Source organism: Cheilinus undulatus, linkage group 6 (assembly GCF_018320785.1).
Source record: "Cheilinus undulatus linkage group 6, ASM1832078v1, whole genome shotgun sequence".
Classification (NCBI taxonomy): Eukaryota; Metazoa; Chordata; class Actinopteri; order Labriformes; family Labridae; genus Cheilinus; species Cheilinus undulatus.
The window spans coordinates 5,089,518-5,377,875 of NC_054870.1; the positions used below are offsets into that span (position 1 = coordinate 5,089,518).

Sequence of the window (288,358 nt, forward strand, 5' to 3'; positions counted from 1 at the left end):
TTTAGCACAAGATGCTGCTTCCATGCTAATTCTGTAAACAAACATCTCAACAAGAAGAATTTATTGATGCGCTTGTTGTGACTAAACAGGAACAGCACTGTACATGGCAAAAATACTGGCAATCAAAATAATAATATCTCGTTTTCTAACTCCTTGATGAGTTTCAGCAGCAAATAATAGTACCAATAATATTCCAGGGGTTGAGCCACAGGACCCCCTGAAATCTGATTGGCATCCCCAAAAACCTGGAAATGATTGTCTATTTGTCTTGGTAGCCATTAAATCCCGTGGTTAGTGTTCGTACAGAGAGGCCATGGAGTCAAGCTGTGCCCCGATCAGCTGGTCTAATACAAGCTGACGGCCAGCTGATTTGCTCTAAGCACGCTATTGGCCAGTCACTCTCATGCCGCCTTATCTAAACTGCTCTCTGTCTCTGTAAGCAGCTCTTGCAACCCTCCTCCAGCCCAGCTCCTCCTTTATTCTGCTTCTGACTTAATCACTGTCATATAACCCACATTGTGGATATTAAAGTGGCCCCAACATCCTTATATAATTCTGTATGTGGCCCTCAGTGGAAAGTTTGGACAGCCCTGATTTAAGCATATGAATAGCAAATAAAACAAGACCTAAAACTCAACTTTGAGTACACACAGGTAAGAATAGAAACAAATGAAGATGTTCAATGATAGATAGGAAGGTAAATAAGCTGCTTTATTAAGGCAAAATCGTAACCATAATTATTTTGATTGATATAGATCCAGGTTATTCAATTGGTGGCCCTGGGGCCGGGTCAGGCCCCTGAGGTTATTTTTAGCGGCCCTTCGAGTAGACTACTAATTCTTGAAAACGGATCCAGTCAACCTTTTTTAAAAAAAAGTACATTTGTCATATTTATACGATCATCAGTCTTATTAAGTCCCCATTGTGGCCACGCTTGTGCAAGCTTGTAAGCCAAACTAAACTATCATTAAATTTATGTATAGATGTGTTTATAAAGGTTTGTGAAAGACCTGTGTGCTCAGTCTGCAAACAATGATGCACATACTACTACTTAAGAAGACATGTCAGAACATATCATGCTGACTTGAAGACAACTTTTGTCATTTGTCCCCAGTGTTTCCCGCAAGAATGCTTTGGAGCAACCTCCTTTCACCAGCAAAGATGTCACACTGTTCTTTTGGGCTTGTACAGAACACGAGGTCACTGAATCAGCCTCACTAGCAGTGGGATGACTTTTAGGCAAAAAGAAAAAGCTGTTTACAGAAACAGAGACTGTGAGTGACTGCTTGGATTATTCAGGAGGAAAAAATACCAAACAGTTTGATTAAAGCTTTGAAAATGATCACATATATGCCGTGTGATCAATCTCTGGCCTTTCATTTGAGATCTTATTTCAGGAACTGGCCCTCTCTCCAAACTAATCAGGTACCCCTGGTATAAATAATTTCACATATGCATTTATCGAAGCATGCAGTGATGAAATGAATAGAAAGAAGCATGGATTTATGATAATAATATGTTTTTGGTGGCAGTAATGATGTACTATGTGACTAAGATATCAACAACACTGAAACATCTACCACATGTGACAAAAAGAGCACAAGACGGCACGCAGCAGCACAGCAATCATATTCTACCGATTATCTTGTTTTCATCATCATGAAAAGCCAAAGTCATATTTGAAATGGAAAACCCATTGATTTCTCAGCACTAATCAGTAACACATAACCAAATAGGAAGCACGTTTAAACCCATTAAACATGCAAACAAAACTAAAAAAGCAAAATGTCTTTGTAATGTAAACAGTAAAAATAGAACAGAAAAACACAAATTAGAGCCACATTACAGGATGATCCAGGACTCTGAGTAAGGCTACTGTATGTGTAGCTCAGGTAAAATAGTTCATAGAAATACAATGGGCAGAAAACTTCTGTTAAACAAGCATTTTTCCATCCAAGTGTCCATGGATCTGCTGGATAGAAATTTATTTGCTGCATTAATGCGCTACGTTCAATTTTCAGTATAATTTATTAAGCTTTCTTGACCTGAATGTAGCAAAATCATTTAACCAAAGCATCATAGCCATTGTCTGTATGGCTTGGTTTTGTCAGACTCATGGGAAGCTGCACTGGAAAACAAAATCAGTTGAGCTTACTTGAAAAAAATATGGAAACACATTGCCTCAAAAATAACAGGTAAACTACACTATAGTGATGGGTCATGCACAAAAGCTGCTGCTCTGAGAGTCGATGCTTTGTAGTGAATCAGAAGAGCCGGCTCCCAATTTTTTTCCCTTTTGCTGCTCAGCTCTCACAGCTCAGCCCCAGCTCTGGTCAGAACTTTGTTCCGCTAAACCTTAGAATGGTTTTGTAACAGAATAAATGCACAAAATAAGGCAATTATAAGGTTTCTCATAAAAACACTGAATGCAAAAGGGTTTTCAACAAAGTAACCATTATTTTTTGCGAAGTTAAGGTAAAATATAGCTACAAAAGATCCTAATTAAAGAGCCGTTCAGGAGTCGAAAGAGCCGGCTCTTCTTTGGGAGCCGAGCCAAAAGAGCTGGTTCTCTGAAAAGAGCCGAACTTTCCATCACTACTACACCAGACTTTTGTGAGTTAAAAAACTAAATCATCTACTTTGAGTGTGCAATACTTAATATTTTTAGTGCTCTGTAAACACCAATAAACTCACAGCAATCAAAATGTCATAGTTAACTGATTACCCGAGAGCGTCAAATAGTACTCGCTGTAAAAGTTCTTCTAAGTTCTCATTTCACCTAAGGTGGACTAACTGTGCCACCATTAGCAACAATGACTTAGAGACCCGCTGAACCAGTTGTTAACCAGTTGTTCACTAACATCAGTGTGTCATCCAACATGCATAGACATTGAAGATGAAAACATCACCCCCTATGTAACTGAGACAGCAACTTCACTCATGGTGCATTTTATTTATTTATTTTATTCAACCTTTATTTAACCAGGAGAAAACCTCTTTGAGATTAAAATCCTCTTTTTCAAAAGTGTCCTGGCCAAGACAGCAGCAGCAAACAGAGTGCATAAAGGTTTAGTGCCCAAAGGCATTCTGGGAAAACTGAAGATTTGTTATAACTAAAATAATTTGAGTAATAACAAAAATACTTAAATAGTTTGAGTACTGTTCATTTAAAACTAAAATGAGTTTTACCAGCTCATAACAATAGAGTTGAAATCGCTGTTTTTACTTAATTTGTTTAAACCAAGTTTAAACTAAAGTAATTTGAGCCCTTTAGCTGTCAAGGCCAAGAAGTATAAATAACTAGTATTTAGAACAGGTTACAAAAAACTGAGTTAATTCAACTCAGTGTTTCTGAGTAAAATTAATGTTGCGTTTTACAGTGTGGTGCCAGTCCCAGTTAGGTTAGAGGCCGGGTTTCACCCTGGACTGGTCACCAGCCAATCACAGGGCTAACATACAGAAACATCACACTCACAATGACGGGCAATTTAGATTCACCAAACAACCAAATGAGGAAATCTTTGGACTGAGGTAGGAAGACTGGGAACCAGGAGAGAACACAGTCCGGCTCCCAAAGACACCAATTATGTAAAAAAAGAGTGATATTATTACAGCTGTATTAATTTCAACACAACACAAAATAAAAAGAATTCATAGATACACAAGGAAATACTCTAACAAGAGATAACAGCATTTATATTGTTATGTACAGAATATATGTCAGCCAATGTCAAAAGGCTTTCTAATGCTGCACGGAAACAGTCAGCGTTAATGAATCCGTTCAGGTTTGAGTGGAATTATGTCAATGATCATTTATCATTTTATTTATTCATTAATCTTGTTTTTTTTTCAGTCTGAAATACATAAAAATATCAGCCTGGAAACAGCCAAGATTGTATGAAAAATATGTCAACACTTCAGAACCAAAACATATTTATCCACAGAGATATAAAAACATTTTTAATACTCAAATTATTGATTTGATGAATTTTTGTCTATTAGGCTCCATATTAAACTACTTTTAAAGACATTAAAGCTGCGACTGTGCTTTTATTTCAGAAATAAGTCTGCTCTTTTTAATGCCTCAGATTGATTATGGTGATGTTTTATGCATGCATGTATCTCCTCAAAGCCTTAAATCTCTGTATACCATACTGTGAATGTGACATAGTCTTATCAGAGTCAGGCCTCTTTTATATGAGGTACTAATTCAGACACATATCTGATCTCTTGGAATTTGACCGCAGAGCAGCCAAACAGCAAGATCAGACCAGTGCAAAAGACCAGGGTTGAACAATCAGGCCTGCAGATGATCGTAGCCTTTGACTTGATCAGTGGTCAGCAGCACATGTCAAATAACAGTACAAAGTTAAAAAGGTTTAACTTTAAACCAATAAATATATCAAATCACAACAACTTGACAATGGAAGAGCAATAATTGTTGAGGACAGTTACAGTTAAGAACACAGGCATTGTTCATAGGATTCTCACTGCCTGGTGAGCAAAATGGAACGAAAAGCTTTGAATGAAACCAGTTCAGCCATTTTCAGTTCAGTCTGCATCGTGTTCCAGGCAGTGGGGGCAGCATAACAAAAAGCTCTTTTTCCAAAATCTACTTTTCCCATGATAATGAAGTAAATTGTCACGATCTCTGGAAATTTACAAATAATGATTGGGAAAGAAGGTATAAAACTTTTCAGTTTTATCTGTGCTCCAAACTGCAATATATTCAATTAACTAAACATGTTGTTGAAAATGTTTTGGAAACTTGGGTTGCGATTAGTTGTAAGGCAGACTGGTGGGTCCTGAGGCTGGACCAGTTGAGAACAACTGGACTAGATCACTCACAAACCTCCATTTAATTTTTCAGTCCATTCAGAGGTGGAGTTGCTGGTGTATTTTGAGTCGTTGTCCTGCTGCAAAAGAGCGCTTGAGCTTGAGGTCATGAACTGACGGTCAGACATTCTCCTTCAGGATTTTCTGGTAGAGAGTGGAATTCATGGTTCTATCGATTACAGCAAGTTTTGACCTTGGAACTCTCCCATGATGCCATTTTTGCCCAGTCCCTTTCTCATTGCTGAATCATGAACTCTGACCTTAACTGAGTCAGTGAGGTCTGCAGGTCTTTGGATGTTCTGGGTTCTTTTGGGACCTCCTGAGTGAGTCATCCATGCGCTCTGGGATTCATTTTGGCAGGCCAGCTACTCCTGGGAAGGTTCACCACTGTTCCAAGTTTTCCCTATTGTGGATAATGGCTCTCAACGTGTTGGCTGGAGTTGTCTTTGTAACCCTTTCCAGACTGATAGATGCCAATGACTTTGTTTCTCATCTGTTCTTGACTTTCTTTAGATGGCACCGTGTGTTGGAGATCTTTCAGCCTTCTTCACTGTGTCAGACAGGTTCTATTTAAGGGATTTCTGGATTCAACAGGCAGTAATCAGGCCTCAGTGTGGACTGTCAAACTGAACTCAGCTTTCCAAAAAAATGTAGTAAATCACAGCTAATTCATGATTTAAAGAGGTGGGGCAATGACTTCTTCCCATAGGACCAGGTAGGTTTGGATGGCTCTTTTCCCTTGATAAATTAAATCATCATTTAAAAATGGACGTTTGAATTTTCTCAGGTTATCTGTGTCTTATATTGAATTTGGTTGATGATCTGAAACATTTAAGTGTGAAAATATACAAAAAAAGAGAATCAAAACAGGAGGGGGCAGATATTTTTTCACATCACCGTATAAAAGAAAAATGTAGTCACAGTTGTTAATCAGTTTAGTCATTTAAGAGTGAAATTCTACGTATTGTCCCTTTAAAACGGTCTCTCGTTAAGCCTTTTCCGTTGTGGCTCTGCCACATCTTAAACAACACAGAGCAGAATAAACATGCTGCATGTTGGCAGTCCTTAATCAAACATGTATTTACTCCAGTTTAGTCTAATGGAGGTACTTAGACCTCATACAAACTTTGGTTTATCACAACTGCATAAAGAAAAATAAATAAATTAGATCCAGAAAGTTAATGAAGCACCAAGGACTCTTTTTTATAATGAAATGAAAAGGATGTTTTGATTAGAGGAGGCACAACCTGAGTCAATCACTTCCACTTGTTAGGATGTATGAGAACGTGTGAACACTGTCACTTGTAGATAAATGTTGCACCAGCATAAAGGATTATAAAAGTAATAAATCTTTATCCTTCCTGCCTTAAAGTCAGTCATAACCATTGACTTTCCACCACTAACTAATCTTGAAGCATGATTTCTTTTCATGGCCATGTTGACAGCTATTTTTTATCTTGACATAAAGATATTTCCTTGAAGTCTTGCTGATTGATTAAAACCACCTCTAAAAACACTTGCAAAAGAAGTTACTGTAATTGAAGCATAAAAACAGGAGAGATGAGAGGCTAAGATGTTCTCATACTTTATTTATTCTCCCATCTTTTCCTTGTTGCTCGTGTGTGAAGCTTTACATCGATTCTCCTGCTTTCATTAACTCAAAGAAATGAGACAAACTGTGTGATGGTAGAAATGTTACTCTGTTTTAAGCATTTCTCAGCTTTCTTTGTGGTTTTGTAAAGCAATGCAAGGAGAAGTTGTTGAAGTGATGTCGATTTTATACATTTTAATCAGTCTTTATGTTTATATACTGAAACACTGATATCAGTCTTTATATATCTATTTTAATCTTGTTTAAATGTCTCATTCATGCTTTAGGTAATGGAGGTCAGCAGAAGGTCAAGCAGGAAGACAATTTCTTACTCATTCATTCGTCACCACTCATTCATATCCCTCACTTCTTTCATTCTTTCTCTCTTCCTGTTGATTATGGGCACTCACTCTTTTAAGTACTAAGCTAATCAGATTCTGCCAACACTGTGTCTGACCAATCATCACGCACTCGTCATATTTCAAATCTGTCATCCTCTCGTCCACAGTCAGTCTGTTGTTTCAGTGTGGATGCTGCAACCCTCCTCCACCCCAGCCACCTCCATTCAGTTCATCAGCATCTAATCCAAGGTCGGCTCAAATAGTTGTTTTTTCTTAAGAGGGTTCCTAAAGCTGTGTTTCCATCAGGGGGTCCGGTTTGATTCAGTTCAGTTTGGTATGGTTTGGTACGCTAAAGCCCAAAATAGTTAGTGTTTTCACAGACACCTGTGCCCTCATTGGGCGGGCTGTAAAGGTGATGGATGTGAAGTCACATGCAGCGCGAATCTGCTGGTTAGCCACAGAGTTATAGAAAGGATGAGTTACAGAAATCAGTTGGGAATAAGCATTAAACAGCTTTATTTCAGCTGAAAGTGCTTTTGAAATAAATAACTACATCTTAATGATGTTAACAGCTGTCAGTACAGATTAACAGCTGATAGAATACGTGTACAGAGACGTTTTGCATTGTAACTATACATTAATATGTGAATATATCTAGTCTAGAACAGTTTATACTACAAAATGTTAAAGTTCAGAGCTCTACTGTGAGAATTCACCACATAAAAATTAAAGTAAAAGTTCAGCTGGTGTTAAAATCAAACTAGATTACCTCAGAAATCCTGGATCTCATTTTAAAATAGGCTGCAGCCTGAAGTTTTACAAACATGTCTAACAACCACAGAGCGATGTTTTCACAGGTTACCTAACATAAGCAGTAGATTAATAACTAGTTGCAGTACAGATAATCAATTAATCTAAAGCTTCGTATTCACAAAACTTCACCATTAATTTAGTTTCTCATCCATCGCGGATGGATCAGGCTGATGTGAGCCTCCAGGCTCTGCTTTGTGTTCTTAAAATCAGGTCCAGATAAACATTTGGAAACTTGATTTGTGGCCAGACACCAATAACCATAGACTAGGAAACAGTTCGGATCTCCGTCGAGTCCAAATATTTCCCATTTAGGCAGATATCGGGCCATTTTTCTCCCGTTTTCACCCGCTTCTCGCAGCAGACTTCCATCTTTGAAGCCGGGAGGCGAGCAGCTGAGTCGCGCGCTGGCGTGACGTCAGTGCAGGCCCTATTGTTGTGTGTGTAGCTCCACCTTTTTGGTACGGTTAGGTAAGATTGGCACCCCTACAGAAGGGTGCCGAAAAGTGGGACGGTACGGTTCGCTTTTTTGGGACCCTTTCTCTATGGAAACGACAAAAAAAGCGTGCCCAAACTTAACCGAACTGAACCGAACTGCTCGGTGGAAACGACCTATTAGTAGCACTAAATTCAGATAAAATTCATCGTCACAACTTGTGATGTTTTTCTTTTCATTTTTTTATCCAAATATTTAAATCAATTGATTTGTTAATAATTCAAACGCATTTGTTTTGCTATTTTAAAACATTAAAGTTCGTTTGATGAAAGATGATAAATCACAACCATTTCAAAGCAGGATTTCTGATGTTTGAATGATGTTAAAGTTGGGTTATAGGGTCTTAAAAAGTGTTTAAAGATGACAAATTAGTTTAGAATTAATTGAAGTTTTATAAAAATATTCAAAGTCTTATATTAATTTAACATCCATCTAAAGAGGTTAGGGGGCGTTTTTTTTTTTCTTCCAGTTTTTGTGTTTAATTCTGTGTTTTAATTGCGGAAGAGATTATTTTGGAACTCTACCAAATCTGTCGCGCATGTCCTTTCCCCCTGAGCGCGTGCTCAAATCTCCCCATACCTCTCCTACTGTTGGGAGTTAGCTTTAGTAATGTGCGCGGGTAAATGACGGGTAAATGATGGTTTAAGCTTTCTGGGAAGTGGGTGGAGGAGAAGCTGGAGCCAGGTCTGAGCCCTATTCCTCATAAATTTTTGAAATTAAAAAGCAACTTTGCTGTGACGGCTGTGCTGAGTGTAACGCTAGCAAACATGCTAATGCTAGCATCGCTAGCATTTATGCAACTAGCGAAAGAAGCAAACAGCCAGTTTGTGATGAAGTCTGGGAGCAGTTTAAGACATCAGAAATCCTCACCAGTGACTCTTTCCAAGCCCAGAGGACCTGGGCTGTTCCCCCACACAGCAGCAAACGTCCTGGGTATGTGTTACTACAACTTATTATTTTAAAGGATGTTGTTCAAGCTCAATACTGATGTAGGTCTTTAAGTTGTCCATGGCTATGACAGATTTCTGTCAGTTTCATTAGCGCTATTAATATAGTTAGTGTTACTCTAAACTAGGTTAGTTTGTTTGCTAAACGCTGTGTTTTTTTTCAGATATTTTACCTGTATTCTTTGTGATATTCTTAAATAGATTTTTTGTGGCATTTGTAGCAGTAAACTACATGACGTCTGACCAAAATGCTTTTGTTGTGACAGGGAACATTAACTTGTTGTTTTGTGTGTAACAGTGACTTTTATCACTCCAGCTGAGGAAAATACAGATGAACAATAACAGTGGTGGAAAGTAACTAATGACATTACTCACATTACTGTAATTGAGTAGTTTTTTTGAGGGTAACTACTTCTTTTTGGGTACATTTTAAAGTTATTACTTTCACTTCTACTTCAGTAACTTCTAACCTGAGTAACTTAAGTTTACTTTGACAACAATGGTCTTGTACTTTATCCGCCTCTGTTGTCTACCTAGCAGGATATTGTGAGAGAGCATTTCCACATCACATCCATAAGCAGCTGTTCTATTCTACTTTATTACAGAGGTGGGACGTTACCTGAAAAACCTGGTTGGAGATCTGTATTCTCATGTTATTGCTAATAAGGAATGTTCTCGTAAAGTGAAACTTTATAATATCAGTGCCTTTTTGCAGGGAGACGGTGATGTCCACAAGGTCCAGACATTGATCATTGTTAGAAAATGTTTTAAACAGTATAATCATTTATTTACATGCATTTCTTTAGCCTTTAGCCTAACCCTCCTCTCTCCTTCACTGTGAGCAGCAGCAGAAACAAGTGTGACATGTATACAGTGCATAACAAGTGTATTAGACCAGGGGTTCTTAACCTTTTTGACCTTGGGGCCCAACCTTTCCAGTACAGAGGGACCCAGGGCCCATTTAAATTTTAACACTGAATTGGTAATCATACTCTTGATTTGATTTGTATTCAATAACTACATCTAATGTACCTCGATCGGACGGATGAGAAAAAGAGACATGAGTGCTGCTGTGCTCCTGTTAATGTATGAGTATTTAAGACAATAACAGAGAACCGTGCCTGTCTCTACAGCAGTGGTACTAAACCTTATCTTACCAAAGAGCCACATTGTTGACAAAACACTTTAGCGAGAGACACAATACAAACCGGGAATTTAAGTTAGATAATAGATCAGATAATCTGTAGTTGAAATGAAATAAAACAGTGGATTGGTGGATAATTATGAGGTTAAATGGGATACAAATGTCTGTATAATGTCAGATGAAACAATATGTCACTGATTTTTATTTTATCACGTTAGCATCCATACTACAGTCAGAGTACTAGCATGCCAGCTGATAGGCATGCTAATGTTTTCATTCATTCTAGACCTTACCTTTGTAGTTATGGATGTAGCTTGAAACGTATAGTTTGAAGCCCTTCTCTTTTTTTGTTGTTCTTGGTGTGGGATGGTTTTTGAATCATGTGGCTCACATCGTTCACTGTTATTTTCAGGACATCTTGGAGAGACCGTGTAAAAAAACGCCACACTTGCAAAGGGACAGGGTGACAACCAGAAGTAGTTGGGCTGGTTAACTCCGAATACAGAAGCGCGTATGCATCGCGTGTGCATATAGCCTATTGAGCTGGTACATGAAATCCACAGAAATAGCTGGCTATTCATTTACTGTAGGATGTATAAAACAAATAAGACTTTCACAATAAGAGCAGCAGTTCAATTCTAGTACAGGAGAGACGGTCGGTTTTCTTTAAAATGAAAAGTATGTGTGAATATATTTATTGATGTTGCTTGAAATGAGTTTGGAAGTATCGGATATTGGTAGAAATCCAACTGTGATGCTGTGATCATGTAAAACACTCAGAATGATTTACTGTTTTCTGCTCTTTTGATATGACTCCATAAAAAGTTCATCATAAACAAGAAGAAAATCTATAGAGCCTTCAAAAATGAACACATGTGTATGATAGTTTTTTAAAGACTTAAGTCTTTAGTAAGATTAAGCAGGCTGGGAAGGGCAGAGATTATTTAAGGACACACATATGCACAATTGCTTTTCTGTCTTTAAGAATAAGAAATAGTTTATTCCTGTTCTATTTCTCTGTCAACATAAATAATTTAAACAGATTATTCCACTCCTTGTAGATCAACATTTTACATTTTTCTTCTGCAGCTTGTCGTGGAGACAAAAGACAGACATGGTTTGTGAAGTGATGGAGCAAAGGGCCTGATGCCAACTCGGTTTGTCGCTCCCTCTCCGCTAGTTTCTGGAGGTTACCATTCAGCAGCTGTATGCTACTTAATCACGGCGGCTCCCAGCAGGAATAATCTTCTGTAATACTTCATCATTCAATACAGTTAAGATGAGGTTAAACACAGAGCAGCGCAGCTTCACAGTCGAACCCGCCGAGTTTCCAAACACTCCCCAAAGATTTGCCCTGAAAAAAAAATCCATCTTTGTTCTGACAAATGGTGGGCTGAGTGCTGAAAGAGGGGAAGAAAAACACATGATTTATTTTCAAAGCTTTCATGATGCTTTCCATTGTTCCCCTCACGCTTTAGTCTCCATGCACATTACCGCTGCCAATGGGGACGTAACTGTTGCAGAGACACAAAGGAACTGCTCAAATTACACCTGTGACAATTACTACAGCAAGGCGCTGGCTGCAGGACAAAAGACTGTTATCTAAAACTACTCAGAGAGAATGTACAGAAAAATCAATTACTGCCAAGGCTTTGTCGCAGGTTTTAGACTGTCTGGTATGTCACACTTAAGATATTGTATGGTCAACACAGGATTAGTACAACAGCACTGAGACATTTTCTGCCTTAAAATGGCTTAAACACACGTCCTCCGTAATAACAAATAACCCATGGGCTACAGCAGAGTTTTCAGTCTTATTCATATCATAATGTAGGGCTTTTCAGAGTGGGGGTCCTGACCTGCTGGAGAGGTCACAGAAACTTCAAATATTATTGTGTCTTTTAGAAATGATCATCACTCCTTATTGAAATTTGTGTCTTATTTTTCTATTTTTCTTAACTATTGAGTACGTGTACCTTTTCATATTAATTTACTATTACTGTTTGTAAGAAGGACATAGAAAGATTGTTTTTAACAGCATCAATACTAACTGAATCTGAATCTTTCAGAATCTCACGATTCGATTCACAATCAGTTTCTTATGCAAACAAATTCAATGAGCTGACAGCTTCCATTCGATTGGTCGATTGTTTGGTTGAAAAGCTTTTGTTCGACCAAGATCACCCTGGTCGGCGAGTACCCCAAGGCGCTGGTCAGGGGTCAGAATGGTAGTGCACAGTTTCCCATTAGAGTTGTTCCAATTTCGATACCAGTATCAGAAATACGTCTGACACTGCTTAAAATGCAGTATTGGTATCAGCGAGTACATGAGTTTATGCACCGATCCAATACCGTTTGGTTTAGCTTTATATTTGCCTTCGTTTAGCCATTCTAAATATTAGCGCTATAAACTGGAAATCAGTTCTTCTCTGCTGCTAGAAAACACTAGGGGTGTTCAGATTCTATTTTTTCTTCCAGATACGATTCTGGTACTCAGGTTTTGGGAATGGGCTGATACTGAGTACTGATCTGATACCAGTGTAACCTATCGGACGCATTTCCAATATTGGCATCGGAACTGGAACAACTCTAGAAAACACCGCTTGCTTGAACTACTATCTTTTGAGCAGTGAAGAATAACCAAAAGACTTACTGCACTTACTGTCTCTGAATGTGATCATTAAAATGCCTTCCAGACTGGTGCTGTAGTACACGACAAAAAGAGACAGTTTATCAAAACTTAAATAACTTTTCAACCATAAATCGTTGTCTCTTGTTTTTCCTCTTTAAGCTAGCTGTTGTGCCTTCCTATTGATGTTACTGATGCCTTTGAATCCCCTGAATTCAGTGGGCCTGGAACTCGTGTGACTTCTGGGGACTTAAATGATTTAATCCACACAAGTAAATTGATATTGAACGTCTTTTTTATCCATTTTGGATACAATTATTTATTTCTGCTGTCATATAGGGGTGGGAAATATATCGAGTACACTCAATGTATCGCAGCTTTTGCCACTCACGATGTATAAAATAACTATATCCCGAACATCGAGTATAAGTTATGTTGTAGTTTTGAGCCGTCAGCATGCATTTCTCGCTGGTGTTTCACTTCTCCCATTGTCCCTGAATGCATCTCTCACAGCAGAGAGCTCTCTCTCTCTCCCCCCCGCCCATCCAGAAAACTCTCCACCACTCATGTGCATTTTTATATCAGTGGAGGTGAGAGAAGCATGGGAGAAGGACGGAGGTAAACACTATGGGTAAACAGAGCAGCGTGGTGAGTTAGCGGCTAGTTAGCAGTGTTCAGAGACAGATAACGAGAAACAGCGTGGGGTCTGTCATCCAGCAGTCGTTCAGCTCTGATAAGGGAGAGGTTGAACTCATGGTAATTGTTAAAATATGCCACAAGATAACTTTAAGTAACACAACACGTGGCGAAAGATATGGGCACAGTGTTGTTGAAAAGCTAGGATTTAAAAATCTCATTAACCCACCAAGAATACGTGATTTACCTGGGCGCAAACATTTTGCTGTAAACTCCCTGCCAAAGTCGTACATTTCAGAGAGAAGACGGCCCAGCAGCGGACAGATGTGATCCACTTCTCCACAACTATGGACACTTATCTTAGCATTACAGTTCAAAACACTGACAACACGGAGTTTAAAATGTTCCTGCCTCCAAACGAGCTTTGTTTCCCCCATGATCACACAGGACAGTTTCTTGAAAAAGGTCTTAAGACACTACTGTGTCATGAACTTGTCAGAAACTGCTCCAGCATCTATCAGCACAGATAATGGACTAATATAATCACAGCTGTGAGCCTGAATGGTGGACTAGACTTCAGGGTTTTGGCCTGAATGGTGGACTAGACTGCAGGGTTTTGGCCTGAATGGTGGACTAGACTGCAGGGTTTTGGCCTGAATGGTGGACTAGACTGCAGGGTTTTGGCCTGAATGGTGGACTGGACTGCAGGGTTTGGGCCTGAATGGTGGACTAGACTGCAGGGTCTTTGCCATCGGCTGCATGCAGGACTGGAGAGTTTTGTGTAGGTTTGCATCACCTTTAATGAGGAAAATAATCATTTTATAATCATCGATAGTAAACAGAAAACAGAAAACGTTTCAGAACTTTTCACACACTGTTAAAGAAAGCATTTCATGATTTAAGTTCTTTAACTTTATTAGTAAAAGCTTGAATGAAGTTCATTTCAACTTAAAATGGTGTGCCAAATTTGACTTAGTATTGATTTTTACCCTTTCTGCATGCAGTTTTATTAAAAATCCAATAGAACCATCTATTTTAATCACCAAACTAGTGTCATTTGTGGCTGAATTAAACATTATACAGCCACTTAGAGAACATTTCAAAATATTGCAATATATATCGTGTATCTGGATATAGCAAAAATATATCAGGATATCAATTTTAGGCCATATCGCCCAGCCCTACTGTGATATTGTTTACCTTCACACTGGATAGGTACTCTGTATCAGCCTCGGTATGAAAATCGGAATAGAGAATGAAAAAATGGCATTAGAACATCCCTATTAAGTGGAACTTGAAGGCCTTGTAGTGCCACTGCATTTGCACTTTGTAGACGTACCTTTATTTGGATAAAGGTTATTTAATTTTTTTAAAAGCAGTTCTGTGAGAACATCAGTTTTAATATTTGTATGTTTTAGGGTTGAGAAATACACACTTCTAATCTATCATTATTCTCTGCATTTTCCTTGATAACCAATCAAGTAGACTCATGCTACCCAGATAGCCTGTGTGTTTGGCACTGTTTTGCGATGCAAATTCAGCCGTGTGTTCTTCCACCACACCTTTCGTCTTCTCCTGATCAGGTGTTTTAGTCTGCTGAATTCTGCATAGACATCGCCAACATCAAAGAAATGAAAGGTAGTTACAGTTACAGTGCATTCAGAAATTATTCAGACCCCCTTTACTTTTTACAGTTTTGTTATGTTGCAGCATGATGCTACAGAACAAAATCTCTTTAATCTGCACCGACTACCCCATAATGACAAAGAAGTTCAGATATTTTTTTGCATGTTTACTAAAAATTTAAACTGAAGTATCACATTGGCATAAGTATTCAAGCCTTTACAATAACATTGTAAATTTGGCTCAGGTTCCTCCCATGTCTCTGGATCTCTACTGAGATGTTTCTACACTTTGTTTGGACTCACCTGTGATAAACTAAATTGATTGGACATGATCTGGAAAGGCACACACCCCTTACAGGAGGCCTCACAGCTGACAATGATATCACAGCAAAAACCAAGCAACGAGGTCAAAGGAACTGCCTGAAGAGCTCAGAGACAGAGTGTTGACAGGCACAGATCTGGGGAAGGATACACAAGCTTTTCTGCTGGTTCCCAAGAGCACAGTGGCCTCCATGATTCTCAGATGAAAGAAGTCGGGCACAACAAAGTTGGGACTCTTCCCAGAGCTGGTCGCCCCACCAAACTGAGCAACTGGGGGAGGAGGGCCTTAGTGAGAGAGGTGACCAAGAAACTGATGGTCACTGACTGAGCTCCAGAGATCCTGTGTGGAGATGGGACAGAGTTCAAGAAGGACAATCATCACTGCAGCCCTCCACTGATCTGGGCTTTTTGGCAGAGTGGTGAGTAGAGGCTTCCATCTTGGTGAGCCATGAATCTCTTTTGGATTTAAAGTATGTTTTATTGTCATAAGGCTCTTGGCTGGGTTTTATCTTATTATTTAAGATATTTATTTGAGTGGAGTTTGAGATCTAAAGCTTGTCTAAGAGCTGATGAAGTACTGTTGACTATTTGTTTTTTTTAATTCCAAATTCCCTGTAGGTCTCTGACTTTGTTACCTGGAAAAGATGCTTTAGAGTATTTGTTTTATTTGCTATGATTGCTTTTGGATAAATGAGGAGGGACCCCATCTTTGGTCAAGGTCTCCAAATGACTGCAACCGCCCCTGAACCAACATGTAGTCAGCACCTGTCATGCAATAAAAAGAGAAAAGTTGCTTAGGCCTTGACAGATTCCAGCAAACTTGAGAAAAAGTTTATATCTTTGATACAATTTAATCTAATTTAGAAACCTTGTCAACAGGGCTGCTAACACTTGAACAGAGACAAAGCTTTGCAATAAACACAGATTTGTTGTTTTCTTTCCTGATAAATCTTTGACAGTTTATAGAGTGGTATGAAAGCAGCAGCCAGTCACCCTTCACCTCATTCAAAATAACACCTATCCAAGACTAAAGACCATCAAGCCTTTCCAAGCTGAATGAGCAAAGTAAAAAGTTTAGGCAATTTGTCAAGTGCTAGATAGAAGCCAAGTAGTACTGCTCCTTGAGTGAAAACAAGATGATTAGTTTTCACTGAGTGTTATTGGTGCCAGGTAGGAAAACAAAGGGCTGAGCTGATCTAACAGATTTTTTAAAGGCTCTGCAGTCTCCTAAAATAGCTGGTCACTGCAGTGTGAGAGGGAACGATTCAGTTTTAGAGGGGCATTTTTCCTCACATAAGCTGTTATCTGTTCCAGTTTTTAGGGGAAATTCTCCAAGTACCAACATGGCAGCCAGTGTTGTACAGCAGCGGTTCTCAGATGGTGGTTCAGGACACAAAAGTGGGCCGTGGAGCTGCTTTCAGTGGGCGGTGAATGTAAGTACATATCCATTTTTTTATTTTAGTGTGTTTTGCCATACCTATCAATGCATTTTGCTGTTTTCTTCAGATCACACATTTATTGTATCATCTATGGATAACATACCAACATGCATCAGGGTGGGTTAAACTTGCGGGCAGTGTTGTAGTACTCGAGTCCTGATTTGGAGGACTCGTGACTCAACTTGGACTTGAGCACTGATGACTCGGACTTAGATTTGAGGATGAAGAGGAGGACTCGAACATTTTTTGCTGAAGACTGTTTTATTCTGTAATATTTATTTTTTTCGTGTGAGAAAAACCTGCATATCTGATCAGTGTTCATGCAGCGCCTGGTGTGTGTGTTCACGTGTCTAACCTGTCTGAAAACAACCAGAGGAAAGAGAGCAGGAGGAGCGGGGGAGCCTGGGTGACAGAGAGAGGAGCTGATAGGTTGATAGGTAGCCTAAACCTGTTGCTCTTCTCTGTATTCCTGCAGTAATCTTTGCAAGAAATTAAACTAAAATGCAGCCAGCCTACCTTTGAATGGCTGAAAATCTCAATCAGCTGCTGAATAGCTCAGACTGGTCGTATTAGCTGCTGTTACTGCTGTACAGTAATCTTCCTCAGTCTTGGACAGAGCGATAGAAACTCCTAAACTTTGTAGTGAGTCCCATTAGTTAAAAATATCAATCCAACGTTGAAATCTGTGATAACATCAGTGAGATAACGCTGGTTAGTGAGCTAAACAGGCGGACATAAGGAAATATATGATGTGTTTAATGACAGCTCAGACTTAAGAGTATCGAAGGGGGGACGAAGTTAAGACCTTTTATGGTGTGTTCAAATGTCCCACGGAGAAAATTGGAATTTTAATTTTTAGTGAGAAATCTGAATAAATGCAGAGAGCTGGGCGATATGGCCTAAAATTGATAGCTCGATATATTTTTACCATATCCCGATACACGATATATATCACAATATTTTGAAATGGCCTCTCAGCAGCTGTATAATGTTTAATCCAGCTTCAAATGACACTAGTTTGGTGATTAAAATAGACTGTTCTGTTGGATTTTTAACAAACTTGTATTCAGAAAGGGTAAAAATCAATATAAAGTCAAATTTAGCAATATTATTTTGAAATGGACTTCAATCAATCTTTTACTAATAAATCAAAAATGAATAAAATCATCAAATACTCGGTCTTTTACAGTGTATGGAAAGTCCTGACATGTTTTCTGTGTTATTTTTACTATTGCTGATTATAAAATAATTATTTTCCTCATTAGGATTGAAGCAAACACACAAGAAACTCACGAGTCCTGCATGCAGCCAGAGGCCAAAACCCTGCAGTCTAGTCCACCATTCAGGCCAAAATACTGCGGTGTAGTCCACCATTCAGGCCAAACGCTGCAGTCTAGTCCACCATTCAGGCCAAACCCTGCAGTCTAGTCCACCATTCAGGCCAAAACCCTGCAGTCTAGTCCGTCATACAGGCCAAAACGCTGCAGTCTAGTCCACCATTCAGGCCAAAACCCTGCAGTCTAGTCCACCATTCAGGCCAAAACACTGCAGTCTAGTCCACCATTCAGGTCAAAACCCTGCAGTCTAGTCCACCATTCAGGCTCACAGCTGTGATTATATTAGTCCATTATCTGTGCTGATAGATGCTGGAGCAGTTTCTGACAATTTCATAACACGGTAGTATCTTAAGACCTTATTCAAGAAACTGTCCTTAGTGATCATGGGGGAAACAAAGCTTGTTTGGAGGCAGGAACATTTTAAACTCCGTGTTGTCAGTGTTTTGAACTGTAACGCTGAGATAAGTGTCCATAGTTGTGGAGAAGTGGATCACATCTGTCCGCTGCTGGGCCGTCTTCTCTCTGAAATGTACGACTTTGGCAGGGAGTTTACAGCAAAATGTTTGCGCCCAGGTAAATCACGTATTCTTGGTGGGTTAATGAGATTTTTAAATCCTAGCTTTTCAACAACACTGTGCCCATATCTTTCGCCACGTGTTGTGTTACTTAAAGTTATCTTGTGGCATATTTTAACAATTACCATGAGTTCAACCTCTTTTATCAGAGCTGAACGACTGCTGGATGACAGACCCCACGCTGTTTCTCGTTATCTGTCTCTGAACACTGCTAACTAGCCGCTAACTCACCACGCTGCTCTGTTTACCCATAGTGTTTACCTCCGTCCTTCTCCCATGCTTCTCTCACCTCCACTGATATAAAAATGCGCATGAGTGGTGGAGAGTTTTCTGGATGGGTGGGGGGGGGAGAGAGAGAGCTCTCTGCTGTGAGAGATGCATTCAGGGACAATGGGAGAAGTGAAACACCAGTGAGAAATGCATGCTGAAGGCTCAAAACTACAACATAACTTGTACTCAATGTTCAGGATATAGTTATTTTATACATCGTGAGTGGCAAAAGCTGCGATACATTGAGTGTACTTGATATATTTCCCACCCCTATATGACAGCAGAATAATTGTAAGTCGATCAAAATGGATAAAAAAGACGTTCAATATCGATTTACTTGTGTGGATTAAATCATTTAAGTCCCCAGAAGTCACACGAGTTCCAGGCCCACTGAATTCAGGGGATTCAATTTCATAACACGGTAGTATCTTAAGACCTTATTAAAGAAACTGTCCTTAGTGATCATGGGGGAAACAAAGCTTGTTTGGAGAGAGACAGCGCTCTGCTGTGAGAGATGCATTCAGGGACAATGGGAGAAGCAAAACTCTAGCAAGAAATTCTCGGCTCAAAACTTCCACATAATTTACACTTGATGTTTCGCGATGTAGTTATTTTATACATCGTGCATGGCAAAAGCTGCGAGACATCGAGTATACTCGATGTATCGCCCAGCCCTAAAATCCAGTCATTTTAAAGGAGGAATATTTAGTATCAGATAGATGTAAAGCATGAGTGCAGTTAGAAACATGTCTCATTTTTCCACCCTAAATACTCAAATAATCTTGTTAATATAACTAATGTTATTGATGAAGAGTGTAACAGCGCCTTTTGCCCTTTAAAATAAAAAATTGAAGAAATTCATACATTAATGAAACACATCAGTGTAGCCTACCTGTAAAGCTGGGATGGCTTGAAAACGATTAATAATTCAGTTTAATTTGGCTCCAAGTTTTAGCTACTGGGGACTCGTCTAGGACTCGAACACAGGCAATTGGGACTCGACTCGGACTCAGGTAAAGAGGACTTGACTCGGACTTGACTCTGATTTTTCTTTGATGACTCAGACTCAACTCGAACTCAAGGTTTGGTGACTTGACTACAACACTGCTTGCGGGTGTGAAGCGACTGCTTGGTAAGTTTGGTAAACTGTGCAGTGTGCTGCAGTACAGCAGAGAGCACTACAGATATCTGCAGGAAGAGTGTTCCAGAGGGTGGGGGCTGTAGTACTGAAGGCTCTGTCTCCGTAGGTTCAGAGTTTAGTTTTGAGAATGGAAAGTAGGCCAGTGTCTGAAGACCGGAGGTTGCGAGATGGTGTATATGGATGGAGGAGATCAGAAAAGTACTGAGGAGCCAGGGCATGGAGAGATTTGTATGTTAGGAAGAGGATTTTGTAGTTGATGCAGGACCTGATAGGGAGCCATTGAAGGTGGATGAGGGTCGGAATGATGTGCTGCCAGGGTCTAGTGCGGGTCTGAACTCTAACAGTAGAGTTTTGGACAAACTGGAACCCGTCCAGGGTTTTGCTGGGACAGGACTCCATTGCAGTAGTCCAAGCAAGAGGTTATGAAGACGTGAATGAGGGTTTCTGCCACAGGGTCTGGAAGTGATGGTTGGAGTCTGGTGATGTTCTTGAGGTGATAGAAAGCAGATTTGGTTACAGATTTTATGTGGGACTGAAAGGAGAGAGTGGGGTCCAGGATGACGCCCAGTTTTGGACCTCGGAGGATGGACAGATGGAGGTTCTGTCCACGTCAGGCATCTGCAAAACTGGCTGTCAACACTAGGTGGCAGTTTGACAAGGCAAGATACATGTTGATGTTCATCATATAAGATTCAGAGGTTTTGGCATTTTATGTTAGAGGTGTTATTGGCTGCTTCCTGTCAGATAAACTACAAAAAAACCATCAAATTAACCTTGGAGTGTGAAGAGAGGCAGACTGATCATAGTTATACATTTTGAAGCAAATCAAATGTTTCATATGAGAGTTAAGTCAACTTCCTGTCAAACTGGTGAGATAGTGAAATGCATCCTTTAATGAAACATGTCAGTGTTGTTTTAAGATTGAGGCCTTTATTTCAAAATATGAGCTTGATAGGTTAAGCACAGTAAGAGGAATAAACCCATTAATGTCACTTCCTGTTGGCAGAAGGGGGCGCTAAGATGAGATGTTTGCATGTGGGTGTGTTGAGTGATGCTGTTGTGATCACACAATAACATATGCAAAAGTTCCTACAGGTTAAATTCATTTGGCATCATCACAAAGGCATTATTTTGAAATTTAGATGAAGCTGGTTGACTTCCTGTTGTGTTATGGGCATGGGTCCAAGAGGCTTTTTTGTAGGTCTGATGATTTTCCACATGTTGGCAAAAAAATCATAGGCCTAGTTTGGAGTGGGTGCTTGGGCTGAATGTTTAAATTTAAACTTGAGCAAAAAACAAAACAAAATTTAGAGGAAATGTTAAACTGGCAAAGGGGCATGCTGGAGCCAAGTGGTCATATTAATGTATGAAGGTATTTAGGATAAACGTGTGATCAATCCTGTGAAGTTTGATAATGAAAGATAAAAGCAATGTAGAGTTATATGGAATAACTGCACAGAACACACAGCAAAAAGTATAGCTCAAGTAAGGGACTCAAGTTTGAGCCCTAGTCGTAGCCCCAGTGTATGGTGAAACTCAAGTTTTTTATAGCTTTAGATCCCCATCTGGTCGAGAATGACCATTGAGGTTCTGGAGTCAATCAGATAAAATCCCCCGGACTAGTAGGGGTGGGAATCACTAGTGGCTCCACAATATGAGGTTATTACGATCCTTGGGTCAAGATTCGATGTTATTGCGCTTTTTGAACATTTTGCAATACAGTGAATATTGCAATACCATATATTGTGATATATTGCAATTTGTACCATTTTTTCAGTTGTTTAGCTGATTTAGCGTTAGCCTTACCCTCGTGTTTGTCATATTTTCATGGTATTTTGTTTTTATGTAGCACCTCTTGCAAACCTCGTGTCATGTCCATCTCATTCGTGGCCTGCTTGCATTCCTAATGTCCTTCCCCTGGTGCTGCCATGTTTGTTGTACTAACTTTCTCTTGCTCTATAACCATCACCTCTATTGACCTCATGAGACAAACGATTGTCCAAGTAATTGATTTTATTTTTCCATTATCATAGACAGTTCATATTAGCAATAAATTTGGAAAATTGATACTTGGTAGAGGAGACAATACGATACATCACCAGACAAAATATCGCAATACCATGCTGTATCAATTTTTTCACCCACTCCTACAGAAGTAAGAAGTAGAAGCAAAAGTTGAACTTTCTGGAAGGTGTGCGTCCTGTTACATCTGACGTAAAATAACACAGCATTTGATAAAAAGAACATCATGCCAACAGTCAAATATAGTGGTGGCAGTGTGATGGTCTGGGGCTGCTTTGCTGCTTCCGGACCTGGATGACTTGCTCTGATTGATAGAACAATAAATTCTGCTTTCTACCAGAAAATCCTGAAGGTAAATGTCCGGCCATCAGTTCATGACCTCAAGATCAAGCACTCTTGGGTTATGCAGCAGGACAATGACCTGAAACAAAAAACACAAAATTAAGGTTTTGGAGTGGCCAAGTAAAAGTCTGGACCTAAATCCAGTTGAGATGCTGTGGTGTGACCTTAAAAGGCAATTCATGCTGGAAAACCCTCCAATATGGCTGAGTTAAAACAATTCTGTGAAGAAGAGTGGGACAAAATTCCTCCACAGTGATGAGAAAGACTCATCACCAATTATCACAAACACTTGATTTCAGTTATTGCTGCCAAGGGTGGAACAACCAGTTATTAGGTTCAGAGGGCAATTACTTTTTCACACAGCAAGCTAGGTTTTTTCCCTTAATAAATAAAATCATCATTTAGAAACTGCATTTTGTATTTACCTGGGTTGTCTTTGCGAGGTATTAAAATTGGATTAATGATCCCAAAGATTTAAGTATGATAAATATGCAAAAAAAAAAAAAAATCAGGATTCAGAAAGGGGGCACATACTTTTTCATGGCACTGTACGTTCATTTTCTCTGGGGCTGAATTTTGAGAAAAATTTGAAATTCTTTAGTTTCAATAGGGTCCCCACTCCGAGGCCAATGCAGGCCAAATGAATCATCTTCATCATTTGATAGCAATCAATCAGTCTTCATCATCATCTACACACTCTGTCTCACCATTTTGCCAACTAAAAGCAAGTTGTTAAAATTAGGTCAAATGCAGAAAATTAAATCTAGTCAGCTAAAATTAAATTGTCCCACTCACTTTTTCTGTGCTTCTACTGTCTATGGCACATCATTTTTTCTAATATGTATGCACAATTAAGTGGCAGAAATTTTGATATCAGCCTATATGAGCATTAGCTTCTTTAGCTGTTTTCTGCCAATTCAGTGTTGTGTTAATAAATCTTTCTTACCTGGTCTGTGTAATGCTGGGAAAACAAACATGTTTTTTCTTTATATGTCATTTGAACACAAGATAATGATGCTCCATTTCTTTAGCGTGAAAGTCATTTAAGCGAGCCACCTCTGGCAGGCAGAGACGAGCTACAGATTCAGCCTTCCTACCACTATCACTGCAGCCCTTTTATCCAGCTACTGTCATAAAGCCCAGAACGATGGAGGGCTGCAGTGATGGTTATCCTTCTGGAGCTTTATTCCGTCTCCACATAGGATCGCTGGAGTTTAGGTGGAGTGATCATCAGGTTCTTGGTCTCCTCTCTCACTAATCCCCTTCACACTTAATTGCACAGTTTGGCTGGCTGACCATTTGCCTTCATGTGTTAGGGCTGTTAACGCTTGTGATTAATCTTGAAACCTTAACGCGTCAAAAAAAATAATAACGCAACTTAACCATATGACTAAGTTTGACCATAACTTGCTCCCGTAGTCCTCCAGTGCAGATGTTTACGTGCCTGGGGGTGAAGAGGTGAGAGGGTCAGACACAGCCAGGAGTGATGATTGAGGAGACAGACCCAGGTCTGCTTAATGGTAATTTTCTTTTTGAAAAGCTGGAGAATATTAGTTCAGGGGGCTTTCACACCTACGTCGCTTGGTCCGGACTTTCGGAGTTTTCTGTTTGGTCCGGACCAAAATGATAGGTGTGAAACCTCCCCTGGAGCGTGGCCCAGACCAAACGGCCGGACCTTGGTCTGACCAAAAGAGGTGATCTCAGTCCAGACCAAACGGAATCACAGTCCAGTTCATGCCCAGTATGAAAGCATTATTTTGAAAAGTTTGGACCTTCGTATCAATGACAGCAAGTTACGTCATGACTACCGGCTAAGGAAATCCATCACCATAACAAAATGAGCCGCGGAAGAGCCCACAACAATCTCACGGACTGAAATTAACCAGCAGCCTGGACAGGGTGGGCTAACGGTAGCTGCTTTACGTTACGCAAGGAGTAGAAGTCCGTTATTATGTTAAATGGAGATTGTCCAAGCACGGAAAATTTCATAAATTGTGGATAAAGTTGTACCTCACTATTGACAGCTCATCTTTTCAAGAGTTTTACAACACATACCTTCTCTCCCAAGTCGGTGTTGCAATGACTCACAGGATTGCATACTTTCTTCTTCTTTCCTGTCGACAACGATAAAGTTGTCATCTAATGATAAAACTCATAGGACGAACTCTGACCAGCTGTATTTACAGCTCTTCAAGCTGTTGCTTTTTGTAGTAGAAAACCAACAATAATATGATGGTGGGAATGACGATTTCATTCATTGTTTACAACATTCAAGACTCAAGTTATTCATGTTGACGTCAGACGCCCGCCGGCCAAATGGCCAATCAATGTAAACTACAGACACACGCAAACCACGTAGTTGGTGACGATATCATGTAGGTTCATCACGTAAAGTCTGTTAGTCTGGTTGCAATAATGACAGTGCGAAACCCAGACAGACCAAACCAAATGTATACAATGTAACAAAAACACGGACCTTGGTCTGGACTTTGAGGAGTGAAAACACCCTAAGATAAAACCAAAATTATGGTACATGCTGCAGTGATGAACTGTCTTTACACCGAAGCACAAGTCTTAAGTTCCACCCTTGGCAATCATACCCATCTGCAGCCGCAGTACCGTATAAGCCACGCCCCCTACAAAACATGCTCCTACAAAACATGCCCACTTATGCTATTTGCTTAGTTTAAGGTTAACTTTGATTAGTTTAGATAGGCCTTAATTAGCTTTAGGTTAGGTTTAGCATTTAAATTTCCACTGGTTAGATTTAGAGGTAGCTCATTGGGGTAGGTGTATATTTTAATTAATAAGCTTCCTGGAGTTAGGTTTAGCATTTAAATTCCACTGGTTAGGGTTAAAATTAATTTATTGTATGGATCGATGGGGCGTGTTTTATACGGAGCATGGTTTATAACGGTGGCGGCTGCAGCTAGACCCTTCTCACCCTTGGGGCAAAGCACATCTTTGCTAATGTTAGAAAAAACACTAACAACAACAACAATGGGATGGGTTGAATGAGTTGTACAGGTGATGTCCTTCCTGCTTGGCATTTCTGCCTGCCGCACCTGCTACGGTGCCCGTTGGGTCAGCTGCAGGGTCGTCAGCTGGAGCCACCATTCACAGATGTTTTGCTCCCTACCCAGTACATCTCCTGGTGGGGGGGCAGAGGCTGAATGGGGACGTCTCCCCGCCACCCCCTGCAGCTGCCCTTACTTGGGTGTTACAGCCCAATAACTGTCCCTCCTCCGTAGCCACAACCAGTAGCTGGCTTTCTCTGACCCCTTTGCCAATTCCCTGATGGCCTTGCGCAGGTTTGCCCCCATCAACCCAGTTGCCCAGAGAAGTCATATGGTTGAACTGCCCACAAATCCCCTGCTTCCTACTTCCACAGGGTGGACAGTTGCAGCCCAGCCCAGGTCTCTGCACTCTGAGGCCAAGGTGGAGGACTTTGTCCACTTGAGCTCATGTGCTGCTGGTATCCCTTCCTCCCAGGTGACAGTGAGTTCGATGATGAGTACCCTCTTGGCAGCTGCGGACCACATGACAACATCCGGCCTTGTCAGCGTGATCTCCGGTGGGAACATTAGCTGCCTTTAAAGGTCCACTCACATCTCCCATCCCTTCCCGGGAGTTAGCAGAGAGGTCGGTGTCATGGCTGCTGGCTTGTGATGGTTCTCCACTGGTCTTACAAATGGGATGGCCAGCTGGAGGGGACTTGCCGCGTTGTTAGCTCCCACTCTACATTTCTCCAATAGCTCTGCCAGCAGAGCTATTGGCTTAACACACTGGATTAACAATTAATAATATAACGATTAACAATATTAATCCAGTTTAGAAATCTGCGGTGGAATTGGCTAAATTCAAGTTAATTAGCGAAATTTAGGAGCTGAAGACAGAAAATATGATGCGTTCAGGTAACCTCATTAAATAAGTATTCTATTTATTCTATGTTATGATGTGTCCAAATGTCACATAAAAATGGGAAAATGTTGTTTTTGACGAGAAACTTCAATAAATACAGTGTGATTATGTGTTTATATTTGAGGGATATACAATAGATGTGACAGACTAAATCATAGCTTTTAACTCAAGCACTACTCAGCTAAGAACACTTGTAGTTTAAATATTTGCCCTTATTTTGTCTTTCCACCAAACTATAGAAAGTATTGATAGTGGTATCGATAAGGACTCAGATCAGCACTTTCAATGTGCTGTTCATAGAAGTAAAAGAAATAAATGAAGCACTTGACAATAACAACTTTTAAAAATGTTAAAACATAAAAATATACTGAAACTATTTTTTCAAAAATGGTGTGATTAATCCTGATTAATCACAGTGTAGTGATGTGATTAACTTGATTCTTTTTTTAGTAGAGCAACAGCACTAGTGTTTATTTTTCCTTTTTTATTTATTTTTTTGATATGCATACACTTTATGGGTTTTATTTTGTTTATTTTGCTGTAAATAGGTAAAGAACAATGCATGGTCACTTTGTTGACTGTAATTTTCACCATAATGATGAAGAAATATATACAAGTGACAAAAGTAAGAAAGGTCTTAGGAAGTCCACTAATAAGATTCAAGGGTTTACACTTTGACATTTAATGAGTGCCCTGTAAAGAGTCAGATTTTCTGTGTTTTCTGTAATTTATCTCATGCAAAGAAAGGGTGGTCGATGATCATTTCTCAACCTAATATTTGTTGATGAATTAACACTGATCACCACTATCTTAAAAACATAAGTGATTTATTTGTATTTGTAAATATGTTATCATTTTAAAATAAGATCATTCTATTTTCATTTAGTTTTTTCAGTTTTAGGGGGGTTCAAGTTTGATTAATGCATGCGATGAAAATGCTGTGCAATCAGTCAGTAGCCATGTTTGACAGCCATGATCTCATTATTCATCAGAATTAATGGTGGATGTTATTTCTGCTCTAATCTGGCAGCACTGCCTCGTTACGCTCCAACAATATTTGTCACTTTTTGCCAGGAACCACCAGACACAACATTTGGTAGTAAAGTTGGATTGGAGTTAAAACAGCTCGCCTTAAGATTAATTGGTAGAAAGTTTGTTTTCCTACCATCATTGGCAAGTAAAAGCACTCGTTATTTATAAGGCACCAAGGATTCAGTAGAGCCGGGAGAGGAAGAAAAAAGCAGGATTAAAACCCACAGTTGCAGTGAAAACCATCAGCGCTCAACAATTTTAGAGCTCAGCTGCCAGTGTCGCCCTCCACCATAGACCAAAGCACGCTCTATTTAGAGGGTTCAAGAACAGCTTGCTCTCTTACTGTGGAACATAATCGCCACATTTGTCAACGTAAAGTAAGGCCCTGAATGTAACCATTCATCTTGAGTTACTATGTTTTCGTTCAGACATCAAGGCTCTCCAAGGCCTGCGCTCTCCACAGCAACCTAGCTTGTATTAGAGAACCTAAAAGGCTTTGCCACAAAGTGCCAAGTAACTGCGGACCCTAATAACACCATCACAAAGAGCAAACTTGAAGTAATCGCAGGAGGCATTAATAGTGTGTTAGGCATACAGACGCTCCTGCAGTTTTCTTTTAACGGTGTTAACTGGCCATGAATGTATGCATCCTTCACTCATAGCTGCACAGGATGAATAAACATGCTGGCATCTCGGCCGATCACGCAACAACAACCGTTTCCTTTCCTGAAATAATGTGAAATTTCACCCCTTTATTCTGTTTGGACAGCACGAGCCGCTCAGGATTCGATTTGATTTCCTGAGACATTACAATGTGTTTACTGAGCAGTTCAAATATCCGGTGTTGAAATGGCAGAGAGAGGTCACAGTACAGTACAGCGTGATGTTCAGCATGTCAAAGGATGCTGTGAAGCTTCATCTTTATGTGCAGGGGCTGTTTTAGTTGTTAGGAGGCCCCGGGCTGAAGAGATAGGAGGCAGTTCTCCATTTTTCTTTGCTGTTGTGTTATTTTAGAGTCAAAGATGACTCTCTGTAATCTTACTGTTCTTCTCAGTTACATTTTAAATCTGTTACCTTATTTTATTCTTACCTAATATTGTTTATGCTCAAAGGTGGGGTGGAGCGATGGTTAAAAAATGGCAACAGACTTTTTTTTTTTTGTTTAATTGTTGCACAGTGATTAAGTATATATCACAGTTTTGCAAAGCTGATTTTAACTTCGTACCTCTGCCAAGGAAGGTTATGTGATTGGCAAGGTTTGTTAGTTTGTTTGTTAGTAACATAACTCAAAAAGTGAAGGACGGATTTTGATGAAATTTTCAGGAAATGTCAGAAATAGCATAAGGAAGAACTGAGTAGATTTTGGAAGTGATCCAGATCACTGTCTGGATCCAGCAATTTTTTAAAGGATTCTTCACTATTGGGAGATAAGGCTAATGGTGGAGGTCTGCGCTCTTAGAGTGCTTTTCTAGTTAAGTTAATTTCTGCAGATTTCTACTTTTTTGATGCTATACGGTAGTGCTGCATGATTTGGACATAATGCACAGTACTGGGCAATAGAGTGAAATCATAATATATAATCAGTGAATGGTATCATGAGTCTACCTGCGTGGTAATCAAGGAAAATGCAGAGAATAATGGTAGTTTAGAAGTGTGTGTTTGTCAGCTCAAAACATACAAATATTAAATGACATAAAAAGCTGAAGTTTACTACAGTACTGCTTTCAGTATAACTTATAATTTTCTAAATAGAAACATTTTGCCTTCACTGAAAATAAAGTTACTTTTGCAAAGTGTAATAGTGGCTCTTAAAGGCTGCTCTCCAGACATTTTGTAAACCTTTCCAGTACTACCAAATACAACAAACTACAGCCTTTTATGATGTTATGTGATTGCAGTTGCAATTAGATTAACTGTGAAGGACAGCTATACAAGTCTCTTGTGAGAATAATTTACATGATATGTTAATTTAGCAATAATAATAAAAATCCTCTAATTTAATAAAGAAAACATTTATGACGAGAATATTGTAATAAAAATCTAGTGGTGTCTCATGTTTGAATGAAGTCATTTTTAAAGTAAAACCTAGGTATTAACTGGGTTTGTGATGAATTAGAGGCCATCTCTTCCCTCTGAACATCAGATTTTGGATGGAAAATTCAAATACGCTGCTTTGGTTTAGGAGTTTTAATTTTAAAAATGTCATTTTTACCCCTACAAGTGAAGCATACAGAATGTTAGGATAACACAAGAGTTAAAGCGACAGTGAGGGGAAAAGTGTATGTATTTGTGTGATTGTTAACAAAGCCACATAACTATAGATAAAGGACAAACCAACTTCTATGAGAAACAGTTAAGGCTGTCAACATCAATTACATTAATTTCCCTCAATCAAGGTCCAGAATAGGGCTGGGCAATTCATCGAAAATTAGATTACCTCACAATATGGTCTACTGCAGTTTATAATCATGCAGGAGTTGCAATATCTTTTTAACTTGAAATGTGTCAAAATACCACTTTGATAAATCTTTTTTTTTTTGCAGCAGAGATTTTATGCACATTATGCAAACATTCAAGTGTCATTTTTTATAATGGTTTACAAAAATCCTCCTTTTCTTGTTTTATATATGTTTTTCTTCAAAATGAGTGACATCAAAAGGATAATGAAAGCCCTTAAACAAAGCAAATGACATCACATTTTCAATATCAGCGTCACCTCCTCCACCCAGCCACCTCCTTCATAACTTAAAGCTTGTTGCACCCCCATATTCAGATTCATTTTACTATGTATTAATTGCTCCTGAATAATTTCATTTTTTAATGCACATGGTCTTATTTATGGAATTATGAATTGCTTGAATTTGTTAAAAATACATAATTTGACCCAAGAATAATTGCATATTAAATCGCAATTGCAATACCGGGGGGGGGGGTTTGCAATTTGATTACTTTTGCATATCGTTCAGCCCTAGTCCAGAATCAGCGCATCTTGTCTATTTCAGCTGACTTTGGCTAATCCACATCAGCGCCTCTCTGCAGCCACAGTGATGTCAAATAAGTCCATCAGTCACCTCAATGTCTTATTTTACTCTATAAACTCACAGGCAGCTCAGTAGACAAGTCAGAAGTCATCTGAACCTTGTGTTATCAAACATTTACCTTTTTACTGTTCACTCATTACTTTATCATTTAAAAACAAATTCCTTTTTCTGTGGTAAGTTCATGTTAAAATCTTCAGTCTACCTATAAAAGCAGGTTTGTGTTAAAACAGGAAGTCAATAACTTTTATTTTAAGACGGACATGATTAAATGGAAAAAAGTGGAAATTAAAAATGATTCTGACTGATCTTGATGATCATTCTCAGAGAAGCTACATGGTATTTATAAAACATTCCTATGTATTTCTTATATATTTATACCAGGTCAATCCGTTCATCTATACTGGAAATTTATTATTCTAGCTATTTCCTGGTTTAGGACTTCATACATGACACTAGTGACATTCTTAACAAGTATTTATCCTTCTTTCCTATTAAAGACCCTGCAAAGTGAAATCCAAATTTCTGTCTTAACACTCCAGATATGTTTGAATATGGTTGCTGTAAACATTTGAAAACACTGAGATCTACATATGACTGAATTTTGGATTAAGACTGAAAGTTTGTCTCCTCTTTCCTGGCTGGGTTTAATTTGGGCGGGGCAAATATGTGGGCTGGTGATGTCACTGGCCACCAATGTGGAGTTATCCCCCCCCAACAGTACAGCGATATAAAATTACAGAGTAGTTCATCTCTGTACGGTTTGTTGTTAAGCTGCATCGTAACAGCGAGATTTGAGTCTTTGAGACTTCTCTTGACAATCCTTAGGTCAGCATAAGGTCCAGGGGCTTTCCTCCATTCAGAACGTTGCATTTTTTTTATCTAAGAGGATCATATTTGTGGTCATGGTTTCAGCTTATTCAACAGACATGCCCACATCATTCCGGAGCTGATATTACTGCCTCGGTTTTCATGAATTTTAAGTTTGATTTGATAAACTTTAAGATGTTTTATCTGACTAAAATTTGACCTGGGGGTTCATAACACAGTGACCTGTCATACAACAAACCTAAAGATTTATTATCACCTTTACAGAGTATTCTAGTTCCTTGGTAGAAAGACAGACTGTAATATATTATGAATTTTGACCGAATTGGAACCACAGTAGGGCTGATTGTTGTTTCTTCACTCTCAAAATACTCAGCTTTTTACTGTCTTGGATTTATATCCCATCTGATTACAGTGTGATCTCTTGTGGGGTTCCACAGGGTTTAATCTTTGGACCTGTACTTTTTCTTATTTATTAAATTGATTTCTATTTAGTCTTGAAAAATATTTATCTTGTTTGTTGATGATTCTAACATTTTTTAATCTGGTAACAATGTTAATAGATAAACACAGAATTATGTAAAGTTAACTTGGGTCAAGGCAGTCAGATTATCTCCAACACAAAGAAAAGCTCATACATGATGTTCTTACCCAAAAACCTGCAGACCAAAGGTCAACTCCTTGATGTTCTGATCTACAATAATGTTTCATAATAGGCTAACCATTTATTACCATATTACACTTATCTCTGATAGCAAAAAAATATTGGCACCATCATTAGAGAAAGGCATCTTTTCCTAGAAAGTGCCTTCTTCATTTATACTGCACAGTGATCTATCCATATATCTCATACTGCAACACTGACTCGGCCAGCACCTTCAAAATCAACCTCAACTCTATTTTTTCTCTACAGAAACATTTCATCTAAATGATCACATTTGCCAACAGATTCAGTAATTCATCTCTTTTGTCCCAGTCTCTACAAATCATTCAGATATACTATTAAAACTGGTTTCAGGTTTGCTTATCCTTTTCCCAGTCTGTTCACAACTTACTCCCAGTCTGTTTTTATTTCAGTTCAACTCTCACCTATCTCAGACACAAGGTCAGTCAATAATCTGGTCTTTGTAGGAGAACTTTTTCATGGTTTTCCATGTGATTTCAAGGACCTCACTGTTGGATGGATTCATATCAGGAACTTCATCAGCTTAAACTCATTCAAAAAATGAACTGAAGATTTTTTGTTGGACCAATTAAGAACATAAACATCTTAATAATTCTCTGACATAATTTTCTCTCTCACTTTTACCTTTTGTTTTTCCTCCTGTCGTGACATTGTTCTTGATTTCTTGTTTTAACAGATTAATTTGGATGATTTTGATCGTTTATCCAAGCATTTAATTTTTCAATTAGAAGAGCCTATCAATGAGCCCATATGGCTTTCTCTTGGCTTCTCCTGAACATTTCTTTAATTATTACCTGATGTCAGAATTATCGTGCTCTGCATGTATTACATTTCCTGGTTTGTTCTGTATTTTTCCCTTTTTTTTCTCTTCATTTTTACAATAAAATAAGATTAAATAGAAAATGTAATTATAGATTTGATGATGAAAGTTTGATGAGTAACTTTATTTTAAACATAATACACTGAAAAATCAGTTACAAATTAAATTAATTGTATCCAAAAAGGTAGACTTAGAATTTATACATCCCTACCACTATTCTACTCTCAACTCAAATTATCGAAGCAAATCCTCAGATGTCTTTATAGCCAACATATAAACAGCTCTCCAATCTATTCACCAACTTGTTCCAATAATAAGTGAATTATTTGCCTTGAACTTGATAATTGCAGTTTTAAATTTGACCAGATCTGGAATTTTAAATCCCTGTGATTTTAAAAACAGTGTTTTAGTGTGTTCCCAACATAATGGACCATCCTGATCGCTCTTTTTTGAAGTATACAGAATAGTTGCTTTTGTAAGTGTTGCCCTGAACTTCCACACCGTAGAGTAGATATTGTAAAACCAAGAGAAAAATAAAGAATGAGCAATGATTTGTAGTTATTTTAGAACTGCAATGCTTTTTGCCATCTTAGGCCAAACGTAACTCTTCTGGGGTTTCCAGAAGATTCTGTGATCTAAAATCACTCCAAGAATTTTGTTTTCACGCATTCTTTCGATATTGTATAATATAAAAATGTGTTACAGTTTCCAAACTAGGGCTAAAGGATTTGGGAAAATAATCTAATTGCGACATTTTTCCCCCTAAAATTGCGATTTGATATGCAATTATTACTTAAATTCTTCATCTAATGTATTTTCCGACAAAAACAAGCAATAAATCATTATATATTACAACCAACACAATATTAGATTTTACAGGGGCTGAACAATTTTTAAAAATATCTAATTGTGATGATTTTGACTCATACTGCAAATTGAATAGGAATCATTGTCTTGGAGGAATGATCATTTTTATGCAATCCTCATATTTAATCAGAAAAATGTACAAAATAAAGAAAGTAGGATTTTTTGTAGTCTATTCTAAAAATGGGTCTTAATGTATGATATGACATGTATGACATCTGTGCTGCAGGAAAAATAAGTTTTAAACTGGTAATTTGACTCAAATTTCAGGTCAAAGAAATATTGCAACTGCTGCGATTTTAAAATTGCAGCAGGCCATATTGTGATTTAATCTAATTCGGGATTAATTGCCCAGCCCTATTCCAAACATGAATGTGCTCTTATGTGATGATGATTTGTTTGTCAGACCTCCTTTTTATTTGAATTATTTCTGTCGTGACCTCTCCCAATAGCTGCTGGATATTTTCCCCAGATCAAAGAATAATGTTGTCATCAGCAAATAACACACATTTTACTTTTTTTAGACTGCATGTGAATATCATTAATATACAAAATAAACAACTTTGGACCTAACACCGATCCCTGTGGGACCCTGACAGTTTCGCCCATGCATGTTGATTTGCTATTTGCACAAACTGCCTGTTCCTCATAAAGCTTTTCACCAACTCTCCGTAGGATGTATATCTCACATTTGATGCACATCTTTGCTAATATCAGAGCTCAAAGCCTCAGGTGATTGCCCCCTTTACCCCCTGGTGAAACGGCCTGTGTATGTTTGTTAATGTTGGGGGTTTATTGCTGGCCTGAGGGGATTTGACCATTGCAGATGTGTGAGTGGCTCTGACCAGTAGGGGTCTCCACTGACATCCTTAGTGTGGAACAAAAATCCCTTCACCAGATTCTTCTCTGCTGTGGGAGCCACGGTGCCCCTTTATTTTTGTCTTATAGCACATGACTTCTCCTCAGTGTTGGCTATCCAACTGTCCTCACAATACATCAGATATCCACGTGCAGCTTTAATAAAGAAGCGCCCGCCTTGGTGTGTTAATGCAGATATCAGCCCTGCATTGTCTAACAGTGTCCATCTGAGAGCTTATTCTATCATGATGCACTGATTTTTTATTCTTCCCTGTAGTCTCCATGTGTTCATACGTTAACATCATAAAGGTCACACAAATGAAGTGAAACCAGCTGTGGGTTTTATATTCACTTTGTCCAGTGATGTGACTGTCGCTTCATCGGCACACCTCGCTCAAGAATACTCAACGTAAAGGCTGCTGATGACGTTAGCCGTCATATAAGATGCTCATTCTGATTCATCCTGTTTTAGTGCAAGGTATAAGAGACAAAAGGAAGACTTTTGGGGGGAATTAGAACCGTTTTCTGCAAGAACTTTCTAAAGATCTCTCCTTATATGCTGAGTATCTAATGTGAAAGGCTGGAGGCTCTTACTTCTGCTGTTTCATTTTATGTTTTCCACTCTGCTTGTGCTTAGAAGGAAGCCTTGGTAAATATTTTACTTCAGATCTTTTTAAAAAGATTGGTGATTCACCATTGGAAATGCATGTATGTAGTGTTCTTGGCGTGATGTGTGTGATATTTTAGGGCACGTAGAAACCAAACACATCGCTCTTTTCTCCTCCACGGTCATTGTGTGTATTTGAGAGGCCGCGACGCTACGTCCTCAATCTATTTCCCAGGCTGGGGCTCTGCAGCACAGCTTGCGAAGCCCAGGTCCCTTTTAGTCGCTCCCTTTTTAGCCTCCTTTTTACCTTTCTCAGACAATGGATCCTGCCCCACTCTAAGCAGAAGCCCCCAAACACTCAGTGAATAAAGTTAGTCCAACATGCGGCCCTTAAACCCACCCGAGACTGCTGCCGGGCAGCCACACTCACAGAATTGTTTGTTAATAGTCCAATTAGATAATTGCCATCTTTCACTCCTTTTCCTCTCTGTTTCCCATAAAGGCATGAATAGCACTCAGGGAGGGGGGCTCCTTCAAGAGGGCTTCTGGCCAGCTAAGGTGACAAGAAGGGCCAGAGAATGCTCCTTGCACTGGGCCACTGGTTTGAATTGAATCATTGTGGCCTAATCAATGGTCTTATTGGATTACTGGCCACTGCTGTGTTCAGAGATATTGTTGCACTGACAATGAAAGTAGCTAAGAGTTGGTGGTTTGGTGGGTGGGTAGTGGGCTGGAAGGCGAGTGTTGGAGGGAGGTAGGGGCCATTCCAGAGGTATGAGAGCGAGAGTGTAGGCTGCCTAAGCACTAATGACAAGTTTTGTTCTCCTTTTTTGTCTTTTTCAATTGGGCAGGTTAAGATTATGAGAGCTAAAGATGGCTTCTGGGGTGCTGCCGTTTAAATACTGAAATATGGGGTGTTAGCTCGGCATGGCAGGACGACACGGGGAACTTCAACACACTTCCAGTTTAAGCTTGGCACGCCGTTGTTTCCGGGGCTCAAACCACCTGGGCCGGCGCCTTCCTAAATTCTGATCATCACCACGGATTTGTTGGTTATTCTTTTCACTCGTCTCTCTCTCTCCCCCCCTCTCTCTCTGGCTCTCCCCCAGCGTCTCTTGCCTACAATAGCGTAGTGGCGAGATCCGCACATTGCAGAATTCCATTGATTGGGGGAGAGAGAGCCGAAGAGAAAACAGGATCAAAGTTCGCGGACATGCTGCGGCAATCAGGTTCGCAGTGAAAAGTCGGGGGGAAAAAAAGTCCGGCCGTGCTCTGTGGACAGAAGAATGAAGCGCCCAGGAACTTTTTTCAGGTCTGGAAGAGTCGTACCCTTGTGATTGTGTGCCTTCATGTGGGGTTCAGGGAGGGTTGGTTGCAAGACAAGACCAATCATTTGTCTTGATTCTCTGGGCTGAGAGCAGGCAATCTGAGGGGGACGGGACGAGCAAAACCCTCCATCAAGACCTGATCTATTTCCCAAAACAATTCAGTGTATTCATGAGGTTACGCAAATGTGGAGGCAGCAAAACTACCGTAATCAATTGAAACAGCGAGTGCGCATCCATGCCTCTGATTATTTGGAGATCATCTATCAGCCTGGTGTCTATGTAACGAGGAAAGGGGGGCACTGAATTGCTGTTGAGTTTCATTGAGAAGTCCATGATCATTGGGCAGCGGAGTTTGGTCAGTGATAATAGGGCTCCTTGGGCTCCGACGGAACTATTCCAGCAAACATTAGATAGCTGACCCTGCCCTGCTGAAAGGTACTGTTTTGAAACTAAAACCCACACTGTCCACACCATCTGGTGCGCCGTGTTCTGCGTAATCTCCTTTTTGTCACCTGACAAAGGAAAAAAGAGGCGGACAAGCTGCAGGTCCAAGAGGATAAACTGAGCATGGAGGTCAGGTACAACCAAGAGACGGATGCGATGGGGCTGAAGAATGGACTAAAGAAGGGGAAAGATGACAAGGAGTCCCAGGGCAGCCTGTCCAAAAGCTTCCTGAAGGAGCAGCAGGACTCTTTCTCCGCCTCTGGGACCGTGGACAACTGCGAGAAAAACAGGGGGAGCACGGGGGACCCGGACTACTGCCGGAGGATACTCGTCCGAGGTAGGGCTTTTCCGCCACTTTGTGAACTCTAGGATTAACGACGCAAAACATCGTTAAATCTGCTGTAAATTTACCCATGTAATAACAGAAAATGTGAGAGAGCAGATTTGGAAATAAAGCCTTTAAAACATCACACACACTAGGAGCTGATGCGCAGAAAAAAAAGCTGATCTGACATTTATTTTACTTAAAAAAATATGTGCTTTAAACATAAATTAAAAATCAAAGTATAATGAAAAAATAATCTTAATTTAAAATGAATTACCTCCATGTTTTGCTCATTTAAAGTTGCTTTTTAAAATAAAGAGTGTGTCCTCTTCTTTTTAGCAGTTTGAGCACAATTATGAGCACATGAAAATGTTTAAAAACTAAATTATTTATCATTAAAATGTACAATCAAAATAAGTAGTTTTTAAAAGATGCATATTTAATTGTAGATCATCCAAAGCCACAGTTTTTAAAATTATTATTTGGCTTTCGTGACAGTTTAGATGAGCTGAATCTCTCCTCTAATTTAACACTTTAATTAAACTGAATGAAACAAGTCCAAAAATGTTGAATTAACATCCTCAGGAAAATTTGATTACATGCAAGTTTAAGCATTTATCTACAAAAATCTTCAGGCTCTGTACAATTGACACACTCTTTTAAAAACATTTTAAAAATACAGAGAAATAAAGGTGCAAAAATGCCCTTCTTATCCATATTTAATGTCAAATCATCTTAGTGTTTGGGCGTTTGAGTGTCGGCTACCTTGTGAGTAATTTATGGAATTTCCTTCATGCTGTGTTGGCCCAACAAAAAGAGTGTATGAAAACAAACTACAACACCAAAAACAGAGGATTAGTTCTGCAAGGTTTAATGAGACCGAGCTCTCACTACAGGAAATATCGTTACAACAATTAGCACTGATGTTTTCAGGATAAAACCATTTTATAAACTTTGTTTCTCGTAATTTAAATTCCATGCATTTCAGCTGCTTTTATTTGCAATTATTATTTATTTCCAGCATTCAAAAATACAGAGTGCACTTACAAATCAGAGAAGTCTTAAATCATAAAACAGATATCCACTGTTTTTTTCCCTTTTAAAAATGTATGAATCAATTTATTTTCTTTCTTTTAATATTGTTTACACTTTTGAAGTATTTTTTTTACCCAAAAGGGAACATACTTGTGAATTTTGAATGAACCATAGAATTTATTTTCTAGGTATTTCCTCTCATTTTCTCCCTCAGAATAAAGAATATTCTGTTGTTTTAATGTGTTTTGCTAAAATATTAATGCATGTTTTGGGATCTTATAGCTGTAATACATTATTTAAACAAAGGCAAGCTGTTGATTTACGCTTTATTTAATCTGAATTTAACACACTTCAGGATTAATGGTGCATCTGCTCCTGCATTGTAATAAAAATCTGCATTATTTTTCTAAAAACACTGAGGTGTGCTGCATGAATCTGCATCTTCCCAGCGCTACCTTTTTTGCAGCTGTGTTGCTAATTTAAGGTCTTCCTTATTGCAGATGCTAAAGGATCTATCAGAGAGATAATCCTCCCGAAAGGCTTGGATCTGGACCGCCCTAAGCGGACTCGCACGTCCTTCACTGCAGAGCAACTTTACCGGCTGGAGATGGAGTTTCAGAGGTGTCAGTACGTGGTGGGGAGGGAACGCACAGAGCTGGCCCGTCAGCTTAACCTGTCTGAGACCCAGGTGTGTATGCATCACACGTTTTAAAGGGACAACTTTAGGATGAGGAAAAGTGGGAATTTTTTCAAAATAAAAGTCATTATGGGTGCTTTTGTTCTTGCTGAAGTAGAAAGTTAATTTTCTTGTTGCTTCTGTATGTCCCTTATGACTTCATGTAGTCATCTTAAAGGTGCATGGCTTTGTCAGATAGGATGCTGAATTTATTCAGGTTGAGTCATTTTATTTGAATCCTACATTTAACTGAAGTGTTTGAGTTGTTGATTTTCTTGGTGCATTGATTTTTTTTAAATATAAGGGCCTGTTTTAAAGCACTAATCCTTTGAAGGAAACATGAATCTTTAAAAAGTTGTAGTTGTTGATGATTGTTGCAGGTTAATTTATAAGTATTTGCAGGTTTTATGGGCATTTTGAACTTTTAATCTGTGAGCTTTTGTTTATATTTAGCTTTAAGGGTTACCAATGAAATCCTTTTAAATTGCTTGCATCCCTTTAAATCACCCTAATCAATCCGACGTGGCGTCGATGGAGCGTATGGAGTGTAAGACCTCGGCGCCCGAGGCGGTAAATTGAAGGCTGCCGTTATAATAAGCCCGGACTTCCTCCTCATGTCATACGTGTGGGGTCAGCGGTGGGTCAGCAGTGTCCGCTGTGCGTGAACTGCATTTGCACTCTGTATTTGACACCAGATTTAAATCCGAGTCACCCGGTCACCCTGTGGCATTTAGACCTCAGAGAACCCCGGCTGTCTTCTGCTTCTACTCTCTGCCGTTTCATTCATCTGTTTATTTATTTTTGAAAATGTGCAAAGCGGCTAACGGCCCCATCGGCTTGGTCTTTGGTGCTAATGTGTTGTGGCTTTCAGCGCTGCTCTTGCAGATCTCTGCTCAAGGTTAACCTTTCGTCATATAATCACACCACGACCGACAAGTCCAATCTGTTTGTTGGAGAACAGCGAGGTCACTGTTTCCACCACAAATGCAATGTATATTTTACTCGTTCTCGCTGACTTTTTTTACTCTCCAATGATTTAACACTTTGAATTTTACATTTTGGCAACAAAATCACTTACTTACTCATGTCTGGAAAATTTTAAACAGGTTATTTGTTTTATACACATGGAATATTGAAAATAAGCATCTGCAGGGTGTGCACAGCTTCTTAAAGGTGAAATTCAAGCACTTTCCATGTACTTTAATGTGCATTTTCAAGCTTTTCCAGCATCTTACAGCTGCTGTAAATTATGATTTTATTTGCAAATAAATGTTCTCTCCAATTACTTCAATTCCTGCTCAAATGGAAATAGATTTTATGATGCATTAACCTCCTATGATCAAGTATTCTCCTAGCAGCTGATATAAAGAAGGAAAAATCTGATTATTAAATGCATTACGCCCAAGCAGCCTTTGCATCCTTTCTCACCTGGCTCAGTCAAAATCAAACATTTGCCCAATTTCCAAGCACCTTATTCAAAATCCAAACAAACCTGGAAATATCAACAAGCATTTTCAAGCCTTTAAAGGTGCACTTTCAAACGTTAGATTTGCATAACTGATTAAATATGATTTATTTCACTCTTATATTAAAATAGATGATATTGCCCTATAAACTCCCATGGTTAGGTTTTTGTAACAGCAGCTCAAAGAAAGAATAAAAAGTTTGAAGTTCAAATGCATTACGCCTCAGCAGCCTTTACATCCTATCTCACCTGGCTAAGTCAAAATCAAAATTGTGCCCAATTTCAAGCCCCTTGTCTAACATCCAAACGTTTCTCAAGCATTTTCAAATATCAACAAGCCTTTTCAAGGTTCCCCAGCCCTGGTATGGACCCTGTTTTTCTGTCAGAACAAAGCCTTCAGGATTCACTGTTTCTTTTCATCCTTTTCATGACATTGTGGTGAAAAATCAACACGTTGTTCCTCTGCTGTCTCAGGTTGTTACGTTGGCTGCGTGCACAGCTTTATTCACCTTTGTTTGAGCTTCTTGTTTCACCTTTTGTTCTCTTTACGCTGAAAATGTAAATGGAGCTCCACGTTCAGAGTCTTTACAAACAGAGGAGACTGGGGGCTTTTCCACATTGTGTAGAATTATTTTAAATGATGGCGAGGGGTCAAACGGCCTTTCTGAAGTAAAGGAAAAAAATGTTCACTGTGATTGGACAGGCCGTGGTTTGAGCGGGAGGCTCACTGCTGATTGGTACAGCCACATTTTTCTCTCATATGAAAGCAGTCAGGTGTTTTTAATGGGAGCTTTATGTGCACCACAGAAATCCATGTTTTTGTATTATTCTATCATCACTATTAATGAGATCATGAAGAAGAGGAAGAGAGCGGCTGTCATGCCAGGAGGCTAATAAATGACCTCGCTGAAATTGTTTCATCACAAGTCAAACTTTATTTATGAGAAGATTTCTTGCGCAAATGTTCTTTAAAATCAGTGTGTCTTTGAATAGCATTAATACATAACGGATGTTACTTCCTTCAAAAACCAGCAGGTCTAGGCCACACTCTTTCTCATATTAGTTACAAAGACCCAAAACTCACTAATGAAGGATGCACGATCTTATTGCCAATATGCAGATATGAACATTTCTGCAGCTGATGTATCAGACAGCATGCAAAAAGATGTGTCATGTCATCAGGTGCTGCACGAAGTTTGTGGAGGAAGCTGCTTCTTCCACAATTAATGGAAGCAATTAGTGTGTGCAAACTTTCAGTTTTATGACAAAACAAGATGAGATTGTCTGTATTAAATTCACTGCCAGACTGCACATGCTCAGTATAAACCGCTTTAACTCTGAGAAGAGTTTATAATATCTCTATAATGAGGTTTTTTTATTTAGTCATCTGTTGATTTATTTTACAGAGGGCAGTGCACAGTGATGAACATGACTTGTAAATGTGCCAGATCGTAGCCATAGGCTAATTTCCATCCGTAGTTAGACAACACACAGACACCAAAGAACATAAAGAGTGCATTGATATGCAACGACTCACTTAGAAGGTGGCTGCATGCTTAAGACTAGTGACAGTTAAAGTGCATAAAGCAGATGGTATAATTGCACAGAGCCTGCAGGTGTGTTAATGCATGTTTTATTGCACAGATATCATGCATAGGTGTATTTGTGTATGTATTACTGCACAAACGATGCACACACAGATGCATGCATGCACACATAGAGGTCATAAAATAATTAAGCATACCCAAAACGTGAAAATTATTGAATACTAAAATGTGCAACAGTGTGTGTGAGTGCGGAGCTTGTCGCGTTCTGTGACTTAAAAAAATCTATTCATACTCTGATTTCTGGTCTTATCATGTCCTTAAATTCCTTTTCTTCAAGCGTCCAAATAAGAAAATAAAATCACAGAGTATGATGGCCATTTGAAATATGTTGGGTAAGAAAATAAATTATTGAGGAAGAATGGGAATGTTTATAGGGGTGGATTTAGTTTTGTTAGCAGCCCCGGGCCAAAAACAATATGCGTTGAAGCTTTTACATATAGCTTAAACCAGTGGCCACCAAGGACGGCTCCTTTATGATGCTAACAGAGAGATGGATCTCTCCATCCAAATTTTCCTGAGAAAAAACAACTCATGACATTAAATTTTACCCAGAGTCAAGCAACAAATACAGTCTTCGATCTAAGTGACAGAAGAGAAAGAATGAAACACAATCCTAGGGTTTATTATGTTTTAAAGATGGAATTAAAAGAATGACCCAAATTTAAGAATTTCTGCTAGTAATGAATTTATTTACACCTTTGTGAAAATGTGAAATTGGCATTTAAAGCCCATGAAACACCTGCAAATGTCAGACTTTTTAATGAAGCAGCTGTGTGAGACTGCACATATAAAACCGATCTGCAGCAGTAAATCTTGCTCTTGCTGATAAACTAAAAGGGTTAAGAAAAATCAGATCCAGACCTATTGCAGCTACCAGTAGATCAGGATCTACAGGTTAGTGACCCAGGCTTAAAGCGATTACAGCTGTTCAGAAAAAAATACTTTGAAGCATTTCTTTTAAATAAATGAAGGCATTGTAAAGGAATTATGATGTAGAAAAATGAACCTTTCCTTCAGACTTTGTCATGATATATTCTGTAGAATAGAAAGAAGGTTGTTGGTCTATATCAACATTAATATTAATGCAAATATAATTTTTGGTTATGCCCCCTTTTCTCCTCATGAGTAACACAGACTGTACAGGTTTGCATGTTTTTTAAGCGCCTATGCCAGATAAATGTTTTCACTTCATACAGAAAATACCACAGAGTGATGCTGACAGTAGCTGGACACCTCAAAAAGTAAAAAACAACCATAAAAAGAATTAACTATTGAAAAAGAAAATAAATAAAGCCACGTCACTGCAGGATATACACATCTATGAGCAAGCAGCACTTCTTATCACCTCTTCCTTGAGTAAACGTGATATAGAAAAAACATTTAGCACGTCTTTAGACAAGGTCAAACATAGAAATGAACAATATATGAGCACTATAGGACACATATGGATTCTTCTGCCACGGATTGGGATTTTTTTAATTTTTTTGTTGCCATTTTATTACACTAAAAACCACTCTTTTATTTATTTGATGGTTCTTCATGGATCTGCTTCACTGTAACTTGTTTGATGGTGTTGCTTCAATCCTCCAGGGAATTTTAGCATAGTTAAACTACCTTTGTGGTGTAATTTTAAGCACTCTAGCACCCTATTTGCCAGGGATCCTGCAGACTGTAAAACCTCTAATAACCCTGATACGGTTTTTAAAAATAAGATCTTATAGTTTCTTAAAAAGGGTTATTTTTACGATAAAGAGGCTTTAATTTTAGATAGCTTTTCTGTTTTTTTGGTAAAAAATGTAAAGCTTTAACCTGCTCTGACTTGTTTGTGGATTTTTGTGGAGTCTTTGTTGTGGATTTGCTTGTTTGTGTGATGATTCACAGCATCTAAAGCTGTGCATTCTGCACATAACCTCAAGCCATGAAAGGAAGAGAATAGAAGAAGATGGGGAAATAAATGATTGTGGGAATTTGGCTTAAGGATAAAAGTTGCAGGGAATGATAGAAAGGAATTCCAGAAAGAAGCAAGGCAAAAGTAGTTATCTTCAGTTGAGTCTTAAAAAGGTCTTAAATGTAACTTTAAAATTTGCATTAACTTCATTCACCTTTTGATTTACACATGTCTGCAAACTTTAATCTGCACTGTCTGAATTTTGCTGCAGGTTTGCTTGTTTATGTGCAAAGTGCACATCCATAAATGGCATGAAGTGTCACATAATTTCAAATAATGGGAGGAAGAGTGAAGTAAAGCATTGCAAGTTGCAATGGAAGCCCAAAAAGCAGCAACACAACACTGTGCAAAAACAGTGCAAATTCTCTTCAGTTGCATGTAAAAATGTCTTGAATTTCCCTTTTAAAAATGTGCAGCAACCTCATTTACATGTTTAATACTCACCTTAAGTACTTGTTGATTTATAGCTTGCATTTGATGCCCACACCTTTCCCCACCTTTCCCTGATGATAAAACTGCCCATACATGTGTTACTTGTGCTGAATTTGTGCATGTCAACAAATTCAACTATGAAAACTTCTATGATTTTGTCCTGAAGCAGAGCCGGTCGCTAACCAGCCAATGAACACAGCCCTGTTGTTTATTGTTCTGTGTATTTGCCGGTTCTTTGGAGGTTAACAAAGACGAAGTGACACATGAGAGCCGAGTGTTTGGTTTTTAGTTCATGGTTGGACCTTTTGTGGAGTAAGAGGCTGAGAAAGTGACGCAGTGGTTTACATATGAAAGGCGATCTGTGAGCAAGTTCTGATTGAATTAACCTCCTGTCTGTTAGCGTAGCACGCCGAAGCCCTCCCCTCCATGACTGAATGCAATCATTAATGCTTTTGATCAATCACCATCTGCAATCATTACCTGGTGACCCACGTGTCTCTGTCTCCCTCTGTGAGTGGGCACGCCGTCATGTGAGCTACTATACATTAGTCTGAATGTAAAGGGGAAGGAGCTGACGGGCTCTTTCCTACATTTGATTTGTGAACAAAAGTGTTGCTAAAAGCGATCTATGTAATCTTTGCAGACACACTGTTGTGAAGCTCATGGTACAATTATCTCAGAGTACTGAGACCATCAGATTATTTCTACACAGGCCTTTTTACAGTGTCAGTGAGTGTGAGTTATGGCAGGGCAGTCGTCTTAAAGAGATGTTTTCTGTTCTGAGTTTTAGATTGCATTAAAATAGAAGACATAATCCTGAGATTACCCGACTTCCATTATGTGTCTCTAAAGGCTTGTCCTCTTCTCCATGTTTGTCTCCAGGTCAAAGTCTGGTTCCAGAACCGACGCACTAAGCAGAAGAAGGACCAGGGGAAGGACTCGGAGCTGCGTTCTGTGGTTTCAGAAACAGCGGCGACCTGCAGCGTGCTCAGACTGCTGGAGCAGGGCAGGCTGCTGACCCCGCCGGGCCTTCCAGGCCTTCTGCCCCACTGCGGCAGCGGCACGCTGGGCTCGGCCCTGCGCCCTCCTTCCATGGCCATGGCCAGCAACGGCAGCAGTAGCAGCAGCAGCGGCAGCACCGGCACGGCGGGTGGCAGCCCTCCTCTGCCGGTTGTCACCAGCTCAGGGACGGTGTCGGGCCTGCAGAGCTCGCCGGCGGCTCACGGCCTCTTCAGTTTCCCCATGCCCTCCTTACTTGGCGGCGTCGCTACCCGTATTTCCTCCAACCCGCTGTCCATGGCTGGCTCCCTGGCTGGAAACCTGCAGGAACTCTCAGCGCGCTACCTGAGCTCCTCTGCTTTTGAGCCTTACTCGCGGACCAATGGCAAAGAATCCATGGACAAGAAAATCCTGGAATGATGCCTTTTTCTTAAATGGAAAAACTGTTTCTTGAAGACATATTTTGGTTGATTTCTTGGCTTTTTTCTGTCTTTGTTCTGCCCGTTCTGTCATCATGTTTGTGTCATGTTCTGTAGCAGTTCATGTATTCTGGTTGCACATCTGGCGCCTTGTACAAGGAAGAAAACAAAGACCTACAAAAGCTCATCTAACAAAGACGGGGTGCGTGTTTGTGCGTGCGTGTGTGGCTGTGAGTGTAGTGTGGGTTGTGGGGGTTGAAAAGATTTTGCACAAAATGTTCATATAGGATTTAGTTACAGAGAGCCACTCTGAGGAGATTCTTCAGGTTTCTGTTAAATATTTACTCTTATTGATTCCTCCAGATAACAAATATTCATGGGGCTCGGGGGAGAATATGGCCGCCTTTAGACAACACAGGCTCTATCCCTGCAGGACAAGAAGTATGTAGTGCTTGGCAGGAAGTATAGGATTGATGACAAAGTGCGGAGGGATGTCGCCTTTCTGGATTGTGTTTAATGATTTGATTGTTTTAGATGATGGCAGTCACTGCTGAGAGTAGATTTAGAGGAAGGGAGATGCCTGAGCAGCACTGGGCGAGATCCAATCAGCAAATAATGCAGCGTTATGAATGGACAGGCAAGGCCGATTTTAGAATTTAGGGAGGAAAAGATGTGCATGGGTTTGAAGGTAACTGCAAGGCCAGTGTGAGCACCATACATCTGATATGTGAATGCAAATGCCTCTTTTGTGTTACAAACCAAAACATGATCCAGCTGCAGAAGGTGTTGTCATGACGGTCTAATTGTTTGGTGTTTTTTTCTTTACGGTTTAGTGGGGGATTTTTTAACATTTACTACAAAACTCTTCACTTTGTGGCATTTTTGTCCCACCCACCTTTTACTGTCTGTGATTTTAAATCACTGTGAGTTCTCAGAGTTTTTGCGTACACTTTTTATTCCCTGCCGCAGCCAGGCACAGCGCTGAAATTACTTAAAGGAGGGAGTTTGTAAGAAAAGCTTTTCAGCTTTACAAAGCTGATTTCTTTGTCGGACACTACAAGGTAACAGGTTTTCAGTAAATCAGACGATATAATAAGCTTTCCTCCCGTGTGACATTTTCTGAAATCCACGACCTTCATAAAAGATGTAGGCAGACTGATGCATGTGGAGACTGAATGGAATTATTGTAGTATAAAAGTACTGGAATTGAAAAATGTACCTTTAAATTGTTATTTTATTGTAAATTATTCACTGATGTAATTAATAGATTATTAGTCTATCTGGAAAATACTGAATGAATGAATGTACTAGCGGTGGGGGAGGAATCAATCAAAAGCTCTTTGGTGCTGTTGTTGTGAAATATCTTGAAATTTGTGAAATGTGTGGTACAAATGTGCATATATATTATGTATATGGCTACAGACAAAGACAAGTGTGTTTTTCATTTTTCTTTCATACATGTTGCTATAAATCAAGTTGTGATAAATTTCATGACTGTTATACCTCACACATCACGGCCTCGTGTCTAAGCTTGTCTACGTTTTTGTTTTTACTACCGTTTAGGTGCTGTGGAGATAAAGTCTGCTCTTATTCTCATCTCTAAAACAAAGATGATAGTGTATGTAATTATGACATTATGGCATATACAAAAAGAGAGCTCAGAGGAGGCTTTACATTTAGATGAGTGGATAGTTCCAAATGGGATAACACTTTATAAAGATGACACACTGGTGAGCATTACTAAAGCATTAACCAATCAAGAGTTAAAGCTTTATAAATCATATCTGAGACAGTAATTTATTAATTAGGAATTTTTATATGTTGCTTTAATTCCTTAAACAGCTGTTATGTTTATTTTCTACAGGCACTGTGTACAACCTTAAACATAAATGTCTCCATTTGAAGCATTTTAGGGCAGATTTAGAAGGTTTCCCTCTAACTATGATAGGTAACCGCTCTAACACATTAACTTTAGCTAGTACCTGAAAGTCTTCTAAAACCTTGTAAATTGTATCTGTATATATTTATGTTAAGGATTCATGATGTTGGATTTCTGGTCACTTTTATGATATGGCAATATTTGAAAAATAACTGTAGATACCAATATCAATACTGTTTTTTAAATGTAGATCAGACATAAAACTTCAGTCCTTAAAACACACAATTTAAAGTTTGAGGGAAAACAAATTAACACATTTTAGTCTCAAAAAAACAAACTTTAAAGGGCAAGGAATGTAGATGAATAAAGAAAAGGACTTTAGCTGATGTGGGTGTGTTGGCTGAGCCTAATACTTTACTAAATTACTTGTTCATATGGCAACTGGTATAGGAAGATTTTGATCACCAAATCTTTGGTTAATATCAGCAGAACGTTTTATATCTGCTGATACGACATCATAATGACGATATTATCTGTCTATATTTATCAATATATATACAACACGTTTCAAATTATTATGCAAATATTTTTCTCTGATTTTCCTAAATAGTCGATGCAATAGAAAGTCAGTATGATTTTCAAGTCATCAATTGAACAAACCTCCCAATGATAACTATGATAACTATTTTTTTCAAAAATAAAAAAACTCAAAATACACTGTTCCACATTATTATGCACAACAGAGTTTCAGAACATTTTATAGGCTGTAAAGAACTGGAAATGGTCATTTGTTGAATTTGCAGCATTAGGAGGTCATATTTACTGAAATCAAAGCTATTTCAATCAAAAACAACTTAACAGGCCAAGTTGCATGTTAACATAGGAGCCCTTCTTTGAAATCACCTTCATAATTCTTGCATCCATTGAACTTGTGAGTTTCTGCTTGAATTTCTTTGCAAGATGTCAGAATATCCTCCTAGAGCTGCTGTTTTGATGTGAACTGCCTCCCACCCTCATAGATCTTTAGCTTGAGGATGCTCCAAAGGTTCTCAACAGGGTTGAGGTCAGGGAGGATGGGGCCACACCATGAGTTTCTCTCCTTTTATGCCCATAGCAACCAATGACACAGAGGGATTCTTTGCAGCATGAGATGGTGCATTGTCATGCATGAAGATAATTTTGCTACGGAAGGCACAGTTCTTCTTTTTGTACCATGGAAGAAAGTGGTCAGTCAGAAACTCTATATACTTTGCAGAGGTCATTTTCACACCTACAGGGACCCTAAGGGGCCTACCACCTCTCTCCCTGTGATTTCAAAACATGACTCCCCCTCCTCCTTGCTCACGTCACAGCCTTGTTGGGACATGATGGCCATCCACCAACCATCCACTACTCCTCCATCTGGACCATCCAGGGTTGCACAGCACTCATCAGTAAACAAGACTGTTTGTAAATGAGTCTTGATGTATTTCTGGGCACACTGCAACCGTTTCTGCTTGTGAGCATTGGTTAGGGGTGGCTGAATAGTAGGTTAATACACGACTGCAAGCCTCTGGAGGATCCTACACCTTGAGGTTGGTTGGACTCCAGAGGCACCAGCAGCTTCAAATACCTGTTTGCTGCTTTGTAATGGTGTTTTAGCAGCTGCTCTCTTAATCTGATGAATTTGACTGGCAGAAACCGTCCTCATTATGCCTTTATCTGCACGAACCTGTCTGTGTTCTTAATCAACCACACATTTCTTCACAGTACAATGATCATGCTAAAGTCTTCCTGAAATATCTAATATTTTCATAACTGTTCAAGGCATTGCACTATTTGACACTTTTCGGCAGCAGAGAGACCCTTTTTCTTTCCCACATTGTTTAAAACCTGTGGCCTGCTTAATACTGTGAAACGTCCTTCTTCAGTAGCTTTCCTTTAACTGGGCTCACCTGGCAAACTAATGATCACAGGTGTCTGAGATGGATTTAAGTGATCCAAAGAGTCCTGAGACACAATACCATCTATGAGTTAAACTGAAAAACAAAAAAAACTGAATGCTTATGACACTAAAATCCAATTTGGAATGTGGTGGAATACTCCAAATTATTATGCAAATTGGATACGTCATTGCAAATGCACCCTGAATGTGTAATATTGACTCGATATAATTCAGTTCAATAAATCATGCTTTATGGAAAACATCAGTTTGCATTGCCAAAAGAGTGCAAAGACTGATAATGACAATAGCAACAGAAAAAAAGTATGGTGGCCAGTAAGGGCAAATGGCCTGCAAAAGCCAGACATATTCCAAATACAAGAAAACAGATTCAATAAGAGAAACGTTTTAACTTTAGAGACACAATCAGAAGTCCGAACAAACTTCAAAAAGGGGGACGGTGCAATTTACAATACTCTCTCCAAGAATCAAAAACAAATTCATGAACTGCAAACGCGCTTCTAAAACAGAAACAATTCCACACTCAAAACGATCTTTAACTAAAACGTGCTTCAAAACTAGAAACTTAAAAAGAAAAAAAAAAAATCCCAACCTCCAGGGGGCTCTCTAGTAGGAAGAGTGGGGAAATGACAGATGGAAGAGAGGGAGAGACAGACAGATGGAAGAGAGGGACAGAGAGACAGATGGAAGAGAGGGAGAGACAGACTGATGGAAGAGAGGGAGAGACAGACTGATGGAAGAGAGGGAGAGACAGACAGATGGAAGAGAGGGACAGAGAGACAAATGGAAGAGAGGGAGAGACAGACTGATGGAAGAGAGGGAGAGACAGACAGATGGAAGAGAGGGAGAGACAGACTGATGGAAGAGAGGGACAGAGAGACAGATGGAAGAGAGGGAGAGACAGACTGATGGAAGAGAGGGAGAGACAGACAGATGGAAGAGAGGGAGAGACAGACTGATGGAAGAGAGGGAGAGACAGACAGATGGAAGAGAGGGAGAGACAGACTGATGGAAGAGAGGGAGAGACAGATGGAAGAGAGGGAGAGACAGACAGATGGAAGAGAGGGAGAGACAGACTGATGGAAGAGAGGGAGAGACAGACAGATGGAAGAGAGGGAGAGACAGACAGATGGAAGAGAGGGAGAGACAGACCGATGGAAGAGAGGGAGAGAGACAGATGGAAGAGAGGGAGAGAAAGACTGATGGAAGAGAGGGAGAGAAAGACTGATGGAAGAGAGGGACAGAGAGACAGATGGAAGAGAGGGAGAGACAGACTGATGGAAGAGAGGGAGAGACAGACAGATGGAAGAGAGGGAGAGACAGACTGATGGAAGAGAGGGAGAGACAGACAGATGGAAGAGAGGGAGAGACAGACTGATGGAAGAGAGGGAGAGACAGATGGAAGAGAGGGAGAGACAGACTGATGGAAGAGAGGGAGAGATTGACAGATGGAAGAGAGGGACAGAGAGACAGATGGAAGAGAGGGAGAGACAGACAGATGGAAGAGAGGGAGAGACAGACCGATGGAAGAGAGGGAGAGAGACAGATGGAAGAGAGGGAGAGAAAGACTGATGGAAGAGAGGGAGAGAAAGACTGATGGAAGAGAGGGACAGAGAGACTGATGGAAGAGAGGGTGAGACAGACAGATGGAAGAGAGGGAGAGACAGATGGAAGAGGGAGAGACAGACAGATGGAAGGGAGGGAGAGACAGACAGATGGAAGAGAGGGAGAGACAGACAGATGGAAGGGAGGGAGAGAGAGAGATGGAAGAGAGGGAGAGACAGACAGATGGAAGGGAGGGAGAGACAGACAGATGGAAGAGAGGGAGAGACAGACAGATGGAAGGGAGGGAGAGACAGATGGAAGAGAGAACGAGCCAACAGATTTGTGATTATGTTTTGAAGCATGACTTGGAGGAAAGTCATAACCTGGTAACCAGGCTCATAAAAGTATCCCCCACATAAGCCGAAGTGTGCATTAAAAATACTGCCAAACACAGGGGCTTTCTGGGTGAAATTTGTAAAGCTTCGACAGATTTGGTATAGTGTTCAATTGAACTCAAATTGTTTTTTGGCCCATTTCACCCTAAACTCAATATATTATGCAGAATAGCTGTACCCATCTGTGACGCTGTACAGCCTAGCTTCCCTGCCGGTACGACTAGCGTGCTCTCCTCAAAGGCAAAATGCTCAGTGAAATCTCTGGAGGTTAATGCCATCTGTAACACAAACTACTTCATACAACCCAACTCCAAAAATACTGAACTATCCCTTTGAAACTTATTGATGTCTGCAGTTTTCCAGGTCACGTCACTCAGCCACGTCTGAAAGTACTGCCCCTCGTCTCTGGTTGGTCCTGTCACTTTCTAACCAGGCCCAAACTGTTCAGATGGGAGCTTTGCAAGGAGGACAAGGAAACGGACGTATCCATCTACTTTGCAAGGTTAGGAGTATTCCAGATGAGATGCAAATGCTTAAAAAGGGAGTCCTGGCTAAGACAGCAGCATGATAAGTTCCACACGTGACAAAAAAAAAGATAAAAAGGTTACATAATTCAACTAATCTGCAACTTTCAGTAGGAAAGTGCAAATAAACTGGTCAAATTTTCTTAGTCCTAGCTTTACATCTCCTAAACTTCAACAACAGTCAAGCTTAAGATGACCCTGTAGCTCAGACCAAGATGACAGCAGAAACACTAAAAGCTCTGCTACCAAAGATAGAGCAAGTTTGAGGAATCTCATACATGATGAAACCATGTGAACGAAGGTTAACAGCTTTTGGAATCAGCAGGGAGCAGGAATACAGACAGATACTAGTGCTCCATCCTTCTATTAAACAAGAAAGACCAACCAACTTTCTCCTACAAACACAGTGATGGGTGTGAAAACCCAGACCTGAGACCGATCACAAGGCAGCATTGTACACCGAGTCCAATATTTTCAGAGATGAAAAGAGTATCACCATAGTCACAGACAGAAATGTTGCCTGAATGTTGCTTTTTTTCCTTGCATCAACAGAAAAAACAGTGTTTGTTTCAGTAGAAGAAACCGATGACCCTCGGTCTCTTAATTTACAAATTTGTTTCTGAAGTTTCTTCACAATAGATCTGCCTCTACAAGAGGGGCAGTATTGCACGTTAACAATTTTTCCTTCATCTTTATCATCTTGATAATGCGTAACATCAGGCTGTTTGATTCCTGCTCATCACTGAGTCATTTGTCATCACCATCTTAGGATGGCGGAGCAATTTCGCAGCACATAACACAAATAGCTTTGAATTTCTCACGTATCATATAGTGCTACAGCTAGCGGAGGAGACAGTAATGTTTATGGCCGAGTCAAAGTATGGACTTTAGTCGAGAGGCCTGGAAAACCCTTCAATGTAGCTGAATTAAAACAAGACTAGGTTCAAACCTGGATGAGTGCAGCTATCTGGGATACCTGTTGAAATGCCTGACTGAGCAATGTGAGTACAGGAGAGAGGAGTAGCTCCGCCTACTCCCCCAAAGACGGTATGCATAGTGCTGTAGACAGAGCTAACCTTACATGCCAGATAGACTGTTCCATATATAAACTGCATGGATATATTTCCCATTCACCTGGGAAAGCTCCCATAGAAAGCATTTGGGAAGGGCAGGACTTTTAAAAAAATCGAAAGGTGATTGGAGGAACACTCAATTTTTCACATAGATGATGGTCCAATCATAGCAACAAGACAAAGTAAGGTTCTATGAATCGGTTCTCTTGAGCTGACAGGCTACTGCTGCCGTAGTTGTGAATGGTGGAGCTCTTTGGTGAATACATTTATGCCAAGGATGATAAGGAGACATGCAGAAACATCTCTGCCAAGACAAGCATTTGATGTGACTCTTAGTTCTTATTCGAAAAGAAATGTGGTCCAGTTGTGATTAAACTGCTGCTTTCCTGCAGCTACATCCAAGCTATACAACCACTCACACAACAACTACCCCTGTAACTCTGACAAAGTCATGTCGAAGCAGGTCGGCAGACATCTTTTCCATCATGAACAACTTTTTGTGTTGTTTTACTCTTTATTGTATACAGAAATGTGATCCAGGTCTGATGAAACTGCCGTTATGTAGTTACATCCAAGCTAATCATCACACTGGAGGCAGCTAGTACACCTAAACCCCGCCCATATCTACTGCCTCGTTCTCCTCCAATAAGGCTGGTTTGTCACAAATGGTGTGGAGTTTTTAAAGATGGATTTCCTTGATGGCAGAGATGGAGTCAGGCAAATTCATCTGCTTTACAAGGTTAACAGATCATGGTGGAGGTCCACTATTCTACATGAGCTGCCATTAGATGTCGCTACCCCTCTGCTGATGCAGCTCTGTACGGCTCTGAAAATAGAGTCAGTTACTCACTCACTCAGTCAGTCAGGCAGTTACACACAGACCCATGTGTAGGGATGAGCATCGAACACCAGTGTCGACGTGGTATGGGGTACCAACATAACCGATACCTACCAGACCAAATAATAACACAGATATTGATACTTACAATTTTGATACCCTTGATACCCTCCGACCAAACAATACCCAACCCTACCCAATGAAAGGCAAGAAATACATTATGGACTGGCACCTTTAAAAGATATTCCTGCCAATCCGTTATGATACCTAGACAGCTTTTATTACCCCCCTGACTTTAAACACACATTTTTTTACCCTCAAAAATATTGAATCAGGCACAGTTTAGGCATCGTACAAAAACTACTGATTTGGCACTGGTATCGGAAAAATACCCAAACAATAACCAACCCTACCCATGTGTAGAGCTGACCCAAACAGTGCCAATAATTCTCAATAATTCAATCATAATAGTGGGCCAAAATTCCTCCACAGTGCTTGCTTGCAGTTGTAGCTGCCAAGGGTGGAACGACCAGTTATTAGATTCAGGGGGCGATGACTTATTCTAGTAATGTGTCGTTCTTGAACGAACCTGTTCAAAGAGCCAGCTCTATTGTGTGATGGAAAAGATCAGGATCCTGGTTTGAGTGCTGTTTTACATTATTATAGTTTTTAAAAAATAATTGTTTGATTTTTACAGTTATGTTTTATTGATTAGTAGGGACCATCTTTTCTCCACAAACTCTACCACAGGCATACCACGCACCAGGGACACGAGCTTGATGATGCAGCATTAATGTGTTATGTCAGGCTTAAAGCCCAGCTATTGAGCAGGTTTTAGCTGAACCACAAGGTGTTTTGGGGAGGCGGTATATTTAAAAAAAAATAATTCCATGATATCTTCATCAAGTTGAAAAAAAATGAGCAGAGTTAGAGTAAAACACCAGCACAAATATCACTCATATCTTGCTAAATTTGGCAGGTCAAATGAAACCAAACTGGTACCGAATGTAGAGCCGTTTGGGAAGTGGACTGAGCAGAATTATCCTGATCACTGGAAAGAATATGAATTCCCATCACTAGGTAGGGCCAGGTAGTTCTGGATGGCTTTTTCTCTTAATACATGAAATCATCATTGAAAAAATGACTTAGATTTACTTAGGGTATCTTTGTGTGATATTAAAACCTGTCTGATGATCTGAAACATTTCAGTACTTCCACGTCATAAGAGCTGTAGCATATAATTGAAAGCTCTAGTATTAATTTTAATGCACACCCTTGTACCAAAGCTTGTTTTCACTCAGCACACTTCCTTCCTTAGTCAAAGCTGAGAATATGTACCTGGAGCGACTCTGTTGAACTGAAAGGTCGCCGTGTGAGCCCGCTGTGGCACGGCCGAGGTTCGTGGCGGGACAGCCTCACTTGTTACACCTCCTCTGGACCATAAAAAGACACACTTGAGAGACATTTTAGCTCTCTACAACCCAGAAAGTAGAGTAATTTAATAATTGAGTGATAAATTATGTCGTCCTCATCAGTAGTTGAGGATATGGAGCAGGAGCGCTGGTGTGATAGTGAACTGTAGTGAATTACAGAGTGTATCTGCTGTCGCCAGTGTTGGAAGTGCTGTAGTCAAGCATAATTTTAGCTACTTCACATTCAATTTATGCTACTTCACTCCAATTTCAGAGGCAAATATTGTGCTTTTTATTCATTACAATCATGTGAAAACTAGACTTAATTTGGCAAATTAAAATTTTATCCATATATCATGTGATCAGCTAATAAGAAATGATGTATTATCAAAGATTTGACTTCCATACTGTGTTTAAAGTGGGCTAAATTATCCCTTTGACCAGCTTTTTTGCATAAGTGTTTATGCATATAGAATATCAGATGTTAAGGAGGCGTCAGTGGCGTACGAATGTTTGTCACCAACTCCTTGAATGAGTGAAACACTCCAGCTGACAGAGGTTCACAAAGATACCATCAAAAATGAAACTAATTTGTAGGGATGCACAATATTATCAGCATGATATCTGATAAAAATAGATGCTAGCTTAAAAAGTTTATAGCTAATTATTTGATTTAAAAAGTAGAGTATCAACAGCTTTAAATATCAGCAGTATGTTCAGATGAGTTTGTGGAGTTTTAGGAACAACCAACAGACCTACATCAGCTGAAGTCCTTGTAATGTTCATCCTCTCACCTTCAAGTGTGTGATTGGTGGGGGGGCTGTGGAAAAAGGTTGAGAACCATTGGCAGGGTTGCCAGGTCTGTGGTTTTCCTGCAGAATTGGGCTAGTTTTTATGTACTGATGCGGGTAGATATTTTTTTGTCTGCTGTTTGAGGACCCATTATTCATGCAGAAAAAAATACTTTATTTTCCCTCAAATAAAACTAAATCAACCAGAGAAGCAGGAAAAGAAAACATGGCTCACAACCAAAGATGTGCTGTGCCACACTGGCACAAAGAAATGCATGCCACCCGCAGATGCAGCACACCTGCATGTTCACATGCAATATACACTATATTGCCAAAAGTATTCACTCACCCATCCAAATAATTGAAATCAGGTGTTACAATCACTTCCATGGCCACAGGTGTATAAAATCAAGCACCTAGGCATGCAGACTGTTTCTACAAACATTTGTGAAAGAATGGGTCGCTCTCAGGAGCTCAGTGAATTCCAGCGTGGTACTGTGATAGGATGCCACCTGTGCAACAAGTCCAGTGGTGAAATTTCTTCACTCCTAAATATTCCACAGTCAACTGTCAGTAGCATTATAACAAAGTGGAAGTGACTGGAAATGACAGCAACACAGCCAAGCAGTGGTAGGCCACGTAAAATGGCGGAGTGGGGTCAGTGGATGCTGAGGTGCATAGTGCACAAAGGTCAGAAACTTTCTGCAGATTCAATCGCTGCAGACCTCCAAACTTCATGTGGCCTTCAGATTAGCTCAAGAACAGTGTGTGAAGAGCTTCATGGAATGGGTTTCCATGGCCGAGCAGCTGCATCCAAGCCATACATCACCAAATGCAATGCAAAGCGTTGGATGCAGTGGTGTAAAGCACGCCGCCACTGGACTCTAGAGCAGTGGAGTCGCAATATCTGGAGTGATGAATCGCACTTCTCCATCCTGCAATCTGATGGATGATTCTGGGTTTGGCGGTTGCCAGGAAAACGGTTCTTGTCTGACTGCACTGTACCAAGTGTAAAGTTTGGTGGAGGGGGATTATGGTGTGGGCTTGTTTTTCAGGAGCTGGGCTTCTCCCCTTAGTTCCAGTCAAAGGAACTCTGAATGCTTCAGCATACCAAGAGATTTTGGACAATTCCATGCTCCAAACTTTGTGGTAACAGTTTGGGGATGGCCCCTTCCCGTTCCAACATGACTGTGCACCAGTGCATAAAGCAAGGTCCATAAAGACATGGATGACAGAGTTTGGAGAGCATGAACTTGACTGGCCTGCACAGAGTCCTGACCACAACCCCATAGAACACCTTTGGGATGAATTAGAGCAGAGACTGAGAGCCAGACCTTCTCGTCCAACATCAGTGTGTGACCTCACAAATGTGCTTGTGGAAGAATGGTCAAAAATTCCCATAAACACACTCCTAAACCTTGTGGAAAGCCTTCCCAGAAGAGTTGAAGCTGTAAAGCTACAAAGGGTGGACAGATGTCATATTAAACCCTATGGATTAAGAATGGGATGTCATATGCCAGTCAAGGCAGGTGAGCGAATACTTTTGGCAATATAGTGTATGTTGCATGACAGAGGTTTTACTGGCTTATGTTGAATTTCAGCATTGGGCTAATTTTTATTGGCCGCTGGGCTAGATTTTTCACCCAGACATGGCAACCCTGACCATTGGCTTGCCAATGATCGGTGTAACGTGATACAAAGTGTGGCGTTACTGAAACGACATTATATTTGTCTGTAGCACAGAAGTGTAATGCATTACTTCTGCTAACTTGGTAAAATAGTAAACACATCATTGGCAGTACTGTAAATGCTCCTACTACATGTATAAAGGGAGCACAAAGAAAAAAAATAAATCAAGCTTCCCTTTTAATCCTCGCTCATGACACTCACTGATTCAATTGACTGACACGTTAGCTTGAGTCCTTTAAGGAGGAGGAGCATTGATACTGCAGTACTCATATATTGATATTTAAACAGTACTCTTTTGGTATCGATCCATCTGACGAAGTATCACTACCAAGTGAGCGCTTTAAAATACGTCTCACCACTGCTTCTCCCTGAGTGCCTTCCTGCCTCTCTCTCCTCCCGACTGTTTTGGCTTTAATGCTCGTCCGTGTCACGTGACTTTGGAGACCAATCAGACCTGTCTATCCTGTTGTACCATGTGACTTTGGGGACCAGTCATAAATGAGTAACAACTCCAATCGCTCGCATATGAATTTGTTTTACAGTCTGTGATGTGAACCTGGCTTTTCTTCTCACTCAGTGTGGTCTCAGAGTAAATTTCAAAATTTTAAGAAAACTAGAGTCATTAATTGATTTAAAAAATTTTTTATCAAGTTAATCACATCACTACGGGTTATGGTTTCCCGATGTATCCATGGGCTGCTGCAGCAGTAGCCAATAGCTTATAGAATAGCTATGGCTATGGAAAGTAGCAGTTTAATTGGAACTGAACCACATTTCTTTTAAAAGAGAGTCACAACAAAAGCTCTTCTTGGCAGAGAAGATGTTTTTGCACCAATTGGCACCAATTTTGGCCTTGGCACCAATTTTAGATGAAGCTCCACCAAAAGCAATCGACGGCAGCAGTAGACTGCACTAGAGTAGCGCATGCGCACCATTTGTTGCTATGATTGTCCCATCATAGATATGACAGGCTGAACGCTTCTTCTATTACCTTTAGAGAATTTTTGGAAAAGTCCTGCCCTTCCGATACACTTGTTGGAGCTTTCCCAGATAAATGTGAAGTATATTTATGCAGTGGAGATACCGTAATGCAGGGGTGTCAAACTCAACTAACCTGAGGGCCTAACAGGGTCACCTTTTTAACCAGAAAAGTCAACTTTGCTTCACTGGTAATAAAATATAAAAAAAACTAAGCACTAATGATAAACAATTTTGACATTTAATAAGTTAAAAATAAAAATTTAAAGGCTCACAATCTGAGAAAAGTACACTTATTAGTTCACAAAGGTCAAAATACGAAATTGAAAAATAATGTTTTTAAAGGCAAATAAATTCATGTGTTTAAAAGGTCAAAATATGAAATAAAATTTGAAATCATGAAATTAAAAGTCAAAATATGATTTAAAATTTTCAATTGTGAGTCTAAAAGGTCAAACTATTGGATTATGAAGTCAAAGTTTGAAGTTGAAAATATGAGGTAAAATACAAAATAATTGGTTAAAAAGGTCAAAATATAACTTAGACATTAGAATTATGAATCTTAAAGCTAAAAATATTATAAGAGAAGTCAAAATTATGAGTTTAAATGCTCAAAGTAGGAAATAAAAAGTCAAAATCCTAAGTTTGAGTCCTAATTGTGAGATGCTAAATTGAAAATGTGAAATTAAAACACAAATTAATTTATTTTCAATCATCAAGGATAAGTTTACATTTTTATACTTGAGGAAATCTGCAGACCTCAGACTGATGGGCCAGTTAGAACAGAAATATGAGATCATCAACAGTTCCACAGGCTGGATTTGGCCCCCGGGCCTTGAGTTTGACACCTGTGCTGTAATGCTTGTGCAAATCACAGTGCTTAAAGTGAGCTTTCAGTGTTAGAGAGAGAGAGAGGATGCTGCACTCACTGCTCTGATTAGTCATCTGTTTAAATAAATTACACCTGTTCTAGGAAAAGAAGGATGTTTTGGAGTCAGTATGAAGTTCTCAGCTACACATACAAGTCAGTCATATAAGGTATTTCAGTGTTTTCATGGGGTTATTTTAAATTTGTTTTAGCATCAAAAGTGCATCAATATGAGTAAAGTATGAGCAGTTATATTAATTTGACAATGGCTCTATCTCCATCTCTACAGATTTCATCCTAAAGCACTGAACCCTCAGTGACAGATGTCTGTGAGTGTGAGGGCTGAGAACAACCAATAACTAATGGGACACTCTACCAGGACGTCACATGTTGCCTGGAAACAAGATGCTCCACAAATAAGGAAAAATCCAGCCACTCGTATTTATGTGTATTTCTTTTTAACAGTGTTTTATTTTCCAACAAACTATCAAAAAGGGAGAAAAGCATGACTGAGGAACACAAACAGCTCTTCAATGTGCTGAAGAACCACAAAAGTGATCAATTTCACTTCTACCTCATTTTCCATCACACCTGTGTCGGCTATGCTTTTAAATAATGGGTCAGTGGCAGCTATAATAGGGCTTCATCAAGTGAATTTAAAAAAAAAACTCTTCTCAGAATGGATGTAATACATGTTTTGTTATGGAACAATGTTTTAACAGGTCAATAATGTTTTAAGTGTTTTAGCACGGTTTTACAGGTATGAATACCACAAATGATTCAGTCCTGCAGACCGCCTCATCAATCCAGATGACAGGAGACCGGAGTCTAGAGCAGTGGTTCTCAACTGGTGGGTCAGGACCCAAAGGTGGGTCACAGAGCAGTTTTCAGTGGGTTGTGACTAGATGTCTGAAAAAAAATGATGGCAAAGGTCCTGAAGTCCTTATTACTATGGACATGCATCAATACCTTTTATTTAACCCTGTTTTACTGTGAAATTTGGTCAATTTAAATGTTTGATCAATATTTCAATTAACTTATCTCCTCTTCTTGCAATAAATGGCTATTTTTCCCATGATAATGCAGAAATTTTACAAGTTCTCTGAAAAAACTGGCAGAAATTGTCACATAATGATTGGGAAAAAGGGTATAAAATTTGCCAGTTTTGTCCGTTTTCTTTTTCTATCAGATGTTTTGGTCCAATCATGCTCCAAACTGCAACATACTCAATTAACTAAACACGCATTTCTGATTTTTTTTTTGGCAACTTAGGTCACAATCTGGCGTAAGACAGGCTGTTGGGTACTGAAGCCGGACCAGTTGAGAACCACTGGTCTAGAGGAGCCCAGGACTGAGCTAAGAGGCTAGCTGAGCCCCCTTTAACATATAAACATCTCTGTTATATCACAAACATGCTTTTAACTGACATGGGTGGCTCATACAGACGATGTATTCATGTCTATGACCATCATAAGGGAAAAACATTACTGCTTTTTTAATCCTTAGCACCATATTAAAGAAAATTATAGATGTACCTAAAAATATGAACTGTTATGTAAAAATATTTATAACCACAATGGTCCCCCTCTCCTTGTCTATTATGTGCTGTAAGACCAGACAGTTGAAGGTTTTTAACAGTGATTTCATTATTTCTCTATTTTTACTGAGTTAATAGAACATATTTTTAGTTTGAAAAACCGTACTTAAACACTTTAAGTATATTTCATCATTGTACTCAAATTATTTGACAAATATCCCTTCATCTTTTTCAGTTTTCCCAGATTGCCATTGGGCACTAGACACTTTTGCACCATGAATGAAGTTACTGACCCAGTTAGACAAGCCCCGACTGTGGGGACTATCCTCAGCATGACAAGGAGAAGTAACAGAACTCTCTGGAAGAGTACTTCCTGACTTAAACTTCATCTTTCAGCCTTGCACTGTAAGACTGAACAGTTAAAGGTTGTTTAGAAAAATGAGTCGTGGTCACATTAGAGTCTAAAACAGCTTCAGCTCTATTTTTCTGAGCTAATAGAACACATTTTTAGTTTTAAGTAAACAGTAATTTTTTTTGTAATTGCACTCAAATTATTTGACAGTCATTTCTTAATCTGTAGAATTCTCCCTGAATGCCTTTTACATTATCAACTTTTGCTAACTTTGCAAAGCAGATGGATAGGCCCGTTTCCGTGTTTCTCTCTGGCGAATCCATCTTGCAAAGCTCCCGTCTGATCTGTTTGGGTCTGGTTAGAAAGTGACAGGACCAATCAGCAACATGGGGCAGTACTTTCAGGCATGGTGGAGTTGTGCCTGAAGCAGCAGCTACAAGAGGCTGGTGCAAAAGAGTGGTAGAGGAATGAGTCCTAAAATGCGGAGGTGAGTTAGCATTTTAGCACTTCCGGTTCCCTCGTCTGAAAGTCTACGGGATTTTTGAATTAATTTTCAGTTAAATGCCTGAAATAAGGTCTATGGTGAACACAAGCTCAAGAGAGTTTAACGTTTTATCCTACAACATAAAATACATCACGTCATCATATGAAGCATGGCAACTGAGCCTGCCATTCAGTTGTACCCGTGGGTTATGACGTTGAATTCAGTTGACTGTGTTGTAGTTCAATATATGTTAATAGACTTAGCTTTTTACCTTCGCCAGTTAGATTAACGAACCTGATATGATGCTTATATTATCCATTTGTGAAGACTATCTTTATGAACAAAACATGTAAGTTTCATAAACTTTTATTGGACACAGACCTTATTTTCAGCAATAATCCAAAAACTCTTTGAAAATTCCTATAGACTAGACGTCAAGGGAACCCATGCAACGCTAACTTCCGGGTTTGCCTACAAAATTATGTCACGACTGCACCGCTCTGTTATGGCGGAAGAGCTTAGCATGGATGCTGCTAAAGCAACAGTTTTATCAGAACTTGATGACATTTCTTCATTAAAAGAAGAACAAAGAACAGCAGTGAGTTGTTTTCTTTGAAAAACGACAAAGTCATGTACTGACATGTCTGCAGTCGCCATGGTTCGAGTTACGCAGTTCTATATGGAGTTTACTCCTTCGGTAGGAGTAAACTCCATACTCAGCCAGGAAGCGGCTACGTCATGTGTTTTGTTGCTCTGATTGGCCCATAAAGATGTGACAGAAAGAATGTTCATCCAATCACACATTGATTTTTTTTCAAAGCCTCTGCCCTTTCCCAAACGCCTAGTATTGAAGATTTCCAGATGGACTTGGGAAACAAATGCATCTGGCGTGCCAGGTTACACTTTTGCACCATGAGTGAAGTTACTGACTCAGTTAGACAAGTCTGACGCATGGAGAGTAACACCATGGATGTTGTACTGAAGAGGACGTCCTGGTCCAGCGTGCACCTTTAGAGTGAAGAATATGAAAGACAGTATACAAAGAGCATGTGGCTTTATGAAAATACTAAAACGTGGTTTTGAGTTTGTTTTGAAAACATTTTTTAATCACAGGAGAGGAACTTCTGAGTACCTACTACTAAACAAATCTATTAACTCATCAGGGATCAGAGTGTAAATGATATTCTCTAACTTTCTTTATTTCCGTCATAAAAACTTCAACCACCAATTTTTAACTACTTTTCACAATGCATTGTGGGATATAATGAGTGCTCTATCTAGGGCATATCAAAGCTCACTCAGATTTCAGACACCAGTACCAAATTCACTTCATAGTTCACTAAATATGACAAGATTTTGGACTAAACATTTAAATGTTTTGATTCAATTAAATTTAAAAAACTTTATTTTGCCCCAAGGGGGGCAATTCAAGACTATTCTAGACTTAAAGGAGGGAAGAAATGACTTGAATGAGACTAAAATTAACAAACATTTTCCTCTGTAGACTCACTGTTAAACATCTGCCAAATTTAACGCTGAACTGAGGCATTTATGTGAGCAGACCCAAAGAAACCAAACCTTCCCACTGTGTCTTGGGAATCTCCACAGAGGAAAAAAAGGTCACATTTACCCCTCCTGCCCCCTCTCCACCCCACACAGCAGCCCCCTCCCATTCTCTCCCTTTACCCTAAGTCCAATTAGAAGGAAGGTCAGGGAGGTTTTTGTAAGCGAGGGCTTTGGGGGGGGGCTGTGTATGGACGTGCAGGGCTGTCATAGCTGCAGACCACCAACACTTTTTCTCCCATCACATGGTCGGCTCTTTAAGCTCAGGCCTTAGGAGGTGAAAGAAAGGCTACATCCTGTCTCGTTTTTAGGGAGTTTTCCGCCTTGGTCTTTTTTGTGCCGTTCTGTCGATCTGGGGATTAATTCGCTAACAAGTCCCACTGAAGAAGTAACCCTCTGCTACTGTAGCAAACTGATCCTCCAACTTACAGCTCCGCCGTGGTACAAACCTGCAGGATTCCCCTCCAGGCGTCCCAGGGCGGTGAAAAAAAAAAAAAAAAAACCTCTGCACAGCTTAGTCACTCTGCTTCCTCACACAATAATTAATCCCATTAAGTAATCAAAGGAGCGAGGGGAGCGGAAACCCCTCAAAAGCAAGGGTTCCACTTGTGTATTCTGTAAAACACTTAGCATAAGGCCCTAAAAAATATAATTTCCAAATGTGTTGAATTACAACAATGTTTAATTACAACTGCAGCGCCCTTGCTGCTGTATTATAGTCGCACCACCAAAATATTTCACCTGGTTTTTACAATATTTTACCATAGCACAGAGGGAATACAAAATCCAAGAACATAATTAAATACAGCTGACTATTATTAGTACTGGAGCCGGTTTTTAGTGCATGTGGGTAAAATGAGAAAAGGAATTGTGATTTAGCCTTGTCTCCATTCTGTTAGATATTTATTTATGAGACCCAAAGAGCAGCACTGCCACTATTTCACAGTGACATTGGTTGATTTATTATCTTCATTTTATATTTAAAAAAGGCTTGTGATGGACCATTTTAGCCTCTTTGAACCCATTGTTTTGCTTCAAGTCCTGAGCATCCCTGTTTTGGTTCTCAGAGCTCCCATCAGCCTTGTTACCAACAATAAGATTCACCTGAAAATGTCCCGTAAGAAAAGCGCCTGGAGCTTTGAGCAGATATTCTTTATCAGAGTGAAAATTCACGAGGTCTACACCAGGGCTGTCACACTCAATCACAGCAGGGGCTGGATTCTGAATTAAGGTGTAACCTGAGGGCCTAACAGGGTCCACATTCAACCAAACTGTCCACCACATTTTTTGCCAGTAATAAATTAGGGGGGGAAAAATAAAGTAAAGTTGTACTTTTATTCATCCCCTGAGGGGAAATTCACAGTTTACACTTAGTTGTGGTTTTTACATATTTGACATATTTAACACACACAGGTGATGGCCCTGCTGCTCTCTGTAAGCGCTGCCGTGAGCTGTTGGGGGTTCAGTGCCTTGCTCAAGGGCACTTCAACAGAGCTCAGGACATGACATGATGGAACCTCTCCAGCTACCGGCTCAGCTCCGACCGGGATAAATAGCAATATGATGAATGGTTTTGAGATTTTAAAAGTCAAAATGATAAGTTAAAAGGCTTAAAATATGAGATAAAAAGTCAAACTTATTTATTCAAAAGGTCAAAATGGCAAATATGGCAAAAAGGCAAATATATAATGTATGTCAAAATCATGTTTTTAAGGCATAAATAAGGCTTTAAATTGAAAATGGTGAATCTGAAAGGTCAATTTATGATATAAAAGTTGAAATAATAAATTGAAAAGGTCAAAATATAAAATACAGTCAAAATTATAAATTGGAAAATGTCAAAATATGAGATAAAAAGTCAAAGAAATCAGTTGAAAAGGTGAAAATATGAGATAAAAAGTCAAAGAAATCAATTGAAAAGGTCAAAATATAAAATACAGTCAAAATTATAAATTGGAAAATGTCAAAATACAGTCAAAATAGCTATTGAAAAGGTCAAAATTTGAGATAAAAAGTTAAAACAATAAACTGTCAAGTCAAAATGTGAGATAAAAAGTCAAAATTATCAAATAGAAAATGTCAAAAATATGAGATAAAGTCAAAATTATAAATCGAAAAAAAAACATAATATTGGTTAAAGTCAAAATAATCATTGAAAATGGTCAAAATATGAAATAAATGTCTAAATTATAGATTGAAGTCATAACTGCAATGCAAAATTGAAAATTTGAAATGAAAACAAAAATGAACTTTTTCCCCACGTTTCATTTTGTCTTGTTTTTACTCTTTTTCACATTTTTATGAGTTCAAGATATTTCAAATCATCAAGGTTATGCTTACATTTTTATACTGGAGAAAATCTGCAGACCTCATATTTTAGGGCCAGTTATTGTAAAAATATGAAATGATCTTGCGGGCCATGTGTAGCTGTACCATGGGCCGGATTTGGCCCCTGGGCCTTGAGTTTGACACCCCTGGTCTACACAATGAGGATCAATGCAGGGATGGGAAAAACGTTGAGTTTTTAAGAAAGATTGGTGTATTTTTAAACAAGATAGGCAGGACTTAAGGACGAGAGATATAGAAAAAATATATTTTGACTTTTTGATGTCTTTTGTTTTATCATCATTATTTTAAGAATAATTTGTGAGTCATAATATTGTAAAAGAATGAGTCAAGTCCTTTATGTCTCTTTCATCAGCAACTTACATGTTAGTTTAAACATGAGAAAATTAAACTTCAGCAATTTTATAGTCGGCACCATCAGGTGAGGATCTTCTTCAGAATGCTTCCCAACATTCTGACCTTTTTTAAAGTTTCTTCCAAGTGCTGTTAAACAGAGCAAAGGATTTTTAGCACAGCTTTTCCAAGCACCCTTGCAGTAGTATTTTATTTTGGATGCTAACATATTTTACTTTGCATACAGAAACAAAATTATAAGACAAAAAACAAAATTTACCAGGCTCTAAATGATGGGGTGGCAGAAGCTCAGTCTGTAAGGACTTGGACTGGAATCGGAGTTTCGCCGGTTCAAGTCCCAGTCGGGCCATATCTGGACTTTGGCCTGGTTGCTGGAGAGGTGCCAGGTCACTTCCTGAGTACTGTCAAAGTGCTCTTGAGCAAAGCAGTGAACCTCCAACAGCTCCCGGCAGCAAGGCCATCATTCTGACATCTCTCCATGTGCATGTTTGTGGAGATCCTGTTTGTGCATGTGTATATGAATGGAATTCTGCCAACGTGTCTGTATCATGTTCAACAATAGAGTGTAAACTGTAAATTTCCCTTCAAGAATTAACCCTTAGAGCTCACATTTTTATCACCATCATGTCTCATCTGGACTTTCTGTCTTAAAAAGCTTGTAAAACGTCAACCCTGTGGTGCACAGTCAAGCTCTTTACATCCTTTTCAGGACAATCTGAGCTTTAAGAATGCATCGACTACAGTAATGTCCCTTGAATTTTAAACAAGTTGTAGGACTCTAAGGACAAAAGAAAATACAAATCAGTAATTTTTTGATAACACACAGAAAACATTAGTGACTAAGCCTTTTCATTGCACGGACTTGTTCTCCATCTCTTGGGGACAAAACAGTGAAAAAAATAAACATTCTGTGACTAACAGTTTTCAAAATATCTATATATATATATACAAAAAAATTCCATGCACTTTTTTGTAGTTAGATTCATTTTTTGCCCCTTTAGGGCTACGGAGACATCAGTAATAGCAAACAGACGACAAAATGGTCAGCTTTCAGAGGAAAATAAAGAGTGTCTATGACTTATGGCTCAAAAGTTATTTATGTTTTTATGAATGCTGTCCTAAGAGTCCACAGAAAAATTCCGGGCTCACTAGAAAATGTTCTGCAAGAGCTACGGATGCATGGAGAACATAATTAGAAAGGCACAACAGAGAGCTTTCAAAACAATTTAGAGCCTTCAACTTAAGGTTCAAAAGTTACCAAGCAATTTGCAACGGGGTGTGCCTGCGGCATGGATCCGTGCCACTTGAGCTCTAAGGTTTAATAATGTATGACTTAACTTTTTGACATATTTGCGGAGGAAACGAGATTTCAGTTTGTAAGTGCATTGAGTGGTGGAAGATAGGGCTGGGCAGTTAATCGCAAATTAGATTAAACTGCAATATGGCCTGCTGCAATTTTCAAATCGCAGAAGGTGTAATATTTCTTTAACCTGAAAATACTTAACCTCGCATAGCAGATGGATACGTCCGTTTCCGTTTTTCTCACAGGTGAATCCATCTGGCGTGTCAGGTTAGAAAATACTAGTTTTAAAACTTTTTTTTTTTTTTTTTAGCAGAGATAAGCATTACATATCATGCAATCTTTTAAGTCCAGTTTATTTTAGAATAGTCTGTAAAAAATCCAATTTTCATTTCTGATTTGCAATATGAGTAAAAATCATCACAATCAATTATTTTTTTTTAAATTGTTCAGCCCTTCTTTAATCCAATATTGTGTTGATTTTAATATAGAATGATTTATTGCCTGTGTTTGTTGGAAAATATACAAGATGAGGAACTTCAGAAATAATCACATATCAAATCAAAATATTGGGCGAAAAAAATCACAGTTAGATTATTTTTCCAAACCGTTCAGCCCTAATCGAAGACCCGGCATACTCCTGATATAGCTACTTGTTCTTCTTTTTCTTTGAAGAGAGGAAAACTGATTACATAGTATGCACATCCTTGAAAATTATTATTTTCTTCTTATTATTATTCTTTTGGAAGGATTTGGTCCTTTGAAGAATTTTGAGGATCCTTGGACCTGTGGAACAGTTGTGTCCTTAAAAAAAAAAAAAAAGAAAATCCTTCCTTGGCTTTGAGAAACGGCCATGTTATCATGTGTCATGGGCCCGTGTCCACAGCTGACACTTTTTCTGCTGACTTGCCTATTTTGAATTCAAAACCAATTTGGTTCAGCGTTCTCAGTGCTCAGCTGTTTATCACCACGCTCAAAGAGTCTCAGTTGAAAACTGTTCAACTTTTGGAACAACGCAGCACTCGTCAATGTCACTGCTGCCTCACTTACCAATCAAGACCAAGATGAGGTGGAGCCTTTGTTAATGGCGGAAGAGAAACCAGTCCGATCATCTTTGGAGGGTAGTTTTTAGGTCTCCAGCTGCTGCCTGTCAGGATTCATTACATTATTTATAGAACCACATTTAATACATAAAAACCTTAATATCTTTGAGGAACATTTTTCTAAAATTGCTTCAATATTGTTTGATGCATTCTTTTACAGATTAATGAAACTCTGCACATCTTTACTTCTGAGAGACTCTGCTTCTCTAAAATGCTCTTTTTATACCAGTCATATTGCTGACCTGCAGAATGCTCCTCCAGATGATGCTGCCCTCAAAATGAGCTAATATTTTTCATAAAATGGTAAAAAGTCTCAGTTTTAGCATCTGATATGCTGATTATGTACTATTGTGAATAAGATATGAGTTCATGACATTTGAAAATCATTGACTTTTGTTTTTGTGTACATTTTACACTGCGCCCCAACTTTTTTGGTATTATGGTTGTAAAAGTGCTATTCAAATGGTTGGAACGGATCATTTTAACAGTTTACTTCAGCTTGTCTGCAGCCTAATAGAGACTGTCTGCATGCAGCTGCCTCATTACATGCCTATTACTTCTTTCTCACTGTAATCTTTTGAAGTTATTGTGAGTTCTCATTCCATCAGTCTTTAGAACGGGGGATGCCTTTATATTCCATTGTGTTATCAGCACCTGACACACAAAACCAGAAATTTGCGAATCATTTGCACAATGTAAGTCGTGCAGCCCGTCTTATTGTATGTGGGGTCACAACCCACCGCTACAAGGCTTTTAAAACCACCACATAGCACCATCCTGTTATTATGTGCAAATGCTTTGCAGGGACAACTGCATTGTCCCACCCCAGACAGCACATTTGAAATCCTTTTTCTTGTTCAGAAAAGGCCCTTGAACTTTTAACTGGGAGTGAAAAAAATCCTTTTCTTCAGGAAGTCACAAAAGCAGTTCCAGGTTACAATCAGACTCCTGTTAATAAGACAGCAGCGCAATAAGTCTGACTTCAAATATAACTGGAAGATGTGTTTCAGACCGGATATCAGACCATCTGTGTAACTGGCCAAAAATTGTGAGTACAAATAACAAAAGACTGCAGCAAGAATTTACAACCACTAGGCCTGCCACATATTCAATTTTAAAATCTGAACCAACTAAAAATGTGGGAGACTTCAGATGTAAGCGGTTTACACTGATTTCCATCATTACAATCCTACGAATGCTTACACTTGTTCAGTGGCTTCATCCATTTTTTTGCCCAAGGCACACCAAAGATCAAGCCAAAATCTCAAGGCACACCAAAGATCAAGCCAAAATCTCAAGGCACACCAAAGATCAAGCCAAAATCTCAAGGCACACCATATCCATAACCTTACAAAGCAGCCTTAAGTTGTTGTATAGTTGTAGTAATACCGTATGGTCGTACATATTCCCACGGCATATTCATATTCCTAGGCACACCAGTGTGTCTTGCCACACCGTTTGAGAACCCCTGCACTAGATGATTCAGCCAGACTGTGAAATCACACACCTGTTTATAGTTCACAATGGAGATTCCACAGACATGAGATCTCACAGAAACTTGCAGGAATACACGTGACTTCAGAAGAAAAACAAATACAGAGGATGATCAGTGCCATTAGCTGACTCAACCCTCGTATTGTCATTTTTCGTCACACTTGGTTTGGGGCAGAGTTGTGTTCTTGTGAGCTGTAAGCTGCTTGATGGAGATTCCCAGTCGGTTCCCTCTTACTGGCTGTTAAGGGTATTTTTTTAGAAGCAGCCTGATCAAGAATCGTGAATGTCAAAAATGAGACATAGGCAGAGTGCTAGAATAGAGAGATAGATAGTCGTTTATTGTCATTGCATCGTAAAAACCCAAAGTAATCACGTTTGGCAGTCTCCTCTGTAGCAGCAAACACAGTGGTCCAAGCAGTGGTTAGAAATCCACAGCCTCATGTCATCCATCCTGCTGGCGAGGGAGCAGGCATCTGGTAGGAAGATGCTCAGTACGACAGGTTTGTGTGGGGCCGCTCTTAGCCTAGCCTGCAGCCCGGCTTGTTTGCCCCGCTTTTGCCTTCTCGCGCAATGCCGCAGCTCCTCCCTACTGGCTGTAGGTGTCCTGCTGCTCCACGTCCTCCTCCTGTCAGTCTCCTAGCGCCCCGTGCTCTGGATAATCTCCATCAGGAAAGATGTGAACTCCATGGGCATGCTGTCAGTTCTGGTATAAGTGTAGGGCTTTGTTTTGCTGCTAGTGATGGAGCGCCAGGCCGCTGCATTCGCATGCACCGCCCCATGCTACCTCAGTAGGTAGCATTCAGTAGTCTCCTGTTGATCAGGCAGTGCTCATAGCAGCTACTGGCAGTTGTTAGCTTTTTAGCTAGTCAGGAGTTGTAGTTGAGACTGAAGTCTTTATCCACCTTTTTCGGGTTTTTCTTAATGGAAATTTCCTGTTCTTTCTCTCAATGGAATTGAATTGAATGGATCAACTTTTAACCCTCCAAGCTCTCTCTCCTTTAAACTCCCTCAAACAGCTGGTAAAGATTTTTTAACTGATGTCTCGCTTGTTTTAAGTCTAAGATGACTTAGAGCAGTGGGCTGTGGCTCTGATCAAGGGGTGGCATGATTCAGTGACTCTAGTTGATCAAAAAGATAGTAGTCAGCAGATTTAATTGTTGATTATGTTTGGTTGCATCACCGTGCATGTTTTATTCTCAAGTCACCACAGTTTACCACGATTTCAGTACTTTTTTTCTGTACTTGTTTTATGGGTTTTTAAAATTTACTTACCTTTGGTACTATTTATCAGTCAAATGCAGAGTCTGCGCTTGGCCAGATTAGATGGGGGGGCTGTGGAGGGGCATAAAAACTACCATTCATAACTATGATATCCACTCACATGTTTTCCATTGACAACTGTCAGCATCACTTCAAAACATGGTGCAAAGTTTATATTTCAGGCACACAGGGCACTGTGCCCAGTTTATAGAACAGACTCTGTGAGGATTGTGATTTAGCAGAAATAGAAAGTGAGCCCATTTTCATTTGCTCTGTACCAGATATGATGACCTAAGAGAAGTATTGTTTCAATGAAATGACTTGTCAAAATCCTGAAATCCCACAGTTATCGATGAGCAAAAACTGGGATGGCTATTTAAATTTGATGTGTTTAAATGTGCTAATTTTGTTTCAAAGGGTGGCACAGGGGTTACTGTTGTTACCTCACAGCAGGAAGGTCCCTGGTTCGCCTCCTGATCAGGGCCTTTCTGTGCAGAGTTTGCATGTTCTCCCCGTGCATGCGTGGGTTCTCTCCGGGTACTCCAGCTTCCTCCCACCACCAAAGACATGCTGGTTAGGTTAACTGGTGACTCTAAAATGCCCGTAGGTGTGAGTGAGCGTGCCTGGTTGTCTGTCTCTATATGTCAGCCCTGTGATTGACTGGCGACCAGTCTGGGGTGAACCCCGTCTCTCACCCAATGACAGCTGGGATAGGCTCCAGCCCTCCCCCTCCACGACCCCATACGGGATAAGCAGTATAGAACATGGATGGATGGAATTTTGTTTCAAAAGCCTGGAAAAGAAGACAGATAGTTTATTTAACTTATTAATCTGAACCTGGTTTCTTTACATTTTTGGTGTCATGTAAGCCCATGTGAGCTGGGCATAGGATATAAAAGCCATGTCTCCCTTTTTAATCAACATTTAAGTTTGATAAATATGCAAAAAGAAATCAGGAATCAATAGTTTTTCACGGCACTGTATATGCCAAGCCTGTACGTGGCGCTGTAACGCTGTCATGGAAATGCACCAAAACAGAGAAGAAGATAACAGAAAACTACCACAGACTTTCTCCTGGTTACCCTTCTGGTTGTTCTCTGTGGTGGATTTGAGAACATCTGGTGTCTGCTGTTCTCGGTGGTGCTAAAGGAGCATCAGATTTTGCTGTAAAAGCCGTAATAAGCTCAGTGGCTTCAGCACGAACACATTCCTGTAATCCGCCATTGTTGTTTTGTTTTGACCTGCGCGCATGTGATGGCAGTGGGCTATGCTATGTGTGACATAATCGTTTAAAGAAAGATGCGGTTGGCTGTCCACATGAAGACGAAACGGAAAGCGTTTACAGATTTGTTCACCCTGGGACCCGGTTTAAAAAAAGTAGCGTTTACGACCTCCCAAAACACCGTTTCCATGTGGATGACACCGATACAACAAAAAGTTTTGCGTACAGACTTCAACGTACCTTTCTAATCAAAGAAGCATATCTGTAAGGCAGAAGCAAAAAGAGACGGCAAGTCAGAAAACTCTCTATTAAAAATGAACTTTGACTATATCTTAACAGTTAACAGTTAAAGCCATGCAGTCAGTTTACTCTAATTTACATTTTATGCCCCTCCCCTAACTTTTTCCCTAAAATAGTGGATCTTTTCTGTTTTGACTCTGTTATAACTTCAATCACATCAACATTTAACTTAAATATAACTTTATTAACATATGAATGAAGTTACAGGGCTAGAAAAAAATCCAACTGTTTGAAGCCAAGGCAAAATAGTGCTTGAATTTAGATTTTCATTGCATATTTCCTCAATAAGAGCTGTCAAGTAATTAGGCAAAGTAAGCAGCAAGTCGACTATCAACATAGCTGTTAGTTGAGCCCGTACTCTGATCGTAGTCAAAGGAGCAGCTGTAAACACTGTCGCTCTGTATCTCCACCAAAGCTCAGTTAGTTCAATTATAAATAGGGCTGGGCAATTAATTGCAAATTAGGTTAGATTGCAATATGCTATTTACAAATCGCAGACAGTGCAATATTTTTTTATCCTGAAATGTGTCAAAATACCAGTTTAATACTTTTTTACAGCAGAGATTTTATACACATAATGCGAACATTCATACTTTTTCAGAATAAAAATTCCTGCTTTACTAACATATATGTTTTTGTTATCTAAAATGAGATTGACAAAAAAATGATTATCTACTTCAGTATAGCAATTGATATTAAATTTGTAATATGAGCCAAAATAATACAATTAGATATTTATTACTCACGCCGATGAAATCGGTAGGGGGTTCCGTAAAGGGTTCTGTATCTTTGTTTGTTTGTTTCTTTGTTTGTATTTGTACAAGATAACCCCAGAACGGAAAGTCGGATCTTCACCAAACTTTCAGGGAATATTGGGATAGTGACAGGGAAGAATGGATTAGATTTTGGTGATGATCCGCGCACCCATTCGGTTTTTCTCGGACTTCGAAATTTTGAACACCATAGTAATCGATGGGAGCGTGAGTTCCTCGGTGGCGCTGCTTAGGCGTAGGTCTGCCGCTTGAGACGGCCATTCTAGTTTTAAATTATTCTCCCTTAGTGTATTATATCTGACTTTATGTACATTATAATTTAGAATGATTTATTGCTTGTCTTTATTGAAAAATGATGAAGAACCTAAAAATAATCACATATAAAATCGCAATTTTGGGGAAAAATTTGCAATCAGATTATTTCTTCAGATCCTTCAGCCCCAAATATAAACATGCTATTTCTAACAAGTTCTTTGCAATAGAAGTCCCCACTTACTATAGTTTTTGAATGCTTTTATTTTGGAGCTATATCAGGAAATCGGGTGTTTTCAGTAGCTGCTAAACACATCTCAGCAGGAGAGAAATGAAACTTAAAAATGACTGATGCAGTAACAGACCATCACTGAGAAATGAAGACATAAAGGCACTTATAACAAATGTTTTTATACACATAATTTAATTGAATAACCAATCACAGGCTCATTCCAGTGGGGGGAATGGGATCATAGCACATGTATTTAAATGTGTTTACTATTATTTCAAAAAGCAAAAATTAAAAATATATATTTATTGGTTTTATTGTCATCTCTAGCATCCAGTCAGGCTCCAGCTCTAGATCCGAGTTGTTTCATAACAGCAGCGGCAGACATACTAAATAATTACATGAATATTATGATAGCTATTTGCCCAGATGGCTGGATCGGAGGAGTTTGAGGGAAATCATATCCCTTTGAACTCATCATAAAAGACTAAGGGTAAAAAAACCTGTATTCCTAAAATGAGGGCACTGCTCCTGTAGGCAGAAGCCCTTCACTTGCATTAATTTGCTATTTTTTGCATGCGGCCTGAAACGTTTGGATGAGCTCTCTAGGGGCTGCCGTCAGCCTCACCATGGCAGTGCTTACCACTTCAATCTGTAGTACTTTTCCACCATCAGAGAGCTGTGCGTGCCTGTATGTAATGTGTGGCTGCCTGTGTGTTGGGTGTGCAGGGGGCATGGTTCAAAATCATCTTCAAACAGTCGCTTTGTGCAGAACACGCTGCGTCAAATGAGAATGGATCAGAGCTTCAAAAACCACAAAACAGGAAACTAAGAGTTTTTAAGGGGAAAATGTGTGCAATCATGTCATTCTACCTGCCACTCAACCGTTCCCTCACCAGGACACTGTGTTGCTGAGCATGCCGCGGATGTGTGTTAGGGAGAGAGGGACATACTGAACATTTATTAGATTCAGCTGACATATCTGCTTGGAGCTATAAATAACTCAGAATTTCAGTCAGTCCAAAAGTATCTCATATTCCTCAAGTATTAAATTCTGCAAAAACATCAGACTACCAATGAAGCTGCATCTTGCTGTTGAAACAGTTAACCAGTACAGAATGATGAAACTTAAATGAACTTCAGCTGTATAGTGCTTTTCTAGGCAGCTAAATACTCAGAGCACTCAAAAGCCATCAGCATGAGCTAATCCCATTCATTGCATCCTTACACATTCACACACCACTGATGCAGCAGTGGGAGCAAATTGGGATTAAGTGTCTTGCTCAAGGACACATCAACATATGACTGCAGGAGCTAGGGCTCAAACATTCAACCTTTTAGTTACAAGATGACCGACTCTACCTGCTGAACCGCAGTCGCTGCTACTGTATACTAAATGCAACACACTGTTCTTATACAGTGGTGTGAAAAAGTATTTGCCCCCTTTCTGATTCCTGAGTTTTTTTTCATATTCCAAACCTATCTGACCCTGTGTGAAAAAGTAATTGCCCCCTGAACCTGATAACTTGTTGTGCCACCCTTGGCAGCAATAACTGAAATTAAGCGTTTGTGACAACTGGTGATGAGTGTTTCTCATCACTGTAGAAGAACTTAAATGAACTGAACTGTCTGTTTAAGGTCCCACCACAGCATCTCAGTTGGATTTAAGTCCGGACCCTGACTGGGCCACTCCAAAACCTTAATTTCAATTTTCTTGAGCCATTGAGAGGTGGACTTGCAGGTGAATTTCGGGTCGTTGTCCTGCTGCATAACCCAAGAGCGCTTGAGCTTGAGGGCACATACTGATGGCCGGACGTTCACCTTCAGGATTTTTTGGTAGACAGCAGAAATCATGGTTCCATCAATCACAGCAAGTGGTCCAGGTCCTGAAGCAGCAAAGCAGCCCCAGACCATCACACTGCCACCACCATGTTTGACTGTTGGCATGATGTTCTTTTTATCAAATGCTGTGTTATTTTTACTCCAGATGTAATGGGCTGCACACCTTCCAGAAAGTTCAACTTTTGTCTTGTCAGTCCACAGAATATTTCTCCTAAAGTCTTGGGGATCGTCAAGATGTTTCTTGGAAAATGTGAGACGAGCCTTTTTGCTCTTTTTGGTCAGCAGTGGTTTTGGCCTTGGAACTCTCCCATGGGTGCCATTTTTGCCTGGTGTCTTTCTGATGGTTGAGTCATGAACTCTGACCTTAACTGAGGTCAGTGAGGCCTGCAGGTCTTCGGATGTTGTTCTAGGTTTTTTGGGACCTCCTAGATGAGTCGTGGTTGCACTCTCAGAGTGAGTTTGGTTGGCCGACGACTCCTGGGAAGGTTCACCACTGTTCCTAGTTTTCTCCATTTGTGGATAATGGCTCTGACTGTGGTTCTCTGGAGTCCCAAAGCCTTGGAAATATCTTTGTAGCCTTTTCCAGACTGATAGATTCCAATCACTTTGTTTTTCATTTGTCCTTGAATTTCTTTGGCTCGTGGCATGATGCGTTTCTTTCTGAGATCTTGTAGTCTACTTCACTTTGTCTGACAGCTTCTATTTAAGTGATTTTTTGATTCAACTAATCTGGCGGTAATCAGGCCTGGGTGTGGCCAGTGAAAATGAACTCAGCTTTCCAAAAACTGTGGTTAATCACCGTTAACTCATGATTTAACAAGGGGGGCAATTACTTTTTCACACAGGGCCAGAGAGGTTTGGATTTTTTTCCCCCCTTGAAAAATTAAATAATCTTTCAAACACTGGATTTTCCATTTACTTGGGTTGTCTTTGTGAAATATAAAAATTGGTTTGATGATATGAAACATTTAAGTGTGATAAATATGAACAAAAAAAACTTAGGAATCAGAAAGGGGGCAAATACTTTTTCACACCACTGTATGCTATATCAGCATCAGTCATTTTATGGAAACATGTATATAGATCAGTCTGTCACGAGATAACAAATTTTAATCGTGTTTAATCTCACAATTTTCATAGTTATCTTGTGATTAATCATGTCAATTTCTCAAGATTTAAATACCCTTATCAGCACAGGAGTGGATGAAAATGCTTTCTTTATTCAAATGTTTGTTCATGACAACAACCCAAAACAACAACAGAAAAATATTTAATAAATATTTTAAAAATTCTTGGATCCTATCATCGCACACATACATGGTCAGTTTCAATTTCAGCCTAACATGAGCAGATAACTTAAGAATTATCTGGCATGATCTTAAAGCTGAACCTGTCATTCAAAAGCCCCTGTCTTTTATCCATTTCTCCTCGCTTGCACTTCATCACTACGCTGCTTCCTGGTCTTGCAAACTATAGGATGGGTCGAGTTTCATACAGAATGCCTCACTCATGCCACATTACATTATTAACGAGTTAACTTTAACAGCCCCGATCTAAATATACAGTCATGTGCATATGACACAACCTGTTGCATCTATTTTGTCTGGGCTTTTGCACCCTTGGTAATTTGCCTGAAGACTATTTGCTGTTTTGGGGCATTTAGGACATACACAGTATGACCAGGGGCTTGTGGTAACCCTACTACACATCTGGATGGTACACTAGGGTGTGAATACTCCTCACATCAAGCCCTTACTCAGCCCTAAAGGTGTAGACTTTTTTTTGTCTTCAACACATTATTTTCCCATGCCTTTGGTAATATGCAAGGACATCGAGAGCACAACCAGGGTTTTGTTAATCCTCCTTCCTGACCTACTTGCCTCTCTCTCTCTCTCTCTGTATATATATATATATATATATATATATATATATATATATATATATATATATATATATAATTTTGTCCATCATTGATTTTATCATATGGCCTGCAAAGCTTTGGCTGAAAGAGGAAGCTTCAATTTTATCCCCCCATTTTTGTTTAACTTTTTCCATGTAACCTGATTGGTTGCAGAAAACAAATCAGTGTCCCTTTTCACTTTTTATTTAAATACCAGTATGCACTTCTATCTCATTCCTGTATAGTGATATCAAATCCCCTGCTTACTAAAGATTGTGACACACCACAGCCTTTAAGCCTGTGCGCATGCGCCTCTGAATAAGCTCCATCAAACATCCGGTTCCTCAGAGTCATATGACCTGCAGCCTTCTGTCATTTCTGTTTTTCAGTACCAGCTAGCATAGCACAGACTGCACCGTTAGCTTTCCAGGTTTCTTTTCTCCACCCGACGATGGCAACACTGGTGGCAAACAGGGCGATGGACGTCAACGGACTGGCAGCAGCCGCGAGGACCCACACCCAGGCTGTGACCAGAAACTACATCTCTCAACCCCGGCTAAGTGAGTACCGTCAGCAGGCAGCAAATGGGTTGCTCGTGAGGCATTCACTGGCAAGCAAGGGGCTGGGAATCCCACAATATTAATTATATTGATGTATTTCCAAATCGAATGCAGTTGATAAATATCATTCTTGTCTCGTTTAAAACTGAAGCACATCTGTCAATGTCAGATACTGGTTGGTTTGGCTGGAGGTTTCCTTCCTTCTTCAGGGGAACATTTAGCTATTCAACTAAACTGAAAGCAAGGACGCTCTGTATTTTGAAGGATTTAATCAGTCAGAATTATAAGACGTCACATATTTTTAAGTTATTCAAAAGTCACGGTATAATCTGTCGTTCCATAAAAGATCCGCAGCCTTGTGTTGCCAAAGTTGTGGTTTTTCCCAGTAAAATGAATGCACCACACTGAACCTGAGGCTAACTAGTCGTCAAGCTAGCTGGCAGTTGAGGCTACAAATATGAAGTCACGATCATAAACGACCTTGCTTTTTTTAACGCAGGCAGTAAAATGGCACATAAATATCGGCTTTGTCAGTTAGGCATTGTCTTTTGCACGACACTCAGTACATAAAATCCTATTTAGTCGGTGTGTGTTTCTGTCAAATAGCCAGTTAGCTTTTAGCTGTAGCTAACAGAGGCTCGTCCAGCGCTTTCCAAAACGAAATCTGTGTTCATGCATCAGTTTTTCATAGCATGGTAGAAGTATGATTACAGTACAGGGAATATCCCGATAATTATGTCATTATCACCGTTACGACATTTAAAATAGTTTAATGTCGCTGGCGCAGTGGATGTTAGCCACACGAATGAATGACGCACAAATAAAATATGTGGTTTTAATGTTTTTGGAGCGCATTTATGCATCTAATGTAAACTGTACTGTCTTAAAACTGTTATTGCTATCAGTAGATTATGGTTTAAGGCTTTAAAAATGAGTGTAACTGTAGATACAGTTAGCTTTAGCATAGCGGGTTAAAGCCCAGACTAGTGACAGATGGGATGATCTCTCATGTGACAGGATCACATGATGAGCTGATGTAGGTGGTTTCTAGTACAAGTGTAGGTCATCTGATGTTTAAGAGAGTATTTCATTATGCGTCTATACTGAAGAGAATAGATTTATAACAGTAATATAAAAGTTGATATATTTAATAATGCAGTGTATTTAAAGTGGCATTGCAATTTAACACATACCTTATTTATTCATCTGAGGCATTTGAGTTGGAGATGCAATGTTTAAGTAGCTTTTAAAATCACTTATTTTACTTGAGCATACTCTTTGGAAGTAATGTAATTTAGTGCATTGTAAAATACATTAGTTTATTTGTAAAAAAAAAAAAAAAAAGACAAAAAGAGAAGGCCCAATCCAGAGCTGGAAATACAATTAACCTAAAGTTTTTTTGATTGATAAACATGATTACTGACTGATTTTACATCTGCACTTGTGGGAGAATTTCTAACAATTAGGCCTCAGTGAATTGTTGTGTTGCCTTGAGAGGCAGCCACAGTTTTGTAACATAAAGTTATTCATATTTCTTGGATTTATAAATGACATCAGGACTGATTCTATAAAGAGTGGTTAAAGAAATGTGTACTCAACTAAATTAAAATTAAGGCGCTTCGATAAAATTCATCAGTCATTCTTTGTTTTACAGGTGACTGTGGAGATCTCAGGGAACAATCTTTTTAACTTTTAAAAAAATGGCCTTAACAAACATAAAGGTGCACTTAAAACATAGAGAGCCAGAGAGGGAGGTCGAGACTGAGATCTAATATTAATGAATATCACTTTAACCTGATGGTTTTATTTATTAAAATTAAGGCAAAACAATTTATTGAAATTTTGATTAATTTGCAATTTATCATACTGTAGTTTTGTATATATATTTAGAGCATTCAGGCACAATGCTGCGAAGGGTGTGTGCCCTCCTTTAAACACAAATTGCAAAAGAAGCACATAAAGGCATGTGCCACAGTGATCATTTATTTTGATTCTTTTTATGATCATGGGAAGCTTAAATTGTAAATGAAACACTGTAAATTGTCCAGCACTGGATACTTATTGGATAGCGCAGGACAGTGGACTTGGAAACAGGGATAAGAGTGGGGGAGAGACATGCGATAAAGGGCCACAGGCCGGATTCGAACCCTGGCCGCCCGCGTACATGGTGCGCACCTTAAACCACTCGACCATCGGCGCACCCCTTGTTGTGAAACTTTAAAGTAGGGCTGAACGATTTGCAAAATAATCTGATTGCGATTTTTTCCCAAATATTGCGATTTAATATGAGATTATTCTTGGGTTTAATCTTATGTATTTTTTGCCAAATTCAAACAATAAATAATTTAATAAATAAGACCATGTGTGTTGAAAAATTGATATCATTTGCTTTGTTTAAGGGCACTATCATTTTTATGTCACTCATTTTGATTAAGAAGAACACACGTACAACACAAAAAGGAGGATTTTTGTAAACCATTATAAAGAAATTTACACTTGAATGTTTGCATAATGTGCATAAAATCTCTGCTGCTGCAACAAAAAAAGATTTATTAAACTGGTATTTTGACACATTTCAAGATAAAGAAATATTGCAACTTTTGCGATATGAAAATTGCACTAGGCCATATTGCAATTTAAGCTAATTTGCTAAACCATATCTATCAGGTTGGACACTGGTGGAAATCTGTTATTGTGCATTTTAAACTGGGAGCTCTGATGGGTATAGAATGAAAGTGGCTTGCGCCTCATTTTAATGAACTTTTTAACTGAATCAGTTCCAGAGATTTTACCAAAGACTAGTCGAGTTTCGATCTGTAACATTCACACTTTCACTGTTTTTAAAAAGCTGATTTTCATGGTAGTTACACTGTTACCTGTAAGAGAGAGAAGGATCAAACTGAATAGCCTTGTTTGGGTTTCAGTTTATACATGGGTTTTGACGATGTTAAGAGTTTTACATAAAGGATCTTGTTCAGGAATAGTTGAACAGTGCTCTGTAAGAAAAGGTGCTGATAAATGTTGATTTGTTGTCCTCAGATCAGACTATGGGATGTTTAATTAGCCTTATCTACCTTTGTGACAACTGTGATTAGTTGTGTTATTGTGATTGATTTATCATCACCTGTTTAATCACGCTGATTGTATTTTCTGAGTTGACACTGAGAGTTTTACCAGTGGTGGTGCTGTTTGGGACTTTACTCTCAGTGTTCTTGATGTGGAGCCGTTATGGCCACTTTCATTATGCTGTTAGATATGGCCTGAGCTGTGAATCCAGTGAACCAAGGTGATGCTTTTTCCTTTGTGCAAGAGTCAGGGAGACAGGCATGGACTAAAAGCCTCTTAGCAAACGAGAAGGAAATGACTTAATGGAGCTCGAGCCATCTGAGAGCGAAGCATAGAGGATGCAACAAGTGATAAAACCCTCATCCTAAAAACATCTAACTATCCTGCCTCTGAAATTCTCTAATTCTGTTATAGTAGAGTAGCGCGGCCCTTTTCTCACATCAAATGCATTACTAAGCTGCAGCGGTCAATTGTGATGAGGCAGCGAGTCAAATGGTGACTTCAGATAACTTTGAAGAAACTTCTCATGTACGTCTGTCTTTTACTGTGATGCAGCGATTTGTAAACTTCTTTGATTTAGAAAACTTAACATGACTGTTTCTTTGTTTTCTTGTAAAAATTTTCTTTTAAATGCCTAAAACCAATTTTGTTTGGCTAAGCATCCAAAAAAGCTAAATCTGCAGATGTCATTTCATTAACAATAAATACCATATAGATAGATAGATAGATAGATAGATACTTTATTAATCCAGAGGGAAATTCAAGGCATCCAGTAGCAGCTTAGCATGGTCCGTATGGTGTTGTTTGGTACCATATACCACACAGTACCTCAACTAACAAGAGTATGCAGGCTAATAGAGACAGGAGATGTGCATTTGTACGTATTTGTAACCAATGGACTGGGATTTACATCCTTGTTCTTTAGCTTGATGCTAATACATAAAGGGAACTATTAGGGACGCATGATAATATCGGCAGTATATCAGTATCAGCCGATAATCAAATTTACGCCAATCTGTGCAGCCGCTTTGTCTGTTTCTAAAAACGATAGACTACCAATGTTTAAAAAAATATATTTGTAGTACAGGATGAAATTGGTGTTTTTAAAGATAAACAATAAAAGGGGAATTTGATTTTTAGCTTTTGAAAAAAGTTGACATTACTGTAATTACCGCATGTTGACTGTGACGCAGAACTTCTCAGCCTGCACCGTTTGAATTTTCTGATAGCACAAACGGTTGTGTAATTATGGTAATTCAAAGTGTGCTTGCTCATGCTACCGGCGGCACACCAGGTAAAAAAGGGTTAATATCACTTTAGTTCTCCAAAGCAAAGCATACAGATGGGTAGGCATTTTGAAAGTTATCCTTCTTTCATTTTAGGTTCACCATCCATCCATCCATTTTCTATACAGCCTATCCCGCTGAGGGTTGTGGGGGGTGCTGGAGCCTATCCCAGCTGTCATTGGGCAAGAGACATTGACACATAGAGACAGACAACCAGGCACGCTCACATTCACACCTACGGCTAATTTAAGAGTCACAAATTAACCTAATGATGCATGTTTTTGGTGGTGGGAGGAAGCCGGAGAACCCGGAGAACCCGCATGCACAGGGAGAACATGCAAACTCCCTGACCAGGAAGCAAACCAGGGACCTCCTTGCTGTGAGGCAACAATGCTAACCCCTGCGCCACCGTGCAGCCCCATTTTAGGTTCACGTGCCTGTATTTTTGATTTAGAAAAGTGTAGCTTTAAGACAGTTTGGCAATGCTCTCTGTAACACACCCCGCTACCTTGCGAGCACTCACTGCTAGCTAACTCTCATGGAAAGGTAAAAGGTCAACATGAATCGTGCAAGAAAAAGATGCTGAGCCAAAACATGGCGGACCAAGTTAAGATAACAAGCTGCAGAGCAGCAGAGGACAGATCTCTAACATAAATACCGGTGCATCGACAGATTCATACCACATTGCTGCTGATCCAGGGCTTTGCAGACCGATGCTCTCAGATCTCTGATGCATAGATCAGTGAACTGATTTAGACCAGTTTATCTGTACACCACTAGTTATTGCTACTAAAAACTGGATACTTTCAAATCCTAGCCCCCAGAATCAGAATCACATTGAATTGTGAGATACTGAAAGACACCCCTAACCCTGCACAGCAGTTTTATTAGCCATATTCCAAAGAGGCGGTAGCTAAGGGCAGAATTTAGTCACGCAGGGAGAGGGTAGCAATGGTTGCCATGAGCATTGCATTTAGTTCGGCTATGGCTATAGTATGAATGTTTTTGCTCTTGCTCAGAGTTTTATCTACCAACAAGCTCCATTGTTCATAAACTACAGCAGCACCTGTTGTTGAGTTTGGGTTACAACCAGAGTCTACTACCTCATTTTGTCTTACCGCTCTGATTGGCGTGTGGCAGACAGAACATTCCTCCAGTCACCTTCTGAGAATTTTTGGAAAAGTTCTGCCTTTCCTGGACGCTTTAAATGGGAGGTTTCCAAGATAAATGTGAAACATATTCATGAAATGGATTTATGAAACAGTCTACCTGGTATGTCAGACTAAGACACCCCTTGTTAAAACAGGGTGGCGGTTTCTTTTATGGACTTTTTTTCCCCTCAGTTATTTAAAAGAGATGTTCCTATCAGTCTATACCCCCATTCAGCTAAACACTTAAATAAATTGGGTTTAACCAACTATTCTAAAGAGAAGAAAGTACTTAAAAGGGATTCAAATTTATCACAGGGTCACTGTGTTAGCCACGCTGTGCAGAGTAAATCAGGCTCAAATCTACAGTCACCAACATTAGCAGCTAGCTCCACCAGCCTTCATTCCTCTTTGCCGATTAATATCATGCTTTGATATGTGAGTTCGAACTTTGACAGCATTTGTTTTTATTTATTACTTAAAAACGGTCATACTGCGCTGTCCCTACTACACACGAACTGCTAAGCTTCTCATATTTACGTCCAGTGATGTCCCGGGGAAAGCTCTGACAGGAAGGGAGCAGCCACTAACTGAAGCTACAGCAGCCTCTAGTGGCTGGAGGTTCATTTACAGTTTAAAAGAGTTGGTGCGTAAAGGTACGTGTATTTGCACCGTATTGATTCGGTACAGGCCTCTCGGTACGGTACAGATGTGTACCGAACGGATACATGTGGAATGAAGCTCATACACAGACAGAAAACCAGAGAACAACTCACTGTCACACTGTCATGGCAAGCACACAACCACAGCAAACCACAGCAACAGCCTGAATATTCCCAGATAAAAGTGTCCTGTTTAGGAACACTTTGTTTCTCATTAAAATACAACAGTGGACAAAGACAACAACAGTAGCACTGACATTATTCAGCAGTGACAGCACATCGCCCAGCGGACCAATCAGAGCATTTGAAAAGACACCACTCAAACAAGAACGCCACTGTAATGAGGAGGAATTTCATTTTAAAGAATTGTATAAATATGTCAATATATCAATTAAAATAACCTAGTAATTCAAAAATGTATTTATTTATTAATATTTGTAATCATTGAAGACCTTTTGGTAGGAAGTTGCAGTGTTATTGATAATTTAAATGTAATTTATTCAGCCTATTTATTTTAATACAATTTCATAAAAAAAAAAAATATAAATGTGTATATTAAAATTTTTATTTCTTTGCTTCAATTACCGTACCGAAAACCATGACTTCAAAACCGAGGTCCGTACCGAACTGAAATTTTTCTGTACTGGTACACCCCTATAAAAAAGAACTATAGTCTGGGATTTCAAGCCTGTGTTTATGAAATATTATAAATAATTAGTCTAACTGATTCATTAATCTTGCGCCGGCTAAATTGATTAACAAATTCAGCTGTTTAACTGCATACATCCTTATTATTAAACTCAACATAAGCTATTTCAAGCCCTAGATCATACATCGTTCTTCTATTCCCAATAACAACCAGTAAAACTAATCCATGTGAATATTTCAGCAACACAAAACTCATCTGTTTGCTTGTGATGGGCATGAGACTAACACCTAAACATAAAAACCCATGCATGAAGGTTAAATAGAAAAAGCAGTAGCTCTATAAATAAGGGGTAGAGTGATGATTATGTTAAATTACAAGAGAAAACTTCCAGGATAAAGAAGAAACATAAATATGTGTTCTAGTGCCTCTTTAAAAGCCTAACCTCTGAAAGACACACTGCTCAGATTTAGTCATCTCTTCTTTTAGTGGAAATTACTCGACTGAGACACTGTCATGGGGAATTTCTAATGTTAGACAATATGCCCTTACTTCTCTAAATGAAGCAACATTTGAAAAGGAGAATGCCATGAAATAAATAGTGGTCAGCAGAGCAAATACGCCTCTGATTAGTTTCTGTTCATGAAACAGACAGAAATGGTGTCAAATCCTTAGCCTACATTTTAATGTTCTTTCATGAGAAGAATGGCAAACGCCCACAGGTTTTCTTTTTTTCCCAAGCTGACAAGCTAGCTGCTTAAGCCTAATTAGAATGTGGATTATAGAACTGTTACAGAAATAACATTGATTTTATAGAAATTACTTTCATAGTGACAGATGAGACATTTGTTTATCGTGACTACATTATTACCATTAATTAAATCTTCACAAAGAAGTATAGTGCCTTGCTCCATGTCTTTTCATAGCGCTAAATGACAGAATGCACCACTAAAACAAAGACAAGCCATTTCGTGGGCTAATAGCTTTTGTCGCATTTGACATGAGAGAGACAAAGGCCTCTTTAAAGAAAAGACTTGGTCTGATGAGAAATCTTTTTATTTGTTTATTTTCCTGCTTTGTCTCTGAGTGGCTTTTCAACAGCGGCCTATCTTAGAGCTCTGTCAAGTCAATAAGGTGGTGACAAACCAGCTCAACATCGTGATCTTATAGACTGATGGCAAAGGCTATACTGAACAAAGTCTGCAGTTTCCTGCATTATACACAGTCTGTAGGTTGATGCATGGCTCACCCAAGTGCCAGTATAGTTTCTGTCTCTTTATTATTTCTGTTTAACAGTGTGCATGTGTGCTTCTCTCTCTTAAGACAAGAATGACAAATAGAAAAAAAAAGAACATTAAAGAATACATCATTGAGGTGGATGGGCATGTTTGCCCATAAAATATTGCAGTCTTATCTGCTTTACTTAAAAAAAATAGAAAGAAGAAGAAAGGTCATCTGTTAACATACAATCTGTGAACAAAGCCATAGCAACCACATGTTTGTTTTAGGGATGGGCAATGATTTTTAAATGCTAAAACAATTTTATCCATTAAAAGAAGAGTAGGGATGGGGTAGGACCCCGTTCTGTGTTTTTGTTATACCCCAAAATCAGTAACGTTTTAGCTTATCAAGTGTCACAGGCTCTGTGACGTCATTTTAAGATATAACTGGTGTTGCAAGGGGAATGTAATAGCACATCATTATTGTGCATCAAATAAAACCAGAATGTGGAACCTTCATCTGTCAGCTTGAGGAAAAAAGACTCCGCCTGCGAGTCGCACTCGATCACATCCACCTGTGCTGGGGGTAACATGGACTCATACCACTGTCTGCGGGACAGTTTTCTTCTTCAGCTGCACAGATAAATGCTGAAAAGTGCTCCAAAACTTTGTAGCAAGTCCTGTTTGTTAAAAATATTAATCCAGTGTGGAAATCTGCGGTGGAATCGGCAAAATTGAAGTTAATTAGCAAACTTTAAGGTGCTGAAGACGGAAAATATGATGCGTACAGGTAACCTCAGTAAATTAGACAACTGTAAACTATATATTATGATGTGTTCAAATGTCACATTAAAAATGAACAAAAAAGAACCGTGCCAGGATAACAAGCTGGGCATCCACAGATTCCAGTAACAGTTTCAAATGTTCATTGATCTGACCACAGAACAGTTTTACATTTGTGAGGTAAATAGCTTCTAGCTTTAAACCAGCTTTAACTGTCATTTGTGGATGTCACAGCTAACTTTGTTGGCAGACAGTGACTTCTGTTCCTGAGCCCATGCAGTGATTTCCAGACTCATGTCTGTTTTTAATGCAATGGCCCCTCAGGGTCCAAAATCACCCGTATTCAGTATTGACCTTCAGCCTTGTCCCTTGCTCACAGAGATTTCTCCAGATTGTTGTAATCTTTTGGTGATATTATGGATTGTAGATGGTGGGGTAATAAAAATCTCCACTTTTTTACATTACAGAACATTTTTCTGAAATTGTCCCACAATTATAAGACACAGTTTCTCATAGCTTTGTGAACAACTGTTCGTATTTACTTCTGAGAGACTCTGCCGCTCTAAAATGCTCCTGTTATACCCAGCCATATCACTGACGTGTTGCCAATTAACCCCAATGGGCTCTATGCATGAACTGCTTCCGCATTTGGCATTAGACCGCTCCCACACTTCCAGTCAGGAGAAGAGAAAAGCGTATGATGGCAAATTCGTTGCGGTTTACCCGCTGTTTGCATGAGTTACCTGAGCTGACTGTCAGTGATGAGTTAAATTTAGCTGAAGATGTACATCGCAGCACGCAGCAACGATGTCCAGAAGTGCTTTTAACCTGTTTTTGAAACATCATTTTAGCATGTTTGGATGCCAAGCGATGATGATAGAGTAAACGCAAACAACAATCCAAACAAAAAAAAAACAAACAACGAAACGGACAAATTAAGGCAGTATAGGAGGGTTTAGATTCTGTTTTGGCTTAGCACGTATCGTTGGGCGGAAGTTGTGAAGCGGCCTTATTTTCCACTGGAAATACGCCACCCCCTGCCGTGCATAGAGCCCATTAGTTGGAAAATGCTCCTGCAGCTGTTATTCGTTAGTAACACCTACTTTTCCAACCTTTTGTTGCTCTGTCCCTACCTTTTTGAGATGTGTTGCTTCCATCAAATTCAAAAAGAGCTTATATTTCTCTCTGTTTCAACATCTGATAGGTTGTCTGTATCCTATTATGAATAAAATATGGGTTTATGAGATTTGAAAATTATGCATTCTTTTTTTTATTTGCCTCTTACAGAGTGACCCAACTTTTTTGGAACTGGTGTTTCAAACTCTGCCAAAGCCCATGCCTCTCTCTAATGTAACCCAAACACCCGTGCTAACAAACTGCCTGTCTGTAAAGACACCGTTATTCTCCACTGCTAGCAAAAAGGCCCTGAACAAAAGAGGCCCTGCTGCTCACAGATTCTCTCCTGCTTCCAGCCTAATTACATTTCCTCACAATCAGTGCACTGAGTTACTGAGTCACCTTTTCTATGGAGCGCCTGTCTACCTATTGGCTTAAAAGCTCGTCTCATTCTGAAGCTGTGTCAGAAGCAGTAACAGGACTTTAAACACATCAAAACACACAGCGGTCATCAATCAGCTGGAGTGTCTCTATCCTGTTTAAGGGTGGCTGCTGTTTGGGACCCTCTGTGATTTTTGCATGTTTTTATTTGTTATAAAAATGTCTTCAATGAAACATGTAGTGTGGCCTTCATCCTTTTTTACCTCATTTTATTCACATGTTTGTTTCTAATCCTAAAAGCACAAGGCATTTTTGGACAGTTTAAAACCTAATCCTGGGTGTGTTTGGTGCTTTAGTATCTCAAACCACAGCATTTATATTTATTCACCGCACAAATTCAAGATGTGGAAAACTGGACGGACGTTGTTGTCTCAAACTCTCAGAGAAGTAATGATTGGTTATACTGTATCACTGTAAGGAAAAAGGATATGTTCTTCCTCTTATTATTATTTGTAGCCTTGGCTGGGTTTTATGTTTTGTTGAAGGTTACCTTGGTTTCATTTAACAGAGAGCTGCTGAATAGTAAAGATGTGTAACAATGAATAATGGCAGAGAAGGTGGACAGAATGGATTTAGACTGTTCTCAACGTACAACAAAACACCTGGCAGCTGAAGTGGTACAAAGTTTTGGTATCCTGCAGAATAAACAGAATGAGTAAAAGCACCAAGCTCTGTTTTTTTTAAGAAAAATATTGACAGGCTGGTAGGAACAGAAGATTGTATGAATCCTGTTCTCACAGGATAAGCATACACAGTAAAATCTTAACAGAAGTCTGAATTTGTTTCATTTTATTAGTGGGTTCATTTGAAGTAAACAGGCAATGCTTTCTCTCTCTCTCTCTCTCTGGATGTTTTACCTGTTAAAAAAGGTCTGATATAGGTTCTTTGCAGACGTCACTAGGAGTGGGATAAGACACTTATCTCCCAAGATGAGACGAGATTTTACACTTTAAAAAAAACCTTTAAGTAACAGAATATATGAACATGTAATTTTTCTTAATTCAAGTGAAAGACATAAAATGCAATGATTGCAGGTTTATTGTGAAAGGTTTAACTATCCTTTTGCACTAAATATCACTGCAAACATGTTGGCCAGGGCTATTCAATTACACATTCAACTGACCAAATTTCAGAGTCAAGAAATGTAGCCGGGCCAGACGTGTTCAGCGCCCAGTAAGCAGCTGGTACCATCAAATTTTTAACCAACACAGACTCATTTGATGGAAAACTTCACTTTTTATTCATAGTTTCCCTTTTAAATTCGGCAACATGACAACAGCACATCAAGAAGTGTATAAAACACAACAGAGCTATATTTCAACATAACCTGAGGAAGTAGAAATGCTTTTTTCACTTGAATAAAAATAAAATAGAATGAAAAAAATAAGATTAAATTATGTAAAAAATTTGCACAGTTGTAGCTACAGTTGAAAAGGACATACTTTATACGTCAGCATCGCTAGCCACGCTTCAAAACAACACAGGGCATTGTAGGTAGACTGTTGCTAGGCTATTTGGAGTGTTGCATTCATGCTCTAAAATACTGTGGGACTTTGTGAAAACCTGCGCAATAGGTTGCCCTCTGCAACTCTGGCATGACCACGGTCTGGGCCACTTGGGGGTTGGTTATTGGCTGCATGTGGCCCCTGGGCCGCTAATTGTATAGGCCTCATGTGGGCTGTCATAGTTAACGTCTTGTCTAGTCAAGACCTAAACACGCATAGCAGCACCTCATTACATGTTCATGCATGTTACTAGTGTGTCTCATACTTAACTTCCTATTACTGCTATTCCCATGAAAATAAAGATGGTAGAAGCAGTCTGATAAGCCTGAACTAGTTTTATATTAAAAACACATTTTTGAAAATGTGAGTAAAAATTTTGAGCTCAGTCAAACGATTTCTCATCCTGTATCCCCTTTACGAACACTGAAAGAAATCTGCGTTTCAACAACACATTTGCTTTAAACTGAAAAAAAAAAAAAAAAAAACTCTGAAATCATATTGTGGTCTATTTTTTCATGTGTGTTTGACCACGTTGGACACAAAACACACACATCTTTAGTGGTTAGTACGTGTGTCTATTAGCAACTATATCTCCAGTTTGTCGAGTGTACAAAGGACTCTACAGCAGCAAATATTCAACTAAGATTACCGCTGCAGTGCAAAAAGAGGCTATTATTACCTCAGCCAAGGAGGTTATGTGATCGGCAGGGTTTGTTAGTTAGTTTGTTAGCAACATAACTCAAAAAGTTGTGGACAGATTTTGATGAAATTTTCAGGAAATGTCAGAAATAGCATAAGGAAGAACTGATTAGATTTTGGGAGTGATCTGGATCACCGTCTGGATCCAGGATTTTTTAAAGGATTCTGTGCTATCGGGAGATAGGGCTAATGGCGGAGGTCTGCGCTCTCAGAGTGCTTTTCTAGTGTTACTCTAGCCGAGTTTCTCATTGATGTGAAATGCATCCAATAGCAGATAAATGAGTGACAGTCTCGCTTGTGGCAGGAAATCCATCTCTTTTAGAGATCTGGATCATTTGGCTCAGCTCTGACAGTTTGGCTTTTTAAATGTGGATTAAATAAAGAGAAATGATGGAGGAAAGGAAACATTGGCTTACACTAGAGAGCTGTTTCAAAGAACTTCATGTTCTCTTATGTTCATGAATATCACATCAGTACCGCAACACTTACCCCACAATGTTTATTCAGGTGATAGAATATCACTGTTTAAATTAAAAGCATGTTTGTGACAAAATGAGGACTTTTTGACATGATAAAGGCTAGCCTCTTAGCCCAGTACTAGACTTCTCTAGACCACTGTCTCCCATCATCTGACTAGACAGCTAGATACTAGAACGGAGTCGGGAACCTGCGGCTCTTTTGCCCCACCCGAGTGCCAGAAATTTAAAATGAAGGAAACTTCTTTTCTGTGAACTGCATGCAGTTCACAGAAAATAGGCGAGCCCTCTATTCTCTAGTTTGCCTATGCATTAGACTTGTGTTGTCAGGTGAGTGAAACATGGTGCAGCCAGAAAGACCTTGGTTGTTAACATGCCAATGAAATGGAAAACAAGCCAATGAAATGGAAAACAAGCCGTGTCATAACTTACGCATGTTTCATGTGCTCTGACTGACACGCCATGACTCAGCCTCTCTCTGCACAGGAGACAAAAGGAAAAAAGTCATGTATATATCTCTACCAGCTAAAATAAATGTGTAAATATCTGAATATCAGATATTGGCAAAAATGTAACACAAAAGCGCTCTGTTTTGATGTTTGCATTATATTAACTAGTTAATAACTCTCAGTTACTGTATCATCTTTAGTTATTTCATTCAGATCTGGGATTTGAAGCACTGATTAGCAGCACACCACAGAAAACAAATGTCATGCATTTGTGTTACGGTAATGATTTTTGGTGAAAACACCTTCATGAGTTGGTGCAAGTGCTCTAGTACTGAACATACTGTAAAATCCCATTCCTATTGACAACGCTACCTCTTACCTTGATCACAAATCAACGCTGTATAGGCCGACATTCCCTGGTTGAACAGGCTGTTTAAAAGGTGCTATTCTTCCAAGTTTAGAGCTGCATTCAACCAACAGCTGTCAAGTGGAGGTGACAAGAAACAAAGGCTGTGCAATGTGTCTGGGGATTATTAGTAATTTTATAACGTGTGTCTTTATTGACTCACTGTTTTTGGCTGTCTGTGTGCATCCATGTGTTGGGAGGCTGGGGTGGGGGGTGGGGGGGTGGTTGTAGGTTTGAGGCAATTAGCATTCCCATGTCCAGTGGGGCTGTGGGAATCCCTTGAAGTAGAGGCTAAGACGTGATTGTGAGGCTGCACATCACAGCAGCGACTGCTTTGTAGCGCTCATTTATTGTCAGAATGATGATGCGCCCCCCCATCTCCATCCCAGCTCGGAGCCCCCTCCTCCCCTTGAGTTCCTCCCTCTTTCAGCTGGGAAATTGAATTGTGTTGGAATGCTCTGTGCCTCTTTTCTCTGGCACTTGAATGGGCTCTTTAGTATTTCACACCAAGGTGTCCTTCAGGGTGCGAGGTCAGGCTACCAAAACAGCTTCTAGTGGCGGATTAGGACCAATTAACATCTTTGTACACAAAGGGCTCTGGCAGCTGAACAGGCTGCAGGGTGACCCACACTGCCGTTGCATGCCAAGCCAGGGGACTGCTGCACTTGAGCTGAAGTAGCAAAAGAGGGGTGGAGAAAGTTTTCCAAACCTAATGGGAAATGTTGCTACTTCACACCTCATGAACATATAGCCCATTGAGCCATCGTTATCTTGTGAAATGAGAGAGCAAGCCACTTTTTCTAATCATCCCAGTTATACGTAAGAGGGTACCATGAACTGTCCTGTTTCCTTTTTCTCTCCTATAATGATGGGCTACCTTATGGGGCCAGGGTTTGGCCTTTAATCTCTCTGCAAACTCTCTTTTCAAATAATATACACACTTCAGACTCAGTGTCACCAAATAGCTGATAAAATGTCTTAAAGAATAAACCTCAAACAGCACTTTGAGGACGTTTATGATAGAGCCAGTCTGGTAAATGCAGGAATCTGAGGGCTGATAGAAGGGTCAGTATTTGAAGGTTAAAAAATCCAGTAATCATATACTGGGAAATATTTTTCATGAGTGTCATTTTAAGAGACTGACTGAAATGCCAATATTAGTCAGAAAAACCATGGCATGATTTGTTTCTTCAACTTTTTGAAACAATTAAATGCTTGTCGAATAAAATGTTGAAGAGCGCCTCCAGGCGCTGACACACTACGACCACAGAATTGAATTAAGTCCAAGTATTTGTTCTGATTCATCTGATTCACCTCAAACTAGAGATGCCTGGATTGATCAGGAGCCAGGTAATAGTTTTGATTTAGTAAAAACATGATCTGTAGATTAGATTTAATGCGTGTAGCCCCTAGGGGTGTGAATTACCTGTTTTATTATGATATGATGTCAATATTTTGGACAAAGATACGATTACAATTCGGTTTGATGTGGGAGCCCACGATGAATATCATCAAAGACCTATGTTTGACTACCATTTTTATGTTTTTAATAGCTTAAAATACAAGGCCGCTGTTCATCTTTAAACTAGGAACATAACTGGCTGTTTGTGTTAAAACATGTTGATTTTAAATCAGAAAAAAATTTAAGTACAAAATGTTTTTGTTTCCCTTTCATGTACTCTGATCATGCTAAAGCAATATGCTTTTCTTGAACTCATTAACACACTTTGACTTGAATCGTCAAAGACGAGAGTTTCCGCTAGACATTTTTTTTTGTCTGCGGCCAAAATGACCAGCAGTCCTCAAGAATTCCAGCCATTTACAAAAACTACCTGACATTTGTTTTTATATTTTTTTGCTGCATTTAACAGCAGTAAAATGCACAAATCTGAGAACTCTGTGATACTCTTCAAGTCAGTGCTAAGAGGAGACTGGAGATGAGTTTTTATTTCCAACCATGATCCAAAACGGAGGCAGTAGAAACCGAGCCAACTGAAACAACAACTTAGCTTCACATTAGTACTGTTAGCCTGTTAGCCACTACTGTAACTTAGCAGCTTATGACAGCCAAATATCATCCTTTACTGATAACATGAATCATCCATTCAAATAATTTAACAGTGGTCCTTTAACTAGACACCACATTCAAACTTTGCATTTCAAATTATAAACAAGTTTTATCATCAGTTGTCCAATATCAGTCCTCGTGATGATTTCAACTGTGACCTCCACTAAAGCAGTGAATCCAACCATCATGGTTTATTGGGGGTATTCTCAAAAAACAAAAGCATCCTCAGTGGATAGTTCGGTCCAACCCTCCTCTCATCGATGGCTTATCCTACGTTGCTGCTGCTAATTAGCCAGGACACCCTGAGCATTAACAGCCAGCTACTAGAAGAGAGATGGAGCCCTTGCTATCAGCCTCAAGTGGTCAAAGCCATCCTGCATGGTGTGATTCTGTGTTTAATACAGTTCCACTTTATCTGAGAATTGATCATAGGTAGATTTACCCACTCATGGAAGTCCACTACAACTCTACTCAGTGTAGGCCTTTCTCTGTCAGACATCTGCATGTGAAACAGACAGAAACTTGGGTTACGACTGCTCTATTTTAGCCCTGCATACTTTACAAAGGAGCCTTTGAAGTGGCATATAGTTCATTTTGGTTTTGTAAGATATTGAGATTTTAGTGAGTATTAAAGAGATGAACTTACATTATTTAGATTTAATGAAGTCCCAATGTAATCAAACACAGTATGACTGGTGTGAGTCGATCTCAATGATATGTGATTAGTAAGCGATAAAAAAACAGATCTGGGCATCTCTACTTTAAACTGTGTGGATTTGCTGTTTTTTGCTAATGTTCCTTTAAAAGTCCGGGATGTTCCATTGTTGGTCCATTACTACACATTTTAATATTTTCTCTGCTCTTTTTACCTTATTTTTTTAGCAATGGAGTGAACCGTCAACCTTTGAAAATTTTCCTCATAATTGAATGTTTTCATGTCTCTAAAATGATGTTGTGGTTGTCAAATAGAGCCTGATGGTCATAGAAAATGAGAAAAAGACAGAGATATGTTAAATTTCTTAAATTTACATTTACCTCCTCTGGTCACTGTTGGCAAAGATCTACTCTCAAGATGGAGCTGACTTATGGATTTCTAAGAGGTTCCTGTATAATTATGTTGCCCAATTTTCTGTGCATCATCATTATGATTATTATCATCACCCTTCAGTTAACAGCCATATGTATCTCTTTGGGATGTGGGTAATTTTAGGCTAAGTGTAGCTGTTAAGTCCTTTTTATAAACATGGCCATTATTGACAGTCTGACATTCATAAGGATGGCAAACGGGGCTGGCTTTAAGACACATGATGTTTAGAAAATTTGATGGATTTTTCTGTAAAAGGATGTATTTTGTAAAGGGTATGTTTGGGTAAGTGGAGCTGTTTTAGGTTGGAGTATAAATTTGTCAATCACAGTGATAATAATCTTAAATTCCTGGAGCAGTTTTGAAGCCACGCTCTGATCTTCTCTGGTGAAAGGATTCAGGAGCGTATGTGTTTTGTGTGAGACAGTTATGCTTTGAGTTGGAGTAACTTTTGACGGTCAGTCAGATCAGAGATTCTTACCATTTTGATATACATTAAAAAAAATCCACAAATCAAACTCTTCGTCACAGAGTGAAGTATGGTTTTTAAAGTACTGATGGGTCATTAACAAACTTGTGTGTCTCATTTTGGTAGTCAGAACCTTTTTTGTTTTTTGTGAAGGATTCATGGCATACAAACTATTATGATAGTGGACTTGATTTTAACATTTGAGGTGCATTGATTTGCTCCTGTTTTTTTTTTTTTTTTTTTTTTAAGCAGACTGAAGTCTTCACATCCATGAAGCTCTGCAGCTTTGCTGAACATGCTGCTGACTGTGATTAGAGAAATAACCATATCATTGTTTCATGTTTTGTAAGACAAAATAGGGCTGAACACTTATGATAAAATATACTTTTGCATTTTTTTGTGATATTGCCAATTCATCATGACTTGTACTGGAGGGAATGATCGCTTCATCATTCTCATTAGCTTTGTTTACATGGACCACTCATAATCGGAATAAGTGCCTGATCTGAATAAAAATGCTTCATATAAACACCTCAATCCAAAAATAATCCTCTGATTCAGCCCATGGAAATAACATTCTTATCGGGGGGGGGGTTACGCTGAATGTCGTTCCATTTGGTGTCGTTAAAAAGAGCACCAAATTGTTTAGTTCTTTTAAGAGCAGTTCTTTAAAAATTCAGGCATTTTTTTAATGCTCATTTGTGTTTGTATGTTTTGATTGGAGTAATACACACTTCTTAACATCATTCTTTTGCATTTTCATTGATAACCAATCAAGTAGACTCATGATACCATCTATGGATGATATTATTATTGCAATAACAAATTGCAATATTGTCCTGAGTAATTGTAATTGTACTTTATACCAAATTGCACAGCACTGTTTGTATCGCTTAAGGTCAAATCCTTTCTTACTTTCACTGTGGTCTTGTTGTTCTGCAGTTGCATCTTAATGTAGTTTTTCAGCCACCATTAAATAAAATAAGATGGGAGAGGTTAAAAAAACAAATTCAGTATCTATTAACTTGACAAATAATTAATTCTGGCAATCAGTGTAAGCCAGGGATGTCCAAACTTTTTTCCACTAAGGACCACATGCAGAAAATTTTAAGGATGGTGGGGCCACTTTCATATATCTCCCCTTTATGCTATCAAAGTTAGTCAATCCAGTCATATTTAGGTAAAAATACACTAATTGGTTCTAGTTTATAACGATAAAAAACATAAATGGATTCTCCTGTCAAAATGTTTGTTTACATAATTAGCAGGATAGCACTGCCTAGTGTTGAAACTAAAACATACGCTAATCCAAATAAATTCATACCATCCTCACATGGTGGAATTTTTTTCTGTGTGTTTCTAGGGCTGACAGCCTCAAGCTGAGAGGTCGATGCCCTCATGTCCGACCAAAATCCATTTGGTCAAACAATCATGTGCTACTTTAATTGGAAGAATCCATTTTTTTTGCAGGGGTGAGAAGGGAGACGTCATGTGTTTTTATTTTTTCAGTTATCTAGTGTTACAAAATATATTATAAAAAAAACAACTATGAATATAACTATTCAAATATATTTTTCTCATGCCTTTAAGGGTAATTAATTACAGGTTTAATACCCAGAAAGTCAAAACAATGTCACTAGGAGCCTCCCACCTCAGAGGAGAGCAAAGCCTACAAAAAGCACGTTTATACTCCTTTTGTCAAAAAAGTCAGCGTTGTGGCAACGTTTTGTTAAAAGGGATTATTATTTAATTACAACATAAGGTGGTTATACTGTGAAAATCGTAAGATTTTTAAATTCATTTTGGGTTCATTTTGAATTTTAATTACCTTGTAAATGCACTGACTACATTGTCAGTGATAAGTTTGATGTAGAAATAACATGAAGGTTTTTTTTTTTTTCTTTGTCCGTCCCATGACCAATCGATTAATTGATGATCTGGTGCGATTTTAGTCAACCAAGTTTTTCTTTGGTTGACTATAGCCCTAGTGTTTTCTTATTGACAGACAAGTATAGTTTTGTGTTACGAGTCCCCAAAGTAACAAAACTCTACTCGTCTGTCAATAAGAACTACAGCCAAGCATGAGCTTCAGGTTCCATTGTGGGCCATTTTCATTTATGCTTTAGAATTTGTTGTGGGCCAATTAAAATGGGCCAAGAGCCGCATTTGGTCCCCGGGCCATCGTTTGGACACCCCTGATGTGGGTGAACGCTTAATTAACTGTTTCAAACAGTATTTTTAATGTAAAAGAAAGGTCAATTTTGGGTTGACTATAAAAGCCAGACACACAGTTGACAAAACAAGAGATTCTGTAAAATTCTGTAAAAAAAAAAAAAAAAAGGTAAATATCCACTTTATAGACAAATACATCAGATTTTTGGCCATTCAAGGTAATGCTAATGGACCAGTCAGTATTGTATTAGGAGAGAGGTGGTAGCTGTGGGCGGGGTTCAGTTGAAGCGACTGCAAGCCTGTAAACAATGGCTGTGGGTGAAGAGATGAGTGTAGCCCGTAATGACACAAACCATTCTGCCCTTCCCAAACAGCTCCCATGGGACGGTGCCCAGATAGATATGAAATCTATCCTTATCTATCCGTTCCTATCCTGACATCCTATTGGGGAAAATGCTGTTTCCCCCAAACCAGGGATTTAGCTTTCACCGTTTCTCTTGCACACTGCTCTTACATTACTGTGATGTCTATTCCAAATTAGGGTGCTTTCACATTAGGCCCAGTTGTTTCGAACCGCGCCGCGGCACGATTCCTCCCCCTCCCCCTTCCCCTGCTGGCTTGCTTTCACACTAGCAATATCGAACCGTGCCCAGGCGCACTTGCATATTTACTCAGTGCGAAACAGCAGGTGGTCGTATGCACGCAGCTGGTTTACAACCCCACCAAGGAGGAAAAAAAAGAAGAAGAAGCTACGATGAGTCATAACCTGAGCGAAGACTGTTTTTGTCTTGAACTCAAAAAGTCCATTCTGCAGCCATGTATGATTAAAATCACTTTTTTAAGATGCCAGCAACTTCGCTCTTCGTATCTGCATCTACTACAGCTCAGAGGATTAAATGGGCTTGTGCTGCGCAGATACAGCCGTTTTTGAGGTAACATGAGACTTTTATTGCCTTTGCACCTCCTCTCACTGACTCCACCTTGTGTTAATCTGTAAGGTGAGTCACAACAGACCGTTTTTTGACTGGACTCTGGTGATTCGACACTCTGTCCCGTATCCGAGCGCGGTTGCGTTCACATCTCATCCTAACCGTGCCAGAGTCCACTTGAATCACACCTGAGACCACCTCCCCAAGTGGGCCCGGGCCCGGTGGCCGGGCGCGGTTGGTTTGCATTCACACTGACAAAACGAACCTGACTTTGGGCTCAAGTGCACTTGGCTCCAGGACCGGGCCCCTAGTGTGAAAGCCACCTTAGTCTATTCTATTCACACAGATCTGAAATTATTATTTGAAGAATCAAAGTTTATTCTGAAACAACATTTTACCACCCACCCGGCCTCAGCCTGTCCACGTCAGAGTGAACTTTCACTCAGAAAATTGTGTCCTAGAAGTTGAATGATTCAGCTGAGTCTGGATCCTGAGGAAGGAAGGGAGAGAAAAATCTTTGCAGTAAAACCAGTTTTATTTTGGAGGGGTAAATGTGTGTGCGTGTGTTTTTTAAAATCTGTGGTGCCCTTGGTTTTTATCATAACACTTGAGCCAGCTTTTCTCTTGCTCCCTCAATAGTCTGTGCCCCACCCTCCCACCACACACCAGTGCTGTCTGGCTAATAGAGAGTGAAATGCAGGTGTGTGTGGGGAAATGGCTGCTATACTGTAGCGCATTGACAGGTTATTTTGTTGGCCTCTGCCTAATTAGTGGCATAGTGGGTGCACCCCGCTAAGCTTTAGTGCTTTATGTTCCTACCAGTCTGCTCTAATTTCCTTGCTCCTTTGATATCGGCCCCAAGATTGACGGTTCGCTCATAAAGAGGAACACCAGACGGATAGAAAAACCCAGTGGAAACAATGCCGCCACCTTCAGTCCCCCCCCTCCTCGACCCCTCTACTCTTGTCCCATCTTTGCATTTTACCCCCCATCTCTGCAGATGTACAGCTGGATTGTTTGGGGGGGGTAGGTCAATGGATTTCTTGCAGATTTAACATAAAATGGCAATCATGACAGAGAAACAAACATTTTTGCTCCATTTAGAGAAAAGAAACTTACTGAAACTAGACCCTGCTCTTAGGGCTCCTGCTTCTCCTCAGATAATCTTCAAAAAAGTCTTGCTCTAGATTTTTAAAATTTAAGGCCACAAAAGTAGGGATGCACAGTATTAGATTTTTGCTGATTTCCAATATGCTGATATTTTCAGTTTCATTGTAGCTGATAATGGTGTTTAAATATGTATTTCAGACCAAAAAACTTGCAGCAAGCTTACTTTTTCAGATTAAGGTTGGAAAAAACAGTCCTTTAATATTAAAGGAAATGAAGATAAAACACACATGTACACAGTTTCCCCAAAACATTTCAAATGTCTTGAAAATTGTCCTTAAAAATTCTCAGGAATTCCTAGAAAAAAAAACTTGAAAGCCAGTCCCTCCCCAAAATTTCCTAAAATTTTCCTGAAGAAAATGTTCTGTCAAAATTCTCATTTTTTGAAGAATCCTTTAGAAATATCCCAACATTTATCAAAATAGTCCCCTAATGTAAAGTAAATCTTTATGAATAACCCTGAACAGTTCTTTATAAAACTAACACAAAAGTCCATTAAAATTTCTGAGTTATTTGTAAGTGAATTCCCCAAATTTTTACAGACTTTTAAAAAAGAACATAAAAACGCTGAAATCTTCCAAGTACATTCTGTCAAATTTTCATGAAAATTAATGAAAGCATCTCCCCAAAATTTTAAGGAAATTTCTCAAAAATATCAAATTCCCTGAAAGATTTTGGAAAATTATATAATTGCGATTTTTTCCCCAATATTGCAATTGCAAATTTGATATGCAATTATTCCTCAACTTTCTTTTTTTCCTAAACAAAGGCTGAACAATTCTTTAAAAGTGTCTAATTCGGATGGTTTTGGCTCGTATTGCAAATTAGATATGAATTACTGCATTAAAGGGTTTTTGTCATTCTCATATTTAATAAGAAAAAAGTACAAACATGACGGCAGGATGTTTGGAGACTATTCTAACAAATGGCTGCATGATTACATGATACATCATGCATAACATTGCTGCTGCTGCAAAAGTTTCAAACTGGTATTTTGACACAAATTTCAGGTCAAAGAAATATTGAACCTTTTGCGATTTGAGAATTGCAGCAGGCCAGATTGCAATTTAATCTAATTTTGATTAATTGCCCAGCCATATTTACAAACCAATTCTCAAAATTGTCATGAAAATTGCCCCAAAAATTAAACAAAATAAAATAACCCTGAACTCATCCAGGGGAATTCCATTTAATTTCCTTGAAAATGCCATAAATATCCTGATTCTCTAAAATTAAAATTCTCTAAAATCACTATAAAAATACCCCCCAAAATCCTCAAAATATTCAAGCAAATTCTCTTAAATTTCCGTGACATCTGCACAAAAAATGTAATAAAAATCCTGAAAGTAACCAAGCAAGTTCTCTTAATTAACAGGGATCATTCTTATGAAATTTCTCAAAATTTCTTTAAATTTCTTGTTTTTTTTTGGCATTGGTGCATCTGGACATTAAATATTTAATTGTCTGGAGTGACCTGTCATTGAAGTGACTGGGATGAATGAGCTTTATGCACTAATGAAGAAAAAAGTTTCTATTTCATTTCACTGATAATTGAAGATGCCACGATAGCTGGAGTTCAGGGAATAAGAAGGATGTAGGCTTCTTTTTGTTTACGTTGTTTTTTGTTTTTCAGACTTACAGGAGGCTTTTTCCTTCCATTTTTAGCTGTGGTTTAATGTTGGGGAAGGCCACAGACTTTTTCCACTTGGACCTAAGCATGTACCTGTGCAATTGTAGCAACTCTACATTATGTGAACAGGTTAATTCCATGCATTTTCCCCTGACATTTGACTGCTTTTGACATTTAGGCCAGGAAGTGCATGTAGCTGTTTAAGACTCACGTTGAAAGGTCAGCTCGTGATTATTAAGTGTCGGATGTAAGAAGGTGTACTTATTCCCAAGTGCTTTGATGCTTTCAGCTGCAAGAAGACATGGGAATGTCTTCTTGTGTCTTATTTTCCTGTCCTGTAGTGAGTGGAAATAATGCTGTGAATGCAGTCATTAACTTGCATTATTTTTGTACTTAACATGTTTTGTATGAAACAAGTTTTTATAGTTAATAAGTTTTCATTGTTCAAAATAGAGGAATTTATATGTTTACTTAGCCTCCAAAACCCATGTAGAAAGCACAGTTAAAATGCCAGTTAAGTGCTGTTACAGCCTTTGGCCACCTGTCTTGGGGGGTGCACTAATTATTTTTTAAGGTTAAGTTCTCTATCTTGTGGTTTCCACTCTTTTCTTGTTTACACTCGGCAGCAGACCCACGTTTTTTTCCGTCAAAACAGAGGAGTTTCATGCAAGTATTGTGTGCTTCAAGAAAAAGCCTGAAGATTCTTAGCAGTCATGCTAACCCTTCCCTTTGGCTACAAGCAAGCAAAGTGTTCTATGGTGTTAATGGTGATGCAAAGCAAACATCAGTGAAAGGACCCGAGACTCACATGTGATCAATGGATGTATGAATGGAATGAATGAACATTGGCTCTTCTTCTCTTTCAGCCTACTCCACTGTGTCAGGTGTAAATGGACCTCTAGTGATCCTGGATAATGTGAAGGTGAGGCCGCTAAGAAGTTTCTTTCTGATTAATGTCAATAAAGATGTTCTTATATTAGATGTTCTTAGTGCTGCGTTGTTTTCACTGTTTACAAATGTTAAATGTGTGTTTTTATGTATTAATGAGGTCAGCACAGGAACATAATCACTCAACAAACTGAATTAAATGTGTTCAAACGTAAAGCTCCACCTGTGTTTTCAGATCTGTCCTTGTAGTAATGATAGAAACTCAGCCAGCTAAACTGAGAACTGAGTGAAATGCTTTTGGTCTAGTTCCCCAGGTACGCTGAGATTGTTCACCTGACCCTGCCTGATGGCACCAAGAGGAGCGGACAGGTTCTGGAGGTGATTGGAAGCAAGGCAGTCGTCCAGGTGAGACACAGAATCAGTGCTGATCCAGTGCAAATTCTACACAAAAATGCAGAATTTTTTTCTTACTTTTTCTTTGGAAATCATGGACATTGTGCCCTTTAGGCTAAACAGGAAGAGGACAGGTCGGCTTGTGGTTAGTACTCAGTTCATTGGCTAAAATGAAATTATTCCTCAGTAGCTGCGCACGCGCAGCTCGATAGCAGCTACATAACGTGTTTTGTTGCTCTGATTGGCCCATAGAGATGTGACAGACAGAACGTTCACCCAGTCACACTCCGAGTTTTTTTCAAATCCTCTGCCTTTTCTCAAACGTTTCCTATTGAACCTTCCCAGATGGATGTGTGAAACACATCCATCTGGCGTGTCAGGTTAGTGATAGTTAGCATCTTCTTAACATTCTTTAATTGGTTAGAAATTCATAAACCTACAGACACACATAAAGGGTGACCAATAGCACTGATTCATGAAAAAAACATGACATGGATTTTTTTACACGATTTCAACATAAATCTTGCCTCATGACTATAGTTTTATTTTAAATTTAACTCATTTTATATATATTTACAACCCTAATTCCAAAATAATGGCACATTGTGTAATTAGTAGTTATAAAGGGTGGTGGTGAAACCCCCCTCATCAGAAGAGTTGACTCTTCAAGTTCTTCAAGCTCTTGCCTGGGCAGATGTCAGGAAAATGACAAGCATTTCTACCAGGAGCATTTTGTTCATAATCAAAAGAACCATAATTAATCGACACAGAATTCAGTTATGATTTTTTTATAGCACTCTGTTTCATTGTTAATTCTTCTTCTCTTTTTTCTTTTTTTCAATATTATTTGAGGCATTTCGTGCCTTTATTTATGCAGGATAGCTGGAGGGAGCCAAGACTATGACCAGTGCATTGAGTACTGTAGCCTCTGAATATGGGTCCCTGTCCCACTTAAGTGTATTTAATGAAAAATGTTACAGTTTGGACTATAAATGGAACATAAGAAATTGAGAAAAAGAAAGTGTTTTAAAAAGAAATTTGGTATTTTGTTGAGTAATTTCCCAGTTATCTTGGGAAAACCAGTTGTTCTCCTGAGAACCAGATTGATGATTTGATATCTTGAGAAAAGGTCTGAAGTTCCCTTGGCATCACAAGAAAACCTAAAAATGTATAGATTTTCTGTATGTCCCCTTACGGCCTTTATGCATCAGAAATTTTTTGCCACTTTTTTTTCCTTTTTTTTCTGGCACTTACTCATGATGCACAGGAAACAGCTTCACGGCGCACTTTTGAGTCCCACCTGCCATTTGAAAACCACGGCTCAACATGTCATGCAAACACTTGTAAACATGCTGACATTCCTTGTCGCTGATACCCACAGTGGAGAAATATCCTTTATTTTGAATAGTCCCGCACAAACATTTGAGCCTGGTTTAGTCTCCCTAAAGAAAACTAAACTTACTTTTCACTAGAGTTCTGATTCTGATACCAGTATCGGAAATATGTCCGATACTGCTTGAAATTCAGGTACTGGTATTCGCTAGTACACAAGTTTATGCACTGACCTGATATGGTTTTGACTTTATATTTTGCTTCCTTTAGCCATGCTAAATGTTCGTGCTATAAACCAGAAATCAATTCTTCTTCGCTGACATTAGTTCTAGTTCATTCATTAGTGCTAGTCCAGCTCTGTAGAGAGTCAGTTGACCCAAGCTCTGCCTGATGCCATTTCAAGTTTTCCCATCATGCCTTTGTGCAGGGTGTTTAGATATATTTCAGAATTTAGCTGTGTCTAGATGTTGCCTGTTGTACAGGGATCACTGCTGGGATTCAGTTGCACATGTTTCTTGAATTATTATTGTATTGATATTAAGAACTTCTGCACCATGGGTGTAGTTGTCAACTAAGTTGGCCACTTCCAGAGTGGGGTAATGGTTCACTTAAATTAATGGAGAGAGTGCAGACTTTCAACTCAGGGCATGTTTTAGCCCCGAGTCTGTCTCACTGATCCATGGGTGCCATACAATACCTCACATTGCTGCAGTTGTTTAATTTGAGGAGGCAATATTTAGTAGTCAAAAGTGCTTTGCACAGTAAAAATAAAGGAATCAAAAGTACTTCAGTTTTAGACCCAAAGTGAAAGGAAATAATGCGATATTGAAACACAAAACACAGACAAAGAAGGGTTTCCCACTTGACAATCCTGATGAAGTGGTTTTTTTGATACCCAGCATTCTGCACGGTTGACTTGCAGAGGCAAGAAATGGATTGGGAATTTCTTCACAGACTGCGCTGCCACACTGCGTCAGTCCATGTACTAGTAGAGCAGATTGATCCAAACAGCCAGAAGGAAGTATCCAGTCACCTTCAAATACAACATGATGCTCAGATTCTTGATCATAAATCATCACAATATCTAGATTAAGTTTAATACTGTGGCACAAGCTACAGGTCACAAATATGCCAGTGGGTCACGAAGCTACTGTGGTGCCAGTGATGAGGAAAAGTTAACTGTTGACCTGGAAAACCACAGAATTTCACCTGACACCACACATCTTTTGTAGAAAACATCAACCTTAAAACTTCATAAAGTACTCACCCATGGTAGAAGCAATAAAATCATGGAATCATGTCGAAATGAACAGCAAATCAACCTCGGGAGGCAAAAAAATGTGCTATTTACATACTTTTCCCAGGTGAACTTGTAGTTCTCCCATGATCTTGTGATCTTGAGTCCTAATCTACTCAAGGCTACACTGCAGTCCTGACACGCCTGCGGTTGTAGCAAAACCGTTGCATCAGATGCCAGCACAGTTGGTGTATGAGGAGGTTAGTCTAGTCTCCGTCATGGATAAAAGATGGTCAAGAACATTCTTTCTGTCTTTGGAGTTTTCCGCTGGAAAATCTTTATTTAAAGGCAGCTTAGCTGGAGATCTTCACTCTGCCCCCCTATCTCAACAAGAATCAGGACCCCTATCCTCAGATGGGACACACAAAACGTATGAAAAGGGGCCGGAGGTGAAATGGGATTGAAGCGTACTCAGGTGTGCTTTGTATCTTAATAAAGAAACAGTTGATGAGAATGATGTATGTAGCATTGATAGTATAAGAAAGCTGTCACATCTGTCCAGGTATTTAAGAGTAAACACGTCCTGTTTTTAGTGAAAGATAAAAAATGTGGACTTAGCTAATGATGTGATGTTATTGCCTAATTGTCTTGAGGCTTTTTATCTTAATGGCCTTTCATATCTGTGTTTACTTAGGTGTTTGAGGGAACTTCAGGTATCGATGCTAAGAAGACGGCCTGCGAGTTCACCGGTGATATCCTGCGTACCCCGGTGTCAGAGGACATGCTGGGTAAGATCAACCTTTTAAAGCACTCCTCTCTCATCCCACCTCGGTAAAACACTCCAATGAATCAAGTGAAAATCCACCATTTGTCCAAAGATCTGGTCTTTATTTATTACACAAAAACTGGAAAGCATTTGAATGCTCTTTAAATTAAAATAGTGGGAATTCTTTCAGTTCGCTTATTTAACTTAGGATTCAGTCTGCCCAGTTAGTGTTAAAAGCAAATCAGTGGTGAATCGAGCCTTTTTTTCTCGCTGTTCTTGAACGTCTCTATCAGTGTGATTATCTCAGTACAGCACAAGGTAACGTATGTTTGAATAGCAATAGAAAGTAAAATCGCTTTTGTTTTTGAAGTATCATTAATCCTGTCCATGAATTTATAATTACTTCTACTTGTTACTTGTAGACTCGACGAGAGCCATCAGAGCCACTCTGAACTGTTTAGAGTCTGACTCAAAACAGAATAGATCAGATGTGGTTGGAAGGCTCATCTAATGAATTTTTTTATTCCACTTTCTTCGTAATTATCTTTGAATGCCACTCCCAGATAAACCAAGTAGTTATTTATGCAATGAATTCTACTGAAAGAGAAAATCCTTCTTTTTCAGGGCGTGTGTTCAACGGCTCAGGCAAACCCATCGACCGTGGACCCAGCGTGCTGGCTGAGGACTACCTGGACATCATGGGTGCGTCCTCTATAATCTGGTTCATCATGCTGCTTTCTGCTATATTGGATCATAAATTCTATATATAAATAGAAGCTTAACACAAATTTTGAAGAGCACTTTTTCAAGATATGCAAGTACAGAAATGTTCTAATCAAAAAAAATAGATAAAGGTTAAAAAGTCTGAACTGTGCATTCTTTTTTGATGTGATGTCAGTTAGAATTGGTTAGAAATATCTTTGCTCACTACACATGAACCTCCCTTAATCCTAGATGTGCAAAAATTAGTAAAAAAGGGCAAAAATTGAAATAAAAATATTGATTATATTGTTAGTCTCTGACTTTAGAAGTAGGAAATCATTGGTAGCTGTTTAATAATAAAAACTGAAAAAAAGAAGAACTTACCATGCATCACTAGAAAATTTGTAAAAGTCTGACCAGCCTCCCAGATTGGCAGCACTTATTCTCCTTATTAAAAAACAAAAGCTCCCCCATACATGTACCAAAGAAAAGCAGAGCCCCCCCAGGACCCAAGAGAGAAGTAAAAGCGACACACTGCTGCCAAAAAACAACATAGATTTGAATATTTTCACTGATAATACCCTAAAAAAGGCCTCTGCATGCTTTCTTATCAAAGGACCTGTGTATAAACTACTTAATAACTGCTTTATCATGGTTTTAGTCAATATTTGAAAATCTAATTTTGGCACCCTCAGAGCGGACAAAGCCTCGCACCCCCCTCAAGATCTTTGGCGCCCCTCCAGGGGTCCCACACCTCAGGCTGGGAACCAATGCTCTACATCACTAGAATGGAATGATTTCAAGATCCAACCAACTAAGGCTAAGGTCACTATTTAGCGCACTGCGGTCCAGATCCAGCCCCAAGTGCTGTCCAGTCTGGACCCTTGGGGCCCTGTTATCTCATATTAACTAAAACCCTGAGTTCAGCCTGTGCAGCTTTTTACATTAACAGTGATCTATCTTGACCTGCGCACCTTCTCTCGTCTTAATGATAGTTACACATGACATTACTCAGCCAATAAGGGGCCTCACTCAGACGAGAGACAGTGAGGAAAGATGTGGGGACAAGGAAGTCAGGAAGTCTCAGAAACACAGGGGAGAAAGTGAATTAGGGGAAAGGAGAGACACTGCTTTGAAATGGGAAAAGGTGACAACAAAAGGCACTTCTTTATTGTAAACGGATGAACAGTTTAATGTTCATTCTCCCCATGGGGTTTAAAAACAAAACCAGGGGTCTGGACCCTATTTCAGCTGTCACTGGATGAGAGGCGGGGTACACCCTGAGCTGGTCGCCAGTCAATTGCAGGCCTGACATTGGGGCTGGGCAATTAATCTAAAATGAGATTAAATCGCAATACAGCCTGCTGCAATTTTCAAATTGCAAAAGTTGTAAAACAATTATTCATATCCAATTTGCAATATGAGTCAAAATCATCAGAATTATGTTATTTTTTCAGAATTTTTCAGCCCTAGTTTTATCTAATATTGTGTTGTTTTTAATATAGAATGATTAATTGCTTGTGTTTGTTGTAAAATACGTAAGGTGAGGAACTTAATAATAATTGCATATCAAATCGCAATAATTGGCGAAAAAAATCGCAATCAGACTGTTTTCTCAAATTGTTCAGCCCTAGCTGACATATAGAGACACAGACAACCAGGCACACACCTACAGCCAGTTTAGAGTCACCAGTAACCCTTATGAGCATGTTCATGGACTGTGGGAGGAAGTTTGAGTACCTGGAGAGAACCCACACATTCACGGAGAGAACACACACACTCTGCACCAAGAGGCCCTGACCAGAGTTCAAACCAGAAAATTTCTTGCGGTGAAGTGACAGCACTATTAAATGCAGTTATGTCAAACATTAGCGCTCATCTCTTAGCAACCACACTGTGATCTGAGGAAGCAGACAATAAATGACCTCAAGGCCTGATTTGATCATTGGCGCAATCTTTCTCTGACCAAAAATGTTCCCTCAAAGTTATTTTGGCTCTAAGTAGCCAAATAAATCCATGTACTACTCAGGTACCGTCTGATTCCAGCTCAGTTTTAAAATTTGAACAGCATCATCATCTTCTCTTGATGAATGTGAAAAAGGTGTGGGAGAGAGGAGAGGAAAAGTTTTCAAATTTTTAATATGATGATTTAATTTTTAATTTGAAAATTGGCTTTGTAAATTATTGTCTTTAAAAAACAATAGAGGAAACCAATGCTTCATCTTTATTTAGTTCTTCTACAATTAAGCCTTTTTGTTTGAGCGAACCTAATCTAGAGCTGTCTGTGGGTACCCGTCTTTGTATTTAAAGGGTCTACAAAGCAGCTTTTACTAACAAATAAAAGTAATTTCTGTATTCTAGTCATATTGTTTTATTCTAATTACCTCCGCCAAGGAGGTTATGTGATTGGCAGGGTTTGTTAGTTAGTTTGTTAGCAACATAACTCAAAAAGTTAAGGACGGATTTTGATGAAATATTCAAGAAGTGTCAGAAATGTCATAAGGAAGAACTGAGTAGATTTTGGGAGTGATCCGGATCACCGTCTGGATCCAGGAAAGGATTCTGTGCTACTGGGAGATCGGGCTAATGGTGGAGGTCTGCGCTCTCCGAGTGCTTTTCTAGTTTATAATTTAACCTTTCCATAATTCTCAAAAATCAGCTACAACTAATTTAACACTTACTTTCAATGTTTTTTTTAAAGAAAAGTGCTGAATTATATTAAAAGTTAGATTAAATTGTGTTCCAGACCTGTACTTGAGGCAATTTTTTATCAGACTGGACCTCTGAGAATTTTAATTGATGACCCCTGAAAGAGGGAGAAGTTAGTCCACCAAGTTGTCGTGACTGTTATTATTTGAGAAATGTTTCATTTTTCATACACTAAGAACACGCAGTGTTACGTGTATTTGTATTTTCTGGGTTCAGTGAACTGAATATAATTGTTAAGAAATAATGACAAGCAAGAAAATAATAATGGTACACAGTTAAAACTTGCCCAGCCACTTTAATAGCACAGCTGGATCTGAGACTGGAGTGCATGCACATCCCAGGACTGCTTCTAGCACAAATGCAGAAGTGAACTTTTCACTATTTTTCTACCTGATTATAAGAGATTTAATTAATGAGAACAAACATTGTTTTTTTGTTCAATAGGGATGCAGTATGAGTTGACATGTTATTAAACAGAGTCCTCAATGTAAAACAATAAGTAAACAGCAGGGCTGTTGGTCTGAACTTTATAACCATCATCCTAGTAAGACAGCTGAGCTTGCCTACTGGTACCCAAAAGGACCAAGAACTCCAAGAACAGACGGTACCAGCAAGAGCTCCACAGCTGCACAGAAACACACTGCCGGTGTGTATTTTTCTGATTGCCAAATTGTTGCACAACAAAAGACATTTAAGATGTTTTGTTCACTGTTTTTAAACAGCATTGAACTTGTGCTGCACAATGGATTTAATGTCAGTTTCAATGTCAGATTATGCAGTTAAATAATCACATAAAAGGCTGCATTTATTTTAGTATTAAAGTACTTGTTGAAAGGTTTACAAAAATATCTGCGAGGAGCCTTAAAGTTTACAACAGTGCCATCTCTAAACTTCATAGAAGTACAGTTGTTTTTTAAAAATGGAAAAATAATTTATTGTTTGAAAAATATTAACTTATTTTGAAAACGGTACTGTAAAACCTTCAGGTTCTGTATTTTTATGCTACTTAATATTTGTATGTTTTGAGTTGATTTCCACCCTGGGGTTCAGGAACCCCCAGGGGGGCACCAAAGATCTCAAGGGGGCACGAGGCTTTGTCTGCTCTGAGGCTGCCAAAATTAGATTTGCAAACTTCTTAACAATTATTAAGATTGGGGAGAGGGGGTTGGGAAACTCTTGTTTTAAACTACCATTATTCTCTGTATTTTCCTTGATAACCAAGAGAGTAGACTCATGACACATTTATGGCTTTTACTGAATTGCCTTCTTTCATATTGTCCTGTATAATCACAATCTTACAGTATTACCAAACTGTGAATTACTACAGTTAACTCCACTCTGTTACAATTTTGATTTAAGTTTAATAAATGTAGGCAGCTATTATCTTGACTCAGTACTCTTTTCATCCCTCTATTGCATTATTATACACTATTAAACACATTTCCTGTTGTATGTCTACGATGTGTTTACTGAAAAGTAAAGCAAGCCGTTGTTTTCCTCGTCATTTAAATGTTTCTGTGTTTTCCAGGTCAGCCCATCAATCCTCAGTGCCGTATCTACCCCGAGGAGATGATTCAGACCGGCATCTCAGCCATCGATGGCATGAACAGCATCGCCAGAGGACAGAAGATTCCCATCTTCTCTGCTGCTGGGCTGCCCCACAACGAGGTGAGACCATAGACTGTCAAAGGAATCAGACAAAGCCTGTTTGACGGCAGCTGTTTGAGTACAATAGGCAGACTCAAACTGCTTTTGAAGCCAACCTGTGGTGGCCTCCATATTGAAATCGCTGTCTCAACTGAACTTTGGGTCAACCTTACGGCAGGCAAGAGCCCGCCCACTGAGTTCGGCTTCCTGTCAGCTCAGCTAGCATTAAAGCTGGCCTTCTGGAGGTGGTGTCTGCCTGTCAGTCAAATGAGGCGCACCAGTTAGTGCGCAGTGAGGTTTTTCCTAAGTGTAATCTAAACGACTGTGGTACCAAAAATTCACCCCCCGTACAGTGAGAGCACATGAAGATTTCAGCTAATGAAACTCGTTTCCTTTCAGCCAGGCCGTAAACCAGTTTATTTGTAGTGTAAAGAAACAGCTTTTTAATGTGTTGTTTATGTGATTTCCAGTGTTCCTGCAGCCAGCCTCAAGTGGACACTCATCATTTTGCATTTTTTTGCACTTCCACATTGGCTTCATTTTTCTGGACCAGAGGTTGCCTGAAAAGTTTGAAAATTAAATGAACAGCAGTGTTACAGTGTTGGACAGAAGTTTGTTTAGCTGCTCTAACTTTCTGCTGCTGGCTTGGTTAATGGTTAATTTAGCTGTTATAAGCATAACACTGGTCAGAATGTCGGAGCACAGTTGTGACCATTTTTAGTGATTTTTTTAGCAAATGGCAAGCTGTGGATAAACTCAGCTTCTTGTTTCTAAAGTTGAAGGTAATGTCAAAAAGTCTCACCCTTACTGGATATTTTCAATAAGGTAGAACTTTTCCTGCTTAGGAGACCAAGCTCTAAATATAAAAGCTTTTGAATAATTCGGTGTTTGTTTCCTGGGCCGTCTCACGATGGAAATGTTGAACACCAGTGAGTCACGTCGTTCATGTGTCAGCTTTTTTTCCTCAGGGTCACAGGACCTTCAGAGGATGAACTTCTGCTTTATTCTCAGTGTTTTAAATGCCTAACAGAGGAAAGAAGAGCCAGTAGTTTTGAATTAGTGCTGTCTGAAAGCAGAACTTCAGGTGAAGTACACATTTGATAGAATGCCTGTTGTTTCTGAATGACATAAAATAATGTTCACAAGTGTGTTTGAATGGATTTAGATAACTTGGTTTTGGGCCTTTTCCAATTTTGATCATATTAAGGAAATGACCTTCACACACAGAAACCTGGTTATGCATGTACCTGTTGGCACGATAGATACCAGTGTTCTGGTGTGTGATTACTTGAACTTATTTGTGCGGGTGCATGTGATTTTAATCTTTTTAACACCGATTACAGAAATTATCAGACCACTGTGAATTAATGCAGTCTCCTTCTTTACTGCGTGACCATGTGTCATGAAAAAATCACATTCTAGGTTTTGTTTTATTGGCTGTTTTCTGGTCTTTTATGAATAAATAAAAAAAATGGATGGAAAATGGATAAAGTAGATTCAAAAACACAAAAGATGAAACACAAGAAATTCATAATTTAAAAAGGTGTAGAAAACGCACTAATTGGTTCCATGAAATTGATCAGCGTACAGGGAAATAAATGTTTGGAGGGAGACTTCCAGGCCCTCCTACCTGATTGTTCCTTATTTATGTTATAATGCAATGCAGGGTCCGACTTTAAGGTTTTTGCCTACTTGCCCTTCAGGGCAAGTGCTTCCCAAATCTACTTGCCCCATCTAAATTCCTACTTGCCCCGTCCAGCAGGTACTTTTTCTGGCTGTCAAGTACATACATTTTGCTCACAACATACTTAGAACTAAAATCCATTGCCTGTCAACTGTGGAAAGCAATACACAACACTTCTTTCTAAAGAAAACTGTATTTATTAGCTATGTGTTAGCCCACTGAAAATTATATTTAACTTTGTACAGATCAGTGCAATGTGAAAGCTGCACCAGGTTGTTTTCCAAAGAAATTCAAACTCAGGAATTTCATATTTACAATACTAATAAGGTAATAATACAAACTCAGAAATATTTTTTTTGCAGCTGATGAAACCAACTTTTCTCAGAGGGAAATGAGGTCAGCTAAACCCTGACACTAGAGAGGTGGTGGGGTCTGCTACATATATACCAAGTATAAAATGGTGCTTTTCTCCTGTTTTTATTTGGTTTATTCATCATGAAACTGAAGACATTTTGCAGACACATGGAAATCAACCAATTAAGATTTTTCTTGTTTGATTAAAAATGTCTTCCCCAAAACTACATGGTGCCCCTTTAAAGTGCTATTTCACAGTTCCACCCTGGAACTGTAACAGTTAGACCAGGTACTCAACCTTATTCTACCAAAGAGCCACATTGTCTAAAAAATACTTTAGTGAGAGCCTCAATACAAACCGGGAATATAAGGTAGATAATAGATTAGATTATCTGTAGTTGAAATGAAATAAAACAGTAGATTGGTGGATAATTATGAGGTTAATGGGATACAAATATCTGTATAGAGTCAGAAGAACCAATATGTCACTGACAATGAGCATATATTAATTTTATTTATCACTGACATCAGGCTAAAACCTTCTATCTCAATTTTTCATGATTTTAATTGGTTTTTATAAATGATATTTATATCATTTTTATAAATTATAAACTTTTCAATCCCTGAAAAGTGATCATTTTGGAGATACCAGTCTTTGGCCCAACACCAGCGTTATGAAAGTTCCGCCTGGCCTAAAGATTTTTTAAGATATTAGAATGAGCTGAGTTTGAGCTCTGAGATGCTTTTCAAAGGAAATGATGAATGATGGTTGGCTATTTGGGTATTTATTTCTCACATTGGGGCATTTACTGGAGTTCTGTGACTTTATCAACATAAAAGAGATGCTTTTTCATTTTTTTCCACTCATTATTCATTCTTTAGTAAAAGGGGGAAGGGCCTCATATTGGTCTTTGCCCTGGGCCTCCAAATGACTAAAACCAGCTCTGCCACTCTTTTGACAATATTTATAATCATTAGTGGATTAAAGATCAAATAAAATGCCCACGTTTGGACAACTTTTACTGGATATGACGTTATCTCCACATGCGATCTATGTGTGTTATGCTCGTTGATGATGCGTATCGGCATAACTGTCATAAGATGTGGAGTGTGAGAGAGCATCGGCAGGATGTGGCTGAGAAAAGGTTAAAACAAGGAAATGGGAAGCTTCAGATTAAACACGACAGCACACCTCAATGAATGAGCAAACTAAAGAGATGCACCACTGGCAGACTTCCTCTGCTCTCTTCTCTTACACACGCTCCTCCGTCGAGCGCATCCGACGGTAATAAAATACGGATTTAAAATAATAAACGTTTAAACTTGGAAGTTAAAGCCTGTCTTCTTTTTGTGGGTAACAGATTTATTGATGTGACCTAGCATGAATCTTTACTGATGACAGTATTTACCTTCATAAAGGTTTGTAGTTAAAGTTTGTGCAGCTGTCTGCACTTCAGCAGACACACTCAGCCAATGGAGGCAGCGACACACTGCATCTGGCTACTTGGGGGCTCCGTAGTAACAGAAACAAGAGAGGAAAATAATAAAATTAATGAATAGAAAAGCTCAGAGTCGTGCTTGCCTGATCAGGCAAGTCCTTACAAGTTTTGCTTGCCCGTCGTCTTTTTTAAGTTGCCCCGGGCATGCAGGCAACCGTTAATGTCGGACCCTGCAATGCAATGTTTTATGAGTACAAGTACTTAGGCTCAATATCAGCACAGATACTGGGGTGCATCCCTTCTATTTATTATTATTTTCTTTGTAGTGTCAGGCCTACAATCCCGGTCAAACTGTAAAGCAGCTGCCTGTAGCCTCTAGCTGTAGCTGTGTTTAGTGACCACTGCCTTCCTGCTGAAATTCTGTTAAGTAAGATAGATATAAACAACTTCTAAGAGATGGCACAGAAAATGTCTCATAGGAGCCACATTTTGATGAAATAGGATTTGTTCAGAGGCTGTGCCAAATGTACAATTAGCACAGGAATGTGAATGTGCACTTTTTAAAGAAATTCAGCCAATAAATGATTCTATATTATAACCTAAGCTCTGCTCTAAAGATGCTCTCGGGGTTAGTCAAGCAGCATGTTCTGACTTTACAGGGAGCGCACGGCTGGAAATCCCCATATGGACAATTACATTTACGGCGATGTGTATCAAAAACAATTTAATTATTTCAGAAGCAATTATTCCATTGTAGCATAAATCTGAATATGAGGGTGCAAATACCTTAACCTATAAAGCAGGAAGCTGGGGTGGAGGAGGTGAAGCTTTGCCGGCAGCAGCATTAATGCAAGCAGGGATTAGAGGGAAGTGTGTCACATTTAAATGGACCACTGTTTTGGCACTTGAATGTTTGCATAATGTCCATAAAATCTGTTATGTGACACATTTCAAGTAAAAGAAATACTGCAACTTATGCAATTTGCTAATTGCAGCAGGCCATATGCGATTTAATTTAAATTGAGATTAATTTCCCAGCCCTAATATGCACATTCTGCAAAGAAACTTAACATTGTTGCAGTGTAATGTTTTACCATTGCATAGTGAAGTAGGTTCACAGAATGCCTTTACCAGACTTTGGACTTATTGACTAACTCAATTATAATTTGTGTGAACTGGATGGGAAATAATTTGTCAAGGAACATCCTAATTTTATCCACAGCCTGCACTACACTACCTACAATCCAGTGTTAATTTTGTCGACTAAAACTATTCGTCGACAGCCTTTATTTCCATGACAAAAACTAGACTTAGACAAACAAGTAAAGATCTGTGATGACTAAAACTGACAAACACTAAGTTTAGTTTTCATCAAGATGACTAAAACTAGAATAAAATGTAATGTAGGTTTTCATCAGACATTCGAAATCCATGATTTTTCTCCACTGTGGGTAAATCTGTCAAAAACAAAGCATCTGTATCTATTCTGCCACTCAGCTGTAGAAAGCAGGGACCCCAGGTTTGGCTGAGTGCAGAGAACATACTACCATCATTTAGTACCAAATTTAGGCAAGAAAATAAATGCATGGACTTAAAGCAAAGACTAAAAGTGAGGACTTTTATGGACTGAAACTAAAATGTTTGGAGTTTTCGTCGACCAAAACAAGACTAAAAGTCAAAGGATAGAAATGATTAAAGTGCATTTCATTTAAAGACTAAGACTAAGACTCAAATCAAAAACAGCTGCCAAAATGAACACTGCACATCAAGTGTAACAAAGGGGTATCTCTGATTGGTGGAGCCCGATGTGACTTATGAATTCTGGCTGTCGGCTGCTACTTGTGAAGTCAGTGGTCTTGGAATAGTGGGCAATAACTGTTCAGCTCTGTGGTGACAACATTTGGCACCACAAATGCCACCTACCTCCAGATCAACCAGTAGAAAATTATCAGTATAGCAGATGATTTCGACCAGTAGATGGTAGTGGAGTTTGAATAGTTGCTCAAACCTTTCAACTGTACATCTGAATACATGGATACAAAGGTTTAACTTTGTAGAACAGATGGATACGCCCATTTTCTTGTTTTTCACTGGCGAATCCATCTTGTTAAGCTCCCATCTGAACCGTTTGGACCCGGTTAGAAAGTGACAGGACCAATCAGCGATGAGGGGCAGTACTTTCAGGCATGGCAGAGTCGTGACATAAACAAGCAGCAGCAAGAGCTGGTGCAGTTGGAGGAAGGGATTAGTGTGGATGCTGCTAAAGCGTAAGTTTTATCAGAACTTGACATTTCTTCTTTAAAAGAACAAATAACAGCAGTGAGTTGTTTTCTTTTCAAAAATGACAAAAGTCAAGTACTTACATGTCTATAGTCACCATGTTTCACGTTATTCCTCGGTAGCTGTGCACACGCAGCTCGATAGCTGCTACGTCCTGTAGTTTGTTGCTCTGATTGGCCCGTAGAGATGTGACAGACAGAACGTTCATCCAATCACACCCCGAGTTTTTATCAAATCCTCTGCCTTTTCTCAAACATTTCCTGTTGAAGCTTTCCCAGATGGATGTGTGGAACACATCCATCTGGCGTGTCAGGTTAACAAAGGTTACCATATTACCGAAAAGTTGTCTGAGGTTAAGTCATTCTTTTAAAGTATAATCAAAACTAGTACACTCCAAGTTCATTTAAACTCCATGACATTATTATGAAGAACACGCCAAAGATTCTTGTTTTATAAAAAAGAAAAAAAATCTGACTCTGGCTTTTGCTCAGGAGCATTTATTTTTCAATCACTGTGTCAGCCAACGGTGCCGCACACGCTTTCTATTATAGCTGAGTGGAAATCAAACCAATAAAGATCAGGTCATATTTAAAGATGACAAGCGATCTGCTTTAATACGCCACATGGAGTGTTTTGATTTACAATTGTTAAACTTAAGTGGGACACCTTTGGAAAACGTCCCAAGGTAAGTTAATTTATTCATGAAGTTCATTTTACAATGGCAACTTCAGGCAACTTGGATGACCCCATTAGTAGAAATAAACTATATTGATTTGAACACGTTGAGTACCTGAGCGTAATTGAAGTTTGCTGAGTGACAGGCATTGGCTGTTCTTGTTGCTCTTGAGCTACAAAAGGGTTTAGAAACCAGTGAGGACCCCTGAGGTCTTCTTCACTCACACAGTCCTCAACACGCCGGTGGTCAGGGACGAAATTGAATGTTATTACTTTCTGACAATGGCAAATCATTGTCAAACATCCCTGGTATTGTATTTCTTCTCAGATTTTTGAAGAGAGGTTGATTACCACTAACACCCCATTTTTATGTTATTACAGCAAAAATAATGTAGCACCTTTCCACAGAGACAAAGAGTGATTTCATCTGCCATCATTGTGCCTGATGTCTAAATCCAAATAGAAATCAACTGAGTAAAAATAAATGTAAGTTATTTCCAATGATACTTCAAAAACAGAAGAAACAAAATGTTTGACTTTTTCATTGTTGAGAAAAACTCCTAATTATTAACATAAGCTGAGTGGCCTACACAGAGAAGCAGTGTTAAATCTGACCGCTATTTTTAATTTTAGTCTTAGTCTAGACTAAATTGTTTAAAAGTTTGAGTTGCATTTTATTCATTTAAACCTGTTTTAGTTTTAGTTGACAAAAAACTGAAAAACATTTGAGTCCAGTTTTAGTCCACAAAAAGCTATGATATTTTAGTCAAAGCTCTTCGTGAAAACATGCATTCTCTTTGCTGGAATCTGGTGCCAAATCATACTTGTTTGTTCTATGCATCCTGCAAAATCCAGGCCCCCTGTTTTCTACAGCTCAGAGGCAGAGGAGCAACATAAGGGCTGTGCTTTGCCAGATTTACCCACAGTGGAGAAATATCATGGAATTACATTTTAGGTTGATGAAAACGTACTTACTTTTAGGCCGGCCACTACAGGATTTTAAGCCCAATTTTAGCCAAGATTTGACTCCCCTGATGATCGTGGGGCCGTATACCGACTGGAGCCTCGTTGCAAATGATTATTTGTCTAAGTAGTCTGCATGTGTGTGGTGTCAGTATCATTCAAATCCCATCGTAGCCTCCTAGAACCTGAATCGTAAATATCAATCATTTACGACGTTAGGTTGTAGTGCCGCTGATGGAGTACCCACAACAACCAATGAGAGCGAGCACACCAGTAGCGTCACCAGACGAATCATACGTACTTTCACCGCTCACAACGATAAACACAACTGTACCTTAATTCCAGCCAGGATTTTGTTCTGAGTCTTCCCCCTTTTTTAATGATTGTTGCTGCACCTGTAACACACGCCAGGACAGCCTGTTGTGGAGAGACAGCAAGATGGTATCGACAGACATCCGTGTTTTGTTTTTTTCTGAAGTTACGTGATCACGCAAGGTCGTAGGCAGGTTGGCAGGTATGTGGTCTCCAGTGATCTGACAGTCTGGCTGAATCGTCTATAGAGTGCATTCAGAGGATTAAAGATGAAAAATCTTTGGAAATTGTCCTGAACTCTGTGGTCTCTCACGGTTTTAAAATCATTTCAGATTAAAAAATTGTCTAGTGTGTGGCTGGCCTTAGTCACTTTCAGTCAAAGTTTTAGGTAACAGAGATCTACTTTAGTTAGCCCTGGCCTCATCTTTCTCATAGAACAAGGTTGTGGACTAACATTTTTAGTCAACTCTTTAGTAGCTTTAGTCATAGAAATAAGCAGAGAAAGCAACTGAACATCAACTCCTGGAAAGTGTAAGTACTGTCCCAGAATTAGGGATTATTTGACATCAATGAGTCATTTTGTACATGCACTCCTGCATAGTTCTGTGTTGGTGTATGAGTAGTTATGTCCCCAGGCAACTATTTTCTTATTCAGCTTAATGGACATTTACATTGTGTTCAAACAACCAGCCAAAAGTGGAGAAAATATTCAGAAAACAGTCAAATTCAACACAGGGTTGTTGTGTTAGCAGTGATATGATGCCGAGTAGAGTGTGGCTAAAGTTAGCAGCTAGCTTCACCTGCCTTCCTGCAGATTATTATTGTACTTAATGTGGTTACTTATCACTTCAGTTGACTGGATAGACATGAGTACAACATTGAACAGCCTACATACAAGTTTGTGGCCTTTTTCTCATTAAAATTACCAGCCTGACATGCCAGATTGTGTGTTTCACATGTCTCTCATCCATCTAAGCAAGAGCCCAAAATGTTTAGGAAGGACACAACCCTTTAAGAAATAATCCAGTGGGTGACTGGTTGAACACTCTGTCTCTCATAGGCCAATCAGAGCAGCTAGACATAATGATACAGGGCTCATGCGTAGCCCAGAGAGAACTCGCTACTGTAGATGCTCCTGTTGCTAACTATTTCTGGGGCTAGTTGGTGACACAAACTTCAACTGACGCTTTGTGATAAAGGAGCTAAACCTCATTTTCTCCCAAGAAAAGCTTTGGTTCTTTTCTCTTCTTGAAGTAAAGACATTTGGTCCAACTTAAGGGTCAACTGATATTGTTTTTCGGGGCCAATATTCTTGGAAACCAAGAACATGGCAAAAGTAAAACTGCATGTTAAAAATGAAAGTAAAATAAGAAATTTTGCACTAGCTTTGTCAACATGAGAAACGGCACAGGGCAGCACTGTAGCAGCTGGAAACAGGAAGTGATGCCGCACACTCCTGTATCAGTGCTACTCAGACCTCAGACCTCAGAGCTGATTGGCTCGTTGTTGTGACATCAAGCCAGTTGGAGGGTGTTGTGGGCGGGACGTCAGGTGAGACTGTAGGTCGTGAAAACAAAACAAGAGGGAAAGGCACACCTTGCAGTGGATCCAAAGTAGCACACCTTTAAATTTATTGAAGCGATTTAACCAATGTGTGTTGGTTTAGAGCGAAAGCTGTGCACATCCTTGAAAGATAATGTGATGCAGACGTGCAATGCAGTATGGAGGATTTGCGCTCGTGTAACAATAATCACCTTGGTGATGAGCACCATATTGTATTGGACTGTAGAATGTGACTATAATGAGCTATAGGGAAATTATTAGTATGGTTATTTTCACCATTCTTCTATGGTTAAACTAATTTTGCAGTTAAAATCAGACCAGCCAAAAGTAATCTAGCCAGCGTTTTGGTTTATTTACAGTTAACAGCTTTAAAATAACTTCATATAACTTTGAAAGCCAATGGAAGCTTTATAAAACACCAAACACACAAAGTTTGGTAAGAAATTGGTGAATAATAAAGTGTGCATTAAAGTCCTTGCTAAGCATTTCTGTCATAGCATCACTTTCTTCAGTCATTAAGTATGTTGTGAGCTCAAATACAGCAGTCAGCTCCAGATCCATGTGCACTTTGAAAAAGCCCGATCATTAGGGTCCCACTGTAGAGCAGGCCAAACAAATGTGGCTTGTGTTGTCAGCCTAATGATGTGCCGCTTGTCGTGCCATGGGATGGTGTGAAAACTTTGCTTGTTGTTTCATTAAGCACATGTCACAGAGGTCACTCATGTGGTGGTTTCCTCTATGGGCCAGGTGCCTGGACCCGGGGTGCACCGAGAGGTCAGGCTCGATCACCACAGTGGCCGTGACATAATGTGATGAGCGTGAAATTCCTCCTCCATTCCACAAATTATCACAAAGACTCTTAACTCTGCTCAATTAGTCTGTTTCAGTTAAGAAATTGGTTGTGATTTGTTGTGTAACAAATAACTTCAACAACAGCAGATAAGTTAAATTGTTTTCATTGTTTTGAATGTGTGTAGTGATTTCTAATGTTAGGGCTGGGTAATATAGTAAGTTTTTACAATAAGTTGATATATTTCCCAGGGAGATGCAGGGTGGCACATTTATGTTTTTATAATTTATTTTGGATTGCAATAAGCTTGAGGCTCTTTCAGATGGGGTACATGGTGGGTTCGTCATGGCTTGATTTCCGTTTTGACATGCATATTAACAAGTCGGGACTTTCAGATTGCCTGCTTGAGCGACATGTCTGACATGCATGATATGCATGTTTTGTGGACCAATAATCTAAAGAAAAGAAGGCTGTCTGGAGCTGCATTCGTCTTTGGGCCAAAATAGACAGGAAAATCATAAATAGAGAGCTATGTTTGCCTGATTTTAGCACATATGTATGTCCACATCAGTAGGATGTGTCACTGGGAAGACAAACAAAAGTGCTTTTATATTTATGGTTTTTGCTTTTCAAAGTAAAAGTCCAGTTTGAAGCTCATCTGTCCTTAAGTAAATCAATTAACCAGTGAAGTGTGGGAACAACACTGCGACTATGAGTCACTTCCAATGCCCCTGTTATAAATGCCAAGTGGCTTTATCTGTAATAGAGGCATTTTCTAAAAGGGTTGAATTAGACAAATGTAGAGATTAGGGATGCAATGATTTGTCGCCGTTACTGACAATAATCAACGATGGCTTCCGTCGCCAACAAATATAATGGTCGAGGATTGGTTTGTTACGTGCGTGCCAAGTTTTTTTGCAGCATGTTTCTATTGTGTTTGCAAAATGTAACGTTACGGTGGCATTTTCTTTCCTCATCCCTTTTTCTACCTCTGATGTTAACACGCTGCATAGGGAGTGATGCACGTCATCTCTTTCACTACTTAACACCTAAACAGTGGAGCGAACTCTAACCAGCATACAATAATTAGGCTTTACATTTGTTAAACAAAATCCTTCAACCTTACTTCCACACTTATGTTAAAAGCCAAGACAAATATATTGCTTGAAATGAAAGTCTAATAGTATAATCAATATAGTGATATTAAATCCATTTTTGACTGAAGAACTCTGACTTATTGACTTTATTTTTCGTTTCTTCATGTTTGTAAGTACACCAAAGTTCTTTTTTTTTAAGCTGTTAAAAAAAATCAAGCTGTCGAAGCAATCAAGGGATCCCACAGCATGTCACCTGACTGGTCATCTGATCCTTTAAGTAATCGGCAACTAGTCCACTGTAGGAATAGCCGTTAGTTGAATCCCAAATTAAAACCACCCTGTCCTAACCTGTGTTTGTATGTAAAGACCACTATCAAATAGACTCCACAGAGGTTTTAAAAAAAGCCATCCTCAAGCACAAGCATCACACCATGTCACCATCACACAGGAAAGCGATTGAAAATTAATCTCATTTTCGGGGCGCCTATGGCCTAGTGGTTTAAGGTGTGCCACAAGTACGTGGGCGGCCGGGGTGCAAATCTGGCCCGTAGCCCTTACCTGGCCTCTCCACACTCTGTTGTCCCCGTTTCTGACTCTATCCACTGTCTTCTATCGAATAAAGGCAGAAAAAGACCAAAATAAACCTTTAATAAAAAGAAAATTGTATACCACAAGTGGCCACTTAACAGCCTAGAATGAGATGGAATGCTTAACAACACAGAGCTGTTTGGTGGGGTTTTGTACCACTTTTTAACCGCTTTTCACCCTTGCTAAATCATTGTTGTCTATTTATAGAAAATAGAGAGTGTACCATTAGGTAAATAAATCTTGTGGAGTGCTGGTTTGCTAAGATTAAGAGGAAGATGAAGACATCCACACATCCACATCCTCTCTTGGCTGTGTGAAAATATTTCTTACATGGTCTACACCAGGATGGTCCTCTCACCTTTGGTGCTAAAAGAGCGACACAGCAGCACAGAAACTGCACTGGACAAAATGGAAATCTTCATGCAAGAGAAAAATGTAAACCTTTTAAGGATTAGATATATATTATGAGACTCCGTAGTGATAATTCTGAATGAATAAAAATGTAAGCGTGGGAATGTATTGTTAGGCCAAAGTAAAACACAGTCACGATTTCATACTGGTCTCAAAGGTTAGCTGCCCAGCACCAGTATATGTTTATGGTATGTTTTTGAAGACGTCCCAACCTTGAGTCCCCCTCACCGTCTACTTCCTGTTTTGTCTTTTCTCTCAGATTGCGGCCCAGATCTGTCGCCAGGCCGGCCTGGTGCAGAAGTCTAAAGATGTGATGGACTACAGCGCTGAGAACTTTGCCATTGTCTTCGCAGCCATGGGAGTAAGTAGACAAATTGCAGCATTTAGCGGACACTTGTTCCGCCACCCTCCCAATCGCCCCCCATCTGTGACTCTAATCCCCCTCTTAACCCTGACTTGACACCCCGTCCCCTCTCTCCAGCACCGCTTTCTGTCCTTTATTCACCAGGTGTGAGGTGATTTAACCTTTAAGTCCCTCTTGTTACTTCTGCACCTCTGAGCATATCCCCCGGCCATGTAGACAGGTTACTAATTCAACAGGCCCCTTTAGAGCTGTCAGCCGCGCAGTATCAAGTTCTCTTCTCCTCGGCTGTAATGCCCCGATTGTGACAGGATGACCTCTGCCAGACACACACACACTCTCGCACACACACTTGCCTCACTTGCTAGATGCTAATCCCTCCCTCTCCGTCCTCTCTGATTCACATCCGACTGTGGTTGTTGTAGCAGGAGAGGGAAAAGCACTGTGAATAGGGATTTATACCAGTCAATGCATGCATCTTTAAAAGGACAGAGTGCACACACTTTAGCAGTGCATCTGTTGAATGGTTACATAAAACATGCTCAAACTGGTGTTTATTTCCTCTACAGAAGGTCTGCTGGCCAATATGGACCAGAAATTATTTATCATTATTTTGAATACACAATATATATCTGGATGGTTTTTCTGTAAAGAAATAGAAAAACTGCAGTCATTTCTAAGTAGGGCTGGAGGCTGTAACCTGGTTTCATAAGGACCCAGCCGTGCAGTTTTCAAAACCTGACAATCAGTAACATTGTAGCTTGTTGATACTGCTATCAAGCCTTTTAAGGTTCTGTGATGTAACGTCAATTTATTTCACACTGGAGCAAAAACATTCATTTAAAAACTGGGAACATAAACTTTAAGCACATCAGCAATGTGAATCCAGTGAAGTCAAGATGTTGTACCTTCATCTGTCATCTTGGCGAAAAATAAGCTGAACTGCTGCTGGAAGTAGCATGCACTCATGACATTGGCTTTAGCTGCTGCTGGACAGTTATCCTCATCTGCTCAAATCAGATGTGAAAAGTCCTCCTGGGCTAAGTCCCAGTAGTTAAAAATATTAATCAAATGTTAAAATTTGATTGATATTGAGATTGGGGCTATTTAACACCATGACTAACTTATTCTGCATTTGCATCTGTGTGTGGATTTTAAAAGATTTAACCTCAGGAAATCATTGTGTTTCCTGGAGTAGTAGTTCTCAAATGATAGGGGTTTACCAGATGCCTTGCAAAAAAAAAAGTCTTTAAAATTAGTTCAAAATGTTGATTTGAGCAATTTTATCAAAATACATGCACAATATTAACTAAATGTAAAATAGAAATATGGTCATTTGGTGAGATTTATGATTTCATTAATCGTTGATTTGTGTTTTGTATCAGCCATATGATAACATGATGTTAGGCCGCAGAACCCATGAGACTCAGTAGTAGTAGTATAGATAAGGGTTTTAAACTCCATCCCTACTCATGTGTATATATATCAAATATATCTTAAAAATATGAATGAATTTACTAGTCCAACTTTCCTTTCCTTTCCATTCCTTTCCTACTCACATTAACCTGAGCATCAGCATCATATAGGCTAAAGAACCAGATAAACGACTGTTGTCTTATGTTCAGTTTTGAAAAGAGCTCTTATTTAAGCTTTTTTTAATAGCTAATTTTCTCACGTAAGATGTGTTAACTATAAATGGATTTATTTATTTTTAGGTCAACATGGAAACTGCTCGCTTCTTCAAGTCAGACTTTGAGGAGAACGGCTCTATGGACAACGTCTGCCTCTTCCTGAACCTGGCCAATGACCCCACGTAAGATCAATGTTGGCAGAAATTAACATGTAAACACAACTGTAGCAGCCAGTCATGTCTGATATTTAGCTCAGATTTTCATGAAGTCTGTATAAATGATAGAATTTTATCACATTCATAATCTTAAATGTTAAAAGTGTGATTAGTAGCTAGTAACAAATTAGAGTAAAATTCAGATTTCAAATTATGTGCACACTAGAATATTGTTCTCTGTAACCAATCAGCATCGAGCGTATCATCACCCCTCGCCTGGCGCTGACCTCAGCAGAGTATCTGGCCTACCAGTGTGAGAAGCACGTCCTGGTCATCCTGACTGACATGAGCTCCTACGCCGAGGCTCTGAGAGAGGTATGACTGCAGCTCCTCTTTATTAGACACAAATGTTTAACAATAAATACACTCACCATTCCTCAGAGTAAATATTACCAGGTGTTTTCAGTTCTTAGTCTTTAGGTTAAAATTTTAGTCATTTTTACACTTGAAAATATTAGCTTAGAGGTTGTTGACAAAATCTAGAAAACATTTGAAGCTAGTTTTAGTTACTTAAAAGTCATTAAATGTTAGGCTTTACTGTTGAAAACTATTTTTTTGCTAATTTCTTTAGCTATATTTTAGAATTGTGAAACACCTGTATTTATGCTTTATCATTGCTAAAGTCAATTTAAAAAGTAATGATGAAAATACTCTACCTACCTCTTATGTTCTTTCTAATTAGAAACACAGTGGAGAAACATGGATTTTGAATGTTCAGCAGTCCAGCACTAACATTTTAGTCTCGTTCAAGTGTGCTTGATGAACAGTAAACTTAGTTTTTATTAGAAAATTATCAAAGATCCTTTTTAGCTACCTGAGTATTGTCTTTACCATGGAAATATGTTAGTCAATAAACACTCCAAATTTAAGTTTAGTTGATGAAATTAACAATGCCAGCCACTTTATTAGGTACACCTTGCTTGTACAAGGCTCTATTTTGTCTACAGAACCACTGGAAATGCACCTCAGGGATTTTGGCACCTATAACAGAGTTGCTGCAGATTCGTCGCTTGATTTTCTATGATGTGAATCTCCCGTTTCACCACGTTCCAAGGCGCTCAATCAGACTGAGGCTTGGTAACTGTGGAGGCTATCTGACTACAGTAAACTCATTGTGGAGTTCAAGAAACCAGTTTGACATGATTTGAGCTTTGTGACCTGGCATGTAAATCTATAGGATTTAGGAAGGATGCTGCAGTTGGTCTATGGTTCAATATGTATCTTTATGTTTTTGTTTCCTTTTTTTGGGTCATAATTTTAAATCAAATTGTTTTTTTCTGACGGCTTAGGCCATCTAAGTGGTTTTTTTTGTGTTATCTTTTTGGGTATTTTAGGTGAATTTTGCAGGAGCAGCGAGGGATTGAGGAGAAAATTCATTTTTATGCTTGAAGCAATAAAAATGATTTAAATATAAATCCTGTATGTTGTTTGTATGACAGAAGGCTGTATTGTTAGCTACAGGTGCATCTTGTCTTACAGTTCAGTTTTACTACAATTATCAGTTCAGTTATTGAATTTGATTCAATATCATGATGCATCAGGATTCACTCAGTGCATCCTCTGTTTTCTACATAACTGAGCACGGCTCCTTTTGATCAATAGAGGCAAACATTCTGATAAATTGTCAGATTTCTTAAAAAAAGAAAACTAAAAATAAAATCATATAGTTTATCAAGTTGAGATTACATGATACTGACAATGAAATTATTACAATAGCATCAACAATATTAAAAATAGTATCTTTATCACCAGCATCTTTTTCTTTCCTCACTCCAAACATCTTTAATTTAGTTTAATGACACAAATGAACTTCAGGTTGTCCTGTAAGGATTTAGAATGTGATCTGAAAATGTGACAGATATCCTTTATTTATATTGACTCAAATTTAACTGAATTCAAGGGAACATTGTTGGCATGTTGCACGGCAAGGTTAGATTGTGTCAGGATTCTTATTTGTTTACTTATATAAACTAATTTAACCAGGAGAACCTCCATTGAAGTCTAGAATCTCATTTACAAGAGTGTCCTGGCCAAGACAGGCAGCATAAAAACTATTCTAAACATAAATCAGACATATCCATGTCACAGAGCAATAAGTCATCAGTCTAAACATCTACAACCAGATGCATCATCCTCCAATACCTTGAGTTTACTTCTAAAAGCATTTAAAGAGACCAGCTCCCAGACACAAAGTCCCCTGCAGTTTATTCCAGGCTGCAAGAGCAGCATAGCTGAAACTCCTTTTAAACATTTCCAAATGAATCGATCAACGTAGGATCTTTGTTTTTTTTTACTTGTCATTGTGTGGTGTGTTTGCTCCACTAATAATTATTCTGTCTGGTAGCAAAGGTGTTGGTGTAAGAATCCATCCATCCTAGATTTAAGGGGACATATTTTACCCCTCTTCCAAGCAGGGAAGGCCTACCAAACCTGGGGGCGGAGCTAATTCCCACTAACTCTCGGGGGGGGGGGGGGCATAGATCTTTCTGGTACTTGAGGGGATTGTGGACAGGCCAAGGGCACATATTTCTGTTAGAAAAGCCTGAAAAAGGGATTTTTCCCATAATATGTCCCCTTTAAAATGTATTTGTCCCTGTCTTCTTATCTAATCCTCCCTGACTCGCTCCATATTGCCTTGTTTCTTTTATCAGATTGCACTCAGCAGTCTACTAAATGTTTCTGTATTCAAGCCTAAGCCTTGTTACAAAGAAGCAAACTGGCTGAGTAATGTAACATGTGATTAGTGCTACTGTAAAGACAAGAAAAGCTGCACCATTTAGAATAGGCTACCCTTAAAATGTGCTAAAAGGACCCCCTATTTGAAAGGAAAACAGATAATTTGGGTATTCATGGTAGCTAAAGCTGCAAAGAGACAATGCAAACACTTGTCGTGTGTTTTCTCGGCATCGATGCAGGATCGTCCACATCATGATGCATCATTGAACTTCCAACATGACTAATGAATTGGTGAAATATACTCTAAAATCTATAGAAAAATATCAAATATACATTAGGTGCATCTCTTTACTGTGGTTATGAGAGTAAAGTGCATCAGTGTATTCACATTTGGTGTTTTACTGCAGCAGGATTGTGTTTGTTGACTTTGTATTTCTGATTTTACGAGGATCACCAGAACCTTAGTTATAAAAAAATCCAACGTGTATCCTTCCCTGTGTATTTAGTGTTTTTACTTAAGGGCCGTTCTTTATGCTGAGGCCATAACAGAAACTCTAGTGCCCTCTGAAGCACCTGAACCTCACAGCAGTTTCAACATAACAAACTGATGTAAAATGCGTCCAGCATTAGCACAGAGGTGATAGCCTCAGTAAAGCCGTGTGCTCTCTACTGAAAGAGAAGATAATATGTCCTTCACTCTTGTAGAAAGTAGCCCCCCTCTCTGCCCTCTTCTCCTCGTGATGAAGAGTCAGACTCTCTTGACTCACTCTGTTGTGGGCCCGTAATAATCTTTTTATGTTGTACAGTTTGCCATCTCAATGTGCCAGCAGCACAATGCAGGGTTTATGTGGAGCATGTGCATATGCATTTACCCTCCTTTTGTATGTGCGGTCCCTAACCTTGGCCCGTGCACGCAGCAACAGTAGTGGGCTAAGTCTTAGACAGCCTGATGGCTGTTTGAGAATGCACGGTTTAAGCAGAGCATGTGCATATGCATTTACCCTCCTTGTGTATGTGCGGTCCCTAACCTTGGCCCGTGCACGCAGCAACAACAGTGGGCTAAGTCTTAGACAGCCTGATGGCCGTTTGAGAATACACACAGAGAGTCAGGAGGACATGGACGTTTAACTTCTGCTCCCGTTCATGTCTGCGGAGGATGAGCTCTCTATTGAATCCACTGTTCACAAGTGCTTCGCTTGCCCATCAACCTTTGCACTATGAGATGAATGGATGTATTTTCTTTTTCCCTCTTTTGCAGAAGTCACTTGACTTCAGGAACAAAGATTGGCTTTTGGTCATTTATTTAGAGGCCAGAGAAGAGAATAACATTTCGAACCAGCTGCTGCCTCCTCTGCAATATAATCAAGTCATCAAACCTCAACCTTCTGCTGATAATACCATGGTTGTTTACAAGAATGATTACCTTACTGGAGTTATGCTTATTTGTGATGGATGAAAGCTACCTTATACACCATATTGCCAAATGTATTCACTCACCCATCCAGATAATTGAAATCAGGTGTTCCAATCACTTCCATGGCCGCAGGTGTATAAAATCAAGCACCTGGGCATGCAGACTGTTTCTACAAACATTTGTGAAAGAATGGGTCACTCTCAGGAGCTCAGTGAATTCCAGCGTGGTACTGTGATAGGATGCCACCTGTGCAACAAGTCCAGTGGTGAAATTTCCTCGCTCCTAGATATTCCACAGTCAACTGTCGGAAAATTATAACAAAGTGGAAGCGATCAGGGAACAACAGCAACTTAGCCACAAAGTGGTAGACCACGTAAAATGACGGAGCAGAGCCAGCAGATGCTGAGGCGCAAAGTGTGCAGAGGTCGCCAACTTTCTGCAGAGTCAATCGCTACAGACCTACAAACTTCATGTGGCCTTCAGATTAGCTCAAGAACAGTTCGTAGAGAGCTTCATGGAATGGGTTTTCCTGGCCAATAAGCTGCATCCAAGCCATACATCACCAAGTGCAATGCAAAGCGTCGGCTGCAGTGGTGTGAAGCACGCTGCCACTGGACTCTAGAGCAATGAAGACGTGTTCTCTGGAGCGACGAATCGCACTTCTCCATCTGGCAATCTGATGGACGAGTCTGGGTTCGGCAGTTGCCAGGAGAACGGTACTTGTCTGATTGCATTGTGCCAATTGTAAAGTTTGGTGGAGGGGGGATTATGGTGCGGGGTTGTTTTTCAGGAGCTGGGCTTGGCCCCGTAGTTCCAGTGAAAGGAACTCTGAATGCTTCAGCATACCAAGAGATTTTGGACAATTCCATGCTCCCAACTTTGTGGGAACAGTTTGGGAATGGCCCCTTCCTGTTCCAACATGACTGTGCACCAGTGCACAAAGCAAGGTCCATAAAGACATGGATGAGAGAGTTTGATGTGGATGAACTTGACTGGCTTGCACAGAGTCCTGACCTCAACCCGATAGAACATCTTTGGGATGAATTAGAGCGGAGACTGAGGGCCAGGCCTTCTCGTCCAACATCAGTGTGTGACCTCACAAATGTGCTTCTGGAGGAATGGTCAAAAATTCCCATAAATACTCTCCTAAACCTTGTGGAAAGCCTTCCCAGAAGAGTTGAAGCTGTTGTAGTTGTGGACCAACATCATATTAAACCCTATGGATTCAGAATGGGATGTCACTTAAGTCCATATATGTCAAGGCAGGTGAGCGAATACTTTTGGCAATAAAGTGTATATTAACATCGCTCTCTTAGCTCAATAGGTCCATTTAAGACCGTTATTCTCTGTGTACAGATTCTACATGAAGATTTAGATGCTGTAAAGAGGTCTGAAATTATCAGTATGTAAAGGTTCAGTTGTAATACAGCCTTTAACCCCCACAACATGGCCCTCCCCCCACATTTTGCACATTTAGGGGTAGGATGTTTTGATTCTTGCTGGAATGGAGCAGTAGGATGGCCCTTCAAATTAGGGTTTCACTCAAAACTGAGTTTCATGGGAAATCTACCAGAATGCATTTGAAATCATTGGCATGATGGCTGCTCAAGAAATGCAGAGATGTCAGTAGTTTATTCAGAAATATGATATGAAAACTACAACTGCCTACTTATCATAATTTGCTGATTCATTTTGAGGTGTAGCTGTATTCGTTTTTATACTGAACCATCAGTGCTTGAACTCACTCTGTGTGTACAGAGGAAAAAGGCAAACACCTGTGCCAGTATTTATTGCAGTAACGCTCCTCACTGCTATCAAACAGCCAACAGAGAAGAGGAAGGAGCCAGCACAACAAAACACACAAAGAAGAAAAGTTAGCTTCAACAGCAAGAGCAGCAGCTCTATGAGACCTACCGGCTTCTTTTTCCTCTCCTCAGCATTCTCCAGGTGTTTTTAAAGACGTCTGGATGTGAAAGCAGCTGAAAACATCATGGATGCTGAGATATTTTTAGACTGTGTTCATGTAGAAGTAGAGAACATCAGCTACAAGTGTGTTTTTCAGTGCTCTGCTCAGGCTCCATTACAGTGCACCAGCTTGAGTTTACATGAACTAGTCTGGGGTCCTTCACCTTCTGAGGGTGCTAGCATACTGCTGCTAACTGCTTAATTGACTGGGATTATTGAAAAAATCCCAGCCTTCCAGAGGCATATATTATCTATCAGGCAGGGATTGGTGATGGATTTTCACTAGGGCTGAACAATTTTGGAAAATAATCGAATTGCAATTTTTTTCTCCAGTATTGCGATTACGATTTGATATGTGTTTATTCCTTTACTCTCTTTTATTTCTAAGCGAGGGCTGAACGATTTTTTGAACATATCTCATTCTGATGATTTTGACTCGTATTGCAAATTGGATATGAAGGGTTTAATAACAAAAATGAAGGTTGGACTTTTTTATAGACTATTCTAAAAAAAATGGCACTTGATGATTGCATATGTCATGCAAAGCACCTCTGCCGATGCTGCTGCTGTTGCAAAAAGTTTAAAACTGCTATTTTGAAATTTCAAATTTCAGATCAAGAAATATTGCTCTGTGATTTTAAAATTGCGGCAAGCCAATATTGCGATTTAATCGTAATTTTCCATTAATTGCCCAGCCCTAGTTTTCACATGAATCTGCTGAATTACTTTTCAGACATGTTGGACAGACATCAGATGATTGTTCTTCCACATTAATTCGAGCAGCTCAGTTTTCTCAGATTAGCTGAAAATGAGATGTTAATGCATGTTAACAACCTTTTGTCCTCTAGCCTTTCCATCTTAAAGCTCTCGTGTTGTCCTCCCACTCACCACCCACTCCTCACCCGTAGGTCTCCGCAGCCCGAGAGGAGGTGCCTGGACGTCGAGGCTTCCCTGGTTACATGTACACTGATCTGGCCACCATCTACGAGCGTGCTGGCCGAGTAGAGGGCAGGAACGGCTCCATCACCCAGATTCCCATTCTCACTATGCCCAATGACGGTGAGGGATGCAGCACTGACACACAGATCATTTTTTTGATAAAAGCAGGAGAAAAATCTTTAGAACGGTCAAGCCCACAAAGAGGATTTATTTTATATGTTTAAATCCATATTTGGAGAATTTTTCCCTACACGTCTGTTAGATCTTAGCCTGGTCATGCCAGTCAGCTCTAAAATTCTGGAATCTCTCTGAAAATCATTGTTTGAATTTCTGTAGTAGGAATCTCAAATGGATCATGGAGACATTTTTGATGCCTGCAGTTACCATAGCAACACATCTGAAGAGCCTACTCGTATCTAGTCGTACCGGAGTCCCCCCCATTACAGCATCACGGGGAGGTGATTGTGTCGGCTTTTACTAAACACTGCCGGTGTTTCCAAGGGCTCTCGGCCTCTTGATTTAGAGTAAAGGTCTTTAAAATGGGAAGCTAACAGAAATTCTGTCTTTTTCTGGCCTCTTGCTGACATTACAAATTAAGGCCTGCAAAGCAGAAAAGTGACTGGGCTGTACAGATCTCTTAACTGTGAATGTGTACCTCCCTGATATTCAGTGATTTTAATGGTTTATTGTGCTTCTTACAGATATCACCCATCCAATTCCTGATCTGACTGGATATATCACAGAGGGCCAGGTCTACGTGGACAGACAGCTACACAACAGACAGGTACTCATTTCAGCTGTTTATTTCAACAACCGTCATCAAGCTGGGGCGAAAACTCGAACGTCTTTTTTGTATTTGATGTTCTCTGTGTGAGCTTGGATTAGAAAAGTCACAATATTTAACTCTTTTAAAACTTTCACACACAATGCTCATGAGCTCTGCATCTGGTGACTCTTCTTCGTTTTTCTGGTGCTTCTATAAGGATTTAAAAACACGACATGAAGCTCCCTGTACTGCATCAGAGTGTACCAGGCTGGCAGCTCTGCTTTTTAACAGCTTTTCTTCCTCATTATGCCAAAAACAGAAAAACTGTGATTCTCTTCTCCTTAAAATTAACTGAGAGGAGTGCAGTTTTTATTGAAAAGATGTTTTGATTAAAGACACAGCTGTCATAGTTGAATTAAATTTGTTCAGCAGGTTGCACCCTCAGAAGTCCCTCTTCCCTCTTGTGAAGTTATTGCAGGAGACGGAGTTAAACTCAGAGATTTAAGGTGAAATCTATGCTGCTGTCTCAGACAGAGTAAGAAGACATCTTTGACAGATGTCTTTGACTTCCTTCTTCTCTGGCTGGCCTGACCTCGGCCTAGGACTGTGTTAAAGAGTTCGAGTAGACCTGAGGGAATCTTCAGAGCTGCTTTGGGTGGATGAGCAGGTCATGGTTCAGAGGATTAACATGCACTCTCTTCTCATCCTGATAAGCGCCTTCAACAACTCAAACTCCTGTAAATCAATATATCATATCAAGCTGTAGCTGCATCTTTTTTTAAAACGTTATGGTTTTTCTTAAGTGATAAATGCAAACAATGTAAAAAGTGATGACCAGAGCTGAGAAAAGGTGGTAAGATGGTATTATTGTATTCTGGAGTATTAAAAAGTAGCCACAGTATTGCTTTTATCACTGTCATGAAGACAGTGCTTTGTAATTAGCGCATATTTCTAATAAATGCCTTAAGAGTGCATCTCTCTACACCAGCAGCACCACTGTCTGAGTGTGGAGATGTTTTAAACATGACAGAACTCCTGTTAAAGATGTCTGGTAAACAACAAATGCACATATATACTCATGCACCATGACCGTGGCACAGTGCTCCTCTCTAAAGTCAAACTGAGATCTTCCTGCAATTAGAGAGTGTTTTCCTTTAACATCACACATTTTGATCCACTTTAAGTGTTGTCTTGTGGGCACAGACGAAACTCGAGGTCAATTTGCTACAATACAACAAACTGGTCTATGATTATCTCATCGTCATATTTCAGATCTACCCACCCATCAACGTGTTGCCCTCACTGTCCCGTCTGATGAAATCTGCCATTGGTGAGGGGATGACCAGGAAGGACCATGCTGACGTCTCCAACCAGCTGGTAACAAACCTCACATATTCTATCTGCAGTCAGATTCTTCCCAGAGTTCAGTCTGATTTTTAACAGCAGAAGGGTAGCGAAAGTACACAGGTGCTTCATGAACATTTTTTAGTTAACCTTCCTCATATAATGAAGCTTCTCCTTGTCTCCAGTACGCCTGCTATGCCATCGGTAAGGACGTCCAGGCTATGAAGGCTGTGGTGGGAGAGGAGGCCCTCACCTCTGATGATCTGCTCTACCTCGAGTTCCTCCAGAAGTTTGAGAAGAACTTCATCGCTCAGGGTGAGAAAATACTCAAAGAATGTAGTCAGTATGTCTCAGTATGATTCAGTGTGCAAGTTTGGTTGATAGGGTTTGCTTTTAACTGTGTTTACAAAGGGAGCCATTTCTGTCTTACATTGAGAGAAATAAAATCATAGATTATTGATACAACAAACTGATCATTCAGAGATGATCAGCCTGACAGACAGGCACTCTGCAGCCTATGGATGTGTAATTGAATACTTAAATGCACACAACCAGCGCTGAGTACCTGCACTCCAAGCTGTGAGTCTAACACTGAGAACCCGGTGTTTAACTCTGCTGTTTGATTTCAGCAGTGTGGGAGCAGGAGACCTCTGATCTGAAGCACATGGAGTGGTTAGTCAGTGTGCTGCATATAGACCTGGAGAACAGATCAGACTGTTCAATGCTGCCACATATTTAGCAGTTAATCCTGAGGGAACATTTCAGTTTGAAAATAAATTAATGAATAAGAAATGACGATACTTAAAGTGATTTTGAGCCAGTTGTTGAGATTCTGAGAAGGATACCATGACCTGTGTTCAACACTAACCTACAGCGGCTCAATTATGACAACAACTATAATCAGATTATCTGCACTGGTTTTGAGATTACAATCATTAAACTTGAGTACACATTGAATTTACAAAGCCTGCGTCCATGTATGAATTATAAATGCTTGTATTAGATTGTCATGTTGCCTTAAGGGGCAGCAACAACCATGGAAAAAATCCTGCAATTTATTTTGTTCCAAGTCGGTCTTCTCAGATCCACAAGGGTCCATATGACCCAGGTCCCTCTGTCTTTTTTTCGACCAATGGCTGACTTTCTGCCATCATCTTCAGCTCTTGACCTTTTTCTAACAAACAGTAACACATGCCATGGCTCCCTCTGCTCTGTAGCTAAACAAAGAGGGAAAAGTCTGCAGTTTCATGCCTCCTTAAGTGCACTATCTCACAATAATTGATCTTCAAAATACAAGCCTCGCCAACTTCTTCTGTCTATCCTCTCTCTCTTTCCCTGTCTTAAACAAAACTGTCTTAATCCCAACATTTATCAAATTTAGGATTGTATTAAATCAGAAACAATGTAGATTCTTCCCCACATCACCACATTAAACAGGTTTAATCTCATCAGAATCTGATAATGTCATGTTAAACTACACATGAACTCTGCTACATGAGTATGGAAAGTAGGAAGAGCTGAAAATGCTGCAGAAGTATTCATGTAACCTAATGACCAGTTGTTCCACTCCTAGGAACAATAACTGTAAACAAGCATTTGTGATAACAGTCAGTGAATGTTTCATATCACAGTGGAGGAATTTCTTCTTTGCAGAATTGTTTTAATTCAGCCCCAGTGGACAGTTTTCCAGCATGAATGGCCTGTTTAAGGTCATCCCACAACATCTCAATCAGATTTAAGTCCAGACTTTGACGAGGCCATTCCAAAACCTTCACTTTTTTGTTTTGTTAGTCCATTCAGAGATGGACTAGCTGGTGTGTTTGGATCACTGTCCTGCTGCATAAGCTAAGTGCTCTTGAGCTTGAGGTCATGAACTGATTGCTGGACATTCTCATTCAGGATTTTCTGGTTGAGAGCAGAATTCATGGTTCCAACATTACAGCAAGTGATCCATGTCATCACACTACCACCACCATGTTTGACTGTTGGTCTGATGTTCTTTTGATGAAATGCTGAGTTAGTTTTACTCCAGATGGAACGGGGCGCACACCCTCCAGAAAGTTCAGCTTCTGTTTGGTCAGTCCACAGAATATTTTCCCAAAAGTTTTGGGGATCATCAGGATGTTTTCAGTCAAATTTAAGATGAGCTTTTGTATTATTTCTGGTCAGCAGTGGTTTTAGCCTTGAAACTCTCCCATGATGCCATTTTTGCCAAGTCTCGCAGGTCTTTATATGTTGTTCTGTGTTCTTTTGGGACCTCCTGGATGAGTCGTCCATGCACTCTTGGGGTCATTTTGGTAGGCTGGCCACTCCTGGAAAGGTTGACAACTGTTCCCAGTTTTCTTCATTTGTGCATAATGGCTCTCAACATGGTTTGCTGGAGTCCCAAAGCCTCAGAAATGTCTTTGTAACCCTTTCCAGGCTGATAGATGTCTTTGTTTCTCATCTGTTCATGAATCTCTTTAGATGGCGCCATGATGTGTTGTTTTTGAGATCTTTTAGCCTACTTCACTTTGACAGGTTCTGTTTAAGGGATTTCTGGATTAAACAGGTCTGGCAGGCCTGGGTCTGGCAGGCCAGGCCTGGGTGTGGGTAGTCAAACTGAACTCAGCTTTCAAAAAAATGTGGTTAATCACAGTTAATTTAGGATTTAACAAGCAGGGCCAGGTAGGTTTGGATTTTTTTTTCCCTTACTAAGTGAAATCATTTAAACACTTACTTTTGTGTTCAGATTTTTACTATTGACTGTTGAGGTGCAGGTTAAGCGACTTTGAATGCTGATACTTCTTACTTCATGCATCCGTTTTGACCGTTTAGCGCAAAACCACAAACCTCGTCTCATGTTCTTATAGAAATAAGATCAGCATACATGTAAAGTGCTGGTCTTAAATCAACTAACAGTAGGAGCAGTGCTTCAGGTTATCGAGTTTTTTTGCTCATGTATTACAGTTCATTGCTTTCAACATGTTTGTTCAAGTGGCATTCTTTCAATAGGAGTTTACACTTGTCCCTGAGAAATATTGATCTGTTTAGGTTCCTCCTTTGTTGTCGCGGCGTATCTGACCCATTTTTTTCTTCTCTTCATTCACTGAAGAAACTAAACAAAGCTCAGTGTTCAGACGGTTGAATCTTCATGGTAAAAACTCTTTTGATGGATTTCTTAAGGAGAATAGTCACCGTAGCAGGACGAGGTGGGAAACTATGAGAGAAACATTTTTTGATTCAGACCTGCTTCATTTTGTCTCCACTGAAAAACTTTAAGGAAAATATTTAGTTCAGAGCACATCTTGACATTGAAATGAATATAAATTCAACACTTTAAATCGATACCTCTGCGATTATATATGCAAGACATCAGAAAATGAATGTCTGAGGTAAAAAAAAAAAAGGAAACCAGTTAAACAAAACAAGACATTGTTCCTTGTCAGACAAAATATTTACTAACTTTACTAACTTTTTAAAGAATTGAATTGATTTGATTATTTTATTAATTTAGGCTCAGTGAAAGAAGAAAGAGTAATCTCTCCTGATTTGCCTGTTAAACACCAACATGTTACATGTTAACATGTTAACATGTAACATGTTACATGTTACATGTTAACATAGGACCCCTTCTTTGATATCACCTTCACAATTCTTGCATCATTGAACTTTAAGTTTTTGGAGAGTTTCTGCTTGAATTTCTTTGCAAGATGTCAGAATATCCTCCCAGAGCTGCTGTTTTGATGTGAACTGCCTCCCACCTTCACAGATCTTTTGCTTGAGGATGCTCCAAAGGTTCTCACCATGAGTTTCTCTCCTTTTATGCCCATAGCAGCCAATGACACAGAGGTTTTCTTTGCCGCATGAGATGGAGCATTGTCATGCATGAAGATAATTTTGCTATGGAAGGCACTGTTCTTCTTTTGTACCATGGAAGAAAGTGGTCAGTCAGAAACTCTTTATACTTTGCCGAGGTCATTTTCACGCCTTCAGGGACCCTAAGGGGCCTACCACCTCTCTCCCTGTGATTTCAAAACATGACTCCCCCTCCTCCTTGCTCACGTCACAGCCTTGTTGGGACATGGTGGCCATCGACCAACCATCCACTACTCCTCCATCTGGACCATCCAGAGTTGCATGGCACTCATCAGTAAACAAGACTGCTTGAAAATGAGTCTTCATGTATTTCTGGACCCACTGCAACTGTTTCTGCTTATGAGCATTGCTTAGGAGTGGCTGAATAGTAGGTTAATAATTTGGTGGGACTCCAGAGGCACCAGCAGCTTCAAATACCTGTTTGCTGCTTTGTAATGGCATTTTAGCAGGTGCTCTCTTAATCTGATGAATTTGTCCAGCAGAAACCTTCCTCATTATATCTTTATCTGCACAAACTTGTCTATGCTCTGAATCTGCCACAAATTTCTTCACAGTAAGGTGATCATGCTTAAGTTTTCCTGAAATATCTAATGTTTTCATACCTTGTCCAAGGCATTGCACTACTTGAGGCTTTTCAGCAGCAGAGATCCTTTTTCTTTCCCATATTGCTGAAACCTGTGGCCTGCTTAATAATGTGGAACATCCTTCTTAAGTAGTTTTCCTTAATTGGGCTCACCTGGCAAACTAATTATCACAGGTGTCTGAGATTGATTTCAGTAATCCAAAGAGCCCTGAGACACAATACCATCCATGAGTTTAATTGAAAGACAATCAAATGTTTGTGACACTAAAATCCAATTTGCATAATAATTTGGAACGAGGTGTAAGCTTTCAAATCCCTAATGACCCAGTCTTTCCCACTGACTGCCGTTTGATTTGAAGGCATGTTTCCCCCCCAGAAAGGGGTGGAGCTGGCATCATTTCTCCCACCTGTGCTACACCCCTGGCAACAATAAGCGCTGGATATAAGTGCTCTGGATTTGAGGTCCTGAGGTTCTGCCAGCTCAAAAAGAATGGCTATGGACATGCAGCCTAACAGCTTCTTGCTGGCATTTCTGAGAGAGCAAAAGTGATAGAAATGACTAAATGAATATATTTAATATGGGCATACAGCTTTTACCCTTCAATGTAGGGATGCACCGATCCACCTTTTCTGGTCCCAATACCGATTCTGATACCTGGGCTTTGGGTATCGACCGATACCGATACTGATCCGATACCAGTGTTAAAAGAATAACCTGCATGCCCTACTGTAAGATAAGACTGGTAATTGTTTTGGGTAAAAGGCAAAAAATGAGTACACATAGATTACTGAAGTTGATATTTATTTAAACTATAAAGTGTTTAAATGTTTACCAGCAGTTTGGTAAAAACAGTGCTTAAGAACTTACAGAAATTACTATTCAATTGTAAACTTTTATACCCTGTAGACTGGTAATGCAGCAAAACACAAAGAAAGTGCATCAGAAGTAACATTCCAGTACAAAACTGTATTACACAAGTGTTTTTATCCACATACTGTAAACAAAGTGACAATTCCGTGAGAAAATAGTGCAAACAACCTTGTAAAAAAGGCTTAGAGCTGGTTGCCTAGATTGGCATCACGGATCGGCCCTTTCCCACCGATACCCGATCCAGCTTTCAGGGGCTGGATCAGCCAATACCCAATACCAGGATCAGTATCGGTGCATCCCTACTTCAAAGTAAATACTTTTGAAATAAATAATTCTAAATCAGAGGTCAATCTTGCATGAATAAATAATTAAATGAAAAAAAAAGAGTGAGTGTTCATTATTTGGTCTTGGATCGTATTATTTCTCCAAAAGTAAACCAGTAAATCCAGGTGAAGTTTAAATATTGGGAATAGCTGATGTCCATCACCTTAGTGGTATTTCTCCTACAGGTAGCTGTCTGATGAAAGGAATAAAAGATATTTGCACTTTTGTTTTTGAGGCTCTTTCAGGTCTGTCTAGGGTTTTTAAAACACATGACTCCAAAAACGCTCAATGCTTCCTGAGTTAAACCACATTGAGGTTTGTCAATGAGTTTGATACAGTTGATTTAAACAGGTTTGGTGTGAAAGCACTCTGAATGTGGAAAATGAGCCTTTGGCGTCTCACCTCGGCACAGAGCGCTGTTCTCTCTGAGCAGGGGGTGGACCCAGTGGTAGCTCCTGGACACCCCAAAATCCTCATCAGTAATTAGCTATTTGTCTTGTTAGCTGTTAGAGTAAGCCTGTTTTTCCTTTAGTCACTAAGCCTACCTCTAGTGGATTTGTTTTTCTAACTTTAATACGCTAAAGGTGAGGGATGTGAAAGTGGCCCCGTCATGCTGATTGTTCTCTGTATGTGGCCCTCAGTGGAAGCAGTGTGGACACCCCTGCTTCAGGAGATCTACAGTAGAGACTGTTTGTTTAAATGATGTTATTATAAATTCTAACCTGCCACTTTTTGCGTCCTCAGGCCCCTACGACAACCGCACCGTCTACGAGACTCTGGACATCGGCTGGCAGCTGCTGCGAATCTTCCCCAAGGAGATGCTGAAGAGGATTCCTCAGAGCACCCTGGCCGAGTTTTACCCCAGGGAGTCTGCTGCCCGCCACTGAGGCCCTCTGACAGCTGCTCTGGTTCCACTCACATCGCTACCCATCAGCCCTCTTTCTCTTTTATTCTTCTCCTTCGTCCCACCCAAATGCCCAGCACCTCTGAGGATGTTGGAGTCCTCATCCATCCCAATTCCAACCCCACTGTTCTTGTTACCTTCTCCAACCCAACCCACCCCTCCTTTAGTGAGAACAGGGCAATAACCCCCCTCTGTAGATGTACTGTAGCGTATCTGTGTCCAGAAGTTGTGTATGGAAAGTGTCTGTGGTTGTTTCGTCTTCCCTTGATTGAAAACGTGAACATATCCTTAAAAAGATAGATGAATCTTTATTTATTGGGGAGTCTTACCGCTGGACCCCCCTCCTCCTCCTCTTCTTCCTTTTTTTTGTATTTAATAAATGCTCTATAATATCCATATCCCTCTGAAATAAGAGATTACCAGCTGATGAATAAAGTAAATATGTAGGGAAAATATCATTTGGTGAAGATTGTCCAGTCGGCTTTGTCAGAAATATTGATTCAACTTGATTGTCATTTTCTTTACCAAACCTTTGAATGAATATTCACTGAACATGGAAGACTAGCAGAGTCACCAGATGAACCTTATTGACCTGTGGGTGGTTTTCTGGTTTGATGATCATCTCTTGATCTTGTTTTACCCTCTTCCTTTGTAAAGTTACCAATGGGAAACTGCTGCAGTTTTCTCACATCACCATAAATACGATGAGGAAAGCATTCAAGACACATTTCTGGAAAACAAGCCGAGTTTTTCTCATCCTTCTGGTTCTTCTTGCTTCCTCTCTCTACTCTGGAAGTTGATGTTTACATGATTTCTGTTTTGCTGTTGGATTTGTGTTGCAAAGACGAGTATATAAATATATTGGAACATTCCCATCTGTTGTGCAACAATAATGGTTTTGTGTGTTTTTGTCCATGAATAAATTAAATGATATGCTAAATGCTGTTGTCTGATTCCTGAACAAACATACATCACAAACATACTTCTCCAGTGTCGTCAGCCTAACCTCCAATTTCCATATACTTTGATGAAATGCTCCCTCTATTGTCAGTCTTTGCAGTTTCACTGAGCGGGCTCAGGTTGCTCTCTCCAGCGTGTCCAAAAAGTGCCGCTCTGTTCAATCTGCACAAGGTCTATTTACAGCGCTAGCAGCTGCCGAACCACATCAATCCACGACCAACAGATCGATCCAAACAGCTGGAAAATGTGCAAAGCAGCCAGTCAACTTCAAAAAACAACACAACAAAGGCAAACAACAGGTTCCCATTCAGGACAGCATTGAGCTACTGCAGTGCCATTAAATAAAGAGATACTTAAAAAAATAATGAACATTATATCGTTTCAGTCAGGACTCAGGACGGACTTAAACACAAGTGAACAAGTATTTATTTAACAAATAAATCATCATGATGACTTTATGTGCTCGAAGTGGTAGCGAGGCTGACATCAGGAATGAGATACCCCCTGTGGAGTCTAGACTGGTGGTGTTAATCATGGAAGGTTCAGATGAGGATTAGACCTCAGAGAAGCTGGACCAGGACACCAATGAGGTGGCTTGGAGGAGGACTGAGGTATGCAGGATGAGATGAGCAGAAGACCTGTGAGGATCTGGACTAGATGCTGATGGACCGAATGGAGGTGGCTGGGGTGGAGGAGGGTTGCAGCCTCTACACTGGAGCGACGGGCTGACTGTTGAAGAGAGGACAACATTTAAAATATGAGAGGTGCAAGATGATTGGTCAAACAAGGTTGTGGCACAATCTGATTGGCTTAGTGCTCAAAATAGTGAACGCCCATAATCAGCTGATCAAAAGACCAGAAAGAAGGGAGAGAGATGAATAAGTAATGAGTATGTTATTTTGAATGCAAGTTAGGGGCCAAGAGTGAAGAAAACAACATCAAAATAGAGCTTCATTTCTCAAAAATCCTGTGGAAGGACCCAAGACCTCAACAGCAAGGTTCAAAATGACACACCAGACAGTTTGATATATCCATTACATGGATATATTTCACATTTGCCTGATGACGGACTGGCACAGCCATCTGCTCTGCAAGGTCAATGGGGAAGGGCCCCGTATACTGTATACGTCTGTAACCTCCTACTCTCAGCCTGTAGTCTTAACATGTGATGGTGTTAAATTCTGCTTTTCTTTTGCTGTTAATTCATAATAACCCTTACTTCCTGAAGCTGCAGAAGTAAAGTGACAACCTGCATTACTAAAGGCCCATTTTCAAGTGAACTTAACATATAAGTTGTTTTTTCTAACGTGTCAGTAATCCTCTGCAGGATGGCCATTTAAAAACATAGTGGATAAATTAAAGAGTATACCCACACTGTTTGTAATAATATCACTCAAGGTCTCCACATCTCATGTCTCAAGACAAGGTGAACATAAAAAAAATAATGCTTATGACATGGTGTAATACCAATTCTTCTGCCTCAAATCCTGATTATAACATTATTTTATGGCACTGATCTATAAAAAAATGCTACCACAGTGTTGCCACATTTCCTCCTCAGTTATCCAGGAATCCAACCCAAGTCACCGTGAGCAGCCAAGATAGAGGCGAAGCATGAACGCTTAACCTTAACTTAATGACTTAACAATCCAATACCAGACTATAACAAATTTATAAGAACGTCTATCAGTATCAAGTAACTGTGGAAGCCCATTTCCAACAATTAAAAAGAAAAATATGAAATTAGGGCCATCATAAAAAATCCTAAATCCATAAAAATGAGATGAAATGAATAATAATGATGTTGGTAAAACATAATTATGTGATTCGTAAATTTAGAGATAAACTATATAAGTTATATTTTTGACTTGTCTTATATTGCAACTTCTTTATCTCATCGTTTTGCATCATTTTGACCTTTTTTTTGTCATTATTATATGTTATCTCATAATTTTTACTTTACATCTCATAATTGAGTTTTTTATCCATTAGTTTGACTTTTTATCTTCTAATTGTGGGTTTTATCACCTCATTTCAACTTTTAATCACATAACTCTTTTTATGTATGGATTATAATTTTTAATTATAATTTTTTTTTTTACATCCATTTCATAATTATGACTTTTTCTCTCATAAATTTGACTTTTTTGTCATGGTTTTTAGTTTAATGTCATATCCTTTTGATTGTAAGTTTTAATTTATCATTTTGACTTTAATATCAATTGTTACTTTTTAATTTATAAGTATTATAAGTTTGTTTTTTTATCTCCCAATTTCTGTTTTTATCTCTTCATTGAAACTTATCTCATAATTCTGAGTTTTTTTTATTAACTTTAAAATTTTATCCCATAATTCCCCTATTTATTTTTATTTCCTAACTGTGAATTTCATTTTATAATTTTTTTTCTTAAATGTCATATTTCTAATTTTGTAGCGCATAATTTAAATGTAATATTTTATAATTAGGACTTTTTAATCAAATAATTTATTCTTTTTGTTTCATCATGATAAAGTTTTCAGTCAAAATTATCTAAAAATTTTCACTTTATTTATTTATTTGATTAAATAATAACCGAACTTCATGCTTTCTTATTTTTTAAATGATTGAAAGGTGCCATAGTTACGTCAATATAAACAGGACAATAAATGTAGCAGTTTAACCCGTACTCTAGAGGATTTCCACCGATAAAATTAAGTGGAAAAATCACCAAAAACCTCACATAAAATAAACTTTAACTAAATCTTAAAGTTGAGCCCTACTTTTATAAATAAAATATATGTCCATTCATAAGAATACAGTGCTACAGTGAACTACTGCAGTACAGGACTCGGTTAACGTTGTTAATATTTTCATTTAACGGTTTATTTTGAATCAATCTGGCTATTCTGTAGCCCTTCGGTCATTTGTAAGTCCTTTTCACAGCTGGTGTCTCGTGAATGTCTTCTCTATACTGCCTTTATAACTCTGTATGCACGAGCTCCAGCACCTGGCAGGTGTATCGCGTGGAGGCACTTCCTGTTGAACTTCGGTTGAAGATTTCTTCGGTATGGCTTCAGAGGAGTTGGATAAAATCAGTGTAATAACTGACCTGTCCAATAAAGGTGAGTTTATGCTGAGCTCTGTGGTATTTTGTTGACTTCTTAGGTTTTTTTTAATGATCATTTTGCTGCGTCATTCAGAGCCGGTCTCTCTGTGCAGCCTCGGTTTAACCTTGTTAAGAAAATCGCGGGTAAATAGAAACTGTGGAGTCGTTGTGCTTGATTTAAACCAATGTTTTAGGGCGTTTACACGGGAATGAATAATGACAGTAATAGCTCGGATTGTAGCGCCTTTCATGGGACCCGACCTTTACAGACGTAGACAATACAACACAAAAGACAAAGACGAAGTTCAGAGTTTGGATGGAGCAGATTTAGAGAGGCTGTAGGCTGAGGTGAACACACGGGGTTTAAAAGTTTTTTAAACATGTCCAAAGATGGAGCACTGCGGGTGTTTCAGGTAGAGTTAAGCACTATTAATGCCACAGCTTCGACGGAAGATCACTTTTATTTATGAATCCATGAATTTGTCTGGCTGTGCAGGGGAGAACTTTAACGTTATTCTGACAGAGACAGCAGCTATCTTAAACTTCTGGAAGTTACTTAATAAAACCAGCAGGGTTCTTTGACTAAGAGCTCCCGTTCCCTGCTGTAAGAGCTGTGCTTTTTCTTGGCCAAAGTCCATGCAAGGTTGAGGGAGTTAGCTTTTCCTTCATTAACCCAGGGCCGTGTTAAACAGCCTGTAGCATAAGGGCAGAGGAGAGCCCCCCTTACCACCAGTGTTGACAGATAAAGCTGATAGTTTCTAGTTTAAGCGCTGTCCAAAAAGCCACCCAAAATATAGAGTCAATATTAAGTGCTGCTTTTTTAACTGCCATACCCTTCTTGTTTAAAGCACAGACAGCCAGAGCACATGTTAATTAACTCCTATAACAAGCAGACAACCATCATGATACACTTATTTCAGCTGCATTCAGCACCTGCACATTTATATTCCTCAGAAAACCACAAATTTGACAAAACCCAATAACAGAACTACAGAAAAAAAAAAACCCATGGCAATGTGCAAACCATAAACTGTAGAAAGAATTGGACAAACCCCGTGTGACGTCAGCCGTCTGCTCACAATCGGCAGACTCGAACACCTCTTGAAGCCAATCCACGGTGCCTTGGATCAACCTAACGGCCCGCCCACTAAGCGTGACTTCTTGTTAGCTAGCTAGCTAGCATTCTGGTTGACAGAAATGTAACATCTGCCTGTCGAGCTATCTGTCAATCAAATGAGACCAGTCAGTCTGCAGTGAGGTTTTTCCTAAATATAATCGAAACCATTGTGGTACAAAAATTCATCCCCCGTACAGTGAGAGCACATGAAGACATTAACTAATGAGTCACGTTTCATTTTTTGAACCAGGCGTAAACCAGTTTATTTCTAGTGCAAAAACCGGAACAGCTGTTCAGAGGGGACTTCAGGTGTTCCTGCAGCCAGCCTCAGGTGGACACTCACAGTACTGCAATTTTTTTGCACTTCTGCAATGGCTTCATTTTTCAGGGCTGGAGGTTGCCGCTTGGTGCAAACGCACAAACACGCACACAGCTCAGCTGTACAGATGCACTGCACTTCTACAGTGATAGACTGATTATCAGACAAAAGTACATATGAACTTTCTGCTCCATTACTTTGTAAAATATGATGAACTGAAATAGAGCAGAAATAACTATTCAAGCCCACACATGTTGGTATTGAAAATAAATCTTTCAATAGACAAAAAGACACCAAAAGACTTAATAATGAAACAGTGTAAAGGTACATACTGGTGCTTTTGACTGATCAGAATACTGGAAAATAAAAAAAAGAGATCTTTGGTACTTTAAAAGCTCGCTGTTCAAATGTTTCAATACAAGTGCCCTCTGTTATGTTACTATTTTAAAGATAGTCAGGGGCCCTCAATTTTCATTTATTAAAAAAAGATTTGCAAAAGATGTTTTTTTCTCATTCTTAAATTTCTCATAATGTGGGAGAAATACACTCAGAAGTGCACTTCAATGTTCACAATAGAAGCTGTTCCAGGATGTGCTTCTGCTGGAGGATGTGTGCACTGGACTTCTTCAAGTATAAAATACTCTTTTTCATTGAAAGGAAGAAAAATTCAGGTATTTCTTTAACTGTGCCCCTAATATTGATCCTGGTCTCCTAAATTTATCGGTATTATTTAATCAGTATTGTATAGCATCATATCGTATCATTATGGATCGTTACATATCGCATCGTATTGCATTGCATCATTTTGCACCATATCATGTTGTCTCTTAACATGTTACATTGTACCCTATTGCACTGTGTTGTATCAGTGCTGGGCAATGAATCAACAATTACATTAGATCGCAATATGGCCTGCTGCAATTTTCAAATCGCAGACTGTGCAATATTTCTTTGACGTGAAATTTGTGTCAAAATACCCGTTTTAAACTTTTTTGCAGCAGCAGCCATGTTAGGCATATCATGCAATAGTTCCAGTGCCATTTTTTTAGAATAGTCTACAAAAAATCCTAATTTCTTAATTTTGGTACTTTTTTCTTATTTAATATAAGAATGACAGAAACCCTTTAATGTAACTATTCATATCCAATTTGCAATATCTGTCAAATTCATCAGAATTCAGTATTTTTAAAGAACTGTTCAGCCCTTGTTTAGAAATAAAAGAAGATTAAGGAATAATCGCATATCAGATCGCAATCACAATATTGGGGGGAAAAATTCCAATTAGATTACTTTCCAAAATTGCTCAGCCCTATATTGTATTGCATTGTATTATGTTGCATCGTATCATATTATATCATATCATATTGCATCATTTGGTATTGCGTCTTATCATGTTGCATGCTATCGTATTGCATCATATTATATTGCAACATATGGTATTACATTTTATCATATTGCACCATAAGGCATTGCATTACATCGTATTGTACTACACTTTATCACATCATATCGTTATATATCTCATCTCATTGTATCATTTTGTAACGTAATGCCTCGTGTTATATTGTATTGAATCGTATGTAACCATAACTTTCCCCATTACGTCGTATGGTATTGTTATTCTTAGTATCGTATTGCCTTGTATTGTCTCATATCGCATTGCAACATATTGTTTCTTATCATATTGTACCGTAATGAATTGCATAGTATTGTGATAGAACTTACTTCAATAATTTGCTTGTTTACCACAAAATTTATCAATTTGAAATGTTTAGTCCGAGTGTAGAACTATCACTTTGTTTAATTTTGCTGAGGCTGCATTTAATCAATTTACCTTCACACCACTGTCATTGTTTATGTCCATGTTGGCATTGTGCAGCTATCTGTTCATCTTAGTGTCTGTGTGATATTTGGCTTTTTGCCCATGTGGATTTAACTTACAGCCCAAACAAAAATATTACAGACAAAAATATTGAGATATATTTCATGCATCAACAGTCAGCTAACAGATATAGAGGTTTGATTTCTGGTCCACCCTTTTGTTGGATGTACTGTTAAAAACAGAAGTATGTTTCCTTTGTTTGAGCTTGTAGCTGTCTCACTGAAGTAACCGGCTAGATTGTATATTAATAAACTTTATTACAGGAGGCAGTTCCTCCTGCAGATGTTGTAAAACCCAGAGCAAACCTTCAGTCAGCCGGGGGTTCCTGATTCAACAGCCCCAGCTGTGATAGTCAGATGACAATAAAGTCACTGAATGAGAAGTTCTCACATGATGGAGAAGTTTCCACCTTTTTTTAAACTGGATGATGTGAGTTTTATCTTCCTCTTTGGCATTTTCCTGTGTTGTGCTTTACTGATGAGATGGCTTTCTGGCACCCTTTGCTCCCTACAGCCATACAGGAGTATGAAGGCCTTCAGAAGAAGCATGAGACCGCAACAATGGAGGTAAGAACTTTAAACCCACATGCCTCTGCAGCTGAAATGATCACAGCTTTGATTTTCCTGATTGTAAAGTTATTTGTTTATGTGTTTTTGATGGTTTCTACTCCCAAAAATCCAAGCCTGAACCTAAAGCAGGATGTTGGCTAAATTCTAATGCTGGCTAATTCTAATCAATTCCAATTATTACTGTTAGGGCTTTCACTTATATATAGGTGCTGGTCGACCAGTAGTGATGTCCACCTTGGGGTGTTGATAAAATCACACAGGGTGCCCTGATAAAGTAAACCTTCATTTGATGTCTTCTCAACTTCAATAGCAGTACAGTAATGTGCCAATATAATAAACCACATAAATGATACATGAAAAAAACTGTCCTTTAAGTTTAGACACAAATCAAAATATGCATTTCAGCAAGTATCACTCAATATAAACTCAACAATGAGAAGAATGCAATGTTTGAACCAGCATTAGCAAGACGTGTGTTCATAAGTTAAACTCAACATGCACTATATGGACAAAAGTATTTAGCCAACCTTGTTAATTATTATTGTTCAAACCAGGCCTGTTACCACATATGTATAAAATCAAACACCTAGCCATGCTGTCTTCATTTTCAAACATTTCTGAACCTAAATGGGCCGTTCTGAAGAACTCATTGACTTCAAGCGTTGTACCGTGATGGATGCCAACTTTGCAATAAGGCTGGACGATTGATTAAAGTTCATACCTGCTGGATTTTCCACAGTCAACTGTAATGATGTTATTAGAAAGTGTAAGAGTTTAGGAACAACAGCAAATGAAGCAGAAGACCGTGTAAAATCACAGAGTGGGGTGTGAAAAAGTCGCCAGAGCTCTGCTGATTCCGTAGCTGGAGAGTTGTGAACTTCCACTGATGTGAACACTCAAACTGTGCAGTGTGAGCTTCATGAATGGGCTTCCAAGGCCAAGCAGCTGCTTGTAAACCTCACATCACCAAGTCCAGTGCCAAGTGTCGGATGAAGTGACCGACACTGGTCTGTGGAGCAGTGGAAATGTTCGGTGGCATGACCAATCACGTTTCTCTGTTTGGCAGTCAGATAGGTGATTCTGGGTTTGGAGGATGCTGGAGGAACTTTACCTGCCTGACTGCATTGTGCCAACTGTAATGTTTGGTGGAGGAGGGATAATGGTATGGGGCTGTTTTTCAGGCCCCTTATCTCCAGTGAAGGCTAATCCTAATGCTGCAGCATACCAAGACATTTTGGACAACACTATGCTTCCAACTGTGTGGCAGCAGTTTGGTGAGGGCCCTTTTTCTATTCCAACATGACTGTGCCCCAGTGTACAAGGCAAGGGCTGTAAAGACAGCTTAATGAACTCAGTGTGGAAGACTTTGAGAGCCCTGACCTTAACCCCATCAAGAAAGTTTGGGATGAACTGGAATGGAGATTTAAAGACAGGCCTTCTCCTCCAACATCAATGTCTGACCTCATAAATGCTCTACAGAATGAACAGACACAATTTCCCACAGAAACTCTCCAAAATCTTGTGAAAAGTCTTCCAAGTAGAGTGGAGGCTGTAACAGCTGCAGAAGAGGGCCAACTCCATATTAAAGTACATGGATTGGAATGTCATTACAGTCCCTGTTGGTGGAATGGTCTGGCAGCTGAAAGCTTTTGTCCATATAATATAAAGTTACCTTACTTGGTAAGCAGTGGGCCTAACCTCCAATTTCCATATACAGCGTGCCCACCGCGGAACGCCATCAAATCGTACTGCGGAGCACTTCGCTCCCTCTCTAGTCTATAAGAGCATTTCCATAGCCGGCGCTCCAGACCGACAGCGGCGCATGACTGGAGCGCCACTCCCCTCCGCTTTGTTTCAGATACGCTGCAGGTCTATTTTCAGCGCCGGCCACTGCCAAACCTCGTAAATTCACTTCAGAAATTCAGAAAACACCAACCATGGAAATCACAAATGTAGAACATCCGGTACTTTCAAAATAAAACACAATGCATGGACTCCAGATCGTAAATCATCACTATTTCAACATTACGTCTCATCCTGCAGTGAGAGCAAAGGGTCACCGAGAGGTCAGTGGGTCACAGAGCTACAATGGCGCCATTGACGAGGAAAGGTTAAATTTTGGGAATATTTAGTAAAAGAATCTTGCATAAACCCACAGAAACTTCCTAATATACTCACTCAATGGCAAAAGCAATAACATCATGGACTTGTACCGGTAAGGATGATAAATTGACCCCAAAAGGTAAAATAGTCCGCTGTTGATATACTATCCCTGCCTGAACTCGCGGTTCTCCTGTGATCTCTTCCTGCTGATCAGGTCAGCGCACCGCGGTGCTGTGCTCTAGACTCGCTTCCAGTGGGCACCACGGGTTTCGTCCGACCTCGCCTACAGGTCGGACCAAACCCATGGTGCTTTGGTGCGCAGCGCATTCATCCTATGTGGAAATTGCGGATAACATTGAGTGGGAGTCTAGCAAAGATTGCATATTGACAATGAGCATTTACTTCATGCACATGAAAGTAAAGTTGTGTTCAGGTCTACATCTGAGAAGAATAACAAGGTCCTGGTCTCAGTGGTCTGGTCGGTACAGCTGTGCTTACCATGGCTGCTTTAGGTAGATGAAGAGGATGACTGTGCTGCAGCAGCAGTCAGTATTATGTGTCTGCATGCTTCTAACAGCAGATTGAGATATGACATAAACGTAGGTCCAGACACTGTTGTTTAAATTTGTTTTTAAATGTTAATGAATGTGATGCACTTCTCACTTATACAGCATTTTTACCTAAATATACTCTGTATAAGACTTGATATGTCTACTTCAGACCTTTTGACTAAAGCTGATTCTCTGCTAGATTTGGTCTTTAATGTTTATTAAACATGAAAAAATAGACAACAATCTCCCTGCTCTTCAGAAGCAAACATCATTTATATATCAAAACCTTTTACCTCCATGTCGTTGTAGAAAGTTTGTGTCTTTTTTGAGCTGTACAGTTGCAGTGGCAGTCAGATTAAATACTGACTGTGTGGTAATGCTGCTGTTTGTCCCTCTTCAGTGCAAAAGGCTGGAGGAGGAGAGAAACGAGGCCATCAAGAAGCTCAATGAGTTCCAGCAAGGTAAGTTTGTCACATTTACTCTCTCCTTTGGTAAAGGACGGTCTAGCCCTATACTGAAGAGCATAACAAAAGTAATAAAGCTCCTTTACTTTTCCTTTAGGGAATTCAAAAAGCTCTTATCATGGCTGATATGTAAATACTTTTACTTTGTTTCTCTCAGTTTTTTTAAGTGTCGTTCAAAAGTTACTCTGGTCATTTTGGTTGATTGTAAAAGTCTGCAGAATTTGATTTTGTTTTAATTTTATCAATTCATTCAATGACCCCTCAAGTCCACACCCCCTCTGGATACTGGATCCATTTAATCGGAACAAAAACCTGATAAGAACAATAATGCACAATGAAAACCAGCCAGTTCTGATCTAAAACAGCCCAATCAGAATACATTTTTTTGAGAACAGTTTGTTTAGAAAATCTCTTATCTTTATTGCCAACTTCAAAGGTCCTTGCACACCAAATGTGTGGTTTTTTTTTTTTTTTTGTGCAAATAACTTGCCCAAAATATTTCTTTTTCCAACCTGTTAAGTCAATGCAAGCTTCCACACCAGAAATGTATTTTTGCAAAGCGTAATTGCACCTGATATTTTTCAAAACGTGGTTGATCTTTCATCTTTGGCCAGATCAATCAAAGTTTTGCTCCTGACGATTGATCTGATGATGATTAAAACACTCATTGCCCAGTTTTAATGCAGACTGAGGAGTAAAAACCTCCTCCTCTCTAACACCACATGATGTTCGTCCTCTTTCCAATATGTCTGCAGCCTGGGCTTGTTGTTTTTACCTTACGTAGCCTGGTAAGAGATAGAGGCAGGCAGCAGACAGCTCAACATACCCATGCAAACAAAAAATGGCTATTTATTTAACAACACAGTCTCCTCTGACCTTAGACATACAGCTAATACATGCTCCAGATCCATCAGCTCAATGAGATTACTCCTCTGACCAGTCTGTAACCTTCACAGATGAACAAAACCCCAACTGTACCCTTAAAATTATTATTAGTAACATTTAACATAGAATGAATAAAAACGTCAGTCCCTCCTCTCAGCAAATTTGGCTGGCGCAGTGAAACAAAATGGCACTTACCTCTAGGCTGTGTGTAAAGGTGGCTTTACGCCTGGACAGGAGAAGAGGGACTTAGACTTTTGCAGCGCAAATGTTTATCAGAATCTCCATAATTCATTTGCAAAATTGCTTTGCTCCTTATTTTCATAGAAAGGTGCAAAAAAATTTGCCTCAGAATTATCTGCATTTTTGTGCTGTCTATAAGTGTTGCCCTTAAGCCAGGTATACACTATGCGATATTTGTCCAATTCAGCCACGAATTTTGGGTCAGACTTTGAGCTCACTTTGAATTGGGCTGACTTTCTGCAGGATCGGGCGTCGTTTGTGTTGTGCTGTTTACAGAGGCTTACCACGGCCGACCACAGCCCGACCATGACCCGAGCTGCTTCTGACTGGTCATAAGATTTCTGGCATGTATGATATTTTGGTTGTATGTCTCCAGACACTTCACAATGAGAGCAGAAATGCGAGCAGAATAAACAACTTTTGGGGATTATTTCTTTTGTAAACTGTCAGACAACATCCCAAATTACCATGACAACAGATGGAATGACTTTCTGATGCACCCCCGCTATGATAAAGGAAATAAATGAGCAGGAAATGTTCCGACCCGCAGACCTGAAGCTGACATGGATAGTGATGCTTTTTGTCTGTGAGTGGGAGAGAGAAGGAAAAGTGTAAGCGAGAGAGATGGAGAGAGGGAGAGGATAATGACTGGGAACACTTCACCCTCAGTTTGTGAGACTTTTTTAAAAAGGAAATTCCACAGATTTCTATCACAGTCCGTTCCGACTTCACTTGTATAGTGTGAGCACTCAGGTCGGGTACGACCGTCAGAATGTGTATTGTGAACTAGGGGCGTAAAGGTAGGTGTATTCGTACCATACCGATTCGGTACGGGCCTTTCGGTACTGTACAGACGTGTACCAAATGGATACATGTGGAGCTCACATACAGACAGAAAACCAGAGCGCAACTCACTGTCACACTGTCCTGGCAACCACACAACCACAGCAAACAACAGCAACAGCCTGAATATACCCAGATAAAAATGTCCTGTTTAGGAACACTTTGTTGCCCAGTAAAATACAACAGTGGACAAAGACAACAACAATCACGCTGACTTCATTCAGCAGATGACAGCACGTTGTCCAGCGGACCAATCAAAGCGTTTGAAAATGCTCCACTCAAACTAGAACGTCACTGTAAAGAGGACGATCAACAAAAAATCTCACCAGCCAGTTATGAATTTCCTATTCTTTAATATAGTTTTAATTATAACACTGGGGCTCTGGCTCTGTGAATCAAATTAATTTTACCTTCAAATCTCAGCCTCAGAGGGGGGAGAGAGAGGACTCTATCATGTCTCCAGCTGCGTCACAGGTAAAGTTATCCTCAGATTTCACACGGCTCTAACCTCTTTATCTGCCAAGATGAGCTGTGAAAAGTTCTCCCAAACTTTGTAGTAGGTCCCGTTGGTTTAAAAAGTAATCCAGTGCTGAATCCATGTTGAAATTGGCAGGATAGACACTAATTTGCATACTTAACAAGCTACCTGAGCTAACTCGCAGTTGTGTGATGATGTGTTCAAGTTGGCTGGGAAATTTTAGCATTTAAAGAATGGGTATATATATCAATTTAAAAAAACCTAGTAAATAAAAAATATATTTAGTTAATATTTTTAATCACTGAAGACTTTTTGGAAGGAGGTTGCCACATTATTTATAATTTAAATGTAATTTATTTATTTTTATATTATTATAAAAATTAAAAATTTAATTTAATTTATTTGCTTCAACTACCGTACCGAAAACGTATCAAACTGTGACTTCAAAACCGAGGTACGTACCGAACCGAAATTTTTCTGTACCGTTACACCCCTAGTGTGAACACATAAATCGTGCGTGATGGTCATGTGTTGTAAGCGATTCAGTCCACAGTATGACTTTATATTCCACCACAACTGTTATAGAGTCTGCTTGAAATCACACAGTTTATGCCCAGCTTAAGTGTGTGACGTTTTTAGGTGTATTAATTGCATAGGGAAAGGGACTAAACATGAATTCCTGAAAAGTATAAATGTTTTCACCTTATCCGGGGATCACTGGAGATATTTTGTACATGCACTCCTGCATATTTATGCTGCGTATGTGGCTTTCACACAATGCATGAATTTACTGCGTGTCAGCTGAGTGTCAGTTGCCAAAGCCCTCTCATTCTTCAGAGGTTTTACCTGAATAACCCCCCTACAGGTGACTTGATTCAGTGTTTAGTGGAACCGTGCTGGGAACTTTTCAAAATAAAAGCATTTGGTACAAATGAAGGGAGTTTGTACTGTAAAATCCAAACCAGGCATTTCAGCTTGTGGCCTTCATCAGCTCATCAACATATTCTACTGATGTGGACGTACATACCTGGTACAACAAGGTAGATATTTCTCTATAGGCTTGCTCTAGGCTCTAGGAACTACATGGTGCCAGAACCAGCAGGCCTAGTCGATGGCTACGTCTGGCCTATGTATTTAAACACAAGAACATCTTGTGTTTGAAACACAGGACGTGTGTATCAGGTGCATGAGACTCGGGGCTCTATTTTCGTGCGCAGGGTGGCGGAGCGTGGCGCACCCTGCGCAGTGGTAATTTCGTCCGGCGCACCACCATGCGCAGGCAATTTTGTAGACCGGGCTGCGCCGAGATGGGTGTGGCGGCGCACCAGGGGGAGGTGTTGACAGATTCAGCTTGGACAAGTCTGGTTCATCCTTGGGTGCAATTTCCAGATGCCTGAAGGTGCCACATTCATCTGTTCAAACAATTATACGCAAGTATAAACACCATGGGAATGTGCAGCCATCATACCACTCAGGAAGGAGACGGGTTCTGTGTCCCAGAGATGAACGTGCTTTGGTCCGAAAAGTGCATCTCAAAAGGCCACTCTCCCAGGAAGAAGCCATTACTCCAAAAGAAACATAAAAAAGCCAGATTACAGTTTGCAAGTGCACACAGGGACAAAGACCTTAATTTTTGGAGACATGATCTGTGGTCTGACGAAACTAAAATTGAACTTTTTGGCCATAATGACCATCGTTACATCTGGAGAAAAAAGGGGGAAGCTTGCAAGCCTGAGAACACCATCCCAACTGTGAAACATGGGGGTGGCAGCATCATGTTGTGGGGTTGTTTTGCTGCAGGAGGGACTAGCGCACTTCACAAAATAGATGGCATCATGAGGAAAGAACATTATGTGGAAATACTGAAGCAACATCTCAAGACATCAGCCAGGAAGTTAAAGCTTGGACGCAAATGGGTTTTTCAAATGGACAATGACCCTAAGCATACTACCAAACTGGTTACAAAGTGGCTTAAGGATAACAAAGTCAATGTTTTAGAGTGGCCATCACAAAGCCCTGATTTCAATGCCATTGAAAATTTATGGGCAGAGCTGAAAAGGCATGTGCGAGAAAGGCGGCCTACAAACTTGGCTCAGTTACACCAGTTCTGCCAGGAGGAATGGGCCAAAATTACTGCAAACTATTGTGAGAAGCTTGTGGAAGCATATCCTAAACATTTGACCCAAGTCATACAGTTTAAAGGCAATGCTACCAAATACTAATGAAATGTATGTAAACTTCTGACTCTCAAGAAAATGATGAAAAATTGATCTCTCTCATTATTCTGGCATTTAGCAAATAGAAATAATTTTGGTAATCCTAATTGACCAAAAACAGGAAAAGTTTAATCTGATTTAATGTTAGACGGTGAGAAAAAAAAAGTTTATGTGCCTTTTTATATAGTGTATGTAAACTTCTGGTTTCAACTGTACATTTGTATCTATATAAACTGTCCCATCACATCTGATGTCAGATCAAAGATGTTTGTCACACGTAACTGAAACTCGCTGAATAAATGTAAGTCAGTCGGTGTCTTAAGGATTTACCTGTGATTTCCCATATTTCTCTGTTTTAATCTTTAGTCTTAACGTGATCTAAAAAGATGGAGTACATTGTTGCAAGGAGGATGAGGAGGAGATACCGGGAGAGAATATATCACCAAGGGTTCTCCTATTTGGTGATGACAGAGCAGGAATGCAGGTGGATCACAAGCATGATGCCTGGATTAGCCTGCTGCTGTGTTTAATGTAATTGTCACTTAATTTTGTACTCCTATTCATGACACAGGAACAGATTACATCTGTCCCGCGAGGTGGTCCACACGGTGACGCGCATTGTGGCCTCTGATGCACAGCCTGGTGGCCACTGTGTGCCTTCTTTGCTCTGACAGCTTTTTTTTTTGGCCCTTCTCCTGACATCATTGAACCGTTTTTTACATTGGGCAGCGGTTCTCAGAATATCTGGGCAAACTTGATTGACAATATTAGTAACTTCCTCCCAGGCAGTTTTTGCATCATCAGCCCGTGGAGGTCTGTTAGCATTACCATATATTCTGGTACTGTGAGCTTGGACCTCCTGGACCAGCACATCAGTTTCCTCCTGGGAGAAGTTTGGCCACCTGGAGTTGCTGCTGCTGTCTTCGTCCATGGTGGTGGCGAGGTGAAATTGGCACTGCCCCTTGCCCGCAGCGCATTTAAAGGCAAGGAGGGGCGTTCATTTGATTGGTGAAGATTACACTCGGCTGTGTTAAACCCACTCATGCCTTCTCTCCTCCCTCTTTGCCACTTGCGCCGGTGGGAGGGACGGAGGCGTGAGTGTGCCGTGCTGCGCCGGACTGCGCCGTGCACGAAAATTGCAAAATGCCCTGGACACACCCCGTTGGTGCGGTGCAGGCGCCTGCGCCTGGTCTACAGAAATAGAGCCCTCGGTGTGATCTGACAGCCCTGACTTATTAACAACATGAAAATCCATGTCGCAGTGTGTCTCATGCATCTAGTCTGAACCAGGCCTCAGTCATGGTTTCAGGCCAAGTGATCAGTCTAAAGGTTAACATCATAAAATACATCTATTTGACCTCATTTGATTCACCACAAAGCACACTGGGAATAATTAATGAATCGTTATTACTATGGACTTAAAATTGTTTAGAAAGGTCAAAGTAATTTAATCTAATTTTTAAGTCTGGGTTAATCATATTTTGCAAACAAAAATGTGTAGGAAAATGCACACATGAGTCTGAATCCTCAAAAAACCCACACCCGCAATGAGGAAACACCAAACCAACAGGACAACACTATCGTGCTATCCTAGCAGTGTTAACTTCTGTCAACTCATACTCATGTTGACTAAAAGTGTTAGTCAACTTCCTTTTTCCATGAGAAAGACAAGGCTAAGACTAGCTAAAATAGATCTCTGATAGTAAAAGCTAAGACTTAAAGTAATTTAATTTTTATCGAGTAGATTAAAATGTCAGTGCAGGGCTGTTAGATGTTTCAAATCAATGATCAGTATCTTCATCAGTATATTTCAAATCAGTATTGACGGTGCATCACTTAGACCAAAATGTTGCCCTGTGATTGACCGGCGTTCAGTCCAGGGTGTATCCTGCCTCTTGCCCAATGACAGCTGGGATAGGCTCCAGCCTCCGCAACCCCCAACGGGATAAACCGTATAAAAGATGGTGGGCCAACATGTTGTTGAACAAACTGCACAAATTAAAAATGATTAAAATGTGACTAAAACCAAAAGATTTCTTTATCTAAATGCTTTGCCAGTAACATTAACCAGGAGGGGAACTTGCTACAGTCTCTTTTGACTTTTTATATCATATTTTGACCATTTAGATTCATGATTTTAAACTTGAGTCATATTTTTAACTTTTTAAGTCATTGATTATAATTTTAGCTCATATTTTGACATTTTCAACCCCTGACTTTGGCTTTTTAATCTCATATTTTGACCTATCAGAGTCACAATTTAACATTTTAATTCATACTTTGATTTAAAGTTATGATTTCAAATTTTATCTGATAAATATATGTATGTGTGTATATATATATATATTTTTTTTTTAAGATTTATTTTTGGGCTTTTTCATGCCTTTATTTGACAGAGGAAGGACAGTGGATAGATTTGGAAACAGGGAAGAGAGCAGGGAGAGACATGTGGTAAAGGGCCACAGGCTGGATTCAAACCTGGGCCCCCTGCATATATGGGTAGCGCCTTAAACCACTCAGCCATCTGAGCTCCCTTATCTAATATTTTTTAACTTTCAAACTAGTGTTTTTAACTTTCTCCTCATATATTTACTCTTTAAAAACATTATTTTTCTATTTTTAATATCATGTTCTGACCTTTTTAACTAATACATTTTTTGTTCAGATTTTGAATTTTTAAACATAATTTTCACTTTTTTGAATTTCTAAATGATTTATCATCAGTGCTGTTTTTTTCATTGCTGGTGAAAATGAGGTTGACAGTTTACATTTAGTGTTGACCCTGTTAGGCCCTCAGGTTAGACCTAAATCCAGAATCCGGCCCCTGCTGTGATTGAGTTTGACACCCCTGGTTTATAGCCTGCCACACACACAGAGGTTTTTAAAATCTCAACTATTTTTTCAATGTGAGTCGGCTTGTTTCTTGATTGGCTATTACTTCATTTCACATAACAATTTGGGTCGTGCATTCTCGGTAGGGCTGAGGAAAAAAATCTTCTTCCAAGTATCGATTTTTATTTATAAATAACTGCTAATATGAACTGGGGTGATGATCATACAGCAGGAGAAAGTTAGTACAACCAGAATGGCAGCACCAGGGAAAGGACATTAGGAATGCAAGCAGTGCACGAACAACATGGACATGACACATGGGGTTTTGCAAGGAGTGCCACATGAGTATAAAATACTGGGGTAATACAATAAAAATGAAGCCAAGGCTAATGCTAAATCAGCTAGAAAACGGTATAGATAGCAATATATTGCATTATATGGTATTGCAATACTCTGTTTTGCAAAATCTGGAGTAGGAGTGCCTCCAATCAAGTTGTAAAGGGGAAAAGTCAATTTTAAAATATCAAACACCACAGGATAATCTGGTAAAACAATGATTAAAAACCATACAATAATCGCGCCATTGTTGACGTTGGTCATAGACAGTAGGGGTGTGCGGTGTATGCAGTAGACGGTAAAAATGATATAAATTTGGCCTACAGTAGAGATTTGGTCTCTACTGACCAATCGCGATAATGCTTGTTAATGACGTCATCGTATCTGCCTCAGTGTGAGTTAGCAGGCAACAACACGTGTTTTTTCCTCTCAAAGTCTGACGGCTGTACTGCAGTTGGTACTGTGTGCTGTCTCTGTCAGCCTGCCTGCTAAGCTAAGTAGCTAAGTACTGCTTTGGCTGGTCGCACAGGCCAGCGCTGCAGCTCTTCCTCTTATCAACAACCGTTTAAAAGTCCATTTTAACTTATGACTTTGATTTCCAAGTCCACAGTGAGTCAAAGATCCAGGCTGCGATGTTGAATGGGGACAGAAAAGCTGCTGTAAACTAGCCGTATTTTCTGAACGGCAGCCAAAGATAAGCTAACTCAATGCTACCACAATACTTCCGTCAAGCACTCCAAAATAAAAGTCCGCAGCTGTTATTTTTCTGAAACGCTGTTATTGTGAACGCCTTCACTAGGAAACATGTTCAAGTCATTAGCAGCTTAACACACCTCATCAGGTTAGAGATGAAATACGAAACTTAGAGTGCAGTTAGACAGAAGTAAACCTAGAGAGACTTAAAAAAACAAACATGTTTTTTGTGTTCCTATACTTAGAGATAAATTGAGTATGCAATCAAAGGCTTGTTTTAAAGGGAGAAGGGGTTAATAACACTTGAATTTGGATTAAAAAGCATTATCTCTTTCTATTTTTGTAATACTGTGATATGATACTGTATCGTCAAAGGCAAGAAAAATACTGTGATATGATTTTTAGGCCATATCGCCCAGGCCTAATAGACAGGATTCATGCCAACAATCGCCCTGCATGATATAAGGAAGGAAAGCAGTAAATCCTGAGCTGGGTCTCTGAAAGGCCCTAAAACATTAAAAATCTGAATTTAAACATGTGACTAAAATGCCATCAGTTGCAATTAACCATCATAAGTCAGCGATTAATTGTGATTAAAAAACTGACCATCAGTTGATTTCAGCGAACACTCTGGGATGTTTTCAGTGAGATCCAACACACCTGCCTGCCTTCATGATCCAAACATGAGAAGAGCATGTGTCTCTGCTCTGGCTTTTATCACAACTCTGTTTCCAAACACTGAACTATGTGTTTCGTGTGTATTGGCCCACCATTCAGTTTTCCAAAATTATCACCCCACAGGTTGAATGCTTTGCTGTGACCACTTGAGTGAAGACAGAATTTGAAATAGGGCACCACATGTCAAAGGATGGAGCAAATAGTTTGTCTTTGTAGCGGTGACAGTTGTGTGGCTTTTCATCTGAATAAATCTGGCCTGTGCTCATATATTCAGCGATTCTCCAGCCAAAACACATATTGTGTTTGACTTCCGCGCTAATAGAGGCTGCCTCACTGTGCCAAGCAGCTGCATATTAGGACCTATTACGTGATTTCATAGCTCTTAGAAAATTGCTCCTATTCACAACGAAACGGCTGGGGATGGGGCGGCAGGGCTGGCGAGGGGGGTAGAGGGAGGACGGGAGAAAAAGCCCCCAACACACAATCATGCCTTTTCAATTGCCGATGGCAAGGTTGATGACAACATGACCATTGTGTTATAATGATAACACCACAAAGGCATCTGCCCCCCTCATCAAGGCTTCACAGCGGCTGCAGATACAATTTAATTCACTGCTCCGTTGGCGGCGCTGATACCATTATGCAGCATGTCGGCACAGGGGTAATCACTGTCTTTCCTGAGAGGACGATGAAAAACGACAGGCACAAAAAAGAAGGGGGGAAAGATGGAGTGATGATGATGGGGAGGCCGAAACTTACAATTAAGACTGCCAGTTCTGATGTGTCAGAGCCCCCTGTCGACTCGCGCTCATACACTTTCAACACTTCCACCGCTGTTTATTTACCATGGCTACCAGTAATTATAATTAACATGTCATTTAGTTCAAGGCGTCCTTTCCTAGGGTGCTGAGTGTGGCCACGGCATTATGGAGACAGACGGAGAGGAACGGAGAAGAGGCCGAGGATGAAAACTGGCAGCTAAGTGCTATTGAATGACTGATGTGGAGGGCGACGCAGGAACGTGTATGGCCCATCGCTGTCGTTCATCAGGTTTTTAATTAGGTGTCACTAGGGGAAGGAATTGCCCGCAGCAATGGCACTAATGCTTAATTTCTTCCTCGCTCAACCACAGTGTTTAATTAGATAAGTGTTAGGGCATTCTTTAGGGGCGTTCTTTTTTCTACTGACGTGTGATTGCAGCTTAAACAACATCACGGTCTGTGATTCGGAATTATACCTGATTTTTTTAACTGCCTATTTGAAGCTGCACCAATCAATGTTTTTCATACCAACAATGGATCAAATGGCTGTGTGATGTGAAATGTGCCACTTATAATGAGCCCACAGTCATCACCAAATCAGCCATTCACCTCAGCTCTGCCAGGTGATTTTGCTCTTAAAGTTCTTTTTTTTCTTCAATTTCATTAAAAAACCCTCTGATAACCCCACAGCTCACTACCTGCTCCACAAACAGCACAAAGAAAGTGAACATAGAGGCATATTAATCAGCTGACAAAAGAAGTTTACTCATGGCGTTTTCATATAAGGCACGATTGGTTTTTACTGTGCTCAGGCATGATCCCCCATTTTGGTCCCTCTCTTCTTTAGTCCACAGGACATTGCGTCTGTGTGTAATTTGATTCATTGATCATAGAACAGTTTTCCGTGTAGCCTCAGTCCATTATAAATGAACTTTGATTTATCTGACCACAGAACAAGTTTGGAGAGAGAGAGGGAGAGCGAGAGCTAGCGGACACTGTGCACACTTAATTGATCACAGATGGCCCGATCTCTTAAAATAGATATCTTTAGGGTTAATTTACAAATGTGTGTAGGCCAAGTAAAGTTTGTTTGATCAACATTGTATATGCATTACCTGGATTATATTCAGGGTCCGACGTTAAGGGTTTTGCCTGCTTGCCCTTCAGGGCAAGTGCTTCCCAAATCTACTTGCCCCATCTAAATTCCTACTTGCCCTGTCCAGGAGGTACTTTTTCTGGCTGTCAAGTACATACATTTTGCTCACAACATACTTAGAACTAAAATGCATTGCCTGTTGACTGTGGAAAGCAATACACAACACTTCTTTCTAAAGAAAACTGTGTTTATTAGCTATGTGTTAGCCCATTGAAAATTATATTTAACTTTGTACAGATCAGTGCAATATGAAACCACACCAGGTTGTTTTCTGAAGATATTCAAACTCAGGAATTTCATATTTACAATACTAATAAGGTAATAATACAAACTCAGAAATATTTTTTTTGTAACTGATGAAACCAACTCTTCTCAGAGGAAAATGAGGTCAGCTAAACCCTGACACTAGAGAGGTGGTGGGGTCTGCTACATATGTACCAAGTATAAAATGGTGCTTTTCTCCTGTTTTTATTTGGTTTATTCATCATGAAACTGAAGCCAACACTGGCCGTCACACACTGAATGAGTCCTGGCGTGATTGAAAATTCATCCCTATTTTATTGTGTCATGTAGACGGCTACTTTGGCTTCACTGCTTGAAACATGCCGGAACACATAACAAAACAGATGACAGGCATGCGACTCTTTTAACCGCTTTTCCCCCTCATTAGCTCATACCTGTGCATCTAAAGAACACAGAAAATGTACAGTTAAGTAAATAAAGCATGTGGAGTGCTGGTTTATCTGAGAACACTTCTCAGTGATGACAACAGGGCTGTGATTCTTGCTCATCAGTGCTTGCTGAAAGATCAACTACCATGTTATAGCTAATAGAACCACACTCTTAATATGTTAAAAACAGATGGTACTGAAAGAGCAGCTGGAAGTATTTAAAAACAGACCACAGGGTGACTCATATACTGGATTTTATGATATTTCTGATACTTGGAGTTGTTTGCTTTCTGTGTTTGCACACTGCCCTGCAGTCTCATGCACTTTTATGGGCATAAAAGGTAGAGTTGTTCTGATTGCTATACCAGTATCATAAATACAGCTGATACTGCTTAAAATGCAGGTATTGGTACTGGCGAGTACACAAGTTTATGCACCGACCCAATACTGTTTGGTTTAACTTTATATATTGCTTCGTTTAGCCATGCTAAATGTTAGCGCTATAAACTGGAAATCAATCATCTTTGCTGCCAGAAAACACTGCATGCATGAACCACAGTCTTTAGAGCAGCAAAGAAGAACCAAAGGTACCACTGCAGCAGCAAAGAATGTTGACTGCGTGACAGTTTTTCTGATACCTGATACTTCACGCCTTTTTATCCATTTTAATCCAGTTGCGATCATATATCACCGCTAGCTTGCATGCTAACTGTCATATTCATTACCCTTTGTGAGAGTCTGTCAGCCAATGGTAGACTGTTGTGTAATCACGCCATGCTGCCAAGCTTGTGATGCAGCCCCCTTGTGTTATTATTATTTTAATATTTAGGAATAAAACTCAGCAGAAAACAACTTCAGGGTCACAGAGATGCTGTACATTATGATTATATTTGTTAAGTCAGATATAGGTCTTAAATAATTTGCTAGTCTCCACAGTCAGTCCAGAAAGTTCACACCAGTATCGGACCGGTACTCGGTATCAGGAAGGATAAAATGGTATCAGAACTTCTCTAATAATAAAAGAGCTGTGTCAGGGAAAACATGCGCAAGCTTCCAGCTTATGAAAACATGATATTCATCAATTTTAGAGCACAAGGGAGACCAATTCAACAGAATTTAAAAAAAAACTGATGGAAGTTTCTTTAAGAATTTTTATTCAAAACAAATATATGAAAAAAATCTAAAGAACATTTCAGTGAATGAAGCTGGATGTATTCTTCCACAGTTGCATAAATGGACCTGATAGATTTTTTATTGTTGATTAAAAGTCTACTGGCCTTCTCATTTTATTCTTTTCCATCACAGAGTTTCTGTTGAGTAACAGCAGCATTTTAACGAAGAATTAAAAGGTTAAAGGTAAATGTCTCTGTTCACCCTGGGCTCAGTGCAACATCGAATGTATAATGCTTAGAAATCCCAGGTCTTTTATGAGGCATTGTCTTTATTCATGTTCTAGTTTCTGCAGTTGTTTCCTGGATGCATTCAGCAGACAGTCAATGCGCCTCAGTCCTGGTTGAAGAAAAAGAAAAGGTAGGGTAAATTATCTGAATAAAAGATACATCGGTGACAACATTTAGTTCACTTTCTTTTGAAATCCAATCAAAACGATGCACACAGGTCACCCAGCAATGAGGCTTCTTCGATGCCAGACACAAAGGCGAGGAGAAATATACTTCAGTGTCAAGTGTTGCGGCACTCTTATCTCAATTAACTGCGTGATGAAATGAGAAGTCAGTGGTATGCACCCATTCATTTAAAAAATCCTAATCATGCTCTCTGCTCATCAGGCTCTGTGTTTCTTTGATGGCATTTTGATCAGGCTGAATGGCCGTGAGTTGACTTTTTAAGTTTGTATTCAGATGGTGCAGTTATTCAGTCCTTTAAAATACACGTTTTCATGTTTCATTAACGGTGTCCCATTAGGAAGGCCACTGATAAGTGGACTTCTTTACTATAAGGCACAAATTCAAAGATGAAGCTACAGCGTGTCCTTAGCTAGAAGTTAGTATGTCCCTAGATAATTAATAACTGGAGTTAAAGTTATATATAAAGCAGCACATTCAAAATTAGAGGTCATTACAGCCACATGAAAAGACTTTACATCGTACGGATTTAATAAAGTATGGGTACAAGAAGTCACAGGAAAGAGTCTTGGTGTTTAAACAGTTAACAGTTGGACCAGAAAGACTATTATTTCCAGGGTTACAAGTTTCCCTTTTTTGAAACTCAGTGAGAAATGTAGTCTTTATCCAGAGTTCTTCATATTGTTAAAGAATAAAAAACATGTCCAGGTTCTAGAGATGTAGAAGCTGTGCACAGACGTTGTGATTTTCACAAGGTTAAGGGCTCTGGTTTCTGTTTGTAGTACATTCGTCCTAAGCTGTAGAGTGGGTCTACAGCATCTCTTTCAGTGTGGCATGCCTGCTCAGTCAGACAGTGTCAAAAAGTTCAGCAACTAGCATGCATAAAAGCAACTCAGCTTGCCATCTGCTGATGAGGGCTTGCGTGAGATCAGCTGATCTCAGTTATATAGCAGTGCTTTACTCTGTGGCCTGCCTGAACTAAAGCTGTACGCTTAATTTACTCGAACATGTTTTAAATAGCTGATTTTGTATCAATGTGGATTTGGTGTGCCTTAAAATTTTGGCTTAGGTGTGCCCTGGGTAAAAAAGGATTAAAAACCTCTGCAGATCTTAGACACTGTGTTTATGAGCTATCAGAGAAAGAATCACTGTTTTTAAATACAGTTCTGAAGAATAGGCAGTCAAGAACCACTGGACTACCTGTTGACTTCTGATAACTCATGAATTACCCCGTGACGTCAGCGTTTGGTGTGTGGGATAAACATCAATGGAAAAAAAAATACTGGCATTTCTGAAGGGAAGCATGAAGCTGCTGCATGACAGCAACAATGAAAATACACTGTGAAAATGTATCTCTAAATTCCATGCTGAAATGTAATGAAGTGTCCATCTCGTTTTGCAGGTGCATTGTCTTCATGTATCATACACAATACTGTTACCGAGTGTCCAATAGACAACATGTGCCAAAGTTTTCTTTTTTGCTTTACATTTTTTAATTTGCAGCAAGCTGTCCATGATCAATAAGCAAGTGATCAATCTCCCTTCACTCTCCCATTAAATATCGAGGTGGAGTCTGCCACCTGTGTATATCTGTAGGTGTTCCAGATCCACAGTTAGTAATAGTAAGTTTCAACTTTTACCCTTAGAGCTCACGCGGCACGGATCCATGCTGCAGGCACACCCCTTTATAAATCACTTGGTAACGTTTAAACCATAACTCATAGGTTCTAACTTGTTTTTTCTTATGAAAGCTCTCTGTTGTGCCTTTCTAATCATGTCCTCCATGCATTTGTAGCTGTTACAGAACATTTTCTAGTGATCCCGGGACTTGGCTGACTTTCTGGAGTCTCTCAGGACGGTGATGTTGTATACAGCAATACGTGACACAGTTTATAAAAACGTTGATAACTTTTGAACCATAAGTCATACAAACTTTTTTCCTCCCAAAGCTGACCATTTTGCTCTTTGTTTGCTACCATCACTGTCTCCATAGCCCTAAAGGACGCCGTTGGAACTTTGGTGACTTTTCGGGGTCTTTGGAGATTAAATCTACAGAGTTACAACTGATAATAAGCGTCTTTTTATCCATTTTTAATCCATTTTGGATCATGTACTTTGGCTTTCTTCAGTGGGCAGTGCCATGTTTGTTGCCATGCAATGCATTGTGGGAGGGGCAGTCGTCCAAATGTGTCTCTACTGCTTAGAGGAGTGGCACAAATGACTCTAACTGCAAAAAAGCACATGGATTTTTTCTTTGTATATATGTAGATATTTTGAAAACCGCTGGTCACAGAATGTTTATTTTTTCACTGTTCTGTCCCCAAGAGATGCAAGAACAAGTCTTTGCAAAGAAAAGGCTTAGTCACTGATGTTTACTGTGTGTTATCAATAGAAACCTGTGAGTTTCAAATTCTGATTTGTTTTTTCTTTTGTCTTTAGAGTGCTACAACTTTTTTGAATTAAAGTGACAGTACAATATTAGATATGTTCTTAAAGCCCAGGTGGTCCTGAAAAAAATGGATGTATAGAGCTTGACTGTGCACCTCAGGGTTGATGTTTTACAAGCTTTTTAAGACAAAAAGTCCAGACGAGACATGATGGTGAAAAAAATAGCTGAGCTCTAAGTGCCCGTCATTATTTTTTCCTTCACCTGTGGCCCTAATCCTCTCCCGTAGATTGGAGACAGAGAGACTGAATTAAAAAGTTACTTCATCTCTTCAACTTGGCACACCTGTGACATACGAGCTGCTGCTGTAAGCAGCTCTGTCAGGGTGGATGATCCAGGTTATTCAAGGAGTGAATGATGCACAAAATCACCTCTGCTCTTTTTCTTTTTGCAGTATGAAACTATTTGCCACATGTTACACATTTTTTGGGGGAATGAAAATAAAATGCATGAAGAACCTGTCTGTAGCTTTGCTGCCGGTACGACCTGCTTGTCCTTCTTAAAAGGGCAAAGTTCAAGAATCTCTGTAGACTAATACCAATACTAATGCCAGGTACCTCATACGACCCACCTTTAAAATGACAGACTATCCCTTTAATGTTATAAATCTCTTTTACAGATGCTCTGCTGCTTGTTATCATCACTTGGTCTCCCAAGACTCGTGTTGACCTTTTATATTTGCATGCAGACTGGATCTTTGTTCATCTCACAGTGACAGTTTTCCACCTCAGATTTAAAATCGTGGAGTATAAATGAAGGAAGGTTAAGTTTCCAATGTCTGCGTGTCTGTGCACTTTGGAGAGAAGTGGTGAAGTTCTACAGCAGCACATGCAGTAGATCTCAGGAGGCTCAGGATTGTTTGCTAAGATGCTAACACCAGGAAGCAGCACAAACACACCTGAATATTAAACACTACTTTGTACTTGATAAAGGGCATCACATGGCACTGACACAGCTGTGGGAGACATTCTGAGGTGAAGTGTCTTACCAGAGGACAGATCAACATGTGACCATAGAAGGGAATCGAACCCCTGACCTCTGCCGACTAATTATCAGTCATCTAAATAACCATTAACCCCTTAAAGCCCGTTGCTCAAATAATAAATAAAATGATAATAGCCAGAAAATTCTCATTTTTGGAACCGAGATATTTTTTAACCTTCTACCGAAATCCAAAAATAAGAAAAATTGCCATAAAAATTCACCTTTTTTGCGCATTATGCATATCTTTCAATTAATAATCCCTGGAGGGCAAAGTGTGTATAAAATATGATACAATTGGCTTTAAAGGGTTAAGCAGTTGAGCTGCTCAATTATGGCAAAAATCATAATCAGGATTATCATGATTAATACTGAGATGAGGATTATTAAAGGCGATCACTGTTTTGCCTTGAGAGGAAGCCATGACTTTGGAACATAAAGGATCAATTTTCTTGGTTTTATAAAATTTCGTAAGAACCAATTCTATAGAGGAAAGGTAAGAGAGATGCGTCAAAACTGAACTGTAATAAATGCACATCAATAAAACTTAAACTGCTCTTCATTTTATGGGCCATTTCCCATTGAGACTACCTGAAGGAGTGGTTTAAGATATCCTCCTGAGATCTGAGCTTTTGTCTGGAAAGCATTTCTAGTTTTTCGCACTTATTTGGGATAAGTAAGGTCTGATAAGTCAAAATATCAGCCCTTTCTATGAACAGGAAATTCTTGGAAATTTCATTTCCAAATTTTAAAGTAGTTCTATAAGATTTCAAAGAAATTACCTAAATGTTGAAAATGTTTTTATTTTTAAGGTATCCCATAAAAATGTAACCCAAAATTTCCTTACATAGTCCTCAGATCTTTCAGTGAAACTTCATCATAAAGCCTAAACATTCCAAGAGAAATGTCCCGTGAAAATGCCATGCCAATTCCTGAAAATTTTCAAGCAAATTCCCCCTTAAAATGTCTTACCAAATTCTAAAAAAAAAAAAAAAATTACAAATGATTCTACAAAATTTCTGGAAATGACAGAAACATCCAAGCAAATTCTCTGAAATTTCCATTAAAATTCCTGAAAAACTAAACAGATAACCCCTACTCCCAAATTTCCAATCCCATTTACAAAAATTTACAAATACATTTCCCAAATTCCCATGAAAATGCCCCAAAAATTCAAAGCAGTTTCTACAATTCTTCTAATGGAACTCTTCAAACATGTCCCCTACATTTCTAAGCAAATAACCCCAAATATCCATACAGAAAAAAAAAATCCAATAATGGTTAATTTGTTTTGGGAGAGCAAGTCCTCACATGTGCACACAGGGTCTTAGGAGGTTCAAGTTCAGAACTCAGGAAAATGACCTTATATACATTTAAAAAAAAAGGTATGCACGAAACAAAACAAACACTGAATGCATGCAAGAGTCAGAGAGTGAGATCAGAGATACGTCCTGTAACCTGGTGATTTAAATCATTAAATGCCCTTTTCTTTTAGCAGTTTTTGTAAATAATGGCTCTTTATTTGGGAAGAAAATTTGACAAGGACCTGAAGAAAGGCAAAGTGAATTAATAAAGAAATAACTGCCCTGGAAACTAATTCTGAATAAAAGCATCTTAAAACGTGCTTAGTCTTATATATGAGAAGAGAGAAACCTCTTCAGACGGAATTTCAGAAGTTTTCCTGTAGCTTACATTCTTGCTAGGGATGTTGATTGGCAGGACAGATGCAGTGAATCTGCTTTGGCATTATGGTTTTTAACTCTCTGTTTCTCACAGAGCAAATATTTAATTCAATGTTCACCAAAAATACAAAACATTCTGCATGTTATTTATTTTAATCTTTCAATCACTAAAGGCCCTGTCTTTCCCGGTCATAGATACAGTAGATGGGATGTTTTCACCAGGAACAGGGCGTTGCCAGCAGTATTTGGGCATGGGACCTTAATGCTTTTCTCTCATTAAAACTCATCAATAAACAAACAAACACATTTTCATTACACATTCAATGCTCAAAAACACATGCTCCCTCTCACTGCTTCTTTCATGAAATGATATGCTGGATTAACTTTTATTTAGATTTTATCATCTCCGTTTCCTCCCAGTTTCTCAGATGGTCATCGAAGAAGTCAGTGCCATTCAGGAGAACCTGGAGATTGAGAGGACGTGTAGAGAAAGTGCTGAAGCCCTGGCCTCCAAGGTAACCTCCATGACACCATCTGTTGTTCCATCTGGGTTTTCTATGTGACCTTTTTTTGAGTAAAAGCTCACTAATGCTCCCGTTAAAGTAGAGCTGTATGTTTTAAACCAGTGGTCACCAACCTTTTCAAAGATCCCCTATGATGTTAGAGGTCAGATATTATGTAAAATAGACTTTTTCAGGCTTTTCTAGCAAAAATTTGTGCCCATGGCCTGTCCACAATCCCCCCAAGAATCAGAAAAATCAATCCCCCCTCTTTCTTTCTCCCCCTTCAGAAAAAATGTGCTAAATCAAGCCGTTCTCAGATTTTCCCCTCATGATGTCATGTGTGGGGTTAGCCCCACCCCCAGGTTCAGTTGGCCCTCCCTGCTTGGAAGAAAGTTCCACCCTCCTCTTCTGATCCTTCTCTCGAGGATCAGGAGAGGTACATCCATTAAGCCACATCCATTTCCTGAGAGGGGCGGAGTCAGACGGTTCATTAAAATTTAAAGCTAAAGACACAGAAACAGCTCGTCTTGAGCAGGGCTGAAACAGAGGGATTTTTCAGACATGCAAAAATCCAATACTGGAGTGTTTTTTTCAGCAACAAAATTCGCAGGCATGTTTTGGGATCCTCTGAAAGTAATATAAACTTATACATGACCTTTAACGGAGAAGGTCTACCGACTCAAATTTACCCAGAAACAAATAGTACCTCCCTTTCAATGTGTTTAATTTGATATCACTCACAAATTTGAGAGAGAAGATTCATCCTCATACAAGGAAAAGAAAGAAACATAGATTTCATTAATAATACTGCTCATATTAAAGACTTAACATGTGCATCTAAAAAACTAGAATATCAAATAAAAATTAATTTCTTTCCTGGGATTTCCTTTAGAAAGTTATTTTTCCATATGTTCTAGATTTATCACATATAGAGTGTTTCTAGACATGTTTGTTTTAATCTTGATGATTACGGCTTACAGCTCACAAAAATCAATATTTCACGATCTTATAATTTCAGATTCTTGTGGAAAAGTCCAATTTGCAAAGGTTGCCTGAGCCTTCATTCACTCACTCTGGTTCAGTACACAGCCATAATCATGGGGAAGACTGCTGACTTGACTTTTGTCAGTCAGTTTTGTTGTTAGTTAATTCACAATTAACAAGACAAACCAGCACAAAAGGAGAGCCATTTGGGAGTAAAAAGACCAGTTCTTATTAGGGTTTACTGTGCCAAACAGTGTTGAACTGAACTGGAACATATGAAGAAAACTGACCCTATGTGGCGTCTGACTCCCCCATCCTTGTTTTAGACTGAGCCTTTTACTCCGTGACTTTCTCAATGAGCTTATTTTACCATGAATGTGTCGCTACTTTCAGGACTCAAAAGTAGCTCAAGATTTCTTTTTCCCTCGATTTGACAGCTGTAGACAGCACAAAATGTTGGCATTTTAATTGTCACTTTCTTTGCAGAATTCACTTCCTGCATTACACCTTCAGGTTTTTGCTGACTTGACGTTATCTGCAAACAACTCATGGTTACCACTTTAACGTCATGCCATTCCTGTGCACGACTGTACAGTCATGGATGAAAGTATTGGCACCCCTGGAATTTTTCCAGAAAATACACCATTTCTCCCAGAAATTGTTGCAATTACAAATCTTTTTGGTGTACACATGTTTATTTCCTTTATGTGCATTGGAACAACACAAAAATCAGAAGAAAAAAGACAAAATTGACATAACTTTACAAAAAACTCAAAAATGGGACGGACAAAATTGTTGGCACCCTTTTAAAACTGTGGGTAAATCATTTTATTTCAAGCATGTGATGCTCATTTAAACTCACCTGTGGCAGTAACGGGTGCTGGCAATCTAGAAATCACACCTGAAGCCAGTTAGAATGTCTAAAAGTTGACTCAACCTTTGTGTTGTGTGCCTGTGTGTGTCACACCAAGCATGGAGAAGAGAAAGAAGAACCCAGAATTGTCTGAGGACTTAAGAAGCAAAATTGCAGAAAAATATGAACAATCTCAAGGTTACAAGACCATCTCCAGAGATCTTGAGATTCCTTTGTCCACTGTGTGTAATATAATCAAGAAGTTTATAACCCATGGTACTGTGGCTAATCTCCCTGGACGTGGACGGAAGAGAAAAATTGACAAAAGAATGCAACACAGGATAGTTGGAATGGTGGATAAATATCCTCAGTCAACTTCCACACAAATCCAGGCTGTCCTGCAGACTCAGGGTACAAAAGTATCAGCTCGCACCATACGTGGTCATCTGAATGAGATGAAGCACTATGGCAGGAGACCAAGGAGAACCCCACTGCTGACAGAGAGACATAAAAAAGCCAGACTGGAGTTTGCAAAAATGTACCTGAGTAAGCCTCAATCCTTCTGGGAGAACATTTTGTGGACAGATGTGACTAAGGTAGAGCTTGTTGGAAAAGCACATCATTCTACTGTTTACAGAAAACAGAGTGAGGCCTACAAAGAAAAGAACACAGTACCTACAGTCAAACATGGTGGAGGTTCAAAGATGTTTTGGGGTTGTTTTGCTGCCTCTGGCACTGGGTGCCTTGACTGTGTGCAAGGAATCATGACATCTGGAGACTATTCAACAATTTTGGGCCGCAATATAGGGCCTAGTGTCAGAAAGCTGGGTCTGTGTCAGAGGTCATGGGTGTTCCAGCAGGACAATGACCAGAAACATACCTTAAAAAACAACAAGAAATGGTTGGAGACAAAGCGCTGGAGAGTTCTGAAGTGGCCAGCAATGAGTCCAGATCTAAATCCCGTTGAACGGGTATGGAGAGATCTCAAAATTGCTGTTGCAAGAAGGAACCCTTCAAATCTGAGAGACCTGGAGCAGTTTGCAAAAGAAGAGTGGTCCAAAATTCCAGTAGAGAGGTGTAAGAAGCTTGTTAATGGTTATAGGAAGTGATTGGTTTCAGTTATTTTTTTTCCTGAGGGTGTGCAACCAAATATTAAGTTGAGGGTGCCAAGAATTTTTTCTGGCCCATTTTTTGAGTTTTGTGTATCGAATTATGTGAATTATAGCTTTTTTCTTCTGATTTTTTTTGTCTTGTTCCAATGCACATAAAGGAAATAAACGTGTACACCAAAAACATTTGTTATTGCAACAATTTCTGTGAGAAATCAAATCTATTTGACGCCTGTTCTTAACTGCTGTCCAGCTGACATTGAGGTGCTGCCTCATCTCTGTCAAGATGTTTTAGTTGTTTTTCCTTATGCCCAGACAAGCTAGCGTCATTTATATGTTTCTAGTTCTCGGTTATAGTTACACCAAAAATTCTACCTTTTTCCAGAGGTTTCTTCTTTGTTGTGCTTTGCTGCTCTGTTGACGGCCCCTTTGATTTCCGTTGGTATTGCAACATTTGGTCTTTATCCATGAGCTTCAATAGAGTGTGCAGAAATGTGGACAAAATTATTTCATTGCACAGACAGAAAATGTGGTCTGTATCTGCATGCACATGTAATGTAAAGCATGTGCATGCATGCACTGTCGCTAAAGTCAGTTCAAACATGTTAAAACTAACAAAATCAACCATAATATTTACAGAAAGAGGATTTTGTTAATTGAAACTGTTGGTTAACAACATTTTTTGTCAGACTAAATATGTCAGCATCAGTCATCTCTTTAAGATTGCTCTCTGATCAGTGTATTCAGTCAACAGCCCCTCTGACACATTCATTCTGTATGCTGCAATCAAAAGCACTCTGTGGTCTTCCAGTGCTGCAGCCGTCCCCATATCTCCGGGGCCTAAAATTGCATTGGATTCTTTTGATTCAGAGCACACTTTTTTGGAGTCCTTGCTAAAATGTGAGTTGTGATTGAGAGTGGGGGAGCCTGGCACATAGTCATTTTGCAGCCCACTGGTGTTGAGCTTATCACTGTAATCATTTCTCATTCAATTTCTGGACAAAAGCTCTCAGAGTCCACCTGGTTGGACCAGATTCTGGGCAGTGGGAGGCTGAGGGAGAATTATGGCGAAGGTCGACTTTTAGGCTTTTTTTCCCTTTCTTTCTCAGAGCCTTCGCTCCTCTTCTGTCCTTTTCATCTTCGTCTTACAAGGCTTAAAAGTTCCTGAAGCCTGAAATTACAGCGGGTATCTGTGCTGGGATGATGATCAATACTATTGGTTAGTGGTGCAACAGATCACAAATCTCATTGTTAAGATCTCCTTTTGGTTTATGGACTTAATGATGTTTGGGGGTGTAGCATGATTCAGTTCATACTTCAGTTTTGGGTCAAACTTCTGCACTGGTTCGGCTCAATAAAAAAAAAAACAGTTCCAGTTTGTCCAATCCTGTATTATTTAAAACCTGAGATAATTGGTACGGTCTGAAGTGGATTAAACGTAATCAACAATCAATAAAAGAGCAAAACAAAAAAAATAAATGCAAACAAAAAATGGAGAACATCTGTTAACATTAAATAAAAACAGAAAAAATAAGTTAAGTCCATCTTAGTTTAGTGTTTCATTTTTATGATTTAGAACAGTGGTTCTCAATGTTTTTTCAGTGATGTTCCCCCTGGAATTCATTTTTTTCAGCCAAATACCCCCTAAACAGCACAAAGCTTTTTGGCTGAAAAGAAAGACATTAAACAGCGCTGTGACAGCCGTCTGATTCATCAGTCTTTGTAACTGATTAACACTTTGAAATTTGAAATATTAGATTTTTTTCAAACATTTTAAATGTTAAAATGCATGACTAAATTCATGGCAGATCTTCTCAACACCAAATGCAGGTATTCAAATTAATGTAGTGAAAACAGTGACTGGACAGGCACTGAACCATTTAAACCCCTAAGTGTGCAAAACACTGCTCAGCTACAGCAGTCTCTTTGGAACTGTTTGGAAATAAAAACAAAGATCCAAAAACTTGTGAAAAATTAACTAATTATAAAAAGACAGCTTAGTGGCCCTTTTTGGGATCATAATAAAGATTTCTTCTCAAACTGAAATCGTGAACTTAGTTATAAACATTTCTTCACCAAAAAATGAGCTCATGGAAGCCGAAGCCAGTCCGCTTCAGCTTCCATATCGAAATTACCGTCTCAGCTGAACTTTGGATCAACCTAACAGCTCGCCCACTAGCTCGACTTCCTGTCAGCTAGCTAGCATTCTGGTTGACAGAAAGGTAGCGTCTGCCTGTCAAGCTATCTGTCAATCAAATGAGATGTGCCAATCAGTGTGTAATGAGGTTTTTCCTAAATATAATCTAAACCAATGTGAAAAAAATAGATAAATAAAAATTCACCCCCAATGCAGTGAGAAGACACGAAGATATTAGCTCATGAGACACGTATGATTCTTTGAACCGGGCTGTAAACCAGTTTATTGCTAGTGTAAAAAACATCTTTTTAACATTTGTTGTGTGCGGGACTTCTGGTGTTCCTGCAGCCAGCCTCAAGTGGACACTCGCGGTATTGCAATTTTTTGCACTTCTGCATTGGCTTCATTTTTGAAGACCGAAGGTTGCTATTTGGGTAGAGGCCTGGTGCATGAGTTACATGAGTTACATTGTTTCCTGTTTTCCTGCTGCCTTGGTGTTGCTCATAGACATAATATACATAGATTCCCCATTAATTAACTGGCCGCAATATTGCTGGTGGCGAGTCAACTAGGCAATGCAAGTTGACGAGGACTATGTAAGTTTTCAGGATAAAATGCACCAATGATCACGTTAAATTTGATTCCATAAATAGTTTTTTATTCTATGATAAATATTCAAGTGACTACTGATAATGACGACCACACGGAAGCAACATCTACTTTCTTATATTTGAGTGATTAAAATGACAGCTTTTCTCTATGATGTAATTAATAAATAAATAAATATATATATATATATATATATATATATATATATATATATATATATATATATATACACACACACACACACCTGGTTTATGATGTGGGGCTGATATGCTGAGTAGAGGGCGGCTAAAGTTAGCAGGTAGCTCCACCTGTCTTTGTTCCTCTGCAGATTATTATCGTAGTTAAAGTGGTTTCTCATCACTTCAGTTCAGTGGTAATCCATTAGTCTAACCCCCACAGCCTACTTAAATCTTTATTTCTGTTTTCTTTCCAAGCTGCTCATGTTTATTTCCGGGAAAGTGCGATGGACATCTCTGGCCACAAGTACCAGTCAACTTCATTACCGTTTCTAAAGGGCATTTGACTAAAGTTTTAGGCTGTGTTTAGTAAAAAACAAGAGATAACCGCACACATCCCTAGTTTGTACATAGAAAAATAAAAGCTTTCGAATTACCCCTTTTTGTGTCATGTTGATAAGTAGGTTTGGTTGATCTAGAGCACCAGGGTGCTCCTCAGCACTGTGAATGTGCTCCCAAATACAGAAGCACCTGTGCCTCTGGAAGGGTCAGAGCCATGACAGTACTAGCAGTTTCAGCACCACGGACAGCGCTTGTGTTAATTAATTGACCTCAGATCACGTTATTCCTCCAAAATTAAAGCAATAAATACAAATACAGGTAAAGTTTATGTGTTGAAGACGCTGGATGTTCCTAGCCTCTGGAATATTTCTCCTCCAGGTCTGCCTGCAGTTTTTAACACTTCTTTATCTGGCTACAAAAGCTGGTTTAATCCAAAACAGCTCTGTGCTTCCTGAGTTGGGTCAGTTTGTGATCAGAAAACAAACTATTTCATTGCAAATTAAAGCGGTTCTTTGTTTGGTCTGCACTATAGTCCATGTCTTCATGCTAAATACTTCTTTATGTAACTTTCTTCTTTATGTTGTGTCTGATTATTTCTGAGAACAAACAGCAGGGCTGATCCAACCATGAATGAAATAGTCTATCTGACCAGAACTGCTGCATTTGTGGTGGAAGTAGCTTTTGTTTTAATGTTTGGAAATAAAATACCTTCCACTGCATGAAAAAGAAACACATGGTCCTTCTAATCTAACATGTAGGGCTGGAGCCCACCAAAAATGTTGAATATTTTTGTCCAGGTATTAACTTATGGAGGGAAATGTGCAGGTTTTGAAACTTCAGGCTGTGCAAAGTGAATATTCAGCAGATGACACAGAATCAAATCTGATGAATTGTCATTGCCTTGAAATGTGGTAGAGAGATTATTTCTTCCCCCGCTGACTCAGTGGGTGAAGTGGCCTCAGAAACTATAATGTATCAAGCTATGTCTCCTGAACAGGGCTGCTAAGAGGCAGCAATAAAAACTCCCCTGCTTTTGGCCTGACAGCAGGAATCTTAATCTATTTCTTCTTAAGAATATTCCGGCTAAAAGCTTGCTTTTGGGCAGTCTAAGTCACTTTTCTCTTTGGAGCTTTATTTGATGTGTTTGGTCTCATCTCTTCTTCTGTCCTTCTCTTTCTCTTTGATATAAAACATTATCCATAACCAGGCACTCAGTGTGCTTTCCTTGCTTATATATCAGCGTCCATCTGCACTCTCTCTGGGGGGTGGGGGGTGGGCAGAGGGACCTGGTCACTGTTTTTCCATTTCTGGGAGGACATCCACACATCGACTTAGGGGTGTTCCTGACCACTGACATGGTTAATTCTGACTGGTCAGATTTTGTCTTTTTTTTGACTCTCACTGAGCCATACTCACTTTTACAACATCCGAAATAAACCATGAAATGAAACGCTTTGTCTTTCAGAATGAGAATAACTGTTAATTCTCTGATGGGACTTGATCCATCCTTTTTCTGCCTCATTAAGTCTGATTTATGGTCATGTGTAGTCCATGATTTTTCATACAGGTTTAGAATCTGTACACAGTTATGATATTCACTATATTTAGTCTTCCGTTTTTGTTTCCAATCATGCATCAACATGCATCGGTGTACAGAAAAATAGTTCCATCTTGACAGCAATGAATAGGCAGACCTTACTCACTCATGGGCGTCAGACCCATTGCATATTTATTTAAAGTTTGTTTGTAAGGGACAGAAACAGTTTACATAGACAACTGAGAACAGCCGTCCCATGCAGGTATCAGAGTGTTTGTAGCTAAGGATGTGAGCGGTGAATCACTAAAACGGATACATTCATTTATCAAATTAGCCAGCGCAGGATTTACAAGTCAGTTAACAAACTACCCATCATTTTTATAAACACAGGTGTGAAATCCAGGTCTACAATTGTCTTTTAAACTGTAATGAACCTCCTGCCACTAGAGGCAGCTGTAGCTTCAGTGAATGGCCACTGCACTTCACGGATAATAATATGAAAAGCTTCTTGGCTTAGTGGTTAGCGCGCTGTAGGACCAGCGTGGTATGACTTTTTTTTTTTTTAAAGCAGTAAATTGAAATAAAATGGCATGTAGACTGTCGAGGGTTGAACTCGCAAATGACTTCCCCCCAAAGTGAAAACTTCCTCAAAGCACGATATGAATCTGCAAAGAAGAACGAAGGCTGGCAGCGCTAGCTTGTAATGTTAGCCATGCTATAAGGATTATACTGGGCTAACGTCAAATCCGCTGACGCTATGAACCTGTGAGGAATTTGACTTTTCTAAGGATTCTCTCCTCTTTAGACTTAACAAAATTTAAATGAGCATTCAGCCGAATATGGAAATATACGCTTGAGAACATCCTGATTTATTATTTATATAAATTATATATTATATATATATATATTATATTTTCTTGGCTTCTATTAAACCATAATATATTATAAATTATATATATATATATTATATTATCCTTATTTTATTTATATTGTTGGAAAATACATAAGATGAGGAACTTAAGAAATAATTGCATATCAAATTGCAATCGCAATATTAGGGGGAAAAAAATCGCAATAAGATTTTCCCAAATCATTCAATTTATAGCTAATGCTAAACAAAAAAGCTAAACCAGTTGATTTAAAAAGGGAAAAAGGGGTATAATAGAGACAATTAAACACATTAAACGGTGCCAATGTTACAGAAAATGAAACATGAGTACAACTCTGTTGCTGAATTAACCAGGATTTGGTAGCTCTCTTAAAGGTGTTGAAGTTTGTGACAAGTTTCAGTTGTTCAGGTATGGTCATGGGTGGGACAAGTCCCTTTCACTTTATAAAATCATCTGTTTTTAGTCAAACTTAATCCACTTTGTCGACAACAGAATGATTAGAACAGTCAAACTCCACACCTTGTTTTTACTGCTACCCTGTAGTCTGTTCTGTTTTTCACTGGCTGAACTTCCGCCTAAGAGAAACTGAAACGTGTTTTCACTCCACGGTAACGGTTCAACACTCAGCAGAAACACACACAGCACGATTTACCTCTGCCGTTAACCGTCTCCACAAGTCTGACATCTTACTAATATATTTGGAGAACTATCTGTCTGGATGTATGTCTGTCTCGACTTGCAACCCTCCCTGTTGCTCCAATTGCCATTCTTAGCTCTCACAGGGCTTCTGGGGTACACTTGTTCCAAAATGGAACCAGGAAAAATGATAAATATGTATAGATTTTGTATAAAACTCCTAAATTGCAGGGGGTTTTCGCTTCAGTTTGCTCCCCCTCAGGTCCCCATCCACAAATATGGCTGACATGCTGATGTACAATGAGCATAATGCATCACTTCTTCTTTCCTACTGCCTTGGTGTTGCTCATAGAAATAATATACATAGATGCCCCATTAACTGGCCAGCTGCCATATTGGTGGAGGCGAGTCCACTATGTAGGCAATGCAAGTTGATTGTTTGTGCTGTTTTTGCCTTTTTCTGAGCGTCCATCGAGCTACGGTTGTTTTTTATTCTCTTTGCACTTCTAATCACTACTGCTTCAGAGCTATTGTGCGTTTTCTCGCACATACAGTTAACAACAAGCCCCCTCGCGGGTTTTCTCTTAGCCTCCCTTTCCTCTTTTACCACAACTAAGCCTAGCTTAGCCTCGGCTGCTCAGCCTCTCTGATCTGTGTGCCAAGTGTTCAGCTTTTCCCCGTCCTCCTTTATAGATAATGATATTTGTAATAAATGTAGTTTATATGTAGCTGTGGAGGACAGGGTAACTTTTTGGAAACGTGGCTCCACACCACTGATTCCTAAACCTTATTCTCAGCTCTTGCTAGCCAGCCCCCTGTAGCCAGGGGCAACCAAACTAGCATTAACCCCCGGTCCCGGTGTGCAGCGTGAGTGGATGGGTGTTGAAGATAGATAGATAGATAGATAGATAGATAGATAGATAGATAGATAGATAGATAGATAGATAGATAGATAGATAGATAGATAGATAGATAGATAGATAGATAGATAGATGGATGGATGGATGCTCTTACTCCTGATTGGTCCTTGCTGATTTTGCTGACCTCCATTGGCCCCCAGTTTTGCTGAAGGCTTTCTCCTTTCCGCCTTTATGGACGGCCTTGTTTATGGTAGCTAGAATCCTTGTTTCATCAGCCGGTGTTCGACTGTGATGTTGGCAGTGTAACACGGCTCTTTTGATTGAATCGTTGCGTATCGACTCTTTGAGGTCAGCCGTCATCGATTATTGACTTGAGTTTAAAGATTTCATCAATCCTCCGTGATCCATAAGAGCTGGTAAATAGAGTAATGTTTACAGGAGAGGTGAGCATCCATCTCTGAAGCTTTGGAGGCATCATAAAGTCTCAGCAGTGATTGTGTTGACATCAGTTTATTTCTCATTTATATTTAAATCAGAGGAGGTGTTTCCAGAGTAAGAGTGGCAAATTGAAATGTGTATTAATTTCTTTGTATCTGATAAAAGTAATTCTGCTCAGCGTATCTTTTTCAAGGCCGCTCTGAAAGCAGCTCCATTTCACAGCATTTCCATAACTGTTAACATTTCAAATTAAAAAAAGGTGTCACCAATTTAAAACCAGTCCAACTAGAATGTGGTTTTGCTGTTTTATGTTTTTTTGTAGATCGAAGGTAAAATGAAGGGGCCGAGACTTTTTAACGGTGACCTCCAAAGAGTGCTAGTCCTGTGCTGTGCCAGCCTCGATTTATCCTAGTATGTCATTTTCTACGTACATCTCTCATGAATTGTAGATTATTAGCCCAAGAATGTGTGTTATGTATTGTTGATTGCATTTCAGAAGGAAAGATGCAGTCTGAAGGGCATCATCAAAAGATGGAATTGCTGCAATCTGCTCCCACCAGGATGCCATTAATAAATGTTTCTTTTATGGCCCGCCTTTTCTAGTTTTCTCCTTTTTCCCTGCTATGCTGGCACTTTTCTCCTTCAGATGACATCAAGAACCATGCATAATTGGCATCCATCTCTTTCCCATAGGCTTCATTTATGTTTTACTTAGTGACTGCCTCCTTAATTGATCCATGCATGGTCTATGGAGGAACATTTATAAATGGATGGGCCATTGTGGCAGTTTAGTATGTGTGCTTTGTGCAGAATTTCTATAGAGCTGCAAAGAGAAACAGCACATAAGAATAAGTGTTAGAAGTGATAATCACAGAAAAACATGATGCACAGAAATCCAAGATGCAAATACATGTCAAATCAAAAAACTGTGATTACATCTAAAAGGAGAGATATTCACTGCCTTTTTCTCCGTCTGCTGGTGCTCCTCTAATGATGTCTGTTTTTTTTTCACACCTTATCATTGCTTTTGCATGCGTCCTTCCATTATGACTGATTGCAGGGCCAAAGAAAAGAGGAAATCAACATCTCATCTGCCCCATCTGTCGCTCCGCTACCTTATTTCTAGGCCTGTTTTCCTCCCGTTTAATACAAAGCGTACTTGTCACTCTATGCAGATTTGAAAAAGGGAAGGCGATGTACGATGCAGACTCTATCATTTTTTGTTGGATTCATGTCATCTTTTCGGAAGTGTGTGCTGAATAGGCTACAAAGTGAGCATCCACAAGTTGTTTTGTATACTCTGGTGTTTAGGTATGTTTGTCATTTTCTCAAGTCAAACTATTTACCTTTGAGTGTTTTTTTGCTATACTGTGGATGAGTCTATTTAATGAACTACGATTATTTTTCATTCAAAGGAGGTTTTAAACCTATACCTCTGTTTTTATCAGCCTGCTGTGTTCTCCTAACAGATCTTACTGACTGGTTCTGCAGCAGACAATGTCTTCCTATTCACAGTTTTTGTGTAGTATGCAAGCCTTGATTCAAAAAAGTTGGGGCAGTGTGCAGAGATATGAATAAAAACAGCAGTGATTTGCAAATGATTTTAAACTGATTTTTACAACACTAAGACAAGATATTTAATGCTCAAATCGATAAATTTAATTGTTTTATTGGAAACACAGACACGTTCTGAACCTGTAAGATGTTCCAAAAAAGTTGGGACAGGGGCCCAAAAAAGAACTACTGGGAAAGTTGCTGGAAAAACACCTGAAACATTCCACAGTGAAGTACTGTAGGTGAACTGGTAACAGGTAAGTAGCATGATTAAAAGTCTCAGTTGTTCACAATCATTGATAGTGTGAGGTTCTCTGCTCTGTGATTGCAGTGTTAGTTTTGTCACCGAAAACTAAGACTAAAAATGTTTGTCAACAGCCTTTTTTCGATGAGAAAGACTAGATGGAAACTAGCCAAAAATAGATCTTTGATGACTAAATCTGACTAAAAGTTTGTTTGATTTTCGTCAAGATGACTAAAACTAGATTAAAAATTTAATTTAGTTTTTGCTGGATATTCAAAATCCATGATATTTCTCCACTGTGGGGAAATCTGTCAGAATACAATGCATCTGTATCTATTCTGCCTCTCAGCTGTAGAAAGTAGGGACCCCAGGTTTGGCAGGGTGCAGAGAACACACTATGATGGTTTAGAACCAGATTTAGGCAAGAGAATAAATGCTTGGACTCAAGACTACAATCTGAGGGCTTTTTATGGACTAAAACTAGACTAAAACTTTTAAGGGTGGAGACTATCATGGGGGCGTATCCCAAGTGGAGCCTCGTCCCAAGTGATAATTTGTCTGAATAATCCTCATGTGTGTGGTGTCAACACAATTATTTTACTGCTCCAAATCGCATCGTAGCCTCCAAGACCCCGAATTGTAAATATCAAACATGTTTAATACTTACAAATCTAGGTGATAGAACCTATGACGGAGTAGCCACAGCGAACAATCAGAGCGAGCAGACATGTAGTGCCACCAGCCGGATCATACGTACTTTCACCACTCACAACAAGAAACACAACTGTAGCTTCATTCCAGCCAGGATTTTCATCCTGAATCTTTCCCTTGTTTTATGATTTTGCTGCACCTGTAATTCATGCCAGGACAGGCTGTTGTGGAGGGACAGCAAGAGGGGATCACAGGCTCCGTGTTTGTTTTTATCTGAAGTTACAGGCTCACAAGAGGTCACTGGCAGGTTGGCATGTGTGTGGTCTCTAGTGATTTCACAGTCTGGCTGACTTGTCTAGTGCAGTGGTTCGCAAACTGGGGTCCACGAGCCACAGCTTGGGTGTCCTTGATTTAATTCAAAACAAATTTTTAAAGCAATGCCATGTCATTAAAAAGTAAATAGATACATTTAGGGACCACAGTGCCATAAAACAACCGTACTAAACCAATGACTCCCACATCAGTCAGCTTTGGGCTAATGAAAACTCAGATATGATGGTGACATATTGCATAAATCTATCACTCGTCATGCATCAGTCTCTTTGCTCAGGATGCATTTGGTGTGCAGGTCCAGCTAGCAACAATGGATGAATATTTAAGCATGTCCATTTCATCAAGTGATGCAAGGCCCAAACCAGCTAAACTTTGAAAATATGACAACAGCTATCTGGAGTTTGGTTTTATTGAGAACAGCAACAGAAGACCAACATGTGAAGTATCTTCATGTGTTTGCAAATGAAACCATGAAGCCTGCAAAGCTAAAGCATCATCTGATAACAAAGCAGAGTTTAAGGACAAAACAAAGACTTTTTTCTGACGACATGAGGAATACATCCCCCAGAAAATACAGCAGCTAGGAGTACAAATGGGAGTTAACGTGTTTCATCAGCATGAGGGTTATGTGGGGGTCCTTGGAAAATTTTCTGCCCCGCAAGGGGTCCCTAGCCCTGAAAAGTTTGAGAATCCCTGGTCTAGTGTGTGCGTTCAGAAGATTAAAGATGAAAAATCGTTTAAAATTGTCCTGATGTCTGTGGCCTCCGACGGTTTTAAAATCGTTTCAGATTTTAAAATCCTGTATTGTGTGGCCAGCCTAAGTCAAGGGAGGAAAATTCGCCTGTTAGCATTCCCATGACAGGAGCTGGAGGCCATATGAGGACAGCTATAGGAGGCCACACACATGAAATATTACATACCTACCACATCTAGATATTTAGCTGTTAAGCCGGCTAACCGTGTGCACCCCTATCTTCACCCATTAATGTCTTCAGGCCACAGATGCTAAGTATTGTAAGTTGCTGTAACATAGTGGGTATTATGCTCTTTTTGTGTGAGAAATATGCATAATGACTCCCTACTGGGTGTAATCTGGCTACTGGAACGGAATTTTTCTAAGTCCCCCAGTAAATGTAAATGTTTTCCTTGTGGCGGATTGGCCATGTGGATTTTGGGTAAATTCCAGAATGACTATGGGCATTTTGGGCCAAACAGAATGCTTCATTATTATACCAATTAAAACAAATAAATGAACAAACAGGAATAATAAAAAAAAATGATTATCATAAAACCTTTCTTAAGAATGTAAATGAAGTAAACAACACTTGAGATCAGCCTGACTATTTAGTCTGTATTTATTGTCCCACCTTTCCCTTATTTTGAACCCTTTGAATCATACTTTTTTTTTCAATGGTGTGTTTATTTTGGTTTTCAATAAAACAAGCAATTATGCATGGAAAAAATAATAGTAGTAATAATAATTTAAAAAAAACACAACAACCAAAAAAAAACAAACAAACAAACAACAAAACAAAAAATAAATGAATTCAAATAAAATAACAGTACAAATTACAACAGTACACAGTAGTGTTGAATAATACTCAAGCAATATTATATTATATTTTTGAATCTTACTGGTATGTATTTGAACTGTCTTCAAAATGACAAAATCTTGCATTAAAAAAGCTGGAAGGAGAAAAAAAAATCCAAAAAAGACAGTCTCATGATAAAGAACATACCACAAGCTTTATACTGTATTTTAACAGCCTGGTTGGTGTTGATTTTCATAAGAGGACCAGTCTTCTATAACTGCCAGGACCAACTTTGTTCAATGGAGTACTTTTAGAACTTTGACTAAAATTGACTGTTAATACTTGGCTCATCTACAGTACTTCTCAGGTGCTTAAAAATAGCAGTAATAGAAGACTCTCTGTTTACATTCCCCCCCCCAAAAAAAACATTTGGAGGGGGTCATAGGTTAGCCATTTTAAAGGAAGCAGAGAAAACATGCTGCTTTGTCTACAGGAGCCACTAAAATAAAAGTTCCTCACCTTTTTAAAGGTAATATGTGCAGTACAGCTCACACTGATGTAGCTTCATTTCTAGCACTGAAAATTTAGCACCTTTAGCACCTTCACATGAGTTGCCTTGGAGTGCTGTTGACATTCCTTTTCAAGTATTTATGTATTTCAAGCATCTGTTTTTGTCTCTTTAACTTCTGATTGTAGCTACACCGTCAGAATCGCTCTCTGAAGAGGAAAAGCCTGATGCTGCTGTCCCACCTCGGCCCAGAGATCATCACTGAGATCAACCTGGAGGATGAAGAGGACGAAGAGGAGAAGGGAGAGCTACATGAATCTAACAAGGTCTGCCTCTCCCCCCAGTGCCAGACCATCATCTCAGGTAAACATGTTTAGAGATCATCAAATTTCAGGTAAACATTGCACTGAATTTAGAAAACTACATAAAAATGTGGATGTTTAATGATTAAATCCTCACCAGCAAACCGGATATTGAACGCCTTTTCATCCATTTTAATACATTTCTGATAATTTATTACCACTAGCTTGAATGCTAACCGTCATATTGTTTTCCTTTGTGAGGGTCTGTCAGCCAATAGCAGGCTGTTCCATAATCATGTGATGCTGCCTGAATAGAGCATAATGAAGAGAGAGAGAGCCTGTGATGCAGCCCCCTCTATTATTTTGATATTTAGGAGTAAAACTCAATAATCAGCAGAAAACAACTTTAGGGGCACAGAGATGCTGCACATTATGATTCATTTGTCGTGTTCTGAGTCAAGTATAGGTCTAAAATAATTTGCTAGTCTGCACAGTCAGTCCAGAAAGTTCACACCGGTATTGGACCAGTACTCGATATCAGAACATCTCTGAAGCCTTTTTTAAAACACACTCTAACCAAGACTTTATGGTGCTGAATTTTAAATGAATAGTAATTTATCATGTTACTATGCACACTTCAGCAAGTGAACTCGGAGGTGTGCGTAGTAGGGCTGAAAGATCTGCAAAAAAAAAAAATCAAATTGCGATTTTTTCCCCAATATTGCAGTGTAATATGCAATTATTAGTAGCTTCCTCATCTTGTATATTTTTCAACAAATTCAAGCAATTAATCATTCTATATCATAACCTACAATGAGTTAGGAACACACTCATACATTTGACCATATAATTGCAGAATGGATATGCATTTTAACTTGGCAGAGAAGAATCTGCTCAAAAGATGCTCCCTAGGTTAGTCAGTCAGCATGCTTTGACTTTGCAGGGAGTGCATAGCTAGAAACCCCCATATGGACTGATCCATTTATGACAATGAGTATTGGAATGGTGAATTTATTTCATCCATAGTAGCATAAATCTGAATATGAGGGTGCAACAAGCTTAAATCCATGAAGGAGGAGGCTGGGGTGGAGGAGGTTCAGCTTTGCCAGCAGCAGCATGGTGCATCAGCATTAATGCAAGCAGGGATTAGTGAGAAATGACATATTTAAATTGACTGCTTTGTTGACACTTGAATGATTGCATGTTATGTTATGGAAAGTAGAAGTAAGTCCATTTTGCCTCACAAGCAACAGTCCATGTGTAACACAGGGAGCCATAACCTTGCCAAGCAGATGGATTCGCCCATTTCCGTGTTTCTCACTGGCAAATCCATCTTGCAAAGCTCCCATCTGAACCATTTGGGCCCGGTTGGAAAGTGACAGGACCAATCAGTGACGAGAGACAGTACTTTTGGGTGCAGCAGAGCCGTGACGTAAGCAAGCAGCAACAAGAGGCCGGTGCAATTTTGGTGGAAGACATTAGTGTGGATGCTGCTAAAGTGCCAGTTTTATCAGAACTTGGCGACATTTCTTGAATAAAAGAAGAACGAAGAACAGCAGTGAGTTGTTTTCTTTTCAAAAATGACAAAAGTCGTGTACTGACATGTCCACAGCCGCCATGGTTCACGATATGCAGCTCTCTATGGAGTTTACTCCTCAGTAGTGGCTACGTCACATGTTTTGTTGCTCTGATTGGTCTGTAAAGATGTGACAGACAGAATGTTCATTCAATCACCCTCTAAGTTTTTTTTTTATCAAAGGCTCTGCCTTTTCCCAAACGCCTTCTATGGAAGGTTTACCAGATGGATGTGTGAAACAAATCCATCTGGCATGTCAGGTTAAGGGAGCCATGTAACACAGCGGGATGTCTATGCTTCAACCATGGCCATATATGGGCATTGGCAGATTTAATTGAAGCCTCAAGGCAGATAATTTTCCACAAGGAATATCTGTAATTGAGTGACTTGAATTAGTTGAGGAATCATTTCAGCCCTTATCAGTACTGATTAAAACTATTTAGTAAATGTCAGCATATTGGAAATCTACAAAAAAAAAACATCCGATATTGTGCATCCCTAACATTTGTTTGTTTTACAGAGAAAAACTCTTTGGAACTTAAGTGAGGTTCTTAAACCATCCCTAAGGTTGAATTACAGTGGGCTTAGTTTTGAGAGATGTCACCTGAATCATCCGCAGACTTGGCTAAAAACTATTCTTTAAACTGTTTAGTAACAGGAAGTTTCACAGCAGGATGTGTGAGTCTTAAACTGTCAGCCATAATGTACTTTTAAATGACTTTCCTTCCTATTCAGCCGTGTGAAATGCCATGGCCAGTTTCTTTAGTCAAACAGTAATTACACCTCAGCTGAGAATGGACTCCTGCTCCCCGAGGCTTCTCATCATGTTGTTCAAGGCTGTTTGCATTAAAAGAGAAAGATAATCATGTCATTTACAAAATAATATACCCAGGTATTGAAGATGACTGAATGCAGAAATAAGTTGACTTGTGGGTTTTATGTGAAAATTTATAATTGTATGTTAATGGACAGCGAGACAAAGCTGCTCCAGTGAGTGAACACTGACGATACTTTTTATGTTTTTACTTCTACTATATGAAGGTTTTTCTTGCTGGTATTCAAAAAAGTCAAAGAAGGTTGTGCTATTGTTCGAATTCTTAGTCTGTTCTTACATTTTTTAGCATTTGATGCAAGAGTCTGAGTCAATCAGAAGACTTCTCCTATTTAACAAAGGTTATTCCATCTCTCCTCAAAAACAATTTTCCATGTCAGCGACCTTTTTCTGCTTAAGTACCCTCCTAAATGTCTCTGCCTGGTCCTGCTGTGAGCTGCTTTTTATCAACAGATTCAAGCTCGGTGTCATTTCTGAAATTTATGAACAAAAGCTTTTTTTTATCCATGGCCGCAGGAATTTCTGATTTTTATGCAGTTAACACATGCAGCAGATGGCGGACAATACTTATCTGAACCACAACAAAGGAGCGTGTTGGTGCAGCTGTTTGTTTTCAATGTCACCCTTAGCACATACAGGTGCATCTCAAAAAGTTCATATATTGTGGAAAAATTCTTTATTTTCAAAATTTCATTCAAAAAGTGAAACTTTGATGTATTCTACATTGATGAAGTTAAATATTTCAAGGTTTTGTTTGTAGTTTTACTCCTGATTATTACAGTTTAGAGCTCTTGAATACCAGAAACCCCGGTATCTTAAACTCAGAGGATATCAAACCACCTGAAGAAAGGAGCTCAACAGTCTCCACACTTTCTGATGGCTCTGGTTCTGGAAGTCAAATTCCCTTTTCATATCCTCCATAGACATTTCGCAGAATCTTTATTACAACACTTTAAACCAGCTACCTGAATACTCAGGACTTTAAAACATTTAATTCAGCAAAAAGGAAGGCAAATTTCCAAGACTGTGTACACATTTTTAACAAGGATGGAAGAACTGCACATTCCACAATCCTTTGTGAATCAGTTCATTTATTGTTAAGGATGGTTTGTCAAGCTTTCAAACTGCCCTCCTTCCTAATTTCTTATCTTTGATGATGATTTCATTTATTAAATAAAAAACAAAACCCATCCAACCTAACTGGCCCTGTGTGGAAAAGCCATTGCCCCATAAACATAATAACGGGTTCTTCCACCCTTGGCAGCAAAAGCTGCAAGCAAGCATTTGTGAGAACTGTCAATGAGTCTTTCACATCACTGTGGAGGAATTTTGGCCCACTCTTTTTGCAGAATTGTCTTAATTCAGCCTCACTGGAGAGTTTTCCAGCATGAATGGCCTGTTTAAGATCAGCATCTCAATCAGATTTAAGTACCTTTTAAGCCATTCAGAGGTTGACTTGCTGGGTAGCTCCGCCCCTCTTCTCACATACCTCCTCGCGGATGTGCATGTCCACTGAATCGAATACTGACGGTGCCAAAGCTCTGGTGGAGTGATTTTGCTCCGCTTTTCCACTGAAATCAAAGGCTGGATTACAGGCAAGAAAACACTTTGTCTCAGCATGAACAAATTTAACATTGGACCGAACACTGCTGGTACCTCTGCAATTTTATCAACTTCTCACTGAGTTGTGAGGCACATGCGCACCTACTACAGTGGCCTCTGACCTGAGCCTTGATTGGCTGCAAGTACTAGCCTCCTCACTGGCTGGAGCATTGTCCCTTGCTGGTTTTCCTCAAGTGAGAGTGCACAAGGAGGTGTTGCAGAAGTGTGTTTTTCTGTTAGTTGGCTTCAATAACAAGACCCTGACAGGTTGTGTTGTTTTTGTGGGCATATGACACTTAAAACTAGAAAAGAACTCAGAGAGCGCAGACCTCCACCATTAGCCCTATCTCCCACTAGTGAAGAATCCTTTAATAACTTCCTGGATCCATCCCCATGTACCCCCCACCACAACATTTGCCGACTATTCCCTCCCCGGTGGGGTGGACACATGGTGAGACAAAGCATTGGCTTCGCTATGGGTGGACTGTCATGGGGGAAGCGTTGCCTGCCGGTGCCAACAGATGTACTGACAGTCTCACCCATGGGCTCACCGGACGACTGAAAGTCATGGCAGAGGGTGAATATTCCTCTATTCCTCCCAGGATTGTGAGTATTCTCGCTACAAATCGCTGTCTTTCTCTCTGTTATGCTCCGACTCGTCTCCTCGACCGGGCATGCGTCTTTCAAACTCTATAAACTCCAAAACTTTGAATAAGTTACCCATGTCCGCCATCTCCTGGTGTAAAGTGGTAACAGCGCAGAGCTCCCCCATTAGCCCTTTCTCCCAATAGTACAGAATCCTTAAAAAAAAAATCCTGGATCCAGACGGTGATCTGGATCACTCCCAAAATCTAATCAGTTCTTCCTTATGCCATTTCTGACATTTCCTGAAAATTTCATCAAAATCGATCCACAACTTTTTGAGTTATGTTGCTAACAAACTAGCAAACAAACAAACAAACAAACAAACCCATCCGATCACATAACCTCCTTGGTGGAGGTAATAAATTGCTTACTGCAGCTTTAAGGGATTTATTCATTCATCTGGCAGTAATCAGGACTGGGTGTGGACAGAGAAATTGCTCTAACTTTATAAAATATGTGGTTAATCTCATTTAAGCCATGATTTAACAAGGGGGCGATGACTTTTTCACATAGGGCCAGGTAGGTTTGGATGGCTTTGTTCTGTAATAAATAAAATCATCATTTAAAAAGTGACTTTTTTATGTACTCAGGTTATCTGTGACTAGGTTATCTGTAACTAAAATTAGAATCAGTTTGATGATCTGAAATATTTTAGTGTGACAAATATGGAAAAACAAGAAATCAAGGTGGGGGAAAATATACTTTCACCACACTGTCCCAATAGCAATTCATCTTTTGATTGTGATATAGAGATGTACAGAGTATAACTGTCACATTGGCATCAGCGGATAAACACACACAAAATTCAGACTTCGCCATCACCAAGGCATTTTGGATTTAAACCCTAGAGATAGTTGTGCTGGTGTGAAAATCCCAGTTAATCTGCAGTTTATAAAATACTTAAACCAGTCTGTCTAATCAGCACTAACCATGGCACATCTAATAAATCTCTTTTCTTCGCTGTTCTGATGCTCAGTTTGAACTTCAGCTCATCATCCTGACCATGTCTGCATGCCAAAATGTATTGGTTGCATACGATTGGCTCTCAAAACATGTGATTGGCTGATTAGATATTTGGCTCAATAATATGCTTGAAAAGTCAAATAAAATGAAGATGAATGTATTTAAAGTTGCTTTGATTCTGTTTCAGAGCTTCAGAGTAAGCTGGATCTCACACTGAAAGAGAAACATCAAGCTGTGTCAGATCTGGAGGCAGTCAGAGATCAACTGAAGCAAACCAGAGACGAGGTAGAAATCATTCTGTGTTATTGTATCATTCTAAACAGACTGGGAATGCCCCATCAGCCATTGTACATCTGCATCAAATTTGATAAAGGATGGGGATATGAAATAAGGTGGGAAGAGGAAAGAAAGAATTTTAAAAGCCCACAAACTTTATAGATTTGTGTTTTGATTTCAATTCATGTGGGTCCACCCTTATTGTGAATTAGTTTTAATCAAATAAGTAAACTGTTGAGGAATGTATTGAAATAAATGTTTGTGTTTTATGGAGAAAGATGTGTTAAGCTGGCACAGGAAATTCCTGTTACTTTGTCAAATGTCCTCATACCTACCTAAGTCTTTCTATAGATGTCTATAAAATTTAGTAGAGTATATCTAATTACTTATGATCAATTAATTACAGAGCCTTTCTAATCAATTGACAGCACTATTTTTTTTTAGTTATTGATTTTGTTCCACTTTTTTATTTGCAGCTGCTGAAGGAGAAACATGATAACACAGTTTTGATTGCTGAGACGCTGCAGCAGAAGAAACTGCTGGGCAAATATAACAGAGGTAAGGAAATACAAGTTTGGTAAATGCAGTCTTCATTTTCATGCTTTGTTCTATTTAGTCTTGTTTCTGATCTGGTGGATCAGGACAGGAAAGTGGGTCACAAATCCGTTTCCACAGGGAGGTCTATGTCTCTTTGTTCTATAGCATCTGTTCCATCTCAAGTCCAAACTGACGCACCTTTGGCTGACCAAGGTCAGCCTTATACATGGGTCTATACAGTTGCAAGAAAAAGTATGTGAACCCTTTGGGATTTCTTGGATTTCTGCATAAATTGGTCATAAAATGTGTTCTGATCTTCATCTAATTCACAACAATAGACAAACACAGTCTGCTTAAACTAATACCTTACAAAAAATTGTATATTTTCATGTTTTTATTGAACAAAACATGTGCACCCTGCACATTTACAGTGCAGGGTGGAAAAAGTATGTGAACCCCTAGGCTAATGACTTCTCCAAGAGCTAATTGGAGCCAGGAGTCAGCCAACCTGGAGTCCAATCAATGTGATGAGATTGGATGTGTTGGTTAAAGCTGCCCTTCCTTATAAAAAACACACACCTGTTTTGAATTTGCTGTTCTCAAGAAGCGTTGCCTAGTGTGAACTATGCCTAGCACAAAAGAGCTCTCAGAAGACCTACGATCAAGAATTATTCACTTGCATGAAGCTGGAAAGGGTTACAAAAGTATCTCTAAAAGCCTTGATGTTCATGTGTCCACAGTAAGACAGTCTGTCTACAAATGGAGAAGTTCAGCACTGTTGCTACTCTCCCTAGGCGTGGTCGTCCTGTAAAGATGACTACAAGAACACAGCACAGAATGCTCAATGAGGTAAAGAAGAATCCTAGAGTGTCAGCTGAAGACTTACAGAAATCTCTGGCACATGCTAACATTTGTGTTGATAAATCTACAATAAGTAAAACATTAAACAAGAATGGAGCTCATGGGAGGACACCACAGAGGAAGCCACTGCTGTCCAAAAAACACATTGCTGTACGTTTGAAGGTTGCAAAAGAGCACCTGGATGTTCCACAGCACTACTGGCAAAATATTCTGTGGACAGATGAAACCAAAATTGAGTTGCTTGGAAGGAACACACAATGCTATGTGTGGAGAAAAAAAGGCACAGCACACCAACATCAAAACCTCATCCCAGTTGTGAAATATGGTGGAGGGGCCATCATGGTTTGGGGCTGTTTTGCTGCCTCAGGGCCTGGATGGATTGCTGTCATTGACAGAAAAATGAATTCCCAAGTTTATCAAGACATTTTGCAGGAAAACTTAAGACCATCTGTCCACCAACAGAAGCTCAACAGAGGATGGGTGATGCAACAGGACAACGACCCAAAGCACAGAAGTAAATCAACAACAGAATGGCTTCAACAGAAGAAAATACGCCTTCTGGAGTGGCCAGTCAGAGTCCTGACCTCAACCCCGTAGAGATGCTGTGGCATGACCTCAAGAGAGTGATTCACACCAGACATCCCAATAATATATGTTACACTGAAACAGTTTTGTAAAGAGGAATAGTCCAAAATTCCTCCTGACCGTTGTGCAGGTCTGATCTGCAACTACAGGAAACGTTTGGTTGAGGTTATTGCTGCCAGAGGAGGGTCAACCAGTCATTAAATCCAGAGGTTCACATACTTTTTCCACCCTGCGCTGTGAATGTTTACATGTTTTGTTCAATAAAAACATGAAAACATATCATTTTTTTGCATGGTATTAGTTTAGCAGACTGTGTTTGTCTATTGTTGTGACTTAGATGAAGATCAGAAAACATTTTATGACCAATTTATGCAGAAATCCAAGAAATCCCAAAGGGTTCACATACTTTTTTCTTGCAACTGTATTTTTCTGACTGACTGACTGATGCTATTTTCAGAGCCATAGAACTGTGTCAGCAGAGGAGTAGCGATATCTAATGGCGGTTCATGGAGCATAGCTGACGCCATGCTCTGTTAACCTTGCAAAGCAGATGAATTTGCCAGACTTAATGTCTGCCATCAGGCAGGTCCATCTTAAAAAGCTTCAATCCACAACATTTGTGCTGAGCTGAATACTATTTGGAACAACCTGTGTCAGTTGAGGAGAATGGGGCAGTAGCGAAAGGCCTGGCTTTAGTTGCAGTCAAAGCCGTTTGCTATGACTACCTTCGTGGGATAATTACCTTGGATGTAGCTATAGCATAGTGTCAGTTTTACTCAAACTGGACCTCGTCTCTGTATGAATTAAAGAATAAAGTCAACACTAAAAGCTTTGCATGATGGGAAAGATGTTTTTGCTCTTCTGCTAGCATGCTTCAGCATGAGTCTGAGAGAGTTATGGGGAAAGGGTTACTTGTTGTGTGAGTGGTTGTATAGAACGGCTGCTGTGGAGTGACTAACCCAGACATAGCCACAGTGGCAGTTTTGTCAGAACCAGACAACAGTTCTTTATTAAAACAAGTGCAGAGAGCAACACTGAAAGCTTTTCATGACAAAAAAAAGATGTTTTCACTCTTTCTTCGGTCTGTTTCAGCACGGGTTTACAGTCGTTACAGGTGGGGTTTTCTGGTGTATCGAGTGCCACAGTAGCTATTAGCTTGGACACAGCTGTAGGAAAGTGTCTGTGTAATCAGACCTGGACCACATTTGTTTTTAAAACAAGAGCGAAGAGCCACACCAAAAGCTTGTTTTGTTATTTATGCACGTCTCCCGACCAGCCTTGGCATCAGTTTTATTCACCAGGTTGCTCCACCATGAACTATTCACAGCAGCGGTGGCCTGTCAGCTCAAGAGTGGCATTTTGCAGAACGCCATTTTTGTCTTGTCACTCAGGTTGGCCGGTCATTAATGTGACAGATAGAATGTCCCTCCAATTACCTTTCAAGAACTTTATTAAAAGTCCTGCCCTTTCCAGACACTTCCTATGGGAGCTTTCCCTTTGATTATGAAATACATCCATGCAGTAGATATACACTGCCTGGCCAAAAAAAAAGTCGCCACCAAAAAAAGGTCACACACTCTAATATTTTGTTGGACCGCCTTTAGCTTTGATTACAGCACGCATTGGCTGTGGCATTGTTTCGATAAGCTTCTGCAATGTCACAAGATTTATTTCCATCCAGTGTTGCATTAATTTTAATATTGATTATGGGAGAGTCTGACCACTGCGCAAAGCCTTCTCCAGCACATCCCAAAGATTCTCAATGGGGTTAACGTCTGGACTCTGTGGTGGCTAATCCATGTGTGAAAACGATGTCTCATGCTCCCTGAACCACTCTTTCACAATTTCAGCCCGATGAATCCTGGCATTGTCATCTTGGAATATGCCCGTGCCATTAGGGAAGAAAAAATCCATTGTTTAAGAAATGAGAAGTTACTCATTGCATCAGCTGGGTTAAATAACTTGGTGCCAGCTGAAAGATAATCGCCGATACAGTAATTATCCAATAGGAGGCTCGTACCTATTTGCTTAGTTAAATCCAGGTGGCAATTTTTTTTTTTTTTTGGCCAGGCAGTGTATAAAAACAGTCTATCGGGTTAATGCTCTGTCTAAAGCGCAAAGTAGGCAGAGCTACGCCTGTCCTCTGTCCAACAAGCATCCCAGATATTTGCATTCAGCCATATGCTAGGTTTTATCCTAGTCTTGTTTCGTTTAAAAACCTTAGGGTATGATTGAAAAAATTTAAGAAATTTGGGTCACAATTTTTTCTGAAGAAGGCGATGGTTAGTCCTGACAGTAGACCAGTTGAGAACCACTATTATAGAGGGCTGCTGTCATGAACACCTTAATAGCAATGCCATAAAATTACGGTATTAATGCATAAAAATTGAATTGCATGGTATTTTGCTATTCATGCACAATTTTTACAAGCTACTAAAGGGGGTAGAAGCTACATGCGGCTCACTGTAGAATCTTCCAGCAGCTACAGTGATATAGATAAAGGCTGACCTCTGCTTATTTGAAAGTCTCATTTCAATCATAAAAACTTAGAGACAGCTCAGTGGACAAGTCAATAAACCATCTATGATGGTATCAGAAATTTGCTTTTTACTCTGATTTTTTTATTTTCTTTACCATCCCAGTAGGTTACTTTTTACATGCCTCCACTCCAGGGACAGCCAAGGCCAGAGGCATAGTATTTGGGCTGTCAGACTGCTAATCTGTGCAATGAAATATCACTAAAACGCTTTCACGGATTTTATCAAAATTTTGATTTTCTCTAAACCAAGGATGATCTGATTATAATCAGGAGATTATAGGTCAAAGGTCAAGAGGATTGTGAATACAATATCTCAAGAACACCTTCCTTTGAGGGATTTCCTTCAAATTTTGCACAAGTGTTTTCTAAGACTGAAGGATTTCCTGATTAGATTTTTTTAGGCCAAAGGCAAAGCAGCTGTACTTATAGAGCACCATCCATACCAAAGGCAGTTTGCACTGCTGAATACAAGCTAAATCAAGGCTTTTGAAACTTCAAGTACGTGATATGAAGCAAAAACAAGAATACCAAATATATCAAAATATGAGACCAAAAAGGTATTTTAAAAGGTCAAAGGTCAATGGGCCGTACATTCATCCCTTGCTTGTGAATACAATAAAGAGTCTGAGTTAAAGGATTTTCTTTAGACTTTACACATTTGCTCACTCTCAGTCATGGACAGACTGATTTGACTTTGGAGGTCAAAGGTCAGTAATGAAGGTGGTTAGCTCTCACGGTCAGCTCTTGCTTTTATACCAGAAAACACCCCAGCCTTTCTTCCCGACCCACCACTGCACTTTCACTGTCGAACAGTTGGTATCCTACAGAGGCATATAATCACCAGGCAGTAGTTCTAGTTCATAGTAAATAGAAAGTCCTGATTTGTTTCTTTTTTTTTTCTTTTTTTTTAACAAAAGGTGGTTAAACATCAGGCGACAAACATTGGTGCAAATGGTACCATGATCTGCTACCATAAAGAAGGTAGAAGTCCATACACATTTGTTATTTTAATGTTACTTTACTTTTCAAACTATCCTCAGTTCCTGGGGTTGGCTTCACTGATATTTTTTGGTCTTGTGTTTTGCTTCATTTTTTAAAGTATTCCCTTCCAAGAGGACTCGTAGCACTAGCTCCTGCTGCCACTCTTTAAAGTGTCTTTTTGGAACAGGAGGCAAATTATCCTTAGCATACAAATTCTAAAGTAAAAGTATAACAAATAACAGTTTGATGATAAAACTTCTTAGCTGAACTGTAAAAACACAACTAGATATAAACTTCTGAAAAAGTGCACGCTGTCACGTTATCTGGGCGTTATTGTGTCATTTTTTACATGCACTCCGGCATGTTTACTCATGTAAAAGGGGGTCCAAGCATTGCCCAGCACTTTCTATTCTAATATTTTTGCAGTGTCTCAGTTTGCCGTGGAGGAGTTTGAAGTCTTACAGGACACCCTAAACCTGGAGCGGGACCTGAGGACAGAGGCAGAGAAGTTTGCCAGAGCGGTAATGTTTCACTGTTAACCCTCAATGTTGCTCTTTTAATCTGTGCCTCACAATTTTTATCCAGCTATAACAACGTGTGTCTACTCTGTTCTATGGTGGGGGTTTTATCTGCTGTCCTTCATGATCCTTTCTTTAGATGATGGTTGAGCAAAAGCAGTTAAAGAGACAGAGTCAGCTCCTGATGCAGAGCTCATCGCCCAGCCAAGCTCTACAGGAAGCCCTGAGCCAGGTCACCAGACTGACCAACGAGCTGGAGTCCCAGAGGCTGGAGCACCAGGACCAGGTCTGTATGAATTGGGCTCAATCACAGCTTTGACATCACACATTATAAAGCCCATTTCAGACCAAAGATTCAAAACGAGACGGTTTTAGAATGTTGCTGTTGAGAGTCGCAGCAGTCTGAACTGAGAAAGCAGGTTTTAGAACACTGCAAGCAGAGAAATAGATCTCCTTGTGAAAAGCGATAAAAGCAAATTCTGTCAGATGGTCGTGCTATTCATTTTATAGATAAAATCATCATTGATCCTCCTGATATAAACTTGTAATCACCATCACAGCATGGCATCGAAATTTCATGGCACATGTAAACACATGAATTCTTCGCTAGAGCAGTCTTGTTCTAAAGAAGATATATGCTGATAAGTATTAATTTTACAAATCTAACTCGTACAGCCTTCACTTTCTTATGGATTATCCCAGAAAGCACAGCGTTTCCTGCTTATGCACCCAAATAAAGGAAAGGCTTTTCCAAAGCCAGAGCCTTTTCCAAACAATGTTTCTATTTTCATTTTTCAAATTCATAATTTTCTTGGAAATAATTAGGGCTACATCTATTTTTTAAAGATTTAACACAGAAACTTCAGGCTGCCAAACTCCTGTCTCCTCCATCAGCTGCACATCAGGCTTAAATGTGCAGCTGACGAACTGAAGTTCCTGCGAAAAAACAAACAAAAAAAAGATTGGTGTGATCATTTCCAGATAATGGTAAACAAGAAAAAAAAAAGAAGAAAAAAAAGGTAAATAGATTACATTGTTTGAAAAGGCTCTCCTATTTCTATTGTGCACGGACAGGAAGTGCTGTGCTTTATGATGAGAAATTAAAGGTTGTATGAGCCAAATATGTCTGTGGAAAAGGATTTAGCAAGACCAATCTAGCAAAGCAATTTTTTTATGTGCTGTGAAATTGCACAGCTGCACTACGATGTTGATGACGAGGAGTAATCACTCTCATGCACCCGCATATAATATAAAGACATGATCATGTCGCCAAAACCACATCAAAACAGTGAATGTGCAGCACTATCCCTCCTGTAGAGACTGATTTATTGTGCACTAACTGACTGTGAGAGTCGCTGCCATGGAATCGTTGTCGTCTCCTTAAGTCGCAGCAGTGTGAACTGGGAGGTTTCAAGAACATCGCAGGGTGGAACGTTGCAAGTTTCAACTCGTCTCGTCGCGCATCTTTGGTCTGAACTGGACTAAGAAGCACATTCTTAACCTTCCAATTATGTAGTTCTTCAGAAAGTCAAAGTCAAACTGGAAGCCATGTTTCACCGGCCAAGTGTCTTCCTTAACTTTGATTTATTTTATTGCTGATGGTTCCAATTTCTTCAGTCTATACGTCTGACATTTGCAATAATGAAGTAAACTAGAAAAGCACTCAGAGAGCGCAGACCTCTGCCATGAGCCCTATCTCCCAATAGTGAAGAATCCTTCAATAACTTCCTGGATCCGTCCCCATGTGCCCCCCACCACAGCATTCGCTGATTACTCCCTCCCAGGTGGGGTAGAAACACAGTGAGGCAAAGCATTGACTTCGCTATGGGTGGACTGTCATGGCGGAAGCGTTGCCTGCCGGTGCCAAAAGATGCACTGACAGTCTCACCCATGGTCTCACCGGATGACTGGAAGTCATGGCAGATGGTGAATATTCCTCTATTCCTCCCAGCATTGTGAGTATTCTGGCTACAATTCACTGTCTTTCTCTCTGTTACGCTCCAACTCGTCTCCTTGACCGGGCGTGCGTCTTTCAAACTCTATAAACTTAAAACTTTGAATGGAAACACAGCCAAAAATGCTGCTGGGATTGAAGTTACTCATGTCCACCATCTCCTGGTGTGAAGTGATAACAGCGCAGAGCTCGGCCATTAGCCCTATCTCCCAATAGTACAGAATCCTTTAAAAAAATTCCTGGCTCCAGATGGTGATCCGGATCACTCTCAAAATCTAATCAGTTCTTCCTTATGCCATTTCTGACATTTCCTGAAAATTTCATCAAAATCCATCCACAACTTTTTGAGTTATGTTGCTAACAAACAAACAAACAAACAAACCCACCCGATCACATCACGTCCTTGGTGGAGGTAATGAAGACTATCCATAAGGTAACAGAGGTTAAAGGTCGAAAGTATTACTTTGTTTGCATTAAATATCCTGATTAAACATGACAGACAGTGGTCAAAGTTGCTCACTAGAAAAATAATGCTTAAACAGAAAGAAAAATTACATTTGTTTTCCATCTCTGGCTTTACATCCTAATGCTTCTAATCCATATTCATCAAAACAAGAATTATTTATCTGGTTAATTGCATAGATGGGGAGCGGGTGCTGAATAACCACAGGTCGTGCCAGTAAAACCTCGGGGTCTGACCTCCCAGATTAATAATTAAAAGCAGCAGCGTTGCCTCCAGCTCCCCCCACCTTCTCAGGCTCTGATGAAAACAATTAGAGCTGAGTGGGATCACTGATCTCTGCTGGTGCTGGGTGGAGGTGAGCCATACCCTTCATTTGAGGAACAATTAAAACACTGGTTAAGGAACCAGAGCTGGGAGCAGATGACTGAATGTCAGCTGGCAGCTGCCCACGTCTATTTATCAGAAATCATCAGAGGCCGACAAAACGCTGATGAGCTGCTGGTTTGTTAGGAGGGAAGCAGAATGCAAACAAATAAATCACACATGTATAGGACTTATTTTAAGGCTTTTATGCCTCCTCTTTTTAAGTGGGTGAGAGTTGAACCAGGACTGACTGCTTAGAGAACTATAGCCTCCATATGGGGCGGTTTTAGTGATTCTGAGGCCCCAACCAAAAGTTATACGAGGCCCTTCTCTACTTTGCTTAAATGACATATTCACTGATACCGCACTTCTCCAGATTAAGTACAAGTACTTACAACTGTGTACTCGCCAGTACTAAATAGAAGTGAATCAATTAGTCAGTGTATATCATACATTTATTGGTTGATAGATTATCCAGTCAGATTGATAGAAAGTTAAGTCATCGATCTACATCATCACCTTTAAGTAATGCTTTTATTTGAAATCCCCCCCTGCATGCCTGTTGATACTTTCTGCCCCAGCAGCATCTTCAACAAGCCAGCAGTAGCAGCAGTTTCTTAAAGTTTGTGGCTGAGGGAAAGAGAAAATCCTCTCCTCTCTCCTCTGTGTGGACTTATTTTAGACCAGTGGTTCACAATTGGGGGGGTTGGGACCCAAAAGTGGGTTAAAGGGAAGTTTTCTGTGGGTCGTGAATTAGTGTCTGGAAAAAATGGTGGAAAAAGTCTATGAAGAACATGAAACCATATAGTTTATTTTACGATGTTTTATTGTTATAATGGGTAAATTTAAATGTTTTATCAATATCTGGGCTGATTTATCTCCTTTTCTTGCAATAAAAATAGCTGCTTACCATGCTAATGAAGTAATTTCTCAGGCTCCCTGGAAAATTGGCTAAAAATTACACATTATCATAGGGAAAGGGGGTTGTACAACATGTCAGTTTTGTCCTGTCTCTTGTTCCCATTATAAATGATCTTCCATCCAAGATTTGCAACATATTTATTAACTTAAAGGGCTCATATTTTACCCTTTAAAGACAAGTTTATATTGGTCTCAGAGGTGCCCAAAACACATCCGTGATGTTTGTTGCTGAAAAAACACTCCAGTATTGGATTTTTGCACGTCTAAAAACACCCTGTGCCTGTGGCTTTAAATGTTAATGAACTGTCTGACTCCACCCCTGGCTCTTTCAGGAAATGGATGTGACTTAATAGATGTGGCTCTACTGATCTTCCTCTTAGCTGGCAGCTGAAAGGAGGATCTTTCCAAATGGGGAGGGCCAACTGAACCTGGGGGTGGGGCTAACTCCCCACATGACATCATGAGGGGAAAATCTGAGGACGGCTAGTTTCAGCACATATTTTCTGAAAAGTGGAGAAAGAGAAGGGGGGGGGGGTTTCTCTGATTCTTTGGGGGATTGTGGACAGGCCAGAGGCACATATTTTTGTTAGAAAAGCCTGAAAAAGTGTGTTTTGCGCAATATGTGACCTTTAATGTGCATTGTTGAAAATTTTTTAAAAATTGGGTCATGATTTGTCTTCAAAGATATAGGTGTTTCCTGAGGCTAAACCAGTTGAACCACTTTTTAATACAGAGAGTACAACAGGGCGGGAGTCTGGTCCTAATTTCCTGACTTTGTCTTTATTTTTATCAGTTTATGAGGTCTTGATATGGCTGAAGTAGTCCGAGCGTTGTCTGATACAGACAAGTCTGTTAGCCCTGATGAAGACTGACTTGGTCAAAACATGTTGACCATTATTATAAAGGCTTTTAAAGTATTTCTCTCCTCATTTTCTACATTTTTCATGAGTCCCTGGTTCCCTGTTTTATGCACTTTGAGTACATTATTTACTTTAAATACTCATCTTCATGTTTAAATATTTTTTGATGTATACTTCATTTAGTGCTTATATTTGCCTGTGCTGTGAAGCCCTTTTATTCATAAAGCCTAACCTAATCATTAGGCCAGTTGGTTTCAGATTGTCTAACTTCACAAACCACCTCCTAATAGGAAATAATGACCCACATGTCCGACATTTTTTAACCACTTACGTTTATCCAGTTAGAGATATTGCAGTTTGGATCTTAGATGGAACAAACCATATGATCAAACCAAAGAGACAGGTTTAAAAGCACATCATGGAGCACTAGTGGTCTAGTGGTTCTTGTTCACACACCCTATGTAAGGCTGGCAAATTCACTGTAAGCTTGGTCATGACTGATGGAGGCCATGAAATAATACATGTTTTTGTTCCTCAGATGAAGCAGATGGAGGACAGGCTGACGGGCTGTGAGGCTCAGAAGGAGCTCACAGCATTGAGACGTAAACTGGAGCTCATGGAGGATGAGAAGACGGACTACCGGGATAAATGCTCCAAGGCTGAAATAGAGGTCAAAGATCTACGCTTCACAGGTGAAGATGTTTTCCTAACTATAAGGATGTGACACTCTTTGAGATTTTACACCATTTTCTACAGAGGGCAATCCTAACAGGCTCCATACAGTGTGTCCGTGAGACTCTCCCGAGGTCTTTTGTCCTCGTAGAAGACCGTTAGCTCTTCTTAGCAGTCTCCCCTTCTGTTTGTGGTGATGTTGTGTTTTTTTACTCTGTCTGTTATGATTCATTGGCCAGTTGAAGAGCTTCAGAAGAAACTTCAGGCAGCTACCAATCCTCCTCCAGCTCCAGCACCTCCACCTCCCCCACCGCCTCCTCCTCCCCCAGCTCCAGCACCCCCGGCCTCCAACCCACTCAGGTTTGATCATAGAGCAAAGAATTATTTAGCTCTGCTGTATTTTTGCCATACATTTATAAATTAAAAGATTAACCTGTTTTTCTGGCAGTTAGAAAATATGAACGCCGTCTGAATTCAGATTTCAGTGTTACTGACGTTTCTGTCAGGAAATACTGACATCCACTAAAGATTAAAAACAATGTATTTAACTGAGGCTAGGGTTTATTGTGATGGGATTTAGCCCCCAAAATTAATTCATTAATTTTTACAATCAGTTTAGTTACGTGATAATTTGTTGTGAAGGTTCCCGGTTCAAATCCTGGTCAGGTGCAGCCTTTATGTGTGGAGTTTGCATGTTCCAGACTTCAGACCCTCCCACAGAACAGAGTCATATTTGTTAACTGAAGACTCTAAATTGCCCGTAGGTGAGTGTGCCTGATTGTTTGTCTTTAGATATCAGCCCTGTGATTGGCTGGTGACCAGTCCAGGGTGTATACTGCCTCTTGCCCAGTGACAGCTAGGATGGGCTCCAGCCCCCCTGCAACCCCAAACAAGATAAGCAGTGATGGATGGATGGATGGATATTTTGTTGTTATAGATAAACTATACTTAAGCTTGCATAGCGGGAAAGCTGGAGGCTCAGTGTAGCATTTCTACCTCTTTACAGTGATATATAATAAGTACAGTACACTACTCCTAAATGGCACATTTCACTTTAAAAAGATTACGGACAGCTCAGTGGAGAAGTCAAAAGTCATCTTCACCTTGTGATATTAAGAGAGAAACAATGGGAAATGACAAAAAAAGGAGCAAAAGGCCATCTGCTTGAAGAACTATAACCATTATAGGGAACTCACCACTAGGTCATTAGCGCTTCTCTCATTAACTTTTCTGTCCATAGCAAATTCTTTTTTCTGCAGTTAAGTTAGTGACGTCTTTATTCCCTTTCAGAAGATAATCAGCTACCTAAGCTTAGTACATAGTAAAAAATTCCAAAGTAAAATCATAACAGGAAGAGTTTGATGAGAAAATCTCTTTAAGTGAACCTTCACTCACACAAGCGACTAAACATCAACCTCTGAAAGGTGTAAATGCCATCTCATTAACCAGGCGTCACTGGACATCAGTGACTGTGTTTATGTGGACTTGAGAGTCCCGCTTATAAGTCATATGCTGGTTTCGATCATATTTGGGATACTGTGTTTATATGTGCACAGAGAAACCTGGTTATTCATATCCCTGTAGACAGAAAAAATCCTGGTAGCCTGCTTTCTGATCACTGCATCTTATTCGTGCAGCTGTCTGTGATTTTATGTTTACAACAAAAGCAGTGGCATTTTTTTTAAAAATCTGCAAAAAAAAAAGACCACGGAATTATTTGGACTTAATACTATTAAATGCCAGTTGTCACGTTTAAGATATGGTATTTACCTTTTTCCAGTAATATTCAAATTCTTAAAAATATGAGGCAATTGTAAATATTATCAATCACAAAGAAAATTTAGCCTAGACTCCATGAAAGAGATCAGCAATCCAGCAAGTAAATTCATTCACTAAATAACACCCAGAAACAGCTTCAGATTCAAAGTATTATGCTAAAACATAAGTAGCTCAAGCTTTTATTTTGGAAAGAATACTGTAAGAGCCATGGTATCTTCCTTTCAGTCCTGGGACTTCTTGACAAACTTAGCAGGATGCCAGTTTCAGCTCACGGTGCTCTAAACTCTCACTCGTAGTGTGAACGGTCAGTCTCTGGCTCCACAGCAAACTACATCCACATTTTGTAATGGCTAACTTCAATTACACAATATAATATATATATAATATGTAATATATAATAATATAATATATAATATAATATAATAACTTAAGCATTTATCTAGATCTGAGCATGTTTAGACACAATATTGCCTTCAGATTACTTTAATCCACTGACTAATCTGTCACACACACCGTACCCTGCTTCTTTCTTTCTGGGCAGAAGCAGAGCAGATGTCCCTCCGCCACACATCCAACATATTTCAAAATATCTGAAGTTAAATGAACAGTTTTGTCAAAGTCGTGCCCGCACAGTTAGTCTGCAGCTGTCAGGAAACATTACAGCGTGCACATGCACAGTTTCCCGTTTTCTTTTGGAGTTCTCCAGGTAGCAAAGCTGGGTATCTCAAAACCAGGATACTGGCATATCCCAGTTTCTAAATCTGAAGTTGTACTGAGGTTACTGAAGTTATACTGAAGTTATACATGTAAACACAGTTATTCAGTCATTTTGTATGTACACTTTGAAGCTGTCTCTTTGCTCCTAGTCCTGGTTTCAGACCACATTGGTGTAGCAGTGCAGCACTCCTTTAAATTTTCAAAGTAAAGGTCAGCATCATCAAATATGTCTCTTGGACTTCATTTGATTCACTAGTAAACACACTGGTTACAGTTCATTGACATTGTCAGTATGGGCCATTAGCATTATTTCTGTCTAGTATTTTCATGATTCTGGTTGGTTTAAGGTGAAAGCAGCTACCTGAATCATAACCAATCTTGTTTCCCTTGTAGTTCACTGTTGTCGTTGATCCGAAAGAGAAGAGATGTTAGTGCTGAAATCCCACTGGAGGTCAAAGACTCCGCCAAGACACCAGGTATGAACATCTATTATCTGACTCTGATAGCTGTCTGTGTTTGATGTTCCCCAGGTTTGCACCAGTACTAATACAGTGTACAGTTATTTCTCTAGTCCCAGCAGTCCAAGAATTACTGTAGGGAAATGTCATCGTCATACTGAACAACACAAGGGACTTTACTGGATAATCCAAATCTATTTTGGTGCTATTTCAGTCCCTTTCAACCACTTAAACTCAATGCATGTCATTTAGGCTAATAATCTCATATTCTAGTTTGTTCAAGCATTTATTATTGCAACGTAACATGTTTGGCGTCAGGCTCCAACTTCATCACTCCTCACAGATTTTTACATACAGAATTTTAGGAGTGTCAAGATAACACCTTAAACCCCCAGTCAGAGCCAACAGGTGGATACTGGGGTGGAGGTGGGTTGAAAGCGAGAGCACAGAGTTGATCCAGGCAGCAGAGGAAGAGACCGGAAATCTTGCAGCTGAAATAGACCACTGATTTAGGCGGATGTGAGTCATGTGATTTGATTAAGATGCAGGTGTGAATCATTGTGCTAGAGATTATCGACAAAAATAACTCGCCAGCTTCGTTTCATAATCATAAAAGTAATTTCAGACATAAAACTCATGTTTGATGCATCACTATAATGACTTCATCTTAAGGCCCCTTGGACTTGAACAGGGGTGTCAAACTCAATAACAGCTGGGGCCGGATTCTGAATTTAGGTCTAATCTGAGGGCCTAACAGGGTCAACAGTCAATCATAAACTGTCAATCTCATTTTTACCAGTGATAAATTATGGGCAAAAAAACAACCCTTTTGAGCTTAAAAAAGTCAAAATGATAAGTTTAAGAGCTCAAACTGAGAAAAGAAAAATAAATCTATGTGTTCAAAAGGTCAAAATACATTATTAAAAGTCAATAGAATGTTTATAAAAAACAAATATATGAGATAGAAAGTCAAAATCATGAGTTTAAAATGTCAAAATATCAGTTCAAATTATACATTTTGAGTCTAAAAGGTAAAAATACGAGATTAAAAGTCAAGTAAGGAGTTGGAAGGTCAAAATATGAGATTCAATTTGAAATATTCAGTTAAAAAGATCAAAATATGATTTAAAATGTAATATTTTGAATCCTAAAAGGTCAAAATATGTGATAAAATTCAAAAATATTAATTTAAAATATTTATTTAAAATGAAATAAAAAGTCAAAATCATAGGATTAAGTCGTAATCCTGAGATGCAACATTGAAAGTATGAAATGAAAACAAATAATTTTTTTCCACATATTCCTGACTTTTTATCTGATAATTTTTACTCTTTACTTTTTCAGTTTTTTTTTTATGACTTAAGAATATATCAAATCATCATTGTTAAATTTACATTTTTATTGTGGAGGGAATCTGCAGACCTCATACGGGTCACCCAGTTATAATAGAAATAAGATATGATCATGCCGGCCGGGTACAACTGTACCACGGGCCGGATTTGGCCCCTGGGCCTTGAGTTTGACAACCCTGGACTAAAGCTCCTCTAATTTGTTCAGACGCCCAATATTTACCTTTGACATAGGCAGGTTTTTATAGCCATATTATTGGATGTCATGCTGATGACATCGTGCGTTGCACTACTTAATGCACTGAACCCACGTCAGGGGAAATAAAACTGGTGTAGGGTCAGGACAGACATTTTGACATCATATGCAAAATGTCTGTAGTAAAGTGGTTTTGTATTATTTCTGGGTTCATATACATAAAAGCTTATCTTAATTTTTTTCAAGGGAATTTTAAAAAAGTGGCTTAAATATTTTAATAAACCACCTAAAGATGAATGAAAATGAAAAACAGCTGAAAAGCGTTTTCAAAAAGACATCAATCTGAGAGCCCAATGTCAGAAGGTTTGGCTGCAGCTGTGCAAATCTTTATAGCTTTTTTCCTCATGTTTGATGAGTGCTGTTTTTCAAAGAGACCCGGATGCATTTTCCTCTATTAAGAAAAAAAGGGTGCTTATCTGTGGTTTTTACTTTCTGAATTAAAATAACTCACTTCAGTATGGAAGTATTCCGCTTAATTTTGTAGACAAATGATCTAGTGTGTTCAGAGGAAGATGGGAATTCTTTATTATTGTTCACATTCTGTAACTTGTACACATTCAAATCAAACACACATTGCATCTTTTCTCTTTTTGGTATGATGTTTGTCCTTTTCTAGCGTTAATTCTCTTTAAAGCTGCTCTTTCTCCTGGCTGCCACTGAAGAACAACCTCTGAATCCTGTTTTCCCTTATGATGTATCCCTTTTCTTGTCTTTCACAAATGAAGTTGTTTTTGTGCTAAAGGACAAGTGCTGTTGCAGGTGGTGCATTAGAAATCCAAATTCCGACATCCATCGCGGCCCATTAGGTCAGCATGTTAAATTCTTCAATTTGTGCAAACAAAAGGGAAGCCTTGACTCAGTGGAGCAGGTTGGGCATTCATGTTGACTGAACAAGGGACCTTAATTTGTTAAACAGTTTTTGAATATATGAGGCCTGAATTGAGCATTATGCACGGGTTTGTTGGAATAAGGAACAGTGCTGAATGGGTTTAACCCAAGGATCTTTGACTTAGACACCAGAATAACAATCTTTAGCTATTTCTTTAACATGAAATCTTTTTGTGTGCCGTTTAAAGATGTTTTACTGTTAATAGTTTCTTTGTGTATTCCACTGAGTGTTCTATGTTAGAAAATTAAACTATTCACATTCATTTCTGCAGAATACTTTTTTTCCATCTCTCTTGAACTTTGAAATCTCTGCTGGCTTCACTGAACTTTTGGATTAAAAATAGCTTAAGATATTTGTGCGTTGACAAAGAGAAACCAAATTCATAGCAGAACGTCTCTGGTATAGTCACTATTCTAAAGGCTTTGAATCCTGCAGGTGTGGCTTTGAAAATTTGAAAATTATTTTTTATGACTTAAACCTAACCTATCTTTCTCTATGCTGTTAAGGAATGTTATTTTAATTTTGACGAAGGCTGTCTTTTCTTTTCATTGTGTTTCAAAAGGAATACTCTGTTTTTCTTAAGGTGAGATGCACATGGACTGAGTGGATTTTTTCTTCAACCGTTTTTATGTATATGTATATCTAGCTAGATGGAAGCCTCTCCTAATGTTGCTTTCACATCAAGGTTTTTGAAAACTCCAAGTGAGATTTCATGTGTTTTACACTGACGAGTCTTCCGTTGAGCCACTCAGCCATAAAGCTGAAAACGATGGAGGGCTCAGTCAGTGACCACCAGGTTCTCTGTCACCTCTCTTACTAGGGCTCCTCTCCTCCCAAAAGCTCAGTTTGGCCTGGCGACCTGGTTGTGCCAAACTTCCTCCATTTGAATACTATAGAGGCCACTGAGCTCTTGGGAACTTTCAGTGCAGCAGAAAGTTTTTTGGTAGCCTTCCCCAGATCTGTGCCTGTCAACAATCCTGTCTCTGAGCTCTGCAGGCAGTTCCTTTGACTTCATGGCTTGATTTCTGCTCTAAGGGTGCATTCACACCAAAGCTGTTTGTCCGCTTTAAACAAACTCTGGTCTGGTCTGGTTTTAGTACATTTGGTGTGGTGTGAAAGCTCATGCAAACTCTGGTGCAGGCCAAACAAGTGGACCCTTGCTTGAAAACAGGGAGTCTTGGTTCGCTTCAGAACGAGCCCTGGTGCGGTTCGTTTGAGATGTGAAAGTAAAGCGGACCAACTTGTGAACCAAAGGCATAAGGTGGCACAAAACGTAATAATTTACAGATTTATGTACGTGATTTAATACACTCAATTACATGTCAGTACCTCGCAAGGCGTCTGTGTAGCCATAGGAACACACTGTAGTCTCTCACTCACATCTTGGCTCGCCTTTTTCTTCGGTACCGATTCATTCGTCTTTTTTTAAGAACGACATGCTGGACAACTCGCTGCTTCACTGACTGCTCATAACACCCCAAAACAAAAGCAGAAATCCCAAGACAAATTTGGTGTTTTTACATTGTTTATGTGGGGAAAAAAAGACCGATGTATTCCCAGTTATGTCCTCTTCTGCGTCTCCTTTTCTTCTTTGCTGTTCTTTATTTGGAACAACAGCGCCACAGTCCTATGGTTAGGTTCGTTTGACAAAGGGCAATGTGAATGCGAACAAAACTATAGGAAAATGCAACAATGTTGCAATTTCCATTCCAAAACAGACTGAGTCCCCTGGATTATCAGGTGTGAAAAAAACCTAATATATGCATTGTCATCTTTGAGAGAGGTGTGTGCCTTTCCAAACATGTCCAAAACAGATCATTTACCACAGGTGGATTTAAATCAAGGTGTAACAACATCTCAGTAAAGATCCAAAGAAATGGGAGGAACCTGAGCTAAATTTACAGGGTCTTTGTAAAGGGTCTGAATACTTACATGAATGTGATATTTCAGTGTGTTTTTTTTTTTTTTTTTTTTTTTTTAAAGATTTATTTTTGGCCTTTTTCGTGCCTTTATTAGAGAGAGGACAGTGGATAGAGTCGGAAACAGGGAAGAGAGCAGGGAGAGACATGCAGGAAATAGTGCCACGGGCCAGATTCGAACCTGGGTCGCCTGCTTATATGGTGCGCGCCTTAACCACTCGACTACCGGCGCATCTCAGTGTTTTGTTTTGTTTTGGTTTTTTTTTAAATCAAATTTGCAAACATTATAAGTTTCATTATTTGTCATGATGAGTGTAGATTAACGGGAGAATAAGAATTCAAAAGATTGTAAATGATAAAACTGAAAATACTGAACGGGGTCTGAATATTTACTGAAATATTTATATAGAGAGAAATAAATCTTTGAATAAACAGTGTATTTTCTAAACAGTGAACCACTGGTTTAGTTTCATAGGTAGTTTCCACTTAACGAGGGAGAAAAGCTGTTTAAAGTGGCCTTGCTGGGAGTGATCCCTGAAAACTTTGTGAGAAGCTTGTAGCAAAAATCAGGGAGGCCACTTTTAACAGCTTTTCTCCCTCATTATGTGAAACTTATTCATGAAACAAAAACATTGTCTTACTGTTTAGTAAAAACACTGCATGAAGTGCAGTTTTTAATGAAGAGTCAAAAAAAGAAGTAATCAGCAGCAGCTCAGCTCTACTTGCTATATTTTGTTACTGTTTTGATTAAGACCCCCCTGGCAGTGGAATTTACATCGTGTGTGTTTAAATAAGCATGAAGGGTTGTTAATTTCTTTTTTGAAAGCATATAGCTTTGAAAGGTTGTTCAAAACTCTGCAAAATTTCTTCAGATAAAATCCTTTGTTTTATTTTGAACTAGTGTCTGAGATACTGGTTATTGAACATAATGCAACATGGTGATGAACCCTCATCCTTAGCAGTGGTTTCTCTCCTTTTTTTCTCGTTTTTGAAAAGAACCTTGTGTAACCTAGTGGATGGAAAACATGCATAAATTGACATTCTCTTTTGAGTTTATAGAAACATTATTTAACGCTGTCACACATTTGAATGGAAACTCTTATTTTGTTTCTCTCCTGTTTCTCTCCTGTCTCTCGCTCCTGTACCAGGAGGAAAAGTCAGTATTTCTGATTTAATTAAGAGGAAACAGTCTGGAGTTCCCTGCAAAAAAACTTTATTAACTGGTCCTGTGGGCTTTCAAAGCTTTTACATCCAAATGAGCTTTATTTCAAGTGCAGGGCTAATGATGCCTGTGAATTAGACGGTGGCGGCTCCCTCTCAAAATCATTTAAACTCACTTTGGTTCTTGGCACAGTTTCCCCGATCGGCTGACTCCCATGTTGAAGTCACTGCTGCTAAACGTGTGACTGTTTCTGAAAATGACAACTAAAGCTTTGGGTTTGATGATGTCTCTCTCTTGCTATGTGTTCCTCTCAGAGGTGGACGTCAGGCAGCAGGCCGTTGATGAAATGATGCAAAGGATCAAGAAAGGTGTTCGGCTTCGGCCTGTCGGTCAATCACCCACCAGGACCAGAAGACAGGTAAAACAGGTTCTTTCTAAATGATTTAAGTCTTTAAAAAAACGTAGCCTCAGTGAAAGAATGAAAATATAGATACAGTAGGGTTTATGAGGATAAAAACTTGTGTAAATGGTTTCAAACATTTCTGATGTTAGTGACATTGACAAATATTGGCTGTCCTCACACGGCACACAGTAAAGTGGTTGTTTTAAAAAAGATATTAATGAGCTATAGTAGACATTCCTATCTGCTTTACTAGACCAATAGTGATGTTCAGTAGTTTACTGATGCTTCAGCGTGACTATGGGCCTTTAATTGTTCCCTTGAATGTTTTGATGGAAGATGTTAAAAAAGGAATTTTCCAGATATGAATATAGTGATTGTAACTTGCATCCCTAGTTGGGCTAACCTAGCATGCCAGAAGGATTTGTTTCACATCCATTTGGAAAACCACTCATATACAGCGTTTGGGAAAGGGAAGAGCCTTTGTAAAAAAAATCAGAGGGTGATTGGATCAACGTTCTGTCTGTCACATCTTTGTAGGCCAATCAGAGCAACAAAACACATGACATAGCCACCAGCGAGCTGCACCCCTATGGCAGGAGTAAACTCCATTAGAGCTGCATAACGCGAACCATGGCGACTGTAGACATGTCAGTACATGACTTTTGTTGTTTTTGAAAAGAAAACAACTCACTGCTGTTCTTTGTTTTTCATTTAACGAAGAAACGTCATCAAGTTCTGATAAAACTGGCACTTCAGCAGCATCCACGCTAATGCCTTCAGCCATAAATGCACCGACCTCTTGTCACTGCTTGTTTACGTCACGACTCTGCCGCGCCCAAAAGTACTGCCCCTCGTCGTTGATTGGTCCTGTCACTTTCTAACCGGGCCCAAACGGTTCAGACGGAAGCTTTCAAGATGGATTCATCAGTGAGAAAGACAGAAATGGGTGTATCCATCTGCTTTGCAAGATGGAAATATCCTGTGCATGAAAGCTTGGCTAAATGTTGATTTTTTTTATTTTTCCAGACTTAATAAGTGTAAGTGCCTGAGCTGTTTTGTTACACAATCCCGAAATTGTGCTGAAAAGCCTTCTTGAAAATATGTCACATTGATATGTCAATGTATATTATATTAATATGTCGTTTGTCTCAATAATTGACATTTCTATTAAATCTTTCTTTGTGATATTTATTCTTTTTTCAAGAATATAGCTCTCACTTTTCTCCTGCAATATACTTTATTACCTCCGCCAAGGAGGTTATGTGATTGTTTGGGTTTGTTTGTTTGTTTGTTAGCAACATAACTCAAAAAGTTGTGGACGGATTTTGATGACATTTTCAGGAAATGTCAGAAATGGCATAAGAAAGAACTGATTAGATTTTTGGAGTGATCCGGATCACCGTCTGGATCCAGGAATTTTTTTAAGTATTCTGTACTATTGGGAGATAGGGCTAATGGTGGAGCTCTGCGCTGTTACCACTTTACACCAGGAGATGACGGACATGAGTAACTTCAATCCCAATAGCATTTTGGGTGTGTTTCTATTCAAAGTTGTGAAGTTTATAGAGTTTGAAAAAGCACGCCCGGTTGAGGAGACGAGTTGGGCGTAACAGAGAGAAAGACAGCGAATTGTAGCGAGAATACTCACAATGCTGGGAGGAATAGAGGAATATTCACCCTCTTTCATGACTTCCAGTCGTCCAGTGAAACCATTGGTGCATCTGATGGCACACGTAGCGAAGCCAATGCTTTGCCTCACCGTATTTCCGTAATCAGCGAATGCTGTGGTGGGGGGCACATGGGGACGGATCCAGGAACTTTTTGAGGGATTCTTCACTATTGGGAGATAGGGCTAATGGTGGAGGTCTGCACTCTCTGAGTGCTTCTCTAGTTTTAATATATCATCAGTTTTCATCAGAAAGCTGATGGTTCTACACATGAAGATTTTGAATTGGTTAAAGTGCCCCTCCATTGATTCTATTAAAGCTTTTTTACTGTCAGTTAAGTTAGGGTTTAGCTGTGAAATGCATCCCTTAAGAATATAGGCTGCTGGAATTTTTCTTATTGCTCACATCGCTGACATCTTAGGTGTTGTGTTGGAGGCTGAAAGCTTGTGGTTGAGTTGTGTAACTTAAGCCTGCCACCAAAATAAAGATCTTCAAAATTTTAAACATTTTTTCAATGTGAGAGGCCTCTATCCTTGCAAAGCAGATGGGTATGCCAGACTCCTTCTCTGTCATCAGGTAAATCCATCTCCTATCCAAAACATTTGTGCCGAACTGTACACTGTTCAGAACAATCAGCATCATTTGAGGAGAACAAGGTGGTAGCTGTGGGTGGGGTTTAGTTGTACTCAAAGCTATTTGCAATGCTTCCACTGAGGGGATAACCTTAGATGTAGCATTAGCATAGCATCAGTTTTACTAGAACTGGACCACATCTCTGTATTAAATAAATAATAAAAGCTAAAAGCTTTTCATGATGGGAAAGATGTTTTTGGTCTTCTGCCGACCTGCTCTGCATTAGTATGGGATAGTTAAAGGGCTGAACGATTTGGGAAAATAATCTAATTGCGAATTTTTTACCCAATATTGCGATTGCAATTTAATTCACGAGTATTTCTTAAGTTCCTCATCTCATATATTTTCCTACAAAAACAATTATTCATTCTAAACTAAAGTCAACACAATGTTAGATCAAACTAGGGCTGAACAGTTTGGAGAAATGGCTAATTGTGATGATTCTGACTCATTTTTGAACTGTTGTATTTAAGGGAATGATAATTTTATATAATTCTTATATATATATATATATATATATATATATATATAACAAGAAAAACATTCAAAAATGATGAATACATGACTTTCTGTACACTATTCAAAAAATATGCCACTGCCACTTTTTAAGACCTGCATGAAATGCAGGTCTTAAAGCGTCTACCAGTAGGTGAAGCTATGAAAAGTATGTAGTAATGTCATTCATATATGCTTAGAAGGCCTTTCAAAGCAAGCTAGTGCTGCTTTTGGTAGTTTGGACCTCATTTGTTTGAGGTCCTGTTACTTCCTGTTTTAGGCTGTCAAACCAATGACCTGTAAGTTTTTACATCTCTTTGAACTCTTCAACAACTTTAAGCCACTTCAGGATTACTTGCAGGAACCGTTAAATAAATAAAATAAAACTAGAAAAGCACTCGGGGGAGCACAGACCTCCGCCATTAGCCCTAACTCCCAATAGCACAGAATCCTTTAAAAAAATCCTGGATCTAGACAGTGATCCAGATCACTCCCAAAATCTAATCAGTTCTTTCTTATGCCATTTCTGAGATTTCCTGAAAATTTCATCAAAACCCGTCCACAACTTTTTGAGTTATGTTGCTAACAAACAAATGAACAAACAAACGAACAAACCCACCAGATCACATTACCTCCTTGGCGGTGGTAAAAATCCCAGTTTCTTATCCGTCAAATTCATAATCCCAGGATAATCTTTTAAGATTATCTTTAGAAGCATTAATTTATCTAATCTTTGTTGGCTGTTGTTGGAGTCATCTATTTTTAAAGGCCTGATCAGAGTTCACAAATTTTGACAAATTTTGACATAATTGCATCATAGCTACCCAATTCTGAATGTAATACAGGTCTTAAAGGGTCTACCAATAGGGGGAGCTGTGAAAAAATGTCATTGATGCATGATCACAAGTGCTTCAAATCCACTATTGTAGCATGAGACAGTTTGGACCCCGTGTGTTTGATTTATTGTTACTTCCTGTTTTCTGGTGAGACACTTAACTTTGTCAAGCCATCACAGCTACACCCTGGAAGCTTTTTTTTTTTTTTTTTTTTTTTACATGAACTTATGAATTAATAGCCTTAAGATCTCTTTGACCCTTTACTAACTACCAGCTGTTTGAGTTTCTGTTACTTCCTATTTCAAAGAGTGACATTGAACTATGTAAAGCTGTCAACGCCATGGCTTTGAAGTTTTTTATTTTTACATGAACTAATAAATTTATCTCTTTAGGATCTCTATGACTCTTTACCAACTGTTTGCGTTCCTTTTACTTCCTTTTTCATGGTGAGACACTACACCTTGTCAAGCTCTCAAAGGCATGTCCTTGAAGTTTTTTTTTTTTGTACATTGAACTGAATTCATCTCTGTAAGATCTCTATGAACACCTCAGCGACTACCAGCTGTTTGAGTTTCTGTTTCTTCCTTTTTCATGGCGAGACACTAACATTTTTCAAACCGTCACAGCAACACCCTTTAAGTTTTTTTACATGCCCTTTAGAATTTGTCTCTTTAAGATCTCTATGAACTCTACCAACTGTTTGAGTTCCTGTTACTTCCTGTTTCATGGCGAGACACTAAACTATGTCAAGCTTTCACAGTCAAGCCTTCAAAGTTTTTTACATGACCTTAAGACTTCATTTTTTAAAGATCTCAGTGAAATCTGTTAACACCTTTAAGTTTGTTCAGAAAAATCTCTTTTGAGTTGATCAAATTGGGGGCCATGAAATAAGTTTTTAAAAATGCCCCATTTTTAAGCCATCAAACTCACACCCTTGGTGCTTGGGCCAAAATGAAAACATGGGAATGGAGTGTCATTAAAGAAAGTGCATGTGTGTGATTTTTTGCCATGATTGTGGCAGAAAATATGTTGTCATTTTTGTTGAAATCGCCAAACTAAACCACTGTCTGCAGAGAAAAGCGTGTATTGTTGGGTGCTCTTAAATCCATCAGTGTGTGGGATTATCTGGGAGCTGCTTGTTTTGATAAAACATGACATATGGCCAAGACATCTTTTAGTCTGTGTGTTCCTCCGACACAACAACTCAGCCAAATTAGATAGCATTAGGACCTGCTCTGCGAGGTAATTATAAATAATGAGGATGGGAAAATTGACGTGACTCAAAATGATTGTGTGTTTACACATTTGCGTCTTGTAGAAAGCATACGTCCGCGTGCTTGCCTACAGTGTCTCGTCTCTGTGGTAAGAGGTGCAGTTTAAACCTCTAAGTGCTGAATGAGGAAAAATAAGTATAATGTGTCAGACTGCTGTTTATTTACCAAAGCCATCTCTTTTCTCCTATTTTCCTTTTATCAGATGGAGAGGCTGCCCTCTAATTCTGCCTATCAGGAACTTAAAGGAATCATGGTAATGGGACTTTAAAACAATCAAATGTCCTCACCAACCATCTTTTACTGCTTGAACTTTCAGTGTCTTTACTCAGGATAAAAGGCTCTGTTTTGTACTTTTACATGATGTGCTCACATATTAAAATAAATCTGACAAAGGTTGGAGAAGTAGTCGTACATTTTATCACAGAGAGAGTGCAACAGCTTAAGATCTTACATCAGTATCATTCTGGCCATAGGAGATAAACAAAAGCAGATTAAATAATCATATATATCATCATTGTAATTATGAATACTTCAAGCCTAACAGTAGCAGTGATGTTCATTCTAGGCTGCATCTGAACACACCGTCTCTCTGTGTGCTTGTTTCTTTTTCTTTTGTTCAAACTGTCCAGGAGAGTTTCAATAGAACCTCCCCCCAGCCAAAGACGGCGGCTCCACCAACAAACGACCAAAGCGAGGAGCTGCAGAGGATCCTGCTGAAACGGCGGGGTGCACTGGAGTCCTAACACGTTACAATGTAAGTTTTATTTCCTTCATTTTAAACTCTCTTTGGGCTGCAGCAGCTACCATAGCTTTATGAAGAGGTGCTGCACATGGGTTTAACTGTTCATTATTTATTTGACTTAAATAACTGTCAGGAGTTTTTGGTTTAATGTGGGACTGATCAGCCTGAAGATCCAGTGCAACAGTGTTAGCTATGGCAGTAAAAAAAATGTTCATCATTGACCTATTTTATCAATGAAGTCAACCTAAAAAAGATCTGTGTTAATCAAACGGAAATAAAAAGATTGTTTAATTCTTACTTACGAGATGTGACGAGTCTAAAGAGGTGGGCTGTTTAACTTAAGGAAATTAAAAACTAAATTTCAAGCCAGCAAGCACATCAGCATTAATATCAAATTAAACTTCAATGCATAAATCTGTGGCTGCTGCTGCACGACAGTCATCCTCCTCCTTCACTCAGAGCAGTGGTAAGATCACCTAAACTTTATGTCAGGTCCCACTGGTAAAATATAGTGATGCAACATCCTGATCATGGGTGGGAGGACCTTTACATTTACTCAAATTACTGTTACAGAGTAGCTTTTTGTGTACTTTTGAAATCAGAAATTTTACTGTTCAGTATATTTTGGGAAAAGTTTTGTACTTAACTAGATTTTATAAAGCACCCATACCTGAGTAAAAACAAAAATCAAAACATTAAAGTCGAAACAAGGAGGTTTTAGCTTTCTGTTAACAACATGACACTGGCTAGTTGTTGGCTTTAAACACACATACCTGTAAGAAGCACATATGGAGAGACTGATTCCACGTTACTTTCAAAAACAGTTGTTTCTGAACAACCTGGTTAGAGATCTACTGTATATTCTTATTCTGTTATTTCCAATAAGGAAAGATCTGATTTTAGAGGGCAATACCTCTGTAATTTCTCAGTACTTTAAATAAAATTTAAATAAAATACATTACACTTTTACTTGAGTAGATTTATTGGCCAATAATCATACTTCTACTTAACCCTCTGAGCCCTAATCTATTTTTAACTATTTAGTCTCGCCTTGACTGTTTGTCTTTAAAAGCTTGTAAAACATTAACCCTGTGGTGCACAGTCAGGCACTAAAAATTTTTTTTTCTAGTGCTGTCAAGATGAACTGCCTTAATTTGACTACAGTCCACAACCAGTGCACTAATATTTTTTGATCATTATTAATCGGATGCTTTTTTTAACCTTGAACAGACTTTGGTTAATCCAGGTCAGCGTCTCCCTGCAGCCACATTGATATAAAATAGGTCCACCACTTCTCCTCATTGTATCATTTCAATTTAAAAAAACTTGTAAACAGCTCAGTGGACAAGTTAGAAGTCACCTGAACCATGTGGTACCAAACATTTACTTTTTACTATTCACGACTTCCTTTTCAGTGCATAACAGATTATTTTTTCTCTGGTTAAGTTCATCTTGAAATCTTCAATTTACCTATAGAAGCTGGACTTTAGGGTAACAGGAAGATAGTTACCCTTAGTTTAAGAAATAAAATTAGATTTAAATTCTAAATAGAAGAATTTTAGAATTGAAGAGACAAGGTGCAATTAATTAATTACGATTAACTACAAAAACCTTTTAATCAGAATGAAAATTTTTAACCTTTTGACAGCCTTATTTTTTCAGGACAACCATATGTGTGCTGCAGTAATGTCAATTTAATTTTGAAAAACTTATGGAACTATAAATGCAAAAGAGGAAGGCATACAGAAATTGAAACGATGAGACTTTTATGACACACACTAAACGGTAATGTCGTAGACTTTTTTGCACAAATTTGTCTGTCCATCTCTCGGGGACCTAAAAGTGACAAAATTATCACTCTGTGACAAAAAGTCTTTAAATTATTCACATTTTTACCAGGAAGGTCCTTGTGTTTTTGTGATAGTTTTATTTGTGCCATTACCCGAAGCATGTCCTGTCTGCAGAGACACAGAGGGCCACATCACAGGCTCTCTGTCTCTCTTTCTCTCCATTATGAGCTATTTAGATCGTCTTCATAATAATTTGTGCGTGGTGTGACATGACAGTGGAACAGCCTGCCATTGGTTGACAGCCTATCAAAAATCATTCTGGGAAAACAATATGGCCTGGCAATAAATAATCAAAATGGATTTACAGCTGGCTAAAAAGAGGTTCAATATAAGATCTACCAAAGTGGAATTAATTTTTGAAGTTACTGAAAAGTCACCCAAGTTCCAGTCTCTCTAGAAAAGCTTCTGTAAGGAATTCGAAGGCATGGATAGCAACACTGGAATGGCACAATGGCTAAAAAGTAAGAGGCTATGACGTATGGTTCAAACGTTATTTAACTTTCAATAACCTGTGTCACTTCTTGACTTACACCAAAATGCAGGTCTGAAAAGGTTGCAAACCAAAGTAACTGAACTTTTGTTTAGTGCAATAGTCTTGTACTTTTCCCACCTCTGATCATAATCCATGTTAGCTAACTAAACAGCAACATTGTGACGTGTTTGAGGTCAGCTCAGTAAAATGACTATCAGAGGGACTAAAACCATAATGTGTTGAAATGTAACCTAAAGAAGAAGAAAACTCAGGTTTTGGTGAAAGACTTGTAAGGAGGAGAACAGTGTTTGTTATTGCAGCAAAGTAAAACAGTGTCAAACAATGTCTTAGGTCTCATCTCTGCACCAAATAATTAAAAGGTAACGATAGTAAGGATAAAGTATCAAGTCATTTAAAAGTATTGATATCAGTAAAATCATTGAAAAATAGTCAAGTGAAAGTACTTGATTCAATCTGCATCTGTATTTTCAATTTTTACATTTTATGTCAAATAAAGTATTAATTTTGCATTACTATAAGTAACATGTAGTTATATAAAATGTACAATTTGTCTAATTAAGTTCCATTAAATAGAAAAATATTTGAGGTAAAATGATGACTAAAATCTAAGAACTTTTGAAATGTAAAAGTCCAACTTAAACTAGACTACAGCTGTATGATAGGGATGCACCAATACTTACCTAATAGAGGTTTTAGGGTTTAACATTAACCCTAATTAGAGAATCAGCTGATATCAGGCCTGTTGACAAATTTCAGCCAATAATGTAACATGACCAGATATCAGTAGACAATCTTCAGCTGTGCCGTTAAATCAGTTTAATGCTGTTATACCTAACTGCCGAATCAAACAAGATATTTTTTACTTTGCAGAAGGAGTCACCAGTGATGTATTTTCTGAACTGTTTTCATGGTTCAACATAAAACATAGGGGTGCATACAATGAATCTTACACCAAAAATGATCTGTATCTGCCCTAATTTTCACAGTTGGTGCATCTTTACTATAAAGGGTAAAAATGAAAGTGGGACTAGGCTTGGGACATTTTCATATAAAGACTTTACCCCTGCAGTGTTGTTTAATGGTCTGTTACCAACATAAATGTCTGAAAAATCATCACAGATTGCACATTTTCCCTCAAATGTTTGTCTTTTGCTGGCTTTGTTTTGCTCTTGTGATTTTGTGGATTTTGTCTTGCAACCTCAGTGACAGAGTCAGTGTAGTTATGATTTCATCGTCTGTGGTTTGACTTAAAGGTGACGACAGTGGTTGTTTGTCTGTTTGTCTTTTCTGCAGGTCACATCCCCGTCTCCTCCCCTAACGCTACGAAGCTGCAGCTATGTTGAAATTCCACCAGGACATGGGCATCCAAAGACAACGTGAAGCCAAATCAATGTGAAGAATTTATTTAAGATGCTGCATTTAGAAGAAGAAGGGTTAGTAGTGCAGCCACGTGGATCCTGTGTGGTTTTTCTAGATGAGGGAAAATAAAATGAGAGCAGACATTGTGGCTGTGAATCCAGCCGGAGATTACACAGCACGAGTGTATCAGTGAGTTATATTGAGGCCATTTAATTTCAGTGAAATGAAAGACGTGCATCCCACACCGCCTTTTCAGGGTTCATTCAGCTCTTTTTGTAGCAGCGAAGGTGAAGCCCAATTTATTGTCTGCACGGCGAGGAGCAGCTCCACAGGTTGTGCAGCCTTGAGCCTCTGCCAAAGCAAAGTATGTCTCTGAATTGTTCTGTCTGAACCAGTGTTAACCTTGTAGCCCCCCACGGAGCAATTACAGGCCGCTGTGACACACTTTGTTTCCGCTGCTCCACCAACACACCCCTACCTTCTCGGGACACCATTTCATGGCGGGCACAGCCTCCTCGCCTTTAAACATGCCGATTCAAGGATATTAGAACCAATCAGGGAGCAGACGGCTTTATCAGAGCGCCAGGTTCAGAGGAAATTTAACCCCAAAACTGCTTCACAAACAAATCAAACATGAGGTCCACAAAGTGGCACTGACAAGAATGCTAGAATAGAAATTCATTTGATTTCATTTATTTTATTTTTCAAGACAAATATGATTACAATTTCATCAGCATGGTGAGGACTGATTTTTATGACCAGACCACATTATTGTAATTATTTTATACAAATAATCAGCACTGTACAGAAGCCTCACGTGGCAAATTAGACAAATCATTGGAATAAATTATTTCCTCTCTCCTGTGAATGACTAAAGACAGTGTGTCTATCTATCTATCTATCTATCTATCTATCTATCTATCTATCTATCTATCTATCTATCTATCTATCTATCTATCTATCTATCTAGGTCAATGACATATATGGCTCCAAAAAAAATTAGAAGAAAAAAAAAATCAAATGGATTTAGTACATGTTTTTTTTCCCATTTGGAATTATGTATTGTAAAATGACTTTTTAAAGTGATTAAATTTATACATTTTTTTAAGTATTTTTGACTTTAACGTCCGAAAACCATCAGGCAGCGCAACTAGGAATCTGTCAAAATATTTGTATTTTTCTTATTTCTGATTCTTAATGAAATATTTGGCAGTAACCCCTGAAAGTGTCCACAGTGCCTCACATTTATTTTGTGTCCGACTTTTGTATTTTTTTAAAAATGTAGCAATGTTGATTCTGTTGTCCAGGTATTTTGTGTCTTTAATGACTAATTTTCCATTCAAAGTCTGAAAAAATAAAGATGTAATTTAACAATAGAAAAGCTCTATTGTCATTGCACAAAAAAATGAGGTAGAAATAAGAACAGAAAATAAACAGATAATTCAAAATTTAAAATGTTAAGTCAGATTAAAGATTTGAGGAAGCATTAAGTTTAAAAAGAGTCGAGTTTAGTCAGTGCAGTCTGCAATATTAGTTAAGGTAAAAGCGAGGACAAGGGTAAAAGGTTTCCAGCATTTTCACATCATATTACACAGGAAATGTTACCTTTGTTATTGCACAAGTATGAGTAACAGTATTGCAGGAAATATGCCTGCTAATGGCTTTGTGAATTCTGAAGTTGCTGCATCCTTGTGAGAGATATTTCTAACTGATATGCTAAGGTTAAACAGCTGACACAGCACAGTAACGGCTCTAAAGTTTGTTTTTCTAACTTAGTTTTCAGCTTCAACAGTGGACACAGAGTGTTTTGGTATTTAACTTTATAGTGGCATGTAAGATAATTATCATATCTTTAAGTTACATGAATTTAAAATCTTGATAGAAAAGTGAATATTCTGAGGGCTTTTAATTAACATTATTGACATTCAATGAAGTCGCACCACCTGACATCTGCAACTGATTTCAAATAAACAGACAACTACTCTGACACATGTTAGAAAGCACACACTTATTAAAAAAATGTAATGGTAAAATTAAATTTTAATCAGTTTTACATTTTGGTAGTACCACCTGACATGACAGTGTATCTGCCCACCTGTGACTGAAAAGAAATGTTTTTATCTTTATCGTCTACAAACCGTTTCACCTGGCCCTAAAGGTCCTCTGGAGTTAAATGGATGATGAATTATGCTGCAGTCTGTTTTTACCACACGATTGCAAAATAAAAGTCCCACGATTACAGCTTCACCATCCTGACATTTTAGAGCTTTAAAATTCTAAGAAAAAAGTTTTTCTGATGATCTTAGTAAGTTTAAAATGATTCATTTAAATAACATTGATGTATTTCAAATACTTTAACTGTTAAAATCATGCCAAAGTATTCTAATTTGAATTCTTCACAATTACAATGCCAAGTGTCAGCAATCTGTTTACACAGTTGGTTTGTCATGTCTGTCTTAAACTAAGGGTAATTCACTTCCTGTTTGAATGCAGAGCTGTTTTTATTGTCAGGTAAAAAGTGACAACAAGTGCAGAAAAAGAAGTTGTTATGGATTAAAATGGAAATAAGTGGACAGTAAAAAGCTAAATGTTTGGTGTCTTCTGACTTGTCCACTGAGCTGTCTGTGAGTTTTTAACTAAAATGAGAGGACTAAATGAGGACTGCAGGGAGACGCTGGAGTGGACTAACCGAGGTTTACTGCGAAATGATAAAGCATGAGATTATTTATGATTTAAACGTTCTTCATTCTTAAACATTCCCCACAAATTGTGGGCCTTAGCCTTAGTTAATGCAACTAACCTCGACAGCTCTAATTAAAGAGTCAGAACTAATTTTGTCTTAAAGCTCTATAACGCTGATTTTACATGAGAACTCTGCCAGTAAAAGACGTATTGTTTCATAAACTTGGGTTGCAAAAAAAAAAAAAACCCACTTCATTGAAAGTTTTGCCCGTTACTTAAACTTTTGGCTTAATTTGGGTGAAGCTCTAAAGAAAATCTTATCTTTCAGAGTCCCAATTTTCCAATTAATTGTTAAGCTGATCTGTCACCCAGCCCTAATAGAAATGACGACCAAGCCATGCACTGTGAAATATGAAGGTGTGCAAACATGCAGTAATTGTGCAAAAGTGACCTAGCACTTATTGCGCTGGTGATGAATGGAGCCTATGGAGCTATGCCCCAGCTCTGCCTAAGTTCATACGTAGCCTAGTACTGACTTCTGACAGAGTTTATGCTTTATCAACATTTAACATGTTGCGCCAGCTTCACTGTAGGCTGAAGTTATAACTTAAATCTCACATCTACCTCCTAGTAGGTGTAAAGACCTCTGTGAATTTGCTTGACAAGTTTTGAAAGGTTGAATAACTGCAATGATGATGAGGAGCCGTAGATGTTACTGGTTTGGTGTTAGCGGCATGTTCTCTCTGATCCATTACATCCAACTTTTTTTGGACTTCCATGAGAAGAGACAATTTCTTCCATCCAACAGTAAAGTTTTGTTAAAGTTCCTCAAGTTTCTGATGAATTTCTGATATTTCACACTGGCTCTAAGGTTGGGCTGTAGGCTTTAGGTATCACCTACTCAGAATCCACAGTAGACTTATCTTACCTACACCCAGGGGCGTAGCACCGGGGGGGAACGGGTACTGACTACCCAGGCACACAGTAGGGAGGGGCTCTTGAGAAGCCTGCAATGAAAAGTGTTTTTTTTTATCAATTTTTTCTTAGTAATTAGTGTCATTATCGAATCAAAAGCAACAAAATGAATCAGTCAACAAACTGAAATTTGTATTAAATAGAGTAAAATAAATAATGGGGGCCTCTGCTCCTCCCTTAAAACACTCCAAGGTAAAGTCCAGTGCTGCAAAATAATACAAGTAAATCCAGTTTAACCATAGTAAAAATATTGCTCATAAATGTGAAAATTACACCTCAAAAATGCATTAAAATGTATAAATATTTGTAAAAAATGATGCATGAACATTTGTTGCTTGGCTAGCCAGTTAAGGGGGGGTGGGGGTGGGGGTGTGTAATACTCTTTCTGGGGGCCCAAAATCCCTAGCTACTCCCCTGGCTACACCTTTGTTGCTGTTTGCTGAGTATCATCTGTTACCTGAGAGCTCTCTCTGTAAGAAACACTGCATTGAAAACTGCACACATGAAAAAAAAAGTCATATCTGCAACTATATTATGGTTAGTTTGGATGTTGCATGACAAACTTTGCATCTCAGCCGTGCAACCAGACAGCTTAAAAATGGAACATAAGGTCTAGTGTAGACCCTAACAATACCATATGTAGAACTTCTGCACGGGTCTTTTAAGTTTTCAGATTTGTCCTAAAGTTTTAATCGACAGAGAAATTCTTAATTTTTATTATTGTAATTGGACTTGTCTTTTTATGGAGGCTGCCAGGGGTTGAAAGGTCAATCGTCCAAAGTCAACACTGCTCAGCCCTGCCCACCTCTGCAGCCTCCTTCTCAGTACTACCAGACTAGAATGTAGGACACCAACATTTTGGTTTCATTCATAAATTTCTCATAATGAAGGAGAAATATACTAAAAAGGCACCCAGGGCACTCTAGCTTCACTTCCAGTGTACATGTGCATTCTGGGACTGCTTCACGTTTGACAAGGCAGTGAAAACAAACCATCTGTTTTCTTTTTAGTAAATATGCCTGCTGGGGTGACATTTTATTGAACAGTGTCCTCAATTCAAAACAGGAAGTAGAGCAGCAGAGCTGGTCTGTATTTGTCATATTGTTTTATTTACCAGCTGGACATATTGTGTGTTTAGGCCATAACTTAAAGGTACTGTGTTAAACTGGAAATATTGGCCATGTAAAATAGTCAGATTCTAAACTGCTAACTGCATTGCTCACTGACAGTGGTAACCATGGTAACCAGGGGAATTGAGAAAAACACACAACTGTTATTTGGTTGTTTCTGTGGTTCAGCAGAAACGTGCAAGATGTAAAAGTCAAAGTAAGTGTCAGAGGTGGACCCTTCCCACATATGAATAAAAGGATTATTCTAAGTTGATAATAAAACTATTCTATATATTCAGGCTATTAAACACCAATTTGAATAAAGGTTGAAATTTTACCAAGTTTTTTTTTTACCAAGTTTACCAAGCTTCTCTGTTGCTGCTGCTTGAAACTCCATGAACTTATTCTAAAACATTTTCACCAGGGCTGTCTTCCATTAAATATCTAAAATTACAATAAATCTTTAAATTTCCACTGTTAATCGTTTTTAATCTGTGGTCATTTTTTTCTTTTTGTTAGGTTAGGCAATTAAAAAAAAAAAGAATCCTAAGTCATAATTATGACATAAAAAGTTGAAATTATGAGATTAAAAAGGAATAATTATGAGATATTAAGCAAATAATGAGATAAAAATGATGAGATATTTTATCACATAATTATGACATTTCCAGTCATAATTTGGTCCTTTTTTTCTCAGAATTTGAACTTTTTATCTCATAATTTTGACTTTTTTTAAACATAGTTTAGACTTTTTTCCCATAATTTGGACTTTTTAATTTCATAATTTGAATTTTTATCTCATAATTTGGACGTTCTTCATAATTTCAACTTTTTTATCACATAATTCTGACTTTTTCTCTTTTATCTCATTTCAACTTCTTATCTCACAATTATGATTTTTATCTCATAATTACTACTTTTTATGTCCTAGTTTTGACTTTTATTTCATAATTTTGACTTTTTATTTCATAATTTTGACTTTTTAACTCATAATTTTGACTTTTTAACTCATAATTATGACTTACGATTTTTATTTTCAAGAACTGCATTACTTGCACATTTCTCTTTTTTTTATTTGGATGTAATGGGCTTCCATAGAAATCCCACCCAGTTTGACAAGACGAGGTTCAGATGACTGACTGTCTGCTGAGCTGAGAGTTTTCTAAGAAGGTGTCTGCCGAGTCTAAAATAGTATTAAAGTTGATCGCAGAAATCAATGCTATTAAAAAATTGTTAAAAAGTTTTTGTATCCAAGATCACATGATCTTTAATTTTGTAGCTATTTTGATTTTTCTGTCAGAAGGTTGTAGGCTGGTTTTTAGTTTAGTTTAAAGCAGAAGTGAGGTTCTTATGGAACTCCAGACATCAGTCTGCACGCTTGTTGAAGTTCTGCCCCATCAGTAGATCCCAAACGGGTTTTAAAATGTGTTCAATTTCAGGTCAAATTTTCTCTAAAGTGAGATGAGACATTAAGGAGCAATGACAGACTTATTTTACATCACTGTGGCTGCAGGGAGATGTGGATTAATCAAAGGTGTGCTGGGGATAATAAAGCACATAAATGCACTAAATATGGAGGTTAATTGCCTCGCCATTACTGCATAATGTTCAGCTCTTAATTTGGACTTTACACTGATATGCATGGCTGACATATCGTGTAAATATGGGCAGACTTTTCACATCTTCCAATAGTAAACATGATGATATTTCCCTGATTTTATTGAGCGCCCCCAGTCAGAAGACTGCAGAAATGCAGTGCACATCCCTACAGGCTGATTAGTTACACTGTTAAAGTGTCTTAAGGTGGATTTTCCCCCTAAGCCTCATTCGGAGGTTTGTGTCAGCCTGCTATGGAGCAGACGATCAGCCTGTGCCCTTTGAAAAATCCCAGAGACTGTGCGGCTGATTTGATCACAAAGGAGAGCTGCTCGCGTCTTATTTTGCTGTCCTTCGACACCTGGCCAAATTTCCCAGACACTTCCTTCAGTGAGGAGGGATTGAAACATGAGAGCTGTGAACTGTGGGTAATGTCTGTCACCTTTTGTGTTGCTGCTCTTAATTAAAGCTCAGGCTTCGTTTAGCACTAAGGTGCAATTTCCAGCTCCCAATCCCCCCTCCGAATAGAGCGTGGAGGAAATGTCATTACGGCTCAAAGTCTCTAACCCGATTCATGCGCAGCGGCTTCAAAGACCATCTTCTTCACCCTCGTGGAGCAAATGTCGCACAGGAAGTCAGGCTTTAATTTTATTTACGGGCAGATTAAGTAACAGGAGCTGCAGGGAAACAGAAAATGGTCTGTTAGGAGATTCAACAAAGAAATCGCTCTGAGCTTTTACTGCTCAATTTTCTCATGACTGAAGTTGTATGAGGACATGAAGTTTGGGCAATATCTTAAGAGTAAAACGAGAAAAGAAGAGAAGGCCTTTGTATTGATTTATGTCTCTGCCTGCTCATATCCTCCATATCTAATGAGGTTCTTCTCAATGAGGCCGTCCTGGCACAGCTCAATAGTTTGCCAACATACAATATCGTCTTTGAATCGGAGAAGGAGTGTCCTTTGGATCTGTTGTCTCCCTCTTCCCTTCCTTAGCAGAAGCAAAGTCAATGGCCAGCTCAATTCCTTCCTCCGCCATCTGCTCGAGCGGCTGATGTTGATTGATGGACGGTGCACACACCGCCGATGGAGGCAAAACATGTAATTACAGCGAGCATGCTGTGTCCTTTTCTTCCCCTCAGCCTGTCCTCCATTCTCAGCGCTCCGTCTTCTCCCTCGTCGTCAGCCGATACAATATGATGTTTTGTTGTTTTTGTATTTTTGTGCCTTCAGGGACCAGCAATTAGGGAGGTTCTTGTAGTGTGTCTGGGAAACACTTAATTTGACCTATTTTGTTAGTCATTTCATTTATTTTCCCCAAACACAGTAATTGGCGGCTGGGGAGCCTCGGACGAGGCGCCGCTGTGTGTCCAGTCCGCACGTTTCATTGATTGGAGGTTGTCTTCACGGCACTCAGAGCAGCGCTGAGTCTGAGCTCCCTGCAAACCAAGAAAGCACAAACGACGGGAGTGGAGGAACTGGCTGTAGGAGAACGTTTGTTATTTTGTGTTATTCACCAATGAAGTCCACGCCACATATTTAGAAAAATGTCGAAACATTGGGCCTCATTCTCCAACCCTCTTAAAGCTCAGAAGAGTCTGACATTCACCAAAGTTTTCTTCTCTGTTCTGAGCTCAAATCTCAGAACACTCTTAAATGATCTGACCAGTATATGACAGGATCAAATGTTTAATTTAGCACTCATCAGCACTAAAATGTGCTAGATTAAGAATAGCAATAGACATTTTAAGGGATGCATAGTATTATAAGCATGATAGTAGTTTTCCTCTGGAGCTATATTCACTCAACACAGCCAGAATGGCTTGAAAATAAAAAAATCTGAATGGCACAAAATGTCCCTAGGATCTCTTAAGGGCTAATTAAACTAATAAATATCTCAAACTGACCCATTGTGCAGCTCAATCTGTGAGAAAAAATTGATACCTCCTATTGGGCCAAGATGCCACAACAGGAGGCTATATCAATGTATGTGCAGCAAAATGTGTGCAGTCAAAATTAGTATCTTTATATGTAGGAGAGATCGTATTTTCTCTGCCTTTTGTGCAGTTTGTTCGAATAACATTTAACATTAATAAACATTTTTAGGAAAAGTAAGGGACCAGCAGAATTTAATCTTTTAAATGTAGTAAAGTTATATTTTTATTAGAAATGTGGAAACAATTAAAATGACTGCTATGGTCTTAAAGTGTTAACTCATCCTGAAAGAATCCTTTTCTTATAACAGCATGATGCATTTCATTTTTTATGAAAGCGCCATCTGAATCAGTGATATCATCACATTAATGTGTTTGTAGCTTATATCTAATATCCACTCCTAAGTATTGTGAAAGGTCACATATTTTACCCTTTTAAGACTAGTTTATATTGGTCTCAGAGGTTCCCAACACATGCCTGGGAAGTTTGTTGCTGAAAAATCATTCCAGCATTGGATTTTTGTGTGTCTAAAAGCCCCTCTGTTTCAGCCTTGCTCAGAACGAGCTGTTTTTGTGTCTGTGGCTTTAAATGTCGCTGAGCTGTCTGACTCCGCCCCTGACTCCGCCCATCTCAGGAAATGGATGTGGCTCTCCTGATCCTCCTCTGAGCTGGCAGCTCAGAGGAGGATCGGGAGAGGAGGGCGGAACTTTCTGACAAACAGGGAAGGCCAACCGAACCTGGGGGCGGGGCTAACTCCTCACATGACATCAAGAGGGGAAAATCTGAGAACGGCTTGTTTGAGTACACAATTTCTGAAAGGTGGAGAAAGAGAGAGGGGGAGGGAATGGATTTTTTCTGGTACTTGAGGGGATTGTGGACAGGCCAGGGGCACATATTTCTGTTAGAAAACGCTGAAAATGTACTTTTTTTTTAAATAGTATGTCCCCTTTAAATCTTCCTCTTTGTGTGCCCTTTAGAGCAGAACTACACCCACTTTTGACTGTTTATTTTAACTTGGACCTTACTAATATCTTGCTTCTTCTCCTCTTAGTCCTGTGTGCCTTCTGTGTTTGCACACTGCCCTGCAGTCTCATGCCCTTATACGGGGATAAAAGGAGCGTTTCTCTATGCTAATGAGGAGAAATTTGAGTGTGCTTCCAGCTTACAAGCATTATGCATTCATCAACATAAGAACACAGGAGAGAACAACTCAGCAGTTTAAACACGTGTCATGAATCCCAGAGAGGTCTCTCTTTGAAACTTTCTGCAGAATAAATTTCAGGAAAATTTGAGGGAGATCTTGGTGAATGAGGATGAACTGTTACGGCAATCGCTGAAATGTTAGAGAAATAAAAACCAAACAGTTTGAGCTATTTTTGATGTATATTTGCAGCCTTAACCAGTGAAGCAGGATTGCCTCAGAGTGCCAGCGGTGCGCTGCCAGACAGATTTTGTGTTTTAAACAGAGCAGCGTGGTGAATGAGGGATAACTCACTTGACAGGCTTATTGATGCAGCTGTATGTGGCTGGTACACAAAGCACTTGTGAGGATCCTTCATTTCTAACTCTAGCAGGTTTTTATCCAGCGCTGCAGGCCGGGCTCAGAGATGCTCCTCCAGACTCTCTGCTCCTGTTTTTACACACTAACAGAATCACTTCCTCCAGGACCTAACCGGGGGTGAAGAGGCCTTTACCTCACCACATCCTGAACAGATAGAGCTGCTGTCTGCCTGTGTTTTTGTTACCTGTTTCAAAGGTAGGTGTCACAGTAACTAATGGTTTTGGTTCAGTGTCTCAGTTCCTGAAAATCACAGGTGAAAAGTTCAGAACTGTAGACATGAGGCCACATCTGTGCAGCTGCTGTATAACAGTGCAAAATAATCTGATGAGGCCTTTTAAAATTCAAAGTAGACATACCATTGGACATGGGATCATTTGTTGACTCTTCTTTTAATTTGATCATTTGGTTGTTGTTGACATGAACAGGTTGATGAGACATAAATATCTTGTAGGTTCACCTTAAATCAGGGGTGTCAAACTCAACCCTTTCAAAGAAAGAAAGAAAATTCTCATTATTTGGAACTGAAATGTTTCCAAAAAACAAAAAAAAATCCAAATTTCCATAAAATTTAACATATGTATTTTTTGTATCTCATTTGATACACTAGGTGGTTTTAGTAACTGGTAATCCACTTGAGGGCATTTTTATCAATTATCAGATTGTATTCCGATGTTTTTTTAGTAAGATATTGATCATATTGATTAGATAGCGGTATCATAAAAGTATGTATCAAATATGATACAACAGGTTTTAAGGGGTTAATCACAGCTGGGGCCAAATTCTGAATTTGGGTCCAACCTGAGTGCCGAGCAGGGTCAACATTTAACCATAAACTGTCAACCTCATTTTCACCAGCAATGAATTATGGGGGGAAAACCTTAGTACTAATGATAAATGATTTTGAGATTGAAAAAAGTCAAAAGGAGAAGTTTAAAGGCTTAAATCTGAGATAAAAATTCAAACTTATTAGCTCAAAAGGTCCAAACATGCTATTAAAAGTAAAAAAAAAAAAAAAGTTTAAAAGACAAATATATGATAGAAAGTTGACATCATGATTCTCAATAGTCAAAATATGAGATAAAATTCAAAATCATCGGTTTAAGATGTCATAGCATGAGAAAAAAATAAAACTTTGAGTTTAAAAGGTTAAAATATTACTTGAATTTAAAAATGTAGACCTAAAAGGTCAAATTATGACATAAAAGTCAAAATAAGGGACTAAAAAGATCAAAACCTGAGGAAAAAAAATTAAAAATCATGAGTTTCAAAGGTCAAAATATTACTTAAATTTAAAATTTTTGATCTAAAAGGTCAAATTGTGAGATAAATGTCAAAGCAAGGGACTAAAAACGTCAAAACATGAGAAAAGAATTAAAAATCATGAGTTTCAAAGTTCAAAATATTATTTAAATTTGAAATTTTGGACCTAAATGGTCAAATAACGAGATAAAAGTCAAAGTAAGGGGCTAAAAAGGACAAAATGCGAAAAAAAAATCATGAGTTTCAAAGGTCAAAATATTACTTAAATTTAAAATTGTGGACCTAAAAGGTCAAACTGTGAGATAAACGTCAAAGCAAGGGACTAAAAACGTCAACACGTGAGAAAGAAAATTAAAAATCAGGAGTTTCAAGGGTTAAAATATTACTTAAAAGTTTAAAATTGAGGATCTAACAAGTCAAAATTGTAAATTGAAAAGGTCAATATATTAAATAAAAAGTCAAAACCATAACTTTGAGTCATAACTGAGATGCAGAATATGAAATCGAAACAGACATGTATTTTCCCACATTCCCGACTTTTTATCTTATTTTTAAAACTTTTTTATGTTTCTAATTTTTAATGACTTACAAAGGATATTTTAAGTCATCAAGGTTAAGTTTACTAGGGGAAAATCTGCAGACCTCAAACCAGTGGGCCACTTATAATAAAAATATGATATGATCTGGTGGGCCGGGTATAACTGGACCACAGGCCTGATTTGGCCCCTTGGCCTTGAGTTTGACACCTTTGCCTTAAGGAGTTGATATTGTTTGAACACTTGGCAAATTTTAAAGCTGCAGTTGGGAACCTTTTAGTGAACAACATTTTAGTTTAAATTTCTATCTGGATCATATGTCCATTTAGGTCAGGGTACAAAAGCATAATTAAATTTGAAAGGGCATTTGACCCCATGGAAATCAAGACAATGGCCAGCTTCACTTGTTTTTCATTTCTAGATAGAAACCATAAAACAGAAAATTGGCACCATTTTTCCTTTTTTTTTTTTTTTTTTTTTTTTAATCAAACCGGTAAACCGAGAAAACCAACCTGGACAACATGCCAGCCCCAAAAACATGTGGCCAAAATATTGCAATCGCCCCCTAGTGGCAGTTGCAGTTTAGGCAATTCGGACTGATGTCACTGCCAAAGGCAAACAATTATTTACATTTTTGAACGTGAAAAAGAAAAACAATAATACTTTAAAATTTAGTTTCCATGAAGTCTGGCCCCTTCTGCATCTTCCAAGAAAAAAAGCTGGTCCTTGTACAAATGTAGTTACTGACTCCTGCTATAGCGAGATCTCTGTTTCCATATGCCTCTTTAATCAGCAGTCAAATATTCTCCACTGCTCCAGGTATCCAACCTGACATGCCAGTTGGATGTGTTTCACATCTCTATCTGGTAAACCACTCATAGACAGGGTTTGGGTTAAAAATTTGGAGGGTGATTGAATGTACGTTCTGTCACATCTTTACAGACCAATCAGAGCAACAAAACACGTGACGTAGCCTCTACCGAAGAGTAAACTCCATATAGAACTGCATAACACGAACCATGGCGACTGTAGACATGTCAGTACACGACTTTTGTCGTTTTTGAAAAGAAAACATTTCACTGCTGTTCTTTGTTCTTCTTCTGAAAACTTTTTCAAGATGAAACGGCAATATATCATTTTCGTCTCCATGTGGACAGGGCCTTAAGGCTCGGTTATGCTTTCCGCGCGGACAGCCGTATGAAAAAAACACTGTGCAGAATCATGATGTAGAAACGTCTGGTGCATTTATACCTAGCACCGGCTTCCTCTTTGCCGCGAACTGATATCCTGCCAAAAGCTATGAGATAATGTCTTCAAGAATCACGTCTGTAGCGTGTTTAATGCAAGTCATAGAGGAAGATTTGTTGTTGACATCATGGAGAACCACAAGGAGGAGCTGCTGTGTTTAGATGAGGTAGTACATTTTGACGTCTGCCGCGTCCGTGTCTGTAAAAATTTGGGGGATGTGCGTGGGTGGATGATGATGCATCAAGCATAAAACAGGCTTTAGTGAAGCAAGAATAATCATAACAAATAGGACTCTAGTCTGTTCCCCGCTACAGTTTTGTCCAAGATACCAATGGTATCATGATACAGTGATTCTGAGATTCTCCATTCATTGAAGGACAATTTGATCCAGGACTGCCCCTGGCCAAAGTGAGGCCCTAAGCAGACTCTAATGTGAGAGCCCCCAATACTGCCACCACTATCGCCCCAACATACTCACTTAACAATAGTCATAAGTATCTTAAAATAACTGAAATAACTAAAGGATATATTACTGCAATAATAATAAATACATTGCAAGTCTTTGCAATTTAGCCTGAGTTAGTGGCATATAAAAGACACAGTTCTTAAAATTATCATTGATTTTAGTGATCAGATTCCTTGTTGCAGTAATAAGGATATTTTTAATTTCCATCCATCTAAAAAAAAAAAAAATCACTATGGGTTAATCATTTTCATCTTAACATTAATCCCACTTTATCTATGCTATCTTAGCTATCTGTTTTATTGGGATCTCTCCTCAAAATTAAACTAATATAGACCAGCTGATCTTGCCCCCCTTACACCCCCTCACACACACCCCTGCACCCCTCCCCTTCCCTCACACACAGCAGCTCATCCGTTTTGCTTCTTTCTCTTCCTCTCTGTGAGCTTTTTCAAATTTTCTGCTTCAGTGTTTTCATCTTTTGTGAAATCACCTTAAAATATACATTGTCTTTTTTTGTTTTCATCTGATTTTGAAACAGCTGATCTGTGCAAGGAAGTTTGACAGCATCAATTCCTGATCAGAACCAGCTCGGGAACTTTAGGGAGTTTAATAATAAATTAAAAAACTAAACAATGGTAGAATTTAAAGTTTGACAAGAGAGGTTGCAGAATAACGGGGGAATTTCTGGGACAGACATGATGAAAGTCTCTGTGCAGCAAGTATCAGGAGAGAGAGAGAGAGGGGGGGAGCGAGCAGACACTGTGCACATTTCATTGATCACGGATGGCTGCATCTCCAAAATTAGATATCTTTAGGGTTAATTTACTAATGTGTGATGGCCAGGTAAAGTTAGTGTTTGCTCAATGTTGTATATACATTACCTGGATCATATTTAACATACAAACACCGGACTGATGTGCAGAGAAAGAGAGCAATGGACAAAATGCTGCGTTACATTCAGGTGCGACTTCAAAAGGATAACAAATAACCGCCGGCTTGAGGCTGCACCAGAGGTCGGACAAGGCATTTAAATTCGGGACTGACCGGCCAAAAGCCGGACATATGGCCAACCTAATACGTCACAACTCCGCCTGCCCCTCATCGCTGATTGGTCCTGTCACTTTCTAACCGGGCCCAAACTGTTCAGACAGGAGCTTTGCAAAATGGATTCGCCAGTGAGAGACACGGAAATGGGCAAATCCATCTGCTTTGTGAGGTTTCCAGGTATCACTGACCAATAAGATCTGCCTCTGACTTCTCTACCATGATTGATTTAGGGCTTACTCCTCCGCACTGATAATTATTTAGCTTGCTTTGCTCCGTGAACATCCACAACAAGCAATGACAATGGCTGACAGTGTTAGTCCACAGAAGAGAGACAAGATTCCAGTTCTTCCTTTGGCACAAACAGCTTCCAGCTTAGCAATAAGAAAACAACTAGCACACTGAAAACACTTAGAGGGAGGAGGATGGAGCAGGAAACAAAACAAGAGTAAAGATCGGCACAGCATACAAGTGGGGGAGGATGCTACTCCCCAGGACAGGTAACTGGCTATTTTCTTTCTCTTGCTTTGTTGTCTCACAATGAGGAATGTAACTCTAACTTGTATAAATGTGACCTGCGGAATGATGTAGCTTTGCTGATGCCTGCTAGCCCACGCTGTAGCATAGCCTTGGTGACCGGTGAAATGTGAGGCCTGCTGTGGGCTCATCACCCAGACTTAGGAGAATTTATTGGTGGGGGAATTTCAGGGCTTTCTGTGCGTACATTACACCTGTTCAGAAGCATTTTCTGCAGTCTGCTGGAGATATCACACTGCATAACGTAGCTTCATAGCTCAGAGAAATCTGGGACTTGATGTGTTCACATTACACCGAGCAAAGTTGCGACATTACCATGGGCCTGCTTTGTTACATAGCCTTGCTGCCTGGCGAGGCGTCTGGCAGAGTTTACAGGTGGTTCTTAATGTGAAGACCAGTCATGGAGACCAACATTCTCCTGCTCATATCCTGGACTTACCTTGGTAAGTGAAGTAAACACATCAAAAATATAACACTTGTTACACAGAGGTCAGCCAGTTTTACTTATTTACCTTTTTGTTCATTTTCAAGTACCATTATGTTGTGCTATAGAATAACTGTCAGTGATTTACTGCAGCCTTTTACATTTTTGTGGGTTAGAGACAGGATATATTTCAATTTACATAAATTATTCCATTGTTGTCTTCAGTCTTCAAGCCTTTTTTTTGTTGGGTTTTATATGAAATTTATATGGCTTTATTTTTTGACATTTTTATTGTACATTTCGTTCCTTTCAGCAATAATTTGCATGAATTATTACTCACAGGCAGCAACCAGACGACACTTTTGTTGCCCTAAATAAAGAGGACAGCTTTATAGACATACATACACTATATTGCCAAAAGTATTTGCTCACCTGCCTTGACTTGCATATCAACTTAAGTGACATCCCATTCTTAATCCAAAGGGTTTAATATGACGTCGGTCCACCCTTTGCAGCTATAACAGCTTCAACCCTTCTGGGAAGGCTTTCCACAAGGTTTAGGAGTGTGTTTATGGGAATTTTTGACCATTCTTCCAGAAGCGCATTTGTGAGGTCACACTGATGTTGGACGAGAAGGCCTGGCTCTCAGTCTCCGCTCTAATTCATCCTAAAGGTGTTCTATGGGGTTGAGGTCAGGACTCTGTGCAGGCCAGTCAAGTTCATCCACACCAAACTCTCTCATCCATGTCTTTATGGACCTTGCTTTGTGCACTGGTGCACAGTCATGTTGGAACAGGAAGGGGCCATCCCCAAACTGTTACCACAAAGTTGGGAGCATGGAATTGTCCAAAATCTCTTGGTATGCTGAAGCATTCAGAGTTCCTTTGACTTGAACTATGGGGCCAAGTCCAGCTCCTGAAAAACAACCCCACACCACAATCCCCCCTCCACCAAACTTTACACTTGGCACAATCCAGTCAGACAAGTACCATTCTCCTGGCAATTGCCAAACCCAGACTCGTCCATTAGATTTCTAGATGGAGGAGTGTGATTGGTCACTCCAGAGAACGCGTCTCCACTGCTCTAGAGTCCAGTGGCGGTCTGCTTTACACCACTGCATCCAATGCTTTGCATTGCACTTGGTGATGTTTGGCTTGGATGCAGCTGCTTGGCCATGGAGACCCATTCTATGAAGCTCTCTACACACTGTTCTTGAGCTAATCTGAAGGGCACATGAAGTTTGGAGGTCTTTAGTGATTGACTCTACAGAAAGTTGGCGACCTCTGCGCACTATGCTCCTCAGCATCCCCTGACCCCACTCTGTCATTTTACGTGGCCTACCACTTGGTGGCTGAGTTGCTGTCGTTCCCAATCGCTTCCACTTTGTTATAATACCACTGACAGTTGACTGTGAAATATTTAGGGGTGAGGAAACTTCACCACTGGACTTGTTACACAGGTGGCATCCTATCACAGTACCACGCTGGAATTCACTGAGCTCCTGAGAGCGAGCCATTCTTTCACAAATGTTTGTAGAAACAGTCTGCATGCCTAGGTGCTTGATTTTATACACCTGTGGCCATGGAAGTGATTGGAACACCTGATTTCAATTATTTAGACAGGTGAGTGAATACTTTTGGCAATATAGTGTATCTTGGACTCATATGGGCTGATCCACACTTTCAGTTCACATAGGCAATCACAGGTAGGGTCACCATGGAACCCGTGGACAACCCCACATGGGACCCATATTGTTGCCCACATATAATCCATGTGGGGCCCACAATGACATCATGGTGTGGATGTTATTCATTTTGTCTAATAAAATACTTTCTGACCACATTTTCTATCATCTTTTATGCACTTGATGATAAACAGGGGAAAGATGAAGTATAGGAAGCCTTTGATTATCCAGTTTTCTGCTATAATTGGTCACCAGATGAGATCTGATCTGCATCCAAGTCGCAAGTAAAACCAAACACAATGTGCTTAACCCAAAACCACACAGTTATAATATTTAAAGTCTTTATTGAAGTCAGAAGTTCAACGTTCACAGTGCTGCTGTAGAGAAAATGAACCCTTAGGCTAATGACTCCAAAAAGAGCTAACTGAAGTCATGAGTTAGCACACCTGAAACTAAAGTCGAATTGTTAAGGAAGGACACGCAGCACTGTGTATGCCGTTAAAAGTGTACCTCATACATGAGAATCCCCATAGTGAAGTACAGTGGAGGGAGCTTTGTGATTTGGGGCTGCTTTGCTGCCTCAGGGCCTGGGTCGCTACCATCATGGACGGGAAAACGAATTCCCAAGTTTATCAAGGTCATCTGAAGCCATCTGAAGCTCAGAAGACGTTGGGGGATGCAGTAGGACAACGACCCTAAACATCTTATTGGCAACCTGTCTGTGTGTCTGTTTTTCTGTCTGTCAGTATGTCTAGATTTGCACATCACAACATGGTTTCAACTGTCTTTGATACCTCTCAGAAGACATCTTGGGTGTACTGGTTCAAAACTGGTGCCATGAAAAAATCATAAATATGTACAGATTTGTGTTTGAAGTCATGAACTGATGGCTGGACATTCTCTGTTGGGATTTTCTGATAGAGAGGAGAATTCATAGCTTCATCATGGTCCAGGTCCTGAAGCAGTAAAGAAGCCCTAGACCTTCACACTACCACCACTATGTCTGACTGTTGGTCTGATGTGCTTCTGATGAAATGCTGTGTTAGTTTTACTCCAGATGGAACGGGACACACACCTTCCAGAAAATTCAGCTTTTGTCCAGTCAGTCAACAGAAGTTTTCTCCAAAAGTCATGAGGATGTTTTCAGTAAAACATGAGATGAGCCTTTGTGTTCTTTTTGGTCAGCAGTGGTTTGGGAGTTGGAGCTCTCCCATGATGCTATTTTGCCCAGTGTCTTTGTTATTGTTGAATCATGTCCTTTGACCTTATCTGATTCAAGTGAGGTCTGCACGGCTTTAGATGTAATTCTGGGTTCTTTTGGGACCTCCTGGGTGAGTCGTTGATGCACTCTTGGAGTCATGCCCTGACACTCCTATTCCAAGTTTTCCCTATTTGTGGACAATGCTATCACCATGGATCAGTGGAGGCCAAAAGCATCAGAAATGGCCAACCACACCTGGGAAGGTTCCCCACTGTTCTAAGTTTTCTCCATTTGTGGATAATGGCTCTCAATGTGGTTTGATGGAGTCGCAAAGCCTTAGAAATGTCTTTGTAACCCTTTCCAGACTGATAAATGTCAGTGACTTTGTTTCTCATTTGTTCTTGAATTTCTTTAGATGTCGCCCTGATGTGTTGGAGATCTTTTCGCCTACTTCACTTTGTCAGACAGGTTCTAGTTAAGGGCTTTCTGGATTCAACAGGTCTGGCAAGAATCAGGCAAACTGAGCTCAGCTCTACAAAAAGGATTCAACAGAAGGGGAAAATGACTTTGCATAGGGCTAGGTAAATTTGGGTGGCTTTTTAACATCGATAAATAAAATTACCATTTAAAAACTACATTTTGGATCTCTGTCAAGTTCAAATGTCCCAAATTTAAGAGGACATTCATCTGTTTTCCTCCCATTTTTTGCGTTTTCCACTGAGCAGCCAGCTGTGTTTCAGAATGTTTTGCCACTCGGCCTGGCTCATGTGACGTAACGTATCCTCTACATCACTGATCATCAACTAGCGGCCCGGGGGCCACATCAGGCCCCCCAAGCTTCCTGTCCGGCCCCCAAAAGTTCATTAAATTCAGAAAAGGAGGAGAAGATTTTAAGAGTATCCTTTTGCTTTAAATGTCTGCAGCTTTTAAATCCATCCCACAAATAATTCACATTAAGGTTGTTTTAGAATAACTAACCATTTGATCTGTTTTTACAGAAATTTACCATCAAAATTAGTTGATATTTAAAAAATGGTTAAGGTTGGCAGAAGTGTTGCAAAAATTGGCAAAAAAAAGTTGTGAAAAGAGGTTAAAACGTGTCAAAAATGGTAAAGGAGGAAAAAAGGGGCAAAAGGTATCAAAAAGTGGTTACAAATGACAATAAATAGTGCAAGAAAGTAAAGAAAACGGGTTAAAAAGTGGCAAAAAAATGGTAATAGAGTGGCATAGAGGGGATAAAACGTGCAGAAAAAGTGGTTTAAAGGGGGTAAAAATCTTTCAAAAACTGGGCTAATGAGGCAAAAAAGTATCAACAATGGGTTAAAAGTGGGAAAAAATGGTTTTAAAATTGCAAAAATTGTTGAAAAAAATGTAATAAAAGGGGTTAACAAGTGGCAAGAATTGATAAAAGAGTGGGCCAAAGGGGATAAAACATGCAGGAAAGTGGTTTAAAAGGGGTTAAAATCATACAAAAATTGGGTTAAAGAGGCAACAAGTATCAAAAAGGGTTAAAAGTGTCAAAAGTGATTTAATATTGGTGCTAAATGACAATTCGGGAGGGCCCATTCTCTTTGATTTTCAGGGGTCCGGCCAATCCTGTTGTCAGGCCTGCTGCATTTTTAGATAATAGGGATAGATACAATACAATACAATACAATAACTTTACCAGATCTCACTGGTAATGACTAAAAATGTCCTGTAGTTTAAAGGAAAATACAAATACTACTGCAATGATATTTCAATCAGACTAAAATGTTAATTTAAATTTTGTGTATTTGAAAGTCTGGTCCCCAGAGTTTCTGTTGAGATTAAATCTAGCCCTTGTGCAAATGTACTTGATGAACCCTGCTCTACATTGTGCATTCTTTATAATTTGTAGTATCACTGGCACAGCTTAGCGCAAGGCAGCAAAGCATGAAGATACTCAGTCATGACTGGTGGGAAAGAACAAACGGACAAAGAAAGAGATTAGTTTTGCTCCTGAAGCTGGGATATGACATGCTCTAACACTGAACTGGATCATTACAAAACCAGATAAAATGAGGATACTCTGGTCCATCAGTGTCTATCAGTTCATGCTCTTTTGTGATGAATATTCAAGTACATTTTAATTTATCTAAACTTCAAGGAGTCATTTTAAATGACTGCATTGTTTGTGAACTGAGGGTGCCTAAGGGTGCAGAATTAGTCTGAGCTTTGTTTTAAAGGGTGTTGGGGGAAAATCGCCTCCATCAGGGATGCACACGTTTTTAGAGAACTGTTCAAAGTGAAACTAAAGGAGGCCAAGGGCAGATGTGTTCATGCAAAACAAATGTTGAAAATATTCAAGTATGTGAGCATATTTGGAGTCTTTCTACCTTGACTTTTTAGGCAAAAATTGCCCTAACTAAACAGGAACAAACTTGTTTAATGAAAACAAGATGTCAGCCAAAATAAAAGAGCTCCACCAGTTGATCTGTTTCCATTGTGGCACACGCTGAAGGCTAGTGTGCAGCTTGCGTTCGGAGTGCTGCTATGTTTGCAGATGATTGATTGTGACCTAAAAGCAGAGCTCTGTTTGTATAACGAGGAGCTGCCGTGCACGGCACCTGATGATATGTTTATACCTGAAGTGGCGACGAAATGTTTAAGGGTTTTAGAAACTGTTTTATTGAAGGTCATGTTTCTTCACTTAGCTTCTCGCTAAATAGACTCATATTGATTTTTTTTTTCCCCTCGGTTTTTAAATCAAATAGGACGGTGCTCTGCACTCACTGCAGGATCAAACCGGCTTTTTTCTACCCAGTGAAATCATGACCAAATATTTCAGAGTAGTAGATTCTTCCCCAATATCTTTATTGAACTTTTCTGAAGGCAATAAAAAAGGTCAAATGATCAAACTTTAGACAAAGATACACGAAACATAGGCGAATATCACAGCTCCACCAAAAAAATCACAGAGTTCTGCTCTTATTGATTTGCAGGATGGCATCTGAAACACTCAGAACTATAAAGATACAGTCCATAGAAACAATAAAAACTGAGCAGGACCAGGAAAAATATAAATAAAACAAAAATATAAAATAGAGAATGTGAGCGTGATGCAGTATGATACAATAGGGTATAATGTAGTGATGCTCTGAGCTGATAAACATGACCGATCATTTTCTACTCCTGACGGCCAACACCAATAAGGTGATTGGTCATTTTTAAAGGTCACATATTTTACCCTTTTAAACGAAGTTCATATTGCTTTCAGAGGGCCCCAAAACATGCCTGTGAAGTCTGCTGCTGAAAAATCACTCCAGTGTTGGATTTTTGTATGTCTAAAAACCCACTTCCGTCCAAAAAGGGAGGGACAACTGAACCTAGGGGTGGGGCTAACTCCCCACATGACTTCGTGAGAGGAAAGTCTGAGAACAGCTTGTTTCAGCACACATTTTCTGAAAGGTGAAGAAAGAAAGAGGGGAAGGGAATAGCTTTTTCCTATTCTTGGGGGGATTGTGGACAGGCCAGGGGCACATATTTTTATTAGAAAAGCCTGAAAAAGTGCATTTTGCTGCATTCTGCTGTCACAGAGCGATCACTAGCTTTAAGTCAGCACTGGTCCAGCATTTGCCCACTTTACTCTAGATTCAGCCAAAAGCACAGAACTCTCCTTTGACACTCTGACATCATTTAAGAATAACAAAACATGCCTAAATTCTGGCTTTTTGATTGTTTAAGGTACAAAAGACAACAAAATGGCTTTCAATCAAGTTGCTACCAACATTTTCTAACCTACCACTGTTTTGGTCACATTTGAAAGCGGTATGTGACATTGCACTGCTCTGATCTATTAACCTAACAAGCATGTTTTTGGTGGTAGGAGGAAGCCAGAGTACCTGGAGAGAACCCATTCATGCATAGGGAGAACATGCGAACTCTGCACAGAAAAGGCCTCGATCAGAGGGAAACCAGAAACCTTCCTGCTGTGATGCTCTTGTGTTTCAAATACATGGGTCAAATGTGGTAATCGAACAGGCTGGGTGGATCTGGCAACGTGTAGTTCCTAGAGCACCTACTCTTTTTGCATTCCTCATATAGGATGGAAATAAAGTAACATTGGTTCAGCACGCCGATCAAAGGTTCGTAGGTGTAAAGCAAAGACCCTTCCACAACAAGGATGTGAGTTAAATTTCCCTATTGTTCCTAATGTTGTCTGTAGTTTATGCTCCCTATTGTTCCTAATGTTGTCTGTAGTTTATGCTCCCTATTGTTCCTAATGCTGTCTGTAGTTAAAGCTACCGCTTGTTCCTAATGTTGTCTGTAGTTAAAGCTCCCTCTTGTTCCTAATGTTGTCTGTAGTTAAAGCTCCCTATTGTTCCTAATATTGTCTGTAGTTAAAGCTCCCTGTTGTTCCTAATGTTGTCTGTAGTTTACGCTCCCTCTTGTTCCTAATGTTGTCTGTAGTTAAAGCTCCCTATTGTTCCTAATGTTGTTTGTAGTTAAAGCTCCATATTGTTCCTAATGTTGTCTGTAGTTAAAGCTCCCTATTGTTCCTAATGTTGTTTGTAGTTAAAGCTCCCTATTGTTCCTAATATTGTCTGTAGTTAAAGCTCCCTGTTGTTCCTAATATTGTCTGTAGTTAAAGCTCCCTGTTGTTCCTAATGTTGTCTGTAGTTAAAGCTCCCTATTGTTCCTAATGTTGTTTGTAGTTAAAGCTCCCTATTGTTCCTAATATTGTCTGTAGTTAAAGCTCCCTGTTGTTCCTAATGTTGTTTGTAGTTAAAGCTCCATATTGTTCCTAATGTTTTCTGTAGTTAAAGCTCCCTATTGTTCCTAATGTTGTTTGTAGTTAAAGCTCCCTATTGTTCCTAATATTGTCTGTAGTTAAAGCTCCCTGTTGTTCCTAATATTGTCTGTAGTTAAAGCTCCCTGTTGTTCCTAATATTGTCTGTAGTTAAAGCTCCCTGTTGTTCCTAATATTGTCTGTAGTTAAAGCTCCCTATTGTTCCTAATGTTGTTTGTAGTTAAAGCTCCATATTGTTCCTAATGTTGTCTGTAGTTAAAGCTCCCTATTGTTCCTAATGTTGTCTGTAGTTAAAGCTCCCTATTGTTCCTAATATTGTCTGTAGTTAAAGCTCCCTGTTGTTCCTAATGTTGTCTGTAGTTTACGCTCCCTCTTGTTCCTAATGTTGTCTGTAGTTAAAGCTCCCTCTTGTTCTTAATGTTGTCTGTAGTGAAAGCTCCCTATTGTTCTGAATGTTTTCTGTAGTTAAAGTTCCCTATTGTTCCTAATGTTGTCTGTAGTGAAAGCTCCCTATTGTTCCTAATGTTGTCTGTACTTAAAGCTCCCTATTGTTCCTAATGTTGTCTGTAGTTTACGCTCCCTATTGATCCTAATGTTGTCTGTAGTTAAAGCTCCCTATTGTTCCTAACGTTGTCTGCAGTGAAAGCTCCCTATTGTTCCTAATGTTGTCTGTAGTTTACGCTCCCTATTGATCCTAATGTTGTCTGTAGTTAAAGCTCCCTATTGTTCCTAATGTTGTCTGTACTTAAAGCTCCCTATTGTTCCTAATGTTGTCTGTAGTTTACGCTCCCTATTGTTCCTAATGTTGTTTGTAGTTAAAGCTCCCTCTTGTTCCTAATGTTGTCTGTAATTAAAGCTCCCTCTTGTTCCTAATGTTGTCTGTAGTTAAAGCTCCCTATTTTTCCTAATGTTGTCCGTAGTAAAAGCTCCCTATTGTTCCTAATGTTGTTTGTAGTTAAAGCCCCTTAATGTTCCTAATGTTGTCTGTAGTTAAAGCTCCCTATTGTTCCAAATATTGTAAGTTGTTAAAGCTCCCTATTGTTCCTAATGTCTATAGTTAAAGCTCCCTATTGTTCCTAATGTTGTCTGTAGTTAAAGCTCTCTAACTTTTCCTAATGTTGTCTGTAGTTAATGCTCCCTATTGTTCCTAATGTTTTCTGTAGTTAAAGCTCCCTCTTGTTCCTAATGTTGTCTGTAGTTAAAGCCCCTTAATGTTCCTAATGTTGTCTGTAGTTAAAGCTCCCCCTGGTTCCTAATATTGTATGTTGTTAAAGCTCCCTGTTGTTCCTAATGTTGTCTATAGTTAAAGCTCCCTATTGTTCCTAATGTCTATAGTTAAATCTCCCTATTGTTCCTAATGTTGTCTATAGTTAAAGCTCCCTTTTGTTCCTAATGTCTATAGTTAAATCTCCCTATTGTTCCTAATGTTGTCTGTAGTTAAAGCTCCCTATTTATCCTAATATTGTATGTTATTAAAGCTCCCTCTTGTTCCTAATGTTGTCTGTAATTAAAGCTCCCTCTTGTTCCTAATGTTGTCTGTAGTTAAAGCTCCCTATTTTTCCTAATGTTGTCCGTAGTAAAAGCTCCCTATTGTTCCTAATATTGTATGTTGTTAAAGCTCCCTTTTTTTCCTAATGTCTATAGTTAAAGCTCCCTATTGTTCCTAATGTCTATAGTTAAATCTCTCTATTGTTCCTATTGTTGTCTGAAGTTAAAGCTCCATATTGTTCCTAATGTTTTCTGTAGTTAAAGCTCCCTATTGTTCCTAATGTTGTTTGTAGTTAAAGCTCCCTCTTGTTCCTAATGTTGTCTGTAATTAAAGCTCCCTCTTGTTCCTAATGTTGTCTGTAGTTAAAGCTCCCTATTTTTCCTAATGTTGTCCGTAGTAAAAGCTCCCTATTGTTCCTAATGTTGTTTGTAGTTAAAGCCCCTTAATGTTCCTAATGTTGTCTGTAGTTAAAGCTCCCTATTGTTCCAAATATTGTATGTTGTTAAAGCTCCCTATTGTTCCTAATGTCTATAGTTAAAGCTCCCTATTGTTCCTAATGTCTATAGTTAAATCTCCCTATTGTTCCTAATGTTGTCTGTAGTTAAAGCTCTCTAACTTTTCCTAATGTTGTCTGTAGTTAATGCTCCCTATTGTTCCTAATGTTTTCTGTAGTTAAAGCTCCCTTTTGTTCCTAATGTTGTTTGTGGTTAAAGCCCCTTAATGTTCCTAATGTTGTCTGTAGTTAAAGCTCCCCCTGGTTCCTAATATTGTATGTTGTTAAAGCTCCCTTTTGTTCCTAATGTCTATAGTTAAAGCTCCCTATTGTTCCTAATGTCTATAGTTAAATCTCCCTATTGTTCCTAATGTTGTCTGTAGTTAAAGCTCCCTGTTGTTCCTAATGTTGTCTGTAGTCAAAGCTTCCTAATGATCCTATTGTTGTCTGAAGTTAAAGCTCCCTATTGTTCCTAATATTGTATGTTATTAAAGCTCCCTATTGTTCCTAATGTCTGTAGTTAAAGCTCCCTCTTGTTCCTAATGTTGTCTACAGTTAAGGCTCCCTATTGTTCTTAATGTTTTCTGTAGTTAAAGCTCTCTAACTTTTCCTAATGTTGTCTGTAGTTAAAGCTCCCTATTGTTCCTGATGTTGTCTGTAGTCAAAGCTTCCTATTGTTCCTAATGTTGTCTGTAGTTAAAGCTTCCTAATGATCCTATTGTTGTCTGAAGTTAAAGCTCCATATTGTTCCTAATGTTTTCTGTAGTTAAAGCTCTCTAACTTTTCCTAATGTTGTCTGTAGTCAAAGCCTCCTAATGATCCTATTGTTGTCTGAAGTTAAAGCTCCATATTGTTCCTAATATTGTATGTTGTTAAAGCTTTCTAATGTTCCTAATGTTTCTGTAGTTAAAGCTCCCTATTCCCCTCGATGTGATACACACACAAAAGGAATTTATTACATTTACAACATTGTATTCAACAGTTTTGTGTATTGAGAGCATTGCAGCTCTCAGGCTAGAGGGTATGTACCAATGTCACTTTTAGCTTGTGAAATGTCTGCTCAGTCCGATATTCAGAGTACAGCTGCCTGCTCTGTGCAGAAAGAAACAGACTAACATCTGCTTTGATTGGGCATACTTGGACTCAACAGAGATCCATACTGTCTAGATGTCTTGGCCTAGTTTTTTGTTTGTTTGTTTGTTTGTTTGTTTGTTTGTTTGAAATTTTTCTCTTCCTGGTTATTTGTCCAAATCAATCCGTCAACAGATGTAAACACAAAGACCTTGATGTACACTGGTTCCTTCCCCTAGACCATTGAGGAGTCGGGGCCATGCTGGACCCAGTTCTCCTGGCTCAGAGTCAATTCTCTAGCTTTGGGAGAGAAACGAGCTGGTGCTAAATGAAGCACTGGTTCTGAACCAGCCCTGTTACTGGCTTTGTGGAAAAGGGGTATTACATGTGCATATTAGATGCTATATGGTTTTATACCAAATACAACCATGTGACACCCAGCTGCTGGTGAAGGTTTGCAGTCATCCATTGCAGCAATTCCTTTTCCTTGCAAAAATTAGAATTAATTTGAAAAGTTTAGTTTCTAATGATGGAAACTCTGAGCTGTGAGGAGACCAGCTAACTCTGCAGAGGACGGCTGCTGTGCTTTTTCAGCGAAAGGTGGAGGAGGGGGGTTGCTTCTCCTCAGAGACTGTGGACGAGTTTAGAAAAGAAGAGGTCGGACAAAAGCCGGTGCAGCGATGCCTCAGCTGACTGGATAGAAACAATGATTTTTTTTTTTTGCTGAAACACACTGAGCCATTCATCCTGGCCTGCAGCTTGTTGCACACACACACAGATTAAATATCAATAAAAATGTTTGATAAACTTTTTTTCAGGTGAATTGATTACACGCAGACATGGACTCACGCCTCATTAACCCTCATGTGTCCCTGCCTGCTTCTAAGGGGAAATGATGGATGGGAGTGAATTTGTCTCTGTGTATAATTAGGCGGCCAATTAACAGATCCAAAGGAGGGGTTTTCATTCTTCCACTCACAAATACACATTTGTATGATTCCTCTCACACAGTTTCCTTTCACATCCAACAGAGAGAGAGAGAGATGTGTTCTCCAGCAGTACTACCGCTCTCTCTCCAGCTTTGTCTGGCCTCCTCTTTCCTTAAAAAAAGACGAGGGATGAGTATAAAAAGAAAACCTACCCAGGATTCCCTGTTGGGCCAGTTCTTCCTCTATAGAATAAAGCCGGTTGTATTTAGTCATCCTCTCAGCTCTGCTCAGACCTCCCAGTTTGACAAAGTCCAGGCCCAGACCCTCGGCCAGAGGGAGGAGGAGAAGAGCTGTAACACCGATGAACAGAGACTGTGTGAAGCCTCTGAGGGGAGAGAGCAGGAACCAGGATGGTAGTGGGATCTCCATCCAAAATTCATCTCACAATTTAAAGGGATCTTGAAGAAGAAAGCCTTACTTTTCAGTGTTTTTGTCATAAAAATCTATTTTTAGCTGGTCTTCGTCTAGTCTTCCTCATTAAAAACGCAGTCACCTAGCATTTTTAGTCCTAGTTTGAGTCAACTAAGACCCTGTCCACATAGAGACGAAGACAATATATTGCCGTTTCAGTTTGAAAAAGTTTTCTGTAAAGACGGGATAGTTTCAGGAAATATCCGCGTAAGCATGAAACCACTGGAAACGACTGAAAACGCTGTAGTGCATATGCCAAGCCTGTATGTGGAATCATTTTCAAAAAGTATCATTTACAGTTACCCAAAACGCTGTTTCTGTGTGGTTCAAACTCCGATATGACATAAAACTTTTGCATATATGCCTGAATTTGTCTCCGTATGGACGGGGCTTAAATTAACCCTGCTGGGCCAAAGCGAATCAAATCTAACCAGTCCTCCTCTGCAGTGCTGCATGCACAGCTTCCTGCAGCCTCCTGCCTTTGGCAGAGTTGAAAATAAAAGTTTACAGTAAAGTCGAACCAAAGACAGGGGTGTTTGTTTAAATGTCATGGCATCCATCTAGCTGCAGAGCCATCAACATCAGCGGTCAAAGACAGTCATCGAGCAATCAGCAGAACAACTTCCTGTCACATGTTTAAAGAGGGGAGAACAGGAAAAGGTCAGAACTGCAAGTTTGAGGAGTCACAGTGTTAGAAAGAGGAAATATAAAGTGTTTCCACAGAATAGATGTCGTGTTTGGAAGTAAATGGTCATGTCTTCTTGTTTCTACCACTCTGAAATGATTTTTAATCCAAGGTAGACCTCTCACATGTGCATAAAGTCTGATCTGAAAGCAGACCTACCTTGTCTAGCCTGGGATCATTGCAATAGAGGGATCAGAGAGACCAGAGAGAGGAGGAAGACTTTGGCCACAGATATGGCGGCCATGTTTTTGTAACTATATGTCCAGGTTTAGTTACTGTTTTATTCCAGGTTGTTTGTCAAGTAAACTTTTTTTTTAAAATCAGGATTGAAAAGCAAACATGAAGGCAGTAAGTACTGAAAATCTGAGGAGAGAATGGTCCACCGGGTCACAACTAACATCAACATTTAGACGATTTTGGTCTAAATATTGATGTCTTTACATGGTGTTTACAAGTGTTGAGCACACCTGCCAAAAAAAGTCCTTTCCTGCTTACATCGCTTATTAAATTAGAATTACAAAATTATTTTAAAAATTAGAATGAATAGCAATCAGACTTTGTTATGCAGGTTTTACTCTACAAACTAAACTTATCACAAAAAGTAAGGAAATTTGTATTTGGTACATTATTTCTTTGTCGTAACAATGCTTCTTGGTAATAAACCTTAAACCGTTGAAAAGCCTGTTTATTTCCCTTTTAAATGGTGCCACATTTGTAAGGAGCATGCATTTGTGGGATGAGCAGCAGAGCTGAGTATGTGGGTTGCGCCCATGAAAATTTGCCAAATCTTCTCTGCCAATGCCAAACAGCTGATTCTGCCATTGACTCTTGTTTGGTGGATTAGATGATTGAAGTTTGAAGAAACAAGACATATTGGCAATTTAACAATTTATTCATTTAACAAACAGGAGCCTCAGTAGGGTGTGGAAGAACCAGACACAGCCACAACAGGCTGGCTCCTCCTCCTCATGCTGGTCACCAGCCTGGTCACACACTGCTGTGGGATGGCATCCTATTCTTCAACCAGCTGTCATGTCTACAGGTTTATTTAGTATCTTATTTTAGAATTCTTTCATCCTTGTGTTTCTTGTCTCATGCTTCTGGTTTTATTTTGTGATACTTACCTTGTGTCTCTTTTCAGATTGCCACTTCCTGCCCATCCCTACCTGTCTCCCGCGTCTGTGATTCCCTCATGTGTTTCACCTGTGTGTAATTGTCTCCCTTCCTCCACAGTATTTAATCTTCCCCAGTCCTTTCCTTCCCCCCCAGCTTGTCTTTTCCTCGGTGTAAGCTTACTCACATTCCTCTTGTTTCCTAGTTAGATCCTGACCCAGATTGTGTTTTTTGACCTAGTCTTTAGCGATTTGGAAACTTTTGCCTGTTTCTGGATTTTTGTGTACTGACCTTTGCCTCATTAAACAGACTTTGAATTTGTCTCTGATCTCCAAGTCTCGCTTTTGAGTCCTTTGTTTGGTTCAGTGTAACACCAGCATTCGTCGCAAGTCGCAAGAAGGCCAGCATCTGAGGACCAGAGGCTCCAGGTTGGGGTATATGGCTGAAGGAGGTCAGAGAGGTACTGAAGGGCAAGGGCATGAAGGGATTTGTAAGTGAGGAGGAGGATTTTGTATTTGATTCCGAATGTAACTGGGAGCCAGTGGAGGTGGATGACGGTAGAGGTGATGTGCTGCCAGGTCCCAGTGCGGGTGAGAACCCTGGCAGCAGAGTTTTAAATCTGTTCTGGATGGTCTGGGCAGAGAACTGTCGGCCATACCGTCCTACAAACCTTGACTGCAAATATGTTTATAATATGGAGCCCATTTCTGTGGGTCGTGTAAGTGTTCCTGGAAATAAAGTTGCATCTAAAATGTCAACAAAGCTCTTTTAAAAAAAGCTTTCTTTTGTCTCCCATCTTTGTGGCATGTTTTGCCATTTTTTAGGTTCAAACTGGGACATTTTGAATAACATAAACTTGATTGGTCAAACACGATCAGAAATTTGTGTCGCAGTTTTTCATTGGGTAGTTGATGGTGGGTCCCGAGGTTCGACCAGTTGAGAACCACTGCTCTGTCTCAGCCCTGCTCAGAACGAGCTGCTTATGTGTCTGTGGCTTTAAATGTTATGAGCTGTTTGACTCCGCCCCTCTCAGGAAAAGGACACGGCTGAATGGATGTGGCCCTCCTCATCAGCTGAGAGGAGGATCAGGAGAAGGGGGTGGAACGTTCTTCCAAGTGGGGAAGGCCAAGAGAACCTGGGGGCGGGGCTAACTCCCCACATGACATCATGAGGGAAAAATCTGAGAACGGCTTGTTTTAGCACATATTCCCTGAAAGGTGGAGAAAGAGGGTGGAGGGAATTAACTTTTCTGATTCTTGGGGGGGTTGTGGACAGGTCAGAGGTGCATATTTTTGTTAGAAAAACCTGAAAAGTGTATTTTTTATAATATGTAACCTTAATTCTTTTGCTAAACTCTGTTTTTATGTTTACTGGCCTCTTCAGCTGTATGCCTTTAGATTTGATTTCTACGAGGACTCCTCCACAAAGACTTCCTACACCTTGGCTCACATGAAGACAGCGACTTCAGCTGACATCATCCATTAGCTCGGAGTGGCAGAGTTTATTGCTAAATGGATCTTTGTCCTCAGTGCCAGCCCAGAGTTAGTGCAGGCTTCAGTGATCAGACCTGGAGGCTGCTCGCTGCCACACAGAGCTGCCGTGTGGCCTTGGAGCAAAAACATGGCTTCAGAAACATCTCTATATTGTGCTTCAGAACATTGAACTATGATAAATACATTAACCTAAAATGCTATCTTCACTTCTCTCTTTGGATGCACGCTGAAAAGAAGTAACAATGGATGAGCATTTATTCAGCAGCATGAATGAGATTTTTGTTAGTGCAAGATTATTTGCAGAGGAAGCTTGCATTCACAAATGTAAGAGCTAGGGGTCATTGAACAATGTGGGAGATGGCTCTGTGTATACACTGCTGGAAGGAAAAGGTAAATGGGGTAATACTGAATGCTTTAATAATCAGTGCCACATACCTCCAGTCCTGCATACCCAAGTTAATTTGAAGATTAACCATGAAAATATAAAAGGACTAACCTTTTTTTGTTTGTCTTTTAGGAACGCTTGAAAAAATCCTCCAACCCTGCCTCCACTTTTTACATTCTGTTCTCTCTTAAAGCTTGTGTGAACTCCGTTCCTGCTCTTCAAGCACATAAATAGCGATGTCCCTCACCCTGGCTTTTGTTGAAGTGTTTATTATTCTCATAATCTTCTTCTGTAATTCAAGGGTCATTGTGATGATCTGAAGAAGTTCGTAGTTCACGAGGTTCAATAAACGCTATAGTGAAGGCTGAATATAGAAAAAGTGCGAGGCCAATTACCAATAATGTACCACATCAAAGTGACAACAAAGGAAGCAAACATGCACAAAGAACAGTAACTTTGCACAGCCAACAGGTTTTCAGCAGCTGCCAACGCCCAGAAGAATCAGGCCTGAGAGAGGTGGAGCTATGCAGATGTGTGGTTGGAAGGACAGAGTTTGAATATTTGTCCCACTAAGGGGATCAGGATGACTTCCTGCTCTTTAAACTCAGTTTTATAAATGTGGTTGCCATTGTGAAGCAAAGTCACCAAGGCCAGGATGATGTGAGTACCATTAAACTACAAGACACCATTAAAACTGAGAGGGACCTGGAAGCATCGGAGGACCTCCTCTTCACTACAGAAGTCAGATGAGTGCCGCTACGTTAATAAAAGCAAGTTCGTCACATAAGGAAATATAAGTAGACGAAAAATAAATGACTTTTCAGACTAACAAGCACAGCGAATACACAACATTAATTTTACTAAATCGATTTATGATCCAAATTCAAGTATCACGTTGCACAGACATAATATGCGACGGGAGTTTGGCTGACAGGACGCTAACGATGCCACCATGTTGCCAGAGGCAAGTCCACAACGTCATTCAATACACTGAACACGTTTTCGGAATAAAAAGCTCAAATGAGGAGATTACATGGATTTTAATGAATCATTTAATAAATGATCCATATGAAAATAATAACTGATAGTGAAATATAAGTGTATATAAATAAGTCATAAATCGTTTTTTTCCCATTTTTGCAGAAGTGGTCCGGCAAAATAAACACACAACCAGACATACTACGTATACACGTGAAAAAGGCCGTGTTGTGCAAGTTAACGGAACAAAAAGGTCAAACAATCAGACTAATATATGAATATGTATAAAGATTCAAAATAAAAAAAATATCTATACATATATGAAACTGTATGATATATAAAATTATTATTATTTTTTTAAATCATGGCCGTTTCACTGTCAGTTACTATTTTAACATGGATCATTTTTTAAAGATTCATTAAAATCCATGCAATCCCGTCATTTGAGCTTTTTATTCTGAAAACTTCCACAATCCTTGTCTAGTGTACTGAATGGCATAGTGACTTGCCCCCTGGCAACATGGCGCCAACATCCGGCCAGCCAGTCTACTGTCGCATATTATGTCTGTGCTCAGTGATAGGTGAATTTGTATCATAAATCTATTAAAATAAATTTAATGTTATCGCTGTGCTTGTTAACCTGAAAACTCGACAATTTTTTGTCTACTTGTATTTCCTTACTTGGCGGACTTGCCTCGATTAATATGGTGGAAACACACTGAGAAGACAACGAAGAAGATGTTCAGCTCAAGTGATATCCAGTATTAGAAGACAAGATATGGCGGTGATTTTCCAACTTGCGATGTGAAGTGGAGGTCCCCAGATGCATCCAGGTACTCTTGTTAAAATTTGGTTCTCAGTACTGTTTAGTAGAGGTGTAAATCACCAGTTTTATCCTGATATGGAGAATTCTCCATCCATGCATAAATGCGTAAAGCCAAAACAAACATTTTAACATTACCTGAACCACCGCTAGAGCAATGGTTCTCAACCTTTTTGGCCTGTGACCCCTGAAATAAAGATGCCAAAGGCTGGGGACCCCTGCTGTACCTGAAGGTGGTTGAACACAGCCATTCATAATTTGGAAAAGTCATATGCAGACAAGGCTGTCCATAATGAGGGATAAATGGGAGAGCTTTCTGGTGCCCAGCCAAACTGGGGAATCATGGAGGTCAGCAAAACCATGGCAAAAAAAAGGCAAAAAAAAGGGTTAAAGTGGAAAAAATGGGCATAAATAGTAGGGGTGGGAATCACTAGTGGTCCTACAATATGATATTATCTCTATACTTGGGTAACTATTCGATATTATTGCGATTTTAACAAGAGGGTCTGGCTGCAGCCCTCGAGCAAACCAATACTCAGGCGCGTTCAGCTGGAGACCTCTACGGTGGGGCGAAACCTCTTCTCTGGGGCGTGACGCTATTGCCCAAGCCTACGCTGGGGCGTGTTAGCTGTTGTTAGCATGACCTAGCTGTTGTTAGCATGACTACACTGCTGTGCTTATGACACATTAGCATAGCCCCGTACGCTCAGCGTATGGGTCTACACTATTAAACCACGACTGGTTCGGTTTAGGCATTTAAATCCGACCGGTTAGGGTTTAGGCATTAAAATCTGACTGGTTAGATTTAGGCATTAAAACCCAACTGGTTAGATTTAGGGTCAGCCTGTCGGCAAGCGGATAGAGCTGAAATTTTGTCGCGGGTAATATACGTCACGCCCCAGCGTAGAGGTTCGCCAGCTCGGGCAACATACGTCATGCCCCAGCGGAGAGGTTTCGCCCCAGGGTAGAGGTTTGCCCGAGGGCTGCAGCCAGATGCCTCTCGATTTTAAACATTTTGCAATACAGTGAGTATTGTGATACAATTTATTGCTATCTATACCATTTTGCCAGCTGTTTAGCTGTTATAGCATTAGCCTAGCCCTCATGCTTGTCATACTTCTGCAGTATTTTATTTTCACATAGCACTTCTTATGTGACCTGTCCATCTCATTCTTGCCCTGCCTGCCTTCCTTATGTCCTTTCCCAGGTGCGGCCATGTTTGTTGTACTAACTTTCTCCTGCTGTATGACCGTCAACTCTGCTGACCTCACTGGACAAACAATTATCCAAACAATATGTTTTATTTTTTCCATTATCACAGACTTCAGTTCATATTAGCGATTAATTTGAAAAAAAATTGATACTTGGTGGACGAGACGATATGATATATCACCAGACAAAATATCGAAGTACTATGCTGTATCGATTTTTTCTCCCACCTCTAGTAAATAGTGGAAAAAGGAGTTTAAATGTGGCTGAAATTGCTTTAAATTGCAAAAATGGGTTAACTGAGAAAGAAAAAAAAGGCAGATATTGGCAGAAATTTGTTAAACTAGCAAAAATGGGCATTTTAAATGGTAAAATGGGGTTAAAATGGGAAAAATTGGGTGTATTAAGTGGTTAAAAGGGTTAATAGTAGCAATAATAGGTCACTAGAGCAACATTAAGGTTTAGTAGCAAGAATTGGTTTAGAAGTGGCAAAAACAGGCAGGAAAAAAAAGTGGTGTAAAGAGTTTAAAACCAACAAAAATAGGTGTTAAATGGTAAAAATGTGTTAAAATTGGTGGGGGAAAATGATGAAATTGGGTAAAAATTTTGACAAAACAGGTTTAAAGTGGCATCAATGTAATAAAAAAATATTCCCATTCCCCCTCTCAGTGTTTCGTAACCCCCAAGGGGGTCCCGACCCCAAGGTTGAGAACCACTGTGCTAGAGGACCAAAGAGCGACTGGAGCTGGTCACAGCTCCCCACTGGGCGAGACGTATTCACCCCGAGGACAGGTCTCCAGTTAATCACAGGGCCGGCACGTTCAGATAGACAACCACTGATACTCAAACCACTTTAGAGCTGCTAACCTGCAGATTTCTGTGGACAGATCAGAAACCAGAGACTTTCTGATGTTGGCGACAGTGTCAGCCACAAAGTCACCAACACAGTATTTTAAATTATTATCTGTTTGGATGTACGTGGGAGACGCTGATGATAAGATATAAAACCAGAGAGAACGGTCTCATAAATCATTAACCTTACTAAACTACTAAGTGATGATGACACACAAAACAAGAAGAAAAATATCCCTCTATATGTTGATAGAATTTAATGAGTCTCTTTGTATGTAAAGACCTTGATTTTCTAAAGGCAGTGCATAACACTGAGCACGAGGACGACTCAGAAAGCCACACTTTTCACTTACTTGGCATAATGAGAGGAACGCTGCCAAGTAATGAGTGGAAAGTTGTCTAATAATGAGGGAAAAGCTGCCTAATAACATTGGTGCATAAATACAGGCTCTCTGCGCCTGTTCGAGGTCATGCATATGTATCTAAATTATATCTCACTCTAGATGTTTTCAAGTCACGTAATTAATTTGTTGGCAGGGTCATGCAATTCAAAACGTACTTACTAACCCTTCATTAACTCTTTGTAACAGTTCCAAGTGTGGTAAGCACTTTCATCACTTATAAATATTGAAGAATAGGCATCGTGTTGTTTTATATTTCTCTCATTCAGTTTACCCCACAATAAAGAAACTCAGAGCAGAAATCCAGGATTAACTGAGCACAGATTATGCCTGTTAGCAGGAAACAGGCTAACGGGGGAAGTCTGCTGAAATGGGTCTGATAAGATTGGAGCATTTTCGCTCTTAAAAGTGTACTTTCATTTACAGTGACTGATACTGAATTGTTGCTATCCATCCGTCTTAGTCTTCCTGATACTTCATGTGAATTATAGGTGTGCCTTCCGTTGTCCTCTGTCACACCAGTGTTTTCCACGGTGGTACTATAAATAACCTAGTCCTGATTATAACATATGCAGAGCAAATCTTCTGTGGCTTGATAGTGTCACTCTAATGCAAAATCCAAACACTTCGCATTCACAAAAAAGTGCTTCTGACAGACACGCAATAACACTGAACAACATTCTTATGAGCGAAGGCCATTGGTATTTATTAGGGATGTTCCAATTCTGATACCAGTATTGGAAATACGTCAGATACTGCTTTAAATGTGGGTATGGGTATCAGCAAGTATACAAGTTTATGCACCTATCCGATACAGTTTGGTTTAGCTTCATATTTTGCTTTGTCTAACCATGCTAAATGTTAGCGCTATAAACCAGAAATCAACTCTTCTTTGCTGCAGGAAACGGGCTTCTGTTTTTAGCTCAGTGAAAGAGAACCAAAGGACCCACTGCAGCAGCAATGAACAGTAACTGTGTGACAGTTTATCTCTGAATATGATCATTAAAATGCCTTCTAGACCAGCGCTGTTGTACAAGAAGTGACAGTTTATCCAGGGCTGTTTCTGGGCATAGGTGATATAGGCGGTTGCCTAGGGTGCCACGCTGAGGGGGGGCGCCGTCGTGAGCCCTCAACATTTTTAAGAGGTCCACCAATGTAACAGATCATCAACCCCTCTAACCTCTGCACCCCTCGTTCGTGAAGCAGTTGAGCCTCACCTCACCGCTCTCTGTCTCTCTCTCCATGCGCGCCCCCGGCACACGCTCACTGGGAGCCCAACAAGACATTTAGAGAAAAAAAGTTTTCTTTTTCCTTGTTTACACAGCGCTCAACGGACAGATGTAGAGATAGAGCCCTGCGTCAGACAGCTAACACCCTACCTGCCCATTCCCCCTGATTTCCTGATCATTAACACCTGCTTGTGCAGTGTGTGTCATCTCTCCCTCCCACCTGCACCCGCAACATGCGCATCCAATTCCTCCTAAAGTCTGACCATCCACGTAAAACACGGAATGACAGAAGCTGCGTTCAGTTTAAGAAACTATAATACTGTGTTCACTTAAGCACTGCCCTTGACAAATACGGTGTTTCACTGTTCTAGTCAAAGTTTTCTCACTGAATGAAGCTTGAAAGAAAACTCACATTCTCGTCAGGCATCACGCTCCAAAAACTAATTTAACCCCTGGTTATATTGATAATGTCAGGATCATATTTACAGACTTCATGTACACATCCTTTGTTTTTTAAGCTGTAGGTGGAGTTATTTTCCTGATCATCGTTCATGAGTGTCAAAAAGCACAGCATACTCCAGTCAGCTCTACAGAGAGTTCGTTTTTACTCTGTTTGCCCCTTTCTGTCTTGGTCCTTCTCTGTAAATTAAATGCTTTATGAAAACAGGCCAATTTTTATGGATAGAGAGGATTTGCCCTCAAATAACAGTGTGATGGCTCAGTATCTCTGTGCCAGTCCCTTCCTGTGCATCATGAGGCGCATCAGAGCAGTGGAGACGCTCATACTGTATGTCTGCAGCGCTATGAGGAGCATCAAAGCTTCTGTGCACTTTTAAGGAATTAGACTGTTCCTTGTTAACGAACTTAAACAATTGTAGTGCCAGCAAAAATTAAATTCAGACCTGATCCCAATGCAGCCATCTAACCTTTTTCTTTTAGTGGATCTAACAAGATAATTCTCCTTAAAAACTGCTGCAGGTGCTCATGAAATATGTCTGTCATTAATTATGTCACAATGTGTTAATAACCCTATTTATCTGACACTGTTTTGACATTATATGTAAATCTTGTGTGGTGGATAAGTTTATCAGTCAGAGGTGGGGCCATGGGGGGGCTTGTGGGGTCTATGCTCCTAATGTTTTCTCAAAACATAAAGTCTTTAACTTTGGTAAAGGTACCTTATCTCTGATTACTGATGAATGTAAAAAGAACTATCCTGTGTTTTGAAAAACAGATTGACCCTGCTGATCACAGCACGGAAATTTCATTCTTGTTGCCAAACTGAAAAAAACAAAACAAAACAAACAACAACAAAAAAATCAGATGTTTTTTTAGTTTGAAAAGCTTAAAACCACATGCTACAGAATAAATTAAAACCTTTCTATTAATATTTATGCATTTTTAAGAAATATGCATCTTTAACCACACATTTGGCTAGAAACGGCCCTGAGTTTATCAAAAGTTAAATAACTTTGGAACCATAATGCCTCAATGCCTCTTCCTACACCCAAGTCTGTGGAGAGTAAAATTGCCTGATCTGAATGGTTCAGACTTCACATAGTGGTAGTTTTATGTCCGGAGTTGTATTCAAACATCATCATTAAGTAAATATAAAGTGAAGAGTAGCCTGTTTGATGTGTTTTTAAAAAAGTATGACGCTCACTCAGCCCTGACCTCTATCCATAAATAGCTAAAACTAACACTAAAACGAACAAAAACTAAACGAAGCATTTTTTCAAAATAAAAATAAATTAAACTAACAAACCAGCAGTCAAAACTAATAAAAACTAAACTGAAATCTAACAGAAAGTGAAAACGAAATAAAAATAAAAACTAATGAACAATCCCAAACTATTCTAACCTTGGTATTAAGTCTCTCCTGACTGAAATAGTTCCTATGTTTTATGTATGTAACGCTGTTAATGTCTTGGCCTGGACACTCTTGTAAATGTTAATTATGGGGTGGATTTAATTCAGCCCCACACATCCTTTTTAGAAATCATAAGTCCTTTAAAGGGATACTTCAACATTTTGGCAAATTCGTCCATTGCCATAATTCCTATAGGCTTACCAATAGGTTCGTTACCTTCAGTTGTCAGTGCAAGCTGTTTTTAGATCAGCTGCTCGTAGCGTGGTGAATGTGCAGGTCACAACTTGTCCACAAGAGTGTTTTGGAGTTGTTGGATTGTGTATTTGTTGAGTTTGATGAGGGAAAGCCGGAATACCATCTGCTTACATTGAGTTGGCACAGCAGGTCCGAACTCGGCAACGGCCAACCTAAAAACAGCTTTTACCGACAACTGAAGGTAACGAACCTATTACTAAGACTATAGGAATTATGGCAATGGACAAATTTGCCAAAATGTTGAAGTATCCCTTTAATGTCCTACTTTACTCACTCATGGTAGAAGCAAAAATCAAGATCAGTCTCCTTTTTCTTTGTTGCTTTATGAAATTCTATTTTACATTCAAAACTGAATTTGTTTGTTTGTGTATTTTTGTCCCATCTTATACTAAAGGTCCTTAACTTCCCCTGCTGCTCGTCCATCCATCGATCCATTAGCTGTACTGCTGATCCTCAGAGGATTAAGTGGGACTGAAGTTGATCCATGTTGACACTGGACAGGTTTCCAGTGTTATCACAAGGCTGACACATTGAGGAAGGCAACCAATCATGTTCAAGTTTGAACCTACAGGGCATGAGAGCCACGACTGAACCTGTCTGTCTTTGTCTGTAAGGAAGCCTCTCTCCACTTTATCATTTATCTACCAATCAAAGATCTGATGTACAGAAATGTTTTGGAGGAAATTTGAATCTATTTGAAGACATCAAGGGCAGAAATGAAAAATGCTTTCTTTCAAATAATCTAGTTGATATTTGATTGTCCAAACAACCCCCCAAGCCCTCCTGATGCTTAGAAGCTCATTAAGCATTTCTAGTGGGTCACGAGACATAATGAAAAAGCAGCCAATGAGAGAAGCTCGGTGCATCGTGATGATATGATAGGCTGTGACAATAGGCACACAAGTGAAAAGCACTAACCCCTGAATGACCCCGTTTCAGGAGGTCAACAAACAGCAAACTACAGATGACCCCGTTGGATTCTACTGAATAAAGAAGCATGGCTCTGTATGTCGGCAGGGTTTTAACATTTTAACTGAAGGATTAAATCCTGATAAATCTAAGGAGCTGTGGTTCTGAGTGAGATTCCTCCTGGTATGACACTGACATTTTCAAGAAAAACATTGTCTTTGTGCTGTATTTATTTTGATATGAAGTGTTTTCCAGTATTCTGGTTTAGTTCACAATATTCACAATGTCCCAACTTATTTGGAATTGGAGATTGTAAGCTTTTGTCACTACTGAGCTCATCACTGATTGCCTGCTTTTCCAGCAGCACTGGTTTCAGGAGAAATTTTCCCCACTGGTAAAAAAGGATGGTGATTTCAGTGCATGGTAAACATTTCCATGGTAAGAGTGAGCTCCACCAATCAGACATGCCCCCTAGGATTGTGGGTAGTGTAGTTCCCTAATAGGCTTTCTGCAGATGACATCATGCAGCAGCTAGACACTCCAGTTGGGGAGCAAGTCGTGATTCCTGCATAGAGAAACTCTACCAAAAGATGAGCCTAAGTGGTCTGGTTTGGTTCAGTCCAGTTCTGGCATCGTTTACCTCATTAAACTTTGACCTTACCCGTGTTTCCTCTGCTTATGTTGGTCCAGTCTCTCTCATTGTGACAGGAAATCCCAGTGAGATCATTTGGCTCAGCACATTACAGCTTGTTTGGCTCCCAAATGGCTCTTCATGTGAAACCAGTTTGGCTTTAACAATATGGATTACATAAGGATACTATCACTCCAACAGGAGCTAGCTGCAGTGGCTCACGTTAAAGAGCTGTTTAATAGAACAGGCTCGTTCAGCCACGGCTAATCACTGCTCGGTCTCCCAACCCACCAGTATTAATTTTTGGCAGCTCTTTTTAATTTTAGTCTTAGTCTTTAGAGGAATTGTCTTAGTTTTACCCTCATTTTAGTCTTTTCTACCCTTTTTAGTTTTAGTCTAGTTTTAATCAACAAAAACTCAAAACATTTTATTCTAGTTTTAGTCCATAAATAGTCCTCACCTTTTAGTCTTTACTTTTAGTCCAAGCATTTATTTTCTTGCCTAAATCTGGTACCAAATAATGGTACTGTGTTCTCTGCACCCTGCCAAACCTGGGGTCCCTGCTTTCTGCAGCTGAGAGACAGAATAGATGCAGATGCATTGTATTTGAAAGATTTACCACCAGCAGAGAAATATCTAGGATTTTGAATGTCAGACAAAAACTAGATCACATTTTAGTCTAGTTTTAGTCATCTTGACAAAAACTAAACTTACTTTTTGTCAGTTTTAGTCATCACAGATCTATTTTTTTAGTCTTAGTCTAGTTTTTGTCATGGCAAAAAAGGCTGTCGACCAACATTTTTAGTCATAGTTTCAGTCACCGAAATTAACACCCTACAAGGTTTATTCAGTTGATAGTACATCATTGTTTCAATTAAAAGCATGTTTATAACTAAACAAGGTTTGTTTTATATGTTAATTAAACTCAGCTAGCCTCCTAGCTCAGTCCTAGACTCCTCTTAACCCTTGTTTCCAGTCAGGTTAATCTGTGGTGAAAATTAATTTTGTGTAGTGTGTAGGGATCTCACACACAAGGGATGTTTGAATATTACTAATGATAATTGCAGTGTACATGTCCATTGTAAAGTAAAGTATTGACTTTCCTCTGGTCCCATTTATTCCTGATGAATGACCCCCACCTTCTGCCTCATAGCATTCAGGATCATGTGACTGCAAACACACGCCGCATTCCAAATTATTATGCAAATTGGATTTTTGTGTCATAAACATTCAATTTTTTGTTTTTCAGTAGTCAAACTCATGGACGGTATTGTGTCTCAGGGCTCTTTGGATCACTGAAATCAATCTCAGACACCTGTGACCATTAGTTTGCCAGGTGAGCCCAATTAAAGGAAAACTACTTCAGAAGAACATTCCACATTATTAAGCAGGCCACAGGTTTCAGCAATATGGGAAAGAAAAAGGATCTCTCTGCTGCAGAAAAGCCTCAAATAGTGCAATGCCTTAGGCAAGGTATGAAAACATGAGATATTTCTTGAAAACTTAAGCGTGATCATTGTACTGTGAAGAAATTTGTGGCTGATTCAGAGCACGGGTTCATGCAGATAAAGGCATAATGAGGAAGGTTCCTGATGGACAAATACATCAGATTAGTAGAGCAGCTGCCAAAATGCCATTACAAAGCAGCAAACAGGTATTTGAAGCTGCTGGTGCCTCTGGAGTCCCACCAACCTCAAGGTGTAGGATCCTCCAGAGGCTCGCAGTCATGCATAAACCTACTATTCAGCCACCCCTAACCAATGCTCACAAGCAGAAACGGTTGCAGTGGGCCCAGAAATACATGAAGACTCATTTTCAAACACTGATGAGTGCCGTGCAACCCTGGATGGACCAGATGGAGGAGTAGTGGATGGTTGGTGGAGGCTGTGATGTCAGCAAGGTGGAAGAATCCTGTTTGGGCCAGAATCATGGGGAGAGAGCTGGTAGGCCCCTGTAGGGTCCCTAAAGGTGTGAAACTGACCTCGGAAAAGTATAAAGAGTTTCTGACTGACCACTTTCTTCCATGGTACAAAAAGAAGAACAGTGCCTTCCGTAGCAAAATGATCTTCATGCATGACAATGCACCATCTCATGCTGCAAAGAATACCTCTGTGTCATTGGCTGCTATGAGCATAAAAGGAGAGAAACTCATGGTGTGGCCCCCATCCTCCCCTGACCTCAACCCTGTTGAGAACCTTTGGAGCATCCTCAAGCTAAAGATCTATGAGGGTGGGAGGCTATGACTATCAAGGCTTTTTTTAATTCCAAGTTAGACGCACCTCAGCTGAAGCGCTGGGGTTTAGCTACAGTATATACAATTGTGCTGGTACTTTATTATATTCATTTCACTCTTTAATGCTACTATAATAATAATAATAAAAAAGTTGGATCCCAGTCTTTGAGAAGCTGAATCAGTGCTGCTCTGCTGCCAGCTCACTCACATCCACTTGACCTCCAGCCCACAGAGCAGTTAGAGGGGGGAGGACATGAGTTAATATCTGCTCTATCTGCCTCATCTGTTGTCATTTCTCTCTCTCCAGTTCGCTTCTTCTCTCTGACCACTTGCTCTGATTTTCCTGTCACAGCACATCACTGTCAGAGCTGAAGACTGACACAGGGTCTCTGGAAGAGAGCCACATGATGGGGTTCGACTCTCTTGGGATTATATGCTCTTAATCTTAATTTATGATCTTCTATAAAGGTCCATTAAGACAAGGAATTATCGGAGCACAAACATGCTGTTAGGGGACAACAACATCATTCAGTCAATTTGGTAGTGTTGATCACTTTTATTTTATTATGTAACTTTTATTTAGCCGCGTTTGTCCCATTGAGATCAGAGATTTGTTCTTCAAAGGAGACCTCACCAAGAAGCAGCAACAGTCTACACAATTTCAACAACCAAAAACCCTAAAACTCATACAGTAGACATTGAATGATAACAACAACATATCATCGATGAAACATTCAAATCAGTCTGCAGGGTGTTCCAAGCAAAAAAGTGCAGAAAACCTAAAAGCCTTTATTTATGAACTCAGTTCAGACTTTGGGAACAACAAACTGGACAAAGCACTAGGCTGGGGGTCAGTTCTCCCAGGACTCCACCCTCGCCTGTCATCCAGTCTCCATTGCACCCAACCCTCATGCCTATTGCTGCAGGTGGCGGGCCCACAGGGGGGTGGCTCTATGTTGACTTTTTGGGCTAAGCCGACCAGGCCCCATGGAGTGAAGCCACCAGTCTCGCTGTCATAGCTCCAGGTCTAGCTACAGCCCCCGACCCCCCTTGTCGTCCCTACTCCAGGCAAGGAATTTCCTAACCGTTGGTCCCAGGTGGGAGTGGGTCTTTAATCCAAGTGAAGGAGTTCAAGTATCTCGGGGACTTGTTCATGAGTGAGGGTAGAATGGGCCGTGAGATTGACAGACAGACTGGTGCAGCATCAGCAGCCACATCACTGCTGATTTACTGTTAGATATATGTCCCAACCAATGGTCATGAACTCTGGGTAAAGACAGAAAGAATGAGATCACGGGTTCAAGTAGTCAAACTGAGAATTCCAAGGAGGGTGTCTGGGCTAAGCCGCAGAGATAGGGGGAGGAGCTTGGAGCTCAAAGCAGCACCACTGCTCTTTCACATCAAAAGGAGCCAGTTGAGGTTGTTCAGGCGTCTGATCAGGATGCCTCCTGGGCACGTTCCTGTGGAGGTCTTCCTGGGGTGTCCAATTGGTAGGAGACCCTGGGGCAGACCCAAGACTCACTGCAACCTGACCCTGAATAAGCAGAAGAAGATGGATGGAAACTAAATCAAACTAAGTCAAATATAAAGCACAATATTGGGTATGAAACCAAGAACAGTGAAAATCCAAGAGCTCCATGATAAACTGTCCAACATGTGAAGACTCTGAGCAGACACATTTATGATCTATACATCACCACAATCAAGGACAAGTGGACTCAACTAGTCTCTCTTTGGCACAGATGGAGAAACAGGAATTATAGCACTGTTTTAAACCTTTTTTGTTTTCAAAGTGTAATACAAATAAAGTTATTCTAAAGTTATTAATAATCGTAAAGTACAGTCCTAAGCTTCTTAGCAACATACTGAATGTGCTCCTTAAAAGAGAAGTTTTCTTCAATGATGAACCTATTCAAATTAGAATAATTGCCCAGTTTCTGGATCACATTTAGTAGAAATGTTCACAGTCAATGATCTTTCTGCTGCTCTTGAGGATGTAAAGAACATCAGTTTAGTTTTACCTGCATTTAGGACATGCTGCAGCTGACAAAGCTGATATTGGGTTAATGAGATGAGATGAATCAGGGGATGGAGTGATGCCAATCCCTCTGACATCTCTCCATGCCCGTAAGATTCTGTTTGCTTGTGTCACCTGCAAATTTCACATACTCAACTGTATGTCTGGAGTATTTCAGGCTCCAAAGGATGGAGCACCTCTGCCCTCTGGACCGGTTTCCTGGAGATGAGAGGAGACAATCATGGGGGAACAACGAGTTCATACAGGAATTACAAGATATGACAACAAGTCCAACATGAGGGTGGCATGCAGATGACAGGTTCCCTTGTCACACTTGAATGTTATTCTGTGTTTGTATTTATTTGCTTCTACCATGGGTGAGTACTTTTGGAAGTTAAAAGGATTTAATATTTTCTACAAAGCATGTATGGTGTCAGATAAAGTCCTCTGGTTTTCTATCATCTCCCCATGTCATAATCTTTTTGATCCTTCGACTGACTGATCACCACAGGATGATAATGTTGACACTGTGATGAGATTTACAGTCAGCAGTCTGTGCATGCAGTTATTTTTAGAAACTGATCAGATGCTTTGTGCATGCTTGTTTCTGTCAGCTCTACACTGGTTGATGCGTCTTGGCTGTGACATCTAATGAAAGTAGACAAAGTGTGTATGCTGAGTAGAACAGGAAACAGACCACAGTGCATGTGGGAGAACTGCAACGATTGACTAGAACTTGAGCAGTTTGTTTTGAGTGTGCTTAGTGCACAGATCGCTGTGCAGGAAGTGGATGTCATGGGATGACCCTTGGCTTGTACCACCAGGTGTGAGTAATGTAGATAAGATCTACAATCAAAAGAACCGGTATTGTGCTGTACTTTGAAATTAGCCAGTTTACTTTTCAAAACATGAACGTGAGCGTAGATCAATCATGACCCGCTGAATGTCCGCTCAGAACTCAGGAGATGGGAAAACTTTTCTGCTCAGAGCTGCAGTCACATCTCTGCACCGCTGTCTGTTTATCTTGTCTGTCGATTCACTCCAGGCTGACTTGACAGGTACAGGAAACCTCCTTTGGGTTTTTCAAAGTAAAAGCCGCATCAGTTTGTTACTCTGATGAGACAACCTGCGTTTTCATAAGGTACTTTTGTTCTGGTTGTTGCAATAACTCGCAGAGTTGCTTCAGTGTTTAACTTTAGTTTCTGCTCTGTGTAAATGATTTAAAAACATTAAATTATAACAGATATCAGCTCATGCCCCTTCTACTTCTTCTCTGCCCAAAAGCTGTTGTCGTGAATTTCCAGCAGAGGCATGATGGGAAATAAATCTCAAAAGGAATCTCATGGTAGTCATGTAGTTAGTGACCCCCAGTCTTTGCAAAATCCTAGTCTGTGACTAAAAAAACTAAGCAACTTCCTGTCAGATTGTCTTTAGATGGGAGAGGGTCTTAGATGTCAGTCTTTTTAGAGTCTTTTAAAAGTTTTAGCCTCTAGTCCTCAAGCACAGCGGTTCCCAAAGTGAGGGTCGGGACCCCCCGGGGGTTGCAAGACATTTAGAGGGGGTTGTGAGATGCCTTTAAAAAACAAAAAAATATTTCAAATGTTTTTTAAATGGTATATATTGCTTTTTTTTTATAGAAATAAATGCATACTATCAGTTCAGTTTGAAATTTAAAGAAAAAGTCATTTGGGGAGATTTATGCTGAATCAAAGTAATATTTAAGAAATCCCTAAAAGTTCAGTTTGTACAGGAATATTTCTGCTGTGCTCAGCCATACCTTAAGTGCCTATAGCGACCATGGGGGTCCTCAGTCTCCATCACTGCTATTTTGGGGGTTGTAGGCTGAAAAGTCTGGGAATCCCTGCTCTAGTATAAGTCCAGCCTTAGCCACACAAAAAGCAGGTCTAACTAGAACGATTCTGAGTTTATACTGAAGCTTTTCTGGCTATGCATCATTAAGGAAACACATTAACTCATATAAGGTCAAGTATTTACTATTACATTATTTGGTTATCGGCATATTTTCCAGTTATACATTTTGACTGCTAATATCTTTATTTCCTGAACAACACATGATACTGGTACAAAACCAGTACATATCAGCTAATGTAAACCCTCGTCTGGACACCAAAAGAGAGGCTTCCTGTCCCACTGTTGGCCTTTGAATAATGGAGTAAGATCATTAAGGACATTTCGCATTTATAGTTTCTAAAACTGCACAGTAAAAACATCGTTAACCAGAACGATAGTCTCTCCTGATGTAAATACTCTGCATTATCTTGATCATTATCACTGACGCTGACGTTGTAGCTCTTATTAACACTTGAGTTAAAGCTTTGATGCACTTAAGCCCCAGGTGACCTCACCGTGACCTCACCATGACCTCGGTTCGAGGTGTCACATCTCATCTTTCTGGCTTAGTGGTACTGTAAAAACTAAATGGCGAGGGTCAAGGGTCGCGTCTCGCCTGCAGCTGCTTCTTCACATCAGGCCCCTCGCTCTCACTTCAAACCACATCAGCCCGTCACTAATGAGTCACGCCTCCTTTCTTGAACCTTGGGTCCATCCATCTTTCCCAGGATCTGCAGAGAGTGACGTCTCTGGTTTCAGCACGTCTGTATCAGATCTGTTCATGTTTGTCCTCTCTGCAGTGGATACCTGCATCTCTCTTAGATCGTAAACATTCCTTCTCTTCAGTTTTCTGAACCTTGGTGTTACAAAGATGTTTGTAAAGTAATTCACCTAAGTGGGATTAAAAAAACAGATCTATTTTCTCCCAGAAATGATGTGATCCTCTCAGCCGTTGAGTCTGAGTGTCATCATTAGAGACTGCTTTTACAACTCATGCCCTTGATTAGCAAGCTGTTCACAAAAGCAGAGTAGTTTAGATCCATCACATAGAGATGTGTTTAAAACTGTTAGACATACAAACATTTACCTTATCAATATACCCTCATTCAGATCAAATACCTTTCTTTGTTAGTGTCAGGGACGTACAAAAAATGTTTTCTTTAACTCCTCATTCACTGAGGAAGTTTATACGCACAGTATTAACTCACTTTTTCTCTTTTCTCTCCCTCACACCTCGCTAGTTTTTCACACAAATGAAATGCCTTCAATGAGCCAAACAAAAGTGGTCTAAAACCTCATTTGAAGCTCATTTAATTCATAATGAAGTCAAATTCAACAAGTCCACCATTCATTTCCTGTAGGTCAATTTAAACTGCAGTAATCAGACTCTGAATGTGTGCAGATGGGCTATATTAAAGGACTTCTGCTTTTAAATAGCAATAAAAAAACACAGACCACTAATGTATAGATCATTAATGCATTAATCTAATCAGCCAATCACATGGCAGCAAAATAACCACAGATCAACACTGATCTGGACCTCGCTGAGCATCTGGGTAAAAACAAAGATCCAGGTATTCAGAGAAGCCTTGGAATGAAATCTGTGTCATAATCCATCGACCTACTACCGCAGATCAACCACAGACTTGGACTCACTAATGGGGGCAGGGGTTTACTGACAGTGTCATGTTTGGGTGGATGAATGTCAGTCTTTGGGTCTTTGGTACTCCTGGTCCTACTTTACTCTAGCGAGGCCTTGATGTTGACTGATGGCCAGAGGTGCCAACTGGACTCCTTAATGACAACTTTTCTTCTGTGCATGTTTGGATCTTGTTATTAAACCGATTGTCTTACGCTGATATGTGTGGATGGGAAGGGTCAGCTGATGGAGTAGCAGCTGCACTGAGAGCAAAGCCTGAATAGGCCTGAGTCAACCTATCTGTTAACAGTAAAGAAAAACAAACCCCTACTAAGAATCGTTAACCTCTTCCTTCAAAGAGACGGCGTCAGTGCTCCCTCTATCTCCTGGTCATCTGCAGTGAACTCTGTAAACTCTCCAACAGCAGTTTTAATGTCGCTGAAGTCCTCCTCAGAGAAGAGAAAGAAAACCTTTGATCAGACATTTTCCAGGTGTCATCTCTCAGCCCTGCTAGTCTTTGTGTTGTCTGTTACCATGGTAACATCCAGTTCAAGTGTCAGCGGGAGCCTGAGTGACGTCGCATGCCGGTCCCTTCAGTCATTATCGTTACTGAATGTGGAGGGCAGAGGCTCTCTGTGTTGTTTCTTCATGTATTTGTGTGCTAGCCTTTGTGGGGGAATGTGCTTGGCTTGTTTTATTTCACACAGCCTGAGAAAGCTTTGAGAAATAATTTTTATTAAGAAAATTTCCAATGACAGCTAAACCTACAAATGAAAAAACAATCTGATATAGTTTTATACATTTTTCTCTTAAGAGTTGTATAGGGCTGAGACATACATTGAGTTTTTAAGATATATTGATACATTTCACCCAAGATTTTAACAAATGCTGCCTCGTACCTCACACATCACACTAGCACGGCAGTAATCCACAGTGCAGTAACCTTGCAAAGCAGATGGATTGGCCAGATTATATGACTGTCATCAGGCTAACCCATCTTGCAAATCTCCAATCTGAAAAGAGTGACGAAGCACACTTAAAGCTGTTCTTTTCTTGGCAGAGAACATGTTTTTGTACGTCTCCTGACCGGCCTCAGCGTGAGTTTTATCCACCAACAAGCACCACAGTTCATAAGCTACAGGAACGCCTGCCTGTCGAGCTCAGGTTACTGCCAGAGCTGCACACACGTACAAACTCATTTTGTCTTGCCGCTCTGATTGACCAGTAATGAATCTGATGGACAAAATTAATCCAATCACTTTCCGAGGATGTTTTGAAAAGTCCTGCCCTTCTCAAACACTTTCTATAGGATTCGTAGGTAAACGTGAAATACAGCCACCCTGCATGGATCTATGGAATAGTTGATCAGGGATGTCAGGTTAATCAAAACACAAATTGCAAACATTATCTACTGGTGTGAACATATTGATCTGCTAAAACAAGCTACATATGGTTCTCTATTTGTCATTTTGCTCTCTATTTTGGCTGAGAGAAGTGCAGGTTAATTCTACTTTGGTGCTTTCTTTTACTTTTACTGCTCCCTAGTACAGCTAGAACTCAACTATGAGTTTAATGTTAACATGGCCAGTTCCACTTTCCACTGTACACCGCATTCCAAATTATTATGCAAATTGGATTTTATTGTTATGAACATTCAAATTTTTGTTTTTCAGTTAAACTCATGGATGGTGTTGTGTCTCAGGGCTCTTTGGATCACTGAAATCAATCTCAGACACCTGTGATAATTATTTTTGCCAAGTGGCCCAATTAAAGGAAGACTACTTAAGAAGGACGTCCCTCATTATTACACCACTTTCCACATTATTATGCAAAAGATATTTTCTTCTTAGTTTCCTAAATATTCATTCAAATGACAGTCCGAATATTTTTCAAGTCATCAGCCATTAGAGCATTATTCAAATGTTTTTGAACAAACTTCATAATGATAACCATTATTTTATTAAAATAAAAACCTCAAAGTGCACTGTTCCATGTTATTATGCAAAACAAAGTTTTTAAAGATTTTTATTGATTGTAAAGAACTGAAAATGGTCATTCATTGAATCTGCAGCATTAGGAGGTCATATTTACTGAAATCAAAGCTATTTCTATCAAAAACATCTTAACAGGCCAAGTTCCATGTTAACATAGGAGCCCTTCTTTAATATCTCCTTCACTATTCTTGCATCCATTGAACTTGTGAGTTTTTGGAGAGTTTCTGCTTAAATTTCTTTGCAGGATGTCAGAATATCCTCCCAGAGCTGCTGTTTTGATGTGAACTGCCTCCCACCCTCATAGATCTTTAGCTTGAGGATGCTCCAAAGGTTCTCAGCAGGGTTGAGGTCAGGGGAGGATGGGGGCCATACCATGAGTTTCTCTCCTTTTATGCCCATAGCAGCCAATGACACAGAGGTATTCTTTACAGCATGAGATGGAGCATTGTCATGCATGAAGATAATTTTGCTACATAAAGCATGGTTCTTCTTTTTGTACCATGGAAGAAAGTGGTCAGTCAGAAACTCTAGATACTTTGCTGAGGTCATTTTCACACCTTCAGGGCCCTAAAGGGGCCTACCAGCTCTCTCCCCATGAACCCGGCCCAGAATATGACTTTGCCTCCTCCTTGCTGACATCACAGCCTTGTTGGGACATGGTGGCCATCCACCAACCATCCAGTACTCCTCCATCTGGACCATCCAGGGTTGCATGGCACTCACCAGTAAACAAGACTGTTTGAAAGTCATAAAATTTAAGTCATAAAGTTATATAAAATTTTAAAGTTTGTTCCAATTTTTATCTTATAATTATGACTTTTATCTCATGAATTCAAATGCATATCTTATAATTGTGTTTCTTCTCATTATTTTGACTTTTTTATCTCGTCTTTTAACCTGACATGCCAGACAGATTGGATTCACACATACATCTGGGAAACCTTCCATAGCCAGTGTTTGGGAAAGGGCAGAGCCTTTGAAATAAAACTTGGTGTGTGACTGGATGAATGTTCTGTGTGTCACATCTTTACGGGCCAATCAGAGCAACAAAACAAGTGACGTAGTCGCTACCGAGCAGTAAACTCCATAGAGAACTGCATAACGTGAACCATTGCTACTGTAGACATGTCAGTACGAGACTTTTGTCGTTTTTGAACAGAAAACAACTCACTGCTGTTCCGTGTTCTTCTTTTAATGAAGAAATGTCGTCAAGTTCTGATAAAACTGGCGCTTTAGCAGCATCCACTCTAATCTCTTCCACCATGACTGCACCGGCCTGTTGTTGCTGCTCGCTTATGTCAAGACTCCGCCGCGATGGATTCGCCAGTGAGAAACACGGAAAAGGGCGAATCCATCTGCTTTTCAATGTTATTTGCTTTAATCTCATAACACAGACTATTTCTCCTTATAATTATGACATTTTATATCCCAATGTTGACTTCTTTCCTTCTAATCTTGAGCTTATGTCTCATAATTTTGATTTTTAATCCCATTATTTCAAATTTTTCTCATAATCATGATTTTTTAAATCTCGTAAAGCTAATTCATTATTTTTTAAATACAACAATCTAACTTTCTTTACTTTTATTTTTTGGGTGGCAATGGGCTTTCATAGCCAAAGGTCAAAGCTGCACAAGATAACGGCCCTAGTGTTGCTTTAGTGAACTTTTCTCATAAACTGTATGGAATTAAGAAAAGACATTCCTCCATTAGTAACACAAGGGGTAAATCCACATTTTTTAATTTAATGCCATCTTTCATTTTTACTCAGGCTGTTATTCCTTCATACGTATTCCCTGAGGGGCTTCTTTAATAAATCTGTAAGTGTTTTTCCTTGTAGATAAATAAATCTACTGTATATTATCAGCCCTGGTTTAGAGTTTCTGAGAAAGTAAAACAGTTGTTTGTTTGGCCTGCTGACAAGGCCGATGTCTGTATCTGGAGGAGTGCTGCTCCTTAAGGACTCTTCAGTGTTGGAGTTGAACATAAGCTGCAGCTAAGAGGATGGTGGTCTGCAGCAGGAAACAACAACAACACTCCACAACAATGAACCAATAGCTAGCTCTTGGCATACCCCGATAAAACGCTACTGCAGCTCTCCTGAGCGGTGATACAGCAGAGAAAATCAGGAACTACCTTGAAAGACTGGAGGTTTTCAAGTTTGTGTATAAATACAAAATGCATGTATTGTTCCAGGGCCAACTGTGATGTATCTGTGTACGCTCAGAAATGTCTGCCTCATGCATTAACAGAGTATCCTTGAAGGAAGACGTGTGGCAAATAGGTTGGAATAACTTTAACTAAGTTTATGAAAAAGTTTCAATGACAAAATAGAATATGAAACAACTCTGTGTGTGTGTTAGAATGAGCCTTTCTGCTCTTTACTATCCATGTGGTTAAAAGAAAATCTTTTTCTCTGAGCTGTTACACATTCAGAGTAAATCTGTCCTCTTTCACTACTGATGCTGTACCCAATTTCTCATAGACATGTCAATACAACAAAGAATCATCGAGCCTGTTACTCAAAAAGAAGTCAAATGTAAGATCACAATGCAACTTAAATTCAAAACACACATTTTAATCACTGTATAAAACTAAGAGCTGCACCTCATATTTATTGCACATCTAAAACAGTTAATCTCCAGGCTCCTTGAGCATGAGGCCTCAGGCAGTTGTCTTTATTTGCCTAATGGTGCACCGACTCTCACGGACCACTTTATTAGGTACACCCAGTGGTGCAGAGACATTTATATTAAGTTTAATAAAAATAAGTTTGTTTATATAGCACCTTTCCAAAACAGCAAAGTCACAGAGTGCTTTGCAAAAGAAACGAAAGAAACACATGCAATAAAACAAGGTACAATTATAAAGAAGACACAGTACAGGAAACAGATTAAGTAAAGACTAGACCAAACAAGTAGATCTAAAGTTGCTTTTTAAAAGACTCCATCTATTTTCTTCAATGCTTAGGCCTTGTCCACATGGAGACGAAAATATAAATATATCTCCGTTTCGTTTTGAAAAAGTTTTCCGTAAATATGGGACAGTTTCAGGAAATATCCGTGTTACCACGGAGCCTCTGAAAACAACTGGAAACACTGTACTATATATGCCAAGTCTGTACGTGGTGCTGTATTGTTGCCACGGAAATGCACCAAAAGAGAGAAGATCACAGAAAACGGACAAAAACTTTCTCTTGGTTGCCTTCCTGGATGTTCTCCACATTGGATTTAAGAACATCTGGTGTCTGCCGTTCTCGGTGGTAGTAAGTGAGCATCAGATTTAGCTGTAAAAGCCATAATAAGCTCAGTAGTTTCTGCAGCCCGAACACAGCCCTGTAATCAGCCATTGTTGTTTTGGTTCAATATGCGCATGCGGGGTAAGTGGCTTATGCTTTCTGTGATGTAATCGTTTCAAAAAAATGTAGAAAGCCATTTGTATATTTTTTTCCACTTAACAATTATGTGCCACTTTGTGCTCGTCTATCACACAAATTCCCAATAGAATATATTTACATTTGTGGTTGTAACATGATGGAACTTGGAAAAGTTCAAGGGGTATGAATACTTTTGCAAGCCACAGTAAAGAGACAGACCAGGCACACACTCACTGGCACCTATGGCCTATTTAGAGTGATCAGTTAACCTAACAAGCATGTCTTTGGTGGTGGGAGGAAGCCAGAGTACCCAGAAAGAACCCACACATGCACAGAAAGGCCCTCACCAGGGAGCCAACCAGGAACCTTCTTGCTGTGAGGCTAATCCCTGTGCTGCTGTACAGCCCCTTTAAGGGAATCAACAGTGTCTAGAGATCTTAAACCTAATTAAAAGCGTTCCAAAGAGTCGGAGCAATGACCTAAAATTCACTGTCTTGAGTGTGAAACAACCAGTGGACCCTGATCAGAGGGCTGACGAGTCCTGCTGTGGATGTAAGGTTGCAAAAGTACAGAAAGATAGGCTGGAGCCTGTCCAAGCAGGGCTTTAAAACACAAGAATCTTGAAATGGATTCTGAAATGTCCAACAAGCCAGTGGAGAGAACACAGATTCGGTGTTACGTGTGACTTATTTGAAGACTTGGTAAGTGGTCTGGCAGCAGCGTTTTGAACTAGATAATAAAAAGATGTTATATTGAGAAGTGTTGGGTACTTTTGAAACTAACAGGTTAGATTGCTGCATTACCTACTTATAAAACTAACGGGTTAGAGTACTTTTGCGTTACTAAGTATTAAAAGCCTTTAGCCACTTGTTCCATTGTCAGTTGTAAAAACACCATATAACAACATCTGCATTTGAATGTACAGACACTAATGTCAATGGCCAGCATATTTTACGGCATGCTATCTGAATCTCTGCAGCTCTTTAACATGCTCACAATCAGACAACAAGCTGAGCAGAGGATAACTCAAATGTTGTGCGTAATAACCGTGCTTAAATGGAACGGCTGCACAGCTGACTCAATGAAATCAAACTGAGCTTTTAAACTTAAGTTTCACCAGGATGCTGTTCTTGTCCCTTTTATCCAAAAATCCAACATAATGGGGATAATTCCAGTGTCATGCTGTCCTCTCTGTCTCCTCCCCGGCTCAAAAAGCTAGCGATGCGCGCAGAATGTTTACCAGGCGCATGCCTGGAGCGGCACTTCGCTCCGCTTCGTTTCAGATACGCTGCAGGTCTATTTCAGCGCAGGCCGCTGCCAAACCTCGTAAATTCACTGTCATTCAGAAAGCATCAACCATGGAAGTCAGAAGTGTAGAACATCCAGTTCTTTCAACATAAAACACAATGCATGGACTCCCGATCGTAAATCATCACTATATCAACATTACGTCTCATCCTGCAGCGAGAGCAAAGGGTCACCAAGAGGTCAGTGGGTCACAGAGCTTCAATGGCACCATTGACAAGGAAAAGTTCACTTTTGGGGATATTTAGCCAAAGAATTTTGCATCAAACCACAGATCCTTTAAGCAAACATTAACCTTTTAACCTTTTAACTTCCTAATGTACTCACTCAATGGAGGAAGCAATAATATCATGGACTTATACTGGAAAGGATGATAAATTAACTGCAAAGGTAAAATAGTCCGCTGTTGACATGCTATTCCTGTGTGAACTCGCAGCGCTCTAGACTCGCTTCCAGTGGGCGAGGTCACTCGCCTTTCGGTCGGAGCAAAACCGTGGCGCTTAGGTGCGTGGCGTGCACGCTGTATATGGAAATTCGCTGTATATGGAAATTCGCTGTATATGGAAAGATCTGATTGACACTAAACCTACTCAAGTGGTTGGTGAGTGTTTGGTGGATTTTTTTCTGTGATAAGAAAAAGGTTGTATGGTCGAACCTTTAAATTCACTTATATCCTCTAATTTTTTTTAAATTTCTCTTTTCTTTTAGCTTTCTGTCCTCGTATTAACAAAAAGTTCACCACTTTCTGAAGCCGATAAAGCCTTCTTACTGAGAAAGGAAGGTTTTCTTTTTCTCTAAGGAGAAACAGCTAACACTTTTGTGTAAACAGTTCCAAAGAGTTTTTTTAGTCATCTTGACACAAAGACAGAGACTCCAGAAAGACTGTTCAATGAGACAGAGCTTCCAACAGTCATTACACTAGCAAAAATTATATACAAGAGAGCTAAACTGGAGAGAATACAAGAATCAGGAACACTAAAGAAAGATTAGAGATGGCAACATGAAGGAGGAAATGCTGAGGTTTTATACACGGAAAATCAGAAGATACTGAGGTACAGCTGTGGGTACACAGGGACAGGAAAGATGAGGAGCAGGACCTGAAGAAGAGACATAGGTCGGTGACTTTCAAAATAAAACAGAAAATACCAAAAACAGACCTTAAGTAACTGGATGAGCTGGGTCTGGTAGGATTGGAACTAGGGCGACCGATATGGATTTTTGGGGGCTGATGCAGATATTAGAGGATACAAAATTCTGCTAACCAATATATTGGCAATTAAAAGGGAACATATCAGGCAAAAATCACTTTTTCTGGCTTTTGTAACAAAAATATGTGCCCCTGGCCTGTCCACAATCCCCTCAAGTACCAGAAAAATCCATCCCCCCTCTCTCTTTCACTACCTTTCAGAGAATGTGTGCTGAAACAAGCTGTTCTCAGATGTTCCCCTCATGATGTCATGTAAGGAGTTAGCCCCGCCCCCAGGTTCGGTTAGCCCTACCTGCTTGGAAAAAAGTTCCGCCCTCCTCTCCTGATCCTCAACAATGAAGCCACATCCATTTCCTGAGGGGGGCGTGGCCATGGGTGGCTTCAGAGAGCTAATTAACATTTAAAGCCACAGACACAGAAACAGCTCGGTCTGAGCAGGGCTGAAACAGAGGGGTTTAAAGACAAGCAAAAATCCAATACTGGAGTGTTTTTTCAGCAACAAACTTCACAGGCATGTTTTGGGAACCTCTGGGATCAATATAAACTTGCCTTAAAGGGTAAAGTATGTCCCCTTTAACTTTTTTAATTAGTTAATAAATAAACATAAATCAAACTACTTCTGATCCACTGAGTCTAGTTCAAACTTCAAACTTCAAACTTTCAAATTTTTATTGTAAAAGAAAAAAAACTATCATTAACAAAACGCTGTGCAAAAATGCAGGAAGCTGCCCAAATATTACGGATGATATTACAGACTTCTTAGATGAAGTAGTCCCACAACTATGCCCACCTTCTTTTGCCATAAAAAAACAGAAAGACATAAATATCAGTTGGTAAAAAAAAAACTATTAGAAACATTTCAGATTTTAAAAATGTGTCTTATGTTTGCATGAATCTAGCTTGTACACTCCCATTTCATCAGTGTAAACTTGTGACTTTTTTAAATGTTGTTGACTGTCAGAATGCTAATTTTTGGTCCCATCAGTGAAAAGCGTGCAAACTGTTCAGTCAATTTCAAAATAAAACACCATTCACAGACTCCCAGTATCAAATCATCACTAAGCAGCTCATCCTGAAGTACAATCTACAAGTCACAGGTCAGACAGAAGGTCCAGAGCTACTATGACAAAGAAAAGTTAACTTCTGAGGTAAAACCACTGAATTTTACATGAAACCACACATCCTTTGAAGAAAACGTACACACTCTTCCACCTAAACCAGTATCCCCTGAGCTTGTGATCTCAAGTCTCCAGCAGCTCCAGGAATGCTTTGACTGGGCATCTGAGCAAAGCGCTGCACACTTGGACAAAACAGGGCCTTCAGGCATGCATGGGTTTGTTGAATAAACTTTTCCTCTGTAAATTAGGGGTGTAACGGTACGCGCATGTGGAATGAAGCTCATACACAGACGGAAAACCAGAGAACAACTCACTGTCACTGTCCTGGCAACCACACAACCACAGCAAATGACAGCAACAGCCTGAATATTCCCAGATAAAAGTGTCCTGTTTAGGAACACTTTGTTTCCCAGTAAAGTACAACAGTGGACAAAGACAACAACAGTAGCACTGACATTATTCAGCAGTGTCGCGGACAGCACATCGTCCAGCGGACCAATCAAAGCATTTGAAAAGGCACCACTCAAAAAAGAACATCACCGTAACGAGGAGGAACAACAACAGCCCGTTAAGATCTTTTTATTTTAACAATGGTGCTCTGGTTTTGTGAATCAAATTCATTGTAAGTGCGTACGTTCAACTATCAGCCTCGTAGGAAGGGGAGAGGAGACTCCTTCATGTCTGCAGCTGCGTCATAGGTAAAGTTATCTTCAGATTTCACACGGCTCTGACCTCTTTATCCGCCAAGATGGGCTGTGAAAAGTTCTCCCAAACTTTGTAGTTGGTCCCACTGGTTAAAAAAGTAATCCAGTGCTGAAGTCCGTGTTGAAATCAGGAGGAAAGGTGCTAATTAGCATACTTAACAAGCTAACTTACAGTTGTCTGTTGAAGCGTTCAGGCTGGCTGGGAAATTTTGGTGTTTGAAGAACGGGTATCAATATGTCAATATATCAACTAAAATAACCTTGTAATTCAAAAATATATTTATTTATTATTGTCTTTATTCAATGACAACCTTTTGGAAGGAGGTTGCAGTATTGTTGATCATTTCAATTTAATTTATTTAGTCTATTTATTTTAATACAAATTCATAAAATAAAATTAAAAAAAATCTGTTATTTACTTGCTTTCATTATCGTCCTGAAAAAGGTACCAAACCGTGACTTCATAACCGAGGTACCTACTGAACCAACATTTTTCCATACTGTTACACCCCTGCTGTAAATACAAGAACACAAGCATAAAAGCTGAGCTTGGCATCACAGCAGCAGGCATCTCTGTCTACTGAACATGTGCACTTTACACTCCCTGACACATGCTGAGAATAAATGTCCACATCTTCCATTATTCACTCTCTGAAAACATTCTGCACACTCACATAGAGCACATTAAAGCAGGAAAGATCTGATAAACGACTGGCTTCTTTTGGGCAAAAAACATCAGGTACGGGACTTCAAAAACTATCAAATAAGTTGCAAATTTCAGCATAACAGTACTTATTTGCACTCACAGAAGTCTGTTTCCACACAACCCTGTTAATAGTTTCAGCACTTTTTTTATCACTTTGCTCCCCTGTAAATACAAGAAAACAATTACATCAGCTTAGTGTGGCGTCACGCCAGCGGGTATCTCGGTCTACTGGACAATACATGCACAACCATGCCTCAGCAAGACCACTGTGCTGCCCCAAACAGTGCCTGTGTAAACCTAACTCACTTTTAGAACAAATAATGTTGCTAAACCTCCACTACTGTCCTCCTGCATGAATATATCAGGTTGTAACTGAACTGTATCGTAGCCCATCTTCACCACTCAAATAAGAAAACTGTGCAAGTCAGGCAATTTAAAAAAAAGAAACCTAAAATATAAGTCAAAATTAAAAGATAAGAAAGAGATAAAAACCAACAATAATTAGATAAACAGATGAAATTATGAGATTAAAAGTCATAATAAGGAGATAAAGAATCATAATAATGAGATAAAGCGTTATAATCATGAGATAAAAAGCCATAATAATATGAAAAAAATGTCAATGTGATAAAAAGTCCCAATATTGCAATAAAAAGTCATAATAATGCGATATAAAGTAACAATAATTTGATCAAAAGTGATAATGAGGAGAAAAAAAGTCATAATAATATGACAAAAAGTCATAAAAAGGAGATATAAAGTAACAATAATTTGATCAAAAGTGATAATGAGGAGATTAAAAAGTCAAAATAATAAGACAAAAAGTCATAAAAAGGAGATATAAAGTAACAATAATTAGATCAAAAGTGATAATGAGGAGAAAAAAGTCATAATAATAGGACAAAAAGTCATAAAAAGGAGATATAAAGTAACAATAATTTGATCAAAAGTGATAATGAGGAGATAAAAGTCATAATAATAAGACAAAAGTCACAATAATAAGATAAAAAGTCAAAATTATGAGACAAAAAGTCATGGCTATAAGATAAAAAGACATAATATGGAGATAAAAAGTAATAATCATGAGAAAAAAGTCATAATAATGAGCTAAAAAGTCAAAATTATGAGATAAAAACATTATAATGAGATAAAAAAGTCTCAATAATAAGATAAATTGTCAAAATCATGCAAAATAACTCATAATAATGAGACAAAAAGTCATAATAATGAGACATAAATTCATAATAATGAGATAAAAAGTCATAATGAGACAAAAAGTCATAATAAGGAGATAAAAAGTCATCTAATGAGATGAAAAGCCATAATGAGAAAAAAAGTTGAAATTATGAGATAAAATGTCATAATAATGAGATAAAAAGTCAAAGTTATGAGATAGAAGTCACATAAATGAGACTAAAAGTCCTTATAATGAGATAAAAGGTCAAAATGATGAGATTATTGTCATAATAATGAGGCTAAGAGTAATAATAATGACACAGAAAGTCATAATAAGGAGATAAAAAGTCAAAATTATGAAATGAAAAGTCATAATGATGTGATAAAATGGTGAAATCATGAGATGAAAAGCCACAATAATGACTTTTTATCTCATAATCTTTTTCTTAAACTTTTTTTTTGTCCCATAATAATGACTTTTTATCTCATAATGTTTATCTCATAATTTCGACCTTTTATCTCATACTTATGACTTAGTAATTTTTTTCAAGAATTGCCTTACTTTCCCATTTTTCTCTTTCATTTGGTGGTGATGGGCTTCCATAGTATTGCATATATACAAATTATTAGAAAAATAGAGTATATTAAAGGGGACGTTTCTTTAGTCAATTTAAATGCACTGAAGTGTCCATTAACATGCTTCACATTCCTATGGGTCCCACGCTGCACACCTTGGAGTCAATGCAGAAGAGTATGTGGAATCAATCCCACTGCATCATGTCGCAATCAATCATTGATGCAACATCCAACATTTCCATGGCAACCATAAACTAGTTGTGTCTGTGGCTCCTTCAGTACAGAGCCATAAAAGAATAAATCCTGTTATAATTACAGAAATTAACAATTTATCTGGCTTTAAAAACTGTCATAAGTATTTATTGTAGTGTAAACCTCAACTAAAAGCATAATATAACAACAAAGTAGTCATTTGAAACCCTCCTCCACCCCAGCCACCTCCATTCAGTTCATCAGTCCAGATCCTCACAGGCCTCCTGTTCCTGCTCGCAGGCCTCCCGCCTATCAGTCTCCTCCTCATTGGCTCCTGGTCCAGCTTCTCAGAAGTCTATCACAACTATGTCTATCTGATCCTGCATCCCTCATCGACACCACTACCAGTGCCTAGACTCATCATCCACCCAAACACTCTGTAGATGGGTGGAGCAGCATAAAACAAACCTACTCCAAAAATAAAAACATGAAATAAACATTTAATTTGGTTCTGTTGCAGCGCTGCATCACTTTGAGATTAACATGAGACATTTGGTGACTCTGACTGTTTTCAAAAGTTAGTAAATTCTGCTATTTATGCCCTTCATGCCTTGCAGGGTCAACCTCCTTCTCATGCCTGCCCCCTTTAAACGTGACGTCACCACCAATGAGGGGGTGCAGTTTTCCATTATGCAGCTTAGTCTCAGAAGAGTTTTCCTTTTCCCTCACTTTCTTTAGTTGAACTGTAACATTCAACCCTAAATCTGAATCACTCAAAGTTTACTGTAAATATAATCTTCTATTTCTGCCTCCAGGATTACAGCCTCCAAATAAAGATCCTCCTCTTCTGTCGACCACCAAAGCACACGCTGTGTCACTCCTCCCTATAAAGCCAACCTTTTCCTGGACATATTTCCAATCTTTTAAATCAAAATTAACCTCTCCAGCAGCCCTTTTTATTTCCTAATATCATTGTAAACGCTCAAAGTGAACACAGTGACCATCAGTACAAAAACTGGCCCTCAAAACTGCCTGAAAATCCACGGACAAACCAACTCACCCTTGGTTGCTTTTATTTTGAAGGCCTTAACCCCGCGCTTTGTGCACGCTGGGTGTCAAGTTATTCACAGGCTGTCAATCAGACTGAGCACGTGAGACTCCCCGAGGCCACACAGGGCCCCTGAATCACTAACTTTATGAATATTTGTCAACAGAGACGCACAGATTTACTTTACTATTTTTTCAGGGTTTTTTTGTGAACCAGTAAATTTGAAAATTCATGGATAACAATAATAATTATATTTTAGCATTAAAAATATTATTTGGGTTAAAGAGCTATTGGTGTATTAACCATTGCAGAAACATAAACAATGATTTTGGTAATTACCAATGCTGTTAATTTAGGGCAGCTGATGCATAAACCTTACTTTGGTTAGGGTTAGGGTGGTCTGATAAATTTGTTAAGCACTGTATAATTATTTATAATTATTATATAATAATTAGTGTGGATGCTAAGCTATCTCCTCCTTCATACTTTGTTGTATCGACACCGTTAAAACTTTAAAAAATTCGGTTTTTCGTCACTCGACTGCTATGACTTTTCTCATTTCTAACTTATGATTTTTAATATATAGCTATTTTCAGCTATTTCTATTCTTTTTCAGCCATTGAATGCAATTTTTAGCTACTCTTAGGCCAAAATTGGATATTTTTTATGCTATTTTCAGCTATTTAAGGCTACTTTCAGCTATTCTTAGGCTATTTTCAGCTTTTTTGGCTACTTTCAGCCATTTGTATCCTTTTTTTGAGCTGTTGAATGCCATTGTCAGCTACTTTTATGCAATTTTATGCCACTTTATGCTATTTTTATGCTATTTTTATGCTATTTTCAGATGTTTTTGTACTTTTGGCTATTTTTCAGCTTCCACAATTCAGGTCTCAGCATCCCCATGCAATTTCAGTTGAAATTACATTTTTGATCTAATAATAATAATAATAATAATAATAATAATAATTGTAGTAGTAATAATAGTTTTTTGTGATAAAATTCGACCATATATTGTACATTTCCTTCCCAAACCTCTTCCTTTTTAGCCGTTTCTGCCTGGTTTACTAGCAGGCCGACATGTGTGGGGGAAAAAAATGCACGAGCTGAACCCGTGAACGGTTTGTGACCTTAATCACCCACGGGAGACCGTTACACACCCACAATGAACTCTTGACTTTCAAATCCGTGTTGGAGAGATAATGGACGAGATTCTCTCACAGACACCAACACCAGGAGTGAGAATGAGGATCAGACATGCGTGTTCAATCAGAATTAACCATCCAATCCATCGCTACTGGTCGATTTATTCATCTCTGATTAAGATTTCCAGCTCTGTGTATCGAAAGCAGACCGCGTAATTACGCGTGCGCACGGCTATGCTTGTTAAAATGCGCAGGTTTGATTTGGGCCACGGCCCAAAAAAACAGCCCTGTCCTTTCCTCTGTGGGCTGTTCGTGGATTTTCCTACATCCTTGGACTTTCTCTCAGATAAATTGGCTTTGGATAAATTGTGCCTTATTAAATCTGCACACATAAACAGACTGGATGTTGTGAGCCACAAAGACACAACTCCCTCCTCTAAGCACCATGAAGTGAGCGGACCTGATTGAAGGCTCCTCCGGTCAGGTTTCTGCGCGTTCTTCCGCTGATCGGTGGCTCACCGAGCCTCCTGCTCAGCCACACTGATGAGTGGATGTACGTGGACGTGGAGCAGCTGCATCAGGCCGTGTCTGTGTCTGTGTCTGCGTGAGTGAGCGGGCAGAGGTGAGATTTAGCGCTCGGAGCAGCTCCACAGAAATAACGAAGGATCAGTGAGTCAAGAGCTCCTTCATGAACACAAAATAAGGTTTAAGGCTGGTTGAACTCTGCAGGTTGTAAACAGAAAAACAGCTCAGTCTCCGCCTCCACTAAAGTGCCCAGTCACAGCTCCACTCCCGAACACTCCGAGCTCCTGAACGGCGCTTTTCTGCGGGATTCTGCATGTGTGCACCTTTATTCTACCGTCACATCAGTGTCAGGAATTTAAGACAATATGGGAATGAAACCCGAGACTACGAGGCTGCAGATCCAGATGATTCTGTCGACTTTTAACATTTTCACAGATAAATGTTTTTACTCAGGCCCTGTGCTCTAAATGAACCTTCAGTACAATAAGGAAATAAATAAAAGTAGGATGTATAGACTATTTTAAAAAGACGTGAAACTTCTTCATCTTAAGGGTTAAAATGGTCTGACACTCAGGGGCAGAAATACGAGAAACAGAAAAGAAGCAACACTAAACAGTTCTGTTAAAAATTATAGCGCGAACAGACGCATGCGCGGTGGCTATAAGAATGTGTTCTATATTGCCGGGGCCTGGCGATAACCTCATATCTCCATATTCATATTTCTTTTTTACCTCACAAACCAGTGCTCTGTCTGCACGTGGGGTTTTACGACATTTTAACAAATTAAAGACTTTGACTTTTACAATTTTCACTGTTACGCTGGTAGAAAAAATATATATTTGTGCACAATTAAATAAAATTAAATCGCGATAGCAATTTTAGCCCTTCACCACAATCTAAAATTTCACTAGTTTGCATTTAAAATTGTTTTTGTGTCAGAAAAAAGAGCTTGATGGATCTTAACGGAAATAAAGGGGCCGTGAAAAGGTGAATTTTGGATACAAAAAGTTTCAGATGACTTCTGATTGGTCCACTGAGCTGTCTGTGAGTTTTAAAGTGAAATGAGACTTTAAGGAGGAGAGGTGGATTTATTTTACATCACTGAGGCAGCAGAGGGGACACTGAGGAGGATTTACCAACGTGTGCTGAATTATTACAATGTTAAAAAAGTGTCATTGTTGACCTTCATTAATAATCACTGCTCATAGCTCTGATGTACAGGCTTTCCTCCCATACATCTATGCTGGTGTTGGTTCAAGTATTTACGGTGTTTTAGTAAAAACATAATTTTCTGAGTCATCCTGTCATCCCATGAATAATATCAGAGACATGAGAACTTTTAACCACACATTATTTATTTTTAATTTTAGGTCTTCCTTGTGCGCACTCTATTCTATTCTATTCTATTCTACTCTATTCTATTCTATTCTATTCTACGGAGTTAAATAGTTAAAAACCCTGAATAGTAACCGGGAGTATTCCTCTTACGATGAGAAATAAATCGTGTATGGCAGCGGTTTTAACATTTAAAAGTCAAGTTTGACTATGAATGAACACTGTAGATGTCTACAGTCTTTCTGACCCGTCGTGATTACATTTTGAATAGTTGGAAGTTTAATTCAGGATATCTGTAACTTAATTTCGCCTGGTCAAACAGAACATTACAGAAATCTACAACGTCATTTCGACTAGGCGAAATGACGTCACTTTTGCCGTTCATGTGTATGGGGTTCCTCATTACAGATATCTATGTCATTTCGGATATCCACCATGTGAATTACGGATATCTGCAAATGAATTGTAGACATCTGTAATTCCAGTTCAAGACATCTACAGTTCCATTTTGACTAGTTATATTTCCATTTACAGATATCTACATGTAGATATCTTGAATTGTATAGAATTGAGGTGAATTAAAGATATCTGTAATTCTAATTCTAATCAGAGATCTCTTGAATTAGAATTACAGATATCTACAATTCATTTGCAGATATCCCTAATTCACACTGTGGATATCCGAAATGACGTGGTAGATATCTGTAATGAGAAACCCCATACACGTGAACGGCAAAAGTGACGTCATTTCGCCGAGTCAAAATGAAGTAGATATCTGAAATGACAATTGTGGATATCTGAAATGTTCTTTTTGACTAGGGATTACAGATATGTACAATGAGAACTCTGGATAGTCAAACTTAACTTTTAAATGTTAAACTGCTGGCCACAGGCGTGAGTTCATAGCCACGTTTTACGCCAGCAGACGTTTTTAGTGTTTAAGGGCACAAATGTAAATAAAAAAGAGGCTCCTGCAGCATTATCCAACATCTGTGCTGCAG

At 39.3% G+C, this 288,358-nt stretch overlaps 3 protein-coding genes across 4 annotated transcripts; all 3 read left to right on the forward strand.

Moving 5' to 3' along the window:
- The first annotated feature begins 15,736 nt into the window (after positions 1 to 15,736).
- Positions 15,737 to 47,145, forward strand: vax1 (ventral anterior homeobox 1). Of its 2 annotated transcripts, none has more exons than XM_041789015.1 (5): positions 15,737 to 15,795; positions 16,691 to 16,809; positions 36,265 to 37,264; positions 38,788 to 38,975; positions 45,298 to 47,145. In XM_041789015.1, exons 3-5 carry the CDS (start codon positions 37,051 to 37,053, stop codon positions 45,832 to 45,834), a joined length of 939 nt encoding a protein of 312 aa, XP_041644949.1. In that variant the 5' UTR covers positions 15,737 to 15,795; positions 16,691 to 16,809; positions 36,265 to 37,050; the 3' UTR covers positions 45,835 to 47,145. The 2 variants fall into 2 exon arrangements, with proteins under 2 accessions (XP_041644949.1, XP_041644948.1); XM_041789014.1 differs by having other exon boundaries at positions 37,005 to 37,264.
- Positions 47,146 to 78,420: 31,275 nt separating this feature from the next.
- atp6v1ba (ATPase, H+ transporting, lysosomal, V1 subunit B, member a) lies at positions 78,421 to 142,681 on the forward strand. The gene is made up of 14 exons (XM_041790069.1): positions 78,421 to 78,638; positions 102,927 to 102,982; positions 103,255 to 103,353; positions 106,605 to 106,698; positions 107,301 to 107,378; positions 111,616 to 111,755; positions 124,150 to 124,251; positions 125,967 to 126,064; positions 126,289 to 126,412; positions 133,061 to 133,211; positions 133,793 to 133,875; positions 135,130 to 135,234; positions 135,387 to 135,516; positions 141,582 to 142,681. The coding sequence occupies exons 1-14, from the start codon at positions 78,530 to 78,532 to the stop codon at positions 141,722 to 141,724; spliced, it is 1,512 nt and encodes a 503-aa protein (XP_041646003.1). The 5' UTR covers positions 78,421 to 78,529; the 3' UTR covers positions 141,725 to 142,681.
- A 2,995-nt stretch (positions 142,682 to 145,676) lies between these two features.
- On the forward strand, positions 145,677 to 224,093 carry shtn1 (shootin 1). Its single transcript, XM_041790045.1, has 16 exons — positions 145,677 to 145,803; positions 149,619 to 149,671; positions 152,729 to 152,789; positions 171,694 to 171,788; positions 187,358 to 187,532; positions 193,277 to 193,374; positions 193,842 to 193,923; positions 199,295 to 199,389; positions 199,526 to 199,672; positions 204,486 to 204,639; positions 204,859 to 204,979; positions 207,509 to 207,591; positions 213,463 to 213,566; positions 218,659 to 218,709; positions 219,086 to 219,210; positions 222,835 to 224,093. The coding sequence occupies exons 1-15, from the start codon at positions 145,749 to 145,751 to the stop codon at positions 219,197 to 219,199; spliced, it is 1,488 nt and encodes a 495-aa protein (XP_041645979.1). The 5' UTR covers positions 145,677 to 145,748; the 3' UTR covers positions 219,200 to 219,210; positions 222,835 to 224,093.
- The last annotated feature ends 64,265 nt before the right edge of the window (positions 224,094 to 288,358 follow it).

What these genes read in the sequence shown, in the direction of transcription:
- atp6v1ba (XM_041790069.1), top strand. Translation starts at nt 78,530, where the DNA reads ATGGCAACACTGGTGGCAAACAGGGCGATGGACGTCAACGGACTGGCA. An exon ending in CTGGGCTGCCCCACAACGAG is followed by an intron (nt 111,756 to 124,149) that starts GTGAGACCATAG and finishes CTTTTCTCTCAG; the next exon opens with ATTGCGGCCCAGATCTGTCG. An exon ending in TTGTCTTCGCAGCCATGGGA is followed by an intron (nt 124,252 to 125,966) that starts GTAAGTAGACAA and finishes ATTTATTTTTAG; the next exon opens with GTCAACATGGAAACTGCTCG.
- vax1 (XM_041789014.1), top strand. An exon ending in CCGGAGGATACTCGTCCGAG is followed by an intron (nt 37,265 to 38,787) that starts GTAGGGCTTTTC and finishes TCCTTATTGCAG; the next exon opens with ATGCTAAAGGATCTATCAGA. An exon ending in TTAACCTGTCTGAGACCCAG is followed by an intron (nt 38,976 to 45,297) that starts GTGTGTATGCAT and finishes GTTTGTCTCCAG; the next exon opens with GTCAAAGTCTGGTTCCAGAA.
- shtn1 (XM_041790045.1), top strand. Translation starts at nt 145,749, where the DNA reads ATGGCTTCAGAGGAGTTGGATAAAATCAGTGTAATAACTGACCTGTCC. An exon ending in GGCTGGAGCACCAGGACCAG is followed by an intron (nt 199,673 to 204,485) that starts GTCTGTATGAAT and finishes TTTGTTCCTCAG; the next exon opens with ATGAAGCAGATGGAGGACAG. An exon ending in CAAAGATCTACGCTTCACAG is followed by an intron (nt 204,640 to 204,858) that starts GTGAAGATGTTT and finishes TTCATTGGCCAG; the next exon opens with TTGAAGAGCTTCAGAAGAAA.